This window comes from Neolamprologus brichardi, chromosome 16 (genome assembly GCF_056152115.1).
Source record: "Neolamprologus brichardi isolate AB-2024 chromosome 16, ASM5615211v1, whole genome shotgun sequence".
Taxonomy (NCBI): domain Eukaryota; kingdom Metazoa; phylum Chordata; class Actinopteri; order Cichliformes; family Cichlidae; genus Neolamprologus; species Neolamprologus brichardi.
Genome location: NC_142119.1, coordinates 23,886,291 through 24,174,648, shown reverse-complemented (window position 1 = coordinate 24,174,648; position 288,358 = coordinate 23,886,291). Strand labels below are relative to the sequence as shown.

Here is a 288,358-nt window from a genome sequence, read left to right as displayed (position 1 = left end):
TTATCCAGCAGAACCAGTTGGTTATCACACAGAACCTCTCAACGACAACGCCCTCTGCTCACCCCCGAAGAGACACAGAGAGGCCACTTTACTCTACCCTCGTGCTGTACTGCTTGTTTTTGTGTTTGTCCGGGTGTGTAAATGCGCTTTTGCTACAAGGCCAAAGGGGAACCCAAAGGACTACGCACTCCTCTCTCCAGATCATGTTCATCCCTGTTTACTCCTCAAGAAGCACAAATAACTCAATTTGTTGGCGACTTACGTTTTAAGGCATCCTGCTTGTCAACTGATATTCATGGAATTTCAACAAGGGCTTCACAGTGAGCCTGAGCAGAGACGCGGGGAGGCTGACAGCACTAATGGCTATAAAGATAAGTGGAAGAATGTTGACGCTTCAGAAAGCCACAGGCAATGGGAGAGGATGAAAGAGAGAGTTCACCACTTAGACTGTTCCCTCACAATGGGGGGACACAACTAGTATTTATCAGCTCTCACACTTCAAATTACTGCCTCAGAACAGTGAACAAATAAATCCAATACAATACAATCCCACAAACCAACAGTGTGTTTGATTTTATCATATTAGGACAGTAAATGTTTTTGGCCACACGCCTGCTGTCTGAACGTTGATCCGCAGCCACATTAAGGCCCTAATAAGCACAGAGAAGGCGGTGATTTTCGCCTGTTGATTTTTTAAAAAAAAAGAAAAAGCGAAACACTGAATCTGGAGCCACCTCTTTTTCTGTCCTTGTGTCTGTCTTCCTTCATCTGCTTCCCTCTGAGGTGCGGCCAAAGTAAATACCGTGTTCAGATCTTTCAATCACAGGATCTCTCAGAGGAAGAGGGGGCAGTGCCCTGGCACAGCGCTGGTGGCCAGGCCTGGGGAGCGGACGAGGAAGTAGGCCGCTGCCTCAGAAACGTTCAATCACACAAGCACCAGCGGGGAATTCACATCTATCAGAGCGGGGGCTTGCAAACTTAAGTGCTCCTACTTGACATAAATATTTGCATGACATGGGCTGACATGGGAGATCCTATCATAAGTCATACAAACTCATCATAGCCCATTACAAGCAGCGCTCAAAGTGACCACCAAGACAGACAGTGGCTAAGGAGAGAATAATAGCTGACTCCTGGCCCGGCAGCAGCTACGGTTACAGAGACATGGGATCATTCTGTCATCACGTTTTTAAACAAAATGTCATCCCAGCTATTAGATTGTCATTTTGAGCTCCTCTCTCGCAGCCCTGCAAAAAGTCCAGTGGACAGATCGTCCTCCTGCTGCGTGCTTCTCGGTAGTTATATGCCTGTGCATTTTCCCACGTACTTCAACCTTTGCCTGACTGTAGCACACATCACTCTCAATTGTTGCTTTGTGAAACAGCGCAAGGAAGAGCCTTTCTGTTATTTTTGGTGTATGAATGTGTCCGTGAGGTGTTGTGTGTGTGCAAGACAGGCCTATTCATTTTACTTTTGTCAGTCATCGCTTACTGTATTCAAGAGGAAGCCGTGGCTTTCATGCAGCGCAGCGGCCAGTTTTTGTTCGACTGAGCATTTCCTTCATTTAGGAGGAAAAAAGATATGTGGTTTGTGACAATATCACTGGCCTCACTGGCTTGTTTTTCTGCTCAGTCTGCTCTGATTCAAAGAGTGTGTTACAGATATGTTTGGCTTGGAACCAGAACAGTTTGCCAAGCGCCAAGCAGGTTATCCTGCTGTGCTCTTCGACATAAATCTACTGCTAAATAGTAAGTGCTAGAAATGCAGACATGCTGATCTAAGTGACCTGAATTGAAAATATGTATAACACTTATGGGATGCTGGATTGGTTTTAGGCCAGCCTTAAGGTACTAAGTTGCTTTAACGCACATGTTTATCTCAAATATATCTTAATATCAGTGTGTGTCTCTTCTCATGCAGACAAGGTTATCATCTACAGTCTCAATGCAGGATTACAGACCACATAAAATAATGGATGCCAGTGAGGAAAGTTCACATGACAGTGATCAGGATAGGATTATTTGCATGCGTTCATATCACAACTCTGTAGAGAACGATCACTGTCATCTCGAAACAATGGAGCTAAGATATGAAATATGACAATACTGAGACATTCATGATTATTGATTGGTATTGTTAGGAGATTTAAAAGAGCCATATGTGTTCATCTTCAGCAATGACACACGTATAACAAATAAGTGTACCACACTGCGCGAGCCGAAAACCCAAAGGCAACATTTTAGGAATCTGATACACATCACAGGGTTACTTCATTACATGTTGTGTCATTATAGTGAGATTCTTGCATGAATTATCAAAATAAATGAATATAAACCTTTTTGTTGACAAGCACATCCATAAAAACAGGAGGGAAGAGTTTGCTATTGAAATACAAATGAGTTTCTTATTAGGCAGGTGTGCACTTATTGTACTGTATAGTATCATAATACACTTATAACATTTACAGTTCAGTTTTGTAGGAGGAACACAGTATGTAGTTTCGGGGCTCATGTGTCTTAGTCAAGCATGATTCCTCTCGGAAATGTGTTTATAGGAATAATCTATTCTCTATTTGTTTTGAATTGTCACAGACAGGAGGATGTTGCCTCCTCTCAAGGTTTGCAAAGTTGCTCAGATGAATGGTTGCTTGAGACTCAGCTCGTCTGTCAATGTTTACCCCATTAGTGACAGCTCCGAGGCAGTAGGCCACTTAATATTGTCCGTGTTACCCCGGCTGTCCCCACACGTCAGTTCAAAAGTTCAGCCACTTCCTCAAGGGTCTCATCACATTCTCGCCACATCTTGATTTTCAAAGCTTCATGAAGAGACTCGACCTGTCAGGAGAGATACCGCAAAAAAATGATGATGGAACACAGGTTTGGAGCCAGGGCCGCTCAGGCCAACAAAGCTGCCTCCTGGCTCTCTGGTTAGGAGGCCTGGACGATGGATCTCATATTAAAGGTTGTGTGGTGGTCAAAGGCACGGCTGCATGCATCCAGCAAGAGGAGGAATTGATTGTTCTGGAAACTGATGAAGCTCGGGCACAATTAGATTGCAAGGCAGCACTGTGAGGTGAGAGAGCACCCTGCCTGCCTCACTGTTGATTGATGATAAAATAATAACCGCTGCGTATTAACTATAGAGTTCACCAGCAGGTTAAGGTGGGCCAAAAATTGCTGCTCTTATTAGATTCTGATATGACTTGCGATGTAAAAAGATTATTTTCACTGTGGCAGTGGGCAGTCATTTTGCATGCAGTGAGGTGGTTTCCTACAGTATGCTGATAAACTGTTAAACCTCCGCGAGATACTTTTGAGTCGGGAGGGCACTGGGTCAGGAGTCACACTAGAATGTTATTCTGACATTCAAGCTGAAGAAAACAGATGTGAAGTCTATTCAAATACAGTCATTTACACCGAGCTTGTCGCGGGGTCCCTGTGTTCCACGGTTTTCTTATACTGCATCAATGTCCGCTCAGAAATGTAGCTCTTAAAAAGCTGGGAGAGCATCAGTTTATCATGTTACTGCACTTCAAGATGAATATCCCCTTTCATATATGTGTCAGGGAGCCAAGCCAGTGAGTGTACAACCATAGAAAATATGAGTAAAGAAATATCCTGCTCGTGGACAGAGGCAGTTTCTCCGAGCAATCTCTCCGCTCTTTAGATAAGGATTAGGTAGGCCAAACAGTCAAACAGCAAATGCATTTTCCTTGAAGAGAGTTCCCTCAACATGTGATTACCACCCCCTCCTTGCTCCCTCCCCTTTTTGCTCAAAGTGTGTAATCCTGCTGGTCATTTGTTAGCTGGTGCATCTCCCATGTGGAGGCGAGGCCGCTGGCAGAGTGTTGGGGTATACGGGAGGTGAAAGCTTATAGTCGCGTATCAGAGCTTGGGAATTCACGCTCATTTATCTCCATTTCTTGCACACGGTGTCTAGTAATAAAGGCTCAAGTGAAAATGGTGTTTATCATTGGCATGACAACATCTCCCAGATGCTGCAGTAGAAATCTAGAGAATAGATAACGCATTACAATAACAAGTCCTTACTCTGCAGAGAATCCAATTAGGAGAGCCTTACATCATGATAATCAAGCGGAGGTGGACTGGTTCATTTAGACCAGTGGATAACAGAGCAGAGGGGAGGTCTGGTCCAGGGGATCGGGGTTAGTTGCTGTTAGACCTGCTGCATACATCAGCAGCCCTCTAGTGTGGGCAGCTTTACCCCCTAGTGGTTCACGGGAGCAATACAAGCCAGAGTTGCTTTTAATAAACATTAGGGAAAATCAGTTTAAATGCTGATGTGCGCACTAGAGTGAGAATGACTTGAGCTCACTTTATTTCTGTGCTGTGTTCATTTATAAGAATTGTGGAGTTTGTGCAACAGCAGCTGGGAAGTTTTCCTCTGTCTGTGCAGATGTTTATAAATGAATATGTCAGTATGGCTGTGATGGTGGGTTATGTTGTTGTGGAGTGGGTGCACCACTGGGCCTGTCTGTTCTGGTGTGCTGCTTTCCTGCTGCTCAGCATTTCGCAGGGCCTCAGGGGGACACAGAGGGGACATATGACTGGGCCATGCAAAGCTGAGCTAGTCACTCCTATCGTTCCGCAACAGACGCATCCCTTTGGCGTCCTTCTGTGTCTTCATTGTAAGCGCACTCCCCAGTACTGCAGTAGACATGGCAACAAGCCTGATGTTCCTCAGCATGTTAGTTAGCGGCGTCAGATCCTTAACATCTCAGAGCCGGCAATTGCAGAGCAGGTGCACATGTAGCCACAAGGGCAAAATGGTCGTTTCTGCACTCCTTTCTCAGCAAAGCTCTGTGCTGACATAACAGTTTACCACCCACCAGCACATACTGTGTCTGGATCCCTCTTTAACATTTACATGACCATACGGTGATTTATCTGTGCTGTGTAATTCTTTGTTCAAAGATGCAATGTGAGCTCGTCCGTGTACAAGAGATGGAGAATGATGATGCTGGCGTGTGAGATTTCTGGCAGCTAATAACAGGAAATTTATAGAAATGATGGTGTAAACAAATTATTAGCAAATCTGATCCTGATTCTGGACTCCACCCAGGTTAAATGACTGTGTCATACTGAAGATAAAATAAAAAATATTCACATTAGGGAGTGCCACGTTATAAAAGAATAAGCAATTATAAAAGAATAAAGAACTCTTTAGAATGATATAAATGCAATAAAATGAAGTCAGGACTTACAACACCTTACAGCAGGTCATGATCTGAATTATTAGTTATCTTTATTTGTACTGTATATTTGTTTATTGCTTTGTTTGGTTTTTTATATTGTATATCACAGTTTTATGCTCCAACACTATAACAACCCCATCATTTTAGTGTTTATTCCGTGCATTTATTTATTTCTTTTTAATATCTGCACACATACTTTGCTGTTGTTGTTTGCTATATGTGGGTAGCAAGCCTAAACTGCATTTCATTGTACTAGCCTATATTGTGTCCAATAAAGTTTAATAGCATTTATTATGCACACAACCTTGTGCAATAGCTGTACAAATAATATATAAATCTACAGAAACAGGCTAGTGATGCAATGCTGCAGACAGTATGGAGGCAAAATTGTAAGTCAAGCGCATACTGTATTCATATACAGAATTTAAATGTGGTTACTATAATTCGTGATTATAATATTTATGCAATGCATGCTGCAGACAGTGCACAATAAACACCAATATGTGCTCCGGTCTGAAGCGTATTAAACATACTGTCAATTAATTTCACCGCAAAAGAAAAAACGAGAGAGAAGTAATTGAAAGGAATATCATGAAAGCCCGTATTGTGTAACTACACTCTGGCTCATATGAGCAGCCTTTGGTTACTGTCCTCTCTCTGTGCTGTTGGCAAAGCAGCACATTGTATGTGATGAGCATGAATCCTGACCTCTGACCTGTGCGGTGGCCTTTGCAACCCCCCTGAAAGTTCAGTGGAGGGTCAGAGAGTCTTTATGCCTCCACAGACATAGTGTTGATGGAAACTCCACCCCTCCTCTGCTGGTCAGTCTGTCTCAGACAGACACAAATACACACTCAAACCAAACAAACAAAACCTGGTCATGATGTGAGCACGACGGTCACGGAAAATTTTTATGACTGACGATGTTTGCTCGTTAGCTTTATGCAGTTTGGAATGTGCATTTTAAAAAATGCGCTCATCAGTTTCTATAAATGTAAACAAATCACAGATTGCATGGTTCATATTACACATTGTCACACTATTAAAAAAAAAACAAAACAGCGCTTCTCTAAATAAACAAGAATAATTTGTTTTTTCATAGTGATGAATTATGTCTGCTGGTTTCACAGGGATGCTTTCAGTACCCTAGCTGCTGGGGTTTGATACATGCATTTCTCTATGATCTGTGGCTTCAGGCACGGCCAATGGCAAATGGGGTTGATGCTCATCACATGAGATATCGCATGCTGCTAGGCAGAACATCTAGCATGTCCTGTTTGCAAGATATGCTGCTGTAACATGGAGATCATTTTCGTTCGGAGATGCCATTAATACCGAGGGCCTTACAGTCCCACTGATTTCAGTATGTAAATGATTTCATATGAGCCCAGAGCATGGCAGAATACCCCGGATTTGCTGTGATAGTTTGTTTAGGATCAGATTAGACCGCACATCATTCCATGCTAGAGATGACATCGTTACTCATCTGTTCTGCCACACGCATCAATCTTCAAACGCTCTACAGATACTCTTGAGGTGAATGAATTTTTCACTTTAGAGTTCAGCGCAGGGTCACACAGATACATACCTTTACATATAAGAGAGCGCAGCAGGTAAACCAAAGGACGTACAGCACTCAGTTTTCTTTCTTTCTTTTTATTCTTCCACAGTATCAGATTACTTGGGTTTTGTTTAAGTATTCCAGTTGTTTCTGGTTAAGATTCACATGCATGATGCTGACACATGTTGCATGTTTTAAGTCTAAAAATTGCAAACCAGCTCGAGAATTAGTACAGTTTAAAACATACTGTATACAGTATCACTCATGTTTGGATGAGAGCATGGTTACTACATTTTCTATTCTATATGTAACCCTGGCTTTAGAGGAAAAGTACAGCTAATCCACAATCAAAGACCAGGCTACTGCATGGCTGCAGGACATCTTCTTAGATCTTTTTTACCCTTTGGTAAATGTGATATCATGTTTTAACAGAGGTGTTCTGCACTGACAGGTGGAGTGAAGGTATAAGAAAGGCAGGATTTACCCTCCTAAACTGTGTGCTGTCATCTTTACAAAGCATGTTCAGAGGGTGTGAAAGGGATCATTAGTTGTGTGGCAGCGGAAGCAGGCGTGTTGTCAGCTACCTGCTATTTACTTCCCCTCATTACTGTACGCTGGCTGGCGCTGGTGGGAGTGTCAACATCATTAACATGACTGTCATTAGTCCTGTCCCACACTGCATGGAGAAGTTAGTCCTGGGGAGAAAAATGAAGCATCGTTCGACACAAACCTCTCTGCCAGTGCTGTAGCTCCTGCGCTGTAAACACCTTCATTCAGTAAGACTGGAGAAAAGGCGTCCCGAGAAGAAGGGAGAGACGAGCTCTGCACGGCGTACTGAAATGAAACCTTGTGAGCTGCATTATTAGTGCAGTGCATGCTGCCTCGGAGCCAAATCTATGGTTTGGAATAGGTTAAAAACATAAATTAATACAGAACTATAGAAATTAGACACTGAGTGAGTGTTGAAAAAATTTGATGCATGGATGAGAGCTGAAAACAATAGAGCTAATTTCTGTATCATTACATTTGCAGATGTGTGCAGCTATGCAAAACAAAAAACATCCTAATTTCGCCCAAATTTCCTCTTAATGAATGTAATGTCTTTTCTCTCAATTTGAGCTCATGCGCTATTACATGAGTGAAGATTAGAAAACAACAAAATGGCTTTAATGTGCCACTCTGCCAATTATTCAAATGCTGGATTTCACCTCTATTGTTGTATTTACCTACAGCATTTCAGTTATGAATCTGCACCTACAGCAGGATTAAAACAAACAGTCTCCCTCACACCTTGTCATCTGCCTGACTTGGCTGGATGTTATTGTAGCCAACTTCAAGGCCTGAGCAGCAGCTGCAATCACTTACGGCAGTCTGCCTCAGTGCTCAGCCCCTCCATGCCCCCAACTAGTTTCCCATCAGCCTTGAGGGGATAAAGCTCCTTGCACTTAGTTTCAACCCTTCTGCTCTCTGTCTTGTCTCGCTGAGACCTCCCTGACCTCTGCAGAGGTGACTGGAGAAGTAGAACAACCAAGAGTGTAGCAGCACAGAACATGTCTCTGTGCAAACGAATTCTGAGTGGGTCCACATACTGTGTTTCCACAAGCCTTTTGTACAGGGCTCGAGTTCACAGTGGGCTGGGCTTCCAGGGCACAGTGTTGTCCAATGGCAGCGCCGGGATCGCCATGTGGGTCCTCTGATTTACGGTACATCATTAAGTCAGCCATTCCTTCTCCCTGTGGCCCAGGTGGCTGTGGGGCCCGAGGCCCAGACACACACAAGCAGAGCAAGGCTCTCTGTGGAGCACTGCACAGCAATGGGGAAGAGGCGCATAACACAGAGGAGCAGCTGCAGACCAGTGAATCCAGCTCCATATCACAACCATGCCACATCCCTTCTTGACAGGAAGTACTTAAAACGATAAATCTCAGCACCTTCTTTGTCTACAAAGAACGTCTTGTCTTTTGTTTTGTTTTGTTTTGTTTTGTTTTTGGTAAAGGCACACAATTCTATTTTATTTCAGCTTCAACTGTGCAGCAACTGAGAGAAAGAATAAGAACCCAGAAACAACAAACTGTCCCATGTTCTGTTCCAAAGCAGGATCTTTTGGAACATATTTGATTTAAAGTGAGTCATCCTCAGGCTAGTCTCATTGACAAAATGCATGTACTTACCCCTGTAACAAACATTCATTTTATTCAGGATTTATGTATTATTACATGTTTTAATTAGTAATTTGCACCCTGGTGAATAGATGATCTGCCAAACTGCTTTTTTTTTCATCTCCTGTATCTCAGCAGTAGCAAACAAATGAAGGTGCTCTGAGTCAGGAGAGATTTTTGGAGCTGCTTTGCCCTCTAGTGGTGACTGACAGTGTCAAAGTCAAAAGAGACATGAATGCCTGCCTGCTCCAGCACAGCACCCAGCAGCCACAGCACATGAAGCACAGCCTACAGCCAAACTCTTTGAACATGTAACAGGATGACTTGTCAATCTACACAGACCTTCACATTAACAGCTTTGTCATTTTCTGCAGTCTGTCAGTAAAAGAAATTAGCTGTTACAGGTTTCAGCACTTTATGAAACTTTACAAGGAGACTTTAATATTTTACAAGGCCACTAAAAACCCTGGCAGGCTTTTCGGCTCTGACTTACGCCTTAGAGACAAACCAGGGTTTATGCTGAGGAACTAGGTGGCTCACAGAAACCGACTGTACAGTTTAAACTTTAATTTATATTTGGAAGCGAAAAAGAAAATCTTTCCTTTATTAGGTGTCATGCTCAAATAACCGAATGTAATACTCTTTATGCACCATGTGGCTATTTTTATTTTTGAAATTTTATTTATTTACTTTTTTTGTCCATGGGTATGTTTTTGTGTGCCAAGGAGAGAGACACCTACACGCTAAGAGAGAGATTTTATTCACTATCATCTGTAAGTTCATTCAGGAGGAAAGAAGTTGTGGTCATTTTAGCTTTTGACTCCAGTTTTGGGAAATAGAAACTGTGTAGTGATTAGGTTCTTCCTGCACACTATTCTCTCTCTGTGTGTGTGTGTGTGTGTGTGTGTGTGTGTGTGTGTGTGTGTGTGTGTGTGTGTGTGTGTGTGCAAAGCCCAGCAGAAATTGGTGTTGGTGTTGGTGAAAAGCTTCTCGGCCCCCTCGCTGTCAGTGGGTAACGCGAGACAAACGGCGTGCCATTTGCTGTGTGCCTGACTCAGATATCGTGACCTGGCCAACTGGACAGACTTTCAGCTCTGGCTTATCTCTCTGGCACAGCATTGGTCACTTCACACCATGCCACTTGATCAACCACATTTGCATGGGATCAGAGGCTAGTCTAGATTTGTAATGATGTGGATGTGGAATATAGACCGACGGTGAGCTACATTTACTACCGGTAGCTTTAAATTTAAATTAAAATGCTCACTAAAACATTGCTGTTGCTGCACTTTACTGCGTCTAAAATACTGTGCACTTATTTAAGACAGTTCTCCCTCGCTGTACATGCGTTTTAATTGTCACCTGCCTGGCGACTGCAGATTAAATTTCCCTTTGAAATAACTACGTAAAAATAAATCAGATGTTGGGATTTCAATTTAATATGAACAAACAAAAAATTATATAGAGCCATCTAGTAGGGAAACACAACACATGCCTGTCTTTTTTTTCAGGAACTGAACTATTAACTTTAGCTATTTATACCTAATATACTTTTACATTAAGCATTAAATATGTATGTGTTTTTCAGAAGATTATAACTAATTACCTGTAATAATTTTGAATTTCATTATCTTGCCTCTTAAATAAACTCACCAAGGTTTTTCCTATTAGTGTGGATGGTTTTCATTTTAGTTTCAGCTTTTGTAGTCATTATTTGTCTCCAGTTACACCCAGATGCTACTGTAACCCACTCCTAACCTAATATGGCAACATAGTAATGGCAGAGTGCAGTTACTGTCATGTGGCCTTGCAGCATCTTATACAGGTGTGCGGGAGCCCACAACTTGTAAGCCACACTCATGAACTTTGAGCTGTGATAGTCAAATTATGATCAGCAGTTTATTTTGTGGTAGGTCACTTTCTTAACTTCATACCCACTGAATTAAAAACAAGCAGTTCTTGCTCACTGCATTTTTACCTCAAAGATAAACAAAAACAACTGACACAATATGGCTCTAAACAAGAAAATGCATTAGCAGTCAGTTTGCTTAATAAAATCATTAATAAATTAAATAAAATCAGTTGAAGTATGATGAGGTATCCTCGCATTCAAGAGTTAATTATAATAGTACACGCGTGCACTCTTGAGCCACTTCACAGTCTACAAAAAAAATCATTAAAACCTTGAGAAAGAAGAGTACTGTTTGAAATACAGGTAACACCAACACACAAAGTGCAACCCTGTTTGCTGACACAGTAAGCCTACAGCCATCACACAAAATAAATGTCCCGCGCAATAGGAAAGCAATTTTGCAATGCATCACTTTAAGTGAGTGGACCTCTGTGCAGCAACCAGCATCTCTTAACCTTTCCCTAATTTGTCTTGTCTTGTTATGAGCTCTCAGGAACAACAACAACGTCCTTTCGCTATCAAGTTTTTAAGTGCTCAGCCTGCGCAGAGCCGGTCCACATCAGGCCCAGCGCGAAAGGATGTTAGTCAAAGACTTTGCTGAAGTCAGATTTAGTTGTATCAGTCCCTTCCTATAGTTGATGCAGCTGTTTCCTCATTTGGTCTTTGAAGAAGCTCAGAAAAACCATGTGACATTACGAACCAGGTGCTCTGACCTGTCCACTCTTTTCTGTTATTAGATAACCATTATTCAAATGAGCGGCTAATAAAGAACAAGTTACTGCAACTTTCACTGCACTCTTGATTTACTGCCGCCACCTTTCCACAGCATGCAAACATCAAACACTTCATTTCAACGGGGAGCTGATAAGGAAATGTTATCTCAATGTGAAGGAGGCAGTGACCTCCCCTCAGGCTTGTAAGAGGTAGCAGGAGAATACTTTCAGCATTGTCCAATATCACCATCCTCTGGGAGCCAAGTATAACAATTAATAGCTCATTTACTGAAGCTGCAGCACATGAGCTAAAAGATACGCACATGTAGGGTTTTAATACAGCTAGTGCTGAGAGCAGAGCTAGAATACATGGTTTCTTTTCACTATAAAGAAGTTTAGCGAATGGAGCTTTTGTACTTGTATAGGACATCATCACTCTTGTTCAACAACCTGACACGTATTTTGGTAGGATTGTCACCACAAGAAGGAAGTTGTAAACCGGAGAGGCTCCCAGTGCAGGAAGCCTCCTCGCATTGTGGGTAATGTCACCTTGAAAACATGGTGGTCCTCAGTAGACCCTACGCAGAACTCACACTAAGGTAGGGAACAATGTGTACCTCCCAGAACACCTTTTCTCTATTTATATACTCAGAAAATAGCACGCATTCGAGTAACAATGGAAGAAAGTGATCCCAGAAAGTGTACGTGAATCCATACCTATCCAGTGGCATTTGCAAGCAGTGTGTTTTAGACTGACAAGTTTAATTTTTAGGACTTGTTTATGTTGTGTTTATTCCCTCTCATTCCCTGGACACTTTGGTAACTCCAACCTTTCATTAAGCCTTATTACGCACAACACTCACTCAGCATCTGGCTTGGGGCTCCCAGAATGCCTCATTTGCCGTGCTTTTTATTGCAGTCATATAGCTGGAGTTGTAAATGCCTGTGTGGCTGTGTATTGTTTTGTGTTGTGGGGAGTGTGCAGTATTTTCACCAGCAACACAGAGTGTTAATGTGCCCAATTCACAGTGGCAGATCCCATGCAAATCTCTCAACAAGTTGCCTTAAAGCTTTTATGTGTGGGATTTTGCTGTGGAAAAGCGTTTTAAAGCCAAAATAACAGTCTGTGTCATTTTTGAATTATAGCTTTATTAGAAAATGCCATTAGCGGCGACAGTATTTAGACTATAGTGGAAGTGGGTTGTTCAGTTTAGCCTTTGGCCTGTGATTGGGTGAATGTGAGTTGAGTAAGTGGCACACAGTGGAGGGATTGGCAGCTCTATAACTCCCTCAGACAGGTTTGTCATCTGTGTCAATGACCCACCAGGGAGCCGGCCCTAATATCAAACCCAGTGCTGATGGATGACCACCGTTCCAGCTGTTAAAGCACTGTCACAAACAGGTTCCTTCGTAGCCTGTCAACCTGTGTATGTGTGTGTATTTGTGAGCGAGTGTGTGCTGTAAGTAGGATGTAAAAAGCCATGGTCAGCCTTGGAGCCTGGTGAAATCCAGAGCTGATGCTGTCATCATTAGCTCAGAGGGCCAAATCTGTAACAAAGCAGCTTTCTCTGGCTTTGAAAGTGGCACTCTTGCCAATTTCCCTGTGTTACATATACTCAGAAACAGTGAAAAGCATTTTGAAAAATGACAACTCAGTGAGAGTTTGAGCAGGCAAGGATACATTCAGATTTAAAAATGCCTGCAGAAGATGATGCATCTAACTAAACTACAGTTTAATTTAGCAAAATCCATATACATGTTTCTGTCCTAAATGTAACACAAGTAGAGCAGAAAATTTCTTAGAGCAGGTACCAGAAGACATATTCAGAAAAGGACATTTAATAATGCATCTTCTTTTGCATTCAAAATGGCACAAATTGAACTTGAATCCCTCGCACACAAGGATGTCAGGGTTGAATAAGAGTGCTGATGGTGAGCGAGATTAATACTGAAGGATCGCGTAGGTGTTGCAAACCACATTTCAAGTGTTACTGGCTTGCACTGCCTCTCTGCACAGCCTCATTGTTTCATTGTTCTGCCTCGCTTCTTTCACCAAACGTGGTTCGTAGTGGCTCAAGTGTAAACTACAGTGCATCGCAGGAAGGAAGAGGGACCTGGTGGTGGTGGGGGTTGGGAGCAGGATCCCAGACCATAAAACCTGGCAGCCGCCCTCCTGCATTGTTCAACGCCACCATTCCAGCCCTGTTTTACCATTTTCTCTCTGTGTCCTGTGTATCCTGTCCTTTTAGAGGCAGTAAATGTTGTTGACTAACATGAATCCTGAGCAGGCTTCTCGGCTGCCTTTGTTCCTGCAACGAACGCCCATGAAAGCAGGGAAAATGTTGTGCTAAAAGAGCAAATAAATATGTTATGGTTATGACTTTTGACACAGACGTCATCTGATTCCAATTAGACGTATATCTGGTTGCAAGCAGCATGCATTACACAGTGGTAAGAGTACAATAAATACATACTACAGCCTTTCTGCTTCATCTTAACACACCCAAATCTCCTCTTACGGCACCACCTTGTGGCGAGACTGAACTGTCTTTTTTTTTATAATAAAAAAGACATGCTGCAGCGTCATGTAACAGCAAAAGGCCACAGTGACTTAATGTGTCCATACGTGCAGTTTACTTTTGTCTTCTTACTTACAATATCTGACACATTGTAGCACATTTTTGTCCCATACTCCTAAAATGTTATTTTATAATGTAGCTTTAAAATAAAAATAAAAGGAAATGAGATCATGTAATAAACAGTCTTGTTTTGGCAGGTTCACCTGCGTACTCACAATCAATGCAAATGTGATATATAGCCTCAAGCTTTAGTGCAAAAATGTTTCACTTAACTTTCTATCGTAAATGATTTGCCTGTTCTCGTGTGTGCAATGAAACATTCAACATGACCCCAGCAGGAGCGTTCAACTTCTGTGGAATGCAGATGCTCCCCTCTTTAGTCTATTCATGTGATTTAAGGCTGACAGGAAAACCAAGGAGGGCCAAGACTGGAGGCTGGACATGACAATGAAGCTGGAGTCCTGCACAAACTGCTCCCCCTGCTGGTGGGGTTCAGAGGGCTCTGAGGGAAAACACTGTGAGAGGAATGAATTTAGTCATCTGTCAACTTTACTCAAATAAGTTGTAAGCAGAACAGTGATACATCACTTAAAGTCTTTACATAATATTTCCCAACTTTCCCACTAACACAGTCAGAGTTCATCTGATAACCACATGGCCAGTGGCTCTCCCATCAATCCCTCCTCTTGTCTCTCTCTCTCTCTCTCCCTCTCTCTCTCTCTTTCTCTCTCTCTCTCTCTCTTCTTGGCAGGATCAGAACTGTAAACAGAGGGCAGAAAACGCCTCTATGATCCCAGCTGCAAACAGAAAGCTGGAGACACGGGAACATTTTTCTCGAAACCGCTGTACACTCCACTCTAAATGTAGCCTTTCTCTGAGATCAGAAGGACTGATGAAGCCTGTCATAATCATTTCTATGCTACATTAACAGACGCAACACTGTAGTTAGCCTTGGCATGAGCGAGTGTTGCTCAGCGGCCTCGAGCATTCATAAACTCCAACCTCCACTCCTGCTGAAGTGAAGGGTAAACGTCTGCCTGAGTTTAAAAAGTTTCACATCAGAAGCACTTAGTATTGCCTTTTAAAAGCTCTCAGATTATTTTTGTTCCATAGCAAAACCAAATACATCTGCTCTGATTATAGTAATATGACCACAGTTGTGTTTTTCATAATCAAATTCAGACTTCGTGCAAAAAAATTGCAAAGGCTTAAAAGCCTATCAGCCCCCCAAAATATTTATGGAGGATAATACTTAGTATCAAAGATCTTGTTACCTGGGACAGCTACATTTTGTAGTCCTTTATCAGATGGGAGCGCTTACAGGAAACACCTAACAGTTTCCAGGCACATGGTCTGTATTTTCAAAATCAATTTCTGTCTCACAGTTGGTTGCAGTGCCACTGAAGTCATCAGGGTCATGCACCTTCCTCCACAGTCATTTGCCAGCCGCTTCCAGCTGAAAAATGGAGCCTTCTGGACTGGAGGGGTATATGAACAGAGATAGCTTGACACAACCATTTGTTTGGCTCAGGTGAATACAGCCAGACAGCAACACAGTCCCTTCTCCGCAGCAGGGCTTGCACTATGGCCAGCTCCTACTGGACACTCATTCCTCAAAAACACTCTGAAGCTGTACTGTGAGACACCACTACTGTGCTGTTTATAAAAAGACAACAATGGTCTCTTTTATGTAGTCTGCACCCTGATATTCAAGAGTGTTGCTTAAAATGCAGGGCAGAGTACAAACACAAGAATCAATGCAAGAATCAAGCAATAATTCTTGGCGAGTGATATTTTACATTAAAATTGTGGTTCTTCAAAGTGCAGCAGGTGGCAGAAATGATGGAAGACACCACACTAAAGTATCTATTAGTAGCAAAGTGGGATACCTGGAAGATGGAGTTTATTAACTAACAAAACATTTTTTAGACTTGTGTGCGAAAGAAATGTGGTGTAGTTAGACATAAACATACAGTGTGTGAAGACACTGAAGTGGAAACACACACACACACACACACACACAAAGAGACTTGGTTTGGAAGTCTCAGGATGAGAGCTCTGGCAGTCACAATCTTGTTTTCTTTTTAAACTGGCCCCAATGAGCAAGGGGTGGCTCTAAATGAAACAAACTTGTCAAGGTAGCCACACATTAAACCATATCCTGCTTTATTGTCTGTTTCACTGTCAAGGGAATCATATTTTACAAAATCATCACCATGTTCTATTCAGTGAGACTTAGTTAGTAAGTGAGACCATAAACTCATCAGGAAAGTGTTTTCCGAGGTCATATCACGGAAAATAAGGTGTCAGTTTTCTTGTACAATGTGATTTCTTTTTTGCATCCCCTACTGGATGTTAGAAATATTGCAGGTTTAATGCATTTACACATTTGTTTCACTCTCCAGACCTGGAAACTATGCAATACTCTTTTATACAGTCTGTGAACCCAGCACCACCCACTGATTTATGCAGACATGCCATGAGAGAAACACAGTTTTTAATTAACACAATTCAGCATTAAAACTCTGTCTTCATGTTTTGAAAGTCCTTACTGTCTCTGTTAACAAATGATTTATTCATTTCCCTCAATACACAAGGACCGACTCACAAAGGACCCCACACAGTATAAATCTTTGAATTTCAGAAGTCAGAATGGCTGTGATAATAAATATAATTGGTGATAAATAACACTGAAGCCCAATTTTGTGGCGATGACGTTATGTGGTTCTAGCTCTGTTCTTTATTGACCGGGTCACACGCCTTCGTATAAAGAGTTTTGCTGTAACTCTTGTGCGACTGTCACAACTTCTCAGACTGGCCGTAATATTCACGGCTGCATACAGGTATGAACTGAAACAGCCCTGCACCTTGCATGTAATGAATTTGAATGTGTGCCTGATTCAGTATTAGTCTGGCTTACTTCTCGGCCCTGCAGGAAATGAATTGCCCTTTATTTAACATTACAAATTACAGGTGACCCACGGTGAGGAGAGCTGTGAGTTTGATAGGTGCGACAAATAGATTTAGAGGAGCAATGATTTCCTTCCAGATTCCTGTTGTGCGAATGCAAAAGATTAAATGACAGAAGATATTAGGAAATAATTTGTGATTCCCACTGTGATAAACGTAATGCTGTTAAGAGGCAATGAATATGTCTGTTTTCATCACAAATAAATCACATTAAGTATTAGATTGCATTAGGGTGATTTGTCGTATTGCAAATTGTCATGTGCTAGCAGAGGGCTAATGAGGATATGAGGTTAGCATTGCTGCAGGGATGGATTTCTTTCAGGTAACACCATGCTGCTCTAAGTGCTTCAGGTGTGGACTGAGCAACATCCTCATTAGACATCCTGGAACCTGTGGTAAGGATTAAATCCTCAGTTTTCAGTCAGTATAGTCTTTTGCCAACAAGGGTCCCAGGATGTAATAAGCTAAGCTAAATGCTGTACAGTAAAAAACTTGTCAGCATTGTGGTATTTAACTTTGTTCTCCCCAAGATTACTCAGCCAGGGTAAACCACATCAGTCAGATGTTAGGATCATATTGCCCCAGAGATAAATCCATCAGTTTCCTTGTGGGTATATCCAAAGCGAATGTGTTCAAACCATGCTTTACACCATCTTTGGTTCCCTCTAAAACCAGTGACTTGGCCTGTTGAGTAATGAAGTGTTGGAGTTCAGTAATGAGACTGTTTACAGGGCGTGCTTGTTTCACATGAATCAAGCCCAGTGTGTGGTTAGATAAATACCAGCTTGGCCCTGCACGAAGCCAGTCAAACCTTCTCTGCTCAGGAAATGGCAGCCAAATTCCTGCGGAATGAATGAAGAGGAAATCTGCGAGTGGCAGCCTACCACGAGATCGCTCTGAAAGGAGAGGGTGGAAAAGCTGTGGCCCTTCCTCTGCTATGGACCCGGGCCAGGGCTCACTAGGTGAGACTGATGGAATAATAATACACATCCTGAGTGTTCTTTTCATTAGCAGCACGGTTTCATGTTTTTCATCATCCTGCTGAGAGAAATGGAGAGACCCTTATTTCTGAGGTGGACAAATTACCCTTTCCCCTCTGGGAGATGCAGCTGCATTCAATATCGTGTATGTGTACCCGTGTGTGTGTTTCTGTGTGCGTTTCTGTGTGTTTTAGGTGGGGGTCGTCACTCGATACAGGGATTTCCTGTGGAAATAATAATTAACCGCAACATGCGCACAGAGCCAGCGATAAACACTCGGCCCTCTCCCCGAATATTGTCTTTTATAAGCAGCCAAGTACCTGGATTCATCTCATTTCCTACATGAGATTTAGATGTGAAGCAAACTTCCATTAGGATATAAGAAGTATTAGTTTAAAGCCATGACCTCAATCTGTCAGTTGTGTAAACCTATCAGTCTAGTTCTGCTTGAACTGACGTGACAGCATGGCCATCTGTATTTAGAGCACATTATCGGTGATTCATATTAGCCCTTAACCAAAGCAGTCCCTCCATTAAATCCACCTGCAAACACCTCATATCCCAGGTGACCTATTTTCCCAATTACTAATGCCATTACTCTACACTTCCTGTCCTCAGCAGCCATCACTAGGCGTCCAGATTAGAGCGGATTTCGCCGAAACTCCTCTGACGACTGCATTAGTGTACATTTTTCTGCACTCTTATTACAGAGCACACAGAAGAAGAGTTACAGTGCCTCTCAAATGAAGCAGGCTTGAGTGATAAATCTTCCGCACTAATGTGCACGCTTAAGAGTTTTTGACTGTAAATAAAGTCTTGGGAGACATCCTGTATTTACATGGAGAAAACCTTGAGGAAATAGCTTCCCCCCCCCTCGCATGGGTGTGTATGCCTGCAGCCAATCAGGATTCAAGCTGCAAATGCCATTTTTTCCCTGTAGGAGTCCTTACCAAGGCGTCATAGCTGTGTTTGTACTCTTACATGTAAGTAATGTAGGACAATAATTCACATGTTATGAAAATACTGTAGTCATCTTCCTAAAAATAACACAGGGTGTTTAGAAAATGTAATGTAAAGCACCATCTGCGATCATACTGCCTGTGATAGAAAAGTACAGCAAACAGCCATCCGAATAACCGTCACACAACCGGGGTGTCGGCTTATTCCGGGTCAGCATATAGCTTTTCATCATAATCATCAAAGTGTCATCCATCTCTGTGCAAACACGGGTGACACCTTAATTGCTTTTGATAATACATTCATCCTGTCAAAACGATGCGATAATCAAGTTGTTTCCAGAGCAGCCATTGATGCCTGCACTAAATCAGTGTTAAAAAAATACAGTAAGGCACAGTTCATCTCGTGTTTTTTGTGCATTACGTTTGTCGATAAGTTCAATAAACGTAATGCACACGCACGCAGTCATCTGCCATTTGTAAGTTCATCATTTACAAAGTGTACTACCTCCAAACTTACAATTAAAAGCATAAATAGTATATCCTGAACAGTTTTATGACATGTATGAGGTGTGATCAAAAATTAACAGGAATGAGTCTATAAAAATTAAAAACCTTACCTGATCTAAAATTGGCAAATTTTTAAATCAAATTCATCTTCTTGCAGACTTCTGGATTGTTTTCAGTCTGGCTCTTATTTAAGGTCACTCCCTGGAAGTCTCATGTTGTCTTCATATCCTCGTGCCTCTGCATTCTGCTTTCGATTTCTTCCAGTACGACAAAGCAGTGATCATTCAACTTGATTTTTAACATTACAGTTGGTGAGAGAAGATTGTGTTGGTGTGGCCAACAACTGCACCACTGGCAGGCACCAGAGTTAGGGTTGCTTTGGCTTTTGTTGTCCTCCAGACACCTCGGGATGGCTCTTCTCTAACAAAACTCTGGATTCTTTAAGTCAAACGTGCTTAAAAAAACTGCTCAGGCACAGACCCGGACCCAGCTCTCGTCACAAGTGGCCATTCTTCACACAAGATTCAGATTAGTTTAGAAAAAGACTAATCTTTTGGTGTCTGCAAGTTTGAGATTTTTGGTGAAATTGCTGTCCGTGCAGTGCAGGCGGTCAAAACCGTACATCCGGGGAGCGATCTGAAAGTAACAGCTGCAGTGGAAGCCATGGACATGCTTTAAAAGAGGATGTTGGCCTTGCGCTCTGACTGATTTCAGGTAAGGCTTTTTATTTTTACAGGCTGATTTACAGAACTCATAAACGAACAATGAGAAACTAGCTATGAAAATCTGATAACTTCACTTCTTCACACAATTTTCATCTGCAGATACAGCTGATATTAATTCAAGTCGTTTTATTTGAATCGAAACAACTACTTCTTAAATTATAAAAGGTCTTCCAAAGCTGGAATTATACTCCTAAACTCATTTGAAGTTCATCTGCATTAATTGTATCTTATGTAGATTATTTATATTTTTGTCTCTATTTTAGCTGCAAATGTGTTTCCAAACACATCTACACCATAACTATAATATAGCACAATAAATTAGACGTACTTTTATAAATGCACCTGCTTTCAAAATGTTCAATTATTAGGTTGTTTGTACAGCTTATAGACTAAACAGCTTATAATACAACATGTTTAACACATTCTTCTGCTCCTGTCAGAGTTTAGCTTTGAACTTCCTGGCACTTAAACTCAAAGATCTGCTGCTTGGGAAAGTATTGATTATTTAGATTAGCTTTCAGTGGAGTGGAAACCACCTTCACGCAGACCATCAAGTGCTAATTGGTTTGGAATGGAGCAAAGGTATCAGCGAACGGATTCCAGATGACACTCCAGTGATGGAAACATCCTTTAAGTAAATGTAGCAGTCGGCTCCAGCATACCACACCATGCTTCATCTGCTCAGGATGTCTGATTACGCAAGCAGTCAGTGCCAGCTGAGGCACAGGGTTCCTCTGTAGTGCATTCTTCTCTTTAATGAAGTGCACTGCTGCCGTTGCAGTTCTGCTTTGGGTCTGTGTGGCAGTTATCTGCTTGGCCTGTACTGTAAGTGGGAAAGTATCCGAGGCGGCAACGTCCCGACGGGTTTGGTACAGATGGAGCCGTTAAAGGCGAGCCACAACGATCAACTTTTCTGTGCCAGATATATTGGAGAATGAACAGGAACGATGAATCCAGTTTAGAATATTTAAGTGAAGTTCACAGAAAACAACATAACTAGCCACAGGAGAGTGGCACGCTCAGCCTGCAACTGAAACAGCCAAGTTCTGTGTTTAGTTGTTTAGAAAACTATAACTGTGTCTTTAAGTAGACACTATTAGTTTTGTTTAACGTCATATGAGATATGATTATTGTATAATGGCAGAGTTTAAAAAAATTGTTCTGCTTTCCAATGGTTTTTCTGTAATGGTAGTTCATAGTCACGGTATGTGGTGAAAGACATGTTTGTTGGCTCTGTCAGAGCCCAGTCCAGTGTGAAGAGCAAACCTGGATACCCCGGCATATTGCCCTAATTGGACGTCACATCAGCTCAGCGGGATACCAGGGGGGTGATGTTGTGAATTGTATTTTCTCGCTCATCGTGGGGTCTTCCCCCCTGCTTGCTGTGCTCTGGAGGTGTCAGGACACCAAAAGCAGACTCGCCATATTTAATACAGAAATCAAATTCTGCCCACTTTGTATCCTCTCTGATCTGATTATCTCTGTATTGATTGACATCATATACCGCCATCTTCTTCATATAAAGTATTTTAAATGGGTTATTGTCTGTGCATCTCCCACTGAAAATGGATACATTCAAGTTTTGGCTTTTTCTTTTTTTGCAGGACAGTCTTTTCTAGAAATTTTATGAATCAGATTTTCTTCTAAATGTTACTCTCACACTGAGCTTTTTATAAAAAAAATATACATGCTTTCAGCCTCTATTGCTACCTTTTTATAGGAGTATGCGTTCTCCTTCAGATGTTTTGTGCTCGAACTGTGTTGTTGCAGCTGGCACACAGATGGCTCACACACCAAACACTCGGCACATGATTCCGTTATGCCAATTAAAAGAAGGAGACCTGGTGTGCAGAAACTGAAAGTAACCGTTTTGTCTTTATCAAGGACGCCGGACTATTAAGATCTGTACACGCTCCCTAGTACTGGGACTAACTCCATTTGTTTCTACATCATCCAACACATTGATAAAATAATTTGTTCACATGACATTCCTTACTCGAGATGTAGAGGAAAAGTCAAAATGCTGAATTTTGACATCTGATTGATGTTTACTGCGTCCCTGGAAAGATAAAATGTTGGCATTTTAGACTTAAAGGAATAGTGAGAAACTTTAGGGATGTGATTTTTTGAGGAGTTTGACATAATACAGTAATCCTGACACCATAGTGGTATTTTTTTTTTTTCGTATTACTGATTTTCATCAGTACGCTGTTTTCTTTCTAACATGTTGGTCCTTTAATGTTGCCAGATTTTATTTGGTTTGGACGTTATCCACCCAGACAAGTCTCCAGCACTAATTTCCAACACTGTCCTTTGATCTATAATAAACCCCACTGGTTCAGCAAAACCTGCTCCATCCAGTCCAAGGTATTTATTAATTCCCTAAAAGATTTCGGGTACCTCTTTCCACAAATGCAAAACTAGTGCATTGTGTTACATTTCTAATATTCAGGATATTGTCTAGAGTTAAGTAAAAAAATTCAGCTGTTTCAGTGGTTTAACCCACTATTACAGTTTTGTAATAGATGAACGTCTCTCCTTTGTGTGATCAGTATGGTATCATGTACCAATGTTATGTTGTAGGATGTATTATTATTTCATTCTTCATAAACCAGCTACAAGGCGGATTAATTCCTACTTATCCAGATAGTTAGCTTAGCTTAGTACAATTATTAGAAACACTGGAAACAGTCAGGCACCATTCAAACTCACTAAATAGCAAAGCCATCATGTTTTTGTGGAGTAAAACACAAACCAAAAAAACAAATACATAAAATAATAACATTGTAATATTATATACAGAAAACCAACATATTTACATAAGAGCGATGTATTACAAAGATGATGTATTTCCCCACAATGAAAAGTCTTCGAAAGTAACCACTAACGAAGAAGAAGAGCACAAAACACTTTTGAAGATGCAAAATCTGTAAAATGTAGCTGTGTTTTTTTCCTTTTCCCATCAAGCTTGGTATATAAATTATTATGTTACTAAATCACTGTTATATATGAATGTGCAACTATACCCCACCCATCTGAACATTTCCCGACATATTGAAGCAGTTTGGCTGCTCTTACATATGCCATTTGCCTCACACCAAGCGCTCTGTGTCTGCTAATGTTGCAGTCAGTTCCTGATTAAATTATAAACAATGCTGAGTGCTATAGTAAACATTTGGTTGTGTATACTTCATGATCAAAGCCTCTCTTAAGATGGTAGCATGCGTTTCACTTTTAGCGTCTCTCTCTATGAGACATAACATATTAATTAGCGATTGATAATAACCAGTCCTCGTAATAATGATAAGAGAGCTAATAAGAAGTTATTCGTTGCCTTTCAAACTGTTCGGTGGGAGATGACATGAAGGGTTGCTTAATGAACGCAGAGCTCTGTCTGAAAACATGCAGACAAAGAGCGCAGTCGGAAAAAGTTCTGCTTGCAGCAGATACACAATCTGAGCTGTAAAGATACAGATCAAAGTTTGACAAATGATTATGATGATTTTGATATTCCCTGCAGACAATTCTACTTTTTCATTTCCTGGTAAATTGTCTCGACTCCACGCCTGTCCTGGTGGGTTTTCCTACCACTCCCTTCTCCATTCTGTGGATTTATTAAAGCTAACATTTGTCAGCAGGAAGATGGTTGATATGCAAAACATGGAGCAGCTCTCACTTTAGTAATTCTGGCTGTTAGAGAAATGAGATATGAGGAATGCCCTGCTAAGACACAGCAGATAAGAGACATGAGTAATGTTCAGAAGATTTGGATGTTATTACTCTTTATTATTTATTTTTATTTGTACCTGAGAGCTTTTCAAAGAATGATGTCACTACAGAGCAAACAAGGCAGCCTCTGCAAATACTATTTATTAAATTAAAGGATCCAATACAAAGAAGGTTGAATTTTTATATTTATAATTATAATTTATATTATAATTAAGTAAGACTTGAAAGTTGGTTTTTTGTTTTTTTTGTTTTTTTGTTTAATGGTAATAGAAATGTTATTGTTGAAAAAATACGTTTGCTAAATTTCAATAGGCCGTCTTTCCTGGACTGCTTACTGGAGCGGGAATTCATTTGCAACATGCAGCCAAAATATTAATGAACAGTTATCACAAATCTGCATCATTCATTCGTTGTACTGCACAGTGTAATTGCAGCTCAAATGTCAATATCATCCCACAGAAATCAAATTAATATTATGCCTTCATGCACACGATGAGACGAATCGCTTCTACAGTTCAGAGACGTTTACATTTTTATCTTACATTTTCTCATTTAATGGAATCGTCACAGCATCGGGCTTTGGCAGTGCGATGGTGATGGGATCTAAGCCTATTTTAAGATTTTTTTTTTTTTTTTAAGTTTACGTATTAAGTTGCATAGCATACAGTGCATTATAGAATCGATGTGTAACAGTTAAAGTGTTAATAATATTTTTTTGAAATACATAAAAATAATGTAAAAAGTCCACTTAAACTTTGTGTATTTATTTATATTAGCCTTCCACTTGTCACTCACTCCATAGGCACCACTGTATAGGTAACTGATTAAAGACATTGCACTTTAACAGCAGTGCAGTCTCATTGCAGTCATTTACCCCAAGAATCTGTAGGATCACGTTGCCCCTTATTGATTTGGGGAGTTGTTTAGTATTCCTTTTAGGATGTTGCAGGCTTTGTTGACATGGTCTATGAACCTGTTCCATCATTCGAGCTATATTTCTCCCATTTGCGGTTTATAGCATCAATATCCCCTAGTGATTTATGCCTTATCACAGTATTTATCATCTCAAAGAGATACATCTTTTTCCCCCTGCTTTTGTTGTCAGGCTGGTTCTGTGATACAATGAGGTACAACTCTGTATAGTCTGAAAGCGGGACAATTTCTCTGAATATAATTTGTGCTGGCCTGATAAGGAGAAAGGACCATGCTGCGTGAGGAAATTGTTCTGGTAAGTGACTCTTCCCCTCACATTGCCAAGCTGCATCTCTCTATATAAATGGCCATTGTCAGGAACACACATCAATCTTGGTGCATATCGCTACAGAGCCAGGAGGCGAGTCGGCGTAGTCTGCTGTTACCAGTCACAAATGTGTTGAGCTTGTCTCCTCTAGCCATTCCCACTCTGTACAGTAGAGGCACAAGCTGTGGCCAGTGTTCTGAAGAGTGGTCACTTTCATTAGAGAAGTCATTAAAGGAATTACAGGAGCTGAGCCATGGATTTTTCTTGGATTATTGTGCTTGGATTTAGCTCAGTTCCACAAGCACATGACTAAAATACCGGTGCAGCCGTTGCAAAAAAATTGTTTCCCTTTGTGTGTGAGAGAAATGGGGGAGAAAACAGTTCTGCTGATGTGTGTGTCCGTGTGATTGTGCTTGGCTTTCAAAGATAAAAAACTCAACAAGGTGATGAACACCTTTCTCGTGAATCTTGTTGATTCAGTCAATCATTCTATGCACCCTTATCCTGATCCCAAGGGGGTCTTTTTGTCCAGTTAATTAGGATAAACTATTGTCTCTGGTACATCCCTGTATCCAAGTCTGATCAGTGTTTTTAGCCAATCAATAGTTTTTTCAGGGTATTCTGTTCATTATTTTTTGTAGTTTTTCAGCTCATCATTAAAACATTACGAACAAAGAAAAACAACAATTTCTCTTAATTATTTCTTTACTTTTCCAGCTCTGAACCGTGTGCCATCCATGCTGTCCCTTTTGAATGAGAGCCTTTCCATCTGGAAGCAGAATAAATGAAATCAACAAAAGCCTGTACCCCAAATAATGTGTAATTATAGAGAGGTGTTTAGGGTACTCTATGTTGCACTCTCGCCAGTAATAATAATGTATTATACAATATGAGAAGGGGATGTTAGACTACTCTATAATACATCCTGCACTCCTAGTTATAATGTGTAATACAGTGTGAGAAAGGAAAAATACTCCATAATACAACCTATTCTCTACTTTGTAAATTGCTATATACAATTTTATTTTAATACCCTAAAGAAAGCCTTACAGGAAAAATATTTAGCATAAGCATAGTAATAGCATTTTCTTCTTTCCTTTAAAACTGCCAAATGTTATACTCTTGTTATACTCTAATTAGTAAGTAAGGCTGTATTTTTTACAATTACTCCCTACATGTCAGAAACATGACGTGACTATTTTATTACTTTTAAATGTATTACAGAAAATATAAAAGTATAAAGTATATATATTTATAAAGTATAAAAGATTTGAATGTTGTGTTTCTTGCTATAGTAATCTCTTCAGATCAGATGCAGTTAGTAACTTGTCCCTGGACACTAACTCACTTTTTAACTCACTATTTTTATATAATAACTGTGATGTGATCAGTGGAATATCCTGTTAAATTTCAAAATAATTTCACTACAAAGTCCTTTCACCAGGTATTCAGGAAATTTCATGTGATTTGGATGAAATATCGATGTAGATGTTTCTTTCCCCTAAAAACTTGTAGACTTTGTGTTGAGCCTAGTTTTGTTATAGGTTATATACGCAAAATTATCTAAGAAAATTTTATATGTAAAATAAGAGTAGCTTGATTGTTCCAGGTTCCCTTATCATAGTAACACAAATACAACTTCAGTAGTTGTGGTATAGCTTTCTAATACTCAGATTTTAACATTTGCACTACAGATGGCGGTTTAATAAAAAAACAAACCAAAAAAAACCCCAATTAAATCCATGTTCAGGGTGTTTATTTTTTAATGTTTGTCGAATAAAAGTCACTGGTCATGAAAACTGCAAACAGTGTCTATGTGTGCATTTCCACCTCTTTCCCCTTCCGCTCATTTTTCATACTTACATTGTCATGACCTAGAAGTGTGTGTATTCAGGGGGATGTTTCTGATCTCGTGTCCCGAACTGTGGAATAATGTAAGAGCACTGGTGTGTTGCTGCTGTGGCTGGGGGAGCGTGTTGCCATAAAATATTAACGACTTGGAAGCCCAGCCACATGACAAGATGAATGTAATTGGCCCTCGCAGCTCTATCTGTGCATGTTAATGAGATAGGATGGTATTTAAATCAGTCGCACCCCAGACACTGTGGATGCAGTCTGGAAAACCACAAACAAAGACGCAGTGAGAGAGCACGGATGCAGTGAGATAGATACAGAAAATGTCACTTATTATTCAATGCGGGGACCTACTACTAGCATTTCCTTGTATTATGATTGCTTTTTGTTTATTTAAGCAGAACAGTATATACAGCTCAGGCTTCAACTCACCCTTTTGATTGAATACTGAAAACTGATTGTGAGATAAATTTGCTTTTCCAGAACATGCATAGTTTGAAGCTCAAAGCCAGAAGATGCAAGTTGAGAGAACCTGTGGACAAAATGCATACATAAAGCTGTGGTAAAGCTGTGCACCTGCACAGCACCTGTCCCACTGGAACGCTGGGGCTGAGCCCCTGCCTGTCGCCAGTGATATGGAACAAAGCTGTGGTCCCTAAAACAAACTGTGACCACCTCAGGAGAAGACTAGAGGCTGTGGTAACTGCAAACAACAGCTTGAGTCTGCTCTCAGGGGATGAGACACAGGAAATGTAGGCGGTAGCAATAATATAACCTTAATCTTAAAGGCAAAGAAGGCCAGCAGTGAAGTGTGTGGGTGCTTCTGTGGGTAAAGCTTTTAAGACTTGAGCAAAACTGAATGAATTAAAATAAAAGTCAGCAGATGGGGCTCTGTGTTGCTTTACTTTCATTATCCTGACAATTCTTGCCTTTTACAGCACTGTGGTCATCCTCACTGGCACCTCATAAAACCACACTCGGGTCCTCGGCTGCAGACATGTGATGCCGGCTGGACGAAGGTGTGATGTATCAAAGCCCCAGACAAAAATCTTGGCATGCTGTCTTTGTGTGTGTGTGTGTGTGTGTGTGTGTGTGTGTGTGTGTGTGTGTGTGTGTGTGTGTGTGTGTGTGTGTGTGTGTGTGTATTTTGCGTATTTTTGTGTAGATCGGGAGAGACCTGACGCCAAAGGGTGGGGGAAGTGCAGGCAGGAGGACAGATGGTCTCCCTCATGGTGGCTGAAATAAAAGAGGGAATTAGAAGACTCCAAGGTGTACACTCTGACGGCAATTACAGCAAATAGATTGGAAGTGGACCTCCAGGCACCCGGGGAGACAGCTCTGTGGGGGAGAGCTCCACCTCACTGCATCTGGTCTGCACAGGCGAAACAGTCGAGAGAAACAAACAAAACAAAACAACACACACCTTTTCTTTCCTATCACTGACCAGACCATACTGGCTATTAGCATGCAACTGTATATCAGAAGAAGTGTCAGAATATCAAATAAATAAATAAACTTCATGTGTGCTGAGTCTGAAATGGATTTCTAAATTACCATTTTTCTTGGTTTGGATATGTGGTTGAAGGATTTGCAAAACCAATTTCAGACATCCCTGGGAGCTGTTTTGGTTAGTTATTCTGCTGCCTGCAGGAGTTTGAAAACAGTCAATTATTTTTGTCTTGCTTGCTTCCGCCCATTGATTCTCAAACGATTTTCACTGCACCTCGAAGTAAGGATATGCAGCAATTGAATTAAATAAGCCCTCCCAATCAATATAAAAAGCGTAAAACATTCACAGTTCACTTTCATAGCCTGTGGAAAGTGAGAATTCATTGCAGATGAAAATGCAAACAAAATGAAAGATACTTTTATAGATCTATGAAAGCTGTTATGAAGTTTATTGATAGCCATCAAATATTTTGAATATAAAATATTTAATGCATTACTTCTGGCGATATTTGTGCGCAGAATCTCAAGCAGGATTTGGGCCGCCGTCTTACTTTTCTGAAGCCATTTGGAGCGGTAGGGATCAACAGATTCCATTAGCCTTGCCCTGTGGCTGAAATAGTGAAATACCATTTAGAGAATAAGTGTCTCTAACCCCAAAACCTTGTGTTCCCATCAGTGCATAAATGATAAAGACGCAGTCTAATGAAACAAAAGGCTCCCTGCCAAAGTCGGCCATAAAAATAACATTTGGGTAAGAGAGACCTTAAGCTTATCCATTAACCTCCGAAAAGTGTCTGTACTGTTACTCCCACACGGTACGCTCTGCAGTGACAACACCACTGAAATATACACAAGACAACAGTAATAAAAACTTGAGCGATTCAGCTGCATTGCTTTATACTTCAATGAGATCCAGTTTCATACACTGGACTGGCAATCTCGACATTTCAAACTATTTAAAGGAACATTTTTATGAGGACACTTGATTTTCGCTGTAAAAATGTGTTGTTTAATTACAAATGTCTTAAAGAAGGTAGCTTGCAAGCTACGCATACTATAGACCTTACTTTCTGGTTAGTGCACAGTAAAGTTCTGCACTATTATCGGCTACATGTATTCCCATGAAGATTTACTCAGCGGGTTTAAAACAAAATGAGGAATCAGGTTTGTGTTGTATACAATGTAAATAAGGCCAACTTTTGGCCTATGAGTTATGGCCTCCAGAACTGGCTGCTTTCCCTTCTTGCATATATTCATGAACAGTAAATCACTGGCTTCTGAAAACAAAATAGGGGCAAAGAAACAAATGCATAAAAGATAATTAGTCAGGGAGCATATGTAACCAATCAAAATATTTGTTTGAGTTTAGTTATTTTTAGATGAAAATGCAGAGAGAGAGAGAAACTTAGAATAACACCAAGAAAAAAAATCATAACTTACAAACTCCTTCTTTGAAAAAGTCAATATTTGTATTGATGCCTGACTGCATAGAAGCACATAATTATCAGTGAACAAATACAGTTAGTTTTGTGCTAAATTATCAGGAACCATAATATGGAAGAGGGGTTAGAAGAACAACAAGATCATATTTGCCGTGTCATCAGTGGAGGATATTACAATCCATCATGTTTATGGTGCTCTTGTTTTTAGTGATTTGGTTTCTTAAAGTATCTTGTGTCTCACACACTCTAAAATTGATGCCAAGTGGTTAGAGCCTTTTATTTTGCCATCTTATTTGATTTAAAGCTCAGCAATTTGCTAGCCTTGAGCATTGTAAGTTAAATTTGTGTCAGGAAGACTGGATTAGTACAACACAACGCTGCATGGGTGTCATAAATTTGGCACTGGAAGACTCAGGCTTAAGTTGCTGAATGGTGACAATGACCCTTTTTTTCCTGAACACATCCCAGTTTTGCTCATGAAACTTTATTACTGGTTTATTCATCAAAGGTCCTCCTCCTTTCACCCTCAGTGCAATTCGGGGGAGAGCACAAACAATATTCAGATCTGCATGTACACATGTTGTTTTGTGACATGTTTTCTGATGCAGCACCAGTATAAATCTAATAAATCTATGCTTTCACAGGCACAAATCAGTCTGTTTCACTTTAGGTTATTCATTTACTCTTCGTCTATAAGATAGGAGTTTATAGTGTGCCTATTTTAAGCAACTGTGGGAGTATTTGCAGCAGCTTTTTAACATGCAGAGAAAGAAAACATCTGACCTTCACTCTACATGACTCTTGTGTTTGTGTTGGAATTGAAGAGAGCCTGAGAATTAAATTTTAAAAAGTCTGGTGAACTCAACTTGGATGTGGTCATAAATCATCGGCAATATTTCTTGGAACAAGCAAAATCCAAGATGAAATGCTAAAGGCCACATAATTAAACCTAAAAACTGTAAAATCACAAAACCTCTGCCTTATTTCTGTTCTGAAGCTCTGCGGGGTAAGGTCTGTATTTTTTCCTTGGCAGCAGGGAGTCAAAGGTACTGAAAAGAAAACGTAGTCGTATTTAGGTAAGAAAAGGTAACTCAGCAATAGCTCTGTTGTTCCAGTGACATAACTACCGGTGCCACAGCGACATACTGAATATAACACTGAATTGAGGTTTGCAGCAAAAGAAGGGGAAAAGACAGTACGGTAAACAGCTGCGATGATCCAGCACAGATGGATGAATACCACTGGGTAGTTTGCTAAGTGCTCATCTCCCTGCACAGACAGTGTGTTTTGTCTGTACAGTTAAGTTTTTCTTCTCCCAGCGGTTGCCTGTTTGCCAGTCTGCAGGTCTTTTTGGATTCCTCTGAGAAGCAGCTGCAGGAACCTTGAACATCTTCTAGTAATTCAGATGAAATGATCCAAACAATCTAATCCGAGGTGCAACTAAAAGTATTCATAGCTAAAGCCAACTTTCAACATGCGAACATACTGTTTGCTTCAAAACCTCCAACTGTGTGATGATGATAGTATTTCATTTAGCCTAAAGAATGGTGTAAACATCTGCACAAATACAAGAATTCTTAAAAGCGATTGTTTCCCAACAAATCGAAACATCGCATGCTAGCAACTAAACGCTGCTGCAGATTTTGTCTTGAACGTGCTCATCGTAAAAATGTTTAATCAAATGAACATAAGTCTTATCAGATATTCGAAGTCTTTAAAGAACTATTCAATATCCTCCATGAATGATTTTAATAGAGTGAGTCATATTTCAGGTGGCCTGCTTTTCAGATTGTATCATTGCTCAACATTTGTCACCTGTCAAATTATTTTCCCCCTGCATGTCATGTTCATTTGTCAAAACAGCGCTGTTCAAAGTTGCCTACTGCTTCGCGTCCAACTAAATCAGATTTTTTTAGGGGGGTGGATTTTTATTTGGATGTCATATTTATGGTAATGATACAATAATGGAATTGCACACAATTTTAAATGCAATTTATCTAAGTCTTAACGTATTTAAGCAAATATTGGGACTAATGGTGGGAACATAAAGTGAGAATAAACAGATGAATTTTTCAGAGGGAACGCATTTAATAAGCCATCATGCAGTAATCCTGCAGAACCAGCTGCTGCACACAGCAGCCTTTGCTGAGTATGAGTCTCCTGCCAAAAAAAAGAAACAGTTGTAGTCTTGTTCAGGTTGAAGGCAAAATAAAAATAATTGCATTCAAAAGCCAAGTTACCTGAATTTTAAAAGAACATTTAACCTTTTCACGTTAATGAGAGCTGGACTTGCCCAGAGTCCAGACCACCATAGGCAGTTCCCATGCTAGAGACTTACTGCTGCCTCTTATCAGGGTTTTAACGCATTAATATTTCTACAGGGTCTGATCAATGCCAGTGAAAGCCATTTTTTATCATTCTTCCAGCTACGTAGACAACATCTGAGTTACGGTTGGTGCATCCGATGCACATTTATTCTTCCTTCCTGACAGTTTTATGGAACTCATTATCCGCTTTGTGGCCATGGCTGTGAATGGAGGACCTGTGTGGGTTTTATGTGTAGCCAGTAGCTCCTCCACTGACCACATTTAATGTCCTCTCTGAAACAAAGAAAAGGAGGGGGGTAGACAGGGTCAAGGGGGTGCATCCAAGCTCCTCTGATAACAGCAGCAAGTTCTACTACACACAGAGTGCCAATGTAGATGTGAGGGTGAGGGAGAGGACTGAGAGCCAGACCAAAGTTTTATTTACCTCAGGTGCTATGGCTCATTATAATGGTGTTAATGAGGAGCAGATGCAGCTGAGTGAAGAAGAAGGAGGGGAGGGGCTAAAGGAGCAAGGTGCTGCTTGTCCAGGGTAAACCTACATGGAGGTCTGTCCAGAGATCCCCAAATCCCCCTCTCAGTGCAACAAAAAACAGCCTCTCTTCATGTGTTAATATCTACTCAGCAAGTGCTATTAGCAAACACTGAGAACTGCCTACCGCAGTGATTTAGCACATCCATCTAAACCTTGGCTATGCTGAAAGGTTGTTACTGTAGTCGTAAATGATTCAGACCTTTGAAAACCCCTCTTGTTTCATCTATGTAATGCTATTAGGGCTTTTGAGTTCAAATCCAGCTTTATTTTATGCCCTGGATTTTACTTCTAATTAACCATAATTAAAATTAGCCATAAATAGATTGATATCAGAAACCTTTGCATCCTATAGGCCTGTGTTATTATGAAAATACAACTGCTCGAATGATGCATATCGCAGCGCAGAAGAAAGGATTATAAAGTACACAGTTTTTGGTCACTAAGTACTCACTGAATAACGAATATGAGTCAGTCGATAGCCAGTCTGGGAAGCTATCAGCTATGCTAACTTAGCGTCTGGGATCAATGACCATTTTTGAGGCCCAATATTTAGATCTCTGTCTACCTGTCACTATTTAAGAATACAGATAAATGCAAAAATGCAAATAAAATGTTGTCTAAACGTTGTTGTGGAAACAAATGTCAGCCCTCCATGGATCGCCACACTGGCTATTTCCTTGCAGGCAGTTAAAGCCTCCTCAAATGCTATTGGCCAAATGGAAATGGAAATTGACTGCAAATGGAAACAAGAAGAGACTGAGCGGAAAAGATTTCCAGCCTAATGCATTGTTTGCTCCTGGTACAGTAAGTTAAAAAGCTAAAAACTACTGTGCTCAGCTGTTTCAAGAATGTTTTGTAAAAAATGAAAATGCATCCATTCATCAATTCTTAATCATGGAGGAAAGAGCAACAAACTATCTTTTGTTTCACAGTTTTAAACAGGAAATAGTCATTAATATTCTCAAGCCACAAAGGTGTCACACTACTTTAGTTTGAATTTTTTCAAACTTAAAATATGTATCAGTATAAGTGGTATAAAAACATAGCTTTCAGTAAGTTGGACACCAGAATTACAAATAAGGAAAACAAACCATGCTACTGTGCTAAGTAATATGATCTATTATAAAAATAAACATAGGTGGTGTAGTTAATTGTTGGTCTTAAGTACATTCATTCCGGTGTTGCAAAAATGCTCAGTGGAGCTCCAAATATGTAGTTATTAGCTTAAAATAGTCCAAAATAAATACACTATTTACTCTTGACTGAGTAACCTATTAGTAAAAGTACAGCCTCAGCTGTTTCAGGTAGAAACTGGGCATTTAAAAAAAGGGTATATTTGGGAATTTGTGATCCTACAGAAACGACTGGACTTGATGCTTGTAATTTGATTATATTTATCATGACAAGCAACTAAATAATATAGGGCAAAGAAGAGTCAATATTACCACACTATTGAAACAGCAAAGTCAATATCTAACAATATTCTGAAACTATCAATAAGCTTTTCCTATCTAAAAATACATTTCCATAAATCAGTGATATGACCGTTTATCCCAACATTAACGCCTCCCTGGACTGTTTCAGTAAAGAGAAATGCAGCCCTCTGTTGGTGCCAAGCCTCTATACTCTGCTGACAATGGAATGGCTTCAGCTTTGAGTTTACCATTGTGTCTTCTTCACTGAATGAGAGCTGGCAGTAATGATCTCCATGAGCCCCCTGTGCGTGCCAGTGGTGGACCATAACAGTCTTTATTCACCATGAAACCTCCACTGGGAGCATCTCATGGTCCCCAGGACAACAATGCTGGCAGCCAAGCCCACAGTCCGCTTTACGTTTTTACGGGCTTGGCCTTCCCTCTGCTATTGAGGCAAACGCAGGCTATCAAACAAAACAATTTATGACCCAGCCTGGTTTTGACCTTGGGCCTCCTGAAATGCCATTGCTCAAAAAATGTAGAAACCTCATGAATGGAAGCATGTTTATATTTATGAAGACATGAACGGATTTCTTTATTTTGGATAACATTGGAATATTTTGCCCAGAAAATATGGCTGTTTTGCTCCAAGTTGCTGCACGGGATGGATCCTGTTCAACATGCATGGATTTTTTTTTAAGTATTTATTTTGTTGTCTGACCTCAGATATTTCTCTGGCATGAGTTGTTTCTTCTTTTTTTGAGTTTCTGATGCAGCACTGATCTGGCTGATAGCGTCTGGTTTGTTTGGGTAGTTTGACTGAATTCTTTCTTTACTGGAGGGGCGTGCCTTGTTTTAATCGGCCAGTTCATGTCAGATTTCTTTTTTCCCCTTCTTTTGCTGAAAAGTTTTGTTTTTTGTAGCTCTAGTTGTTAATGGTCCATACTTCCTAGAAAGCAGAATTTGAAATTTGGCTTCTCTTTGCTAGCATCCCAGCGGTCATCATGTAAAAAAAAAATCCCACAAGAAACACCCATGTTTAAAAAGATATTTTAAAAGAAGAAAAAGCAGATTCAATCTGATATATATTGGAAACGCACAGACACACAGCGTATACTGTGAAAGAAAAAAAAAAACTCTGCATATGCATAAAATCAAAGGTCAAAAAACTTTAGATAGACTCTGGCTGGATCTGTTTCGCTTGGACTTGAAACATTGTGTTGGCCTTTGTTACATCACAGATTGTTACATGCAGATTTTATTAAAAAGACTAGCTCACTTTTCACTGTAAGAGAACATCTTTCTTCCGAATATTTACACGTGTCAGCTGGATTCTTCAATGTGATGTAGAGAGTGACCAAGAAGCATGAATGATACAAGATGAAAGAACAGCTTTCTGTCTCTGTGTGTTATATGGATTCTTCTCACGCAATTCTCTCAGAGACAAGGGGGTTCAGTAATCTGTATCCTTTAGTGAGAGAACCCCATGGAGATGCATTAAAGAGATAAATTGGTATCATCCCCAGTGTGACACACTCCTCATCTGTCTCTGCTTGCCTCCATTGATCACAATTTATTTTATTTGTGTTGTTTCATTATTAGGCGGAAGAAAAGCATTGCATTAATAAAGCCCTGATTATAAAGTTAAACAGAAATGCTATACTGTTAGACAGGAAGATGGGGTTTAAGCACAAAGCTCCAGCACGCCTGCCCTTGTATCTTCTTACACAATAAACTGAGATCACAGGCGGCACTGATCATTCACTGCGGATTTAATTTATTTCTTAACGATTATCCGGCTCTGGAGTGGACACACTTCTCTGAATAGATCACTGAAACTCTACATTTCCCAGTAGCCCTGTCATATTTGTGAGACAAAGCACTGAGCTGGACTGATTCAAATAATTTAATTGATATACAAAAAACAAAAAACAAAAAAAGACTTGGTCAGGTTTGTTGTTTGAATATGCAAAATGAACACCTGAAAGATTTCACAGAGTCATAAAACTGCAGTGAAACAACAGAGAAGTCATTTGGTTCAGATCACTGTGAACAAATCTGTACATGTCTGTTTTCTGCATTGGGAAAGGAATTTTTGCAATCAGTATCTCAACAATCATTCAACTACTATTTACATGAGGAGTTTTAGAATCCCTCACATAAAAAGCCTATGATACTCTGCAAAAGTAGGGGTCTTTTATAAGTTATTTGAATTTGCTGGAAATCTCAAATCTAATATTTTACAGGTTTCAATCATACCTTGTGAGCATAAATGGGCTTATGAAGTTTTCTCATAAATGTCAAATCGGTTACAGAGTCGTGTAAAACTGGTAAGTAAAAGACTTGCAAGAAAACAAAATAAAAAGAAATGACATATTTCTCACCAGGTTTAGTAGATGTGACGTTGGAGAATTTGAGCAAAGTCAAGTCATGCCAAGATTCCCACATTTAACCTGCTGGCTGTATCCCAACTGTTGTGATAAATAGGCTGATGATAATTTCTAACAATAACAAGGAACGGTACCATTTTGCAGGGGTGCAATTAAAATAATTGCAATATTTAGAAAGATTGGACGTCTTCTGTGAATGCTGGTTGTGTTTTTTTGAGGAGGCCGCCAGTAACAACAATGTGGTAAAGAGCTGGCCCTTGTGCTGTATGTCAAGAGGTGATGTGGTAATGTGCTGACAGCATGAAATTTCAACACCATTTTAGAGTGGCTTGACCTAATATTCTTCCTTATGAGCCAATCCATTTGACAATAAACATGCTCAAACTCACTGCAACCTGGGCTTGGACTGATTTCTTTATTTCTGCTGAGTTTGAGTGGTCGCTTGGGCTCAGAGACCAGTTTCCAGTCTTCACAGAGGAACAACAAATAGTCAAGCCAAACAGCCTGGCACATCAGGGGTCTGGGGAGGGGGGGGGGGCAGGTATGGTGTGGAAAAATGTAAATAATCTTGGTGTCTCAAGGGTGTTTTTCAAATGGAGTTATAAAACAGGGGTCTCAACTGAGGAAGACCAGACAGTCACGAGTAAGGGGTAGGAATGCATCCACTGGGCTGTGATGAAAAATGTTCAGTCCCAGTTCAGTTTGAACTTTGACTGTGAACTTCAAAAAAAAAAAAGAACCAAATACCTAACAAGTTATATAAGATCATATACGATCTTTAGTCTTGACTGGATGTAAGAGGAAGTTGTCAGAGGTAAGAATACAGAAGTATGAGGAGTCAAATTAAAGTCACAGTGAAAAAATAACACATACCTGGTTGAATAAGACTGCATGATAATCTACAAATACATACAGACATAAAGACTTTAACATTTAGGTTTACAGATGATGTAGGGTTGTGTAATGGGTTGTATTTAGGCCACATAGAGTGTAAACATGCTAGCAAAATGTATAGATTAGCCCAAAGGCAATGCAAAAACACATTTTCTGTCTTAAGCTTTACCCATCCATCCATCCATTTTCCTCCACTTATCCAACTGACTTTTGCTGAGGATCTGGAGCGTCTGAGAGCAGGAGGTGAGGTACATCTAGGACATGTCAAACTTTGTTTATTTCAGAATATGTATATAGATAAAGCTAATCTATTGTAAATTGTGGGCATCATATGTGTCTGAAACATTAGACTACCATGTTATGCTGACTGATATTCTCATTCTTGAACATGTAATACTGCAAATGTTACTTTCTGAAAAAAAGTATTGCATGTTTAGCTGAAAATAATCACTAAATATCCACTAATTGTGGTTTTTTTTATGCAATTAACTGGTCTCATCACTTCTTTGGCAACATAAGCTATTACAGTCCATTTGCTTTCGAGGCTCACATGCTTTTTTAAAAAATAATGTGAACTTTCTCACATGGCAGCGTGAAATTACATTCATTCCACACAGCACCCATGAATTTCCAGTATTTATATTGCTATAAACTGCACATCACAACAGTCACTGGAAGCTGTTTTCACATTCTCCAATATCAGCTAACAAGCCAACAGGTATAATTTGAACCAAATAAAACGTGTGATATAATGGTAACATGCCCTGTGAGATTTGGTTGTGAATGTGTGGCAGCCTGAGTGTGACAGAACTGGAATGGGGCGCCGTGGATGCCGAGATGTCATGCGCTACACACCCTCTTACAGCAGGAGCTCCTGTTAAGGTTATTTTTACCCCAGCACCTGGAGGTGTTACAGACCTGCTCCGACCTGCACATTCTTTTCCCTCAGCACAATCAGGTGTGAGAGCAAGTGATCTTCATTCACTGCAATTAAGATTCTGCCTTCATCTTCTCCTGGTACACAATTACTGCTCTGCTGCTGTTTGCTCTAATTGCTCTTTCTGCAGGGATTGGTGGGAAGCCAGTGATTGTGATGGGAAGGGGATTATCTGTTTCCTTTACTCTGGCCCCTTAAAAAAAATCATCTGTAAACTCCCCGGTGTAATTACCGAGCCTCATGATTAATTGTCTATTGAAATTAGCGCTGGTCTAGCTTTCATTTTTACTGCTACGAATATTAATTTATGTTAACTCTCCCCTTTTCTTTTTTTCACCCTTTATAAGGCACATCCTTTGAATATTCATCAAGGTCTTGAAAAATGGGCACAAGCCAATATTTTGACTTGGAGAACTGACACTTGGCTATCACAAAAAAAGCATATCTGGAATTAAAAGATGTTCTTTTGGACCATTAATAATATTTACAGGAGGTCGACAGGTGAGGAAAGCGAGGTCTTATTTAAATCACGTCTCATCTGTTAGTCGAGAGATGTCAGAGAATATGCAAAGCAGCAGCCCGGCTTTTGTTTTCCTTTGGAGAGGGAAGAATTGTTACATTTAATTCAGTTTGTATTTGTTTAACCCTTGTGAGAAATGACAAGTTGAATAAGTGCCATATAATCACATTCTGCATATTTTCACGCCATAATGTATAGATCTCAATGTCACCTTGAATAAAACATGCACCAGAGGAATACATTTGGGTAATATGGAAATTTACACTAAGGTCTGAATCAGATTAACTTTTGAATATCTCCATACTCTATCAAGCAGCGAGGACTCTTATTGGCCAGGATGGAGCATAGTTATGCACACATGTAGGTGCAAAACTGCTACAAGTCAGCATCGACTGAAAACACTTCAATTCTAGTTAAAACATGCTTTAATTGCATTTAATTACGTGCGTCATCCCCTTCGTTTGGGGCTTATGTTCTTCAAATAAAGAACTTTTTGTGTATTAACTGAATTTTTAATCATTTTGACATGTGTGTCACCTGTGAGATGGTTAACCAAAAAGTGCATTCTAATGTTATTCAGCTTGTTGGTGTATGAATGCATGCTTTTTAAACATTTGGACATGAAGAAGATCCACTGGGAGATCTCTGCATTTAAGTCTTCTTGTAGGAGTCAAGTACAATAAATCAAAGTCCTGCATATGTAGCCAAACTCTGGCTTCATCCTTATTAAAGTTCCACTGTTTTCCAAATATATGTGAAAACATATATAAGAGCCACATTTACTCTGTTCACTCTGTCCTTTTAATGAAAGGACAGAGTGACACATAGTTTTGGTCTTTTTCATGCAATTTGTTGACAATGACAAACATATATAACAACATCAAACCAATTTTTTTCTGCCTGATGATGTGGTGATGTACGGCGTTTTGTCTTCGTCTCAGTTCATTCACTCTCTCTCTCTAGCCACAGTCGCTCTATCATCTTTGTCCACCTGTACACGACGACCTTCATCCTGCCTCGTTCAATCCACATTCAGATAAAGGGATCACACCGGGCAGATCAAACTAATGTCTTCCCCCCTCAGCATCTCTGAACGGCCGCTGAATAAAATTGCTGCTGCTGTGAAACGGCTGTGACATAACTTGATCCACGCAACGACGGCACACACCGCAGCTTGCTCTCTGCAATATATCAGTGCCAGGAAACAGTGGACGTGGAGACACGCTGATTGAATCAGTGGCCCTGGGGAGAGTTCATCTATACCAAACCAGAAGCAAACACACAAGAACCCCTTTAACTGTATCTGCTGTAACAATGTTTAAGGACTTAGAGGTCACTCATTCAACTTCCTCCTGACTAAGCACAGAAAAGAGTAAATGCAATGTAGAGCGTTTTTACTGTCTTCAAGTGGAATTCAAACCACACTAAAGCAGCCGAGAATTCACAGTAAAGCCACAGAACTAACTGCGTTACACTGTATTCTCCTTTTACTAAGTACCCTAACCCACAATGCACCATTAAATGTGTGCATAATTTAAACGAAGCACTTAAAAGTTATTTTGATAAGCACAGACTCACCCTGAAGATTCAAATATTACTGTTCGTCGTAGTGGTTTTAAAGCGATTTGATTTACAAAAATTGCGCTTTGGATTTATTTTCTGTGGGTATAAACAATTCAGTATTTACGACTGTCACCCTATGCTCCAGTCTTTATGTCTTTATGAGTCACCAAGTATTATGTGTTTCACTGTACTGAGACATATTATCATTCTCCAAGGATAAATGACCAATAACTTTGACAAATGACAGTAAAACCGCCTTAAGAGAGAGCTAATAGGAGCTCCATGTTTGAAAGGTTATGTTATGGAGTTCAGCATTTTTAACAAGAATGTTACAATAATATCTAATAAAAGAGTGCGATTGTAAGACTGACAAAGATATTTGGTTTTAGATTTAGCTGCTCAGGGAGTAATAAAATTGTTTGAAATCTTGGCTGCCGCTAACTGTGAAGGGTACGCGCAGTGGATGTACAATGATCTTGTGGGGGATTTTTTCCCAATAGAAGGCAAAATGAGTACCAATGAATGATTCATGTCATGTATTTTTACTTTTATGGTGAGAGTTAATACGGCTGCAGAGATTTGAATGCAAGCTGATGTTTCAGTTCAACATTTCAAATCACGTTTGCCTCTTTTTGACCCTTTTACAATATGATAAATAGCAGTAAAAAACAAACAAACAAAGGAAATGTTGTGTACTATTATACTGCAATCGGGTAATAAACTATCATAACAGCAGGCTACGAAGTTATTCATAAAATAAGTAAGTGTTTGTATAGATTACAGCAGGTATACAAAAAATGTTTATGTTTACTTATTGGTCGTTTTTTATACATTTGATTCTACAAAGCTATTTACAGTGTGTTTTTCATTTAAATGTTCTCACACAATCATACAGTTTGGTGCTTGCCAAAGTCCCCTCAGTGGGTAGATGGGTGGACCTTTGATGCTGCAGTTAATATTTTCAGATGAGGTTGCATGAGTTTATCCTATTTATATGTGATCATGAATGTCTTTTAAGGTTTTTTTAAGGTCATTGTTTTACCCTTTTATTTTAATGATGTTCTGAACATTAGTTCTAATTAGCTGATGAACTCCTATATTATATTCTAATAATATATTTTGTAGGATCGCAGTGGCCTTTGACTTTTGAGCACCAGGTCTCAATAAGTTAATCCTTGAGTCGAGCTAAATGTGAAAAAACTCCCTCGAGGCATTCACGAGAATGAGATAAACAACCTAGCTGTCACCAGCAAGACTGAATTGTAATTTATGGAGAAGTTCTCTGAGAAATGAGATGTTGATGTAATAAATAATATGACACAGAAATGTTCTTTGTTTTATATTATGTAGTCCCCAAATACACTTAAATTACTTGTGAAAATCTGATTTATTTTATTGGCCAAGTGGACACTACCTGCACTGTGCCATAGTGCATCTCTCTGAGAATATGAGGTTATTAAACTGTTCCCTCATATGCTAATTTGTTAATTAAAGTGTCTTTGTCTCAGAAGAAATAAGCGATTTAAAAGAAGTACTCTCATTTGTGATATTACAGTTAATAGTGACTGTACATCAGTGATGTTTCTGTACCCGTGTCTTCTGGCTGCGAACAAGGGCGAGTGACTAATTTTCCTTACGGGTGTTCGAGTTCACCGCTCCTAAAGAGAAAGCAGGCCCATCCCATCTTCTGCACCACTGTGACCCTGATCCTCTCTAGAGTTCCTATGCTCCACAGTAACCTGTGTTGCTATAGTTACCTTTTCCCGGCTACTCTGTAAGGTCACCAGCTCTGGTGAGCTCTCCCCTCAGAGAACAGGCATAACTAATGTCCTGCAGGTTCAGGCTTGATGTAAATAGTCTCAGTTGACAGCCTACTGTACAAATACTCAATTACATCTGCTTAAAGGAAATGATTTGTTGTAAGAGAGAGCACTCAACTTCTGTGACATCAGTGTTGCCAGGGCAACAGCAGCTGATTGCACAGGCTGGAATTAGGTATTGATCAGAAGGGGGGCCCGGCGCCAGTGAGGGACTGGAAGCGATCCGCCGCTACGATTTACAGAGGATGGGGGTGGGGGTGAACCTGCACACTTCGCCCCAGCTCAGAGAGCTGAAAACCCCTCAGGAACCAATTTACACACCGCTACAGTGCAATATCTGCAGCAGTCAATAATGGAAATCTGATGCCCCCTCTGCCATCAATGTGACCGCTCCTCTCCCTCTCATTAGAGCACCTTGAAAGTTCTAGGCCAATCCATAGGCACGGTAGATCTTTCCAGTGGAGCAGGAATATTTTGACTTTGGTTTTCTGTCTAATTACACCTCTAAATAAGGCTGCAGCCGTAAACACGCTCTCTCCTTTGTTGTCCTCTTCATCTTAATCCTTTTTTAATTTAATCACTATTATATCAAATTCATCCTCCTTTTTATCATATCTCTATTTACTCTTTCCACTCGTCTAATAATCAGCAGCTAGTGTTTATTGTGTTGCTCCTGCTGATATACACGTGATTCAGAAATGCATCTTCACCTAATCAATTCAAAGTATCTTACTATGGGTTTCACATGGCTTTTATTTTGTGCAGTCAAGAGCATTTTGAAAGAATAATCTTGTGAATGATTAGCTCTGTAAAACCATTCCTAAAATGTGCTTTTTATTTGTTTGTATCACAGCTATTTCATATTTTCTGAAACAGTGGAAGAAATTGTCAGAGGGAGAAAGAAAAAAAGACACTGCATATCTAAATCTGTTTTAGTGCTGAAAATGTGATGACACTGTGGTTAGAGATGAATTAAAAACAATCTGTTTTACCATATTTGTGGAGTCTGTTCTTCTCGTGTTCATGTGGATTATCTGTTCAGTTTGTTTTTACAATAAATATGGAGTTAACTAACAGCATAAAAGGAACTGGCCTTAAAACAAAGCACTGCATGGACCTAGTTTTCTTTTAACAAATGATGCGTCGAACTTGAACTTGTATCTACCAGACAAACTGTAAACTTCCTTAACATGAGTGGCAGATGTTTGTAAGTAGAGAAATTGAGACAGGCTACATCGCACACACCACACTGTGGTTTGACAAAATGTGTTTTGCATGAAGCACCTAGGAGCAGCTGTGGAAACCTGACTGCTAAGGCCTGATTTTCCTGCAGAGAATTTCTGTCAAAGAGTAGCTCAGTCCATCCACACCACTGGGTAGACATGGAATAACTGAATGGTAGTGCACCACTATGTCTATAGAAACAATTGCTTTCTTGGAAAGAAAAACTCCCTCTCCTGGCAGTGCTCTGCAGTGCATGCCACGGTGTGAAGTAACACCCTGTGACATCTGAGGATGCTTAACCCTACAGGGCACATTGTGGCCAAATTTCCTCTATCCTCCACTGGAGACTACTGTGGTGTAAAAGAGAGAGCTGTCTCTTTTACATTACACAGACCTAGGACATGTCAACAACTTGTCTAATCACAGGAACTGATTATAGAATATATTTGCTATAATGTGATATATGCATATTAAAGTAAACTCTCAAAAGCAACAAAGATGGGCTCTTTAATAGAATCCAGCTATCATCAAGAGTAAATTCCAAGACCTCGATGTAATGGAAAAAATTCCTGTCTGATCTTCCCAAAGCTTTTGTCAGGAATCTGAGAAGCTGCTGGCTGCAGTTGTTGGAGTGTGAGCCTGGTCTGCAGTCACAGGAGTGTTATGGGTAGTCAACCATCCAGGGGAAGAGGGTGCGCTTACATTCCCTCCCTGATGGCAACAAAATTATGGTGCCATCACCAGAAAAGACAGACAGAAGAAACTGAACTATTGCAAGACAAAAACTACAATGCTGGGATGATATCTGAAATTTTATATGAGATGAATGGTGCTTGATTGGAATTCTCACATTGGCATGCAGAGAACTGAGACTCTAATCTAGAAAACAGCCTGAAAAAACAAGCCTTTATAATGCAATAAGAACACTTTAGTTTGTGCATATTTGTTTGACAACATGTGTGCCGGAATGCCAAAGCAGCTATTCATTTTCTTCCCTTTGCATAGTATTATTATACATTGGCTGGCCCTGCCAATTTAATATGTTGTACATCTTTTTTGTCTCATTCCTTATAGTTGATTCAATGTCATCTCTTTGTTGTCTCAAAATGCAATCAATGAAGGTCTTCCTACCCTATCTACTGAAAGTCAAACCCAACCTATCCTGAGCCGCTCTGAGCTGTTCTGTCAAATCTTAGAATCAAGCCCATATTTCTTGAAGTCATGTTGTGCTAGTCCTCACTCTAGTTTGTGTGTGCTCTCGCACCTAATATACAAAAGATCTATTGAAATATGCATGAGACCCATGATGCCTGCACTAAAAATACACTCAAATAGGGAATACATTGACAGCTCTGTTATTGAGCTCTCCTTGAGTTTCCTCTGTCACGGCAGCCACAGATTGCTCTCAGGGCTCATGTATTATCAAAACGATGCAACACCTTTCTCTCAGTTTCCCTCTGACACACTCACAATTTATTTCCCCCTCTCCCTGCTCACTGTCTTTCTATCTATGCCTGGCAAGTAGATGCAAATGTCCCATCAAACGTTAGTTAAACAAATCTTCTTTTTTTTTTTTCAAATTCCCCAAATAATAGAAGTTAGGAAATTGTTGCACAGATTGCAATTCGATATATCTCAGATATAAGTGTAAGTGTAAACATTTATATATTGGATCAACTTAATATACAGCTGTTAAATATTGCTTCATTCTAACTGCCATGTGTCTCACTGACAAAGCTAATGTAATATTAAAATATATGACCAGCTTAGACTTTAAAATATCAAGTTTGTCATATGTTTTTATCCTGACAAGTGTTCAAAAATATGTTAAATAACGATGGAAAATGACTGTAAAAGTACTTTAAAAGCCTAACATACCACAAATCAGTGTACCTCTAACAACAAGCTAAACAATTACCACAATCTGATTTTTTTTATTTTATTTTTTTATAAAATTTCATAAAGCCTTGCACTTACAGCATAGGAAAAATGCAAAAATGTAAATAATTAAAATTAAATTAAAAATGTTCAAACTAAGTAGCAGCCCACTGGTGCTAATCAAATGCACTGGAGTAATTGATCATTAGAAAGTATGACTACCTCTATAATAGAAATTCTGTTTGCAGGTCAGCTTTTTGACAATTATCTCAAGCACAGAAGCAAATTTACAAAAGAAAAAGAAAAGAATCAATGTGCTGCAATGGACCAATCATAGTTCAGACTTCAACCTGAATGAAACGTTGTGGTGAGATCTTAAGAGAGCTGTGCATAAATGAATGAGAGGTAAAACAGAGGTTAGTATTAGTATTAGTCAAATTAGTTAAAGTTCTTGCTGCAAAGATTGAGTGTCCTGCACTCTAACTAGCAAAGCTCCAAGTCTCTCTTCCAGTGCTTAGCTATGTGCTATATGCTATGCCTATCATTAACAGATAAGATTTCCTAAATGGTAAACTGTCGAAAAACACGCATTGTCTAGTTTGAACATCATCACAAAGATCCTGTGAAAATGAATAAATAAATAAATAAATTACCTGAAGAAGTTGCTTTTTCATTCTGTCCGCATTTTTAAACTACATTTGATTTTATAAAGCTGCCTGCATTAGTACAGTATTTCTCCATATACCATAAGTTAAATGGCCTAAAAATACATTATCTGTTATGACCCTGAAGCTTCGTAAACCTCTCATTTAAACAAACATGTTTAAACCTTTACAGTTTAACACTGTTTATTAGTCACTTATATGAACTGAACCATAAACAATACTTGGTAATTGCTATCTCTTAAAAAAAAACCCAAGGCACCAAGTGAATGAATGTGAGAGCAGTTTAACCAACACCTTCAGTGTTCTTCCAACAATTATTCCTGTAATACAGTCAAGGTTTCTTTTTACTGCTTTAGATGATCTAGAGGGCAGAGTTTTATGCCACATTAGCTGCTGCTCTACCATAAAGAATAGTAGGGGTTATAGAAATTGGCCACCAACATACAAAAGAGGACACTTTTTATTTGACATAAAATTACATTTAAAAAAAGCAGAACTCAACAACCTTGCATTATTGGTTCTGTTAGGATATTTCTTTTAAGATAATCACTGTAAACTCCACTGTTATCATGTCAGCTTTGACAAAGGCGATGGTGTTTTATGTTTTAGAGTAAGGGGCCAAAATGTTAGGCATCCGTAGCAGCTACACCTCTGTAATTGGGCAGAATTCAGAAAGCCGCTATGAAATACACCCCTGCAACTTTAATAAGTTCCAGAGTCCTAGGCTCCAGGTTGCTGCTCCCAAGGTGCTGGTCTGAGTTAGCTAACATTTATCACATAAACATCCAACAGCACTCCTGCTAAAGCAGACAAATGCCTTCCTGCTCTGCAATCCCTTCCATAGCCATCAGAATCAGGGCAACAAATCCAGCTTTAATAGTTATCTATGGAGTCTCTCGCATGCAATGAACACCCACATTTATTTCTCTGCTTTCTCCCGATGAGGGTAAGTGGATCAATTAGTGAAGACTACAAGTTCAGCATCTTTACACATAGTATCAATTGTTAAGTTGGGCAACAGCAGGTCCCCAGATTATCTCAGATCTGTGCCTCGCCTCGCTCCCATCCCTCCTTCTCTCCCTTCTCCAGATCCAAAGCTATCCTCATTACAAATGATCCTCTGATACACACAACCTTGGGACACACCTTCGCGCTAATGGCCCGCAGATTGATTTTTAATTAGTAACACTTTTGGATGTTGGCCAACTCAAATGGACTTTTATGAAAAACTAATCACCTTTTAGCTTTAAGCGTTGAAAGCTGTAAGTGAATGGTTTAAAGCTTTACCGGTGTTCACATATTCACTATAAATGAAGGCTACTAATTATTCACAACCTTGCATTTGTATGAATTATAGCGGGAGCAGCCTTTCTCAAAGAAAAATCTCTACGCAGAGTACAGAGATGACCTCAGAGTTCTTAAAGTTGTGTGTTGAGAGGGCAGACGTGGAGTAGATGAAAAGTAGGTCAGGTCAGATATCTTCTTAGGGTTCCTGAAAACTTTTAAGCCAACAAAATGTCAGTCCACATTAAACAAGCAGGTCAGATGAGCCCGAAACTCTGTGCCCTGTGAGTTCATCTGGCATGAGCTCATTATTAAAGCTCACCAAGCTTTTATAAACTGGGCCAATATTTATGATGGCAAAAAGAGACACAGACTACATCTGTAACATTTTAGTCCCAGATGTGCACACTGCAGTTGCAGGGTCAAGCCCAGGAAGTCTGCTACAGAGGAATACTCATCCTTCAAAATCCTGTAGGAGCTGCATTATCTCTTATTTAATTGCTTGGCATTATTATTATATTTTCCACTCGTCATACAGGATCCATTCCTGTGTTTCTAGGTGGATTTTTTTTTTTTTTTTTTTTGGAGGATTGTTATTTGTTGTAGTTTGACTTGACCCAGAAAAGTGTCTTTCGCAGTTCGTTATCATCTGCTAGGTATTCCAGGAGTATTGGTATGCAATATTTTTTTCTGCTAAATGTTTTGAGACTCAGATGCTTTATTAGCATGGCTAAGGTTTCAGGAACTTTTCTGTTTTCAAAAGTTCTAAACTTTTTGGAAGTTATAAAAGATTATGGTTAAAATTTTGCAGAGGTGCACAAAGAGGGATGAAATGTTGAAGAGTGCCCTTTGCATAAAAGGTAAAAACTGCAGTACTGCAGTATGCAATTTGTTTAAAAAAAAACATAATGCATGCTACATATATTAAATTTAGGATTAAGGACTTGTGCAACAGCTGTTTAAAAACATTGCATGTTCCTCAATATTTAAAGACACACAGCTTGTACTTGCTATTGTTTGCTTTTTTTGCCTGTGTGTGTTTACCTTGCTGGAGGGGTATTCATAGTTTCCTGGGTGCTCAGGGCTATCAAACATTTGCAGCAGCTCACACACACACTTCCACATCTGACCTAACAATCCACTCAACAGTAATTTATTGGTGTGATCCATCATTATCATGTTTTATTATGGCCACCATTGGAGATATAATTCACAAATAGGCACACTCTGTAGAGATGACAGTGAGGGAGAGGGATGTCCTTTACCTTCGTCCTCTGCCACGAGCCTTCAGGAGTCTCTTAGGGCCTATATGCAAGAGACCCAACCTTAGAATAAGCAGGAAGGCTCGTGATCTGGGGACAGGAGCCTGCCCTGCTTGCCTATTGCATTGTGGGCCAGCAGGACTTTCCATTAAGTGCCAGAGAGAGAGCGAGAGAGAAAGACAGAGAGAACACACCACGGCAGCAGCAGAGCAGTGTCCGTGCCATGTCACATGACCACCTTTGTATTCAGTAGCCATAACTCACTGCTTGTGCACAGGGATTGATCCCAGGCTGGACACTCCCAGGAGAAGCCCTGGCACTCAGCGGACTTTGATCCCTCAGATTAATGCAATAGGGATTCCAGGCCTTTGTCTCCAGCCAAACACTTAACATCCCCCGAATTTGTATCCAGCAAAGGTTGAGTCCCATGTTTATTTGGGTAATGAATTGCTGTAATTAATGCACGTATTGATTCCCCCTCAGTGTCTCTTGCAAAGGCCAGTCCGATTTCTAATTTAAAGGGAGTGGGAGTGTTAGCAGGAGGGTGAGAATAGGGGAGGAGAGCCCAGTATAGGCAAAACAATTGCACTATGTGCTTGCTGAACGAGAGTGTAATTGTTCAATGAATCACATTTGAATACATTCAATTAAATCCTTCAAGTCGTGTGTTTGGTGTGTGCGTTCATGGTGTTTTATTATTTTGGTTTTCCTCTCATGTTGTAATAAAAATGTAAATCCTTGGAGGGCATCCGAGCGCCGATGAGGACACATGCCAAGTAGCTTCTCTGAGCTCTGGCGTCACATTAATAAGCACGATGCAATTTTCCCACACAAACAGGTAATACTACATTAGCATATAATCCTCTGGAATTATGACTATACTCATCTCCATCACAGCGCCCTCACAGAGGAATTCTGAATGTACTTTCAGAAAAACTATGCATGTGAGGGAATTATCTCCGCGCTTCAAGGACAGGAAGTTTTCCAGTTTGCAAAAGCTATCCAGTGATTGAGCAAAAACATGTTATTGTTTTCAGTCTGGGTAGTGCGGCACAATACATTATGTGTCTTCTCTTTGATCTGAGACCTTTGCATGGCTCCTTTAAATGCTCTTCATGTCCTTCCCCTTGCTGTGATGCTGTGTGGCTGTGCCCTGTGAAAACACCTGGTCACCACCGCTGTGAAATGTCTGACCACAGAACAATGAACAGCCAGCTGGTCCATCTATTATTGTTTGTGTAGGTTCACCTCAAGAATTGCATTTCCCCCCCTGTGAGTAATTACAAGAAAATGAGCCTTTGACTTTTGATGCACATTGGGGGGGAAAAAAACTTTGAGGGTCACCCCCCCACCCCCCCAAGAGCAGTGTGCGATCATCTTAACAGAGAATTGAACAAAATATAGCCAATATCTAAAGAAGGCCTTTGAATGTCCCTCAGGAAGCTTGGTGAGCTATTCCTGAAAACTACATCAAGAAATTACTAGAAGCTTTTCTAAGAGGCTTCACACTGTATTGAAGAATAAAGGTGGCCAAAGTAAATATTGACTTTTAAGTCTTTTAGAATTATTAGAGCTCTGTTGTTGACTTTTATTCTCTATTCCCATGTATGTTTGCACGTTTCAATAAATGACTGCACCTGTGTCCAATTTACATAGCAAATAATAAAGAAATGAGGGGAAATTCAAGACTTTGCCACAGTACTGCAAACATATTTACCATACCAGTTTTACCATTTAAAAGACGTTGAATGAAGTGTAATACAAAAGTGTGTAATATTTTGTGTAATATCAGTGTAATATTCTAATCTAATGTAGTCCAATAGACTTCTTCCAGCTTACCATTACGTGTGATATTTAAATTGGTTTGATATTTCAGGAGAGCAGTGATTGTGTGAGGACCAACAATGTAACAGATCTGCTTATTCAACTCATTAATAATACACTTTAACTAAATTATAGCCAGCAGTTCAGTCTATTACTCGGTTTTCGCGATTCTAACAACAGTGATGATGAATAATGATTCATTCTAGCATCCTAGATTTTCTGAGAACCTATGGCATGCCTTATTAAAGACAAAATAGGTAGAAGACTAATTAAGCTGACCAAAAAGGAATGACGGCATGCCCAACTGCCAGAGCCAAGTAAGGGCTTGAAAAATGGCTTCGCTGCAATTTCAATTAATCAGTTGTATTTTGCTTAATTTTGTTTGACGTTGGCAGAGGAAACGTCCTCTGGGAGTATCTGTCCTTTGACCACTAATGCTTTAGTAATTCTTCCATCAGTAGAGCCCATGATTGAAACAATCAAGTGTGTGTGTGTGTGTGTGTGTGTGTGTGTGTGTGTGTGTGTGTGTGTGTGTGTGTGTGTGTGTTTGTTCAAAATAAATTTCACTCCTATCAATTTATCATGAGTTAATCAAAGAATATGTTAGTTTTGGAGAATTTGTAAGTTACGAAACTTCATATATTCATATTTATACATGCGGGGTGTGTGTGTGTGTGTGTGTGTGTGTGTGTGTGTGTGTGTGTACATGCACTTTCACTGAGGGCAGTATTTGTGAGCATGTCCCTCCATGTATGCCTGTTCTTTAGCTTACATACAGTGTTGAGTAAGGAGGCTGATTGCAAAGCCCACACAACTGAGTGTGGAACCTGATTAACCTTACAGTGACTCCAGAAGCATGTGACCGCCACTGTTTCCCCTCCTTTCCAACCCACAGCCCAGGAAAGAGATGTTGAACTTAACCTCTGCAGCAGTGATGAATTAACAATAGAACAATTCAATGCCCCAGTAATTACAAAACACTTCGGACACGCAACATTTTTCAGCTCTGCCACACAGGTTTGTCGGTATTGGTGGCTTTCACCTGGAATGCTGGGGCTCTTTGCTCTTCCTAACTTTGTTTTCTCTCACGCAGATTAGATCTGCCACCCCATTACAGATTCATTTTCCTAATTTTTCATGTCTGCGCCGCGCCCCATCTGCACAGGGCTGATAATTGTGGGGACCAGCCCTGGTGATTAACATCAGCAGAATTAATTACGCCCGCCATTAAGGCTCCAGGTTGCACACAATGATCAAGAGAAATTAACTTTCTCCCAGGCCCCTAAATCATCTCACCTTCAAGTGGAGTGATGGCAAAGAGACAGACCCAGAGTCCTGGACCCCGCTCAGCACCTTCTTAACCAAACATGAGGTGTGCATCCTGCCTCCCACCAAGGAGATTATAGCTGCGGCTGATGGGTATCAATTACGCCACCTTATGTGGTGGGATAAGCGAGAGGTGTCCAGGGTCTGGTGACTAATGGACCTGGGTTAGAGCCACCCTGCAGCTGGAGACCAGGAAGCTGACTGTTTCTCTAGCCAGGGAGCAGCCGCCAGATGCTGAGAGCCTCAGTTCACCAGCCTGACACATACGTATATATCTGCACATCACATTTGCACTCTGGAGACCAGTGGCAAGGCGATCGTAAGTGAGACAGAAACTGATGTGCAAAAAGACTTTGTCACCTTAGTTGGTCACAGAGTTTAACTGTCAAAAATATAATGTATTTCAATTAGAGCCATAATTAGAAAACACACAGGGTACAAGAAGATATTTCTAAGCCTTTTCAGATATCATATACAGTATGGCTATAGGTAAATGAGCACTGGGTGCCTCAGGGAGAGAGAGTGATGTGTTTGTAAGCTATGCTAATGGAGCAGACCCTATGCCCCTGCAGCAGGGAGAACAGTGGTAATGTCAGGAGGAGATAAGCAAATTGCGTCTGTATCATATTGACTTGTCAAGGTTAAGCAGTGTGAGCAGGGGGAGGAGTGAGAGGCGAAAACTCTCCCTCCTTCGCACTTGCTCTTTCCTTGACTACTGAAAAAGATGCATGAGAGGTGGGAGAAGAGGGCGAAGAAGTGAACAAGAAAAGACAGAGAGGTGGTTTTGCTTTGAAGGGACCCTGCCTCATCCTCCAAACAAAGTCCTGTTGAGATAGCAATCACACAGAGTATACAACAGACACACGCTTGGATAGGGAGGGTTTGTCTCTCTGCTCTCGTTTAGACTGATTTGATTTAGCTCCACAGGATCTAATTAAGCTCAGACCGAAACCTCTTTGGAGTTTCAGCAGTCATATTGTGAATGTCAGGCTTTGAGAAATGGCCACGAGCAATCAAACCTGTGTATGTGTGTTTTTATGAACACACATATGCAGTGATATAATAATAGCTGTCGATGGATATATAGCAATAAAAGCTGACAATTGTTATGCATGAGGGATCGTATAAATTTTAATGACAACAAATGCAATGCAGTGTAGTAAAAATAACAACCGAAACAGTAACAATAATGACTCCAGCAAGTTAACTTGCACAAAAAAATTGAAAAGTGGTGTAAAAAAAAAAATCACAGCCCGAGGTTCATCCCATGGTGATTGTCACAGTGCCTCCCTTTCCCTCTAATTAGCTGTATGCTTTGCTTGAATTCAGTGTATAATCCCCTGGATGAAGTGCAGTCAGCATCTTTCCTTTTCCTAAAAGCACGAGAGGTGCAGTATCATCAACTCCATCTTCGCTCCAACACTGCCTCTGGATGATTTAATAAGGTTAAAAGACTAGTCAGCAATTACCCCCTGCTCAGTGGAGGAAAACTCTGAAACACAATTGCATTACAGCTGTAGATAAATGCCAGACACCACATCCACAAAGAAAGTGGCTATCTCCACCTTTTTACAATCCAGGCACAAATAAGCTTTTTTAGTTAGAAAAGTACTGACGAGTTATTTCGCTTTTGATTCTCTGTGTTTGTGTCTCTACAATACAGAATCACAGTGGTCAGGGTGAGACAGTCCAGAGAGTGTCATAGAGTGGCATTTATTGCTTCTGCTGTGGGGAAACAGGTAAGCAGAGCACACCATCTACAAAGTAGTCCCCTTTGACACCAGCACTCCACAAATCAGGGCTGAAGGGCAGGCCAGAGTAGGGGCACTGACACAGAGGTCCTTTAGAGTTCCAGCATGCCCCAGGAATGTGGTAGAGCAAAGGCAGCTGCCGGCAGGACAACCAGACATCTGGGATTTGTCTGGCACCATGTCTGATTTTATTGTCCTAACCATAAGACAACTCAAAGGAAGAAACACGTCTGGCCAGTGCCTGTCCCGGTACACAAACTTGCTTCCCAGTGATGAAAGTTTCTAACTGGGTTAGCCGCTCTACAGCGAGAAACTTGAAAATTGCTCGTGGGGGGTATGAGCTCCAGTGAAATTAGTCCTCCTTGTTGCACTTATTAGATAATACTTCCTGTATTAGTGGGGCAGACGTGATAGCAGGCAGATTTACAGCTCTCTGTGGCAGGCAGCTCACTTTAACATGAGCTGTGTTAACTCTGGTCATTAAACAGAGGATGTCATCACTCCACGCCACCGCTGCATGTTAGATGTCACACACATCCTCCACAGGGCAGCCTCTGTCCACTTCCATCCACAACATCCTCTAAATCTGTCATTGCCACCTGGGCATTTGACCACACCACCCTGCCGCAGCTTTGTACATACATGTGGAGAGAGATACGCAGGTGTTTGTGTGCATGATTAAGCCTTACACGCACCCACCCACCCATTGCATGTGTGGACAGATGTGTGGGACAGTGGCCGGTCCATCCACACGGGGTGAGGTAGAGGCGTGACGCTCATTACAGACCCAACTCTGTACACAGGCCAGATAAGCAGAACAGGACAAGATAAGGACGCGTAGCTGGCTACAGCAAAGTGCAGCCAGATATTCTGATGGCACCGGCAGATGAAACATCCACTCTTACGCTAAACATTTACTCTGTTGTTCACCAGGGAAAGTATTATTTTAATAGTGCTGCTGCATTTTAATCCTTTCAGGGTAAGCAACTAGAAAGTTGCTGAATCAGCAGGCTTTGCTCTGAATATTTTACTGTAATAAAAGCATGAAGAAAAACAGGAAATTTTCATGTAAGTGTACAAAATTAAGTATTTTGCATATGACGTCGACATTACAAAGGAACATTGCAAGGTTTATGGAGGGTCTTTAGATCAGATGAGTATCAACTTCATGCTTAAGGCTCCCTCCAAAGTTGTGTCTAAGCATTGCATGCAATGTTTTTTTAATCGCTTTAAATTTTATCTTCAAGCACGATTTACTTCAAGAATTGTGCAATTTAATTTTGAATTTAATAACACTTGCATTTTTAAAATGTACTTAAAATAGGTCAAATATGAAGACAATTTTTGCTAATATAATTATTCCCATGATATTTGATCAAATAAGTACAAAATGTATCACATTTTACCAAACAAACAAGGATATGAAAATCGTATTGTTTATCATTTCAATATTTTTTTGTAACATATTTTAATAAAATGCACTCTTAGTTGAGTTTGTATATTATGGTCCACCTCATGTTATTGTGGATATTATATGATCAAAATGGATTTCTTTAAAGCCTAAAAATGTGTTGAAACACATTGATAGTAATCATTTCTCTAACTGGATAAAAGACCGTGGAGGATTTGCTTGGGTCGACTTGCAAAATGACCCGTGCCAGCACTCGCTATTATACTACATTAGTCATCGACTCCTGGGACCATGGAGACCTTATGGTTATTCTTCTTTAAGTGGAGTATCATCTAATTCAAAACATTACATAAATGTGTGTATCTGGCCGGCAGTGCACATACCTTATGTTTGCATATCTGTGTACCGCTTGTGAAGTTTATATGTATATAAGTGTATATGTGAAAGTGTGCGCTGATTTGGGTTTCTATATTGTGGGGGCGGATCCATGTGTGCCACACTGTACTCTAAACCAATATTCAATCACTATGTGTGAAGGTCATAATTCAGCTGCTTCATAGCGTTGCAAATACTGTTTACTGTATCCAAGTGGTGCCGTTAGACATCATGTCTGTTGAAATTTAGCTGCCCCCTCTCATCCAGCATGCTGCAACTCTCATCATCAACAGTACAATCATTCTCAGTGATAGCAAAGCACAGGGGAGAGAAGAGGAGCTGGCCCTCCAAGATGGATGTGTGTTATTGTTTGTGGGATGACAGTGTGTTTCAATCAGGTCCTCTGAGCTCTAATCCCAGGTAGAGCTCTTAAAGTTGCTGAGTCAGTTACTGCTTCATCGATCCATCACAGTGGGTTAGTAGTGGGCAGGTGTACTCCCCAGCTCCCAGGAGACTGAGGAAACACCTGCCCTGCACTGCTCGGGACTTCATCATCCCGCCATTCCTTTGTCTCGTTCTGCAGGGAGCTCAACGTCGGGCCACAGAAAACTGTGAAAGCAGCACTTTTGTGGTCGTTTGTTGCCCGTACACAAGAATTAGGGGAAGGGAGATATGCTTTTCCCTCGCCTCCCGCACCTGTCCCCTCCTTTATTTCTCACCCAGGGAGAAGGGGCATGCACTAAATGGACCGCACACAACTGCCTTGGAGCTGCACAGATCACAGCGAGCTTATACCATTTAAACTGCGAGAAGTCACGCAGGGTAGCGCCGAACGACACACTGCCCACATCTTCATTTTATTATACAGTCCCTGAGTTATCAAAATGAATACTCTTTTTCAGTAGCTATAGAGGACAATGAATTTGGAAGTGCATTAAGAGAAAGCATAGTGGTTATTATTACATCTGAGAGAAGTGCGCCAGCGAGGGGTGAGAGTCTATGTTTCTCCTGCTGCAGGCAGTCAATTAGTGCCAGAGGGAAACACAGCACTCCTCTGTTGCTCTCTGCTAAGGAGCTGTAAATAAAGGTTTTTATTGCACCGCACTATCTGCGCCTCTTCTCTGGACATCAATAGGCCAATGCAATGGACTGTTTCCTAGTATAATCACTTTGTGACTTGTTTTTTCACTAAAAGGAATAGGGCCGAACAACTCAAAAACTCTCACATTCTTGGATCAATCTATATTTTCTGTCCTGACCTTCACAGAAATACCTTGAATCCTATCAGTCCATTCTTCATTTAAACAGGATTGGCAAAGGCAACAGTCTTGCACAATTTATTGCTCCCACAGAGCATTTGGAGAAAACCCACAATTTAAAAAGCCTTTGTTAGGCCTGTCTGACAGTATCAATGCAGACTGTAATGGTCCCAAGGTATCAAACTAGAGAAGTCAGTAAATATGAAATAGCAAAGTTAGTGTACTGCTCATGCTCATAGCAACATGAAAATATATTTTAACCCTTAAATGGTTCAAGCAAAACTTAACTAGGGTGAGATTCAGCCTTCATACTTGCAGAAAATGCTTTTTAGTGATAGTTGTAAAAACCCTAAACCCTTTAAATTAAAGATGATGTGTGTAACACAAAACTGTAGAGAAATCACATGACTTCATAACTTATACTATTTTTTATACCAAGACATCACTGCGTATGTTTTCATTCCTGTTTTTGCATGTACATATCTCACAGAGTATAGAAGCCAAAGAATTAATGTGTACGACTCTAAATAACAAACCTATCAATTTTAACCATTTATCATTTTCACTCTTGACAAGTGTTGCAGAATTCATATCTAGCAAAATACTCCACTGGCTACTCATGTTTTTCCATAAACAGTATTCTCTAATTCTGATGTCAATTCCTGTAAAAAATGATCTATTAACATATTTTGTTGTTATGAACTGCAGAGAAGAACTGAAGAGTTAAAAACGGATCAATAAATACTCTCTGAATATTAAATCGTATCTTAATGCTCATAGAATATTGGCTGAGGGTCTATCTGGATATTATTTGTTCAGAAGGCAGATTTATGCATTGTGTTGGATCGAAGTGAGCAAAGTGTCTTCTTTCATCTTCGACAGCAGGGGCAGATATGTATCAGTGACAGAAAGAACTAAAATCCAAGGCCACTAGTCACCAACCTTACCTCCTGTAAATTGAATGCTGATTCTATTTATATTTGGTTTGATTTACACCCAGTTTCCTCCATGCAAGTGAGCAGGAAACAGATGCTAGGAATTGTTCTGTCCCTGAATTCCTTAGAGAGAGATTCTAGTCAACACCAACGTGTGAGATTTGCTTTGTACTTGCATGCGAAAAGGTAGTAGACGGTGACTAAATTGACTCCCTGGTTTCCCTGCTCTGAATGTCCATTTCCTCACAGTTTCCACTTGCGTATGTCCGTCTGCCCAAACCCAGGTTATGGCAGGCGGGCTTCCCTAATGGAGTCATGGAGCCAAGTCTACGATTTCTCAGGACAAGGTCAACCGTAACGCCTCAGGCACCAACAGCAGTGGGAGGTAGCATTTGTGGAGAACATTAGAGTTCATAACAAAATTTCAGTGATAAATGATAAGGCGAGGCAAACCCATATGACTTCCGTGGCTAAGAAAAAATGAAGCAAATCCAATTGCAATATATTATCCCCTGTAAATCTGCTAAAAGATAGTGAGCGGTGCTCTAAATGAATCATTTTGCCACAGTCTCCCTAAAGTATGCTTTCGCTATGCAACAGCTAATAGGTGAATAATAAAAATGTGTTCTCCATAATTACATTAATTATGCAAACAAATAGAAACACACAGCAATAATTAAGGCGTTAAGATTATTGCAGATGATCAAGCACCCAGACATGTGACACAAGGGGAAAATAGTAATTTAGTATCGAGGAATATTGTTTGACATTTACAAGGTGATATGATTTGAAAATAAAAGGCTCTTCTTTTCATGGACCATGGCGCCATCTAGAGGACACTGAAAAAAACTAACCAGACACAACATGGCCATCATTTGAGAGGTTATATTCTAGTTGGTGGGACTATTTGCGCTGAGAAAATTCAGTTGAGCAAATGTGGTGTCATTATAGCCTAGTAAAAAGTAACTCATTTTTCTCAGGCTTTGGGTGTTTGTGTGCATGTGCGCGTGTTTGATGCATTGTGTGAAGCATTATGATATGGTGCCACCTACTGTTAGATCCTTTGCCATATGATTGAAATAAAAGCACAATCCGTGCGTATATCCTGTTGATAAGATCAAATTAAAGTGAGACAAAGGTCAGCTGTACAGTGTAATATTACACGCCGCAAGAGAGGTTTTGTGTACGACGTGTGCTCCCATATTCTGTGCCACCAGATGAGAACAAAGGGCAAAAGGTTACAGTCATGTCATCCCTCACCTCACATATGATTTGCAACCGCTGGCCCCTCCCTCACTCAAGATTTATTGTACATTAAATTTCTGCTGACGTTGTTCTGCTCGGCCGCTTCTTAGATATATGGCAAACCATAATTTGGAGGTGTAAAAATGGGTATAAAACCTGTATTAATTATTTCATTGTGGTTCTACAGTAAGTGCTGTCTTTTAGCCCAGACGAGGATGTCATCCCCCTCTATTTCAGCAGATCATTATATCACTCATTTGTCAGAGGCTAAATTACAATCAAGGCCAGTGCTGTACTGTTGTATGGTAAATCAGGGAAAACCAAGACTTTTTTATTGGTGTCATTAACTAATACTTTTATTCATTTTTTACTTTATTTGATGTAAATTAGCTGATAATTGCATTTAAATCTCTTTTTTCTAACAGTGGACTGACGGCCTGGCCTATAGCTGCATTAAAGACCCCAAACTACAGTGATAAAACAAAAGCTGGAGGTTTTCGCTGGCTTGTTTCTTGAAATGGCATGAAAGCAAAAAGCAGCCACAGTAAGCACAGAGACTGGAAGTGCCCATGACGGATAGCAGTGTGTGGGACTTGTGATATATCTTTGTGTCGCGGGGCAGTTAGGTACAAAGACTGAGGGGTGTGATCAACAACCAAACAAACACACTGTCCTGAAGCGAGGGCGAGGAAGTGTACACAGAGCATCCATCACACCACATCTGTGAGCGGCCGATACTGTTCTGTTTAGTCTCACTAACCCACTACACTCAGATCATGCACCGCTGCCCTTGCAGGTCTCACATGTAGTTATAAAATTATGGCATAATTTATCAGCCTTGCAGCAATAGTTGCTTGTACAGCATCTCCAGCAAAGACATAATTAAGCTGAACAAGTAACACAAAAAGCAACAGTTTCTCTAAGTACCAAGTTACATTCAAAACACTTTAAGTGATGAAAGCCACATATCAACTGCGTGCATGCTATTAAGATGTTCTACATAACACAAGAACTAATGAACTTTTCATTTACAACCATGCATTTCTTCCCCAGTCAGTAACTCTTAAAAATGACACGTAAACACGTCATGATTCTTCTCATTCTGTAAATCCTTGCTCCTGCTGAGACTTTAAATGCTCTTGTGATCAGAGAAATATAAGGATCAGTAGCTTGCAATTAAGAAGCAATGGCACACTTGACATGGATTATTCAAAAGCCGTTTTATATTTGAAAGGGGTAAACACTGTATACCTAAATAGAGTTGAACCTTTCACTGATATCAGTTAGTAACACTAGCTTGCCTATTATTTCAAAACAGCTGTTGTAAAATGGATCTCTTATCACTGAGACTGAAACATTTATGTCTCAGTGATAAGAGAATGTCGCCATTTTATTGTTGCATAGGTCAAGCGAATTTTATCTGCTGAATAAGCTCATCATATTCTGTATTATTAAGCACTGATTACAGTAGAAGTGTAATATGGTAGTAGGTTAAAGTACAAATATGTCAAAAATGTACTCTTGCATAGAAACTCAGTATGTATTACTTTTCACAGTCAGTATATTTAAGGGACTAACATGAGTTTAACAAATTCTCCGCTATTTATACAATCCCTAACCATACTGTGGAAATATACTACACAGTGATAGATTTAATAAAATAGAAATTTGATTTAAGGACTATCAGTCTATGAATGCAACAAGTACAGATAAGTAAAGACAGATTCCGGTATGCTGCTGTTGTTTTTCCTGTAGTGCAGAATGATGTCTTCTAATGTGTGTTGCATCGTGCTTCTTGTTTGTTCCAATACAAACAGGAAAAATGAATTTAAAAAATAAAAGCATGGCATTTGGACAGTGTTAAAGACCATCTGCTCTACTTCAACGGAGGTGGACGGGGCAGGATTCACACTCATCTTGCTAAACAGGCATCTGCTGCAACCAGAAACTGTATTGACCTTTATTGTGAGCAGCACCATTACCACGCTGAAATAGTCCAACGGGGCCCAGTTACCAAAGCAGAAGATGATTTTTATATGTTCACACACAGCAAGACCTTTGCAATAGAGGTTCCAGCATAGACAAGCTTTATTTATGTAGTTCCAAAAAAGCAGGACCACTCTCACTAATGTCTGATTTTTTTTTTTCCATAATTTATTGTATACTGATTTTCCACCATAGAAAAAAATCTGTGTTGTAATGCACAAAAAAGCTGATCAAGTGTCTGAAAGCATGCATGGGCTGCAGCAGGACAGAAGAAGCCAAACATGGACTGGCTCTTGAATTTGAACTATGGACCGCTCATAAAAACTCATCATTAACAGTGTCAGTAAAACATTACCCTTTTTTATTGGGGCTGTATTTTCCTCACATACTACAGTAAAGTTAATGACAGACATTGTCTAAACCATAAAACCGTCATATATTTGGAGATGCTGGTCAGCTTCACCAAGGCTTAGTAGCATCTGGCTCATAGATCATACCTGTCCAATCAAGTGTTCTCGTAACACAGAGGAAACTTGAACTGAAAAGATGGATTTATGTCTCATTTCCACACTTTCAACTGAACATAATTGTTATTAATTATTTTCATGTTGACATTTCTCAAACTTCTTTAAAGGTGTACTTTTAAAAAAACAGAAAATAGAAAGTTGTAAACATTCTGCCATTAAAATACTAAAATATCGGATAAAAACAACTTTGTAGGTTTTTAAGTTTGTTGTGTTTACTGGGGGGGGGCTGAGTGCTAAGCTACAGTAAAAAGCGCTATATAAGAAGTAGCCCAATCACAGTTTGGTCCTCTTACTGAAATTACTTTGCTTGTTTTACTGTATGTGATAATAATCTGAATTCTAATCCTTTATTATTTTTATGTATTTATTTATTTTGCTGCAAATGCAACGCAAAATTTGGAAGATGCCTGTTTTTGGAGTTATTTCTTTCTTTACTGACATTGAAGCAACGATTTACAGCCTAGATGATAGGTGGTTTGGCAGGTTTGTGTGAATAGAAATGTACCTGGGAGTCCAGTAGACACTGGTCAGAGATGTGCCGGTTATAAATGCTGCTTGTGCTGAAGACTAACATTCATTAGCAGCACAAACATGAAGCATTGACTATGGAGGGCTTGATGGATGGAAGGGTTGATGGTTGGTATTCCAAGTCAACCAGCAGATGGCGCAAAGTAACATTGATTTGTTGCAGGAAACGAGGCGAGCAGTAAAAGACAGAGTGTACTAAGATAACTTTAATCAGAATTAATAATATACAAGAAGCTTTATATAGCAGTCTGTGTTCATGAGTCATGGAGGCTATAGAGGGCTGTGTTTTAAATTTTGACCACTGTAGTTCACGATCGTCTTACGACCAGCATCAGCAGCCACGCCGATTGGGTCACGTGATCCGCTCAGCTCTGCGTCCGTGGACATCTGCAAAATGGAGGTGAGGTTCTGGCAAATATTGCAAATTAATTACGGTTGTGAGACATGCATGGAGACAGTGGCTATTCTGTAACACATACGCGACAGTGCTCAGAGGGCGTATTGTGTTGCATCATAACATGTGGCTACTCTGTTGCTTTAAAGCTGGTCGCTTTAGCTAAGACTGTAGCTAAGCTAATGGTGGTCCTACAAGACTAAACGTACAGCTCTCCGGCTATGGAGCTGGAGAGCAGTATATTGTGTTGGGGTTGGCGCTTTCCCAAATAAATAAATAAACGATCTTGCTGGAGTTTATAAACCAAGGGTAGTTATTAGAGCAAGTGTGTTTTGCTTGTTTATGTGTATATTGTTAGTGTTGCTAGAGTACCTGCGTCTGTCTTGAAGCGAGCTAATGCTAGCTGCTAAAGCTAATGCAGCTCAGGCTAACCCAGACTGTACTATAGTACAGTCTGGGTTAGTCCTTATGGACACGTTAGATGGTATATGCAGCATGTCACGTAATATAATTCCGTGTGTTTTTGTTTTTTGAGTGTTGTGGGTTTTTTTGTTTTTTTTAACTGAGTGTGTCGCCTACAAGTTAATGTCACAGTCTGGTATTAAGGGCTGACACTACAGCTGAACAGCCTAATTTCATAACTGATAAATATTCAAATATTGTTTTCTCTTTGTTTTTGTTTTTGTCTTTTCTATAAATTATATGTTTAGTCTCACTCTCGAGGTAAATTTGTATATATTTGTATATATTTTCCACCACAACAGATGTGTTAGTCTGTAGGTGTTGGTTTAAAACACGAATTACATTTTATTAACAAGAACAATAATTGATCTCTGAAGAAACCTTCAGTAAAACACTTTAATTAATGCTGAAGTTGAAATTTCAGCCTCAGAGTACGAAAAAAAACACCTGTTGTGAAAAGCTGTCATATAAAAATATTGATTGCAGAATCCCATACATTTCATCTGGCCATTTATGCTTAAGAAAAATAACCATAGGAAATTTCCTTAATCCGTTACATACATCAATATAGTTTATTTTATGTATCTCTGTTTTACTGAATTGTTATATTTTTTTTATGTCTTTTTTAATAGATTTGTATGTTTTTTCCAAGACACAACGTTGTTTAAACAAAGACAGACATTTTGCTGATTTAAAAAAGAAAGAAAGAGAAATTGTCTGAAACACAATTCTTGTGTGTAATGTCTTACTTTAGGGTTATTAGTACAACGTAATAACAACTTCTTACGTGTAGTGTCATTTCACAGTTAGTTTTCTGATGCATCTTTAACCAGGTGGTGTTTGTTTCTTCTTTTTTTTATAGGACCGTGGCGCTAAAGAGCCTGAGCAGCTCAGAAAGCTGTTCATTGGAGGTCTGAGCTTTGAAACTACGGAGGAGAGTTTACGGGCCCATTTTGAACAATGGGGTACCCTTACAGATTGTGTGGTTTGTATTTTTCTTATGGCCTAGTTTTAAAATGGTTTCAAATACAGGTGACAACGTGTAAATGTAATAGCACATCACTTGAACTGTACCTGTTAAACCTGTTTTGTCCCTAGGTAATGAGAGATCCTAACAGCAAACGATCAAGAGGGTTTGGCTTTGTAACATACTCTTCTGTAAGGGAAGTCGATGATGCCATGAAAGCAAGACCTCATAAAGTAGATGGCCGAGTTGTAGAGCCCAAGAGGGCTGTGTCCAGAGAGGTAAAATAAAGGAAGAAATTAATAAATCCCAGACCAGAGCACAGTTACTACAGATATGTTATTGTTTGGTGTGTACTTACTAATGCTCTCCACTTTAGGACTCCAATAAACCAGGCGCCCATCTGACAGTGAAGAAGATCTTTGTTGGTGGCATCAAGGAAGATACTGAGGAGTACCACATTCGCGAGTATTTTGAGAAATATGGAAAGATCGAATGCATTGACATCATGGAGGAACGCTCCACAGGGAAGAAGAGAGGATTCTGCTTTGTCACTTTTGATGACCATGATACTGTAGACAAAATTGTTGGTATGGGCTCATTCAGATTTCAGAGTTAGCCAAACTGTTAGTAAACAGAAAGCAGTGAATAAACATGTAATGTTTTTCCCATTTTCCTTGAAGCCCAGAAATTCCACACAATCAACTTCCACAATTGTGAAGTCAGGAAAGCTCTGTCAAAACAGGAAATGAGTGCTATATCCAATAACAGGGGTAAGAATGCAATCAAAGGAAGATTATAATTAGACTTACTGATTTGGCATGTACAGTATGCAGCTGATGTCATAAAAATCTTTAAAATTATACCTTTCTTTAAATAGGCAGGAGCGGGGGATCAGGAAATTTCATGGGCAGAGGTGGTAATTTTGGAGGCGGCGGCAACTTTGGCAGAGGTGGGTAGTTTGCATGTCAAGTTAAAGCACTTCTGGCCTTAAGCACATTAATTTGAAGTTTAAATTTGGGATGGAAGCACAGAAATAACATCAAAACTTCACAGTACTTGCAAACATTGCATATACGTGTGTTCTATGTGTCAGCATGAGTGTCTTTGTGTGGATGTCTATATCAAAGTGTACTGTGTATTTATGAATTGATCAATATAAAAGACCATTTGCTCTCAAATTCTGGTGCCTATTCTAATATAAACCTACCATCAGTAGTCTTCAGTAGATTACTGCATGTAAAAAGACTGTTTCAAATTAAGGTTTGTTATGTGAGCAGAAGTAATACAATTTCTTTTAATTAAGGCATTCGGTTTTAGATAATAAGGGTCTAAAACTATGTTCAGAATCGCGTTTATTGGCCAAGTATATGCATTGTGTCTAGCATTGTGACAGTTCAACTGTTTGGGAGGGAGATGGCAAGGGGAAAAAACAGTTCCTGTGTCGGGTGGTCCTGGTCTGCAGGCTTCTATACATTCTGCCAGAGGGCAGCAGGTCAGGGTCTGTGTCCAGGGTGTGAGGGGTCTGTGATGTTGATTGGGATCATTATAATATGTGATTCTTCTTGGTAATCTCTTTATCTTGTTTTTTAGGTGGCTATGGTGGAGGACGGGGTGGATATGGGGATGATTTTGACAATGGTGAGCTGTTTTTCAAAGGTTTTGCCTTTTAATGAGTTTAAACTATAGCAGGTGCACTGATTTAGGGGTCAAAAGTCACCAATGTGGTTATTTTAATGAGTTTAAAAGTCATGCTTTCATGCTTACACAACTGGTGTGTCTGTAGAATACTCTTTGCAGTAGTGCCATGTTATAGCTGTTTGTCTATGTTATAGAAAAAAAATCATTTATTTTTTATTTTTATTTTGTTTCTTAATTAAATAATAGGTCCAGGAGGAAATTATGGTGGCGGACCAGGTTATGGAGGTGGCCGAGGGGGCTACGGAGGTGGAGGTCCTGGGTATGGCAACCAGGGTGGAGGATTTGGTGGCAACTGTGACGGAGGCTATGGAGGTAATGGTGGAGGTAAAAGTTTTATTTCCTACAGAATTTTGATTGAATTGCCCGCGGGATGTGAATAGCGAAGGTGTGTGCGAGATAGTTGAAACCAAAGTGTTCCTTAAAATTGACCTGCATCTTCAGGATATGGAGGTGGTGGAAATTACAATGACTTTGGAAACTATGGTGGTCAGCAGTCAAACTATGGGCCCATGAAGGGAAACAGCTTTGGAGGCAGAAACTCAGGTGGACCCTATGGCGGTAAGTTTCACCCTGCAGTTTCTCGTAGTACATTCAGACTTCAAGTCTGAGTAACAGCATCGTAATTTTGCGACTGCAGGTGGATACGGCTCCGGTGGTGGCAGCGGCGGCTACGGCTCTCGGCGATATTAATTATTTTATGTTTTGGTAAGTTGCATTCAGCTTCACACCACCCTCGTAGCACAGTACAGAGTGAGCCCATAAAAAGTGCAGAATAACTATTTGTTCTATCCTGTATCCATTCAACAGGCTTCAGTTCTTAGCAGCAGAGGCGAGGAGGTGAGCAAAGGAATTGTCAGGAAAGCTGCAGGTTACTTTGAGGCAGTCATCTGAAAGCATTAGAGGAACACACAAGTCAGAAATTACTGCAGCTAAATCGGAGAAGTTTATGGAAGAAGGACTGTATACAAGACATGAGTGCAGATGATACTCTACCCTAATTGTGATAGATGTTTCCTTACTGAGCAATTTTTCCTTCTGTGCGTCTGAAGTGTGTGTGTATTGTGCCTGTGGTATCAGGGATAAAGAGTAAAGTGTTTTGGGGTTGCTATGTTTTTTTTGTTTTTTTAATCTGAAGTCAGTTCTAAATATCTTTATTTTTCTTTTTTATATGGGTAAGTTTTCTGCTGGCCAATTAACCTTTGTCTTTTAACCTGGTTTTTGTCACATAGAATAATAATTTTAGGTCCTTAGATAAGATAGCTTTATACATTCATTCTAAAGTTATTATGATTTCACAATTGCAAGTGTCAAGTGTATTTTTTGATTTTGTATGTAAAGCTCAGTGTGTAAATCCCTCGTAGTACCAGTGTCAACAATTACAAGCAGTCTGGAGTAGAATTAAGGGAATCCCTCACTCTTCTTGTTCCCAGCAAACCGAATTATAGATTGTTCAAATATTTTGATTAGTTGAAAAAGACCGAATAAAATTGTGTAGTAAAGTAACATGAGGTTCAGTGCATCTTTGGTTCAGAAAAAGATGAAATGAGTTATTAATATATCTGTTGCTTGCTTATTGTGACTGAAGTGTAGCAAATCAGCTGGTCCACAACTTTCCCATCTGGTGGAGTATTATTTAGGAGCTCTGTGACGTGAAAATAGTGTATGCGTGTTGCATTCATGTACTTGTACCAGGGTCAATATAAAGGGAGATTTGGGTAGTCCTAGTGAAGGGCCCAGACACCACTTACGCAAGTAGGATAACAGCTACAAGCACCAGCATTTTGGGCTTCAGCGTCACTAGTGTGGAAGATTTGCAGATGACTGTCAGACAGGACGTCTTCAGCCCCAGCACAGTGGACCAGTCAGCAGTTTGAGAGAGAAGGGAGAAGGCAGCATCGAGCACAACGCCCATGGAGGAAGCTTGCAGTGTCGTGCCTGATAGTGAGCATCTATCTTTCTTTCAAGACTAGCTAAACTCTCCAGCAGCCGGTGCTAGTGAAGAAAGACTAGGACACACTGGAGGTCCTGTTGAGTCAGAGATACCGCAGTTTTACCCGCAAATACTAGAACTCAGACATTAAGAAGAAAAGGGAATGAGTATTTCACAAAGCTGACTTGAGAAGATGGAACAGGTAAGAGTAACCATTTTGCTTGATTTACAGATGTGGAAAGAGGAATTCTCTTCTTGCTGAAAATCTGTAAAGACCTGATAACATGGAAGGTTCTGGATGGGTAAGACTTTTTTTTTTTTTTTTTTTTAAATATTGTCCAAGCCTGCTCATATTTCAATCTAATGCTGATTACACAAGGTGCAAAACACACGGTGTTTTAAGATAAACAAAGCAGGTTGACCTTCAGTATTTGTCTACTTTGAGCAGAATCAGCATGTGCCCTTCACCCCACTGCTCGGTACGCTTTGAAGCCAAATACTCTTTATGCTTATCATCAGTATAGTTCAAAGCTCAAATAAAGGTGGTGGTGATTGAACACTGGAAACAGAAAGATTATCATGCATTCCGAGAAAGGAAATTAAGAAAGTCACCATATCTAACATTTTTTTAAGTTTTATAAGTAACTACTTTCGGTTGCTCCCCCACTTCAGAGGGTAGGTCTGCATATTTGATTTGACCAAATCCTACACCCGATGCCCTTCTTGACACAACCCTCCAAGGGATTTGTATCTCCTTCCAGGATCAAACTGAGTAAATGTGTAAACCACTACACAAGGAGTTCCCATTTTTAGTTTTATCATGTATCAAACAATCCTAATCCCAAAAGGTGCAAAGTCAGAAAAATCAACAGTTATAATATTACAGTATCAATTCACACAGTATAAACTGTGACTTATTAAATAAGCACTTTAAACTGGAGGCTGAGGTTTTCTAGAAAGCTAACATATTTAAAAATAAATGTAACCAATTTTTTAAAAGAATTGTTTAAAAAAAACTATCAGCAGGGGTCACAGGCACGTATAGCATTAAATGTGAGTATACTCAAATATACTCAAGCATTTTTCCATACAGGTCATTTACAAAGTGCTTCCATTTGTTTCAGTTCTCGGAGTAGCCAAGTAAGCCAGCAAATTGAGGGACTTTTTGTAAAGTTTCCATAATCATGACAAGTCCTCCTACGGCACATATACCTTGTAGTTTTTAGAACTGATGAATGATTTGTCATCAAATGCATAAAAATAAACTTGACATTTAATTATTTTTTAACTTATTTCTGATTTATATGTATTCATGTTTGTGATACTTTGGTCGTGTTGTGACTAGGTGGACAAAGTTTAGGTGTCAAATGTTTTGATTCCACATACTTTATGTCTAGACTGCTCAGTATAAAAAACAAAAACGGTGCCCACTGTTATCCTGTCTCTCCCAGGATATTATCTTTGCAAAGGCATGTAAAATAACCAGCCTCATGTCAGGAGAGACAAAGAGCGAGTCAACGAAGGAAAGAAAAGAAAAAAAAACTTATTTGTTAAGGGCACACCAGTGAACCATTTTGTCTGCTAAGCAGAACATGTAATGTTTGAATTATGTGTTTGAATAAAGGGATTTTTCATGATATGAGTGTTTTATTTCTTAAACTGTTTCTTTATTCCTCAGAGTAAATGTTATCGGAGCATTTTATTATTTGATTAATGTGTGTCCTTGGAATTTATTTTTTTTTTAAACTCTACCCTCCAGTTTTGTTTGCCACGTGCAGAAAACAGGCTTGACAACCAAAGGGGAGAGTCTGTGTGTGAAAGTGCATGGCGTGTGGGCACATTGATTGCAGCAGGCTTTGCCTTTGAATGCACTTTCCCGTTGGAGTATTGTGGACTTGTCATTCATGTTTAGCGCTGAGCATACTCGACTGTACTTTGACAATTGTGCCCTTTGTAGCACGTCATAAAGAATGCCGTGGGTGTGAGTTCTTTTACCAGGAGTTTTAATAGAATAAAAAGATTGGGTTACTGTGCAAACAAGCTCGCTCCTATACAAATTGAGCAGATTGTGAAAGCATTTCAATCTAGTGACGTCTTTGTGTCTTTACAAAATTCTATTCATTTACTGCGCTGTAAGCACTTTAGCAAAGCATTCATGTCAGGAACTGTCTTGAACATGTGGTAGGTTATGCAATAGTATCTTAAAACTACATATCCATTTGGCACCAATCTGTTGTGGGCTGTGGCTGCAGCATAGCACACAATATTGTTTTCAGTCAGCGGGAGGCTAAGTAGCTATATGAATAGTTTATTTCAAAGCACAGAAATCAGAATAAAAAAGGGGAGCAAATCATAAGGATAAAGTTATAAAATAAGTAACTGATTGAAATAGTCATTAGCATACAGAAATATAATATATATACAATATATATGTACAAACACAGTAACTTTTTTTTAAAATCAATCTCAGTGCTTATATTTACAAACTATTGGTTAAAGAATCTGTGAAGGTGTCGGAGTACAAAAGAAGTAAAATATAAAAAAATAGTAGAACATTCAAGAGAAGCAAAAACTATACAATAGTTCTGCTGAGCTATTAACGCTTAAAGCTGAGCAACTACAAAGTTATTGCATAGTATAGTATAATAATGAAGTACCATATTACAAAGGAGATCAGTGTCTGTCGTCACTTTTAAAAGTCTTCTTAATGCGGGGAACGAGAAAGACGCTGCCATCCGTTGACTGCTGAAGGGAGTACTCTGATGGGGAGTAGGAATTTCCCTTCTCATCTCTCAACATGCCAAAGACCTCCAGGTACAAGTTGTTAAGCTGCCACTTCATTTCCTTCAGGTCTGTCATGTTCTTGCTCTTCTCACTCAGCAGGCGCTCTTTTTCTTCCTTCAGCGAGTCCAGCTCACTCTCCAAACCCACTATGTTCTCCATCTTGCGTTTACGGCAGTTCTGGGCTGCCACCTTGTTCTTTCCGCGGCGGCGTATGTCGCGGACCAGGGCCAGCTGGGCCTCGTTCAGTTGGTGTTTTGACATCATCTCATTAAAATCATCAACGGGGAGGTTGATAATCATGTCAACGGTAAAGGGGATTTTGAGCGCCTTGGCTCTCTGTTCGTCTCTGGAGAGACGCACATTAGAGCGTTTCTTCGCTTTATCTTTGGTGAAGGGGGCATTCTTGTGGCTGCTCTCTTCTCCTGGGTCCACCTTATGTTTGGGATTCTTCTCGTGCTCATTTGGTTGCTGAGATGGTATAGATACAGAAATTGCTGCATGTGCATCATCTGGTTGGAAATTTAATGAAAACATCTCAGAGTAGTCAGATTCTGCGCTGCCAGGGTTCTGGTCCATCTCCTCCATGTCCGAGTCGCTGCATCTAAAGGACTCGCTTCCATATGCAGATTTTGCAGGACTTGCATTTGTAGAGATCCCCGAATCTGAGTCTGGCTGTTCTGTTATTAGATTTTGCTTGCTTCTGTCAAAGGCATCTCCGGGTGAGAGGCTGTACAAATCCATGGGAGTGAAGGGGGCCTCGTTCGGGACATCGGATACGGCAGCACTTTCATTTCCTTCGAGCTCATGCTGACCACTGCTCTCTTCCAATATAGTGTTCTGATAAAATATGTTACAGAAACTTTCTGCGCCTAAATTAGCATTTAATTCAGTGGTTTTCACTTTTATCGGGCTGAGGCCATCAGCTGGAGCCATGCTGGGAATGGAGCTGTCAAATGTGTTCATAAACTCTGTGGGATCGACATTTAAACTGTTTGCTTTCTCATCTGTCATGGGGTAAAAAGAATAGTTTGGATTCTGTATTTCAGGGCTGTCTTGAAGGGGATAGGTTGTGGTCTCCAGTGTGTCCTCCATTTGCATGTTGAGGCATTCCTACAAAAAAAAATTTACAATTTTAAAATAAATGCACTCATTTTAAGTACGGCTTAAAAAATTCTCAACATTTATGTGTGGTAGGATATTAAAAAGCCTACAAAAAAGACTTATCACACATTCAAAACTGAATGACTGTTATTAAGTGGTTTCATTGTTGAAATATTGAAACCTAAGATTAGTATGTTTTATAAGTATAATTTTACTCTATTAAATTTCTCCTTCTTAATCTGTTATCATTAAACAGGGTTTCAGCTAACAAAGTCTGAACCATTGAGCTGTTCAGTTGTTGCAGCTCCCTGTGCTCCACTGAATGCCGGTAGAGCTGGTTTTAGCACAAGATTGCCTACTGTGATTAACAAAACTATCCAGTTGTTGAAATGTCGGAACTTCCTACTGCTGTAAACAGAATATCTTATCTTCATGAAGCAGCTTTTCCAAGTTTGAGCACAATTCTACTCAGCTTTCATTCCTACACTTTTAGTATCATCACCAACTAACTAGATTAATCCTGCCAATTCTATTTTATGGTTACAACCGCAGCCCAGTCCACTCAGTCAAAGGTCGAGGCAACTAATGGTGCAATGCTCCACCCACCAGCTAATGCAAATATGAGGTGCCTTGAAACCGAGCTGATAAAGCAGCTAATGAAAATGACTTCACCTTTCTGTTACTAAGCAAAGATTTGAAGACACACCTCATCTGAGCAAGCTATCTTTTGGCTCTGCGCAAAAATGTTAGTGGCTATCAATCATATGAATTATATAACCCCTGAGCAACCATGCTTCTAATGCTGTAAAATGTCTAGATGATGAAAGTTAGTCAGAGTGGAATTAGCAGTGTGCACTGGATTCCTAAAGCAAACAACAATTGTTTGTCCTCTAATGTCAAGCTCCTGCCTTTTATCCATTTTTTTTCTTTTTGTATTTGTTCCACCACACGAAATGCCATGTCACTGAGTTCGTAGAAATCTCTGTGTCATACCTGCAGCTCGGGGAGGGACAGAATCTCCATCCAGGCCTCCTCCAAATCTGGGGACATTCCCTGTGGTGCTGGTGGTGGCAGCTGTCCTGGGGAGAGGGTGGCAGGTGATGGAGCTGGTTGTTCGGGGGACATCATCATGTTGCTGCTGATGGCTGCTGAGACAGCAGGTGTGTCCAGACAAACTGAAGTGTTCTAGGAGACAAAACAGATATGACAGTTTTTATACAGCTAAAAACAATGCCCAACAATCACGCGGTTCATTTCTGTTAATTTCTGCACAATGTTCTTACCTCAGTTTCTTCTACAGGAAACGTCTCTGCCAGTAGCAGCAAACATTCATCGAATGACATGGCGTCACTTGTTTCTGTGAAACTGGCATTCTGCAACAGAAGTTAAAATACCTTGTGTTACTTTTTACCATCTAGCATCTACCAGCTTTTTGGCACACCATGTTTTAACAGCAGCACATGATTGTGTATTTATAGCGCTCGGGTCCCTGCAGAGCACTGATGCAAAACTGAAGTCCAAACTGCGCTGCTGCATTTACACAGGATGAGGTGGTAACCTAGCTACAACACAGCCAGAGCCTATAAAATGAGGTGGGAGTGGTGTACCTTTGACATGAGTAATGATGGAGAGTGTATGTACCTGTGTACCAACCTCTAGAGGTGTGACGGCAGGCTGCAGCGGGGCTCGAGGTATGTACTCTCCCGTCTCCTCATCTAGCTGTAGCTGTGCCAGCAGGGCCTTCTCCTGCTCCCGGAGCAAATGCAGCTTCTTCTCCTCCTCCAGCTGCCGCTGCCTCTGGAGCTCATGCTCTTTTTGACGGTGGTTGTAGTCAAACACTTCACGCCTGGCACCAAGATCAATGTCTTGCTTCCACAGTATGTCAATCAGGTCCATGTCCTAGAAAGACAGCCGCAGATCGGTTAACAGAGTTTGCAAGCAGCCATGCTGTCCTGCATAGGAGTGTTCTGAGCATCGGAGCAAAACAGAACGTCCCTGCTGCGAAGCGTGACTGTTGCACCTGCCACACCCTGTCCCTCAGTATCTGATCACCGACAACAACACAGGCACTAATGTCGAGGGACAGAAACTGCATGAATAATGAACACATTTCTCTCCTTCCTCTGTTGTCACCACACACCAGCAAAAGACACATATCCTCATTTGATACTTTTTCCAGTGAAGGGAAGTAGTCACTGCTTATCCAGTTACGCAGAAGTGTGAATTTGTTTGTCGTATTCAGACTCCCACACAGCCAGGGATCGTTTTTTAGCGAGTACTTGAAGTTCAGATTTAAAGGATGGTTCAAACTAGTTTAGAAGTTAAATCATATTACACCATTTAGACAATGTGGCCATAGTATTCAGTATTATGGTTGGTGAAGAACATATGAGCAAAGAACATATAAACATAGCAAGTAAAATTGGCACTGTAATTTGTCAATTATGATTATGCGGTAAATCTATAATGGTGTTGCATTTACATATGTGTATTTGGCAACAGCTACATTGATGCCAACCTATAGCTACATTTCTTTGAAGTTGCTCAGGTTACGGCAAAGGCTACAGCGTAAGGTTTCAGAAAGGTTTGTGGTTACAATGTACCTTTGTACCTAATCACACTATGAGGTCATAGATGTCATACTGAGTGAAATTAAAATGCTTATTTCCTCAATTTCACCCTCACTAGGTATTTAAGTCAACTATTACAAGTACTACTAAATTATCTTAGCACAACAATAGCCTTGTCCTACATATATTTACACATTAGGCAGAGCATGCAATGACATTTTAGTACCATTTCCTGTAGATTTCCCCTAACTTGCCGATTGTTATTTGCCTTTTTAAACAAGGATGTCTGAAGATAAATTGTGCTGGCCCCTTCTCTAGGCTTTTAGCAGAATTTATTTACAGAAGGAAAGTGTTTCACAAGACCCAAGGATGTTACATAAACCCGCGATACTGGTTTACACAAAAAAAAATGAGCATGTGAGTTGTTTGTTCCTCAGATTTGGGTGTAAACATTACTTATGAGCTTGGGTTTATAATACAAAAAAAAAGACAGAGCCTAGAGGACACCAAAAGGGAACTCAGGGAGAATAAAGAACAAAGCAGAACAATGTACAATAAGGAGGATGTGGGACTGTTTAGAAAAACCCTGTCAGATAATGTTTTCTTCAATTCTTTTTTTTTAATAAAAACAGGATGAGTCACAATCCTCCACAAACTAATAATAATGGCATATGAGCACCTATAAATACTTTAAGCCATTGTTGACACCATTTTCCTGACTACAGTTGTGGTGCTGAAGAAAAAAAAGAACCCACTAACCCTCTTTGCCTCTGTGTTGCATCAGAGCTATGACCACTGAAGGATTACACATTACTAAGGCTGCTCGCTGGTTGGAAGGTGAGCACACAACTAGACATTATGGTTTGTACAGGAATGAGGAAGTCCCTTAAAATGTCTGTGTGGGATGTCTAAACTCACTTCTTGAGGTTGCTGATGTTTTCTAACAAACAACAATAAAAAGAAGAAAAGAAAGAAAGAAAGAAAGAAAAAAAACACTCTTGTCTGTTGGTCACACCTAATAAGCTCATCAGACAAGTCACGCCAGTCCTTTAGAAAAAACAACCACCGCAAGGCCAAAAAACTGACTGTTGTCAGTGAGTGATTTCAGTGTGGTTGTTAAATTAGCCTGCTGTTATAATGCAGCTTTATAAACAGCACATTCTGTATTAATGACAACTGGGCTCTGTGAATGTGGGTGTGCTTAAGTAAAGGTGTGACAATCAACTGCCACAAGACATGGACTGGCAACAGAACAAGGGGGGGGGGGGGGGGGGGGGGGGGGGAAGGCTGAGAAAACTACTTCCTGCACCTTGATGCCACACAAAAACCAGTCAAAAAAGCTTTTACACACAGAGCCTTCAGAATGACAGTTACCAGAGATACATATTAAACTTAACAAGCCTTTAGTGTTGGTTGTTCATTTACTTATCTACAGTTAAACACAAGGCCCCGAAAGAGGGACCCGAACCTGCTGTTGTAACATGCCTTTTTTCAACTTCATTCAGTGGACATCCAATCTCAACTGTCGATGATGAAACACAGCTGCACAGCCCTTTGGGCCTTCATCAGTCAACTGTACTTCCACTGACCCTCACCTATGACAAGCTTAGCGAAACACTAAAGATGCGAGGCCATGTCACAGGAAAAAATAAACTTCAACCAAGTTCAATGTTTTCATTCAGTGTATAAGAACAAAGCTAGAAAACAAGTCTAGTCTAATATTTGGTCCCTTTTTTATTAACTCTGTAAAACACACAGCAAAGACATAAGCAGCAGTAAAAGAAATCATTCATGGTGGTTATAAAAGCTATCAGATATGGGATCACATGCTTTGAGCAGGAGGAGGGCGGGGTGGGCAGGGGGAGATGATGACACAGTTACGACAAAAGCTTCAACACAGTCCAGGTTCTGTTTGTCTAACTTGCCAGGATAAAAGAACCTGTTATTTTATTCGGACAATCGATCACAACACTAATATCTGAACCTGTTCTGTTAATGGGGATTTTTTTTCCTGTCCAGGAAAAGCGTCACAAGTGGATGACTTGCAGAACTGAAAGACAGTTAACATGTCTAACTCTAAGACAGCCTGTCGGCGTAGTCTACCTCACACTTTTAACGCTATAACGTCTGTAACACCGGCGTAAATACACTAGTACTGTAATTTAGTTGTAATTTAACTGATAAACAAAAGTTTACATAAAGTCTATCTCTCTAATAGCCCGCATTAAAAAGGAAGTTGACAGCCAATGTCAGATAGTTTGTCTACTCTTTTCTAGCTAGAAATACTCTATTTACCTGTTGACCGGAATGCATCACCTCCATTTCCATCATTATGGAGCTCTGTCGTGAGGTTTTGAAAAAAAAAAAACTCCGTATGACTGAAAAATGTGTGAGTTATTCCTTATATTGGATATAAAAATGGCGAGCGGTCTGGAGGCGATATAGTCCGTCACGGGAGCTGAGCGGCGAGAAGTGCTGCTTCCTCCAAACCTAATGAGCATTACGGAAATGATGGCCGTCCCCACCGGGATCGTCCCCCTCGCAGCGGCCTATGAGGGCTGGAGATAAGGACTGTGTGTGCGTGCGCATGGAGTACATTTAACACAATAGTTGCCACGGAAAAAAATTACACAACATATTTATGTGAAAGTTAAACATTTTATAATACTTTAACCATTACGTAATTTGCAACATGTTATACCGTTCGTTTATAGTCAGCTTTACATAAGCCAGCTCATAAAAGACATATATATATATAGTGTACCTTCTATTTTAACTTCGTCACGGACGTGACCAGACTTTGTTTGGTGCATACCTCCCCCTGCTGGTGACCGTGACCAGCGTGGAGCTGGAGACCCTGGGGCCCTGATGTTCCTTGTGCAGCTGGGTAGACCATCACAAAATCATAAAGAGAGAAACAGAACACCCAGTTTAAAGTTACAGTCCTGCGTTTAATGTTTTACTCTGAAGCTCAGACCTGTTAGCGGAACAATACCTATATGTGGTAAAAGTCCCAGTGCAGAATGATTCCTGTTAGTTTATATGTTTTTGTTTGTTTATTGGTTTGTTTGTTTTTGGAGGGGAAGTAGGTGCATAAGAGATACTAGTTCAAATGGGTGGAACTGTTACTAACATCTTTTGGGAGGAGGTTGGGGTGTGGGAGTCAGACTCTGCCATAATCCACTGGGTGCTCTAATTGGAAAATCTTCATCTGTCAAGTAATGAATCATTACAGTGGGTTAACTAAATGTGCTACAAGCTAAATTATTCCCTGTTACACTATTTCTCATAAAATTAAACAAAACTGAAGTAATGATCTAAAACGTGTAAGTGAGGAATCTCAAAGATTTGCAGATCTGTAATGCCTTTCCCTTATCAATATATATGTTTGTATTATGTAGTGTAGAAAAAATATATTAAAGTTTTAACCATTATAATGCACAAAAGGCTATTCTTCGAAACTGGTACATATATGAAGGTACTGTAGTGTGTAGGGTGTAGAAAAATTGTTTAGGTTATATTAATAGTTTTATTGTTTAGCCAGAATTTGCTAAGCTTACCGAAATACTGCACATTTTGTAAGTAAATATGCAGGTTTTTACTCCATTTGTGGGGCACTTATCATATGGTTAGTAAATGTATAGAATATAGTGCAATAATTTTAATGCATTTTATGCTATTTAATACTTATTCAATAGATAGATAGATAGATAGATAGATAGATAGATAGATAGATAGATAGATAGATAGATAGATAGAAACTAGTTAATCAATAGTAGTAATAATATAATATTCTAAAGCATAAGGATATTGGATCACTCTAGGCCATATAGCTGTGTTTTATAGCTGCTTTTTATTTAGGTCTAATGATTTCTTTCACCACATGTGCTGTAGATTATTAACATTAATAATTAACATTAATAACAACATCAAACATTCATCCACCTTGACAAACTAGAACATTAAAATGCTATTTTAACAGTAAAGCATATCCATTAACAAGTTAAGAGTATGAAAGAGGACATTCTCCATAAGCACTACTTTTCATTCAGCTAAATGTTATTGGTAATTCCTCGGACCTTTCCAAAAATTGGAATGTGGGTTATGATTTATTATTACTTTTCCACTCCCTAAGTAGGCTAAAGGATATAAATCTTCTCTCCACGCTGGTGGAGAGCACAGGTATGCAATAAACGTTGTAGCACTCGATCTAAGATTCGCCTATTTAAGAACATTAAGAGGAAGATAACCCAAAGAAGAACCCTCATTCTTAATCACATTTGAATCATTCTGAAACCTCGGCGTTAGTAAGAATTCGAAACCGAGGTGCCATTAAGTGGCTTTTCAGATATGCCCGCGTAATAAGACAGACTTGTTCCTGGTTGTAGCACCCATCTGTGAAGAGTCTCGCACTAAAGTGCAGCTCGCTGTGCCACTACGTGAAATTACACTAAAAAAGCCTATTTTTGCCTCTCGTGCGCGCTCCTGAATACGCGTTCACGTTTGGCAGCTCCACGTCGACATTCTTCCAGCTGCATATAGTGAACTGCACAGCACTGGGGGAAGAAAAGGTAAAAGCGGCGGCGGCCACCTTACGATTAGAGCGCTGCAAGTTCGCCGATGGACATCAACTGCAGTGAAAACAGGCGTTTGCAATGTGAATCTATCCGTGGCGTGCAAAGTCCTCAGCCCGCTTTCATCTTTTGCATTTTATGATCTAGACTGTTTTCCCCTCGTGTTGGATTGCAGCTGGTCCCTTGTGTCTACCTATATCAGGTACAGTATGACTTGCAAAGCTCACTTTGCCTTTAAAATCGTACCTCTTAAAGAAATAATCGTTAAGATTCCGGTTGGCACGTTGCAGTGTTGATTTTGAACGTTATTTCTGCACTTCTGAAGTTGCTGTCATTTGGTTGCTGATGAAGTGCCAAGTTTCCAACTACATTCAAACTGATAGAACTCAATACCCCTGGAGCTCAGCTGGCCTTCTGAACTTTCCTCATTGCTATCATATCACTCTTTAGTAAATGGGTTATTCTCAAGAGCCTGTTTAATTCAGAAAGTTGTTAAAGCTCAACAGGTAGACTCATTTATACCCGGTGGTACTTGAAGTGAAGTAATCCTTTCAAAAAGGTATCAGCAACAGTGTAAAACTTAAAATATGCCAGCCAGCGTAGATGCAAAATGTAACCTTTGCAAGCAACCAGATGGGCAAGACTAAAGAGGTAAGTAAATACACTCAAGAACCATTTCTGAGGAGGTTGTACTGCAGGATCAACTTTTGCACACACCCAAATATTATTTAGGTCTTTAATCATTTCTGTATTGCTAACAGCGTGTAAAAAGACACCACCTGGCCTTCTATATACCTGTGTGACTCTAGGGAGGAACCACCAAACAGCTTGCCTTTCTTTAGGCCCGTCCTTAACACTTTAGATCTTAGCTCTGCTATTTCGAGCCGTTTTCTGTTATATATTTTTCAGTGGAGTCAGTATAGTGAAAATAAAAAAGATAATACAACATGGCTGTCCTGTTTTCCCTTGCTTTTGTGCCTTGCTGCAGGTTGAAGGAGCACCCAGTCATGAGGAGGATAAGGTTCCACACAAGGACAAACCTATGAGGTGGCACTGTGGCTTTCCAAATAAAGTTCTGTGATACACTTAGACTCTAACTGCCCGCAGTCAGTGCATTACAGAACTTTGTTTTGGAAGCTAATACTTTTAACCTTTTGGAAATAAAACCTCAAACATCTGGACATTTTAGTTTATAGAACGTCTTATTGTTTCTGTTGGCAAATGTTGTGTAAAATAAAGTTTCTATTTTAAGATTTTTTTTACAGTCTCTTTCCTTCAGTACTTTAATCCTAATTGATATGTGCTTCACAATAATGTTGCTTGTGGTGTATTCGTTTTGTGTCAAATCATTAGTTTAAAAGCAGCCATGTGGACCATATGGAAGCGCTAGTCACGCTGGTCAGGTGCCTGAGTGGAGGTGAAGCAGAAAGGTAAACAGCGTTGAATGTTTCAAGTTACTCTGTTTTTACAACCACATCAAAAAAAGTGCACACATGAGGCAGATGACGATGCAGCCAGAGTAAAGGTAAATCCTTACAGATGTACAGATGTTCTAGGATTAGTTTAAATCTTTAGATTTGGATTCGTCTGACATATACCTGGCTAAAACTAAGACAATTAAAAAAATCTGATACTTAACTTACATGTTTGCTGAATTGCATGTTTCCACTGTTCACTTTCATGCAGTTGTTTCAAAATGGTGTTTAATGTAGGGTATAAGTGCTTCTTCATAAACCCGCTAAATTCTTTAATATTCCAAACATAAGGGTTACAGTTGTTTTATTTAATTAACTAATTGCATTTACTATCTCAGCCACAAACTATACCGGGCTCAGCCATATAAAAGATGCCTCAGCAGTAAGTGTAACATATGGAACCAGCCCTTTACAGTCTATGCTGATGTTGCAATGCATGCTGGGAAACGAGTTAAATGGTGCATTCAAATACTTCTCGATTACTCCTTTCAGAATTAGGTGGGAGCTTTGCATTGATGCCAACGGTTCGTTTAAAGCTTGATGGATAAAATAAATAAATAAAATGTTTTATTCATTTATTTATAGTATGAACCTTATGGAGATTGTAGGCACAAGTGCAATGCTTATCGCCCAAAATCGTGAACAGTTTTCTTTTCTTGGGTCCTAAGATGTGGAAAATCCGTAATCCACGTTCCAAAAGCTAAACGTGTTATTAAAATCTATAAAAACGCAAAATGCTTACACTTGGGAAGCTAGAACCAGTCCATGTTTAAATAACTTCAAAATAACCTTAAAGAATGCGCTGACCTATGTTTTTCTTAATCGACTTACCGTTTTCATGTATAAACTAGCCCTGTGTCTAATAACAAATTAATTTACCCAAAATAACAACATTTATTTTGTATTGTATGCTTTAAAATCCTAATTTTTACATTTAACACGTGTGGGGTTTGTTATTTCATACAGGCATTGAATGTGCCACACTTTCCCTGCTCTGACCTCTGAGATAACAACATTTATTTTGTATTGTATGCTTTAAAATCCTAATTTTTTACATTTAACACTCGCGTGTGGGGTTTGTTATTTCCTACAGGCATTGAATGTGCCACACTTTCCCTGCTCTGACCTCTGACAGGAGCTCGCGGATCTGCTCCCTCCCTGTACAAACACGGAAGCAGCATGGCGTCCAACAGCAGCGGCAGCGATAGCTCTGACAGGCAACGCATTGCACAGCAAAGACTGAGTGTAATTGCCAGGCATTTACAGAGACCGGTGGAGGGTAACTCGGGCATCCTAGCCGCGGAGTGCAAAGCCCAGGGAGACAAGCTAGATGTCTCCAGCGAGCGGAGGACTGTGCCGAGGAGGAGGTACGAGGCTGTGATGGAGCGGTGGACGAGGGGGGCTTATCCGCTGTGGTTTTGGCTACTTCTTAAGTCAAACTTAAGTGCACTACCAGCTAAACATGAGACATTTGGGTGACGTGCAGCGGTAGGCTGGTTGCTGTCTCCCCATTAGACATAAATGTCTGTTAGAAACGTAGCTGAAGCGGAGTTTGGTTAGCTTCATAGCTAACGTTTCTAGGCTACAGAGCAGCCATTCATTTGCTAAGGGGTGGGTGCGGCTAAGTGTAGGAGGAAGAAGTCGACTTTCTTAAAGTTTGCCAGCTGTAACTTTCATCCACTCTCGAAGTACATTCTTTTATTTGTTATGTAACTATGTTTCCTTTCAGTGAGGTCCTTAGTGTTTGATTAATCCGATTTGATATTCATTAACTGTTACTGAGCTGTCCGATTTAGTGGGGTTGATAAGCGGTTCTCCTTTTTTGGAGTTGACCCGTTAGCAGGTTCACCAAAATTTTGTCTCTTGTGAGAAGACATCTTGGGTAAAAAAGTAAAGCAGCCTGTAGCTAAAGTGTAACAACAGTCAGAGGAGACAGAGAAACTTCTGTCTCTTCCGTTGCTCTGATTGGTCAGCACAAGTGGTGGTCTGACTTTCAACCTATTAGCAGCCTAGTGCTTTTTGAGGAACCCCCACCAGAGCACTGACATCTAGCGTCTGTGGCAGATAACAACAGCTAACACAATCGGCAAAAGTATGTGCATCGGGCCTTGTAATGCGTGCGCCTTTCAGGCCAGTATGACACTGTGATAATGCGGCTAAATATTATGTCTTATACCCCTGTCTGCTATACTTGTGATAGTTTGATAGTTGAGGAAATGCAAAGCAAAAACAGCTACACAGCCACTAGCTATCTGCCAAACTTATAAGTCAAAGAATCAATTGACAGTGTGAGACTAAACTACTTATATGGTGTAAGAGAATTTCTGTTTCAGTGGTATAACTACACTTCTTTCATTCAGTCCTGTTAGTGTCTCATTTAGAGTGAGGCAACTTATCTTGTAATTTAAAAACACTACAGCATTACAAATGGGACTCTCTTATCAACAATTACTTGGTAAGACTAGGGAAATAATTTCCTTGTGGTGAGAGGAAACCAAAGCGAGATGCCAAACACGTAATACAAGAAACACTTGGAAGGTTGGTTAGTCCCCTTAGACTGGAAACATACAGTTCCAGAGCCGGAGGTGCTTAAAGATGATAAGTACAAACTGTGGCAGATATGGTATTTGAAAATGTTTTGCATCACCCCTTTTTTCTATATTTTGCTAGGCAAATATGAAATTGGTAAAGGAATTTATCGAGACGTGTACAAACATACATGCAAATACAGTATATAAGGCAAAAACAGTTTGTACATTTCTAACAAGCTTGAAAGTCAATATTTGGTATGACCACCTTTATTCTTCAACAGACCTTAACCTCTCTTGTTTAGCATTTCTCGTAATTTCTTTTAGTAGTATTTGGGAATAGTTCTTCAGGCTTCTTGAAGGAAATTTAGAGCTTTTTGTTTTTTTGATGATGATGGCTACCTTTTATTCAGCCATCATCTATTTTCTATCAAGATGGCCCCACAATGCTTCATTAATGTTGTGCTCTGGGGGGCCCAATCCATGCCTGATAGTTTTGCATTGTGTATTTGTTCTATCCAGATATATAAGGTGTGCTTTTACTGCTTTGGCAGTGTGTTTAGAATGATTGTCATGCTGAAAAATAAAGTTGTTGTCAATCAGATGCTTTCCAGATGGTATTTCTTGGTAGATCACAATCTGACAGTACTTTTCAGTATCTATAATTGTATCAATTTTGACAACACCACTGGCTTAAATGTAGTTCCAAACATGACAGAATCTTAACCATGCTTTACAGATAGCTGTATATTGTTATACACCTCTCCTGACCTTGTCTGTACTATTGATAACAGTTTAAACCAAAAACTTCACATTTGTAACCATCACTCACTGAGACCTGTTGCCCTTGATTTTCAGCCCAGTTCTGGTGTATTTTGGCATACCTCAGTCTTTTTTTCACACTTTCCCTTCTTTAAGAATGGCTTCTTGACAGCCACTTCCACTGAGACCCTTTCAAATGAGGCTTCAGTGAACAATAGATGGATGAACTGAAGGGCCAGGTACATCTCTCAGGTCCTTTGCTAGGTCCTTTCTGGATTTCCCCCCCTGTTTCTCAAGGACATCACTTTTTTATACTGTTTATCTGCTAAAGATATCTTTTTTTGTCCTCGACTTTTTCCTCCAGTTTACTTTTTAAGGTTAGGTGCCAAGTTTTTGTGTAATAGCTGGTTGGGAATCACTGTGTTTCTGCAAAAAATACAATTTTAATTTTTAAATAATTATGTGTTTCTGTGACAGGCTGCTACTAAGTTTTTTGGTAAGTTTTTTAAGGACCTATATAAATACAAGTTGTTATTATTAGTATGCTTATTTTTGTTATTATTAAAAGTTTTTAATAATATAATTTCAAAATTGATTGTTAGCTTAGTTGATTAGGCAGCCTTTTATCCTTAAATGATTAATAGGTCAGTTTTATCGTGTAAGATAACATTATCTCACTTTGTTTTATTACAAAATAGGTCAAGCATACCAACAGTAAAACCTGCTCTAAATGTTGCCATAAGATTGAGTCAGTCTTTGAATCGTGTTAAGCAATTACCTGCAGTATCATTTTTTTCCTCCCTCCCCCAATGTTAAGTGGATTAACAAACAGAAAATAATTCCTCTGAATATGCTCAGGTACAAGAACTGGGCTGAAAATGAGTGAAAAACAGCCAATACCCCAAAAAAACTTTAAAAGACTTTTAGAAGTCTGAAGAACTATTGCTTAAAATCACTTAAAAATACAAAGGTCTTGCTCTTTGGATGCTAAATATAAAGAAATAATTGGCAACTCAAGACTTTTTGCACAGTAATGTTGATGGCATCTAATAGTAACCTATAAATGAATGGAAAATGATAGCGAAAGAGGAGAGAAGGGAAAGGTACTTAATGTCTCACAGCAGGAATCCAGCAGCCTGAGCACACACCAGCATAACTGGTGGTGTTGTTAGGGTCACCTGATCCAATCATAATTGTAAGTTTTATTAAAAACGAAATGTAAGATTAATTGAAAAATGTGATTATATCCTGTTCATTCAGGGCTTTGTGTGTGATGAGAAGCATTTTAGCTTCTGTTTTAAAAAGCATGTTTAAGCAAGAATCTTGATGTACAGGTTGTGTGTTCTCCCCAGTCCTAAAGCGGCAGTTGACAAGATGTTGCGTCATCACACACGTAGTAATCTTTCCGTGAGAGGGAAGTAGATTTCTGTCACGCCTTTGGGCTTTGTTTGCTAGGTACTAGAAAGTAGTACGAAGAGCAAAAGTCATGCAGGAAACGGGCTGAGCAAACAGCTTTTACTTGTGAAAGGCATTTTTCATTTAAAGCATGCCTCATTCACTACGACCATCACATTTACTAGATTGCATCATTTTAAGGCAACTTTACTTTTTATGGATCAGAAATGTTTACACAGATTTGCTTCTCTATCTGTACAACATATGGCGTCATCTATCTTTAGACCAGGTTTTGATTAGAAAGAAACACTTGGAAAAAATCTTTAAGGGAGGATAAAAGAAGAAACTTTTAGAAGTACAGCTTCCAGGATGGACAGGAATGTAACAGATGTTGTGCAGAGACAGAGTTGGGGTGCACACAGACAGGAGTGCAGCTTATCAAGACCTTATGCGCTTTCTCTTTAAACCAGTGGTTCTCAAACTTTTGAAATCAAAGGAAGCTCATACAGCCACTCAAGAATTTTTATTAATTGTTAAAAAAAAAGAATGTACGCTGTAAAAGCATAATAGCACTTATTTTCTCATTACTTAACTGTATATTCTCTTATTTTCATTTGCCTTACTTCCACATGTCCATGTCCACCCAAGCAACCCTGCCCCACAATTTAAGAATCCTGGCTTACTAATAGCCGGAAAGAGAGTTTCTGTTTTTTGGTACCTGTACTTTAATAATAATGGATTGCATTTATATAGCGTTTTTCTAGGCACCCAAAGCGCTTTACAAATCCACTATTCATTCACTCTCACATTCACACACTTTGTAGCCACAGCTGCCCTGGGGCAAACTGACAGAAGCGAGGCTGCCATATCGCGCCATCGGCCCCTCTGGTCAACACCAGTAGGCGGTAGGGTAGAGTGTCTTGCCCAAGGACACAACGACCAAGACAGAGAGAGCAGGGGGATCGAACCGACAATCTTCCAGTTACAGATGAGCTTCCCAATCCCATGAGCCAGGGTCGCCCCTATGAAAGTTAGTAGTCTGTACTTACTGGCTTACTGCCAGACACAATGCCCAGCTACGGAGACAGTTTTATTTCGCATGTACAGCAGCTATTACACTCTGTCAGTGGTGGTGAGGATTCATTAAAGTATGACTTAGTGTGTCACTCCTGCTCATAATTTAGAGAAAACCCCATTTTGGCATGTGTTAATCTTAGTAATGGCTTTTATGCCAACAGTAGCATGCCATCCCAAGTGACCCGTGATTATTGATCTGTACATGGTTGTACAGCTGTCTTTCTTTAAGAAGTACAGCACACCAGCATTGTACAGTACAGTCATAAGGCGGTAAAGCCAGCATTTGTATTTTGATATCTCAGAACAGTAACAGAATAGTGACAGTTGTTGAAATTTACATCTTTGCAAAGCAAGCACAGCCACGTAGTATCTGTTGGCTAGTTCCCAACTTGGTTTCTGTTTGTACAGTGAAAAACACAAAGCGTAGTTGGTGTCTACGTGCCATTTTTGTTAAGTGTAGCCTGGAAGTTCAGCACACACATTTAAGTCTAATCCTAAAAAGCTGAGGAGTGTTAAAAGTAGCCGTTGAAAAATGTCTGATTGGTGCCATAAATGTAAAATATCTAATGTATTAAATGGAACTCAAGGACTGTATGCTCACTTCTTCTGTGGATGGACAAGTTGTTTGAATGAGTTGCCTTTGCAATACTAAAAGAGCCATGTGTTTGCTAACCTGTGGGCAAAGCATTTGGGTGTGCCTGTCTGCAGCCTCCCATTTTGTAAATTTGCCACTTCATATCCACCTCAGGTTAATGGAAAAGCTGGGACTGGCTTAATAAGATTAAGGGATATTCTATATGTCTGGCTTTTCAGATAACATCATGAGATTGTCAGGAAGGATGCTGAGCCAGTATCCAGCCCAGAGGGACTGGGATGGCAAATTAACCAGGGCACCACACCCTGGAATAATCCCCACATGTTCTATTGTAACCTTGAGTGATAATCTGCCCAAGTCCTAACTTGTGCCTACATTCATTTTTTTCACAGACAGGAGATTATGAAATGGAATGGCTGGGGATACAGCGATTCAAAATTCCTGTACAACAAGAAAGGCCAAGCAGAATTTACTGGAAAAAGGTAAAGTATGAGAAAGCACCCAGCACTCTTAGGTAAAGCTTATTCTTATCTGTTGGTGAAAAATCAGTCATTACTTGGTCTCATCCACTCCCTCTAATCTAGTGTTAGCCACTGTGTTGAGCTTTAGCATTCATTCTGTTTGTGTAACTTGAGGCTGCAGCTTTGCATTGATCTTTTTTTTTTTTTTACAGCCCACTACTTGAACCCAGCCTTCGAAAATCAGTTGCCGTCTCTGTGCTTGCTGTGTGCTCACAACAATGTGGTGCTACTGCCACCTAGTGGTTGGCATTTAAACTGTTTATTGTCATCTGAGAAGGTCACTGGTTGTGATTTTTAGCACTCAGGTGCCCATTAGCAGAAACAACTCACCAATTTCTTAAAAAGATAAGATGAATATTATGCTGGCAGTTATGTGTCTGATGGTAAATGCAAATGTAGGTGTAAGAAAAAATGTACTTTTAATTGCTGCAGATTCCCAGAAACAACTGTTACTCAGTTCCTTTACATATCCTTTATCCATGCCTGCTACGACAAGAGCAAAGATGTAGGTGGGTCTTGTTTCCGTAAACATCACAAACAGCTCTGGGAGAGGTAGCTGTGCCTGTCAGACAATGAAAACAGAGAACTGTCACAGTTTCCTCCTGTGTAAGCACTTACCACAAAGCCCTCAGGGCTTTCCGTGCCCTACCGACAAAAAAAGCTATCTGGGTGTTGTATATCAGCTGAAGCAAGGGTGACGTCCTCCTTGGCTCGCTTGCTGCATGAGGGTTTTTTTTTCCTCACTTAAATACTGCATATATTTTACAAAGGTACACCATAGTCCCCAGATGGGCCCAATCTGTGACACCGGCACAGTTATGAAAGTGATGGTAAAGGAAAAGCAATAACAGCACTGTCACTGCTGCTCTGCTTGTCTAATAACCTCACTGGACTCAGATCTCATACTGTATTCTTATTAGCCACAGGTCTGGTTCTCCAAATGAATTTGCCCAGTCAAGCATGCAGATATTTTCAGTTTCAGAGTTTCACTTCTGCTGCAGTAAAGCTAATACATGAGACTCGATTGATTATTTTTAATTGGTAATTCAAACTTTCTTTCCTCTTTTACACAATCCAGGTATAGGCTGAGCGGTATGATCATCCCCGGCCTCAGAGAGTGGATGGAAAGCACGTTCGGTGCCAATCTGCAGCACAAAACTCCAGCAGCAGTGAGTAACAGCTCCTGTTTATTTGTTGCGTCTTCGATGAATGGCATCGTGCAGAAGCCATAACCACTGTGGTTTGTTTTGTTTAAGCCAATTCTGAATAGCAGTGCTGTTCAGCCTCCCACTCTAAACGAGGCCTTCTTGAAGGAGCTAAAGTCCACAGGCATTCCCTTCTCTCATGACGCTGAAGACCGGGTTTTTCGCTCACATGGTAAGGCAGAAAAAAGTCTTTTAATGTCTGTGAATTGTAATTTAATTTGCAACATTTTTTTCATTTGTTATGAAAATATTTTAAAAATGGTGACGTAATTTCATTTTTAAATTTTTTTCCAGGCCATTGCTTACACGAGATCTTTGCTTTGAGAGAGGGGAAAATTGGCCGTGTTCCAGATTTGGTTGTATGGCCAAGTGAGTTCAGAAGCTATGCTGTCACTGTTAAACTTGCGTATATATAATTTCTTTCCACTGTGTGTCTGCTTTTCTCCTCCTACATAGCATAACTGATCCCTCCTACTGGCTTAGGTGATTTAAAGGGTTAATCTCTGCAGCAGCAGGGATATTAATATGTATGAGTAGAAGCTTAATAAGAAGCGTCAGGGGGAGGACGGTTGACACCCAATACTCCACAGTCTGGCCCTGCATAGTACACCCATGAATTATGATTCTGAGATTGGTTTTGTCTTGTTATGGCTAGCACTATTTTATCATGCAAATAAATGTTGACTGATGGTTGAAACTTGATTAGCAGCCTCCCAAATGGGAAGCGAATCACCAGGCAACTGTTGGCACATTCTCATCCACAGTGGCTAATCCAGGGTTTTAACTTTTCCAACCGTACAAATGCACTCTCATCTACTAAATGTGCAGTAGATGTTTTGAGCTATAATTGCCATTCCTCGGTAGCCTCTCCAAGTGAATTTTAAGTGGATGTTTAGTTTGTGGAGCTGTAATCCTTTGGCCTACGCTATGTGTTTAATTGGATGCCCAAATGCAGTAGAATGTAAGCATTTCTCACTGCCTCTTAAAAGCTCTCGAGGCCAGTCAAGCACATCCATGTACTTTGGTATTGCTGTTCATCCCACTCACTCACTGCCCCAGTGTGAATGTATATGGGCTCTGATTGGTTAAAATACATCTGTATTGATCTAGCATGTCCCACCCAAGAGAGTGTAGCTTCATGCAGTTTGACTCAGCCTGAGGAAAGCCCCAGGCAAATCAAAGGATGCCCTGTCTCCCTGCTGGCCCCCCCTGCTCTAACGGTTCACGAAATATACATTTACGTTGTCAGTGGTATGCAGATAGTGTTATGTGCCATCATTTTTTTCCCTTTCCAGTGTGTGCATGCTTTTTTAAAAATATTATTTTATGAATATTTAATATATAAACATTGTAGCAGATGGTAAAAGAATTATGTTTCAAAAAGACAAAACAATCTTCTATGTTTTTTGCAGACTGTCACAATGATGTAGTGAAAATTGTGGAGCTCGCATGCAAACACAACGTTTGTTTGATGCCATATGGAGGTGAGCTATGAAATCAAAGGCGTTAATCTACATAATTAGCTTTTATGTAAAATTAATATAGGGCTCTAGTTTATTTGCATTTCGCAACTTGTAGCATATAGTGTAATTTCATCCATCAGTTATCTGTTTTTTATGTGGGTGGGTGAGGGCTTAGTGAAAGCTTTATTATCTGTATTATAGATGCTGCTGTTAAAATTAGTGCAGTGGACACTGCACTAATTGTGGTGGTTACAACCATAGGAAATGATTGTAACTTTTTTTGTTTGTTTTCTTCTGTCAGTCTCTACTAAAAAATGTCATGCTAATAATATGGGAGAAAAAAATCTTACGTATTGTTAGTTTTACTGCAGTTTGCGAACAGGTTCGTGACAATCATATCAATAAAAGTCAGTCATTCATTACTGCAGTGAAATCCTGAAGTGTGCAGACGTGCCATAAGAAAAAATTATATATTGCACCTCAAGGATGAGCTATTCAGATGGTGCTTTTTCTCCTGTAACGTGTCAAAATGACTGCTGTGAAAAGGAGTTTTATTGTAACAGTGGTTTTTATTATCTCTTAGGAGGGACTAGTGTCTCTAGTGCCCTCGAGTGCCCCCCAGAGGAAACTCGTTCCATTGTGTCGTTGGATACCTCACAGATGGTACGTAAACACCTGCGCGATCAGCGTTAAGGACAACTAAACTAAAATCAATCTATCTGATCTTTAATGTTAGAACAATAATCTGAAAAGAGACTGAGAGAGAGTCAGGCTGGATCAGTATACTTATTCATTGACACCAGGCCATAAGCTGAAATGGATATTCAGATTAATATTCAACTTGTTGTGATCTTTTCTATATAGCTTTCTGTGTCTATTGTTGATATCTCTTCAGGTTTGGATTACTAAAAAAATGTGTCAAGTAAAATTGTGTTTTTTGACAAAACATGATTGTAGTAATAGTACATGTACATTATTTGGGCTCAGGAATTCCTTCTTTTTATCAGCTGATAACAGCTAAGGAATAGTGGAAACTGTTAGTGTGTGCTACAAGCTATTGCATTATGAGACTGAGTGTTTCCAGTGTTCCTTTTTCCCATATACATCATTTTTTTCACTAACATGAGTGCAGCCAGAGTTAGAATTGGTAAATTAGTTGTGTGGATAGGGACAAAACCCAAGTGATGCACCAGCCATTAATCTTAATACAATCCCAAACAAGTCCCCATAAACATGATAATCTTTTATCGGATACAATATAAAGTGGTGAAAATTGTCACTGTACAGTAAAGCACTTTGATCCATGCTCACCCAGAGGTGATATACAAGCTGTCTACAAGCTCCTAGCTCACCACTCATTGAGTTTGCTGCCACTGACATCAGTGACCAGCGTTCTGTGTCAGGGATCAGAGGTCAGATGTCTCCAGCTGAACCACATGAAAGGAGCAATGTAGTAGGAACGGAACGTTTATTAGTTCTGGTGACTAATTTATGACCTCCTATAGGTAGGGCTAAGCCTTTGGGAAACTGACAGTTGTCTCCCATCCTTGTCTGCACACATTCGTCCTCAGACGTTTTGATGAAAAACATACCGTGTTGTAAGCAAACTGTGAAGAGACTGTCTCCACAGCCTGCTCTTGAGTGCAATGTTTATGTCTGAGTCTGAGATATTTTAAGTCAACATACCAGATGTAGGCAGAGCTCAGATGACAGACATGGTGATATACAATATCTGTTTGAAAGCAGCCGTTTTACACAAAGGAAACGGCTTAAAAAAAAAAACATTTCTCCCAAAAAACTCTGTGAAATATAAAATTTATGTTTATGACGTCCTCAGACATGTTGTTTGTTTGTCACAGAACCGCATTCTGTGGATTGACGAGAAAAATTTAACTGCCCATGTGGAAGCTGGCATTGTCGGTCAGGATCTAGAGAGATTGGTAAGTACTGCTCGCCCATCCATTTTAATTCACCGAAAGAGCTTACGTTAATATAAAACGTTGTGCCAACAATCAAGCTGTGTGCCTGTTCCCTAGGAGGCTGTCTGTGCTCATTCACCTTGGTACTCTTTGCTCAGTAGATCTAACGGGGTGCAGGAAAGAGTTTGCGGTAGGAGCAGAGCGCTGAAGGGGAGAGATTAGAGTCTGAGACGGTGGTCATGAGCAGATGGCACCATCAAGCTAATTCAGAAAAATGGAGAAGGAGCAGGCGTTTGATGTAGAGGAATGCGTGAGCTGCATTTAAAGCAGACTCCACCTCTGCATTTAGACTGGGCCGATTTCATAGAGCAGATGGGTCTGCATTATAAACTGCCTTCCAGAGGAATGCTGTGATAAAACAAGGCTTGACTTTACCCTTGTGCTTCTGGGGAGCATTGTTGTTGTACTTTAAGATCTTAATTATTATTACTGTTGAATGTTCCGCCTAAAGATGCAATCTTTCAGTGCTACGTCTGCCTTAAGGAGAATGTGTGGGCTCCCAATGACCTACACATTCTCCTCAAAGCCTTGGGGATAGTGAATCTGATGAATAGTTTTCTCAGAAGTACATTGTTATTACTGCATGGCAAGGAACAAAGCCATACAGTGTTTTTTCTGTTCTTTTTTTCTTTGTGGAAGAGGAATGTGTAAGCAGTCTTGCCTGCATAACTCATACACTTAAATAAATATGTAAAACTTACTATTATTTTAGTTTTACTAACAAAGGCTTGTGTGTGCTGCACGTATCAAGTTTACAGGCATTATTTTGCACATGACAGCAGAGCTGCTGTCAGACTAAAGAGAGAGAGATCAGTGCATTATTTATTCAGTCTTTCCACTTGGTTTATTTTGGGCCATTATAAAACCACCAATGCCATAAAACCGCCGTTTTTACATTGCGGTATAACTAGAGCAGTGACATGCAGCAGCAGAGGTGCAATTATATTTTCCCTTTGCTTGCGCATTCTCTTCGCTTGTTATTAAAACATTCTCGTGGGTTTACGACATCATTGTTTACCACACATTTCTGGCTCCCTTTTAAGTTAAAAACAAACATGTTTTTTTATATTTTTCCATTTTATTGCAGCTTAATGAGAGCGGCTACTGTACAGGACACGAGCCTGACTCCATGGAGTTCAGCTCCCTGGGGGGCTGGGTAGCAACCAGAGCATCAGGTATGAAGAAGAACATCTATGGCAACATTGAGGACCTGGTGAGTGCGCAGAAACCCGTAGAAAGAAAATTATTACATTAGGTTTTGTGGGCTTCACGTCTTTAAGTTTGGGCAGGTAATGTTTGGTTCTAAAGCTGTGTTCTCACTGAATAGGTTGTCCACATAAAGATGGTTACCCCACAAGGTGTGATTGAAAAGAGCTGTCAGGGACCTCGCATGTCCACAGGGCCGGATGTTCACCACTTCATCATGGGCTCGGAAGGTTAGATGACTTTCTCACGTTATTCCAGTTCAGGAGTGCATGTGGGCGTGTGTGCAGTTGTGTAAACATGCATGTCAATGTGGGTTTGTGTGCGTGTCTTTGAAACCTCTGTGATAAAACGGTAACATCAGGATGATTCTCATGCTCTCCTCTTCTTACACATTTACTAGCATTGGTGGAAATGTGATCCGGAGAGGTGTTAGTTAGGAACCAGCAAGTGTCCTCTGCTCCCCATCTGCACTGTCCTGTCCTTGTGAATACCCACAGAGAATACTGCCATATGTCAGGTTTCCCCTGCATAATGAGGAGGTTCAGAGACTCTTGGCATCGTTATGTTAAACAGCTGTGGATACAAACTTTTTATTTGCCCTACAAAGCTCAGCAATCTGCTCCTCGACTGGGCTGGGACTGCTGCAGAAGTCTCTATTTGCATTCAGCGAAACGGATCTCAGCAACAGTATCATACTAAGAAACAGGGTTTGAAGTTTTGAAGTTGTGTCCTGACCGTGCAGATTAACTGTGAGAGTTCATGTTTTGACTGACAGTTGCCATATATGGGTAGTTTCAAATTAAGCTAGCCACATGTATTTTTACTCTTTATGACTCAGCCACCACAGAATTAAAGATCTTCTCCAAAGAATTTTGCTCTGCCTTAAATATGTTGGGCACTTTACGGTGTCCTTCAGCTTCATGGCTTGAACATGATTCTGCACTAGTAGACTGTAGGGTGCTTGGGACAGCCCTGCAGAAAACTTTTTGTTGTGAGATGAAGGCAGTGTCCAAAGTATCTGGTACAAATGATCTGTGGGCTCTCAGTTAGGTTGTTGATGGTCCTTCAGCCAGATGCAGAGTAGTTATAACATACTAATACACATAAGTTATAACATACAAAGAGCTGAAGTGAAACCGAGCAGACCTTGGATGTTTGGTTATGCTTCTCCCATTCCTGGTGAACTCCTGTGAGAAGCCTGTGGCTCCCTTCCCTGTTACAGCCCACTTGTCAGCCAATCAGCATTCGACCTACGCATAGCTGAGCTCTATACTGTTGGGTTGTTGGATGCATGGGAGCATTTTTGCATAGGCTGAAAACCCATCTCCCCATAAGCTCTCCGTGGGCAAATACCTACAGAAGTACACAATGACCAAATCCAAGAATTCCTTTTCCAAAGGATGAATTTCTAAAAGATACTTGCAATGGGTTCCCTATTATTTATGCACTATGAACCCTTAGAGCCAGACTGTTTTATCCGCAAATACTATTGGTTTACAATAGCTATTTGTTGATCTGTACATATCTGCATTTACATCATCCAATAAATTAAAATTTAAAGAGTAAAGAAGAGTTGGTAGGAACACAGTTAAACCATGTAATGAGTGTTACATCTTTTGTCCACTAAAGGGCATTCTGCAACTTCCCTGCAACGTGTTGGAACATCACAAACACAACGAGCTGATCCAACTAAGTGAACAACTACACATAAGCAGATTTCCATAACATCAGTTATATTTCATGTATCTGAAAGAAAACCTCAGCTGATTTGTAAAATATTGGAAATTTAAATCGCCAAATATCAGTATCAATATCAGTCTTAAAAATCCTGTATTGGATTAAATATCATGTTACATGTTCAATATCAGAATAGTGTTAGTCTTGCTTACTGGCCAGTTATACAGCCAGCAATACATGGTGCATTGTCCTATGTAGTGTCTAGTCTATGTGTGTGTGTAAAGCAACTCTAGCATCTTGATGGCATCCAAAAAATATTACGTTTGTGAAACAGTGGACTTGAGAACAACAAGTCTAGTTTGCTGCTTTTTCAGCATATGAGTCTATAAAAGATAATCAATTACTGAAAGTGAAAATAATAGCAGTCTACTTGTAATACATAGCTAGATATTGCTTACTCATGTACTCACATGGTAGAAATGTTTTGAATACTTTAGTCTAATATCACAGTAGCCACTTGTAGCACATTTTTTCTAACATGCTTCATATCTTCAAAACCCAAGCTTGGAGAAGGAGCTTTTTTGCAATTAATGTGAGTGAAATTGAAGATGCTCTTGCTTCTGGGATCGCTACACTGAGCAGAGATAGGACAGGACCACACCTCAGTGGTAGAGCATGTTGTTCTGGGAGGCCTAACTCTTTTTCTAAGAGGTCAGTCCAGCACACAGTCTCATTAAAATTATCTACCTCCTCACCGAAAGAATCCCATCCTGGTGTCTGACAGTAGGCCACAACAACAGCAAAGCGCCACGCTAAAACCCTCAACTATGCTCTGCATGTTAAGTGGAACGCATCCATTTCATTAGAAATTACTGTGAAACCTCAGGCTTCTTATTCTCTGCACAACAACGGGTCTGTGTATCTGTCTGACCTTGAAGTAACCTGAATGCAAAGTAGTTCTTCCCCCTTGCTAAAGCCAGTGTAAACAATGATTGGAATGATCAATGCTAATCCTTTTCTCTTTTAAACTCCCCTCAACCATGCAGAAAATACAATATGAAACGAAACTAACGCTAACTTAATGTTGAGAGTTAAATGATTGATTTAAAGCAGTGGTTGCACAATGGTCAGTGGCTTTTTTGGTCAAAATATTTGCTGCTAAAAACACTCTTCATTGTGAATATTCCCTTTCCACAAATTTAAGATTAAGCCTTTAAGATGAGGTTAGTTTAATAGCAAGAGTTCCAGTAAAGTTAGCTTAAGCTGCACTCAGTATTTCATTGCATTGCATCTGTCCCGTGAGAGTTTTTCCAGCATTGCTGTTCTTATTGCCTCCATTTAGCCCTCACTCTGGCTCCTCCTACAGTCTTTCTTTCTCTCCTTCTCTAGATCCGCACCCCTCTCTCATTAAGTGCCTTCTGCATGCTATCAGGAGGGGGGGAGAAAAAACCCTCCTTGGTGTGAGGCCCAATGCAGTCACGTTTTCCAGTGTGCCACTAGGGAGCAGCATGTGGCATACAGTGTCACATTAGAGGCCTCATTAACAACCATAACAGGCTGATGAAGCCTCCTGATGGACTGTGTTCATGGGGGATACATTTATAAATGAACGTGATCTATAATGATACAGAGTGCACAGGGTGCAAGAAAGCAATTTGGATCATAGCAATAAAATTCACAAACTAGCTCTATTAGCTGTTGTTCATTGTTGAGTGTGTGGAGAAAGTGTAAAAATGGCAATTACGTGTTGTGCAAACCCATCAGATATTCTCTTTTGTTGAAATAGTCCAAAACCCTTAAAATGTTTGTACAGTTCACTTTGAGAATAGATGTTTTTAAACTGTGCTTGTGTTCTTATAGAAAAAGCAACGTTTTAATTTTTTTTCACTGATTGTAGTTTTCATTTTTCATCTGATAACAAAAGAAAGCATTTTGATTAGCCACATCTTTTTCAGAAAAGCCATCTGAAAGCAAGTGCTCAAAGATTGAGCTTAATTCAATTTTTTTTATGAGAAGAGATGGCAAACATCCTTTGCTACCCATAGTTTACTTTCAAATAAACATTGGGTATATTTGAACCGAGTGGTGTGAAGATTTCAGCAGCAGCAGCAGCTAATTGTTGAAAGCTTCCAGGGTCATAAGGTCAGCCAAAGGTTTCCTTCTACCTTGTGTACGTGTTGCTGTTGTTGGTCTTGGTGCCTTTGATATACCCCTGCTTTACTTCCTGGTGTTCTTAAGCTGATAAATCTCAGTTATCCCCCAGCGTGTGGTAGAAAACCAGATCTGCTAAGTGAAATGTGAGACAAAGGTCACCAGAACAACCCCTGGGGACATGTACCAGAGCCCTGTAAAACAGTCTTGAGTTCCGCTTAAAGCGGGTTAGGTCATATAAACTCTGGGAATTGATATACTTCTTTTTGTTCTGCTCAAAATCTCACTGTTATTTTCCACAGGAACCCTGGGCGTGGTTACTGAGGTTACAATGAAGATTCGTCCCATGCCGGAGTACCAAAAATACGGCTCTGTAGTGTTCCCTAATTTCGAGATGGGAGTTGCCTGTCTTCGAGAGGTTGCCAGACAGGTAACAGGTTAATCTCCCCTTCAGCATGTTGTGCTCTGTTGCTTCATAAAGCCATGTCTCAACATGAGATGGAGGCTAGAAAGTTACTGTGTGTTTGAGGTATGCACAAAATAAGCACTTTCAGGTCTTCGTTTTACCTCCTTTAAAGCTAACCTGGCAGAAGAAAGCAGGGAAAAATTGATTTATAGACCAACTTGCAAAGGCATCTGACGTCGTCAGACCTCATTTGGCCTGAAGTGCTGTCTCAGAGAGTCTGTTTACTGTACATTTAGGACAAATAACCAAAAGCTATAAATTTAAAGCTTTTTATTGTTGTTCATTCGACTAATTTGGGCCAACTTCTTTTCCCTGCAGAGGTGTGCCCCAGCTTCTATACGACTCATGGATAATGAACAATTTAAATTTGGTAAGTTTTATTTGGAGTTCACATTTAAGCCCATCGCAGTTATCACCTCTTTATGTGTCTATATGACTTTCATTTAATCTACAAATTCTCAACATTAGCTTTTCCCATTACAAGTAGGACTTAATTTGGCTTGATTTTTATTTTTTGTTTTTCCAGGCCCCAATAAAACCTTTGGCTTTGATCAGAGAGCTTTGCAACATCAGCCACATGATGTGGTTTAATCATTTCTTTAGTTTCTCCCATTTTATTTTGTTTGGTGTTCCACCTAACCATGAACGGCACTTGTTCAGCAGTCAGTGATGTCACAACGGTCCATGCCACTGAATCGTTAAATTGATTATTATTTTTGCAACCGAATATCTGCGCGCGCGCACACACACACACACACACACACACAGTTTGAAGCACGATGAAAAATAAACCCGACCAGAATTAAGTCATTATTGCACTGAAGTTTTATGATGTTGTTTCTTCGGGTCCAGTGGAATGCATCTGGCATTCCCAGAGATCGCTGCAAAGTTCCCCAGTCTCGTGGGATCTCATTATGTTCCCTGTATTTCCACTTTTCACAGAGTAGGCACTTCCTAGCATTACACAGGGAAGACAAAGTGACCAGGATTTTTTTTCTTTTTCTTTTTTTTTGGGGGGGGGGGGGGGGGGGGGGGGAATAAAAACTAAAACTCATGGCACTATGATGCATTCATGGATTTAGTAACTTGTCCTTACTTTTTAATAATGATTACTGTGGAGAAAGTTTGTGTACTGTATAAAAGGGTTGGGGTTTTTTTTTTTTTAGTTTGAGACTACACAAACAATTTAGCTCTACTTGTATTAATATATAAAAAATAAGGATTTTGTATAAAGGAAAGATAATATAAACATATGAACATATTATTTTTGTTCATTGTATTAGCAATTTTTTTCTCTCTGGATTTTGAGTATTTAATTAACGAGTATGATGGCTGTGAGGGACCTTAAGACCTACAATCACAGTTTGGAATGGAAACAATTAGGACACTAAGTGATGAAGAGACTTGAGCATAGGGGGAAATAAATGAACTGTTAAGTCTCGGCGACATCACCCATGACTTCCCTGCTGTGATTGATAACCATCCCATTGGCCCCAGCCCCTCATTTTCCCTTGTCCACAGGCGCTTTTGTGCGTCCGATCAGGAATAAATCAAAAAGGGTGGCTGAGGAAGACGGATATCACTGTGTCAACCCCACTTCCCTTCGGAAACTCTCTGATTTATAGTCGCTGTCGCTCGCAGCCACTGGCCAGTTGTGAAGTTATTCAAATGTTACCATTTATTTCTTCTTCTTTTGTTTGCAATTCCAAATATATCAGAGTTGCTTTGCTCTCTCAGAACACTGGAGGATGCAAGCAGAAGCAGAGTTTGCCTAATTTGTGGGAAATTTTGTTTTATTTACCTTAGGGCTTCTTTTAGGTGAATTAACGGAACTGATTTTAATCTGATATTTAACAGGTCATGCCCTGAAGCCTCAAGTATCTTCAATTTTCACTTCCTTTTTGGACGGGTTGAAGAAATTTTACATCACCAAGGTAAAAAATAACCACGGGTGAACACTGTAAGGTTCTTGCTGCAGGTGTTTTACATGAAAAATGAGCCTACCTCTTTAATTCTCAGTTCAAAGGGTTTGACCCCAACCGCTTGTGTGTGGCCACCCTGCTGTTTGAGGGAGACCGCGAGAAGGTCCTGCAGCATGAAAAGCAGGTTTATGACATCGCTGCAAAATTTGGGTGAGTAGTGGCTGTCGAGTTTGGTATTTTTACATCTGTCTTCTATATCTCTATATTGTTGGATCATTTAAAGATCAGAAAGGTTAGAAATGTGCCATAATGTGAGGCTTTATACACAGTGGTGGCGCTGCTTTCAACCAGCCTTGGAGGAGCAGTGATAAGAATTGAAAAGCACAGTTACACACTTAAGATTTGTTCTTCGACTCAGTAGTTTGTCTCGATGTGGATTGATGGATCACCTCTGGATGTCCTCCTGTCAGGCTAGCTTTAATGTTAAAGTAGGTGTGAGGTGGGCAGAGATAGTAGGGCACAGCTCCCCTTAGGACAGCACAGGGCCACAAGACACAGCTGGGGAGTGTTTGGCTCTTGTGATTGATCATGAAACAGATCAATAAGGACTTTCTTGGAAATCTGTTACCAGCCAGCTAGAGAGGAAACCTCCTTCATCCAGAACCATTTATAAGCCCTCAAAAAAGAATATTCAGTTCATTTGCCATCTGTGTAATTGTTATGAAAATAATTACTTTTATTTATTGGTGAATTGTAATTGGTAAACAGCAAAGGTTTTTGGAAACCTAATATGAATGTATCTGTGTAGAAATCTGATATAAACATTTCTCATCTATATCTAACTCCAAATAATCCTGATGCACAGTTTCCTCAGACATTTTTGTCTGTTCCCATTATTTTGCACGGCCACATAAGACCTGGAAACACAAAACCTCGGTCCTAATTTACTCAGATCCAAAATCTTCCACGCACAACAAAAGAAAGAAAGAAAGCTTTAAAGTTCAAAGATGGATTTTTATTTAAACTGGACATTTAAAAAACTGCAGAAACATATGAATGGATAAAGATATCAACCTTTCATCTCAGGTAGACCACAAATGTGATATGTTTGGTCTGAAAACTGGCTGCAAGATTTGCATTGCACCATCATGGGTCATGACATAGCCAATGCATAAATTTGTTAGTCATTCATTAAAGTGGTTGTGGCAGTAACTCTTACGTTTGCAGATATTTCACATTTATGTGAAGCGTTTGTAAATCTATAGATCTTAAGTGTTCATACAGTTGCTACCAAAACTGACTCTGGATTTTTAATATTTTCTTTAGTTAAGAGAAACAATAAAAAAGTCCAGTGTTTCATTGTAATTAATATCTTGTGCAAGGCATTCCCTGTTTTGCCAAATGTTTGATCAGTATTTGATTGTACATTATATTCATTAAGTCTTATTTGACACCATTGTAGCATTTCATGTTTGCTTCTATTTTAGGATCTTGCTGAGGTTCAAACAATGGTTTTGTGATAGAAAGGGGTTAAGCCATACCAGCCAAAACCTGTCAGATGCAACATAGTCTTAATAATTGCATTATTTTCATTAAATGGCCATCACCCATCAGCTCAAGTGCCGGTGATGGATTGCTTAGGTGTGGTGAGGAACGTTTCCTGCAGTGATGGGAAACAGGAAGAAGGGTGAAAATCAATATAGTGATTTTCTAATGAGCTTGGCCTGATTAGTTTGGATGGTAGATGAAAATGTGATTACCCACCGCAGGTGATAGATGTGTGGCTGACCTATGGCGATGCAAGGAGCATAGCGCCATTGATCTGTACATTGTTGCACTGACAGCCTCCAAGACAGCGGTTGTGAGAGGGAGCAGCCGGAGCAACAAAGCTGAAGAAAAGATCTGTTAAATATTAACCCTGATGTCTCCTCGCAGGGGCCTGGCAGCTGGAGAGGACAATGGGCAGAGGGGCTACATGTTGACCTTTGTCATCGCTTACCTCCGGGTGGGTCACTTCTCTGGCTTTTTCCCTGCCTGAGCTGATGGGCAGGTGGGGCAGGCAGGGAGATTGCAATTTGACAGCGGAGAGGATAGCGAGCAGCAATGAAAGCAGCGGAATATGACCTCGGGAGGGCTTTGATTTGATCTGGTCGCAGTTGTTGTCAAGGCATTGAACAGCAGTAGAAGAGCACAGTAAATGCAGACAGAATGACAATAGAAAGTTGACTCAGGTCATCCCTGTTAGAAACCTTTCTGACAATCATCAACAAGCAGGGTGTTTAAATACACTTAAGCAGGTCATCAACAGCCTTCTGCTTTTTATTTATGTATTTTTTTTTTATCTCAGTTGTCAAAAGTCCTTCCTCAGTGGCTCCATATTGTAGATGTTTACACATTCGCCCAACAAGCAATAATCCCAATTTCAATCCCAGGAGGAGCCACAAACCCTTTTGGGGTTGCATCGGAAAGGGCATCCAGAATTTAAAGCCCTTTTCAATAAAGCAACAGCTTCTATTCAAAAATGCTTTTTTGCAATACAGGTCTGAAAAGGTCTCGTTGAGATGTCTACTACTACTAGTTATTTATGTAGTCATTCTTTATATTCTAGTTTTATGATAGTGGTTTGTTCTGTTGAATGTAAGCCAGTGGTAAAACATCACAAAAAAGCCCAAGATAATGTCTTTGTTTTATCGGTACAGAGAAGAGAAGCTGCTTTCATTTCTCTTTTTTTCCTTTAAAAAAGAAAGTTGTGCTTTGCCTTTAAAAAAATTAAAAAAATCTGTTGATCAAATGTCATCCAGCTCATAAAAATAAGAAGCTGTGGTTTCAAAATAAGATCACAAGCTTGGAGGATTTCTGCATATGCTTGATTTACAGGGTTACCACAGTTCTCATAAAATGTGCTGAATCACATTAACATATCAGCCTGCTTATATATGTGCATTTCATTCCAACCAGGACTTGGGAATGGACTACTATGTGATTGGCGAGTCCTTTGAAACCTCTGTGCCTTGGGACAGGTAAATACATTGATTCACTCGCCTCCTGCAGAGTCTGCCCTGAGTGTCCTAATCCTGTTTTCCCCTTCCTTTCGTTTATTTCTCCTTGCCTCTGTCTTTCACATTCACCTTCATGCCTGCCTTCTCCCCTCATTAAATGACCCTGCGTTGGTGGAGCTTTTCCTCCTCAGCATACAAACGTACCACTACTGATATACTCACACACCCACGCACACACATAGGAGGGGAGAGGTGTGTGAGTGTGCTCTGTATGTGTACCATGTACTATGAGACACAGGCTCATCTCACACCCATGTACTGTGATCTGCATTTTCTACATGTTTTCATTGTCCTGCTTTCTCACACAACAAACAGGAGCACATGCAGGCTCCTTGTTGTGTAACATGCCTGATGGGGAGAGACCAAGAGATCAGGCAGTGAGGCGAGCATATGTGCCTGGCTCATTACCCAGCCTCCTCCCCATCCTCCACACTCCACGCACGACTGCAGATGCTTAGGACTGGCGGCCATTTCCACACCAGTGGGAATCTCTCCCACAATGGTCTTCATGTTAGTCAGTCTGGTCTCTACCTCCTGCCTGGTCTCTTGCCTTTCTTTAATGTTTTTTTCCTGTCTTTCTTTTATTATTTATATTTTTGCAGTGCTTGGTTTTAAATACACATTGTTGTCATGTTTTAAACACACAAATATCAGCTCAAACTCCTATTAATTTTCTTTCTTGTCTTTTCTTTCTTTTTTTTTTAGGGTTTTGGACATTTGCAGAAATGTAAAAGCGCGCATTGTGCGAGAGTGTAAAGACAAAGGAGTTCAGTTTCCACCATTATCCACATGCAGGTAATATTTAAAAACAGTTTCCAAAAGACTGAGCCTGTACAAGCGCTCTGCCAGTCTCCTCACCATATTTTAATGTTTAACACTAGTGCAGAAACGACACCTACAGTATAGATTTCATATTGTTCTTCCCATGAAAAGACCACAACAATGCACTGTGTGTTCTAATTTGTCCAAAGCCTATTAAAAATATGACACTCTCAATCAGGTCACACATATGTAACGAGCTCAAGTAACTTATTAAACAAGCAGGGCAGTGTAGTTTTTAGCAAATGATACTCAAGGATTTAATGGTTTTCTTGTTGGATGCTATTTTAAACCGAGGAATAAGGTGTAGTTGTTTGTCACAGTTTGTAACAGTTTTTGAATTTTTTTTTAAATTTTACAAATATAAATGCTTCAGAAAAAAAAATAAACATCATGCTGTGATAAAATATCATCACATCAATCCTTTAAATGACATTTATGCACAAATAATCAAGAGCATTCCCCAAATTAAATATTTTGAAGAAGTTGGTCCAAATTAGAAACAAATGAAAAGCAAAAAAAAAATAGAATGACTATCAGTTGCTAACTTTTATTGTTTGACAGCAAATGGCATTCAATCCTAAAGATACATTTCAGTTATAACCTTGGAAGTACTGAGGTGCATACCAAGTGTGACCTCTGTTGAGTTTGCAAGAGCCACGGAGACAATGCGGTCGGACGTTGTGACAGACAGACGGCGAGCTGGTTGAGGAGCACCAGGCTGCTGCTCACAGATTGCGGACAGATTAGGCCTTAGCCTGATTATGCTACAGCCATTCATTTCCCGGCTGCAGTCTGTCACATGATTGATTTGTCCATTTAACCTCCAGAACAGTGAGTGTGCCAGGTGATGGGCCATGTCAAATGAACAAGGGCCCAGCACCCTGCTCCTCCAGAGGGAGCAAGGCCAGAGAGAGAACATGTAAACGGGAAAAGCAGCATTATATTCTCAACGCAAAGGTTGTTACACAATATGTTCGAAAACCTGAGCGTAAGCTGCATTTAGTGGTGTGGGGAAAACACAAATATTATGATGTCAGTTGAATCACCCTGCCTGCATCATACCTGAGGAGTAAATGTGGCTCAGATTCAGTAAAAGGATTTGATCGCCATTTATTATGTGATAATGTTGTGTTATTAAAGGCGACAGTGCTTCCACGCTGCCTCCGCTTTCTGCTAACCATGAATGGAATTGAGGTCAGAGGTTCGCTGGGGAAAACCAAACCTCCCAGTGCACTTTGTCTTCCGATTCCAATAGAAAAGAATCATTTATTGTATGTAAAAGGGAGCAACTTGTCAAAAAACTCCTCCTTCACATGCATGTAAATTGGATTTTCTGAGAGACGGTGGAAAGAGAAAGATTAAGGTTTTTTCCGCTCGTTTGAACGCGTTTCTTTTTCGTGCAGGGTGACTCAGACGTATGATGCCGGTGCCTGTGTCTACTTTTACTTTGCCTTCAACTACAGAGGACTCAGTGATCCAGTGCATGTGTATGAACAAGTGGAGGTAGATCCAGTTCTATTTTTCTGCACATTATGCCACAAACTGTTAAAATGTGATAACATGTTGAAATGCCAACACCCATCAGAACAGATATCAGAATATAACATTATATAATGTGTAAACTGAGTGTTGTTTTGTTTTTTTTCCCCTCTTCACAGCATGCAGCTAGAGAGGAGATCCTTGCCAATGGAGGGAGCTTGTCACATCACCATGGAGGTACCAAAAGCTGAGAATTTTGTGCTGAAAATGTAGAGCCTGTTTTCACAAACTGCAGAAAGCAAGTGCACATAAATCACCAAAAAAGCACAGTGATGTTATATTTGGACATTCTCTTATGTTTCATTTGGCCAGGGAAAAAAAAAAGTTTTGTACTGAATCGCGATGACAGCATGGCGAGCCTACCCGGCGTGCTCTTCCACGCTGGCAAGCTGGCAGCCAGTCGTGCTGTAAATGTGCATTTGGTCGTGGATCTTTCATCGCTTCCTTCACATTTCCAAAATCTGTTCCCGCAGCTCAGATGAATGACACTGACTCGGCTATTTGTTCATTTCAGCAGTGACCAAATGAAACGTGAGCAGGGGAGGGCGGCGAAACAACTCTCCTGGCCCCATCAGGGCTAACCGAAACGGCTGCCTTATCTATATTGCCATCCGCCTCGCTGTTTTCATACATCACTTGAGGCTATTCATCACACCTGTCAAAAACAGTATGTAGTGAATCAGCTGCGATATTAAATCACAATTTTTCCTGAAGGCGGGGACGGGTTCAAAATTAAAAGATTGCTAATAAAAAGGAGGCAGCGGGCCGGGGTAAATGATGCCGCCGTTATCGCCGGCTGTACACTGACCTCCAAACGGTGGCCCGGCCACCCCGAGCGGCACGGGGAGGTGACGCTGGGGAGAGGGGGGTGGGATATTGATGCAGCTACCGTGTGCAAGGCCCATTCTGTAATTGTGATTAATAACAGCGGGGCTCGCTATCTGGGTGCAGACAGGACGGTTTGTCTGCCCACAATCAGCGCTTGACAAATGGAGCTAGTTTCCCTGGGTTTTGTGTATCAAACAAAACAGATGTAGTCAAGGATGGTGAGGTGGGAGGCCAGTGGAGAAAATATACATTTTTGTGGCCCTGTATTTACAGCAGGTCAGCACGGTGCTGCGTGGGCAAACGAAAGGGAATCTCTGCATGCAGAGCGCTTCGACCCCTTTCACTACAGGACGTAATACTCACCTAACAGCACTGTGTGTCAGCTGCTGTCCAGGGGAAAAACATTTTTCATGAAAAAGGAGTCAGTTTTAAGAAAATGGCTTTAAAAAACCCCAAAACAAACATGTTAAATGTTTAAATATTGGCCAGTGCTTAAAGACAGAACACCAGGAGAAATGTCCTCTTTAACTAGGTCACCAGTGTCGCAGCAGTGAAGAGTTGTCGGAACATCCATCACCAGGAGAATCATCCATCTATCAACCCTGCACCGCAACTCCTCAACCAATACTCCAGCTTGGTCATATCACAGGAATGCATGGCCACTGCCTTACCCTGTCTGTCATGTCCTGACCCCCATTTGTTAGAGAAACCCCAGGAGAGTGAGAGCGGGGTGTGGAAGCGGATGAGCCTCAACCCAGCTTCTCTCTTCTTCTCCAAATGAAGGCCATTCGAGGGTGCCCAGCATCTTCACCTCACCTTGCAGCTTTATTTTTCTTTTCTTTTTTTTTTGCGGAGATTCTCTCTCACCTGCTCCCCACGCTGCACTTCCACTCAGGTCACTGCTCTCAGGAGATAAAAAGAATGACCTGATTTGGTGAAGTTCTCCGTTTGCTATTCGCCCTGAACTTCCCCGGGCTTTTCCACATGAGAGAAATGTCAGTTGTTTGATTTTTGAGAAGGAGGAGGGGCTTTTCTAAAATAGCTACCTGCACTTCTTTGCATGTCTCAGCTGCACACACCAAGCCTGGTGAGATTGATTGCAATAGCAAGCAAAAAAGAGAGAATATGACAAGATAGATGTGTAAATTATCACAGTGATGGAGGCAATGATGCAGTCCCAGCACCTTCTGTTTTCTCTCCTATTCCTGAGAGGAGGGTGGGATGGAGGTGGAACGAGGGGAAAGAAGTGGGGAGGAGGTGGTGGTGGTGGAGAACATGGTACTTTCTTAGTTATTGGGTAGCAGCTGATTGGTCCCCTTGTCACCATCTGGAGGTTTGTGTGGTATCAGAGTCCCCAGTGACCCCGCTGCCTGCCCTGTTTTGTCAGGAGACGGGCCTCACTAGCCTCATGGCTTATCCCCATCTGGGTTTCCTGGCCAAACTCTGATAACATAGCGTTGTAACATGTCAGGGTGGCCTCTTTTTCTCATCTTGCCCTGGGAGCACTGGGGGAGGGGGGTTAGAGGCTGCTTTGCTACTAGTGCGGAGAGAATCATGTGGATTGGGAAAGGAAGGCATGTGAAGACACGTTTTTGTTTTTTGGGGGTTTTTCCTTTCGTTTTTTTTTCTTTTGGCCTTTATAATCTTATCTAAACTGATTACACTGCTGGTTTCACATGTTTACACAGAGAGCAGCACCTGTTCTGAGCTGCTCTGTTCTCAAGTCTATCTTTTTTCGCGTGGGTGGGTTGTAGATATCGAGTATTTCTTTTAAAGTGACACGACGTCAAAAGTTAAAATTTACTTACTTTCTCTTTGCTGGACTGTTATTAAAAGACGACTTTTTCCAAGAATGAAACAGCTTTCCTTTCCCGGATTTTTAGTTATTAGTATCACACTCTGATAATGACTACTTGCTCTTTTTGAACTGATTTTGCAGGAATTAAGGATTTCAGTGTTTTACACTGAAAAATGTGAAAGTTGCCTGTCAGCTTCCCAAATCCCACATTATCCCCCCAAAAAGTTGCACTGATAGAAAACAGAGAGAAGGTGAAAGCTTCTCATGTATCATTTATTATTTAAGTACTTGGTTAGGCCATAAAAGGCAAAGTTAAACTTGAAATTAGATCAATTTTTGTGACTGTGCCGAAAAACATTTGTCATGAACCTAAATCTACATATTTGAGGTTTCTTGGGTCTACTGACCAGTTGAGTAAGTCAGTGTTGTTAGTCCCCAGTAGCACCACTCTTTTCCTCCTCTTATTGCCAAATACAAAAATATAAATGACTGCTTTAATTTGGTTACATTTGCTGTTAAATTCTTCTTTTTGAAAAGTTGCCGGCTCCACTCTGTGGGACCCTGTCAAGTCCAAATGCTTTGGAGAATGTTGAACTGGACAGCTGGTAAAGTAATGGGCACCCTCACTGGGCTTCATGCCGAAGGCAGTCTCACTCCTCAGGTTGGGGGGTTTGGACAACGACGATAAGAGGCCGCGAGGAGCGGCTGAAAGCCAAACTCCCGCTGACAGAGTGCCATTGTGTTGGTGCTCCACGGCTGGCTGTGGCACCCTAATGATGATCGGGCCAGTGTTGGGGCATAGAGTGACGTTCGGGACAACGGAGCACAACACCCTCGCGGGTCAGCTGGAGGAGTGCGGCCGTTGGCACAATGAGACAGAAAACGCTCCTGTGACTCTGAGGGGGCGGGGGGGGATTGGAGGGGAGTGGTGGCTCAAAAAGTGAGGGAGCCGGGGACGGCCCGCTCCAGCCGCCAGCCGGCCCCTCCTCTGGGAACACACAGAGCCTAATGAGTTTGATAGTCTGCTGAGCTCCATAAATCATGCCATGCAAAACATTTCTCCTCTCTGAATAAAAGCATTTATCACCCTCTGTTTATTCACTCACTCTCACAAGATTGATTGGCTCCCAGCAGCCTGCTGAGCAATCAGCCGTGCCGATTCCTCTATTTCTCCCCCTCAGTCGTCTTCCTTGGTTTTTTTTATTTATTTCTCTCCTCTGTCATTCAGTGGGGAAACTTCGGAAGGAGTGGATGAGAGAGACCATCTCCAGCGTCGGCATGGGGATGCTCAAGTCTGTCAAGGACTACGTGGACCCAAATAACATCTTCGGCAACAGAAACCTCCTCTAATTAAACACTTCTGTCCATCTTTAGCTAAGCTTTTTGTTTTGTTTTGTTTTCTGAAAGCATCTTGTGCATTTTTGATTAATAGATACTATATGTGATTTCAAAACGGACACAGATCTTTGTCTTCTCCATCAAAAGTGTCATTCGGTGCCATTTAACGATTCACCCAGGCTTTTTCTGGCTTTGACTTTGTATTGCACTTAATCTGCTGTAACAATCATTGTCGTCCATGTTGAAGCTCATTTTTACTCGTGTCACGGTCTCATCCTCCTAAGCCACAACTGTGATGCAACAAAAACCTTCATTTTCCATCACATTTTCTTTTGTTAAACTGCTAAAAATCCTTGCCAACATTAGCAGAAACAATTTGTCTACATGATCCTGTCTTGTGTGTGTGTGTGTGTGTGTGTGTGTGTGTGTGTGAGTGTATGCAATTGAGTGATTGGCATTTCTTTAGTGGTAACTTTCAGCTCAATGCGCTTTCTGAAGCTCTGTGCCTTTCTAAAGCTTTTGTCTGCCTACCCTTCTACTATACGTGTGTACATTGAAGTCCCTTTGCGAAGGTCATCAGTGTCTCCTGTTCATCTTTTCATGCCCTCCTGCCTTCTGTTGTACTGACCAATTGCCAAGAGACTTGTTTCTTGTGTATGCGTGTGTGTGTACCACTGGTGATGAACTTTTTCGAGTTAAATGGGACCTATTATGTTCATATCTAGCCCCACCTTTCTATTCTTGGACTCTGCTCAAGTAGCTTGGCACGATTCACAGGTCACAATAATCGTTATTTATCTTCTGCTGGACCTTTGCGTAGCCACTTCAGTTCATCTCAGCTAGCTCTCTTCTAATTGGCTGCCAGTCACAAACAGTAGTGTTCAGCAGCAGGTGGGTGGGGTTGATGTTATGGCAACATTAACTACAATAATAAAACCATAATAGAAAATGATGAAAAAACATAATGGGTCCCCTCGAGTCTTTGTTCTGCACAACCAAAATTTCCCCACCCTTAGATGAACAGTATGAGGATAAAGACGGATGATTCCCAGTGTGTTTAGCGTTTGCACTGAAGGCATTAACCTTGCATGGTTTGTTGAGAGAGTGGGGGGAGGGGGAAAAAGCCATTTCCATTATGACCACGTTTGCGGTGTAGGGCCTCTGGATTCTGGTGCTCACATTGTACCAAAGACTCAACTCATCAGATCATGTGAGCATACTGTACATGTGTTTAATGTTATGGCAACTTACTGCAAAGTTAAACTGTATTTTTTAATTAGCATATGCAAAGATAACCATCTGAAGAGCTCTAAAATGTAAATATGTGTGACTGTTACACCTGCTAAAACTTTGTATTAAAACACAAGTCCATGTTTCAAACACTTTTTTTTCTTCCTGCCATGTAGTTGTATCATTTGTGTTCACCCCAAAATTCTTCAGCTCGTCAAACAGTTGAATAGTGTATTGTATGAAAGGTTTTTTGGATCGGATCCTGTAATGTACTACATTTTGATACTGGACTTTTTGCTCTCATGTTGAAGTAAGGTCTACCTTTCCATTGTTAACTATGTGTCATGTTTTCCAGGATCCCTGTGTGCTTTAAGGTCAAAAGAAATCCCCCAAAAGTAAAAAGATTTGTTCAGGACCCCACCCCCAAACTCTTATCTGACCTTCTACCCTCTTGTGTCAAAAATATGCAAGAGCTTGTTTTTGAATGTTATGGCTGTACCCTTTTTGGTCAATTTTTCCACTTCTCTTAACAACATAGTAACTTCTAAGTATGTTTTGTCAATGCTGTTTGTGCAATAAATTAAAGTAAAACTTCCCAGTTGTGAATTCTTTATTATTTTCTTTGGCTTTTTGTATGCACTCCACATTGTTGCAAGAGCAGAAAACTTTTTCCTCATACATCATCTTAAATTTAGCCCTTCAGTTGTAGTCTTTATTTATACTGTCAGGCTGTTAGGAAGGTCAACGAGAGCCTGAGAGCAGCTTTTTTTTGTTTGCTCAGCCTGTACCTGCACCATGCGGAGCTCAAGGTAAAACAGCAGAGCTTAACAGAGCCTGTCTTTTGCTTCCTGACAGGCTTTTATTTTTTATTATTTTTTTCTACGCACAGGCTCATTTGGGAGTCATCTTCACCTACACAGCCACCCACACACACTGCTGGCTGACGTCAGCATCACCAAGATCAACAGCAATCGAGCTCAGACTTGAAATGCACTGCAGCTTTCACAGTCTAACAGTCTAATGATCAGAATTATGTGTGAATAGATATATCAGATAAAAGACACAAGGAATCCATAATTAAATTTAGGACTGACTGTCATATTTCCCAATATGATTAGATTGGTATATTTTGCAGGTAATTACTATCTTTTCACTAATATCTTTACATCTTTGTAACCTGACCAGTCTAAGGTTTGTTGTGCAATTTCCACTCTTTACAAATTCAAAGATTTCTCAATGAAACGCCCCAGCTACTGAATTTCATTGAGAGATACAGTTTGTGTGCAAGGATGCATTTGTCCACATGAGGTCAGCACTGCACTGAAGAAATCAGATGTAAAACGGGAGACGGTGTCCATGGTGAGGAAAATTTTAATAAGCATCTCTAATGGACTATTTGGTACTGAACTGAAAAATGACGCCACTGCCAATCAGAAGCCTCAGAAAGTTGATTCTGTTTATCTGGACATTGCGTTTTCAGTGGGAGAAACTTTTGATCAACCATCCAAGTCTCTGCGTTTTCATCTGAAAATGCAGCATCCAGATAAACAGTATCAACAGTGTCTGTATGAGTGAGCATCTATCAATACAGGCCAATCAAATGCTTTTTTGATGTTATTGCATAATGGATCAAAATCTTTTTTTGTGTGTGTTCATAATTTCATCAAATTTGTTAAGACGCCAAGGTCACTGGCTGAAATAAAGCCACAAACCATGACAGAGACTCCCACCTTTCCATTTACACCATTTCTGTTGATGCTTTAATCAACATTAAAGCTCAACTAAGGGGCCAGATACAGACACCGCTCTCTCAGATCATGTTTCAGGTCATGATTTCTTTGTATTTCTTAAGGATATGACTTTCAGACACTGTTCATTTTCTGTAGATGTTTTTTAAGGCCTGTCATTTCCTCTTTTGTCCTCCACTTGTTTTTTTTAAGGGCACACTCCACACCATGCTGAGATATGCAAACTTTTCAGCTAATAGCTCTTTGAGAATCACCTTGTTGAGGCAAAAATACAGTGTTATGTCTGTCAGACTGTTATCGTTGACATTTTTTTGAGATTTACTAAAGAAGTGGGAGCAAATTATGTGTTTTTGCGACGGGCTTCCAGTAACAAAGTGCCCAAAGATACAATTTAAAATTAGTTCTTTGCTAAGTTGTCTGTTGTCTATAGACACAACACTTGTTCATCCCTCGAGTTAGGTGCTTCTTTTAGACTTAGATGATTCATAGGTCAGATTTAAGTGGTTTTTGGTTTTGCAAACAAAAAAAAACATACAGTCAGGTATAAAAACTGGACTGAAAATGTGTGGAAAAAGCAGCCAGTCTCCAAAGAAAAGCTTTGAAAAACCTTCAAAAAATCTGGAAAACTACTGCTCAAGACTACTTTAAGAAGTTACAGGAAATTCTGACTCCTTGGAAGCAAGATATAAAGAAATGAGACATGGCTTTGGCACAGAACTGTAAAAATGCATCATTAAAATGAAAGGTCAGTTAAAATCTCGTTGAATTATTGATTATTAAAAAGGCTCTCTAACAAAGAAATATAGTTTGTCAGCCTTGTATGTAGAAACAGGTAATACATTTACATAGAAGCAGCGTTTTACTGTGTTTTTTTAGATAAATATCTAAAATGCATACTTGACAGCAGTGCAGCTTCAAAATGGACCACCACAATCAGAGTCAGAGCAAACCAGAGCACGTGTAGCAGCAGTTTTATTTAAACTCTCAACAGAAACATCGCTCATTTGCCTTTCCATGCCTTAGTTTTCTTTCTGTTTAGCCTGCCGTGAATAAATCCAGAGTCCAAACTGGGAGAAAGTAGAAACACAAAAAGCACGTTACACTGCGGGGAAAAAATGAGTAGAAGTTGGCCCTGCCCGGAGACCTAATTGGAAAATAGAACAGTGATATTCATACGTAAATCACATAACATGATGCAATAGAATTTAAGTCATGCATTTCCCATGAGATAAAATGTTTACTGATGAAAGTACGAGGTATTTCTTGGCTCACTTATTTGCTACATCCTTAGCAAGTGGTTGAATTTAATACTGCATAAAGACATGCGATTTCTTTAAAAAGAACAAAACAAACAAAGAAAAAACAAACAATCTGTCTGACTTCAGTTTAGCTCTTCAACTAAAATACAGAGCACACAGATCCATGCCACACAATGTGCACAGTCACGTTGTAAAACTCCAATTAACAAAAGCTACAACACAATTCATAAGGCAAACCCCCACCCCAAAATAATACTTATTATAATTGTTTGATCATTTAAATAATGTCCAATTTAAAGCCTAATTTAGAAATGGTGTCATCACATAGTTTATCCATAGGGTGGCTCCAACTCCAAAGCTCTCAGGACTGTGCAGGAGCACAAGAGTATACATCTCAGCTGGGTATAGACCTTGGCTGTATCCCAATTCAGGGTCTGCAGCCTTAAAGGCCGCATTTTAAGGCAGATTACGTCACAGCGACGCGACAAAGGCTGTCCCAATTCGAAGGCTGCTCAAAATGCGGCCCTCAAATGCGTCCTTCATTTCCCTGAATTTTAAGGACGTGGCGGTGTAGACTTCGTGGCCCAACATATCCCAGAATGCATAGCGCGACGCTGGGTGTGGATAATTTTGCCGAAAAAAAACAGCGGATGAGGGGCGCCCGAAGAGTAACTTAGTAAACTAAGTACTGAATATTATGTCACTTATTTATGTGCAAATGTTTAATAACGAAGAACATTAAAACATTACTGTTGGCCACATGTCGGCAAAGTTATGTGACATTAGTGACGTTTGTACTAACTTGGTTTTAAAGTCTTTACTTTAAAATATACACCGTTCAATAGCTGACCTTAATAAGAGAATGATCAAAGCTCATGTAGAAACAAACAAACAAATGAACAAAATATGTTCTCCTTCATTTCTGTCAAAGAATGCTGTATGAAACGTTTCCAGCTGTTAGTAACATGGTTGCTAGGCAACCTGGGCAGCGCAACGGAGGCTAGACCGTCCCATTTCACAAGCCTCGCACTTCCGGCCTTAGCGGTCTTTAAGTACGCGGCCCTTGAGGATCGTTGAGGCTGCGTACTTTAAGGCTGCAGACCCCAAATTGGGATACAGCCTGTAGATAAAAGATAGATGGAGAAGCCAATGTGGAAGTTCTCTAAATAACCAGCAGGGGGCAGCACTGGCTGTCAAAAGAGCTGCAGTTGTATATATGTCTACAGGAAAAATGCTCCCTTGCTCTTTAAGCTCAGCATACACTTCCCTGATTATTTTAATAGCTTGTTTAAAGGCATACTAAATAAGCCACACAGCCAAGTATTTGAATTAAAATTATTATTAGGATTTGAAAGTAAGTGAGTCACTTGTTAGCCGATGACTGTGTGGTGTCTCTCAGTTTCAAAGTCAGATCTTCTTCTTCTTCATTTCACTAAAACAATACGTTTAAGACTTAAGTCGCACATTAGTTTACTAAGTGAAGGGTGGCTTAACGAGGGCTCTGTCCATCCTTTATATACAGTCTAACCGTGGAGTCAAGTGGGGTCGTGATAGTAAGTTTTTTGCTATTTTATGAAATATTTAGTGATGTTAAAAATGAATATATAACTGACATTTAACTAACATATTATGTTTCAATATCTTCAAAGAATAACACCCAATATATAGGTACTGAATTTTTTTACTTTCTCATTTAAGTCCCAACAATATATTAATGACTGAGCCCTAATTGAAACAAAAGTTTGTGACTACAAGTGATATGTCATTGTCTCAGGATTTTTTTTTAATAAAATGCAGTATACAGCTGGTAGCATTTGTGAACTTTAGAAAAGGCCAGAAATTAGACTGAAATGTTTTACATTTTAGGAAATACCCTTAACTGCTACAGACAATAAACAATGAGAAACAGCAATGCTATCTGCTTCCACGTGTTTGCAGTCTCTATGCTATCTAAGCTCTGATCACCTGCCTGTTCAACAGATAACCACAAGAGTGGTAAGGATCTTCCTTTCAAACTGATTGGCTATAAGCAAAAAAGGGCAGCTCTTAAAATGTCCAACAATGGTTTTTGATATTAAAGAATATTTTATTTTTAGGTAACAGCTGCGAGTGTTAAATTAGTGTTAAATTAGTAGATGTTAAGATTTTTCCTGCAGAAGTTAATATAATATCAGAACAGCTTCATCAAGGCACGTTTGTGTGTGTGCACGTGTGTAAGTTTGTATGTGATAAGTCAGGCCCTGCATTTATAAAACTAGGGAAATATATATTTAAGTTTATGGGGGTCAAGAAGTTAATTGCAGTCACTGGTTTTTACAAATTATGGCAAAAAAATACAGCGTGGTTTGACACACTATCTAAGAACCTCAGCACGGAGGCCATGCATGTTTCATTAGGATCCTAAAACAAGGCACAGGAAAAGAGGGAGTGGGAATTCAATTTGCATTGCAAGCACTGTCACGGGTCCTTGTTGTTCCTGCACCCCGTCGGTCCTTCAGAAAGTCTACAGCCACATTACAAACCTTACTCTTTTCAATAACTCGATAGCCTATTTACAGATTTACAAATAATAATAATAATCTGTTACCCTGGACAAAAAGAATGATCAACAAGAGGGTGCCAAAAGCAAAACAAACCACAGCAGAGACAAATATTCCTCCCCTATATTCTCCACGCCTGTGCTGAAAATCTGTACACTGCCGTGGAATTGTTGGTGTTAGCTCACTGGCTGACATGTTGACACAGTGGTTTGAGTTTCCTTTCTGACGTGGCGTCATCGGCTGATTTGTAGCTGCTCTGACCAGCTTGCCAAACACAGTTCTGTCACCATTCAGCAGAAGGCAGCAGAAAAACCTCTATGATAGCGTCACACTCAAGTCTGAAGCTCATCCCTAGTAGCAAAAAGCGAACAGGAGCAGAGCCCATGAATCTCTGCATGCACTGCACTTCCTCCTTTGCAGACTGCATTTTGGAGGAAATAAGCCTAGGAAATCAGCTCAGAAGCTCGGCAGCAGAAGCTAACTAGCTGCTTTAGATGGTGATCCGTCAGCACTGCCACTGCAGCAGGGTGTGCTGCCAGTTTTGGCCACAGTGCAGCCACTGGCTTCTGTGCTGTCACCACTGCAGGGGCTCGCGGGTGCAGAAACACTCTGGCCGTGTTGTCTCTTCCTGTTCAGTTCCTCCCATTTGGCCCTGTTAGCTTTGATCATGTCAACCATCGGCTGAAGTTTGGGATTCAACTTGACCAGAGTCTAGAGAGAGAAAGAGGGGGGAAAGGAATTAACACTTACAGTTGGCTATATGTGCTTACAACGGCAAGATACTGCTTAAAAACAAATGTTTTGAAATGCTACTTTTGCAGGGTTAAAGGGTTGGCTGAAATAAATAAAGGATAAAACACCACAAGCAAAAAAAGAACCCCAAAAAAACCCCAAAAGTTTTTGTAGTATACAGCCGGGACTGAGGAAAACTTCTTATTTTGCTTCCGCTTGTCTGGATTCAGGTCACAGGAGTAGCAGTCTAAGCAGTGAAACCCAAACATCTCTCTCCCCAGGCTCCTCCAGGCTATCCAGAGGGATGCATTTCCAAGGCATTCCCAGGCCAGCTGAGAGATATAATCTGTCCAGCATATCTTCCTCATGGTCAGCAGCCTTCTGCCAACAGGACTCAGAGTCCCTCCCAAATGACTGACCTCCTCACCTTATCTCTAAGGGAGAGCCCACTCACTCTTAGAAGAAAACTCATGGGGGGTATTTTTATTTGTTTGTCTGTCTGTTTTTTTGAAGAGGAATGGATCTTATGGACGAAACAAGAAACACTGCATGCTGAAGTGATGATGCATTATCATGCCTTAAAGCATGGCTCTGCTTTTTTGTTTATTTTCCTCTTAATGGGACCGTAATTTCTGTAATATAGACTGGCAACTTGTCTAGCGTGTACCCTGCCTCATGTCCCATGACAGCTGGGACAGTCTCCACCCTCTAGCCATCCGCTATTCATTTCCCCCTTGTGAGGAATGAATGGCTGGATGGAGCATAATTTATTAAATCAACTATTCCCAAAGTCACGAGTACCGCAGGCCACTTAAAAACCAGAAAATCCCACGGGGCCCCACAAATTTAAAATCTTCACTCTAAGCAAAATGCAAAAGTATTTCCTTAAAGAGTTTTCCTTAAAACACATAAACAACACAAGCTATTGGCTACAATATGCTAATGTTACACAGTCACTGGGATGCAAACTTCAATACAAGAGCAATAATAATGAGTAATATCACAAAATAACCGCTCCTATTCTCAGTTTCAATTAAGTTTTTATATAAATAAATACGTTTATATAAATATTTAACTGTACATACATGTGAGGAATGTCAAACTGAATTACTCCAGTACACATGCAGTACCTTCACAGCTCAGCAGGGGCCCCTCAGCCCAATGTACTGAATGAATTGTCACCCTTTGCATTACAAAAAAACAAGTTCACATCCACATTAGGTCAAACCTTTACGTCAAACTACCGTAACTCTTGACCCATCAATCAAAAAAGTTCTAATGGTTCCTAAAAGCAGCAACTCTATGCTTTACAGTGATATTAGGGTCATTACAGTATAATCCCAGGCAGAGCGCCACATTCAAAACTCAATAAGACAATTTAAAAAAACAGTGAAAACAACCCAAATGTCCAATAAAGTGTCTGTTTTCTGTCGAGCTCCGTCACTTAGTCGCTCACTCTCTCTTCCCAAGCAATTACTGCACTAACCGTAACAACGCACAGAGTCGCTGCTTTGAGGAAGCGTTGGAATTCTTAAAATGAGCGAATGGTTTTGGAGTTACAGATGTTTAAAAAATGCTGCAAAACACCCGTCTGACGTCAGCAACAGGTCAGGCTTTAGAGGGTTAAGACCCGAGGCTTGACCATTTTTTAAATACAGTCTGTGTTTTAGCAAAAACTTTTTTTGGTACTTTTTTCCCTTTTTTAATAATCCAAACAAATATGAATTTACAAAACAGAAGGCAAAAAAAGCAAAATCACATACATTGATGTATTGTTGCCAATATTTTTTGATACAGAATAACATTTTTTTATTTTGCTTGTGCCTTACAAGAGTAATGCTTTAGAGCAGTTGCAGTACTTTGTTTTGCACAACAGTGGGAACATTTTTTTTCATCCAGATAGTTGAAATAGTATATACTTATTTATTTTTTAGGCTCAGAGTGGGGCTAGAGAGGCTGCACATTATTCATCCACTGCATTACATGGGCAAACAAACGAAACAATACAGGGGGAGCAGCCGACCACAATAACAGCGACACACAGCCGGTTCATAGCTGCAGTCGATTAAATGGCTGGTTTCTAAAGATTAGAAGCACATGTATGACTGAGATTAGTTGCCTTTGTCATTTTTCTGCACTGAGCTACTTGTGGCAATGTGGTCAAAGCTGTCACCCACTGTTTAATAAATTACCTGCAAGACAGAACTCTATTTTTCTAACATTGTCTACTGGATATCCAGGGCAGTCAGCCAGTGTAATTAGTTATTATTTCAATAATCTCTTTTTGATGCTGAACTTTAACAATTGAATATATGTCCAACTCACAAAGCAAGTTTGTTTGTTTTTTTAACATTCATATGGGAGTCATACAGGACAAAAAAATGTCAAATAGTATTTAGAATTAGTACTGTATGCTGACAGAGGGATTGTTTATTTTAAAGATATTAAGTAACTGGGCTTTAAATGCAGACGCCCAATTTGAGATGCACTTACATACAGAGTCTGTATTCTGTAGATCAACATTTAACACATTAGTGTAGCTGGTTGAGTAGAAAACTGCTTGGAGCGGCCAGGTTCGGACACTGTGACTGTGTACTTTATTAGAAAACAGCAGTGTTCCCTATGTCTGTTTCCTATTGTCAGGACAGGAGCGGCATCCACTGTAGGTAGGTAGATATTAACGTTTCACGTGTACAAACATATATGAATGTAACTGATGTAACTGGTAAATCGACTGGTTCTTTTAGTGCTTTTCTACTCTGAGCACTCAAAGCACTTATACACCATGCCTCATTCATTCATTGACACAGCACCTTTTTCTATGCTTAAGTCCTTCCCACCTATCATTCAGATAATGAATCTGAATGAATGTGAATGTGTATCACTCACAAACATTCACATGAAACAGAATTATCATATAAATGAGTTTTAATCCTTTCTCTCAAAGCAGTTGCATGCACCATATGCCTACATAACAGAGTTATTTTCACATTTTCTACAAAAACCTGATGAGATTTGTCTCATCTGCAGGTTGAGAGAGGGGGCTTTTCTGGGGAAAAACATGTTCCCTCTTTCTACGCAGCAGAAAACCCTCTGTGGCATATCCTCACTGGTCTGCGCAGCTTCATTATTCCACTAAGGAAGACTCAGAAGAGAAGAGACTGTCATATGGTGGGGTATGAAGAAGGGAAGGTTATATAATGGGGGGGATTAATATTCCAGAAAATAGGAGGAGAGAAGGAGATCAGCGAGATCAAGAACGAGATCTCTTCCACCCACGGATAAAAACCCTGCTGCCTCTGAACTTCCTCTGTACTCCCCGTCGCAAGTTTAATTGGCAGCAGCGTGATCGTGAGCTCCATATCTGGATTCTCCAAACATCAGCTTTTTACACGAGCCAGTGTGAAGACAAACCCCCCACGCAGACGGCGCACAGCTTTGATGCTTTTTATCTACACTACCCTGGCAGTAACAATGGCGTAACCAGAGCCTGGCAAAGATTAGTCAGCTCGAACTTTTGACACTGATCCTGGGTTAATTTAGTAGATGCGAGGATGATCTATGGTTTGTTTTCTTCCCGTGCAATATGACAGTAAAAATGAAGAGAGGTTGTGCTGCGTAGTCTAACCGTAGAAAAAGCAGAGGGAAAAGGCCCCGGTTCTGTAAAATTGAATGATTTGTTTTATCCTCGACTCCTTTCACAACTCCTCTTTTGTCTGACTTTCATGAATTTAACTCCAGCACATCTCATCTCTTAACAGACCTGATCTCACCAGTAAGTCGGCCTTTTTAATTCCTCCCACACAGCCGCCGCTGCTGGCAGTGGGAGGGGCAGTGAGGCTCTGTTGATGTCATTCAGAAACACATGCACACGCGCATCACTGTACTAGCAAGGACACAGTATTAGCTCGATCCTAATATTTGTTCATGAGGGATCTAGAAATGAAATGAGATTTTCTTTCTTGCTTTTATTGAAAGTTTTTGGTATTTAAAGAACCGAACGCATCAGTCCTTGCTAATTTCATTTGTGTGCGGCGAACAACGAAGAACACTGTCTTACTGAGACGTTTCAACCCGACTTACATCACAGCTTCATTCACGCACTCGACTACCTCTGAGCTTTCTCACACCCAGGAAGTGCACACTCACACTGCTATTCTCAAAAGAGCAGGATGCAACCTTGAAGTTGTTCCACAGCTTTCAATAAAAGAGAAAAAAAAAGCGTTTCCTTTTCAGTGAGAAATCTGTTGCTGCATAGAAAGTTGAATAGCTGTTGGTGACAGATTCATTGCTGGCGTCAGTGGAGGACAATAACGGGCGAAGGACGGTGACTACTGATGTCAGAGGCGGATGTGTGACAAGCGGCACACAATGAAGGCCAGAGAGCGGCGAATCTTCAAGCGTTACCTCGTACAGCGGAGAGCAGATTCCATCAATCCATTCTAGCTGAAGCCCTGGCAACTCATCCTTCCTGTTTCGGTCAAAAATGGCCTGAAACACAAAAGACAGAATTTATTTACATCTATATCAGTGCTCACACTGGACAAACAACGGTTACAAGTTAGCATCATGTAACCGTCCCTAAAGTGCTGCCGTTCTTGCTTTTGTAAAAGAAAATTCTCATTCAGCTCCCAAGACAGCTTTATTTTCAGCTTTATAACTTTATTTTCCATTCCCCCTCATTTTCGTGCAGCCGGAATTTAAGAGCCTCCACCGAGGCTGTGCTTCAGAGATAGTTACTGGGATATGACTTAGAAGTTAATATTTAATTTCCAACACCCACACACAGAGCGGTAAAGGTTTGACACAAGCAGCAGACCTGAGGCTACTGAATTAGTTATTTCAGAGAGGAGGCAATGTGGCCTGGCTCGATTACTCAACAGCCATTAATTGTACGTGGAAAGCTGTCTGTTTTTCCCTTTTAAGGACTTCCAACATAATTCAAGCTCAAAAACACCTCAGTCAAACAGACAGTGCTCTTTTGCTAATTTAAAAAAAAAGGAAACATATTTTCTTGTAAAGTCCTGATACACCAAAATAGCCTGCGTTAATGAATAAAAAGGCCACATTTTGCTCTAAATGCAACTGGGGGCAGTTCTTTTCTTTTTCTTCTCTCTTTTTTCTGTTTTTAAGAATTACTGCAAGTCTGTCCACAGTTTTCTTTTTGGCACAGCAGCAAGGCAGTGGAGCAGTCAAGCTGACCATATGCTTTTCTCGCACTATGGGACGCAAGCTCTCGTGTTTCCTAAACAGCCACTATGTGCAGCGACTGCAGCGAAAATCTATCTTCAGCATCATCAGCTCTTAGAGGTCAGCAGAGGGGAGAGAAAGTGCAAAAAAGCACAAAACCAGAGCTGGCTCGGTTTACTCACAGAGGGCGTGAGTTTCAGCTCCAGTCTTTCTCTGTCGCCCTGCTCAAAGAACTCGCTCGTCACCAGCTCAGCCACCTGAAGAGAGACAATTCAATAAGGTGCTAATTCAGTCAACTAAGTGATTAATCGCCAATTACGCCTCAAGTTATTATGTCTGTCAAAGAAAAGCAGCAGATTCCCACAATTTATATGCAGCAGCTAGTTAAACCTTTTTGCTTCAAAATGCTTTAAATGATGATTTGATTATGAATGCAGCGTATCTTTCTGCTGCTCAGCCATTTCAGCTCCACGTGAATGGATTTGAAATACATCCACACTAATGTCGCCTGTGTTACATATGAGCATGAGAGTTCACACTGTTTGTGTCACCTTTCGTGATATTTCCCAGGGCTTAGTGACAGCACCGAGATCACATGCTGTCATCATCATGGATCTGCGAAGACATATTTATTTTAAGAAGCATTAATAATCCCAAAAAATGTAACATAAAACCAAATTCAATCAGGAAGACAACGACATACACGATTACCTGCACATGTCTCTATGTGCTTTCACATTCCAATTGTACTCTCCATTGCTGACCAGCTCAAAGAACATGTTTCTATTCCTGAATGAAAACAAGAAATCCTCATATGTACATGTAAATTACATAAATTCCACAAGGGGGCGATGTTACCTAAAAGAAACCCATAGTAAGCTGTGAGCAGCTAGAGGCTTTGTAGCTGTCAGTGTGCTTCACTGTCAGGGCTCTGTGGACATCTCACTAACAGTTTAATAAGCAGTGGTTTTTTTAGCGGTACATACTCAAAGTAAAGTGTGAGGTCTGTGGCCAAAATTGACTGTTTCAGCAGCTGCATGAGGTCGCTGTACTCTGTGGACGAGAGGTTGGAGAAGATATTGTGACCCTGTGGAAAGACACACAGAGACACCATAAAGAAAACATAAGCCACGTTTCTAAAAGCATACAAGTAGCCTGAAATGAATGATTACTGTCCCTGGACATTTTGGATAAGTACCATTCCTATGACCTGCTGTATAATTTTTAAGAGAAGCACAAACCTGTCGTAAGATATACAAACTGAAACAGCTGACGTGATAGCAGTGTGGGATATCTTTACAAATGTATTACCCAATCCTAGCATTTTCCGTCCACTTAAATGTTTTTACCGCAATAACTATTAACATTTGATATTTAGTCTCATCTAGGCCTGCTCACATTTGGCCTTTAATAAACGTTTGGGCTAAATTTAGTTACAATCTACATGTTAAAATAAGCATTTGTCAACTAGAAAGGTGGCACAGAGATCAAGGAAAGCACTGTCAGTGTTGAATTGGAAGTGTTTTTGTTTTGTTTTGTTTTTTACAGTCAAAGTTCTAGTTGGTTCCCAGCCTTTTTTTGTAATTTTAAGATTCTTCAAAAAATAATTCCAGTAATAATGTATACTAATACTACTACTAATAATAATACTTTTACTGATAGGTACTAATTCATATGTGGGGAAGCATATACAGAGCATTTTGTGACCAGAGAGAGCTGATAAACTGAAAAAAGACCTTCAGTTCAGTTTAATTTTACTTATATAGCTCCAGATATTATAGAGAGATACCAAGTGTCACCTATGTCAGCACCACAAAGGGCTGATGGGAGAATTTTAAAAATCAGGGGGTGTTTGAAGGGAGTTTGCTTACTACACCTGGTATTTACCCCTGTTAGAACCATTAACACGCCTAAATATCTGACCAAATTGTCAGTTCATGTGGAAATTAAAGCCATATAAAACTACACCACCATAAAAACGTTTCTGTGTTATAGAGAGAAGAGAATGAGGGAATGTGCAGTCCTATGAAGTCTTCACACATTTGACGTGTGAAAGAGTCATAAAAAGATCTTATTTGGACGATTAAGCCATAACAGTAGAATGCATAGTTAGAATAAAAGCAATCACATTATATCCACTCTCCTCTAACGGATGGTTTGCAATTAGCAGAGGTTTTTAAATGCTGATCGTCACCGTTTTCCCTTTCGCAACCTGAGCACTGAACTCTAAAAACTGTGCCAACATGCTTGTAATTCCTTTCATCAGCTCATGGGTTCCTATGAAATATTGAACTGCATAACATCAGTAACTCAAAGGACATCTCTCATTCTGTCACAACTGGAGCAGATGAAGGAAGGAGGCGACTGAAATAGAATGACTAGCGGGAACTGAGAGATACAAAGGAAGCGAGTGACGTTTAAAAGTTTACAATTTTATTAATGGTTTGCGCGGGCTGGCGGATTGAATTTGAGCTCCAGCTTCGACTTGAATTAGCCCCGCTGTTCATTTATATGCTAATGAACTAAGGATAACAGTAGTTCAATCCCAGTATCAACACACACCATTATGATATTCCAAGCAAACATTTGTCAGCTTACTGTGTTGTCAGCACCACGATAATGAAGCCTGTGGAAACTACCGCTAAGCTTCGCCTCAGCTGCTCCCTGAAAACGCCTTCAATTACAACTTGACGGAATCCAGTCACCTGGTAAAATGTCTCTCTCAACCAATTACCACCGAATAAATCATATCTGTAATTACATTGATTTGAGGGCAGCGTGAGCTATTTGTTGATTCCTTCACATGTAGCAGACAATCCACATCACTTGTCTGCCTCCAAGCACTGTGAGTACAAACTACCCCCTCCCCCCAAACACAGTTTTCTTTTATGAAAAATTTAGCATTTATTCATTTGGGATGCCAGAGAGTTGAAGAGCCACATTAGGTGCACAGGAGTTTGACAGCAGTGAAACACATGACTTCTGCACAGTCATGGTAAAACGTAGATACTAGTCGCGTTACTTTAAGAGCATCCATCCTGAAGTCTCTGCTGGCTTACAGAGCCAACAATTTTAGGCAAGCTTTCTTCTCGTTTCTATCCGGTCGTTAAGTCTTGACGTCACTAGCCGTGTCTGGGCCTAAACTCCGCTGCAGGACAATATATCAAACGATCACTATGGCATTACTGAGAGTTGAAAAACTGTCTACAGTCTTTCATCTTTAATAAAATGATCAGCGTTCTGCTCTACCAGGTGTAACAATTGAGTTTAACATCCAGGCATCCATGAAAACGGAGTTTCTGACATTTAACGGAGTTAGAAGTTAGCAGGAAGTTAGCTCGCTAGCTTCTATCTAAATACAATATAGCATGTCCTGACAAATTAAAACGTACAGCTCTGTTATCACTTCCAACATAAATGAAGACAGAAAACTAAACAGCAGTGACGTTTGTAGGGTTACGGAAGTTTGGCTAGCTGGTATATAATGATGTGCTACGTGACCGCTAGCGCCACAGCTATGTTAGCATAATATAAACAAGCTAACTTTTTTTCCACTCTATAAAAGTTAACGTGAGTGCTCTCGGTGGTCAGGAACAAATGTAATCGCATGGCAGGATGCTGTAAAAGGACCAAACTTCAGCCAGGAGAACAACTGAGATAATCCATCCACAATACGAGGTTAGTCATTCATATACTGCTGCATGGGCTGGGCTGTAGTTACATCCTAAGGTTTTAAAAACTGAGCTTAAATAAATGATTAGTGGTAATAAAAGCCGAGGGAGGTCAACAGTGATCACTGACTGTTTTAGGAGCTTTTTGAGATTAAATAGAAGAAAATACAAAACATTAAACATGTTAACAACACAAAAGCCATATTAAACGCAGACTACTTTAGGCCCGGAAGTAGGATTTGTCACGTCATCACTTAACGACGACGTCATCACTTAAGTAGTCTTCAGAAATAGTTCTCCAGGCCTTCTTTAGATGTTGGCTGCCTTTTGCTTTGTTCTCTGTCAATATGATCCCACACTGCTTCAATATTGTTGAGGTCCGGGCTCTGGGGAGGCCAATCCATGACTGTAGTGTGTTTTTTACTACACTGGCAGTGTGGTTGGGATCATTGTCACTGCTGAAAATTGAAACCTTCACCAATCAAATGCTTTCCAGGTGTTGTAAAATGGTGTATCAAAATGTGATGGTACTTTTCTGCATTTCCCAGCACCACTGTCTTTTACAGATAGCTATAGATGCTCACTGTTGGACCTCTGCCCTGACTTCCTCCGTATGTGCAGAAAATCTGGATTTGGATTCATCACTCCATAAAATCTATTACCACTGATTTTTCAGTCTAGTTCTTGTGTAATTTGTTATACATCAGTCTTTTCTCCTTCTTTCCCATTTAAGAAGAATCACTTCTTGACAAAAACCCTTCCACTGAGACCATTTCTGATGAGGCTCCAGTGAACAGTAGATGGATCATCTGACGGGCCAGTTTCCTCAAATATATTAGGGACACACCATACTGAGATACCACACCATACTGAGATTGATCATTTAAGCTGATAGCACTTCTAAAATACTATTTATTAATACCATTTTATCTGTGGCAGTTTTTCATAGATTTAATTGAGTAAACAAAGGATTTATTTTTACGCCAGATACTAGTAACAAAGTGCTTAAACGATTTAAAATTGATTCTTTGCTAATCTGTCCATTATCGGTCAACACAACACTGGTTCATCCCTTGTGTGAGATTACTTTTTAATGCTTAATCATTCATAGATCAGTGTTAAGTGGCTTAAAAAAAAAAAAACATTCCTCTAAAAATATTCAGGTACAAGAACTGAACTGAAAATGAGTGAAAAAGCAGCCAATGTCCAAAGAAAAACATGTCTGGAGAGCTACTGCTCAAGACCACTTTAAAAAAATAAATGCCTCTACTTGGAAGTAAAATATAAAGAAATGTGGGGTGGCACAAGAATTTTACACAGTAGTGTATTTACCAAAAAAAAAGGTCATATCAGTCCTTTAAGGTCATAACTTTAACCTTCTATCACTCACTGTTCAACCTTCAGGATTAATAGGCATTGACATCTACTTCAGCAGGGAAACCATGAGTGTTACTAAAATTATTGCATTTAATTTTAGGACCTGGTGGTTCTAGGTTCCTGGTACTGTGCGTGCTGCTGGCACCTGGCATCGGTAATGAAATTAGTTTGACCATGTAAAATATCAGTGCAGTGAAAAAGGTCTGCAGTGCAGATATGAACAGACTTTCAATATAATGAAAAGTAGCACAAATGCGAACATGCAATGCACTGAAATACAAGAGTGCTGCAAAAAATGTCTTTGTGAAGAGATTCTGAATGCCGGGTCTTTCTGAATGCTTTCTGTTTTGTCTGATTTTTTTTTTTTGTTTTGTTTTTGTTTTATGGTTTTTTGGCTTGTTTAAGTAAAACACATAAACTTTCAAAATATGGAGTCTCCAAGAGGTAAGGGTATCGAGGGCACAATAACTTGGTTGTAAAAGGTGTTTGAAATCAGAACTACAACATGCAGAGGTAGGCATTAGCAAACTGTTTATGGTAACTGCATTGCAGCAGATATAAGAACATAGCCCACCTCGCTCTGCAGGATCATGACAGCATGGTTGAAGTGGTGGTGCTCCAGTGTAGCAGAGGTCCCATAAAGCAGAGCGAGAGCTGATCCCGTCCTGCCAAACACACACACACACACGCGCACGCATATTGGGATCAAAAACGAGGGATAACATAATCAGGATTCAACACATGCAGAGAAACTGATTGAGTCTGATATGATTTCCCCACCAACCTGTCACCACGTGTCGCAGTACAGAAAACAGCTTGAGAGTCATATCCTAAACTACAGCAAAAGCAGAGAGGTTTCACACTGAATAAGATCGTCGTTTAATTTAGCTTCTAAAAAGAATACTCAAGAGAAGTGACATTGCCACAAACGACACATGCGAGCTGGATTTAAAATGCAAAATATCCCACATTTTAGCGCCGTCTTTAAATGTTATTTATTACCCATGGTAAAGACATGCATTCTTTACAGCATTTCTTATAATGAGGGTTTTACAAATGTGAATTAGTCTGGATTAATAGGTTAAGGTGTACATGCAATTGCAGCAGATCTGTTGGCTGCTCATCCATGATGTGCGTCCTGTTCCACCACATCCCAAAAGTGTTGTTGGATTGAGATCTGGTGACTATAAGGGCCATTTAAGCACAATAAATTCACTGCTCTGTTCAAGAAACCAGTTTGAGATGATGTGACGAGAAGATGGGTACAGTGTGGTCATAAAGGGATGAGCATGGTTAACAACAATGCTCAGGTAGGCTGCAGACTTTAAACAATGCCAAAGTCAGCCCAAAAAATATAATTAAGGAAGCAGTACACCACCATGAGTTTGAACTGCTGCAAGGCAGATGGAATCCACATTGTCATGTTGTCTGGCTAGCCTCCTCATCAACAAGACATTTTAACCCTACTGCTCACTTAAGAGTTTCTCTTTTTCAGATCATTATATCACTTTTCTTTCCCATTCTGATGCTCACTTTGACCTTGAGCAGATTGCCTTATCTACATTGTCTAAATGTACTGGGTTGCTGCCAAGTGATGACATTTGCATTATCAAGCAGCTGAACAGGTGTTGGGCTGCTAAAACCAACACTACTGTGCCCAGCTTGAAAACACCGGGTGCATTCTGAAAGTTAAAATACAATAAAGGAACCCTTAAACTGTTGAGCAGCTGAAATCCTACATGAAACAAGAATAGCGAAAGAAATCTAACCTTTGAAGCTACAATCTCCCCAGCTGCTGTACATTTACCGTGTTATTGAAATAAAAACTGCAACAACGCTGTGATAAATGCCCATTCTTTATATAAACATGTTGCCAGAACAACATTTCTCATATCATTTTCTGATATATTTTCGACCGTGTTCCAACATTTTTGAAAATCAGCTTGCACTATAACAATCTTGATGGAAGCAGAAAATATTTATATTCAGTGATTTATTAGCTTTTTTTTTAATGCACCCAGAGTCAGCAATGTTTACAGTTTCTTCGTTAAGGAGACTCTTATATAAGCGTTAAACAACTTCCGACTTGACTCTTGCTGATCTGAGCTACACTACTGCAGACTGCTGCAGATGGGAACACACAGCAGTGTGTAGATTGCAGTATGTTCGTATGTGTGTGTGTGTTTCCTTACTTTGCTTGAAAAGCGTTGTTGGTGCCCCTGTGGTCCAAGTCATGGCACACACATCCGACAATAAGGGCTAAGATCTCCACGTCTGTCAGAGTCTCCTGGAAACCTGCTGTCTGATTGGCACAGAGAACAGGAGGCAAATAAGAAATCACACACACACACAGATACACACACACATTCCATGTGCTCCAGAGCTGCATCTATTACTCTATAATTTTATGAAGCTGTAAGCAGTACATTGAATAAAATGAAAAAAAAAAAACACTAAAACAGCAGCATCATCCAAAACTATATCCCTCTAAAAATGAGGGGACTGCAGTAACACAGCCAAACAGTGAGATTTATGGCTTGGATGAATGGATTCTGGAGGCCATGTGCTGAGTGAGTCACTATAGGTCATTGTGGGGATAGCGGCAAAGATAGCAAGGCCCTCAGCCTACTCATTAAAGCACATGGGAGAAGAGCTGAGGGGTCCACAGGAGCTTACACACTGCTATTTCTTTCCCCTCTGCCAATAATCAATTCAGATGGGATGCTACACATTAATACTGCACTTGATTAAGTGAACTACACTGTGGTGTTTTATACGAGTTTGTGTGCATGTCTGCATGCATGTGTAATTGTGTGAGAGAGTGCGTTACCCCAAGGACCTGATAAATTAAAAGGCCTGCTGGAAAAGCAAAAGTAATTCTCTTGGGGTCTCAATTCAAGCAAACACAGAACTGGCTGTTTGTACAGTTAATAATATAGTGAGTCATCATTTCTCTGTGAGTTCAACGTAGATCAAACTGAAATGTAGTATTACATAAAATAATAAGATCTTAACAATCTTAACATTGATCATAGGGCCATTCATCAGCTGCCTAGTTGCAAGCTGGCTAGTTATTTCCATTCATATTCATGCCGGTGTGCAGCAAAGCTATTGCAACCTTATCTTTTAATGTCTCTCATTTATATGCTACGTTAACTTGATTTTCTGTACATCCAGCAACATCCAGGTCCGTCATTTAAATATACTTACTATCTTATCATATGTCAATCACTGGTATCCTGCGCTCCTATTGGTAGTCACTTGGATCGTTTTCCTCAAAGTTTAAAAAGGTTTAACTCAGAATCCACCCCTTTCACATCGCCAGTGATTATTCATCCATGGTTGGCTAAAGGCACTGAATGCCACTGACTTTCTATGGCCTCTGGTCGCCATGATGATGGTGGTGATAAAAAACGGTCCAACTTTGCTGCAGACATGTTCACAGCTTGCTCTGAAAAATCTTTAATTTCTTCACTAATGTAAACTGCAGAGAGGGATTTTTTTTTCACCAATTTTAATTGCATTAAAGTTTAAAGTTGTGAATTACTGGGTTTCTTTGCCAACACCGGCACCTGTAGCCAGAAGCTTTCTTGGAAACTGCTTTGAGGCTTTTTAGTGGGCTTCTAGACCTAGAATTTATGGTGTTGGTACCTTTTGCAGCATTTCCAAGAATATAATGTGGAAAAATAAAGTAGCTTGCTATATGGTTAACTCTATTCACTGACTGTGCAAGACATTTGTGCACCAGATTTGGGAAGTGAAGTTCATTGAAAATGACAGAGACTTCACGTGACATCAGATGAAATAACCACTGGTTCAATTCAATCATTTTATTGTGCCTACTGGGAAGCTCGGTTTACAGACAAACTGTCAAAAATTATTAACCAAAAAGAAGGCTAAGAAAAATGGTACCAAAAAACCAACAAAAAAACTCAATTTGGTCCATGAAGTGGACGCAATCAGACTTAAACTTTAAGCTGCAGGACTGAATCATGTGACAACAAAGAAAGGGTACAAAAGGATGGTAGCAGGTTACCTAGGCAACCAGAGCAACTCAAATGTCCACTAGCAGTCAACCATCAGCGCCAAAGTGACAAGTGGCAAAATCGCTTTCCCCTTTAGCACTAATCAGCTGCTGGCAAACCAAACCAAACTGGCATTAGCTGATAAGTCAATTTTGACACCAAGAAAACAGGATAGTACAATTTTTTCAACTTCCCACATAGAGTCTATGCTATACTATGCTAACACCACAGAAACCAAAGAATTCTCACACTCCTCCAACATGATTTTGCTTGGTACTAGCTAGCTACACACTGTGGCACTACCTGGGCAGTGACTGTCCTCTCTTTTTTGCATATTTTTCGGAAAGTAAAACTAAAAGCAAAGTGGAACGAACAACTAACTCTAAGATAGCAAAATGGGAAAACAGATATATGAATTATGGGATACTTGACACAAGAGGAAAGACTAATGAAGGAAGAATGAAACTCTAAAGCCACTAAAAACAAGACTAAATACACTAAGATTACATGAAGTAAATTAAAACAAAAACATGAATCAAATAGATTATTTAAATAAACAAAAAACAAAACCTCAAGAATACCCGGTTAAACAACACAGGACCATGACACACACATATACATACATATACATATATATACATACATATATATATATATATATATATATATATATATATATATATATATATATATATATATATATATATATATATATATGTATGTATATATGTGTATATATATATATGTATATAATCATTGTATGTCTGATGATGCCTGTTCAGATTGACCCGTTAAGAAGTACATAGGATGCATTCAAACATATATGTAGATATACACTACGATCATTATAGCAAACAAATTATTTAATTACGTTTTCCAGTTATCAATAGCAGTTTATATGGCAACAGCCCTCATATCGTCACTGCTGGTCAGATCAACTTTCTCAAAGCTTTTCTATTCTTATCTCTAACTGTATGTTGAAATGCAATGCCTTGATCTAACTCTTGTTGTCTAGAACAGAAAGTGATCAAAAATGAGCATGACCATTACCGTCAGCATGGCAAACATGCACTGGCAGACGTTGAATGCGTGTCTCCAGTTGTGATAGAGAACCATTCTGTAGTTTTTTCTGACAGTCAGCAGCCATCTGCACAGCGTCTGCAGGGTAAGACAGGTGGCGAGATGAGCACATGGGTCAGCGGTCCTCGTGCGGTTACAAAACAGTGTTCGGGGCAATCTCAATCAAGTATTAAAGCAAAGGAATTAAGACAGGGAAACTCAGTGTCCTCACCTCATAGTCAATCTTAAATTTCTGCACCATTCCCAGTTCCATAAACATTCTCAAAGCTGCCGTTATCATGGCGTCAACATCCAGAGAGAAATCATCAAAGGAGAGCTTGTCGATGCCCAGCTCGCAGACCAGGGGGATGTTAGCAGCCTGTTTCGCCATGGCGGGAGGAAACATACAGGAGGAATGAGAACAAGAGCAGAAATGAAGATGAAGAGGTCAGAGGATGTTGTGCGATTTTCAGATGTTATACGGAAATATAAAAACATGCTAATTAAGACCCGAGGCCTCATTCGGAGGGGTTTAAGATTAATGAGGGGGATCTACTGGAGAATTTCATTGTTGTTTACTTTCAGAGCTTACTGACAATTGTGGCAACAATAATCATCAGCAGCTTTTTTTCTGTGGTATTCAAACAAAATATAGGATTCCAATTAAGCATTTTCATTTTGAAGCATGTCTTTTGCTCTTTTTTTAACTTTTATCTGTTATTCTTATTATTGTGTATATTTCCAGTTTTTGTGTTTTTATCTGTTGTACAGTGTCCTTGGGTGCTTTGAAAGGCGCTATTTTTAAATAAAATGTATTATTATTATTATTATTATCTATCTTTAATAGGTTCTAATGAGCACAATGTCTATCTGATCAGGAGATGCTCCTCCTGACTAGAGTCAGCATTTATAATTATAGGATTTTGAGCTTTGCAGTCAAATATATCTTAGCAGAGTTTCTGTAAAGCTGTGTTTCTCTTTCCTCTCTATCTGTCTTCTCTAACAACCACTATTGTTTCCTGCGCAAACATTTGCCTTTCTGGCCAGCAGGTATTCTTTAGATCTTAGTTCATAGCCCCAGGGTTATGAAATGTCAGCCAGATTTGTTTGCCACTGCCTTTTTCACACCAGTGGAATCCCAGACAAGCGTGCTCAACAAGGCTACTTATGTAGAGCAGAAAGTGGAGGGAAAGGCAGAAGCAGAGAGCAGTGCTGCATGAGGGGGCTGAAAGATCACACAGGCACACTAGAGAGCAGGGATCCTACTATGCAATAATGGCCACAGGGGAAAATCCTAAACATGAAAGGGCAGGAAAATAGGTCATATCTATTTTTCAGAAATGTCCTGCCAATTTTAATATGTAGTCATTTTCCATATTTTTATCTTTATCAATAATGCATTGTGAATGAATGCTTATTGATTGAAGTAATCCATTCCAAATGCCACAATTAGTTTAAATTCGCAGGGGACTTCTCAGCTCCTATTTTTGCTTGTGCGCTGCTGCAGTTCTTTTGAAGCTGAAGTCTGCCAATAATTTATCTCTTTTGCCATAGATTTTTTTCCCCTTCTCATTAAAGTTAATAAGAAATTGTTATTTAATTAGAAAAATATATATCTTAGTTAAAGCACCTACGAGGAAACCGAATACATTGTGAGTATCTTAACTTTCTGTGAAAAAACTTTCATTTTATGTATCAGTAAAAGTTTATCTTAGATCAAACTTTTGTGAAATCGGGATGCAGCAGAATCCTAATACACCTCTAATGTTGCTGTTTTATTTCATATGTCTTAATTAATTATTGATTCTTATTATTATTGTCTTATTATTATTAATTAAGGACAGCATTTAGAAGAACAAAACATTAGATCATGGTAATTAGCTGCACCAATACAGACATCAAGAAGCCTCCCTTAAGACCTTTTCTCTTGTCTTACTTCTTGTCTTTGCTTTTGCGATTGTTTGCTTTGGCCTCAATAGTTTCCTCCAATGTCCACTAAACAGTGACTCCAAAAGTTAACCAATCTCTACAAACTTTTGTAGACATTGGATAATTTTTTGGATAATCGGATGCCAATATGATCGCTTGTGGATGCTAGCCGTCAGGTTCGTGATGTACAAAGTTTATATACCTGTATACACTCACCTGCACATAATTACATTAAAAAGAAATAAGCAGCAACATAACAATAACAACAACCACAGGACAAGAGGGGAGAAACCGTAAATAGGAGATTAGTGGGCAGGAAAGGCCAGAGTAAAGGTGGTTTGTGAGCTTAGATTTAAAAGCAGAGATGCAGGACTTTTTTATGTGAATCGGTAACTGATTCTAGAACTGTGGAGCAGTGACTACAAAGGCTCTGTCACCCTCTTTTGTTTGAGACATGACCTTGGGTCATATGACAGATCTTTACCAATGGACCTGAGAGACCTGGGAGCTGATGGAAAATGAATGAGATTGGTGATATAAACTGGGATCTACCCATTAAAAGCCTTAAAAACAACCAGCAAAATCTTAAACTGGATTCTAAAATTGACAGAAAGCTTATGCAGCAAGGCCAGGACTGGAGGGATGTGCTCATATTTCTTAGTACCAGTCAGCAGTCTTGCTGCTGATTTCTGCACCATCTGCAGACGTACGTATGGGAAGATTAATCCAGACGTGAAGTAATAAAGGTACACATAATTTTTTTTCCTGATCATCAGAATGATAATCTCAGTTTTGTCATTGTTTAACAGCTTTAGCAGTTGTTAATCAGCCAACCTTATTTGTCTCCAAGACAGTCAAGTAGATGCTATAGGGAATCCTGATATTTTACTGGAAGATAAAGCTGTAAATCATCAGTATAGAAATGAAAGGCAATGTTATATCTCTTAATATTATTATTAAATGGAAAAAAGTGCAAAGACCCCCGAGGGACCCCACAAGAAACAGGGGCAGAGAATAAGAAAAACTGACACCTTAAGAGAAGAACTGAACCAGCTGTAGCCTTAATGCCAACCCATTGTTAAATGCAAGCCAAAAGAATGTGAGTAACAGATCAGTGCTCACTGTCGACAAAGCCATTTCAAGTGCTGTGAACAGCTTCGACGTCTAGCCCCCAATAACTAATTTGCCAGCTACCATCTTTTTTAAAATGAGGCTTCAAAACAGGATTTTAGTAGCTTTTAGGGGGTTTAGTCAATTTTTTTCTCATTAAAAGAATACCCTACAAGGTGGTGCTTTCTTCCAATACCTTATACGTTTTTGATCAGGTTTATTTAGCCATACTAAATGCTCAGTTTGTAGCTGCAAGTAATGAGTAGGATATGGCACAGCATGCTAACTTCTCTTGTGCAGTGGCCAATTTGCACCAGTGCCTCCTTTTTTGTGTTTTTCCAAAAACACAAAAAAATATATATATAAAAAAAACTCAAAATAAAAATATAAAAACTTGATTGTGCCACATCTGCAAATCCTGGAAAAAAAACCAAAAGTTTCTACTGTGAACAACAGTGAACATCTATTACCTTGAATTTGTCAACTTCAGTCTTGGAGCAAGTGGCATGGTACGACAGAACCTGCAAAATGATGGCACAGTGTCACTCAGTGTACTTTTTTTAAACCCTTACCAGTAAGGCTCTACAAGACGCCCAGCTGTTGCTGCAGCTGAAAATACTGCCCGTTTGTACGTTTTAGTGGATCATCCAGATGATGACGGTAACACTCACATCTGGAACAGCTTACAAGAGCTGCAATGTCAGCGCTGATTCCATCGCCATGTTCCGCTCATTCCCCGAGAGAAATACTTTGCACAGGCCTGCAGTTGCTTATTTGATCATGTTTATTCAGTGCTACCAGACGCAGTGCATCAACATTTTAGTTCACCCAGTGTCTCAATTCTATTCTCTACTTGTCCTATTTGGAAAGAGCAGTGCTAACTACCATAATGCACCTGAAAGCTCCCTATTGTAATCTAAGGACATACTGTAAAGGCTGAATAGTGCTGAATGGCTTCATACCGCGGGGCAGATGAGGGATTGCTTTTCACTGCCTCTCATTAATTTTCAATAAAACCTTTGTGAGAAGGTTATCTACAAAGAGAGATCATCACTTTTTTTTAATGCGTACATTCTTCTGGAAATATGAGACAAAAAAGAGGAGCCAAGAACAAAAGACCACTGAGAGAGAATAAGTAGGAAGGGAGTTTACGTTTTCCATGTAGCAGCTGTTGTTTGCTGTGACTTCTGGCTAAATGTGTTACCCCTGAGCATATGTTGATCGGAACGTAAAGTAAAGATGCCGTTATAGTGAATAAAACAGAAAAATAAATACAGAAGACTCACAAGCACAAGTAAACACGTCAAGCAGTTTGCTTAGCAGTGTTTTTACAAATATAAGTGGATACACAAAAAACACGCTCTTACATCCAAAGCCACCGACTGCTTGGCCCAAGACTTTTTCACCTGGTCGTACATGATGGTGTTGTTGATGCCCAGTCCACAAAAGATCACAAATGCCTAAAAGGATAAAACAGAGAAACTCCCATGGTTTCCAAAATGTTTAGAGAATTGCTAATGCTGAAAAAAAAATACACAAGCATTTGTAATACCTCAAAAAGACGCTGGTCTGCATCATCGAAGGGTTTCCCATCGAGCCTGTTCAGCACTTGGGCAACACCTGTTACACAAAATAAGTTTACCCATACCAACAGCATAGCAGACTAGTATCAGGATCAATATTATGAATTATTAAAGAAAATTAAGGGAAGAGGCAACAATAGTGCACATAAATGTGGTTTAGAAACAAAAGTCTGCAGTGCAGCTATCTCCTGTGTTAGACATTTGGAAATCAGTGAAAACAGAAGAAGAAAATGATTGTTTAACAGTGCTGAAGCTGCAAAATAGATAATGTTATCTTTGACTGAAAATCCAGTTATTCTCCACAACCGTGTAGTGGGGTTTAACAAAGCAGTCTTTCCTTTTTAGACGGCTTCTCTCATTGTCTAATCAAAACAGAAAGAACTCCGGTAATAAAGGAGAACATCCAATTAATACAGCAACTCTTATTTCCACATCATTACAATTTTTATTTATCTGTAGGAGGTGAAAGAAGCCTGTCAATGGGATTATGTGTTCATTTCAATGAATAGTGTGAAAAGAATTTACAATGCAACTATGATCAATTTTCATTTTGGTGCCAAAATGAAAATTTTTAATGCATGGCAAACATTCTCTAAAATCTAATTTTGCTACTTCTGTACTGAGCTTGTAATTTGTGATGAGTTGCAGCATAGACAAGCTAATTGGTTTAACGAGGCTATATTCCTAGTGCCACAAGTGTTTCATTTTAAAAAAACACACACACACACTATCACAATGATCACAGCACTAATACAGGTTTTTACGCAAACGACTTGTGGTCTTGTGTGACTGTACCGTGCAATTTATTCACTACTCTGGTGGTGTCAAATTTTGCTTAGAGCTTCACAAAGCATTGGGCCAGACAAGAGCTGCAACCAGCTCAGCACTACATTAATCCAGGAGGAATTACAGTGTATCAAAGAACTAACCTAAACTCAAAGTCATCTTCATCCAGTAACTAGCAATGTTACATTTTGTGAAGCAGCAACCAGAGCACTGTTAACCTATCCCTCTAAGAAAGCACATTTTAAATCAAAGCTCCACTTGATTGGCTTAGAACAGCAATTATAATGCCAGTTTTTTTATATACATTTACCTACAACAAAGAGTTTCTGCTGGTCAAGAAGTTGAATGAAAACATCCCCAAAAATAAATGAATAAATGAATAACTGTTAGGAGAAGGAGGCCTTTAGTGCTAAATGCTAAATGGAAACAAATTAATGAACTGCTACAGTTTTAGATGCGGAGATAGCGCCTGTGCCCATTCTTTGTACCATAACAGATGTGTTCAAATCTTCTACCCAATGCAAAAATCCCAGAAAAGGTGGAAACAAGCACAGTGCAGCAATGAGCACTTGAGTCTATGGCAACTTTCTATAAAGTGGAATCATGTCAAGTCAGATTTATTTTTACAAAACAGTTTTTAAAAAAACAGCTGATCCTGTAAGTGCGGCTGAAATAATAAAACAATATAAATCAAAAGCAATCAAAACTCAGTCTGGTTTAAAAGCCAAAAGTATGAAAGTGGGTTTTCAAGCAGCTTTAAAAGTTTCTAATGTTGGGGAGATCCCGATGTGATGTGAAGAGGCAGTTTGTTACACAATTTAGGAGCAGCTTCTGTGAAGACCCAATTGGCTTCATGTTTTATTCTGAACCTCGGGACAGCTAGGAGCATCTGTTCACCAGACCCCACCGGTAAAGTGGGAGCATGCAGGGGCGAACAATCAGTGAGGTACACAGCACCAACCCAGACAAACACTTAAAAACTAACATCCATCCATCCATTCATCTATGTTCTTCCGCTTATCTGGGGCCAGGGCAGCAGCCTAAGCAGAGAAGCCCAGACCTCCCTCTCCTCAGCCACCTCCTCCAGCTTGTCCGGGGGAACACCAAGGCATTCCCAGGCCAGCCAAGAGATATAATCTCTCCAGCGTGTCCTGGGCCTACCCCAGGGCCTCCTCCCGGTGGGACATGCCCGTAATACCACACCCAGGAGACATCCTTGTCAGATGCCCGAACCACCTCAACTGGCTCCTTTCGATGTAGAGGAGCAGCGGCTCTACTCTGAGCCCCTCCCGGATGGCTCCCTATCTCTAAAGGAGAGTCCAGGCACCCTTCGGAGGAAGCTCATTTCCGCCGCTTATATCTCTTTCTTTGGGTCACTACCCACAGCTCGTGACTATAGGCGAGGGTATGGACCGGTAAATTGAGAGCATCGCTTTTACGCTCAGCTCTCTCTTCACCACGATGGACCGGTACAACATCTCCATCACTGCGGCCGCAGCACCAATCCGTCTGTCGATCTCCGGCTCCCTTCTCCTGTCACTCGGTAAAAAACTAAGAATAAAATCTTAAAATCAAGATTTAATTTTGAGAATCATCTGCATAAAAAGGAAGTGAGGGGCCACACTTTCTCATGATTGAACTTGGGCCAAGAACAGACACCTGAGGAACCCCACATAAACTGAAACGCTTCTCCCAGTTAAATACAGGGATACTATAATCTTCAGCATCAAAGGCACCACTGAGGTCTAAAAACACAAAAATAGCAGAATACCCTGAGTCAGCAATGGTTAAAAGGTAAATACACTTTTAAAAGTACAATTTCAGTGCTGTGATGTGCTTTAAAACCAGATCGAAATACTTCATTAGTACTGTTTCAGTCTAAAAAGATCTGGAGTTTAAGAAACCTTGGAAATAAAGAATTTAGAAATTGGTCCAAAGTTGGATAGAACTGTTGGGTTGTGGTTTTTGCATTTTAAGATTGGGAAGGTGCTACAAACATGATTCAGACTTCAGACAAAACTACGCTGTCAAAACACATACTACACAAATAAATAGGTAGTGTATACAGTGTACTACATTAAAGGGACTAGGGATTTAAGTATAATAAAAAAAAATGTTTTGTTCTCTCTGTTTATCTGGATAGCAAAATAATTGTTTTGGTTTTTTAAAAAAAAAAAGATATTCATTCAATTCAGGAAAATAAATCATTAAAAATACCTGGTGAGCCATCTGCTTTTATTAAAGTCAGTTTCAATGATGCATAATATGCTAAGATGGATTTCATTAATCATCATTTATTTTGCTTATATTTTGAATGAGTCTGCTGGAACCTTGCGGATGACACAAGGGCTTTAATTTTTCTAGCTGAATGTAGCCTTGATATAAGAATTTCATCTTCTGCTGCTTTGTTTGTGTAATGGTTTTTCACTCCAGATCCTCAGGTGCCACCCACACACTGTGTTTCTTCCTCACTCTTTCTGTTCTTCTTCCTCTCCCCTCCCTGACAAATGCACTTACACCTACGCAAAGATGCACACAGGTCTTTACCAACCATCTGCACCAGATATGCTGATCACTTTGCACTCAAATAAAACTAATGGCTTCCCGCGTCAGATCTCAGTGGACTGAATAGAGCAGCTATCGTCGCTCCTCCTTGCAATATCCAGCGCCAAAGCCAGATGAGAGATCAATGATTTATCAGAGTGTCAGTGTGGTGTTAGCCTGGGGCTGATTCACAAACACAAAGCACGCTGCCAGAAGAAGGGAACCACCTCTAAGTGTGGTGTGATGGTGCAGCATGGAGTTAATCATGCAGTCTCGGCTGGACAAATTTTCAAGCCCTCCCCCTCTTATATTCTCTGCCTTATGCAGCAAAAAGGTGCATGCCTGTGCAGTATTACTGGTAATGAAATTACTGCAATTGAACACAACATGCAGCCAAAGGTATGTGGAATGTGGTGGTGTTTTATGGCTTGACTTCTTGCTATTGGTTCCAGCTAGGGACCCTTCTACAAATGACTTTTAAAATGATATTTTAGGACATTTTGCATTCCTTTGTGGCAACAGAAGCTATCCAGAACCTTAGTAAGTGCATAAAGACATCCTTTAGTATCTAATGTCATTCAGCCACACCAGAAACTTTTAAACAGAAGAATTTGAGAATCTAGAAGATTTTATGTGTATTAACTTACCAATAATTTGGTGGTTGCTGTTCCATATAGGGACACAAAGCACTGAGCGGATATGGAAGTCAGAGAACTGGTCTGCCTGCAAAAAGTGGGAGAATAAAACATTGTAATTATTCTACATAAAATGTAAATAATAAATGTTTATTTACTTTATTTAAAATGTTTTCATTCTCTTATGTGATCAGTGTTTTGGGGTTTTTTCCTCATCAATATCATGAAAAAATGGGTGAAAAACCTGTTAAATTTGCTTGTAGTTATAATTATTCTTTATTTATACAGTGCAGTTTAAAATAGTCCAAATATAAAACGTGAAACTGATGTACTGCACAGAAGTTTATAACTATAAGCCATAAGTCTATAGCTATTGCTGAAATAGTTCTGAATCACTTTCTTTAAAATCTCCACTTTGGGGCAAGGACATGGACAGAGGATGTGCACTCAAATGCCTTTAATATTTAAAACAGATTACAACTATTCTGAATGGCTACTGCATTAAACTGATGCATTTGAGACTGATTTTAAGAATATGATTTTATTGTAAGTGTGGCATTGACAGAACACTTCTGTTTGGAAGATCAAGTGCAGTATGTACACTCAGCTGGACACTAGCCAGACTTTTACCCGCCAGCTACACTCTCCATCACCGAAACCCAACGGAGTATTTCAGTTAGTGTGAAAGTGTCTTAAGTAGAGCATTTCCTGCAATGAGAAAGAATAGCTTTGGAAAATGTACGTTTATGTGTGCAGAGAGCTATAAAGACATTTTCAAGAGGCTTCACCAGCTCAAAAAACTGGCAGCCAGTTTAATCTGTATGAGCTGTATGAGCACTTCACTATTGTGTGAATCCAGGTTAAACGTGAGTTCAAAGTAAAGTTGTTTAATGTGAAAATTATTAGGAAACCATCATACATATATGCAACATAGCCATGTATTTGTCCCAGCAGATTGTCAATTTGGAGAACTGTAATGTCTTCGAGTGTCTGACGTAGAAAATTTGCTTCAGACCAGGTAACATGTGGCGTGTGCCATCGCATGACTGCTCACAATGCTGTGAAACTTTGAAAACAAAATCACTGTTTGCCACCTGTCCTACTTGGCAGTTTTGGCTCCCCTGCAACTTCCTTCTGTTTTTTAAGTTTTGAAACAGTGAGTTACAAGATATCTTTAGGACAGAGAAGTGGTCAAAACAGGTTTATCCAAACAAAGCAGGGCCACGTGAAAAAGGCCAGAAGTGCACAAGGAAACGACTCTGAAGAGCACAGTGGGCAGATTTAAATCAGGTATGTTTCTGGTCTCAGCTTTTTGAATTCACGTTGTATATAACATATCACAATGCAAGACAATCACAGCAGGTGTATTTCATACAAGTCCCACAAATCATTTCACCTTTTTTTTTAATCCTAGTGATGTGAATTTTAGGAAGTATGTTACTGTGTGGTTACCTCAGCATCAAAGCGAGGATCCTGATAGGCGTCACTAATGTTTACAGGCAGTCCTGTGGAAGCCACCAGCTCCGCAATGCTGTTATTGATGAGCCAGTCTGAGTAAGATGATTTCTCCATGCTGTCTTTGAAACTATGGTCAGAAAAAAAAACAAGATAGATGACAAAAGACTCAACCAGTTCTCAACCAGATTTGTTTAATTAGACTGTGTGAGATGAGGTGAGGATATGTGAAATGAATCCTTGTGACCTAAAGGTTCAAAGGTTCAGTCCCAAAAAACTGCTGTTCAGACCTTCAGAAACAAGCTGGCTTAGAGGGAAAGGTAATGTAGTTAAAACAACTTGTTTCAAGCCGGGGAACAAGCCAGTGTAGAATACATTTATAAAGGATTAATATGAACTGTGATTCACACATAGCTGCTCCAGCAGAGTCCAAGAATAAAACAGGGAGCTGGAAATGAGCACAGGTCAGACCCCCTTTATACAGATTTAGAAATGTTACAATAAGCAAACAATGTTATTTTTAGTTATTTGATTTTTAAAAAGTAATGAAAGTAATGAAAAGTTAAGCATACAGTATGAGCTATTTTCTGATTAGACGGTGTCCCCACTCTCTGCCAGACACCTGCATCACTATTCAGACTGTTTACATCTTATTGCAGGGTGCCATCACTGAGTTTTTACTTTCAAATATGCCAAAGTAAATGTTCAGTGTGGCTCATTTTGTCTTTTAAGGTTAGAAAAAAGACGGAACGACACAAATGTCAGATCTTTTGGATCCCTTTGATCTAGCGATACAGCTGTGTGTAGATGTGGAACCACAGCACAGCAGTAATAAACCACGTGGGTGTGATGGCAATCTGCCTTACCTCCTGTTTCTTTTTTTTTACTATGTTTCTCTCCTAATTCTCTCTCTGTCTTCCTCGGTTCATCCCTCTCATAAAGGAACATTGTCCTTGTGGGAGTAACTGGGGATTTTAGGCACATCAGAAATCTTACAGTATCCTCACCTTTTGTCACCGAATGCATTTATTTAATTACACACATAAATTTCACTAGCTCTCTTGTTACTGAGATGTGAACCTTTAGAAAGAGATGCTTCAGGAATTTGTGCAGTTTTATTTACAAACTGGCTTCATATTTAAAATGTGACAGTAGCAACACATATCGGAAAGGAGCGTGCAGTCAGAAAGAAAGCATTTCCCAGTCTAGCGGCTGAAAATTTCTTTCATCATCGCTAATTTTTTAATATTGGTATTTCTTGTGTTATGATATTTTTAAATTACTGTTATAGTTACTGTAACTACTGCCTCAAAGTGACCATATCAGTTACAGCAAGTGCAGGACTTGGGGGGATAATTTGTCTTCCTTTTCAGCCTTTTTTTTTTTCATCCATAAACATCCTACGCAATATTAAACCTCTCTTTCTCCACTCAGCCATGCCTAGCTGTAGAGAGAAGCAGCAAAACCCAATTAAGCAGGGCTCCCACAGTATGCCTTCTATTCAGAATCAGCATATTACTCCCACAGCACTACATAATAGTCTGATTTTATACATATTTTTCTGTCCTTGATGGACGCTCTGCAGATTCAAAAAGGCTCTATGCCAAATGCACAGGTGCCATGTTGCAGATATGACTATTTAATGAGAAGGGTAATGGTATGATGAGTGAGGAAATGGAAGGGAAAATTATGGGGGGGGGGGGGGGGGGGGGGGGGGGTATGAGGGTTTTTTTTTTAATCAGGCCAAATGTTACCGAGGTGCTCTGAATGGAACATACCTGCTTTCAGTGTCTGCGCTACACTTAGGGGAGAGCAGCTCGAACGACTTGGTGAACTTTACAACCTGAAAGATGCAAAAGGGAAGTTAATCACAACAGCTCATGGACATACAAAGTATTTACTGGGAAAAAAGGGGGGAAACAAAAAACAAAACAACAAGAACGCACATGCGCAAATGCATTGACATATATGACAGGACAGCAGAGAGAAAAACAGTACCGGTGACTCAATGTCCTCCAGCAACTGAACAGAGCAGCGCTCGCACTTAAGCAGTGTCTGGGCACGGTGCATGATCTTCCTGACAATCTTCTCCAGGTCAGTCTGTTCTTCAAACAGGTCATTGACTACTTCCAGGAGTGCCTAAAGACCAGTGACAGAAAACGTTACCACTGGCATTATTCCCAACAATCCAAGGCTGAATAAAACAATCTGTCAACAGGTAATAGTGATGACCCTTTGAATAAAGATGTTTTGCCTCGCTCAGCTATTGAAACTTGATTATTATCATTATCTCTAAATCATAAACCAACAGCATGATATAATATGATTACTTTGCCCAATAAAAGAAAATTAGGCCCTTCATCTTAGCGAGTGCCAATCGAATTTAATACACAAGCACATAAAAATCATGCGGTGTAAAGGAAGCTCTCCTCATCTTTCTTCTCTACTCACTGAACTGTGCACTCATTATGTTCTCTTCCATCACAGATCAATGCCTGTGACATGAATTAGTGCATCTCTTAACGGTCCCTAAGAGATTTAGATCATGAACCAGGCCCCTTGCTGGATATGTGCCCATCCCCCTCCACAGGTCCACAGAAAATGTCCAGACAGGGCTGCATGCCGCTCTGAGATTCCCACTGCAGTGGCAGCAAGTGGGCTGCTGCTGATCAATACTCAGCCTCAATGTCAGCATGAGGGGGGAGGAAGTACCGCTGATCCTAGGGGTAGGTGGGGATTATTATCTTGGTTGGCCCTGTTGCCCTTACCCGACTCCTGTCATACTCCTTCCTTGAGGCGGCAAATAGCTGGGCGTTGGAGATTGCAATACCACAGAAGGGCAGGTACATCTGCAGCACCTGTGGACATATTCAACAGATTTGCTGACTAAATAAGGCAACAGGTTTGAAGCGCTTGTTGAGATGAGACACATAGCTCCCACATTTAATCTTTGAAACTAAACTGTAAGATTTCATGAAACATCATTTGAAGTAGGAAGTATGCCACAAATAACACATTATTGTTGTATAAAAAAATACAATATAATATTAAATCTCATTTGACTTATATGGACAGTTTGTTAGGTACACCTGTTCCACTGCTCATTAGCACAAATATCTAATCAGCCAATCACAAGGCAGCAAGTCAGTCCTTTGGAATATGAAGACATGGGCAAAATTTCAAACCGAGCATCAGAATCAGGAAGAAATGTGATTTAAGTTTAAATGTGGCTTTATTGTTGTTGCCAGAAACTGCTGATCTACTGGTAGAATGGTCCATAAAAGAGAAAATATCCAGTGAGCAGCAGTTCTCTGGTCAAAAATACCTTTTTGATATTAGACATGAGTGGAGAATAGCCAGATGGCTCGTAGCTGATAATTAGGCAACTCAGAATAGCAGTCATTCCAACCACGTTAAGCAGAAGAGCATCTCTAAGCACACAATACATGAATACATACCAGATTTCACTCCTGTGAACTAAGGAAGCTGAGGCTACAGTAAGACAACACAAAAGCATGAATCCATCCTGTGATGGTTCAGTCTGGTTTTGATGGTTTAATGATGTGAGGGATATTTTTGGCACATTTTGGTCCCCTTAGTACTAACTGAACATTTAACATTTAACCAAAAGACAAAGCTTTTTGCTTGTTTGTAACTCTTCTCTTTTAGCATTAGGAAATTAAAACACAAGTAATATTTTCATCCAGGAAAAACTTAGCTGTTAAATTAAATTGGAACAAATAAGAAATGGCCTTTCATTGGTGTTATTACTTGCTAGGACAAATAAATCAATTCAACCGACATTTTACCATTTGACCAAATAGTCTGACTTACTGTGCCTTGGGGCTCATAACATGAATTCCTTATTTCCCTCATATTTTCTTCACATAAATAATGTAATCACTTGATGTGGTCTGATTGCTGTAGCTAATATGTATGGTATGTATGAACTGAATTGTATTACTGGTTCAGAGTCAAACTACATTCCTTGCTTCCTTACCACAGTTGATTCATAATGAATATCAATACGCACCTTACCTGTATAGAAAGTGCAAAGAAGCGGCTGCAGTGCTACAAAAATATGTCTGTGATGTGAACGTGCGGCTTGAATTCTATATGACCGCAGTTCTCCAACAATGTGGCCTTATCGGTGTGACACTCAGCCCCATAACATTAAATCAATAGAATTTAGGTTGTGTGCTTCCTTGCGCTGCCTCTTTGTTTAGTTGTCAATCTTTAGCATCTGGCTGCTGTGTAAACAATACAATCAGCACAACAGACCCACCAATATTTACCAGCCTTCAGTGTGACCTGAGGGTAGGGACATTACAACAATACATGAATGGGAAGTTACTCAGCTGTCGCCACTGATACAAGGATATCGCTTTCATCTTTCAGAAATTATAATCTATCAGTTCTTCATCAGCTGCAAATGAACATGTGGAGAACACAATGCTAAAGCCTTCTGTGGAAAACTACGCCTGTACCTGTGGCCTACGTGGAAAATATTCTTTTACGTACACCGTCGGTTCACAGCACTTCTGCTGCCATGTGAGGTGATAATACCACCTGATGTTAGCTACTGAAGTTCAAACCAAGCAACAGTCTTGGGAAGAAAGTTGATTTAAGTGACTTTGAATTTCTTGAACATGGCGGTGTTCTTTGTGCCAGATAGGCTCATCTGAGTTTTTTCAGAAACTGCTGATCTACTGGGATTTTTTTTTTCGTGATGCCAGAGGTCAGAGGAGGATGGCAACATTGCTTTGAGCTGATAGGAAGGCAGCAAGTAACCGCAACCAAGGTGTGCAGAAGAGCATCCCTGAATGCACAATACATTTAACCTTAAAGCCAATGAGCTACAGTTGTAGAAGACCACACCAGGTGCCACTGTTGGCTACGAAGAGGAGGCTGAGGCTACAATTGATACAGGCTCACCAAAAATGTTGTCTTCAGATGGCAGGCAACATCCTGTCTTGTATTGACCATTCAGACTGGTAGTGGTAGTATAATGGTGTGGGGAATATTTTCTCTGCACAGTTTCTTCCCCTTATTACTAAATGAGCATTGTTTTAACTTTACAGCTTGCCTGAGTATTGCTATTGACCTTTGAAGCCACAGTGCACCCATGTTCTGCTGGCTCCCTCTTAAGGTAAGTGGCATATCAGTACCACTAATATAGCAGAAATTGATTGTTTCTGTTAAAAAGAGGGGATAATGTAGTGGTATTAAACCTATGTCCTGCTGGATCTGGAATTGCAAAGAAGGTCATTTTTTCTAGACCAAGGGTACCAAACATAAGGCCCGGGGGCCAGAATGAGCTTGCAAAAGACTGCAATCTGGCCCACTGGGCAGCTTTGGAAAATGTGAAGGGGGACCTCAATTATAATTTTACAGGTTTTTCTACTGATAAAGACCTGTCCCATGGTCAATCTTACTACAAAAATGCCAAAAGGTAAATGACATACTTCTTGTTTCTTTCACTATCTATTTAGATCGTCAGTTCTTAAAACTGGACCATACCACAGCAGTGGGTTTCCAAAGACATTACCAATGACTTGCTGGTCAAACTACTGTAAGGTGGTCAATCCAAGGAGGTGTGCCTTTAGTTTACAACAGCAAAAACTAAAGCTGTTGTGTTTTCCTCTCAGGCTGTCCATCGTCTTGTATGAATGTAGCGTCTTTAGGTTACCGGCCTGGTATACTCAAGATCAAATTCGGGCTGTATGTGACCCATTACTTTGGCATCAATACTCTAGTGACTGAGGAGTAAATTAATGGGGGATTATGAATTAATATTCACAATGGCTAGAAATACATAGATTTTAAAAAGATAGCCTGAAAGAAGTAAACTATGTCACTCATCTGTTGAAACTCTGCAGGGCAGAGGAAATCCTCTGCTCTCCCATGTCCTGTTGGTGTGCATGTTATGATACATTAACTACATGTTAAGTCACTGTAATTAAAGACATATTTAATCATAACGTGACACAAAAACTTACTCAGTCATGCTAATCTGTAAATTAACTTTATGCACTTCATTCAGTCATTATACATAATCCAGTGCCTTGTGCAACTGTTTTCAGATGCAGAAAACAGATGATGCTGAGCAATGAGTTCATACATAATGTATTTCAGCTGTCCTATGGAATTCTTTAATAATGATCTTCCAGAAAGGCAGTGGCACTCAATAGCCCCAGCAGGAGCAGATTCATTAATGAGCAAGACTTGGGGGATGTGGCTATGGATCTGCCTGTGGAACTAACAGGCATACCCAAGAAAAGCACTGCTTGCTCTAATTACATTCTGTCAAGCAGGCCATTATACAAGGTTGCATTACAAACAAGACATTTTTTTGCCTAGAGACCTCTGGACTGACCAGTAAAGAGTGGTTTAATAACAAAGCTAACTGGCCTCCGCCTCAGGGACTGTCAGTTCCTCTAACCTCAGTGACTTCCTTCTCTGTAACTGGAATTTCAAATGAGAGAAATCAAGGGGAATTACACAGACAATACTTTTTGTCTCCATTTCTCTGTGTGGATAGCAACTTCTAGTTGCCTTTTAAAGTTGCGCTTTAAAGCTTTGCATGTGTGAAAACAGGAGACAGTTGTTGTTTTTAACGAGGTTTGTAGTCAGTGACAAAAAAGAAAATTTCTCCTCTTCCCTGATATTACATGGATCTTGATTTACAATAAGAAAAGAACTACAGATTCTTCACTTATCTTAAATAGAAATATATATTAAATGTATTCATTCAAGCAACAAGTAACTCACTGAGGCTGAAGTGCAGTTTGGGATAGAAAAATAGACTTTGTGTTCCATCAACCAGAAAGCTGATTTAGTGATTAAATCTACCCATAGAGGCATCAGGTGCACTCCATTAACATCAGTGTGCTGCCACTATATTTGGCACGGTGGTTTACACATGCTAATTTCTTAGCTGAGAAAATTAGAGTAATCAGTTATCATTAATAGTTTGGAATTCAGAATGGAAATGAATTTACTAATTAACCCTAGAGCATGATTTTGTATCCATTCAGAAATTTCGAAACATCCTTTTCTGGCCGCTTATACAACCAACATATTCCACCTGCCTGTGGAAATTAGTTTAAATGTTTTATTTGTTTTATTTTTATCTTTGCACACTTTTTATTTGTCTGACACAAGTACAGGTTCCACTGTTACCGACATGTTGACCTCAACAAGTCAGACATCACAGTCACAGGAGGTTTTATTTTTTATTTTTTTTTATACTCATAGATTAGTTTGCATACAAAAGGTGAATGTAGCCAATGTCACATCACCCAGCATTTTGTAGAGTCGTATTCTGAAGCCTCTGATTATGAGTATTTGCCTATACTGCAGCACCTTGTCAGTCACATGTACATGTCTTAAATAGGGATGGACTGATCCGATATTACGTATCGGTATCAGTCCGATACTGACCTAAATTACTGGATCGGATATCAGAGAGAAACAAAAAATGTAATCCGAGCCATTACGTATCACAAAAGCATCTCACAAAACTTGCGACATGGCGTAACCCAGCTCATGACCTTAGCACGTCGGAGCAGTATGCGTCACGTGATAGAGCGGCTGCGGTGTGCCAGACCTGTCGGTGGTCTGGTTGAGTATTTGGAGCCTAGCTGCCTGCTTCCAAACCAGCATTTCCTCTCCGACAAAGCTATCCCAGAGAAGTAAAGCAAGTGTGTAAGTTCATCTCTGAATGTTTGTAAAGCATTCCCACTTAACACTTAAGCTTAACAACCGATATATGGAGCAACTGCCTCTTCTTCTCTCCCTCCCTCTCCTGTTGCTACTTGAAATCATGAAACTGAGCAATGATCAGCTGATCGGCTTTTCTGTTGCGACTCCTGTCTCTCTTGTTTGTTTTTGGCCCACTTTGCGCCAGAAAGAGGGAACCAGCGGATGTTGCGCTAAACAACAGCAGCGCGTTCAAGCTTGATAAGCTGTTGTTAGAATTTATTTAATATTACTTTCTACACCAGGATCCTTTTCTAAGTAGCTGACAGCTGGTAACTGTGCAGGGGCGGATCAAGCAAAGTTTTGCCAGGGGGGCCGATAGGGCATTAACAGGGAAAAGGGGGCACAAAGAAATGCTTTTCTTTCTCATTCTCATGTCTAGCTTTTAATAAATAATTTTCTGAATCTTACAACAAAAGTTTTCATCTGATGTAAAATGTATAGAAATCCATTATTGTATATAGTAACTATTAAGTCTAATAGTTAGTAAGCTATAGTACTTTTTCCTTTGGGAAGGTACCATCTGTGCAGTCTGCAATTCTGTTGAAGAAAGGTGTTGAATCTATTTAATTATTGTAGAAATATAATTGATTTCTGTGCATTTGTTTTACACATGCATTTAATTAAAGTTGATTACGTCAATTAAGCATCATGAGGCGGAGGGTGGGGGGTGGTTCCCTTGGTTTTTTGCTGGGAGTTGGCAACCCTATTAGCTAGGTTGTTTAATATTTCCCCTAAGTACTCTTTAAAATACCAGAATAGGGAGGATGGTGTAGGTTTAAGTTTATTAGATTGATCAGTATTGCTGAACTATGAAATATTTTGGGTGCAGTGTATTTTCTGCATACAGGTATAACAGAATAGCTTTAGTGTTTTGTTTTTTAAAACTTGAGTATGAACTTATACAAAATGCAGCAAGATATTAAAAAAAAACTATTTTATTGATTATAAAATACACTATATCGGATTCATATCGGTATTGGCAGATATCCAAATTTATGGTATCGGTATCGGACATAAAAAAGCGGTATTGTGCCATCTCTAGTCTTAAAGTATAGCCTATGTTGATATTCTGGAACCATAATGTACCAAATAAGCATCTTGCTGCATATAAAACTTGAAACTGTAACCATAAACTCATAGATGAGGTATTAAAGCAACTAAGAAGTATCATTTGATCCTAAACTTCTACACAAGTGGACTTTTGCAGGAGTCGCACCCTGCTGGATGTTAGAAATAATGCAAGTTTAAGGCTTTTCAGACCTAGAATCTACATCCATCTTTTATATACAGTTTTTCTTCTCAGACTGACCTGGTGCAGCTGGCTCCCTTGCATATAAAAAAATTAATGTGCATATATTTAACACTGCTGTTGCCATCAAAGGTAGATACCACAGTGAATTGTTAAACCAAAGTCCCTAGAAAGCATAACAGAAGACTAATTTTAACCAAATATGATGACTGTTAGATAAACATGATCCAGTATTATACCTGGAACGTCAGAAGACAGTCGGATAAAGAACAGAATCAGACCTTTTCTGAAACATCTGAAAAAAATATTGAAGATTACAATTTTCTCATCAACTGTTTATTTAGTGGCTGGGGAGGCAGGTCTCCTTTTACTGTGTGTGGGTCACCCCTGTGCAGTATCCACAGAGTTTAATACAGCAACATGCTAAGATTTGAGAGGTTTCTTGTGATAGTTTCTTTCTTTTACTTTGCAATGAGCAACTCTGGTATGATGCACTCCTTACATTTGATTTGATCTGATATCCTCTAGGATTTTTTTTTTTTAAATTAGGTGCCAAGCTGAAATTGTGTTCTTTGTTCTTTAGCTGCAGATTTACATTGGGAAATTGTGTGAAAGTGGTTATTAACTGAAATGCTTTGAGCCAATTTGACAGGGAATTTGGCAGCCAGAGGGAGCACTGTGGTGAGGAGGGGACTGCTGTTTGACAATCAGCTCACACAGATGTTGAGATATACTGGCAGATGGAACCTACATGGGAGAATTAATAAAAGTTAATTCACAAGAATAACACATTTCACATCGGATGTATTACAAGGCATGCGAGACAAGAATCAAGAAAGTAATGCAAAATATAGAGATAGGAGGACGGGGTCAGTTTGCACTCTTAAATTAAGTCGGTAGCCAAATTCCTTTGCAGAAGATAATGAGACAGCAATTATACATGGGCTGAACCATTTTCAGACTTGCCAAAGGTCTCAAATCTTGAATGACAGAACAGAACAAATTTAAGGCTGTTGGGATTTAAAACCAAGCATGTAATGTGTTCAAAATGCTGTAAATTTTCAGCACAATCATTTAAGGATAAACGTAAGCTTATGTCTCTAAAGGAATCTGCTTCGAAAGGTATGATACATTTTCTTATTACAAGGTCTTCCATAAAAGCAGGGCTGCAGCTGTGCTGTACAGGGAGCTCGCTGTGTTCTCTGACGCTCACATTGCATTTCATTACTAATTCAGCTGTAGCCATCCCAGGCATTAGTGTGATGTTAACGAAATGTGAAACATACTCAAAACAAGGGAAATGAAAAAAAAAATTCCTAATCTGCATCTATTATAAACAACGCATCGAGTCTGGAGATGTAATTTTGACGGCAGAGCAGCAGTGGAGGAAAAACATACGACAGATAATTTTTGCCACGGTGAAACCTGACGCTTAAATAAAAGCACAGCTACCTTTGTGCTTTCATGTTTCATCTTTCCTCTCCTTTAGGGGCTCGTGCAATAAGAGAACAAGTCGCTGTATCGGCTTTTCACCGCCTTCCTGCTACGTCTATTCAAGCACGCTGATGGACTCAACACGTGCTCCTCGTGTCTCTCTGACAAACGATCATTCACAAACAGAAGGCTATCTGGATCACTGTGGGGATGTTGCTCCCCTGACAGCTGCTTGAAATTTAAATATTACATTAACTCACTGACAGCGATGGCTTTGTGCTGGGGCTGAAAACTTGACCAGTGTGTTTACTAACCGATGGAGTAATATCCTGGATGGTTCTCATCCGAGAGTCTGCTTTCGTCCTCTTGAATCATCTTTAAGTAACTTGGCTGCCCCAACACTGCCACAAATCCCATGGTGCTGCCATTGGCAACCATTCAAAATCACACAAATGGCGCAGTCCAAAGGGGTGACAATAAATTAATTGCTGACACACTGGATATTCTACTCAGCAGTAAAGTGAAGCATTAACCAATGCGAGAGTCTGACCAGCCAATACTGGTGGTATTAACACAGTACCCCGGCCCTTTCCAACACACCGCCTTGGGAAAATTTAATGACAGATGACTCAAACTTGGTTTATGGATTCAGACAGTGGGGTTAATTATTTAAATAATAAATACTGAGTCAGTTTGGACTCAGGAATGAAGACAGAATGAGAAAAAATGATCTGCTGTTTATCAGATTACATATATACACTCACTTTTGCATGTAAAATATGCCTTAATTCTTCATGGTACTGATTCAAAAAGGTGCTGGAAACATATTCACAAGATAGCATTGCATAGTTACTGCAGATTTGTCAGTTGCACATTCATGATATAAGTCTGGTGTTCACGAAGCTAGTTTGAGATCATCTGAACAGATCAGAAAGGGATGGACATGGTCAGCAACAATACTCAGGTAGCCTGTGGTGTTCAAAAAATGCTGTTTGGTACTAAGAATCCCAAAGTGTGACCATAAAATATCCCAGACACTATCATACAAGGCATGATGGACCCAAGTTTTCCTGTTGTTTACGCAAACTTCTGACTCTACCATTCAAATGTCACAGCAGAAATTGTGACTCATTACACCAGGTAATGTTTTTTAGCCTCAGATTCCTGTTCTTAGCTGAAAGGGGTGTGATCTTCATCTGCTTCAAGGTGTGGCAGGCTTTTGGTTGATGCCCTATTCACAAAGGGTTGCCACGCTGGATGGATCCACATTGTTAATTTGGATTATCCTTTTACACTTACATAATCCTCCAAAGGATTTGTTTCAACTCTCAGGCTCAAGCCAGAAATCTTTGGCATTTTAGGTGAGTGTGCTAACTGGTTATTTGAGCTACTTTTCCTTTCCTATCAGTTCAAAGCTGCTCAAAGCCACCCCCCTCTGACCTCTGGCATCAACAACATATTTTCTCCCAGAGAACTGCCGCTCACTGGATATTTTCTCTTTTTTGGACTATTCTCTGTATACCCTAAAGATAGTTATGTGGAAAAATCCCAGTAGGTCAGCAGTTTCTGAAATACTCATATCAGCCCATTTGGCAGAAACAACTATGCCACATTGAAATGAACATGAAATCATCTTTCTTTCCCATTCGGTTGCTCAGTTTGGACTTCAGCAGGTTAGAGTTGAACTACTGCCATGTGATTGGCTAATTAGATGTTAAATTAGATGTGTTAATGAGCAGTTGAAGAGGTGTATCTAATAAAGTGGACAATGATGTCTTCAGTTAATGTTGTTTGTCAAATACTTTATGACAAGTGATGATAGAAGCAAGAACAGCTGTGACAACATTACATGACCTACATTCAGTATTACAGTATGTAACATGATGATATTTACTGTTGTTCATGTAAAGGTAATATCCATTGTGATGATGGCAGTTAGGCATTCGAAGAACCCTGAATTGAAATGTGACCATAAACATGGCGTGTGTATTAAAGATGGAGATGTGTGTAATTAATGTAATTTTTTGCTTTTGTTCTTTCTTGGCTTGCTGTATTTATAACATGAATTAGCATAGTATTTGTTCAAGTGCTCTGGTGAGATGAAGCAATAGGTGTTTTATCATGTCAGTACTCTGGACTGAGTCATTAATAAAGCCATAATGTAATGCAACTTTGCACATGTGCAGTAAAAGTATGAATTGCATTGAAAAAAACTTTTCAATGTGCAAGAAGCATTTCTTAAAGCAGATTTTACTAGTGATGGCCTTACTCGTAATATGGCCTAGTCACCCTTTAAATTACAGTTTTATACATTTTGACAGAGGTTTAAAATGCCAAAATAACTGAGAGGAAGTGTTTTCAAAATAGGTTCCAATCACTTCTACTGGCATGGCCTACATTAAATATTATGATATTTTTAAGATGTAGTTACTAATTTCAGGGTTTTAAGCAGTGTGTTATAACATTAACAATGATTTTAAACTGAAGCCAAGCAAGATCTTGAGAAACTAATCAGTTGTAATAACATTTAAAATTCCAAGATGTACATCTACTGTGTCATCTGATAATTAAAAGTAATTTAATGAAGCAGATTTATTTATCAATTTAAATATTAAAAACAGAATGGAGGCTAACTCTAAGTTTAATGTCACAGAAACTGAAGAATCACCCAACAAACTGGAGGGAATGGAAAAAAAAATGTTCCCTGTTTGTAGGTCACAATGCAAAACAAAACACGAAAGGAGGCACAATATGAAGAAAAAAAGATCTTGTTCTTAAAATCTTTGCAACTGTAAACTCATGAGTGTTGCAGCGCTGACGGTAATGAAAAATGACAGCTGGCATCGCTACAGCCCTGCTGCTTGTGTGCCGCTAACGCCACAAAACAGTGTCTATGTACAAAAAAAAAAAAACTGAGTAACATCCCTGAAATGCCACACATGAATCATAAAGCATGAGCATTACTTCAGGGCTATTTTTTCATCTGTACTTTACTTCAATGTGCTGCAATAACAACAAAAAAAGGCCAAGAGTTGGAGGCCTTGCTAGCAGCTCTGTAAAGCCATGGTTAAGAAGCGCTATCATTATCACCTTGCAATGGAAATTATAACATGCTGATGGTTTGCAGGTTTACTATTTTCACAGTCTACCTGCAATGTGTTCACACTGTAATCTTTTCTCTGGTGTTAATACTGTTAGTTTTGCAGGTTGAGGAAATCCAAATAATGGCACACTTGAAATTTGATCTGATCACACTTTCTCATCGTGCAAGAAAAGTGTGAATGAATTTTAATTGATGGCAACCATGTTTTTTGTGATTTCATCACATGAAATCCTCTCTTTTACTATCTGCGACTAAATATGGGATTTAACAGATTTTTTCAGATCTTGTATTCAGTTTTTTATTTAAGTCTTATGAAGCATACCAACTTTTATGAAACAGGCTTGCATGTATGTACTGTTGAATTAAACTATGGAACAATAAACTGGCTTCTTCTTAACTATAATAGCTGTGTTCTTGTTTGGTTTTGTTTTTATCAATAAATGTAAAACCCTTTTGTTGGACAAAATCCCTGTCCCCACGAGTTTGAAAGCATTTTTGAGACTCAAAATTGGGTTTTAGTGTCAGGGTTACAATTAGGTTAAGGTTATGTTTAAGCTAAGGCTTAGCATTCATTTTTGATGGTTAGGAATAGGGTAAGCAGCTAAGGATAGCATTATGTCACTAAGAAATGAAAATAGGACTGTGTGTGTGCATGTGTGCAGGTTCTAGCCAAATATTTTAAAAATGTTTGTGCCAAATCTCATCGCTGTTCATACAACAGCTTTCATAAAACATCAAGCCAGTGACCAGGTTACTAAAGTGATCAGGTGACATCTTCAAACATGAAGGAACCATATTTCATGCCAATCCCTAACCTAGATGTGGACGTGTTATAAAGGATAATCAGAAACAAAGACAAACATGTCAGCCTAGTGCTTGAGAAGAGGTCACAGGATCTCTGCAGTTCAACCTGCCATGTGGACGAAAGAGGTGCACAGGCCAGTTGATGTAGCTCTTGCACAATGTTACAAGTGTGGCTAAAATTTATGCCCAAACTACCATTTTACCCAGGGACCACATGGCTTTATTTGTTTCACTGTGATTAAATGCAGTCTGTCACATTTCCTTCTCTTGCTTTGCCAGTCTATGAAATGTAACATTAGGATTTAAGCACATAAATGTGTTATTTCATCTTTGCAATAATTTAACAAAACAGAATAAAAATGAAATAAACAGTATGCATTTATTGAGATAAATTACCGATTCACTGTGACTTCCCATCCTTTTACCCACAAGCATTGTTTCTATTTATGTAAGAATGAGAAATGGTGTGATCGAAAACTGCCCCAGATATTATTTTTATTTGTGTAGTGCTTTATAAAGTCATTTGATTCACGTGCACAAAGTTCCTGTGGGAAGGTTTAGTGGTGTAAGATGTAAGAAAACAGGGAGGGATCAAACAAAGAACAAACGCATAAGCTTATTCTGCACACACCAGGGAGGATGCACTGTATTAGAGAAGCATGTGTGTGTATGTGTGTCTTCTTTACTCAGTACTTATGCTCATAACTGTAATGATTAAATTACCTTCTCATCATCTTCAGTGAAGAGCTCTCCACTTGAATTCTTGTTAATGGCCTGAGCAACTCCAATGATCTCTCCATCACTGTTGCGAATGGGCATGCACAGCAGTGACTTGGTTTTGTACCCTGTCAGCTTGTCAATTTCATCGCTGAACCGACGATCCTGCAAGCCGTAGGCACAGAAGAAAAGACACAGTGTAAGCACTTGTTGGAAAACAGCACTTGCTCCCTCTATTTTTCAGATGACGGAGCACTAAACATAAAGATCATGACTGCAGGTCTACAGGAATGTCAGTTTGATGGACATCTGTCGAGTTTGGAGCTTGTTCTACAAAAAGTAGTAAAGTAGAGCAATGTGGTGAGGCATTAGTGTAAATGTTTGGCCAGCCATTAAGACTTTTACATCTAAAAAGGCTGTTGCCATTATTAAGCACCTTTATATAGTTGTTGTGTTAAATCACGGTGGACTTGAGGGGGGGAAAGAACAAAAAACACTTTTTTTATTACTCTTATGTGATTTGAGTGAATGTGTGGTTGTGGCCCAAGCTATCAGCAGTGCTTTTGTTCGTCAAAGTGTAAGAGATCAAATAAAAAGCTGCACGAAAACGATCTGACTCCCTGCCTGTGACAGATGGAAATGCACAAAAACACATGCACACAGAGCAGAAGGCACCTGATAAGCGTCAGGGATGTTCACTGTCTCCCCGTGCTCGGCTACATAACCAATGATCCCTTTCCCCCACGGCACTTGAACTTCGTCTGAATTCATTGAGGGTAAAACTGTGGTGCCTGCGTGCACGTCAAAGAATTTGGACACTAGCGTTTGCTTGTTGCCCGTTCCCTCCACTAAAAACAAGGAGCACCGGTCTGCATCCACCATAATGCAAACAAACACGAGGATCTTGTAGCTGAGACTCGTTAGATCCAAGTCGTTTGATATGTCTTTTACAAGCTCCAGGAAAAACTCTCGCTCGTTGTGTTCTTTGAGGTAATATTTAAAATCCACGGCTGTGGAAGGGTACTGGGGGATGTTGACTCTGGACTCCAGCAGTGCGCTCAGTATGTGCGCAGTGGTCGGGGGCAGAGAACTCGCTTTCCTCAGCAGTGCTCTCCTCCTCATGCTTGTCAGCGGCTCCTGCGCCCTGGTATTAACATGTTCGTCGTATGTCCTGTTGATGTTGATTGCCTTGGATCTGGCGAAAGTTTTACGGAGCTCCTTCTGAGACGCTCTCCGCTGCAAACCGTCACATTTGCTCGCCCAGCTGTCCTTGCACGGGTTGCTCTTCTCCTCTCTTGTCTCGGCCGGAGCTGAAGCCGTTGGACTTTTGCTCGCCTGGTGATTCTTGAGCCATTTCTCCACCATGCTATAATTCCCCTTTCTGTTCAGGTAATCCTCGAATAACTCGGGATGCGAGTCCAAAAAAGTTTCCACGTCAGAGAACAGCATCTTTGACACTGCCATGTCTGTTCTTCAGATGGTCCTCAGAGAACCAAATCCATGAAGTCGCGCAGAGAAATATCATCTATGAGGCTTTGCTGGGGGGTTGAAGACAAGAATCGTTTGACAACTTCCAAGGTGCAGTACGCTTGGAGCATCCCTGGAGCTTCGGCTACATATCCAGCTCCACTCTGTGAGGATGGAGACTCCCTTTGCGCACCAGCATATTCCTCCACAGCATGTCCACGCCGTTTTCACTTAATGTAATATCATTTAAGCAGATCTAGGTTAAGCAGCGTGGACGCAAACTGATGCTCGCTGGGACTGCCACGGTGTGTCGTGTGCGTCTTCTAGTGTGCAAATGACGCTGGCTGTGGTTGGCTCGGTCCCACTGATGCTCGTTTCGTCACACGAGCAGGAGCTCAGGGTTGCTTCAGTACGCAGCCCTCTGGACATCTGAACCGTTTGGCCCCTATTACAGGCTCCAAGTATGAAAACGACGAGGATAATACTAACTTCTGTCCGTCCAGCACATATTATACAGAAAGCGTATGGTTACATATGCAATGAGCTACACAAAACTATAAAACAGTAGACTATAATGGTAGATTTGTTGCACACTGTTCATAACTTTCAATATTTCGGATCCGCTCCAGTTTTGTAAGGCTTATCTGAAGCAAAGGAACCCCATGTGGGTGAATTAACTCTTTAACATGATTCAAATACAATAGATCTCTGTGCATTTCACAAAAAAGGCTTTTCTGTGATAATCAATGTGTGACAGTCGACTAAAAAAGAAGGAATTCATAGCATATATTAAACATCGTCTGCAGCGGTCTGTGTCATTTAGTTATGTAACCGCGACTTTTATCGCTAGTGAGCATGCCAGATACTCAAATTCCTTTATACTAGTTCATCTGTGAGTAGGTGTGTAATTTGAACACTAGGGGGAGTTGTAGTCCACAACTTGGACAGTGATACAGCTACCAGCACAAATCTGACTCCTATCATGAGCACCTCATTGTTCAGCAATCTGAATTCAAGCGTGAAACTTCTAGATTTGATAAGCAAGGTTAACTTCGACATGTCTTTATCTGCTTTACATGACCCCTACAAATGCATTCTGTGTGTTTTTGACCAGTATTTTTGTTCTCAAAATTTGGTCAAACAACTCAGAACAGGTTTCAAAGTGCAGCAGGTTTTTTCTTAAATGGCTTCATATCATTCACAGCCTCTTAAAGATCACTTCAGAGTTCCTTGCTTCTCTCTCCCCACTAACAACTCAAATCCTGCAAGTAGTGTCCCAGTGTGTCATGTTTATTCAGTTTTGTGATAGAAATCCTGCACATTCTCTGGCATATAAGACAATGAAGTACACCACTCTTTATTTGATTGACAAATCAAGTGTATCAAAACTTGGCGTGCTGCCTCTTTAGCATTTTATGATCTCAGGCAAAACAAAGGTGAAGAAATTCTCATTATGTTTAGTGTTGTTTTATTCAAATTCAGAAATGACAAAAAGACAGCTGAGGTAGGAATCAAACCAGAGAAGGCACATTCATCCTTAGAACAGACACCTCTTCAAATAACTTGATAACAAAACAACAACCTACTCACCCCAAAAAATAATGGATAGTTAAACATTTTTTGGTCCCTACATTATGGATGCACAGTATATTATTTAATAATTTATGTCTGAAACCTGTTCCAACCAGGAGATATTTAGTACACATCAAGTAAACCTGAGACAATGGCGACAACTTATCATCCCAGTGCCACCACAACTGATTGCTCTTTTGCCCTATTTTTTTTTTTTTTTTTTTTTTTTGGGGGGGGGGGGGAGAGAGAGAGAGAGAGAGAGAGAGAGAGAGAGAGACAAGTCCTGGTATCTTGAACAGTTTGTTAAGGCACGAAGATTGCTAAAAAGGTGCACCGATACGGAGATCTTTATGAAGTTGCCGATTTGAGATACGCTATAAGGTCAGCTCGCTCAGTCTTCTTTTTAATGCCAGCGAAGATCATCTTTGTTCCTGGAATGTATTTCTTGGGGTTCTCCAAATACACCATCAGGGTTTCCTCATTCCAGATAACCCCTGTTTTAAAGTAGGCAACAACAGGGGAAAGTAAGGCTTAAAATCAAATTTGTGAGATTTACAAGGCTGGTTAAAGAGTGCATGCACACAGAGTATTCACCTTTGCTCTTGTTGGCGTCTGTATAAGTGTACCCCTCGGCCTGGCCGGTTTTGCGTCCGAAGAGGCCCCAAAGGTTGGGTCCAACCTTATGCTTCCCACCATTCTCCACGGTGTGACACTGGGCACACTTCTGGACAAATGTCTTCTTGCCCTTTTCAACGTCTCCAGTCATTTCTAACAAGGAGAAAATACAGGCTTAGAACAATCACAGTATAACGGTATACACCAATTCAGCCACAGGGGGGAGCTCACGTGCTAGTTGCGCAACTATGCCCCTGGGGGCGTTACCAAACTGGCTCTCACAGTATTGCTAAATTACACCGCTCCTATCATGAAACCAGAGAAAGGTGTTTAAAAGCGCGTTTGCTATCCATCTAAAGCAAATTATTCCAGTAAAAAATATCAACACCACCTCACACTTGACATCTTATTCCAAGCTAAACCTGTAGCTATAACGTCATATATCAACCTTACATAAAACATACCAAAGTCCATCTTTTAAATATCACTGACTGTACTGTAATGTAATGTATCTAATGTGTGTTAAACTCAGACAGCTCCTCAGATAAGGAAAAAATAAGCTAGAATATCCTCTTTAAAGACATCAACCGGCGCTGGAGCACGTTTCATGTTAGAGGACCGACGCAGACGGATTTGAATCCGTAAAAAGTTGTGAGAACGAAGAACAGCAAACCTCACATTTCAGTAATTACCGTTTACGTTTCCGTTCCGCGCACAATGAAGAGACCGGCAGCTTCTTGAATTTAATCCCCCTGCCGGGATCCGTCACACCCGTTTCACGAAAGTTTCACGGACGTGCCTCCTCTCACAAAACTTTTAGTATCGCTGAGACGTCATCAGTCACCTGACCTGCATCGTCGTGCACGTCATGACGAGATTTTGAAAGCGCAAGTGAGATTAAATCTTCGCATTTAACCGATTAATCGGTTCAACAACAACAACAAAAAAAAAAACACCACACTAATAAATAAATAAATAAATAAATAAACGTCCGACTTACTTGTTTTCTTTGTGTGTTTTACTATTTTTTATTTTCGCATTTTCTAGCCCAGAACTCTTATTGAAAAGCACAATTTTTTTATGCTGCTACAACCAAGTGGAGAATATTGTCACCTTATGGAGTCACAATTACTGGACTCTCTTTGCCATCCCACATGCCTTCACTTCCCACACACTATTCACGCAGGAGGCCTTCAAATGAAACACTTTTTAATACTGACATGGTATTTTGACCATGGTATGCCTGCCATGAAGCTTTATACTGGATACAAGTTTGTGTGTGTGTGTGTGTGTGTGTGTGTATGTATGTATGTATGTATGTATGTATATATATATATATATATATATATATATATATATATATAGCTCTTACATGTTCTTGTTGGCTGTTAACCAGGATCTTAAAGTGCAAACTTTCCTGTTACCTCATGTCAGTACATGTGTTGGAATGACAATAAATTTTGGGGTATGTGGGGGGCAGTTCGAGCTTATTACACAATTGCACTGATTTGCTGCTGGGGACTACATCTCAACAGTCCACCTCTAGATGTTTACCAGAAATTTGCACTTGGCGTTGAGGCGTGACATGTTTAAACCAGCCTGGTGAGACCGTCATTGATCTGATTGTAGAGGAATGACGCTGCTTATTCTTGTGTTGCTTGTATCTTTAATTGTTTGTGTGTGACGTTTGTGTTGTGTTGTCTGTTACCTAGCTTCCTCGACGTCGTGTGCTAGTTATTCATGTAATACTTGTTTTCACGTTGTGTTTGCTATGATTCTATGTAATTAGTGGGTGTGCTGAAATGTTTCTGGATGTGTGCCTCGTTTCTTTTTACTACTCAGCAGGGTTTTCCCTTTTTTAGGCTGCCACTGGAAATGATATTTTATAATAAGATTTTTTTTTCTTAATGACTTGCCTGCTTAAATAATGCTTAAGTCTCACATACAATTTGGGTCAAATTTGACATTCAACAGTAAAAATCCTCTAATGTGAAACTGTACTGTCCTTGTGTGTTTTTAATGGGAACGTGGGGTACCTGATAACCCTGATGAAAGCCACAAGCCGAAACGCGTTGGTCAGTCAATAAAGTTGTTTCTCTTCCCCTTAATGTTGTTGGAGTTCCTGCATTGTGGAAAGTGGGGGACCTTGACAGTGTCACGATACGTGTTCCCACTACATTTGCTCGTCCTGCAGTTTTATGTTCTCCTTAGGCTTGTGAAGTCTTCCTCCATGTAGTCCAACTTCCCGTTGGTCCAAAGACATGTTAGGTTAACTGGTTAGACTAAAGTGCTGTATGAATGTACGGTTAAAGTGTGGCTTGAAAGTGCATGACATTTGCACGTGCATGATGGAATTGAACTCAGGGCCTTCTTGCTGTGAGGAAACAGTGCTAACCAACCAAGGGACAACTCCCACTAGGTCATTTTTCTTTCCAAGCTCCATACATTACCATGACCTGGATGACAGAGAGCCTACACAGACACAGTGCTAACCGCTGCCCTATAATGGTTCATGTTTTATGTAAAACAAGACATGTGATAACTGACATTTTTCTCCACAAACAAGTGGTTTAAAACCTAGTAAAATGCTTGCTTTCTTAATTTGACCTCTCTACATTAATTGAGGATTTTTATTCCATTTATTAATGTCAGCTTATTTATATATTCTAAATAGATCCATGGTCCAAAATTTGGCATAGACACCTATTGGCTTGCGTTAAAACTTACTCTGAAAACAGGAAATATAAACTGTATCAAGGGTTAAATTAAGAAGGCGTTTACACCTCTGTCGCATGTATTCACATTATGTCATTGTTTTGTTCCACCATCTTCTTCTTTTTGTTTGCTCCCTCATCACCCTCAGTAATTAGTTCATTAACTAATTCTGCAAATTTCTTAATAGTCGTGGTCTACAAGGCTGCACAGGTTAAGGTGGTGTAGAGCACGGGGATTAGCACAAGCATCCCTCAGCTTCACATGGTTCTTATTCTGCATGTGTGATTGCTAATCTTAAGTGACAATAATGCATGCAAAGTCAAAGACCCAGGAATAGAGGGTGTTTGGCGGTCCATTTGCTAGTAGGAAAGCAGAGAGGACACACACAGTGCATATTAGTTTAGGTTTCATTACCCCTTAGAAAACCTCTCAACTTAGCTCTGCACAAAAAACGTGTGAAAAAAATCCCATGAGTGTACAAGCTTCTATGTGACTGACACTGGCAACAAACGCTAATGAGCAATAAAACAAAATACACAAAGTTGCTTCTTTTTTTTCTTTTTTTTCATTTGAAGCAGCAGGCTTATTCTGGATTAGTTTCACCAGCAACATGAGTGGCAAAGTGTTGCACCGTGACATGTACAAATGATGCAGGCTAATTAGAACCGACATCCACTGGCTGTTGGAATCAAATAACCACAGACGTTTAATCACTGAGAATTCTTTCAATGGTCTTTTAAAAAAAACATACATGTGACCAGAAAAAATATTATCTATAGCCTAAGATTAATATATTGTCTAAAATTTGAGTTTCTCATGAGATGAAGCAGATTTGTTAGCACACTAAAGCTACCAACAGGCTTTCAAGGCACTCAACACTGACAGATATATCATAGTTATTTCCAGTTTTATCTGCAGCTAACTGGAACATCCACAGGACAGAGCTACGTGGACTCTGCTAAAGTCATCATTCTGTTTACCTAATGAATGAAAGTCCATCCACCTTTGACCCTGCTATCAAGAAAACCATCTGGGAGATTGCAGCATATGCTTGTCTTGGCCTTTTGCTTTACTAGCCTCTCTCAGGGATTTTTTGGCTAGAAAAGGGAATCTTTTTCTCTCTAAAAATCCAATTTGTATGTCTTATTTCATAAATTCTCAATCTTGTGACTGTGCACGTGCTTTTAGTTTCACCCCCAATGTACTGTGAAATATTCAGTCAAGTGTTGCCAAACATGAATAAACGTAAAGGTGCAAACGTGACAATTTTAAAATGAAAAGCCAGCTGGTAATTTATTTGGGGCATGATAGATCGGATGATGTTACTGTATGTGTGGTAATAACAGGTTATTTAAAAAACCCTTTGTCCACCAGGGAGCACTGTTTTGTTTGAGTACAATACCTTGAAAAAGGTTCTTGCAATAAATAAATTGGAAACATTTTCCAAAATATGTCTTTGTGTTGTGCTTTTAAAAATTTTAATTTAGGTCAGATATTCAGAGCCACAAAAATTCAGATTACAAATGAAATGCCCGTTTTCAGAATTTTAATTATTAATTACTATTTTTTATTTTAAACACTAGTTGTCATGAATAGCTTCCAAATAGACATGTGTAAGTGTATCCACGTTTTAAGTGTTTATTAATGCTTTTAATAAGGAATCTTATTTAATTTTTCGCAATTTGTTTTTTTGTTGTTGTTTTTTTTTTATGTGTGAAGCACTTTGAACCACATAAACTGCATCAACTTACAAACATAGTTTGATTGGTTGATGGATAGTCAGTGTATTTTTGTGTATATAAAAAGCAAAGTACATCATAGATGATAAACTCTGTGCACATTATAGCCATGATATGTCTGTGAAGGTTCTCAGTCATCCAGGTCATCGTAGTCAAAGGAGCTTGCAAAGAAAAGCATCTGGACTTCTTTAAGTTACTTGAAGACGTTTCACCTCTCATCCGAGAGGCTTCTTCAGTTCTAAGGTCAAATGGTGGAGAGTCCCAGATATAAACCTGGTGGGAGTGTCCCCCCACAGAGGGACAAAAGGACCCCCTGATGATCCTCCAATCGCCTGAGCCAAGGTGTGGAACTGGGTGTGGGTCCCAATCAGCCAGAGTTTCGGGTGAGTTCATTGTGAAACCTGGCCCCACCTTATCATACGAATGCCTGAGGTCAGATGGCCCAGGGTGTGAGTGGGCGTTAAGGCGTCTGGGAAGGGATCTCAAAACTGGATTATAGATGGCAGAGAGTTGGTGTCGTAAACCCTCCTGAGTTTCTCTGATGATTATCAGAGAAACTCAGGAGGGTTTTCTCCAAGCATGACATCCCGGTGTACTTCAGACCCAGCAACACACTCAGACAAAAACTGGTTCACCCGAAAGACAAAACGCCAAAACACAGACTTAACAATGTGGTGTATGCCGTACAGTGCAGCGAGGAATGCCCAGACCTCTACATTGGAGAGACCAAACAGCCACTTCACAAGCGCATGGCACAACACAGAAGTGCCACCTCCACAGGACAAGATTCAGCTGTCCATCTGCATCTTAAGGATAAAGGACACTCTTTCGAGGATGCCAATGTTCACATTTTGGACAGAGAGGACAGATGGTTTGAAAGAGGAGTGAAAGAAGCCATCTATGTCCACTGTGAGCGACCATCTTTGAACACAGGCGGTGGTTTACGACACCAACTCTCTGCCATCTATAATCCAGTTTTGAGATCCCTTCCCAGACGCCTTAACGCCCACTCACACCCTGGGCCATCTGACCTCAGGAATTCGTATGATAAGGTGGGGCCAGGTTTCACAATGAACTCACCCGAAACTCTGGCTGATTGGGACCCACACCCAGTTCCACACCTTGGCTCAGGCGATTAGAGGATCATCAGGGGGTCCTTTTGTCCCTCTGTGGGGGGACACTCCCACCAGGTTTATATCTGGGACTCTCCACCATTTGACCTTAGAACTGAAGAAGCCTCTCGGATGAGAGGTGAAACGTCTTCAAGTAACTTAAAGAAGTCCAGACGCTTTTCTTTGCAAGCTCCTTTGACTATAGCCATGATAGTTGTTGCGGCTCCTCCAACCTAGGCCGCGGCAGGCTAAACATGAGGACACAGATGACGCGCAACAAAGAACACATAAAATACACTTCTGTACCATTTGCTCCTTTTATTTCACATGCAACTGTCCAATATACAAATCAGTGCCTGGGATTAACTATAAGACAAATGCACAGACTGCACAAACAAATAACTGCAACTCACCAATAACTGCACTAACTACTATGCCAAATTACAACTTGGTCTATGGCATCAATTAGTGCACAAATATACAAAAACCATCAAGTTCCAGTTAAAATACATCAAAATAATTCAAGCTGCGCTCAAGCTCCGGTCAACAGAAAGTTCTGCCTCATGCTCACACTACCTTTTTGCTCATCAACATCAGGTGCTGTGACCAGGTGAGTGCAACCACATTTATCATCTACCACACCCATGAGACACGCCCCACACCCGTGCACCAATACAGTGAGTCCATTTAAACCAACCCACTTAGTCAAAAAGGAACAACTCATATGGATCCTACAATAATAATAATAATAATGGATTGCATTTAATATAGCGCTTTTCAAGGCACCCAATGCCACTATTCATTCACTCTCGCATTCACACACTGGTGGAGGCAAGCTACGGTTGTAGCCACAGCTGCCCTGGGGCAGACTGACAGAAGCGAGGCTGCCATATCACGCCATCGGCCTCTCTGGCCAACACCAGTAGGCGGTAGGGTGTCTTGCCCAAGGACACAACGACCAGGACAGAGAGCCCAGGGATCGAACCGGCAACCTTCCGGTTACAGATACGCTTCCCAACCCCCTGAGCCACGGTCGCCCCAGTCTTATCTTCTATCTTCTTTACATCTGTTATTTCACATACCATGTTTAGTTACTGCACATAAGTCTAGCCTGTGATTGTAGCATTTTGTCTGCCATTTATTTGCATTATTGTTTTTGATGTTTGTCTGAATATCTATGAGTGAAAATGAAAAGTTTAGTATTTCCAGATCTAATGTACCACGACATGGACAGAAAATACTCTGATGCCTTAAACCAGGGGTGCTGAAACTGCAGCGCCAGAGTAACGTTCAAACGTGAAAAAAACAAAACAGTAAAATGTGAAGAAATCTGCAGAAAGAAATTTCCAAAACAAGAACCATATTGTTGTTGACAGGTTGAGGGCTGATTGCTGTTTGTAGCCAGGGTGACCAGATGAACTGCACTGCATTTTTATCCTTTGTCCCTCCTCATCCGACATATTGAGATCATGTCCCATGTTTTGATTCTTTTTTTTTTTTTTTGCCTGTCCCGTTTGGTTCTTTTGCCATCAGAATTATTGTCTAAAGGCGAAGAAAGATGCCCAACAGATTTACTTTACCAAATTGACCATCCCAGCCTTGCCCTAATGGTCTATTTGATTCACCTTTTATTGTTTATTTTATTGTTTATTTTTTTATTGTCACTTGGTAGATACTGGACAGACTTGAATGAGGAAAAGAAAAGGGAGAAAGGAAGACGGGGAAAAACAGCGGAGAAGAGGGACGGGGATAAAGGGCAAAAAAACAAAAACCAACTAAATAAGCAGACAAAAAAAATACATATATCAATCACCTGGATCAGCTGTTGAGAAAGAAAAAAGAAAACAAGCAGAAGAAAACGAGAGCAATACAATAAACAACATCACGATGATATATGGGAATATAACAGTAAATACTAAATATTAAACATTATTGTGCAGCACGTAATATCAACAGCGCACAGTGTGCTTTGAGGTAGGAGCCAAAAAGGGTGTCGTTTGTGTGTGTGAGCACCCGTGTGTACACCTGTGAGTATGGACGCGTTTGTTTTTGAAAGGTTCCTTCATGTAATGATCTGCTAGAGGGTGTGGGGGGCCACTGCCCCGTCCACCAGGGCATGAAGCAGGTATGGAGGAGATCAAAACGCCCCCAGAACACAAGAGACCAAGGAAGACCAACAGAGCCGTGCCACTATCCCAGAAAGAGCTGAGGAGAGTCCCAGATGAGGGGTCACTCAGCAGCCGTGGAGCAGAAGCCAGGGGGGGTTGCAGTGACGTGCCCGTGAGCTCCGCCGGCAGCCAGCTGTGCCAGAGTGACTGAGCCCCAGGCCGAGAGGCCGAGGGCACCCCACCCCCGAAGTGGCCCGAGCGAGCCCCAGGCTCCAGGCCCCGATAAGCAGCCACCAAGGAGTGAGCCGGTGTGTACCTAGGCGCCCATCCCCGGACACAAAGAACCAATAACGCACCGATGTCTGAGGGCGTCTGCCACTGGCAGGGGAAGTGGTGGGGGGAGATAGGCCTGAGATGTCCCCAGAGAGGTGGCGTCTGATACCCGACCTGACATATAGACACAGACATACAGGCACACACAGATACAAACATCCATTCCCACCCTCATGCTCTCATATGCAATTACTCAACACTCAACCAACGTGGAGACAGACATAGAGAGACACGGTACACACAATCACACTCCCCAAGTGTACTCTAAGAACCGGGTCTAGGTACCTTTGCCCCTGGAGGGGGAAACTGCACCCAGACCCAGGTGGTGTTACCCTTTTCCCTGCGGTGGGGAGAAGCAGACCGCCCCGACTCCGCAGCAGCAGGGAGGCCCCACACTCCAGACCCCAGTTGGACGGCCAACTCCTCCTCCTGGCCCCCCGCTCCAGCAGGTCGCAGAGAACGGGGGTGAGAGAAGACTCCAAACCTCCCTCCGCCCGCTCATATGTAGTGTTGATGCATGTGTGTTCTAAGGTGCATTTAAAACCCAGGAGGGCATGGAGCTACCTGCCAGAGAGCAGCAGGTAAGCGCATAGCCTCTCCTGATAGCCCTCAGTGTCTACGTGTATTTAAAACTGAGAGGTGGGCAACAACGCCAGGGGTGAGGTTTACACCCTGATGGTCTTTTTGGAGTCCGTGTAGCGTGCCCACCCCCAAGATCCTATATGTATGTGTTATGAGAGTGTGAGTAATGTGAATGTCTAAGTTGTGAGATAAAATTGAGGCACAAGAAGCCAGAAGGGGACAGAGGGGGGGATGCCTCCCCTGCACCCTGGTGACACACCTTTACCCCAAGGCCCTGCATGAGTGGGTGATTGTGGTGGAGCGGAAAGAGGGAGGCAGCTGGAGATGGGGAGGGAAGGAAGGAAGGGAGGGGCAAGTGACCCCTCCCTGGGGCCAGCTCCCCCGCTGACCCCAGTAGGCACCCGCATACTCCGCAACCCGCCAGGGAAAGGGGGCCCAGGCCCATCCGGACCGGGGCCCAGAACAGCAGCGCCGCCTGGCCCCACAGAGCCCAGGACAGCCCAAGTTTTGATTCTTACAAGAAATATGGCTGAAAAACATCAGTGTAAAAACCCAAAGATGATTAGCAGAAAAGAAACGCAGCTGAACTAACATTCTTTAAAATAGAAAACAGAAGTACACATGTGGACAAAGACAATCACATAAGAACATAAAGATGTGTTTAAACTTTCATTAATGAAGAAGTTTGGAAAAGTGCATTTCAATACAATGCAGATCATTTGCCCTTTTTATGTCATCGATGCCAAACATTTAACCTCTATCGTTTACGTGTATCTATTAAGTCAGAGCCAAATTAATTCAAGTTTATTTATATGGCGCAAATTCACAACAACAGTGACTTCAAGGCGCTTTATACTGTAAAAACCGCAACAATCCAGAGACCCACCTGTGAGCAAGCGTTTTGCAACAGTGGGGATGAAAAACTCCCTTTTAACAGGAAGAAACCCCCAGCAGAACCAATCTCAGCAAAGGGCAGCCATGCACTGCAACTGGTTAGGGGCATGAGGGGAAAGAGAAACAAATATGGAAACAGGACAAAGCACAGGCTAAGGATAGAGGAGAACGGCTTTAATTTCATACTGCAGTGGTGTATGTGGAGAGTGAAAAGGTGTGAGTGGAGAAGTGCTTAGTGCATCACATGAAGTCCTGCATGAGTTTCAAAAAGGAAAGTTTTAAACTGAATCTTTAAAGTAGAGAGGGTGCCTGTCTCCTGAATCCAAACTGGGAGCTGGTTCTGCAGGGTCCTGAAAGTCGAGGGCTCTGCCTCCCATTCTACTTTTTTAAACACTAGGAACCACAGGGAAGCCTGCAGTCTGAGACCAAAGTGCTTCATTGCTGTGGTGTAATCTGAGGTCAAGACTTTGTATGTATTTCTGGATTCAACAGGGAGCCAATGAAAAGGAGACAATATTGGAGAATAATGATCACTTTCTCTTCCCTATTAGTACTCTCTCTACTGCATTTTGAATTTACTGGAGGCTTTTTAGGGAACTATTAGAATGACTTGATAAGAATGAATTACAATAGTCCAGCCTAAATGCAATAAATATTCAGTTATACTATGATACATGGTTTTTCGGCATCACTCCAGTAGAGGATATTTAAATTTTTGGGGGGATATTGGGCAAATGAAAGAAAGCAGTACTACACGTTATACTTGTTTGATGTGCACACTGAAGGAGACATCTTGATCAAAAATGACTCACGCTGTTACTGGCAGTTAAGATAATGCCATGTATAGCAAGTATCCAGTTGGTTACCATGTTTTAAGTAAATTTGAGACTACTTCTCAGACTACCTTAATCTACTTGGACAAACAAAGACTCAAAATGAATTTCAAAGTAGGCCTAAATATGCTAATAGATATTTATTCCTCCATTTTTACAGTATATGTAACATATATAATTTCATAACTCCAACAAAAACATGGTATTACAGTACTAGAGTGCAAAGTTGAAGTATCAAATAATCACAAATACCTACTGCAGAGAAGAATAAGGTTCAAATATTTTAATTATTTTTGATTATTTACACCTATCAGTAATTTTAATACCAGCAGACTGACTTTTGTGGCTCAAAAACACCTCTACTTATTTGCCAACACTAAAGCTCATTCATTCCTGTTTGCTTCCCATTGGCTATAAAGCTGCAACTACACAGGGTCATGCTTGCATGCTTGCACCACCTGTCTGTCTACACTCCGACCCTGCTCCGAGTCCGAGCTTAGCGTGACTCCATGGCCACGTTTTGTGCCCAGCCACCATTCACCGGTATTTGATCCATTCCGGCGATTTCTTCCCGCTCAAAGCCAATCTTGCTGCAGGGAGGAGCGAGCGGAGTGCAGCTGAGCGGAGCAGAGCATCATCACAGCCCGCATTCAAGAAACAGGCAAACACAGCACTTTTTTCCCTTTTTATAATGTCACTTTCCATCATGTTCTAGCCTACAAGTCTACAAGTCGTTAACACGAAGAAGCAGCTATATCCCATGTGGACACATATGGAAGCCGCTTGTCTCTGAGGAACTGGGAATCTCTGCCCAGTCAAGGGGAGACCCGCTCAATTGTTTCCTGCGCCAAGAACTGTAAAGACATGGTCATCACACGACATCTGGGGTAAGGACACCAGCTTTTCTGTCCCTCTTTCACAGCAGCCTCAGTGGCCACATTAGAGCTCACATTAGAGGAAACTATCGCGCTCCAGCAATGCCGTGTTGGATTAGGACGTAGAGCCTCTTCTTCCTCCATCCAGCCGCTCTCTCACACACGCAGACCTCAGCTCTCATCCTTTTGTATTTGCATCCTGAGCGAATCACCAGTCAGACATGACCACCTAGCCGCTGCTGACTGAGCTAACTGCTGCTAGTCGTTACCACACGGGGATGATGATGATGGTGGTGGTATTATCCACGGCTCCCAGCACATCATCATCACCACATCGTGACGAAGCGTCCGTAAACCCCCCCCCCACAAAAAACAACACACACACACACACACATAGAGATGCTTTAATGAAGCATTAAAGTAGCAAGGCTGATGATGTAGACGTAATGCGTCACTGACATTTTTACCTTTTTCACTGAGCTCCATGCTTACTGCTCCAGTCCCATTTAGACTAACTCCATGACATGCTGGAGCATTACTTAACAACACGACCTCCCTCCTCATAATCTCCTTTACCCCACTTATTGTGCTGCCAGTGATGAAACTAATTGAGAGTTAGCCAACTTCTGGTGCCAATGACAGGACGGCTCCACAATCTAGCCTCCTTTTTTACCCCCAACTGAAGGTCAGCCAGTGACTTTGCAGCTGTTTAAAATAGCCTCCAATCACATGAATTAAAGAGCAGCAGAGGAGACTGGGAGATCTCAGTGCATCTGTAGTTTTTGGCTGACCTGTCTTCTTGAACAGGGGATGATTATTGATTCTTTTATATACAGTACTGCTCGCCCCTTCCTGCTGAAGGTGCCCCCATACCATTTACATGATATCCTTGCAGAGCATATATGCCTTAATGACTGATAGAGGGAGGGGGGAAAGGATTGCGTTCTGGCTATAATTAACGTAAAGTAAAACAGTAATTACACCCACTGACTCGTTAAATTAGTTGAGAAATGCAAGCAGAAAGTTGAGGGTAAGTTAAAGCAGTATTCAGACGGTCTGATGACTCATGCACAGCCATCCCTTGTGTTTGCTTTAATGAAGGGTTTTTGGTAATTACCAGCACGCCACTTGTTCATTCTCTCTTATTAACCTCATTTGCTTTGTTTTGTTTCCTAGAAATAGGGTGTTTGGTGTCAGATTGTAGTGATACCGTTGAACTGGGATTATGGAGGTGTTTAAGTCAAACATCTAAAGCTAAATGCTGCGTTATCTCAGACGGACTTTATCTGAATCACAACATTATATACAGTAGTTCTTAAGACTATTGCACTGTGTGATACCCAGGTCTACCCAGGTGATGTAATATGCAGCATTGAGAAACCGGCTCTGTCCAGTTGGGGCTGTTTTTTAAAAAATGTATTTGTAACAAATCAGACAAAACTACTTAACAGAGCTTAGCTGCTCATTGCTTCCAGATGTCGCACGAGATCTACGTCTATCTAAATGCGCAGGTAAATGTTCAATATCGACCGCCATGCATTATTAGTCAGCTGTAAACTCAGACACCACTTGTCCTCAAAGACCCTGTAATGTAATGTAATATAAGAACACGAGTCTACCTTTGTTGGCTCGCTTTAAATATGCAGCAGTGAGGGGGCGGAGGGTATCAGTGGACTTGTTTTGCTATAGCGTGCTAATCAATAATGCGATATTCTGTTCCTTGAATGTGGTGACAACACAAACAAGCATGTCCTTCTACACCTGTTAGGGCGCTGGTACCATTACACTTCATCGTATTACCTGTTTGTGACGAGCGGCACCCTTAACGCCTGTGTGGCTTTGCGTTTAGTGTGTTGACAGCAGCCAACGTGAAGTTTAAAGTGACTTCTAAATGTGTTCCAGTTTTCACTGGTGTGTTTAGTTCTGGGTCTTCCTGTGCTTGACATATTGAGTGTCTTAGTCTCAAGTTTGCTTTCTTCATCCTTCTCAGATCTCACAGAGCAGGGCGCGAGATAGTGGGATTGCCTTCTCCCCCTCAACAGCCCTGTAGTGCTCTTCTCGGCTTGACCTCTGTCAGAATGGATGATAGCTGCTCCTTAATTTGTGGACCTCTTGTTGATCTCTGATGGAGACCTGTGGCTTTGTTCTCGCCACCCTGACTAGCAGAAAGACCCTGCAGGCTGTAGGAATGTGCATGTTACTCAAGGACACTGTTGTTATTATTGCTGGTGCTGTAAGTTTGCGGTTGCCTGAAACGAGTCAGTTAGTCACTCTTTTTGTTGTGTTTCGTTCCCTTAAGGTAAGAGAGATTATAGAAGAAGAACAATTCAACATAACCTTTGTTATCCTGTGTACTGTGACCGCATCAGCAGATTTCTTGCACCAGCCCTCAAACATTAAAAGATTGAAAAAACTGAACTCAGTGCTTAAATGTCACTTTGAACTGCCCGAACCTTAGAATTACACTTTTAATATTCCACCAGGGAAATTTTTGGTGTGTGTAATATTCAGTTATACTATAAAAAAGACAAGATACTTGGTTTTTACATCTTTACTGAGCTGCCGTATCTGTCAACTGCCCGAGCAGTGACTACAAATCCTGCAGCCTATCTGCTGATAGTCATGCCACCGTGAAATCCCCCGATCTTGCCTGATCCGTTTAGTACTTGGACATGGAGACTGTCTGTGAAAACCAAGTACCAGAAGTCTTGGGATTGGTGTGGCTCAGGCAGTAAAGCAGGTCCTCCAACAGTCAAAGATCGTTGATTTGATCCCTGGCTGTAAGAGTGTCCCGAACTCAAAACTGACACCTCAATATTTACTGCATTGCCAGCAAGGGTAATGACCACTCTGTAAGTTGTATATATGTTATAAATACACTGGTATTGTAACTTGTATTGGCAAATTAAACCCTTGCTTGCTTTATGCCAAATAATTAATTTAGCTTGTTTGTTCAGCTTGTCGTAAGTGTCCCCAGAGGGTAATGCGCACCTGTTGATGGCGCTGATCTTAGGTTAAATTATTTTTTTCACATGGAATTTGTCTCAAAGTTTTCATCATTGCCTTTGACTGTGAAATCCCCTCTCCTGAAACTCAGTTTCCTTCCTGGAGCATGAAATGAGATGGAGAAAAGTTTTATGTGACTGAGCATAGAGTGCATTTTGGAGTAAACAAGAGAGATGTGAAAAGGCAAGTTTTGGGGTTTCTTCTCTTTTTTTCTAGATAAGTGTGTAATAAGTGTGTAATACATCAGCACAGAGGAACAGACGAAAAGGTACAAAAATGCATCTTTAATTACTGTTGCCCAGCTACCATGCAGTGCAAGTTTACTTAAATAAAACAATATATATTGGCACTGGTGCATACATATATCTGTATTCATAACAAACAGTATCATGCAGTTGCTTTAAGGCACTACTGTACCCATTTTCCTAATCAACTGTTGGTTTAACCAAAGGCTAAACCTGCAATAAAGAAACAACTGTTTAAGGTTTTTAATATGTATTCTCCATTATTAGTAACCATCTTATTTATCATATTAAGAGTTTTTGTGTCTTTATCTTTAATGTGTGTATTTATTATTGTAGATTGTAGCTGATAATGATTTTTCTTTAGGTTTTAAAGGCCAAACTACAGATGGACATTACACACCACCTTGGGTATAAAAGCTGTGGTCTGTGGCATGGTTCATGTGCCATACATTTGTCTATAAACATAAACTAGAAGTAAATAAAAATTACGGATCTGTTCTTAGCACATCTTCAATATCATTCAGCAAAATGTCCTTCCATTTTTTAAGGTTCGGTGACATTTCTCAACTTGAGAACATTCAGAAAATGTCGACAGAAAGATCCTCGCAGCTGCTTACAACTGCCTCTTTTGTTCCTTTACATGTCTGAAAGACGACTGAAGGATCCTCTTTGTCTCCTAGGATCGGAAATCTTAGAAACCACAGTCCATTATCTGACTTTCAGACTTTCAAACCATACTATCACAAGGAGGAAATTGAGTGCACATATTCTTTTGTAATTATAAAAAAAAAAAAAAACATATAGTGGGCATATAGTGTGCAGTGTTTGAGTGAAGTACATAGAACAGTATAGTTTTTATTGCGGTCTCACACAGCTCACTTCTATTCAGTTTTATTGCTTTAAATGGGAAACGCTGAAGCGCAGCGGAAGCAGATGCTCATCCATCATCCATCATTACACAGAATATAAGCCATCAGGGCCGTAAAAACAATAAATGAAAACAAGGAAGATGAAACCAATAAATAGGAAGGAGTTTATATAAGATTACATTGGCTTCTTCTTGGAGCATCTTTGTAGTTTATCTACATAAATACACCAAACAGAACTGCACATTTATAAAGATGCTATAGTGTTTGGTTTGACTTTGCAGAGATCTTGACCAGGTGTTTCAGAGGTGTTCGTCCTGTCTGCTTAGAGCTGCACCATAATTACAGTGACTGGATTTAGAACAATAAGCTCATGACTCATCGGACGTTCCCCAGCACGATGACTGGCTTTGTGTGGCGCAACGCTGCCGTCCGTCTAAGTCAAACAGACATTTATGATGCTGGCACCTGCATTTTCTTGTGAACTGAACACTTCGGTTAAAGCCCCAAACCTGCTTGTTGTGTCTCTGAGCAACGGGCTTACCAAGAATGATCCGATTCAGTACGTAAATGCAGACTCTTCTTTTGTTTGTTTTTGTTTGGCTTTAATAAACAGAACATTGAATTCATGTAGTCAGTGTTGAAACTATATCTTCTGCTGAAGTGAAACAAATGAAATGAAAGCTCGGTTGCATGCTTTCACTTGACTTTTGCTTCAAGGTCAGCAATTGTTACTGCAAATGCTAACAAACTAGAGCCTGCATGCTCGCAGACTAGCAACAATATAAAACTGTTAAACTTACACTCAATGTGCTCATCACTTTTGCTTTCTAATTAGGTCAAGGGGATTAGATCTGTTAAATAGGTGTAAGTGGAATACGCTATCTGGATGGATTTAGTGCCGTGTACTGTAGCTTAGAGCCTTGGCTGGCTTAAGAGAGTGCAGGATGATGACGTTGTTAAAGGATCTGAATTATAGATTACAGTGTGTGAGTATGCTGCATGCTTGCTTGTGATCGTGCAGAGCTCCTCTGTAGAGTCTGCATTTCCTTGGCTCAAGGGAGAGCCTAACAGAAACATCCGGCAGTTAAAAACCACAGGTTGCTCCAGAGTTGAATACAGTATCTATGAGCACCATGCTGACTGTACTGTGACACTATGTCACTGGCTGTGGCAGGAATTGATAACCCTGCATTTACACACAGTTTTCAGAGGAGTCTTTGTTATTGTTGTTATGTTATTGTTATTGGTAATTTTTTTTTTTTTGTATAACCAGTTTTGTTTATTTGGTTTTCATTTCATTATTAATGAGAGATTTTTTAGTTTTGTAGATTTTAATAATCTATTTTTTAAGGTTTCACTCTAATGCTGTGTGTTTAAGATTATCCTACGATATAAATGTTTTAGTCTCGCCTGATTTACTAGATATGAACATCATCTGTCTATTTTGATTATTTAATAAGGTCTTCAGCATTTAATAGTTTGATCTAGTTAAATTAAATAATAAGTATACAGGCCACATTACTGCTGTCTGCTTTGCGTAAATTTGGCAACCTCTCGAGCTCCAAAAGCCACATCGTCAATACTGAGGCGCTTGATAAAAAGAGATATTTGCCCTTGTAAAAGTCCAATAACATCGTCGGTGTCAAGTGTCTCAGTTTCTCAGCCGAACAGTGTTTTTTTCTACTGTCTTGCGATCGATGTATGTTTTAACAGTGGGACCTCCAGAGAGCTCAGACAATTACAGAGCAGCACTGCAGGCAGTATTATGGGTGTCAGCGTGGCGCAACACAGTGCCATGACTAATGATGAAAATGAGTACACCCTGCTGCTACCTGAACATAAGGTTAACCAGACATTTTGAATCCAATATAAATCTTTCTCCGCCTTCACTGTCTGAAGTCTTAAAGGTTAGCTCACTGGAGAGTGTTCTCTTGCTTGTTTGTGTGTTTATGAGGGTTTATAGACAGTTTAACTGGTTTGTAACAACGCAGATAGAGCAGATGTTTTCCTGTATTGATTTGATGTCCTCTTCTAAATTCAATCATTATGATATTTGTAATTAGATGTTTAAGGATTTATGTCACAGTCTTATGGGATGATCTCAGTCTTGTGGAGGGGAGGCAGTGGTTGTAGTTGACAGTTAAAAGTGGTAGTTGCCACAATTCCTAATTTTAAACAGAGTTCAGTCTAAGGAAGTACAAATATATAGTTTGTCCCTATAGGTTAGAATAACGATCCACCAGTTGTGAAATTCTGACCAACATACCAATATTTTCTTTTTTTCATTCTGTTTTAGTTCCTGTTTGGTCTCCATAGTAACAAAAAAACCCTCTTTATTAAAAATAAATGACCTTTTTGAACATTTAGCCCATCCGATAGCAATGTGACAAAAAAAACAAACAGATAAATACATTTAGGTCCATAATTTATTGGGGAAAGATACAGTTGTTCTAGTTTTGGCTCTGTACACCAGCACAGTGGATTTTAAAATGACAGCTGTTTTTTGCTTAAGTCCAGACGTTCAGCTTTCATTTCGGGAGTTTTACAAAATTTTTGTCATTAACTGTTTAGGAATTCCAGCCATTTCTAAACACAATTCCCCATTTTTGGTGGTTAATAAATAATTGGACAGTTTGTTTCCAGATGAGGAGACAAAAATGCTCATCAGTCAGTTTTGTTATTTGATGACAAATAAAGCAGACATATCTGAAGTTGTTTAAAAGTGTTGAATTTGTCACGGTTCTGGGTCAGTGACCCAGTGTTTTGTGTATTGTTATTGTCATTTGTGATTTCTTGTGTTTAATATAAGTTTTGTCCAGTGCCTCTGAGTTAAGTCTGTGGATTTCCTGTTTTACTTTGAAGGTCTGTCTCGTGTTGGTGTATTCTGTTTTGCTCACCTGGTCTCATTTTGCTCAATTGGTTCCAGCTGTTCCTCAGTCTCCTGTCCTGCTTGTGTATTTATAGTGTGTGTCCTTCAGTCCTCGTTGTCCTGCCATTCCTGCCTGTGTGTTCCGTTCACGTGTCTTTTCAGTTTTGTATTTTGCCAACAATAAAGCTGAGGTTCTTTTTGAGATTACTTTTGCCTCCATGAGTCCAGCTCTTGGGTTCTTTTCCTGCCTGCCTGCGCACAGACCATGACAGAATTTTGGTCAATGTATAAATAAACTGTCTTGACTATGTAACTTTTCATGTAACTTAACAACATCCCACTCAAGTTGTACTAGAATGATGGAAAGAGGAGAGAAAGCATTCCACATGATCTGTTATGGTGGAGGTAATATTATTGCACGGGCATGTATGGCTTCCAGTAGAACCGTGCCACCAGTGTTTATTCATGATGTGACTGCTGATTGAAAGGGCTGAATGAATCTCTTCTCAGATTCAGGATAATGAACCAAAAAAATAATGACCAGTGGCTGAAGCAAAGGTCCTGACAGAGCATGATGTCAAGGGAGGAAACACAGCATTTGGTGATATCCGTGGGTTATGGATTTCAGGCAGTCATCGACTGCAGAAGATTTTAATCCCATATTTAAAAGAATTCTGAATTGCTTCATTTTGAGCCCCTGAAATCCACAGTGGAGGTGTACAGAGGGAAAACCAGAGTAATTGATGTCTTTGTCCAGCAAGTTATAAATGTAACTGTATTGGCGAGTGACATCAGTAAATGACATCACATTTGCTGCTATGCCAACATCAGTCAGCGCTGACTATTTATATATTAGACCATAGGTGTCAAACTCTGGCCCACGGGCCAAATTTGGCCCGCAGCCTAATTACATTTGGCCCGCGAAGCCATACCTAATTACTATCAGAGCTGGCCTACTGGTATTATACAGCTAATATATATATTGTTTAGTATTAAGCTTTGCTTGTTCCATATTCAGTTTTTCAGCAAAACTTGTTTGAGTCCATAAGAAGAGAGTCATTCTTATATCTGGAGGAAGATTTTTTTTTCAATAAATATTAACGTTAGCCCGCGACTTTGTTCCAGTTTTGAATTTTGGCCCACTGTGTATTTGACTTTGACACCCCTGTATTAGACCATTATTGTGGCCAGTCCCTAGTTAAAATCGAAACAGTCAGTTTATATATCTTTGGATTTGTGACAATTGATTATCTCATTAATTAACATGAAGTAGGAATGTCATTAGTTGCAGTCCTCATATATAAGGTGAGTTTGGGTTTCAGATGATACAGTGAATAATAAAGGAGTAATCCTGAGTGGCGCTGGTCTCATAGCATAGCATAATGAAAGGCTTATTCAGTAATGCACTTGTAATGAGAAGAATCTCATGCTTCAAAGAAGAGCTCCGGGTGTCTCAACTGAGTATCACTGAGTGAAATTTACATACTGAAAATGATGGAGGATATTTGTCGAAAGCCTCAGAGAAGCCAAGATGCTAATTTTAGTCACAGGCCGTGTGATTTACTGCCTGCTATAAGCAACCGAGGTGTGGTGCAATGAGGAAGCTGAAGTGCATGTGCTAGTGTAACTTCCTCACTCTTGTGTTTCAGATGAACAGCAAGCAGTGATCACGAGGAAGTGTCAGAGGATGCCCCAGATCTGCGGGGCCTAGTGCAGAGGGAGGTCCACAGAGCCGCGCGGTGCCCACAATGTCTCACCACCAACACTATCAACAGCGAGGCCCCCACAGCCGCACCATGAGCTCTGAGGAGAGGAGCTCTACGCCGGTGAACAAATCCTCGACGCCAGTCCACAAGAGCACCTCCTCCTCTTCCTCCTCCCAGCGCGACAGCCGGCAGGTAATTTTCAGGCCACGGGCAGAAGAATCCATCTACAAATAGATTCCAGGGATGGCAGGACTTTGAATGAATGCAGCTTTAGCGGAGGTGGAAAAGGCAGGAGGCAACATTAGTTTGGAGTGCTGCAGTCTTCTATCAGTGTGACTGCTTATGCAAGAAAGAATAGCTATGTGGGAATGATGAATCATGAAATATTAATTCAGCAGTTTTAGCTTTTGTAGCAAGAACAATCAAAGCTATTATAATGCACTGACATAATTAATATCAACTGCCATCATACAGAGAAGTAAGGCATGTCATGTTAAACTGTTCGTGACTTGAAGATGTGCAGAAACAGGATGTTTTTGCTTTGTTTTGGGGGTTTTTTGTTTTCCTTTTTTTCATTTAAAATAAAGCCAAAGTGTATAAGCTCGCATTGCAACGAGATCAGCAGGGGAGGCTCCTTGTAAACATGAAACCTCCATAAATAAAAGTGCTGACAGATGGCTGGGTAGATGAAGAATTTTTAGTCAAGTTAATCTTAACCTCTGTCAAGACTGTATCAACAACAGCATGTGAAATATGTAGTATCCTAGCATATCAGAAACCTATGAAGGAGTGTTAGGGCCACATTAAGAAAAATATAGATTGTTGATTGTTTTGAGAAAAAAGTTGAAATGTGGAGATTACAGTTGTTTCAAGACAAACTGCCACCCTTCCTCTAACCTCTGAGTTACTGAAATCGTACTTCTGAATCAGTTTAAGTAACAAGATAGGAAATTATTTCTCTTATAGAACGTAAACATATTGTAGTGATAAGTATAAGGACGTTGAATAGATGGTGCAGAAAGCTGCATTTGGTCACACGAGGATGTTTGTTGTATCACAAGACGGCTGATCATTTTTTCACTAGCATCATCTTAACAATGCATTTTGTAGCGGGTATAGCAAACGTCGCAGTCTGTCTTGAAACAACAGCGATAATCTCCACATTTTGACTTCTTTCTTAAAATACATTTTTGACTTTAATCTCAAAATTTAGACTTTCTCAAAAGGATCAATAATGTGGCCCTAATACTCTGTCGTAGAAACCCCTTCAGTGGTCTTACAGCCAAACGGTTCATATAATTAATCAGGTTTTGTAACCCACTTGAAGAAAATCAGCGATCTTGGATTGAGTAGCTATATGCTATAGGCTGAATCCCTGACTGTGTACAGTTTAAAGATCAGCGCTTATGTTTAACTGATTAATTAACCAAAGATGACTTAAAGCTTGGGGAAAACTATTCTTTGGTAGTGATTATAATTTATTAAGATCCAAAAGTTGGCTGATTTTCAGTGTTCGTTACTCGGACTGGTGAGCGGTCGATCGGCCACATGTATGTCTGATTATGATTATGTTTCATACATGTGGAACACGTGCACAGTAGCATAGGCAAATACACACAGTTGCAGCCGTACGCTAACATGCCATTAGGATGGAAGCTCTTCGCTGTGAGTGAAGACTTAAAGTCCGGCAATGTGAACGGCAGGGGGACCAGCACGGAAACACTGCTAACAACAAACCTTCTCAGACACTTAAATCCCCTTGAGTCTGTTGAACATTTTAAAGAAGCTAACAGGAAAAGCGAAACATTACCAGAGCTCATTGCCAGCGGCAAACTGGGAGCCTCGGTATGAGCAAAGGATCAATGGAGCTACGAGGAAAATTATCGAGGGAAAACAAGAGGGGGGGGGGGGGGGGGGGGGGGGGGGGGTTGTTTTGTTTTATAAATCCATTGCACATGCTTTTGTTTGGTGCAGTAAAATATGACAGATAAAGGGTTGGGTGTACAGCAGCACATTTTCACTTATTTATTTGTACCTTTATTTTCAGTTGTTTCTATGAGAGACGATTCTGTAACTTACTGCGGTTTGGAGGAAATGTTGTTGTCAATGAAGTCAATTATTCTGGTAAAAACAAACAAACAAAAAAATTGCAGTCAGCATCAGCGGGTCATACATAGAAAACAACTGGAAACTGGGATCAGCCAAGAAAATCTCTACCTTTGATCTGATGATTAAGTTTAATTTCCTTGTTAGTAAATAGTAACCATGCAGAGACATACAGTAGGGTGAAGCATTAGAAAACAAATCATTAGGTGACTTTGTTAGACTTCTTTTAAGGATGTAAGAGGACCCTAATCAAGCGAGCAAAGAGCCCCTCACAGCATTACAGACCCAATGAATCCCCTCTCTGTAGTTGTCAAGGGCTCAGGTTCATTTGTCACTCATATCAGTAAAAAAAAAAAAAAAGGACTCTAATTTCACAGCTCACAAGAGAGCTGCTTAAAATTAACCCCTGTTGTAAGCCACCTGAAGCCCATAACCCACCTTACCTCGCTGAGCTGCTGTGTCACTGTGGCTGTGCAGAAACAGGACACCGAAACTGGAATCTTTGACTACACAGCTTTTCCGTCGGCACTGCGTGATGAATATTTCATGAGGGACAGGCGGAGACTTGGTGCTCCACTGAACATGTGGCACACTCTGGTGTGCTGTGTGGAGTTTTGTGTCTTCAGGAGATGGCTCTCTGAAGAGAAAACAGAGCTGGTTTGAGAAATGGGGCCAGTTAGAAAAGCACAGTCGAAGGCGTGCTGCTTGATGAAGCAGACTCTCAACCCTTCCAAACTCTCTGTTCACTGTTTCTTTAATGTTACCTACTCGCTTTTGAAAAAAGGTGAAAGAAGAAATATTTTATTAACAAATTTTTGACTGTTGTAGCTGTCACGATTAAGCATTTTGCTTTTTGCTTGCGCCTGCCTGAAAATAATTTTTAAATAGTCTATACTTAAAAAGATTCACGTTCAAATTTGACTTCCCTGAAACTGGCATATAGGCCATACCAAGTCCTGTGAAAAGCTAGGTACACACTTAGTACTGCCACAGAGAGTCAGAGGTTAAGAAGCAGCCAGGTGCTGCTGATCACATGCACTTGATTAACTGATCATCAGCCAGTTTGAGCACCTGCAACACAGCTTAAAAGTTTTTGTCAGTTTGTTGGTCAGGGGCATTCTTCCCAGGAGTAGACGTCCAAGCAAATTCAACCCAATTCAACCTTGAAAAGCTCAAATAAACTGCAAAAAACCCAAGCGCTACATTTCAGACTCTACAGGTCTTAGTTAGCATGCTAAATGTTAAAGTTCATGACAGTACAATTAGAAAAAGACTGAACAAATATGGCTTGTTGTCAAGAGTTGTTAGAAGAAAGCACCTTCTTTCTGAAAAGAACGTGGCAGCAGAGCATAGGTTTGCAAAGTTGCATCTGAACTAGAAGACTTCTGAAACAATGTCATTTGCACAGATGAAACAAAAGTGGAGATATTTGGGCATAATGCACAGCAGTACACTTAGCTAAAACACATTATATCAGCTGAAACACCTTATATATATATCAACTGTCAAGCACAATGGAGGAAAAGTAGTGGTTTGTGCTGGTTTTGCAACCCCTAGGATCTGTGCAGCTTGCACTCATTGATTCAACCTTAAACTCCTATATATGCCAAGGTTTTCTACAGTCAAATGTAAGCTAATTTATCTGACAGCTAAAGCATAGCTTTAATTGGGTGGTGCAACAGAACAGTGATCCTAAGCACAGCAGCAATCTATAGCAGAATGGCTGAAAAAAAAGAGGTGACCTTAAGAGAGCTGTGCAAAAACAAATACCTACAAACCTAAATGAACTACAGTAGTGTTGTAAAGAAACGTGAAATGAATTTCCGATAAAGTCCTTCAGAAAATAATTACTTAATAGCAGCATTGTGAAGACCCAGTGCAGACTTTCTGTTGTTTAAATATGAGATTTATAAATGTCAGATGTGTATTGATATCATTTCACAAAAATGAGCCCACTTTGTTTCCCTTTACGTTTACAAGCACGTCGTCATTCTTTTCTTCTCTTCTATTACAACTGATAACAGCTAACTAGTGATAAACGTTATTCATTTAGCGCTTCTCAAAAAAAAGTGCCTACAGGAAAATTCACACAGACTAAATCAGCAAAATAAATTTAAAATTAGGCCACAAAGAAGAGGGAAATCTTTCCCACGACATTTTTGTGGTTTGTGTTGTGCTGTGCCAGATATTAAAAAATCTGCCTATATTCTCCAAGCATCATGGAGGAAGGAAAAGGGGGCAGTTTTCTGGCTTGCACCGCTGCAGCGGCGCAGGAGTCGCTTCTGATTTTTCCCATGCTCTCTCTGCAGGTGGACTTCATCTAGTTTTCTGAACACTGCAGGTACTTCTTTCATCCTTTGAGTGGCTATTCTGGCTTTCACTCAAATCACCCAGCCCCCCCTGATGGGTGGATGATTGTGTGATGATCACATCTTAAACAGATTATTAACTGATTTAACTGCGAGGATGTTTCCAACATCAAAACACGTCTGTGCTGATGTTATGTAAAGTTATACCTGCGCTTTCATTGCATTCGTGATAGCAGTATTAGTGTTTTCTGTGCAGGCAGTTTGCTTTGAGAAGAGTCAGTACAGCACATCTTCCCCTGGACCGCAGATCTTAAAAGACCTTAGCTAGCTTGGCCAGGCTTCGGCGTTTGTGGATAAATGAGAGTGGGGGCACTTTGTTTGGGGAAAGCCTTAATGGGATCCTGCCCCCATTTTCAAATCAATACACGTCACTTCTCTCACTGCTGACGAATCCTGTTCACACTGGAAGCCCTCATGAGAGCAATTAGAAGCAGCACCTGCAGCAAGCGCGAGCTCGCACCGACACACGCACACAAAAATACACACGATTCTGTGTAGATGAAGATAAATGCACAACTCAACGTGTTGCTGCAACTATCAGTTTATCCTCTTGTTGCCTGTCATTTCCTGTTCGATAAGACATTTTAACTTAGAGATAATCAGGATGGAAATCACACTACTGTATGTGTTTGAAAAATATTTAGGAAAGGTCCCTTTGATGGAAGCTGGCTGAGATTTATGAGAGCGGGGAAATCAGTGATGAGATCAGTTGTGTTTTTATGGTAATGACCAGAAATCACAATCTGCTCTCTCGTCTGCAGAAGTCTCTCTTTGCAAAGTGGTTTTTAAGTCACCAGGTGTTTTTGTTGTGTGAGATCCTTGTGACAAATCCACTTCAGAAAAGAGAACTGAAATTAAGACACTTAAGTGGTTTACCTTAGATTAACACTGAGTCATGACCGCTTCCACTCAATATGTCAAGTTTTTGCATATTTTTCTCCAGGATATTAACCCCACTGATCCCTTTTATAGTCTGTTATTTGGGCAGAAAACTAGCTGATGCCATTATATATTAATTTTTTACCTGGTTATTATGTTTAGCTTTTATTTATCCACACAAAGACCTCTTTTTAAAAAAAGTGTTTCAGCTTGGCACACTACAATTTTTAATATTTATCTAAATTCATGTGACATAGCAGACATCCACTGACTACTGGATTATTTGCTTAAAGGCTGAGGGGAGTTTCTCAACGCAAAGAATTGAGGTATTCTTCTGTGGACAAGCCTGTCACCTGATCTCAGTCCATTAAAGCTTTTCATGCTTTTCTAGTTATTAAATACAAAACTTAAGGCGGAAAGATGCACAAACAAGCAGCAACAAGCAAGCAACTTGGCTGCAGTGAAAAACAAAGGAAACATAATTCGGTGGTCTCGAGAGAGCTGGGAGTCATTTTAAGATTGGGGTTTTCATCCAAATGTTAAAGACAATCATTATTGTTAAAAGGATGGTTACTTGCTTCTGAGACTCTGAACATGGCAGACATAACTTTATAGTCTTGTCACAAAGGACCCCATGGCTGTAGAAAGCTACAGTGGATAGTCCTTCATGTTTTGATTAGGCAAATATTGACGCCGGATGCCCTGCCGGATGCAACCCCTAAAAGATTTGTGTTTCCTCCCGGGACTGAACCACTTGTTAGGTAAATGTGTAAACCACAATACTATGAAGCCACAAAAAGGAGCCCTTGCATATAATGCACTGTATTAAATCCTTGTGAGAAATAGATCAAAGCAATGGTACACTTTGATGGTTAAAAACAAAGCATAGGCGCTTAAGTCAAGTTGGCTAAATGACTGAGGCTTAAACATAAATATAACGAAATAAGTACAAGAATAACATAGAAATATTTCTTGTGTCTTGGTTGGCGTTGGATTTACTTTGTCAAGTACCTGTGAAGCGTAAGCTTTAATATTTCAGTAAATAAACCGTATGGAGTTCCAGTACTCATCCTCAGTTATGTCCGTACGTGCATGTGTTTTACAGAAGCAGCTGCAGTATTTCACCTGCAGGCTAACAGGGGACACATGCAGACTTTAAGGCTGTAACTCAATCTGCGGTGGTGTTTACACAGTGCATGACACCGCGCTTCTCTCAGGGTGTTAACTTCTCATCCATGTAGCAGTCTGCTCGCCTACTCCACCGTTTACTGCTCAGACGAACGCTGCGGTGAAATCCATCCTCGCGACAGTTCTTCTGTGGTTTTTAGCTGCTAAAATATCATCTTTCAGCACAGCTTTGGTAGCTGAGTTTATAACGTAAAGATTATAGTTTCAGTACCTTACTATACAGGAAAAGATGTATTTTAAATTAATTTTTGTGGATTCAGTATTCTTTAACACTTCTCTACCTTCACCTGCTATCTCTTACCTTATCTACCTACCTCCACTCATGTAGCTTAAGACAACCCCACCTTTAACCCCCTAAATTATTCCCCTTTAATTGTATTTTAATTTTATTATATCATATTTCATAGTTGTTTTATTTTGGTGAGCCTGGTCTTCTAGCACTGTAGCCCATCTGCCTCTGGGTATTTTGCTTTCAGAGATACTCTTCTGCATATTTTGGTTGTGACGAGTTGTTATGTGAGGTGCTGTTGCATTTCCTATCAGCTCTAAGCAATCTGGTAATTCTCCTTTGACTTCTGACATTAACAAGGCATTTTCAGCCAGAGAAGTGCCGCTCACTGGGTATTTTCTGTTTTTCGGGCAATTCTCTATAAATCCTAGAGAAGGTTTTTTGGAAAAATCTCAAGAGCTCAGCAACTAAATCACCTTTTTTCTGATGACTATGTCTACATGCCAAAATGCATGGACTTTCTGCCATGTGATTGGATAATTAGATATTTGTGTTAACGAGTAGTTAAACAGGTGTTTGTAGAGAAGTGGCCAGTGTAGACTGATTTTCTGTTGAACTAACCAGTTAATCCACTTATTGTTGCAGCTGTACTATTACAAAGGTCTTGAAAATGTTTTTGTAAGATCACATGACTGCTTCTCCCTGAGCCTGGTTCTGCTGGATGTTTCATCCTGTCAAAAGGGGGGTTTCCTTCCCACTGTCGCCAAGTGCTTTGACATTGGCGGGTATCTAATTGTTGGGGTTTTCTCTGTATTGCTGTAAGGGGTTTACCTTACAATATAAAGCGCTAGGGCTGTGCGATATGACCAAAATCTCATATTCTCATCCGTAAACTCTCTGCATACTCTTTTACGTGATTCAGTTTATTTTGAAAAGTCTCAACAGGATCTTGAGCTTTATTGTGAAAGTGAGCCACGCGACGCGACGGTTTTACCGTCATTGTTGCTAACGACAACAAGTAAGAACAGGCTGTAGTGTGGTTATATTAAATATAAGAGAAAGAGAGAACTTTAAGAAATTAATAAAGCCACTACAGTGGCCGTCACAACGATGAAAAATGTTGCTGTAAACAGTTTATTTTACGACACCACAAAACAAACGATAGCTAATAGGAAACGATAGACGTTTCTTTTTTTTTAATCGTCATCCGATCTATATCCAACAGCCCTATAAAGCGCCTTGAGGAGACTGTTGTTGTGAACCTGAAATCTCCGACTTGTTAACATAAAACTACTTAACAGCAATCTTGAGATAAGATTTATTAATTATGGACGAGACGAAAAGACCAAATGCCAGTTTTCTGGCCTTTATTTTATTTTATTTTTTTTTAATGTTATTATCGTTTCTTTTTTGTTAGAACTTTCTAACTGTTTTGTTGTCATTACATTTTAATACGACTTGAATACACTTGTGTTGCGTCTGGTCTGTGTAGTGCAGCAACTTAAAAACGGTGACAGGCTCTAAATGTACAGCAGCGTCAAATCAAGAGGCAGACGTGCAAGAGAAAGTGGCCGTCTGAGGTGGGCTGTTATTGTGGCCGCTGATATTTATAGTGCTGATTTAGTGTAAGGTGTCCCCAAGGAGTGTTTGTCCTTTCTCCTGCTCAGAGAGACCTTAACTGTAATAGTTTGATTCATTGCAGTATTAAAAGGTCTGCTTTGCTACACTGCTGAGTGTCACTGCAGATGGTGGATCCCAGAAAACTTGGCCTATGAAACTGACACAACTAAGCTGTTAGATTGACTTAGGTGATGATCAGGATTGTAGAAGTTTCTTTCAACTACTCAACATAGTTGTTTTTTGTTTTGTTTTTTTAAATATATTGGCATCTCATGATTTTATTACACTGATATAGACTCGAGTATCAAGGGAGATATGAAAAGCTATTCAGATGTTTTGGATCAAGGAGCAAACTCTTCTAAATCCGGACATAGAAAAGCAGATAGCCTCTCGCTGATTCTGCCACAAGATCCTTCATTAAATGGGTACACTCACCAAGAGCTCATTCAGCTTTAAATTATTCTGCAGGAAGATCAATACATGTAAGCAGAGTACAGGAAATCACTTTGGGTTAATTCAGCTCTGTTCTCCGGGTGAAATTACAAAAGCAATTTCTCTCACTGTAGCAGTACTGTCCATATAAGCCTGGATGAATGAGAATACATATATATATATATAAAAGTACATTTTGAGTTTTATTTATTTATTTTGTCAGGATTAGGGGTGATTCATAATTTTACTCCATTTCTTTTTGTCTACATGAAGTCCAAACTTTATTACCCCCCCTAAATAACATTTATTTATATAAAAATAATAATTCCCCACTCTTTGTTTGTCCTTCAAGCTTAGGTCCTCTACCAGAGGCCTGTGAGCTTGAGGCTGCTGCGCAGTATCTTTGCTGTTCCTGTCTCTGGGACATGCAGCTGGATGGTGTAATGGCAACACTGCTCTCTTTGGAACAATAGGTTGAGAGTTCAAATCCAGCGAGGGTCTCACAGACAAGGCTCCCTCATAATGCCCCCAAGCCTGCCTTGCAATCAGGACACACTGATGAGAGGTGGGCTGCTAGGGCAATGATGTAGAATAACTGACAAAAAATGTGTATATAAATGTCACTAGTAGTGTAATAAAGATTGGATCGGCAAATGTTAATCGTCCCTACTGCTGATGACAGAAAAATAACTTCTATATCTATCTGTTATATAGCAGTATCTAAATTATCATTGATATATATTTTTAGAAGATTTTTTAGGTTTTGATTTACACAGCATGGTAGTCTGTTCTACTTTGGCAAAGTAAAATCATCTCTATGACACTGAGTTAACAGGACTACATTTCGATCTTCTTCAGCAGCTGTGGCTCTTAATTTGCAAAAGCAAACATACAGACCTGTCCAGTGGAAAGGCAGACTATGGAATGCTTGTCCACCTGGGTCAAAGTGATGTGTATTCCATCATCAGAGGGTGACTGCGAGGCTCTGTATGAACACCCATGACCTTAAAACTTTACTTAATTCAGTATGTCTCCCAGCCTTGGAGTCTGTGGCTTTTAACATATGCTTGTCAGGAATTTATTTATTTATATCCTTGATAGTTTGTGTTCTTTGTAAAGAAAACAGATGTATTGCAGCATTTGCAGCTCTCTGTCCATCCTTCCTGCTTATCCTTATTAGGGTCGCGGGGGGACTGGAGCCTATCCCAACTGTCATAGGACAAGAGGCGGGGTACACCCCAGACAGGGCGCAGGGCTCATTTGCAGGTCGAGCAGTTCTTTATTTTGCATGCTACTGATTTGAAGCTGCCTCAGATAAAACCTAGTAAGTTTGTGTGTAGCATTTTTATGATCATCACGCAGCTCAGATGATCTATTTTCTCGTAGTGTAATAGGTACAGTGCTACCTCTTAAGATATGACTCCTTTGCACAGCAAGGTACATTTTGCTAACAAAGTTGAGCTTTTCCTCTACCCCAATTTCACAGGACCACTCGGGCGAGCAGCTGCCCTCAGTGAAGCAACATGACCTCATTACCAGACAGATCTGTTCACCTGGTCATTAGATTAAACAAGCTGTTGCCTCCTTGTGTTAAATGTCCCGCAAACCAAGGTCAGGTGTTGTCATGCACACCCACAGAGCTGTCTCCAAGGTTGCAGCATCACATCATGCAGCGTGAAGCCACCGGCTATTAGTTAAGTTGCCAGAGATGCTTGTGAATTTTAAAGTGGGGTTTGCCTTAAAGGCTCTGCTGCTACTGATTTAAGTATGAAATGAAAACTCAGACCTACTTCACTGATCGTTACAATGAATGTGTTCCACATTATTATTTATTTATTTAGATGGATGTCAGATGGTTGCCTGGCAACCTTAGCAAGCAACGTCACATACATTACCTTCATTCAGCCAATGTCATGTCTACTTAAGGCAGAAGGCTTCTCAACCTAAGTATCAAACATGCTCCAACTTTTAGGGTTGTTTGATTTTTAGGCCATAATCGAGGACCATAAACTAAAAATGAGCACCAATATGTTGTCATTTCACTTTCATCTTTATCTAATGGTCAATTTCAATTACATTTTTTAATTAAATTTTATGAATATAGTGGCAGATTCCACCAACAGTTTCCTTTAAGGCACCTTCAATTCTAAGGTAAGTGCCTTGGCAACATTGGGAAGGAAAATCTCCCTTAACAGGAAGAAACCTCTCACAGAACCCATTTCAGGGAGGGCCGACCATCCGCCTTGACGGGTTGGGGGTGAGGGGAGGAAGAAAGGACAAAGACACAAACTTCAAACATTAGAGCATTACCGGAAAAACACCCTTTAACCAGGCGTTAACCATCACACGGCTCATTATCAAATCATTCCCCACACACATTGCCAAAACCATTTTCAGTGGCTATTTCGTATCATTTATTTAGCGATATGCTTTATCGTTAAATAAACACATGCTCTGTTCATTTCGTATTATTAAACAGGTCACTGGCAACCTGACTAAGGTTGGGTTAGAGTTAACGTTTGTTTTAGTAGAGAGAGAGAGACTATACCTGAAGATATTACCCTTCGAGTGAACTCTCATACAGTGTAGAATTCAAGTTTTACTCTTAAAAGCTTTTCCATTTGATTAAAAGGAGATGGATGCTGAGCAAAATCTGACTCCAACAACAAGCCCAGACTGCTCACTGGTGGCCTGATGGATGTTAAGAGGGTTAAACTGTGTATTTCACCCCAAAGTTTGACTGACAGATTACTACTTGGGGGTTAAAGAGCACAATAAAACACTACCAAGATAAACTGATTGTGGTTTGGCAGCTCTGCTAAGTGGAAACAAAAACAATTATAGGATAAAGTAAGTTAATGCCAGTTTAAATAACTTATAAGAATATCGAAAGTTTCTAAACAAAATAACTTCCAAAATGGGTTATGTGAGGTAGTAGACATGTTTGTCACTCTGTTGTGCATTTTTCTGCCTTTAAAACCTGTATGACAGGAGGATGTCTTACCTGTCCCTGTCTGACCCTGCTGTCCCTCTACTCCAGAGGCGTCACTTTGATTTACTGACACACTAGGAGCAGGAAGAGCACAGTCAGGAGAAGGCTAATGGAGTGGAAATGCTGAGAGAGCAGGAGGAATTTCAATGGGGCAGTTTTTCTTTAAATGTGTGGCACGGGGGGCGGGGGATAGAGAAATGTTGCATATATTCCTGCTGCTTTCACCATGAAAACAATCACACGACAGCTGCATCTTATCTTTGTATTATACAGAGAGCACGTCTGGATTTTCCTTCTTATTCTGGAGGAATAAGTGGATTAATTCTGACACAGCTGCATATTTTCATTTCTTTTCTAGGAGGCAGACAGCTGGGAGATAATCGAGGGGCTGAAAATTGGCCAGAGCAACGTCCAGAGGCCTGATAAACATGAGGGGTTTATGTTGAAGAAGCGGAAATGGCCCTTGAAAGGCTGGCACAAGGTAAGATTCATGGGTAAAGTGAGACACAAAAGCTATTGATGTGGGACAAACATTTTCAAATACAGCCTCTATCTGGTTGTTAACAGGTTTCCTGAATCTGCAACATTAACAGATCCAGCAGGATTTGTATTCAGTTTATGCCCCTCCTGTCATTTATTTTTGTGCTTGTTTCCTCTACAGCGTTTTTTTGTTCTGGACAATGGTATCCTGAAGTACTCCAAGTCTCCCATTGATGTAAGTAACCCTGACTGTAACCTACGGGCAGAAGTGGGGCAGACTGGGCTGACATCAGTTTTGCTTGGCAATGAATCAGCAGAAACGTCTGCGACATGGGTCACAATGTTCACTGTGTTTCAGGAAGCTGGGTCACTCTGCAGAAAAGCAAAAAGTTCTTTGGCAAACTTTCCATCACTGGAAGGAAACCAGTGAGTCCTGCACATTCTGGAGTTATTGGCATCAGTGGTACATGAGCCCTTCTAGTTAAAAGTGTTTAAATACTGCTAACTAGACAGTACAGACCCATTCGCTGACTTCTTAAATGATCATTACATTCTCAACAAAGGGTCAGTGTCTTTGCCAGTTTCCCACTTTTCTTGATTAAAGCAACTAAAAGGGTATTGTGTGTATTTTTCTGTTAGCTAAACAGTGATCAATGCTCATTTTAAACATGGCCAAAGTTACAAATAATGAAGTCATTGCACTAAATGTGCAGATAATCCCTGTGAGCCAAATGCTCAGCCAAATGATTCAGACAGTTTTATTTAAAACCAACATTATGACTGGCTATGAGCACAGAAGCCCCGCCCACCTGCTGTTCAAACCTTCTGTTTGCTTGAGGAGCCCAATTAGAAGAAATTGATTGGTTTGTCTCAGAAAGTAGATGAGTAGATGATCTGAGCAGCAGCACCAAGGCCATATGACATGGAGCTGGAAATGAGTATAGTAGGTGTACTGTAAGAAGAGCACTGGTAACCTGCTAATCTGAAAATAAAATATATTCAAAGCTTCCTGCAGTCAAAGACTTTTCTTCAAGTCACTCAGCCAAACAAGAATCAAATCAGTCTTTTCTGGCTGGTATCGTTAATTGATTATTGTCACATTGTGATATTTTTACAGTAAAAAAATAGTATGAATTACAAATATGTGGAGATATATATACATACATAACTCTGTCATCGTCTTTAGATCCAAAAAGGGAAACTTCATGGCAGCATTGACGTCGGCCTCTCAGTTATGTCCATCAAGAAGAGGGCCCGTCGTATCGACCTGGACACTGAAGAGCATATCTATCACTTGAAGGTAACACTGATGATAATAATCCATCACTGATACGCAAGCAGTCAGGTGGTGACAGAGGTCGAGGCTTATTCTTCTCCTCGTCTTTAGGTCAAATCTCAAGACATATTTGATGCCTGGGTGTCAAAGTTGCGTCATCACCGGCTTTATCGGCAGAACGAGATTGTGCGGTCTCCCCGGGATGCCACCATGAGAACATTTCCTCCTTCGGCGGCCATGGATTCCCCCCAGCCCACGCCAGCTGTGGTAAATGAAGTCAAGGTGAGCTCTCTTCTTCCTTATGGCACTATTTGTGCTCTTCCTTTGCTCTAAAATTGACCAGAATTTCTGATTAAAATAACTTTTGAGTAATTATCTGTGTATGTAGACTCATTTACGCTGTGATGCATTTTTAGTCTTGCTTAGTGCTTTCTTGTTTGGTCAAACACCAATAATGCTAAAGGTAAAATAGCTTAAAGCTCTTAAATCCTCTTAAAAGCTCAATTTCTTTGACTAATTCTTGTCTGGGACTGTCTGAGAGGTAGCCAGTGGAGTTAACAGTTTTCAAGAAAGGATCCATCGCACAAGCCCCTGTAAAGCAGTATATTGTGGTTTTTACACAGCAAACAGGATGTAAAGTGAATGAATGAACTTCAGGTGATCCTTAACTCTGAACAGGGCTCCTGGTCTCTCTTCTAGTTTATTTTCTAGTTCTCACATATAATATGAAAGTAATATTGAAAGCAAATAAATAAGAAATGCCTGACTGATGCTCTACACAAAGAAATCAGAAAATTTTTCTACCTCAGAAAAAAGACATTTTGTTCTCCCTCTCAGAGTCTGCAATTACTTATTCAAGAAGAGCATCACGGTTAGTGAGAGATCTCCTAGTTTTGTCTTTATCGGAAACTGGGATAACACACCAAAAACATCATCTGTGAGAGAGAGGAAGTAAAGTTCACTGAACATTCGCAGGGCTCGCAAAATTTCAAAATCCCTGGTAGCCCTTCGGGCAGGGACTCTTCAGTTTTTGGTAGCCCAAAATAAATTTAAGTAGCCCGAATAAAAAAGAGAGCAATTTTTTTCATTGATGCTTTGTTTCCTGTTTTGTTTCATTTACAATATTATACATTAAAGTATAATATTGTAACGGAAACAAAACATTAATCAAAAAAACACAAATTACAACATTGTATAAAAATTACAATCATCAACTCAAATACTTGGTTCTAATTGAGCAGAAATTTCTATAAACTTGTAAGAACTGTGTAGGACATGAATCAGTCTGTGTCAGATCCTGAATTTGAAATTTCCACTGAAGTCACAGGTAAGAGGCAAGTGGAACCAAGATCTAGGCCATTTGCTTTTTGAAGTTTGCAAAGACTGCTAAATTGTGCCAGTGGTAGTTCACTCTTTGCAACATAGTACGCTGATCTAAACAGATTTTCAGGTTTATTTTTAGTATGTTATTTGCAGTTGGTGTTGGTTCTGGGAAAGATATTGCAGACTGAGCAATAATGCATTTCTCATGGGTTCTAATGGGGGCCTTTCTTAAAATGACTGGTCCCAGTAACAAAGGCGCTTGTCGACTCAGAAATCGAGGGAAAACCAACAACACACCCGGCAGAACATTATGTTATTTACACGGGTGCACATAAGTGGTCCGCGTGTGCGCATTCGCTGTCAAAATAAAAGACGCGCACCAGATAAGAAGTTGCAACGCGCGTTTGCGTCCATATAAAAGGCTGTTTTTGTCCGCTAGAGTGGGATTTTCACGGCACATTCTGCACCACATCTCTGTGCGTTCATCATTTGTTTGAAGCCAGCTCACCTCCTGCAACCACTTTTCCGAGAATACGTGCTTCTTTTGTGGTTCGGACTCCTTCTGACATTTCTTTGGAGGTGGAGGAACACCAAAGTAATTGCTTAAAGGAGCTTCTTCGACATCTTTAAGAGTTCTAAACAAATGTCTGTCCTCCTCCAGAAAATCTTATGTATGCAAACACGCGTTGCAACTTCTTATCTTGTGCGCTCTTTTTATTTTGACAGCGAATGCGCACCTGCGGACCACTTATGTGCAGCCCTGGTTATTTAGCTCGTCATATTGCAGCCACAGAAATTCTTTTGTCCATGAAACCATAAAGCTGCACTTTCTTTTTGCCTTATAGTCTGATTTGTCATAACTTTTCCGTTTTGTGGTAAGCTTTTCTTTGGCTGTCACGTCTTCACCCTGACCTGTCTTATTTGGCTCAGCAGAACTAAAATATATATCCTGCTGCTTTTACACACGCACTCACATAACGCTCAGCGATTCTCTGCGCGAGCAAACTCTCACACGTTTAAGCTGCGGGAGATTTCACTTGTCATGTTTGCATAGTAAGCTAACGATTGATAAGACGATGTCAGAGGAATTGGTGCGCAAATTATCATCACTCACCAATCAGTACTGTCGCTCTCTATACACAGTTCGCGCGATTGCAAAGTGAAAGCAAAAAACAAGCGCAAATTCTGGCTCACCGATGCCAATTACATAATTACCCAGATACATTTCCGAAAGAATGCAAAAGCATAAACATATCTTTTTCCTTCCTATTGCCGGGCTCACACTGTGCGATTTTTGGCCCATTTTGAGCCGATTTTTGAGTCGTGCGACCGTTTTGGCGATCGGCCCGATTTTGGCCTTCATCGTGCGTCGTGCATTGTGTAGTATACGTGGGGTAACGAGAAGCGATTAACACCTCACGACCAGCTCCCGATCATCAATCGCTTGGTCGTGAGGATTTCAAACATGTTTGAAATCCTCACGACCGTCGTGAGGGTGTAGTTTCTCACACTGCGCACGCGCAAACACAAATGTCAGCGAAAAAGACGGCGCAGCACGGCAGTGCAGCGTGTGATCTGGACACAAGCGATGGAGGCATTTGTAGAACTTTGGAAAGCTCATCCGAGCCTTTTCGATGTGGCCTCACAAAATTATCACGACCACAACAACCGTGAAAATAGTTGGATGGTCATTGCTGCTCAATCACAGCTGCCTGATCAATGTTTTTCATTAGCATTTTAGCAAAGTTGATGGCGGTGGTGCGTGTCTGTGTGAGTGAAAGACAGAGAGGGAGAGCGAGCGACAGAATTTCTGTTATAACCTTCATTTTATGGAGGCACAGTGTGAGCACTCGGGTCGCATCAGAGCATCGGGCCGTATAGTGTGAGACTCTGCATCGTGACCTACGAACTTCTAACCCCTGCGAGTCAATCGTGCAGTTTGAGCAGGAGTTGAATCGCGCGACTGACAAAATCGCACAGTGTGAGCCCGGTATAAGATAGCCCGACGGGCAGGGCAGAGATAGATTTTGGTAGCCCGACTGGAGAAATCGCTAGCCCCGGGACGTCGGGCTAGTGATTTTGCGAGCCCTGATTCGCAGTAATGACAGACATAATGCTCACACATGTCCGTGTCTTTGTCCATTGCTGTTGTCGTCAACCACACCTGACAAGTCAGCAGTTTTATTTATGGATGCCATTGTTGTGCGAAGTGGGACCTGAAAACTTGCTTCGCCTCACCCAGAAGTTTCCCCTGAATAATAGCTAAATAATATCTGCCTAATGTAGTAGAGTTGATGAGACAGGTAACTGAATCTTGCCCATTAAGACAAGAAGGCTTGTTTTCCTTGGCTGTTTCCAGTTAGGCGTTAGCCTCGGTCCCTGCAGGTGTGCTTGAAGTGTGTGTAGATACGAAGATTCATTCACTGCAGCTTCTCCTGGGAGTGATGCTCCATGCCACACGGAGGCCATTAGAGGTGATCAGTAGGATTTGGATTTCGAGCATCTGGCTGCAGCCTGATGAGCTCTCCCAGAAGAACAGCTTAAATGAGAGACTCTGGTCCTAGAGTCAAAATTAACTACTGCTTCAAAGACTCGGAAGGAAGATAGGCAAGGTGCTGTGCAAATAAGAAGCGTGCAGTTTCTGTTCATAACAGCATTTTTTTTTCTCCATGTGAGCTCATTCATATTAGCTGTGAGCTGCTGACAGCGTGCAGTCCTTTACTTTTGGCTGCTGAACAGATTCACCGCAGCTGTCACACACAGGTTGCGTAACCCTAACCCAGCATCACTGAAAGAGGCAAATCTAGACCAAAACCTTCAACTATGTACAAGCAAGACCTTGACCTTGACCTTCACTGTCAAAAATAATTGTATATATTGTAACAATCGTCCGATTTGATTTGATTTCAGTGATGCACCAAAGGAAAAAAAATCTGATTGATGTAATTATATTGGTTCTCATTTCTTCCTCTTTTGTCTGTTGCAGACAAAATTACATTGATCAGAAGAACATTTCATACATTAGCTGGAGCCCTAATCCACAGTATCCTTTCTTTAATGACATAAGTGCTTCTTGTATAGCTATAGGTATCATCAGTGCCTGATTGACCACTACAGTAGTTTCCGAAATGATATCTTAGGCTCTGTTATTGTGTCACCACAGCAGACCAAACCGAGCAGCTTGCCATGGCAGCCAGCAGCCCCCAGTAACAGCAGCACCAGCAGCCTGCCTGCATCCTACAGTAACGGACAGAGTAAGGTGGTGGCATGGCTGCAGGAGTCAGAGGAAATGGACAAGTGTGCAGAGGGTAAATGCACACTTTCCCTACGCTTCTAATAAATCAGATTTCACAAAAGGAGTGGATTAAATCAAGCCTTTGGCACGGCAATAAATCCGCGAGAGATGATTTGGTGACCATTTTGTGACACATAACGCTGAATGAGATCGTGACCGCGCGTGTAAATTTTATTTTCAGAACTCGCACGCTGCCAGTCCAACCTGACTGAGCTGAGCCGGTTATTGCAGAGTCTGGAGATTCTACAAAGGACACAGTCAGCGCCCAACTTCACAGATATGCAGGTAAAATAAACACACACACATACAGCAGAGAGCAAGGGGAAGCAATTTAGTGCAATCCTGCATTGTAAACTCAGGCTAGCTGAGGCAGTGACGATGGTGCGACCTCTGCAGTCACCTTCATTACCAGCGATACTCACAGGACACCTGCTGCTTTTCTGACTGATCAGTATCTGTTAATTTATTGTGTTTGTTTTATATCGTGAGGTTTTTGTTTGGTTATTTTTGGCTGAAATGCATTTTTAATACCACACATTCCTTTTTTTTGCATGTAACCCATTCGTGTCATTTCACTGATCTATGTCTGTGGTAACTTTCTGGTTTTTTGGTTTGTTTTTTGTGATGTGTTTGTCTTATTAACCACATTTTTCATGCTCTGATCCACGTGTGCCCAAAAGACCAATTGCGTTGAGTTATCAAAGAAAGAAAAGCGCTTGAACAGAAGATGGAGAACAAAAAGTGTCGGCAAAGATGCAAAATTCCAGCTTCAGGTACCTGTCTTCAGACGTCTACACAAACACACCCATACACAGATGCATATGTCACTGTGAGAAAATCTCTAAGTCTCTAAGCAAAACATTATTCAAGTTTTTACTTATAACACAATAAGTGTAAATTGTGGGGTAACTGAGAGGTCAGACTTATGACACAGAAGCCAACAATTTTGTTTCTGCCTCTTCTATTGTTGCTCGTTTTTCTCTTTTTTGTTCTTTAGTCTGCAGCTCCACTTGTTATTGTCGTGCGGCTCGGCCTGATTTTGCTAATATATCTTAATTTTGCACGATATATCAGTTTGTGCAAAACTAAATGTGTGTCCATGTAACTTTATGCACTTTGTTAAACCAGTCTTAAACTTTTATTAATCCCATTAGTAGTAAAATGTCAATACTGCTCATTGAATGCATTTTTTGTTTCACCATGGCTCCACGCTAACAAGCAATTTCAACAGACCCAGAATATTTTCACTCACGCTAACATCTGCAATCAGGCTATGAAGATGGTTATGAACTCGATAAATCATCTTAAGGTTTATGAATCTAGCTGCGAGCATTTTCACATGGCCACAAACATGAACAGTGATACTGCTGATTTTACAAAGGAAGATAAAACTGTGATACTGAAAAATACGAAGACATTAAAGACGTAATACAGAGTGAAAGTACAACAGCCTCTGCAGGCAAACCAGTGGTATGTGTGTGGTATAAGTGCTTTGGTGAGTAAGACTGGAAAAGATCTATTATATTAATAAAGTTTAGCCTGTTTGAAGCCAAGAAGGAAAGCGCTGACAGTGTAAGTTAACAACACTATCAGTGCTGTGTCATTAAGGCGGGGGAGAATCTGATGAATTACAATTGTTATTCCATGAAATGTTATGTGAGGCAAAGTGTATGTGAGATAGTCTTAATTTTTAGCCCGGGTGATGAGAAAATGCATAAACAGAATTCAAATGTAGGCCTAACTCTGTGTGTAAATTTGAGATAAGGTCAGAAAATACAATCGGTGTTCTCTTTTAGGATCATAGGCTATATTAATGCTTATAGAAAAACGAAATTGCTGTACGCAGCAAAGTGACATCTTCCGGTAAAGATAAAGATATGCAGAGGTCAGAAAGCACTTCCAGGAATGCTGGCCCATTTTTCTGAGATTTCACTGGTCTGTGGGAGGTGATTTCATACTTGTTGATCTGTTATCTAGAGCGTTACATTCCCCAGCATGGCCTATCCTGGTAAGATGTTGTTACCAGGGAAACCTGGGCTCTTAGACACCTATAGATTTCATAAATAAAAGATTGTTACTCTGAGAGAAGACTATGGAAGCATTTCCTTCAGTGTCGTTTTTAGGAAAGTAATTTTAAAAAGAATCCTCATTGTGGCATGTTGGCATCTCGTGTCAAACCAGGGACCAAATTCTCAACACAAACGTCCACATGCTAACAGAGGCGAGGATGTGACACAAACTCTGTGCATGAACAGAATGAGACAAACCAGGAAAGTAACACACTAACTAAGCGTCGTGGTGAAAAACACAGTTTACCTGTAGGTTTGTTTAGCCATTTAAAAGAACTCTGCGTCGGTGTTAACAATAACTTCATTAACTTTTATTATCTGGTGATATGCTAATTAGCTACGTGCTCTTATGCTGTTTAGCCATTTTTAGCTGCTAATGCCTGGTTAAAGCTCTTGTCAGAGGTCCAGGGCTTAAAGGCCCTTCAGATAAAGAGTGAACTAGAAATTTATCAGAATAATGTTTGGTCTTGTCAGATTTAGTTCTGTGGTTCTTAGAGATTGTTTTGACTGCAAGACACAAAAAGAAGAGCACTGTTGTGCCACACGGGTGACTGACAGTCAGCCTCTGTGATTGTCTCTCTCTCCAGGTTCCTCTGTCTGCCAGTATGTCCCCTGTCCGCCTCCACTCATCCAACCCTAACCTGTGTGCTGAGCTGGTGGACTTTCAGCCCCCGGTCTCCCGCTTGACAGACAGTGTAGAGTGTGCCAGCGACTACATTAAACTTCAAGAGGAGTTCTGCATTATTGCCCAGAAAGGTACGAATGTAGCATGTAGGACAAGGTGGACTTTATTCTCATACTGTAGCTGCTGATCATCATTAAATGATCTTCGTGTTTGTGGCTGTAATGTGACAAAATGTGGAACAGTTCAAGGGGGCCGAATACTTTTGCAAGCCACTGTATATGAAGAGAGAGAGACAGACAACGAGGACAGTACTGCACAAGCAAATAAAGCCAAGAAATGTGGTTTATAGCAAGTAAAGGGCTAAGGAAAAGAGACCGGTCTTTATACTGGTTTTAAATTCCTTGCAGGAGAAGGGAAATCTAATTGTTAATGACAAACTGTTCCGTAGTTTAGGGCCAGCAACCGAAAAATGCACAATCATGGTTTTAAAGTCGGTGTGTGGGATGGACAGCAGCGCTAGCTCAGCAGATCTGAAAGATATGAAGGGCAAAGTAAGGGGGCAGCACTTTAGTAAAATGATCTGGTTCCAGTCCATGAAGTGGCTTAGAAACCAGTAAACCAGCACATGGTGGATGTTATGTCTCATTCTTGGTACCACTGTGTGACTGATTTTTACACAGAGAGAACAGCTTTAGCCGAGATGAGACAAATAAAAGTCACTTTTTGGCACGTGGGGTTTTAATTTTAATCTAGCAAATCTGGGAAATTAATGAACACTCTGATGTCTAAGTTTTCACAGCTGGTGACCTTAAACTTGCCTCTAACTTTTATTTTTATATAATTGCTATCGCAAGAAAATAATAATTCTGACTCACATTTTTCATCATTCATCCATCATTTAGTGTCAGATGTAGTAACTGTACAATGAAACCAAATGTGTGCCTGTGATAAATAATTTCTTTTGTTTGTGTGGATGCTTGTCAAAACGCTCAAAAACTCTTTAATATATCAAATGTGAACAGTGTTATAGAAAATAATCACACAGTGTTTTCAGAGATGAGATTTTCATTGGCAAATAGCGACAGAGGAGCTGGCGATGCCTTTGAACCGGTGCGCGGGTTTCTAAGTTACTGCTTTTCTTTGATCCTGTCTCTCTGCAGTCCACTCGCTGCTGAAGTCGGCCTTCAACACTGTGGCCATAGAGAAGGAAAAGATCAAACAGATTCTGTCTGATCAGGAGCAGCCAGACCAGTCGTCCCAGATCAACTCTCTCAGGAAGTCTCTGTCACAGGTAATGAGCTCCCTTCAGTAGGAATCAGAGTAACCCATGATACGATCCCAGAGACATGCAAGGAGGAGATATGGCACAGAAAGGACGCTGAATCGAAATCAATGAGATAATTCTGTAACACGTAGAAGTCAGTGATCTGCTTTACAACAGCTGAGTAAAATATGAGCCAGTCATCGTTTTGCACAGCAGCTCTATGAAGCAGCAAACACGTATTCTCATTATTAGTGTTAAAGATGAGGCCAGTATAAAAAAACATCTCAGTTACAAATTCAGTGTTACAGCTTTCTCACCAAAAGCCTAGAGACAATAATAAAATGGCTCCTGTGGCAAGATTTTCTTTAAACCAGATGCTGATGTTAATCTAACAATATGATCGTGATGCTGTTATGGAAGAACAGTTCTGTTATTATTAATATGTTGCACAATGTCTGTGTAACCAGATATGAAAAAATACAGCTAAAAGGCAAAATGCAGGATTAATCTAGTGTTTGCTGCACTGCAGTGACAGTGTCTATAAGTACTATCATCATTATGTAGTTTTAATAATGTGTTATTAAAGCTCCCTCTAGTTTGGTCTCACCTGCTTTCGTCCATCTTGACAGAGTTTTTCTCTACGGCGACTTAGCTTTACACGATTAGCGCCACTGTGAGAAGTCAGGAAGTCATAAATCTGGCAGCTGAAACTGGCTGGAGACCATTTAGAGCACCTGCATGTTTTAATGAAAGCCTCAGTATTTGCCACCAGTCTATCTACAACGTATCACCAGAGGAAGCTGGAGGACATGTTGCCGATATAATCTTTGGTGGTGATGTCTCTCTTCTCCTTCTATTTAGTCTTAGCCAAACTTATATTTTGAACTGTTTTCGTGCTACAAATGCAAACTGTGACGCTGTATCAACATCACAGTTAAAAAGAAAAAATATGTGTGGAGATGAGAGCCCAGGCAAGTGAGCCGTGAAAGTCCAATCATCTTTTCCCACATTAATTGGTGAGCGGGAGAAATGTGCAGTGCAGTTCATTAACTCTTCTCCTCGGGGCTGTCTTTCTACCACCGCGATTTAATTGGACTGTTCCTCTGCTAACAGTTGACATCATTTCAGTGAAATGTTTCACTCGCTGCTTTATCTCCGTTTTGTTCCTAATTGGATTCTCGTGTGACACGCTTGTCGCAGGATGGAGGTCAGGTTTGGTGGCAGAGCTCTGTGGGAGGTTGATAATCAGGAGTTGTGGTTGCTATAGTTACAGCTGCTTATGTCAGCTACTGTAATCCCCGCAGGATATAAGTGAGTGTTATTGCCATCTTATTTTTATGTATTTAATATTTCCTTTGGCATACAGTAGGTACGTTTATACCTAAACCTACATTTTCTATTTCTTTTTTTTAAGTTTTGATCAAACATCTGCAGAAAGGAACAGCATTGCATTAACTTAATTACATTTTTGGCCACCTGATGAACGAGAGTCTAATACTTCCTCTCTTTTTGTCTCCACAAGGCTTTGAGGCTATTGTGTGGCTCTTAATCAGTTAAACACTTCGCTCTGTCCACCAGCTAGTCGCTGTGACTCCTCTCCTCTTCTGCTGCTTCACAGTGGATTTATCACAACTATAAACTGCCCTCTTCAGTTGTAAAAATCTCTAAATATAGTCATGAGAACAAGTAAGAGAACAAGACAAACTGACAACATTTGGACCTCAGGAGTTAATACTGGCCTGCCCTTCATGTATGAGTATGTGAATAATGAATTAAAGCTGTGGTGAGTGAACCATCACTGGACACTGGTCATGACCGTAAAGTAAACAAAACACACTACCTGGCCACTTTGGTGCAGCTTAACTTAACACAAATCTAACCAACCACCATGGCAGTAGACGTCATTGGGATTACCTGCTGAAGTTCAAACTCGAATAGGGAAGAAAGATGATTTTGTGACTATGAACATAGCATGGTTGTTGGAATTTTCAGAAACTGACAATCTACTGGGATTTTTTTTTTACAGAAAAAGCAGGATGCAAATAATTTTATTTGTTTATTTGTTATTTAATTTTATAAGTTTCGTGTGAGATTTGAATGACAGAAATCCTTTTTTATTCTTCAGGCCCTGTCGCAAAATGCAGAACTTCGAACTCGACTCAACCGCATCCACTCTGAATCTGTCCTGACTGAGCAAGTTGTGAGTGTGAACATCATCTCCACACCTGATGAGGTAGCTCACTGTCTATCACTGACAAATCTCATTGCTTACCCTGATATTGATAAAGCTACAGCTTCGGAGGCTCGCCAGGTAGTCGATGTATTTGCTTCCTGCATTTGTCAGTTGGATTATTGATTCTCGTTCCTATAGACTGATGGCCTTTCCAGTACAGCCTGGCAGGTGAGCTTCAGGAATCATTATTCTATGCAGGACCTGACATCAAGGTTAATGGAAAAACTGACTAATTAGAAACGGATGGGAGGTTGCCTTTTGGCAAAGAGACACATGCTGCAATATGAGCACTGTGTTGTCTTCTGGTTCTGTTTGTCTTCGTTCAGGTCAGTTTTGGTTCTTCAACCTGTCATCATAGCAAGAAATAGTGAACGTCTCCTGCATTTGCTTGTGTTTGCCTGCAGGCCGGGGAACAGATGGGGATCCCTCTGACTCAGCAGGCCTCTAATGAGAGCCGACTCTCCATGTCAGAATCTGTCTCTGAGTTTTTTGATGCCCAGGAAGTGCTTCTGTCAGCCAGCTCGTCAGAGAACGAGGTACAGCGGGGCGGATGAAGAAGCGGAGTGGATGTGGTGATGGATGTGGATTTAGTGAGGTTAAACTATACTTCTGCTGTAAAGCCAGTGAAAAACATCAGCGTGATGCCTGTGTGTGTGTGGAGACAGATTTAGTCAGTAATTAATGCAAAAGTCACGAAGAGCAGAGATGGAGTGTAAAAGAAACGTAAACACAGGAGGGCTCCTTCGCATCTGCCTGAGGCCTAATCCCCGAGTCATGCCTAAGAATCAAAATGATCCTCTTCCACTTTATGCTTTGTTAAAAAGCATCAAGTGGAAGAGGATGTTCGGTCCATCACTCAAATCAACCATTTCTGCCTCCTTCCCTTTTTAACGGCTGTGAACATTCTGCTCCAAATATACTGCGTATGGTCCCTGAAGACCCATCAAGCATTGTAACTCCCCAGGCATGCATTGAGCTATGCTGAAGGATTACTGAGCGTGGAAATTCATCATCCCCCTGGCCTGTAGCTCTAACGGCAAGCCTTTTCTCTCTTTTTTTTGTCACATAAACTGGAAAAGCAGCTTTCACCCAAAGTGGCTACAATATGGCCCTTTCAAATGTGACCTTATTTTGTTTGCTATATATAAAGTATGAATACTGCAGTGTCTTGACTCATGATTACTGCAGTGGGACAGATAGGCGGCATGCTGCTGCAGTTTGTTAGCCAATGGCAAACTGCAGTGCATGCGTGCGTGTGAGTGTGAGGCTGTTCTGATCCGTTCGTGTTGTACTACTGCACTGCCTCACTCCCCTGTGTACCTGTTCCTCTCACAGGGTTCAGACGATGAGTCATATGTCAGTGATGTGAGCGATAACATTTCCGAGGACAACGCCAGCGTGACTGATAACGTCTCCAGACAAAGTAGGTCCAATTCTGCGCTGTCACGAGCAACCGTTGTTTGTACCAGAACAAAAGGACATGAGAAATGAATAAAGCAGGGGGAGATCCCACTCAGTCCGTCAGCCGTGCTGCTTCTACAATAACGTCACATTCCCACACAAAGACACACACACACATTCATTTATCAGTGCTGCAAAGGCAGTTGACTTTGCTATGTTGCTAAGGGCAACAGAAAGGGGGAAAAAACTACTCAGGCTCCCTCTAGTCTGAAAGTTTTGGAAATGAGCTAGAATTGGTGTTATTTTCTCATGGTGAGTAGTATCTTCCAGTAAAGCGTCCACTGTCACTGGCATTTCAGGATTAGCAAAGGTAGATGTCACAGTGGAGATTTATTTATAGTCTACGTTATCTAGGTCACAGAGGAGAGTGACATCATCTGCAGGGTTACAAATTGAGTGTAAGAGCTTATGACACTACCTGAACACACTGTATCAGCACATATATATATGTAAATCTAGGAAGGAATCCAATTATGTGACCACTACTCTTTTAAACTTCTTTAAAATCAACAAACATACATACAGATATTTCTTTATTCATTACAGGGAAAAACTATTGCTTAAAAGCTAAATTAAAGATGACCTATTGTGCTAATTTATGACCCCATATTTTTAATATAACACAACTACTTTGCATGATTCACAGCGAAGAGTAAACCTTGTTAACCTTACGCTGGGTCAAGTTCACAAGTATCTATATCAAACCGTTTTAGTCAACTTTCTTCTGATTGGTTGCCCCTCATAAATCGGTGGTTTTTAGCAGGCAGGTGGGTTTGTGTTCTCGCAGCCAGAGCTATGTGCCTGAGACGATCGCGGCTTTGACATTGCCCGGATCCAAAAGAGGAAAAAACAGCTTGAAACCAAATGTTTATAAGAATCTTAACCCTGAGCTTTTGGCTCACAAGGATTACTTGTACATTCACTGACATCATTGTTTCAGACTTTGTGTAATATGACCGTCTATCACTGTAACAGCACAACTACTGGTGAAGTACAAGAGTCGTTTCAGTGTATTTGATGTTGCAGCTAAACCTGCACTAATACCATGCCATGTCCTCACTACTTAAATTACAAAGTTGGCATATATTAAACAAACTAAGAAAAAATAAGAAAAAGTTTTTTCTTAGAATATAAAAAAAAAAAACCCATCCTGCTGCATTTTACACAAAGACTTGCAACACGACCAAAAAATGCTTCTTTTTTTAAATTCTTTGTTATAATTATACTTAATTAGGCGTTTCTAGGACTAGCATAGCCTGTTGCACCAGATGGATGTTGTAATAATGATTCCTTCTTTTCATTATTTATCTTTTTTTCAGTGGCCAACGGAGACTTTGCTGGCAGCGCCTTTCGTAATGGACGGCGCAGCTGCTTGTCGGCACCCTGTCCTGACACCAGCAACATCAACCTCTGGAACATCTTGCGAAACAACATCGGCAAAGACCTGTCCAAAGTGTCCATGCCCGTGGAGCTCAACGAGCCCCTCAATACCCTGCAGCGCATGTGTGAAGAGCTGGAGTACAGCGAGCTGCTGGATAAGGCTGCTGAGACCGAGGATCCCTTTGAGCGCATGGTAAAGAAGTCGCCGGAGCTTATGAAATGAACTGTTAATCAGTTTCCAGTGTGGTGATTCATTAATTCATTAATGTGTGATGTCACACTGCAAGCCACAAGCTAACATATATGCCCGTGATGTGCTGCCTCCTGTCCTTTGAATAACATTTGAATGACAGATTCTGTTGTTTAGCTTATTCGTGACAAAGCCTGTAATGAGGAGCCTGTAAATCCACTCTGTGTTTATGCTCTTATGACTCTCGTTCAGGTTCTCGTCGCTGCTTTTGCTGTCTCAGGCTACTCATCCACTTACTACAGAGCAGGTAGCAAGCCATTCAACCCGCTACTCGGAGAGACTTACGAATGTATTCGGGAAGACAAGGGCTTCTGTTTTTTCTCTGAGCAGGTAAGCACCTGCTCACACAGTTCAAAATGAGTCAATTTTAAGCAATAAGAAGGAATTTATAGAGTAGCTCATTTTTTCCTGAGGAGGTCTCATTATGTTGGAGAGGTCTAAAAAGCTCGGTGGAGCTTTCCTTGGAGTGCTTCGGTTTAACCGCAAGGTCTGTGCCTTTGTTCTTGTGTGTGGCCGCCTCAAGGACTCGGTTTTATCTAATTTGCAAGAAAGCCCAGTGCTTCACTGTGCTCTTATCTGGAAGAAGACGAAACATAGAAGGAGATATTAAAAAACGAAATCAGGTTGAGTTTCTATACTTGCTGTTACATGTTTGCTCCAGAGGTTAGATTAGCTGAAAACTGAAGCAGTGTTGCAAAGTGCTTCTAAGAAACACAGAATAAAAGAAATGGAAGGAAATTATTTTAAAGAATGTTTATATATATGAATTAAAATAAGACTCAAGTGCAACATCAAAATGGCTTGTGATAAATATGAGGCAAGCTGGACTCCAGGAAGCTGCTCTCCAAACAGCGACCGCCTTTTATCTTTAAGCGTGCGATGGGAACAGTAAACAGTTTTTGCCCAAGGATCTGAGGCTGTGCACTGGTTGGCATACAGGAACAGCAGTTTCAGTATATATTCTGGAGCCAGGACACGAAGGGCTTTAACAGTGATAGGTAAAATCTTAAAATCAGTTCTAAAAGAAATGGGCATCCAGTGTAGTCATTAAGACTGGTGCAATATAACCAGTTTTCTTGCTTCTTATAAGAAGGCTTCTTGATACCGATTACAATCCATTACAATAATCAAACTGAAATTAAGCATAAATCATAATTCTGTTGTTGACTGAACTACTTTAATAACGACGGAAAATCAGTAGGTTACACTTCAGTTCAATGTATTTCAACACTGGGACAGCTGGGAGTTTATCCCAGCTGTCAGAGGTGTGAGACTGAGCAGGTTGCCCGTCCAACACAGGACTAACACAACTGTAGCATTTCTGCGTGTGCCTGCATGGGTTCTGTCCAGATAGTCTGGCCTCTTTCCCACAGTCCAAACACATGTGCGTCTGGGCTCTCAAACATTACACTGGAAGATCTTTCCTCAAAGTCTCAGAGTTAATTCTGTAAATACAAGGGTTCATCACCAACCTGACACAGAAAGATATAAGCTGTTGGGCTTCCTGCAAGATCAGGGAGTTTCATGCTTAGTCTTTTGATTTCCCTGGGGAAAATATTCCCAGACACCAGGCGTAAGTAATTCCAGTGTCTAGCAGGAGAGTGCAAGTTCAGCATTCAGAATAAATTTACAGTGAAAAAAAATCACAATTTCTGTGAACCAAAACTGTCAAACGAATATTATAGACAAAATTAAAATCGTCACAATAAATGTGTTATTAAGAGTAGAGGCTGTATATGATGTGCTATCTAAACGACAGCTGCCAGACTCTTTTTTATTTGATCTTTTCTCGAAGGTGAGCCACCACCCTCCCGTCTCCGCCTGCCACTGTGAGTCTAAGAACTTCACCTTCTGGCAAGGTAGGTTACCTGTCTAATTAGTTAGGGATTTTCCTCACAGGAGATATGGCTTAGTGTAGATCAGCCAGCAGGACTCAATTAGCCTTTTTAATAACCAGCGGAAATTGTACAGAGTAAACATAAATGTTATTTGGTATGATTTTAGACAAAATGTTAAAAAAAATCATTTTAAAAATTATTTTAATGGGATATTTTTGGTGTTTTTCTTTCCAGATGTGAGATGGAAAAACAAGTTCTGGGGAAAATCAATGGAAATTTTACCAATCGGGAGTGTAAATCTCATGATACCCAGGTAACCTTCACCCAGATGGTGTGCATGGTAACTGAACTTAAAGGTGCAGAGTTTGGTTGGTTTTAATGCTTCATGTCACTGGGATTATGTTAATCGCCAGGTTTCTGCTTTTAATTGCCTTCATGGAAATATCGAGATTTTAATGATGACTGAGAAATACAGGCTTGTGTTAAATCAACAGAAATAAACAACAACAAAAAACTTTATTAGTTCTGTCAAAGCTGTTAAAAACACCTAAGAGCCCCAGAAAAATCCAGCATTCCCGGAGTTAATCATTTAAGCTCCCCTTGCTTTAAAGCCATATTTCTTTTGATTGGCTTGATTGGATTTGGTCACAAGGATCTACTGTATAGACCAACCCACAAATAATAACTTCTTGGGGTATGATTACAGTGACAACCTCACAGAAGTCGAAAAGCACTGAGGTTACACAAAAAATGAACATAGTTGTATCACCTACTTTAATAATCTAGCCTTTTTACACCTGCAGTACCTGAAGCTGTTTTTATTGTGGCTTTCTAGGTTTGGTGATCAATACGAATGGAATAAAGTTACCACCTGTGTACACAACATCCTCAGTGGACGGCGGTGGATTGAACACTACGGGGAGATTACCATCAGAAACATAAAGAGCAGTGCTTGCCTCTGCAAACTTACCTTTGTCAAGGTGAAAAATAATTGAGATGATTTGGGTAGCTTTTTGCTTCTTTGCTATCTTCTCCTCAACTAGTTGTATGGCAATGGCTGCCTCTTCCTGAATGAGAAGTCTCTTCCTGTTAAAAGGGAGTTCTTCCTCCTCACAATTGCCAGATGTTCATAATGAACCGTTTGGGGTTTCCCTCTAATACTCTAGGCTGGTTTAGTTTTATATATAACTTGAAAAAGCTAACAGTGAAGTTTATGTTTTTTAGGGAAACTACTGGAGTTCAAATGTGAATGAAGTTCAAGGATTTGTGATGGATCAGGAAGGAAAAGTGATCCACAGGCTTTTTGGAAAATGGCACGAGGGTGTTTATTGTGGTGTCCCACCTTCTGCTAAATGCATCTGGAGGCCAGGTAAGAATCAGTTCTCGCTCACTCTCACAGCGGGACTTCACTCAGGACTAGCTGTACAAAGCTTTAAAGCTAAAAGGGGACTTTGTTGGCTTTCCTCCCCCAGGCTCCATGCCCACAGACTATGAGCTTTACTACGGCTTCACCAGGTTTGCCATTGAACTAAATGAGCTTTGTCCTGAGTTAAAAGATGCCTTGCCGCGGACGGACGCCAGATTCAGACCTGATCAAAGGTACAACATCACATCTGCACCTGGCACTACGAGCTGCTAACGCTGCATATTTTTGCAGCAACTGAGGAAAAAAAAGTGTGACTGATTTCTTCCGGTCTGGCTGCAATTTCATTGAAGTCAGTCTGCTGGTAGTAGTTTTTCTCATCATGTTTACAAATTCTCATCCTTTCATTTAGGTATCTGGAAGAAGGTAACTTGGAAATGGCGTCATCAGAAAAGCAGCGTATTGAGGACATGCAGAGGGTCAGGAGGAAGTGGAACGAGGAGAACAACATCAAACACGAGCCACGCTTCTTTAAGTAAGGATGCACAAAGCAGCAGCCAGATGTGCATTATTCACCTTGTAGAATGCATCGCTTTGTTTTTTTATTTCGTTTCATGTTCAGTTTTGTCTTTCATTGGCTTTGATTGGCTCCATTCAGACAGCCTACTACACACATCTCAGTGTTGAAATGAGGAAAATATCTGGACTGATTAAGTACATTAGAATGAAAAAGATCTCATATTTTGGAAGAATACGGGTAAAAAGAGAAGAAGCTGCTATGAGGCTGATTTGATTGGGGAGCTCTTGCTCACCTTGTCTTATTCTCCTGAGGTAGCTGATCAAAACATTAAGCCAGACACATCACATTATTAGGCAGTAATTGCTGACATCAGAAGTGGAGAGAAGCCGTGTTACACAAGATGAGAAAGAGCCGGAGTGTAGATAACCACGTAGTTATGGGCAGTCGACAAATACTTGTCTTTGTCTGTGTTGTGTTGTAATCACATGGCATTGTGTTGCCGTGTGATTACATGTGAGAACATTTTGTAACCAAGTGCAATAGAACAATCAAATGCTGTACAGAAGCATTCATTTGCTTCTCTATTGCAATAATTTGATCAATATTTATTGCTTTTTAAGAGAGGATGTGACTGCGGCTGCGTCAGCATTTTTCCATTTAGTTTTAAGTCCCATTTTTAGGATGTTTAGCAGCTAAATGTTTGCACGGAAAACTCAACATTAACATTATTCACATTCTTTGCAAATAATCAAATGAAGCACAATTTGGTGTCTGTAGGGAGATTTATAGATGAACATGAAAATCTGGGTTAAAATGCATTGTTTTAAAAAATTATGTATGTTTATTATTATGTATTATCATTCTTATTTTAACTGGTATTTTATTATAAAATGGATTGTACAACTACAAAAATGTGAACACGACAACACTTAAATTCAAATTAGTCTGGTCTATAAATCTCTTGGTGAACAGATACACTTCCTCAGAGATTTTTGTCCATATTGATATGATAGTTCCAATTTTACTGCATCCCAAAGGTGCTCTGTTGGAATGAGGTCTGGTGGCTGTGGAGCCCATTTACAGTGAACTCGCTGTCGAGTTCAGAAAACCAGTTTGAGATGATTTGAGCTTTGTGACATGGTGTGTTATCCTGCTGCAAACAACCATCAAAAGATGGGTACACTGTGGTCATAAAGGGATGGACATGATAAGCAACAATACTCAGGTAGGTTGTAGTTTTTACATGATGTTCAGCTGGTTCTAAGGGGGCCCAAAGTTTATCGGGAAAATATCCCCCACAATATTACACCACCAGCCTGAACTACTGATGCAAGGCAGGATAGATCCATGCTTTCATGTGGTTTATGGCAGATTTTGACCCTGCTATCTGAATGTCACAGCAGAAATCGAGACAAATTAGTCTGGCCAGCATTTTCAGTGTTCTAATTGTACAGATGTATACTTTTGGTGAGCTCTTAGCTGATAGCTGTGGTACCTTCTGTGGTCTTCTGCTGCTGTGGTTTTCTGCTGCTTCAAGAAACAATCTGTTGTGCATATAGAGACACCAACAACTATGTTCAAGGGCACCTAAATAATTTCTTCTCTATTCTGATGCTCAGTTTGAATTTCGGCAGGCTATCTTGATCATGTCTACATGCTTAAATGCAGAAGTTGCAACCATCTTCATCTGCCTCCAGTCATTTTGAGTAAAAATTAATGCACATTTACTAATGCTAGATCATTAATTATCTTTGATTACTAGACTTCATGATTATTAGTTTATTACATGTAACTATAAACCATCTTCGATGGTGATATCTCAGTCATTACCATTTAATTCCAAGATTGTAATATATTGAAACGGACTCAAAAACAAAGCAGTATTAGAGTATAAATGTAAGAATGTCGAATTACACAGAAACATGAAAAATGCATATAAATAAGATAATATTACATTATATAATACAATATATAAAATACAATATATAGTTAAAGTTTTTCACTGACTGTAGTAGCCTAAATCATTACTAGAGTCTGTCAGTTTATTTTTCTCACCCATCTCATACACTCCTCTGCAAATTTCTCACCAGTACAGTTTTTCATACAGTATATATTACATAAAGTATTATACTCAGGGATAATTAGCACTTATTATGTGTACACAACATTAAAAATCACATAGTGAGAGAGTAAAGGCCATAAAATATGTTGATGGCACAAAATCAACATAAAGATGATACTTCTTGACAAGACTAAGAAAAACACAAGCAAGAATATTATCATTAGCAGCATGAAGAAGAGAATATAAAGAATTTTAAAAAATAATCTGCATTTCAGGTCTAAGGAAATCAAAGTGGATTTTTCTTCGCGCAGAGTATTCTAAAAAAAAGAAAGAAAAAAAAATTCTGTTTTATTAATATAAACAGGTTGTAAGGATCTGTCTGGGGAATAAAGATAAATATTCTATTGCCTTATCTACTTAATATATATACTCCTGTTAGTCAAATTACCATTCATTGGAAGAAAGGTCTGCAGAAGAGCATCTCTGAATGCACAACACAGCAAATCTTCAGGGAGATGGGCTAGAGCAGCAGAAGACCACACCGTGTGTTGCTCCTGTCATCTAGGAACAGGAAACTGAGGCAAAAATTTAAACAGGATCACCAACTGGACAACAGAAGATTTGAGAAACTTGCTTTGACATTTGAATGGTAGGGTCAAAACTTGAACATGAGCAATACAAAAACATGGATCCCTCCTCTTTTGTATCAGCAGTTCAGGCTGGTGGTGGTGTAATGGTGTGGGAGATATTTTCCTCATAAACGTTTGGGTCAAACATTTATGAGGAAAATATCTCCCAAAGGGTCTTTGATACCAACTCAGTATTGCTTAAAGACTACGGCCTACCTGTTGCTTAACATGCGTATAACTTTATATCCACAGGGTACTCATCTTCTGACTGGTTTTCTGAACTTGACAATGAGTTCACTGAACTCAAATAGCCACAGTCACCACATCTCAATCCAGAAGAGCACCTTTAGGATGTGGTGGAAATTCCTAGGTGGAGATTGTTAACATGGATGTTGCAACTGTGCAATGCTGTTGTGTCAATATGAACCAAAATCTTGAGGAATGTTTTCAGCACCGTGTTGAATCTGTGCTATGAAGACTTCAGACAGTTCTGAACTCAAAGGAGGATCCAACCCAGTATTAGAGGGTGGTGTATCTAATAAAGTGTCTGCTGAGTGTATGTAGGGAATAGTGTATTTCTCCCCATTGCCTTTAGGTTTACAACTTCCACTTTTGTCTTTGTAATTCCAGGAAAGTGGTTGATGCCAATCACAGGGAGAGATGGGTCTCCAACAACATGTACTGGGAGCTCCGCAAAAACCCCGGCTTCATTAACATGGAATATACAGTGACTCTGTGGTAGCAGATGGATCTGTGTTTCCATCATCACAGACGAGGAGGCTGGTACCTACGCACAATAAGGTGTTAAGAGAAACACGACGATGATGAAACATCTTTGAGCATGGATACGAATGACTGCTGAGCTGAGGGAAGGCCCGACGCCCAGCGACCCTGTGGAGGGTCACCCATCCATGGAAACATACCGTAGGATCACCTTCATTGTGCTTGTCGAAGCTGGGTCTCACCGCGCCTATGTAGATGTTTCCTCAGCTCTGTTGACTTCCCAGTATGTCCTTGCCTTAAAAAGACACCTGTACAAGTCACACGATTAGGCGCCTTTAAGTTGAAGCCATTTAATTTCCAACAGTAGTTTGGGTAGACTAGTCTATGAAGTAGACATTTTGATTACCTACAGATTACCTATGATAACATTGCATGTGTAGAGAGCAGCTTTCACTGGTACAAAGCCGTATTTACTATATCATCAGTTATTGTAGAAAAAAAATAGGTATTTTTATAAAAAATATCTCGGACTCAGAATTTAGTGAAAGAGAATTATGTGAATTGGCAGATTTTATTTATTTTTGCCTTTTAATACTGTCGACTCTGTCGGATGGCAGCACTCTCTCCCGGGAAACAACTCATTTGAAATTAATCTCGACCACTGTGGAGGAAGTACGGGGCTCTACAAACGCCGTTTTAATGAGTAACTGAGCTGAACATGTGCTGGGAGGTGAGGTGTGATTTAAACGCGAGGCGTTTCGGCCCTGTGGACTGTCAACACTGATCTGTCGTGACACAGTGCAAACGGAAGGGCGATCTTCACCTCAGCAGCCCCAGTGTCTAATAATAACCATTGTTACACGAAACCAACTCGTCTGAATCACACAGTTACATAAATGCATACATAACTCTCTCCACTCTGTTCCCGAATGTGAGGGTTTCATTCAAATAATGGGCGCTTACACGTCCGAGTCACGAGTATAAGAAAAGATTTGTACAGGTTGCAGCGTTCTCTCAGATCCTTGGGATTTTTGTAGTACTTCATTTAATAACGAAACGTGAATAGCAGAGTCACATATTTCCATAAAACAGCCGCAGCTTGAAGATGTAATTATTTTGAATTAATAAAGGAGTAATTTTCCATCAGAGTCTCGTTACAGTTTACAAAAACCCAAAGAGATGTTTTTTTAAATCATCTTTATTCTGATTAACAACCAAAAAGAATTATTTACAAAGATGTAGAGCAAAAAAAAAGTACTAACTGTATTCATTTATAAATCTGTTACCAGCAGATATTTGGTATTTTTCTTGATATATTACTCAAACCATGGATAATTTATCTTATCATTAATTGTTTAAGGAATGATTTCATCTCGCCGTGACTCAATCGCCAAACCGCATGCAGTCGTAGTTCATTATGAAACACCAGAGACACCTACAGGTCGTCCTGTAAAAATGAAAGAAGCCAGCTTTTCAGATGGATACTGTAAAAACATTAAAACGTCTCAATGTGTCTGATTCCCCAGAGAATTTACTGCTATGCTGTGGGCTTCTTCAAAGCACCAGGTTGAAGTTTAGCTTTAAAATCTTTCCTAGTCTCTTCTTTTTTTGTTTTACAGCTAAAGAAAAAAAAATAAAGGGGGCGCCTTTAAAATCAACCCGAACACACGCGAATAGTTGTTAAAGCTGAATCTCTTTGTTCACAGCTGCAGGGCGAGGAGGGGAAAGGTGAATATAAATATGTAGAGCGAAAACTGTTTAAGGCAAATCCATCATGTGTGCACTGATCACACCGTAGATTAACAAACCAAAAAGTTAGAACTGCTTTGCATCCATGTAGTTTAAAAGATAAAAAAAACAACAAGATACACGTGGATATAGTTTTATTTTTCCCTGATCACGAACTTAATGCTACAACTCAGCAGCGTCCGTTTCACTTGCTGTGCCTTAATGCATTTATCAATGCCTCACAAACACACAACAGATGAGAATACCCGAGCCAAGAAGAAGGTATGCCATTCACAAGTCAAACTCCGCACATTCTCCATAGCCCGCCTGCCTACAGATGATTAAGTACACTGAGCATTTAGCCAAGGACGGAATACATTAAGGGAAATTTCTTTGACATTAGAGGAGTAGAAACGTTTTAACTGTATAACGCTTGCAGTGTCTAAAGATGTTCTGCACTGCTCTGCTATCCCAACATGTAACTGATTCATTTTTGGTGATCACAATAAATGCAGCACATTTAGGGGGAAAATAAGGGGGAAAAAAGTGGGGGCACTACTGCAGCAGCTGATTTCTTTTCCCTCCTACATCTGTAGCTGTGGAGGTAGGGCCAGTGCTTTGTGTAGTGTTTGGTATCATAGAGTCAGAATGTAGTGGAGAAAAAAAAGAGAAAATCCTCCAGCTTTCTTCATCCATTTTCTACCTGCATGTCTAGAGCTTGCCAATGAATGTTGCAGATGCCTTATAAAAAAAAAAGGTTTATGGTTTCTGAATTGGACACTTTTTTTTTTGTCGACTGACATGTATCATGAAGCACTATGTCAGCTCAGTTTGGATCAAATCTATTTCCTGATGGGTACCTTCTAAAGTGCAATTTTAACAAAGTACATATCTTTCCATGAACACTGTACACTGCTGCTACATAGTGCTTGTTCTAATAAAACTGCAAAACTCAAGGGATGAAGTTCTGTGGTTTGTGTTTTTTAAAAAGGTAAGTGTTCTTGTACTCTGATATTTATGTTTATTAGGGGGAAACTCTTCCTTCACATTTTTATAAGCTGTCCAATGGTCCAATTTTGGCTCCCAGGCCTTATGTTTGACACCCCTGGTTTAGATCTTATACCACAGATTCGAACATATTGTTTTCTTTAATAACAGAAATTGGAGCTCCCACAGCACACCTTGGTAAGCATAGAAACACATATGACGCAGTAGTGATATCCACTATTTTTTAAGGCTAGTATCTATGTTTTAAGTTGCTGAAAAAACACACACACACACAAGCAACAGAGAACCCAAGGACAAGGACTTCTTTGCTAGGTGCTCCTGTTAATCTGCACAGCAACACAAATATCAAATCATCCAATCACACAGCAGTGACTTAGTACATTTAGACATATAGACATGATCAAGGGGACCTGCTGAGGTTCAACCAGAGCAACAGAATGGCAAGGAAGGGTGATTTAAGCGACTTTGAATATGTATGACAGGCTGGTCTGGCAACTTCAGAAAGTGCTGATCTTTTGGGATTTATCCAAACGACAGAGAATGGTTTGAAAGGTGAAAATGTCCAGTGACTGCCTTGTTGCCAGACAAGAGAGAGACCAGATTACTTCAAGCTGACAGGAAAGCAACAGTAACTTAAATAACAACAGCCAATGTATGCAGGGGAGCATCTCTGAACACACAACACATCAGCAGAAGACCACACCTTGTAGGACAGGATCTTGAGACTGCAATTCACATGAGTTACCAGAGTTCAATGATGGAAGATTAAAAAACTGCCACTTGGTCTGATGGGTTTCAATTTCTGGTGCAACATTCAGATAGTAGGGTCAGAATTTCACAGAAATAACACAGATACATGGCTTCATTTTATCTTGCATCACAGGTTTAGGGTGGTGGTGGTGTAATGATGTGTGAGATACTTTCTTGGCACACTTTGGACACCTTAGTATCAGCTGAGCATTTTTAAAATGCCACAGCCTACCTGAGTATTTTTGCCAACCACATGCATCCCTGTATGACCCATAATGCACCCATCTTCTGATGGTTGCTTCCAGCAGGATGTGTCATGACAATTATTTTACTGTATTTACAGTAGACGACAATCTAATAGAGCATCTTTGGGATGTGGTCCAACAGAAGATTCACATCCTGGATGTGTGTCCAACAAATCTGCAGGGCCTGTGAGATGCTGTTATGTAACTATAAAACAAAATCTGTGAGGCACCTTGTTGAAACTATGAAATGAAGAATTAGGATGTTTGTGAAGACAAAAGGGGTTCCAAGTGAGTGCAAATATCACTCTTTAGAGTAAAAAAAAAATCTAATAAATAAATTACTGTATTTGACTTTTCTTTGGGCCACTTTTTTGTTATAAAACAACACAAATTAAGTAGAAAGCACCCATTAATTCACTTTGATGTAATTAGCTTTGTACCAATGCTTAACAATGGGCTGGCTGACGAATGAATGGCTGTCCAGCAGTCATCTCCCACGGGACGCATTTCAATCAATAACACAGCAGCCGGCTCCTGAAGGCGCCACAGCAATTTATTCTCTCAGTAGGCTCTATTGCATGGCCATTAACACACACCAACACTCATTAACATTTATTTAATGTTATTTCATTTATTTACTGGATCTGAACACTTGTTGTTGCTGCCATTTTTCTCTACCAACAGTAAGTTCATACAGCAGAGAACACCAGTCAGTAAATCTATTAAATATAGAGCAGGTTTTACTTCTATAGCTATACAGAGGCACACTACAACAGACCAGCAATCATCTTTTCTCTTCCGAGTCAAACTGATAAAGAGCGATGGATGAGTGGAAGTAGGACAAAATAAATACTAATAAGAAATAAAAACATGGCCTGTCTTTCTGTCCATATGTCACAGTGGACAAAATGTATGGAAAAACTAGACATTCAAACCACTGACTGCACTCACACTGTGTGTAAAAAGATACAAAGAAAATAGTTTGTAATATTCTTCCACTTTTCATCACATACTTTGGGACATTTAAAATAAAAACATAAAAACAACCACACTTCCGCTCGATTCTTTTACAGTTGGCTCGCGAGTATAAATAGAGGTGAAAAATAAAGCTGATGCTTTTTCGGGTTACTGCGCAGTTGAGTCTACTTTGCCATGTGCATGATTACAAAAATATACCCGGGCAATCGCAGACTGGGCATCAGCTGATGTATGTGACACTGTGGGTGCAGCGACTGCTGGCAGCGCCGTTGTTTATTTGATGGAGGCCTTGATGTACTGTAGTGCGCTGTGGGCTGCGTCATTGTGGGCGTTGCTACAGGAAATGCCTGTGCCGTGGCACACGGTGACAGGGGTGGTGGACAGCTCTGCCAGGCACTGATACTGCCCGTTCACTGTGAGCTCATCTGCAAAACAGTTGAATAGTTAACATCTTGCAACACATATTTTACAGCCACAAGCTGTGGATAATGGTTTCCATTATACTACAGAATTTAATGTAACTCTTCCCCCTTTGGACTCCTACTGGGAGTAACCCTTGTTTCTCTTTGTCTGAACGTAGGAACTTTACTTGAGAACTAAAAGCACTACAACAGGCCTGGTTCACCCATTCACACACATTTATACAAGCACTTTTTTCACGTCTTAGTGCTTTCTAACATATACATGCCAACAAATGCATTGGAGAGCAACCTGGGCTTCAGTACCTTGCTAAAGCATACTTTGGCATGCAGGCTGGATCGAACTACCAACCTTCAGATTACTAAATGACCTGTTTTACGACTCTACGGGCATTTTACCAGGTAGGTTCCGTCAAAATGAGCAATCTTGGTAGACACAGAGGATGTGTGCACTATTTTTGGCCTTTTGTTTACTTTCTTGTTCTCTATGCCCCCCACCCTGTCATGACAGATAGCAGCCACTCCCTGAGCATGCTTCTGCAGGATGTCTCTTCCTGTTAAAAGGGAGTTCTTCCTCAGCGCTGTCGCCAAATGTTTGCTCACAGGAGACTGATAATTCATTCATTACTGTTTGAAAATACAACCCAGTGTAAGGTTCATATATTAAATTATATGATGATAATAATAATTAATGATAATATTCATCATGATTATTGTTGTTATTATTTTAAAATTCATTGTTTTACTAAAAAACAAAACAAAACAAAACATAGTAAAGCACTTTAAAAAAAATAAGACGCCAAATTACAGTTATTTAATTGCAATTATGAACAGGTAAATGTGTTTTAGCAAAAATTAAAAATTAAAACAAATCATCTTACGTGGACTTAAATGTCCTTTGTTCCCCTTTTGTTAAAACAGAGAAAAATGCACCACAGACAAATACTGAAAAAGGAAATGGTTGCCTTATATTTATAGAGTGTACAAATTCAAAAACCAAATTTCTCTTAAAAATTTAGATTTGCAAATGTGAACAAATCAACTTGTTAAAGATATTCATCTCCACTTGAAAAAAACAACCCCACAAAACAAGAAAACTGCACCAAACACCACAATAATAAACAGCATGTCCAAATTAATAAGTCTTCTCATCAGATATTGATGCTTCTTTCCTATGTGACGCAAAAATAGGAGACAGATGTTTTTTTTAACTAGTTAAGCACCCAAATAAAAAATCAAATGTTTCTATGTTTGAGTCACAGTAACTTTGACAGTAACATCTGCAGTAATATTCACATCTCTAATGACATCTCACAAGCGTTCGCTTTTTGATACAAAGACTGTTTACACACAGTTTGTAATTGCAGAGAAATACATTTATTTTGATCATTTCATTTTCGAGCAGAGAGCTCACCCTTCTTGTTATACCCTTTAGATGAACAGAGTTTTTTTCATTAACTACATATTCTTTAAATAATGTTCCCTTTCATAAAAAGTAGGATAATTATTTAAAAAAAATTATTATAGCTCTATTAATAGAGCTATAATAATAATTACATAGGAAAAAACTGTCTTTTTTTCTGTTGTCTCTTATTTAACATTAGGGACGTTTGTGGCAATAAATTTCTTAATCGACTAAACAGGTCACTTAAGAAATATTAAGTTAAATTTGAAAACGGTTTAAAAAAAAATATCCCCATTCCAAAATGTCATGTGACAATCTGATTGGCTTAGGAGTGATGATGTCATAAGGATCTTTGATCCTTTGAAGTTTTTCCTTAAATAGGGGTGAGAAACAGCAATTTTTAGTTCGTTTGTTTGCAGCCTTCAAACGTTCACTACAGAAACAGAAACCTCTCAGAGTCATCGGATACAAACGCCAACATGTATCCAAGATTACGGCAACCAAGACAAAAAGATTACGCCGCCTCTCCTTCCACGCGTGGCCGGCCAATTTCTCCAAATGGCCTCTTATCCATCCAAAGGGCATTACAGGAGAGTAGGAATGAAAACAACCATCTCCAGAACAAAATTCAACAAATTGAAAAAGAAAAACTTCACCTGGAGAAGAAGTGCTTACAAATGGAAGCACAAAACAAACACCTGGAAGAAACACTACAGCGCCAGCCCGACATCAACATTATTAACGAGGGCTGGGGGATCAAGTTTGCTCAAGCCAGAGAGCAGATTGTATTCCTCATCAAAGAAAACAAGAAAAAGAGCGCTGAAGTTAAAGACATGTCCGAGCAGCTTCAAGGCAGGAAAGCGACGATTGATAAGATAGAGTTTGATCTCCAATGCATGGACCAAAAGAATCACCTGCTCCAAAGAAAGCTTGATGAAGCTGAAGAAAAAAATAAAGAAGTCCTCCAACAGAAGGAACAACAGGACACAAAGCAAAAAGACCTGCAGCACGAACTCCAAGGCATGCAGGAAAAGTACAGAATGGTGAAGGTAAGGTTGGATCAAACACTGTGCCAAAATAAAGACCTCCTTCAAGAGAAAGAACAACAGCAAGAAAGACTGACAGAAGAAAAGTGCATTATCAAGGACTTTGAGAGTAAAAATCAAAAGTTGCAAGGATTCTGTAATGAACTGAAGGTCAAAACAAGTGAGCTGGAGGGAGAAAAGGAAACATTGGAAAAACGATGCTCACAGATGCAGAAAAGGATCGATCACATGGCGAAAAACAACTCAGAGCTCATTAAGGGGATATTGTTGGAATTCAACAACTTGAAGCGGGAAAACACAGAAATGCAGGCGCAAAAGCAAAAGCAAGACAAAACGCATGAAGACCTGCAGTGTACGCTCCGCGACATCCAGAAAAGAAATGAGCAGCTAGAAGGCATGCACAAAGAAGATCAACTGAGAAATGCAGACCTGCAGAAGGCAAAGCTGACACAGGAGGCAACAGCCAAAGACCTCCAAGAAAAGCTTGAAGAAACACAAGCAACATTAGAACAGGTGGAACAAACATGCAAGAAACTTGAGAAGCAAAACACAGAAACCATCGATGAGTTGAGAACCCTCATCCTGGAGAAAAAGGCGCTCGTGGAAAAGTCCATGAAAAAGAAGAAAAGATTCTTCAGCTTGTTCCGGAAGAGGGACAATACTGCTTCTTCAACTGATGTAGCCTCGTCTTGCTCCACCTCTGTTCACCCCCCCAACCGGTCCCGGCAGTTGACTGCCCCCTCCTGAGCCTGGTTCTGCCGGAGGTTTCTGCCCGTTTAAAGGCAGTTTTTCCTCCCCACTGTCGCCTAGTGCTTGCTCAGAGGGGATTGTTGGGGTTTTCTCTCCTCTACCTTCTTTCTTTATTTACTTGTTAACTTTTTGCTCTTACTTCATTTAACCTTCTTTCTTTATTTACTTGTTAACTTTTTGCTCTTACTTCATTTAACCTTGTTTCTTTATTTACTTGTTAACTTTTTGCTCTTACTTCATTTAACCTTGTTTCTTTATTTACTTGTTAACTTTTTCTCTTACTTCATTTAACCTTGTTTCTTTATTTACTTGTTAACTTTTTGCTCTTACTTCATTTAACCTTGTTTCTTTATTTACTTTTCTCTCTTTAACTTTTTGTTCAACTTATCTAACAAAATAAACCAGTTGAATTTATCCTTTGAGTATTGTTCATCTAATCTTTACAGAATTTCTCCAAAACACTTTCAAACATTCAGATCTGTCTTTCATTTTCTTCTTGAAACCTCATGAACGGTGAACTAAAAACTCTGGAACATGGTTTGAAACACTGAAATTGTTTCAGCTGAAACTGGCAAAGTCATACGTGTGTGTGTGTGTGTGTGTGTGTGTGTGTGTGTGTGTGTGTGTGTGTGTGTGTGAGTGTCACAGGTGATATGGTATCATTAGTCCGGTCATCGTGTTTAGGCTCATTCACGCCAAAATTAGTTAGGCTAAATCTTTAAAACGGTGTCATTGCACACATATTTTCAGTTCATTTCAATCACACAAATGCAGGATTAATTATTTGCAGTATCTTCTCTGATTTATTATGAGAATGTCATGCCTGATCATTTGCACCCACAACATCAAAAATGGGGGCAAAAGGGAGGAGATCGCATTTAATCGATTATAACACAAGGTCAGAAATATAAGTGCTGACATGAGTAGTGTCCACAGAAACCTCTGAATCTCAGCTAAAAGCTCATGTAAACCATTTCAAACACCAAACAAAGCAAAGACACCAGACAGTTAAAAGAGCAGTTACGTCACCATGAATCTGTGGACAGGTAATATCCATATTTTGATTTATGATTTTCTGGAGTTAAATGTGAACCGAAGCATATTTTCAAAGGTTTTATATGCTATAAAATAATTTAAAATAAATTAGGTGAGGAAAATAAAAAATCAAATGTTTCTATGTTTGAGTCACAGTAACATCTGCAGTAATATTCACATCTCTAATGACATCTCACAAGCGTTCGCTTTATTTTGATACAAAGACTGTTTACACACAGTTTGTAATTGCAGAGAAATACATTTATTTTGATCATTTCATTTTCGAGCAGAGAGCTCACCCTTCTTGTTATACCCTTTAGATGAACAGAGTTTTTTTCATTAACTACATATTCTTTAAATAATGTTCCCTTTTATAAAAAGTAGGATAATTATTTAAAAAAAATTATTATAGCTCTATTAATAGAGCTATAATAATAATCACATAGGAAAAAACTGTCTTTTTTTCTGTTGTCTCTTATTTAACATTAGGGACGTTTGTGGCAATAAATTTCTTAATCGACTAAACAGGTCACTTAAGAAATATTAAGTTAAATTTGAAAACGGTTTAAAAAAAAATATCCCCATTCTAAAATGTCATGTGACAATCTGATTGGCTTAGGAGTGATGATGTCATAAGGATCTTTGATCCTTTGAAGTTTTTCCTTAAATAGGGGTGAGAAACAGCAATTTTTAGTTCGTTTGTTTGCAGCCTTCAAACGTTCACTACAGAAACAGAAACCTCTCAGAGTCATCGGATACAAACGCCAACATGTATCCAAGATTACGGCAACCAAGACAAAAAGATTACGCCGCCTCTCCTTCCACGCGTGGCCGGCCAATTTCTCCAAATGGCCTCTTATCCATCCAAAGGGCATTACAGGAGAGTAGGAATGAAAACAACCATCTCCAGAACAAAATTCAACAAATTGAAAAAGAAAAACTTCACCTGGAGAAGAAGTGCTTACAAATGGAAGCACAAAACAAACACCTGGAAGAAACACTACAGCGCCAGCCCGACATCAACATTATTAACGAGGGCTGGGGGATCAAGTTTGCTCAAGCCAGAGAGCAGATTGTATTCCTCATCAAAGAAAACAAGAAAAAGAGCGCTGAAGTTAAAGAAATGTCTGAGCAGCTTCAAGGCAGGAAAGCGACGATTGATAAGATAGAGTTTGATCTCCAATACGTGGACCAAAAGAATCACCTGCTCCAAAGAAAGCTTGATGAAGCTGAAGAAAAAAATAAAGAAGTCCTCCAACAGAAGGAACAACAGGACACAAAGCAAAAAGACCTGCAGCACGAACTCCAAGGCATGCAGGAAAAGTACAGAATGGTGAAGGTAAGGTTGGATCAAACACTGTGCCAAAATAAAGACCTCCTTCAAGAGAAAGAACAACAGCAAGAAAGACTGACAGAAGAAAAGTGCATTATCAAGGACTTTGAGAGTAAAAATCAAAAGTTGCAAGAATTCTGTAATGAACTGAAGGTCAAAACAAGTGAGCTGGAGGGAGAAAAGGAAACACTGGAAAAACGATGCTCACAGATGCAGAAAAGGATCGATCACATGGCGAAAAACAACTCAGAGCTCATTAAGGGGATATTGTTGGAATTCAACAACTTGAAGCGGGAAAACACAGAAATGCAGGCGCAAAAGCAAAAGCAAGACAAAACGCATGAAGACCTGCAGTGTACGCTCTGCGATATCCAGAAAAGAAATGAGCAGCTAGAAGGCATGCACAAAGAAGATCAACTGAGAAATGCAGACCTGCAGAAGGCAAAGCTGACACAGGAGGCAACAGCCAAAGACCTCAAAGAAAAGCTTGAAGAAACACAAGCAACATTAGAACAGGTGGAACAAACATGCAAGAAACTTGAGAAGCAAAACACAGAAACCATCGATGAGTTGAGAACCCTCATCCTGGAGAAAAAGGCGCTCGTGGAAAAGTCCATGAAAAAGAAGAAAAGATTCTTCAGCTTGTTCTGGAAGAGGGACAATACTGCTTCTTCAACTGATGTAGCCTCGTCTTGCTCCACCTCTGTTCACCCCCCCAACCGGTCCCGGCAGTTGACTGCCCCCTCCTGAGCCTGGTTCTGCCGGAGGTTTCTGCCCGTTTAAAGGCAGTTTTTCCTCCCCACTGTCGCCTAGTGCTTGCTCAGAGGGGATTGTTGGGGTTTTCTCTCCTCTACCTTCTTTCTTTATTTACTTGTTAACTTTTTGCTCTTACTTCATTTAACCTTGTTTCTTTATTTACTTGTTAACTTTTTGCTCTTACTTCATTTAACCTTGTTTCCTTATTTACTTGTTAACTTTTTGCTCTTACTTCATTTAACCTTGTTTCCTTATTTACTTGTTAACTTTTTGCTCTTACTTCATTTAACCTTGTTTCTTTATTTACTTGTTAACTTTTTGCTCTTACTTCATTTAACCTTGTTTCTTTATTTACCTGTTAACTTTTTGCTCTTACTTCATTTTACCTTGTTTCCTTATTTACTTGTTAACTTTTTGCTCTTACTTCATTTAACCTTGTTTCTTTATTTACTTGTTAACTTTTTGCTCTTACTTCATTTTACCTTGTTTCTTTATTTACTTTTCTCTCTTTAACTTTTTGTTCAACTTATCTAACAAAATAAACCAGTTGAATTTATCCTTTGAGTATTGTTCATCTAATCTTTACAGAATTTCTCCAAAACACTTTCAAACATTCAGATCTGTCTTTCATTTTCTTATTGAAACCTCATGAACGGTGAACTAAAAACTCTGGAACATGGTTTGAAACACTGAAATTGTTTCAGCTGAAACTGGCAAAGTCATACGTGTGTGTGTGTGTGTGTGTGTGTGTGTGTGTGTGAGTGTCACAGGTGATATGGTATCATTAGTCCGGTCATCATGTTTAGGCTCATTCACGCCAAAATTATTTAGGCTAAATCTTTAAAACGGTGCCATTGCACAAACATTTCAATCACACAAATGCAGGATTAATTATTTGCAGTATCTTCTCTGATTTATTATGAGAATGTCATGCCTGATCATTTGCACCCACAACATCAAAAATGGGGGCAAAAGGGAGGAGATCGCATTTAATCGATTATAACACGAGGTCAGAAATATAAGTGCTGACATGAGTAGTGTCCACAGAAACCTCTGAATCTCAGCTAAAAGCTCATGTAAACCATTTCAAACACCAAACAAAGCAAAGACACCAGACAGTTAAAAGAGCAGTTACGTCACCATGAATCTGTGGACAGGTAATATCCATATTTTGATTTATGATTTTCTGGAGTTAAATGTGAACCGAAGCATATTTTCAAAGGTTTTATATGCTATAAAATAATTTAAAATAAATTAGGTGAGGAAAATAAAAAATCAAATGTTTCTATGTTTGAGTCACAGTAACATCTGCAGTAATATTCACATCTCTAATGACATCTCACAAGCGTTCGCTTTATTTTGATACAAAGACTGTTTACACACAGTTTGTAATTGCAGAGAAATACATTTATTTTGATCATTTCATTTTCGAGCAGAGAGCTCACCCTTCTTGTTATACCCTTTAGATGAACAGAGTTTTTTTCATTAACTACATATTCTTTAAATAATGTTCCCTTTCATAAAAAGTAGGATAATTATTTAAAAAAAATTATTATAGCTCTATTAATAGAGCTATAATAATAATTACATAGGAAAAAACTGTCTTTTTTTCTGTTGTCTCTTATTTAACATTAGGGACGTTTGTGGCAATAAATTTCTTAATCGACTAAACAGGTCACTTAAGAAATATTAAGTTAAATTTGAAAACGGTTTAAAAAAAAATATCCCCATTCCAAAATGTCATGTGACAATCTGATTGGCTTAGGAGTGATGATGTCATAAGGATCTTTGATCCTTTGAAGTTTTTCCTTAAATAGGGGTGAGAAACAGCAATTTTTAGTTCGTTTGTTTGCAGCCTTCAAACGTTCACTACAGAAACAGAAACCTCTCAGAGTCATCGGATACAAACGCCAACATGTATCCAAGATTACGGCAACCAAGACAAAAAGATTACGCCGCCTCTCCTTCCACGCGTGGCCGGCCAATTTCTCCAAATGGCCTCTTATCCATCCAAAGGGCATTACAGGAGAGTAGGAATGAAAACAACCATCTCCAGAACAAAATTCAACAAATTGAAAAAGAAAAACTTCACCTGGAGAAGAAGTGCTTACAAATGGAAGCACAAAACAAACACCTGGAAGAAACACTACAGCGCCAGCCCGACATCAACATTATTAACGAGGGCTGGGGGATCAAGTTTGCTCAAGCCAGAGAGCAGATTGTATTCCTCATCAAAGAAAACAAGAAAAAGAGCGCTGAAGTTAAAGAAATGTCTGAGCAGCTTCAAGGCAGGAAAGCGACGATTGATAAGATAGAGTGGGATCTCCAATGCGTGGACCAAAAGAATCACCTGCTCCAAAGAAAGCTTGATGAAGCTGAAGAAAAAAATAAAGAAGTCCTCCAACAGAGGGAACAACAGGACACAAAGCAAAAAGACCTGCAGCACGAACTCCAAGGCATGCAGGAAAAGTACAGAATGGTGAAGGTAAGGTTGGATCAAACACTGTGCCAAAATAAAGACCTTCTTCAAGAGAAAGAACAACAGCAAGAAAGACTGACAGAAGAAAAGTGCATTATCAAGGACTTTGAGAGTAAAAATCAAAAGTTGCAAGAATTCTGTAATGAACTGAAGGTCAAAACAAGTGAGCTGGAGGGAGAAAAGGAAACATTGGAAAAACGATGCTCACAGATGCAGAAAAGGATCGATCACATGGCGAAAAACAACTCAGAGCTCATTAAGGGGATATTGTTGGAATTCAACAACTTGAAGCGGGAAAACACAGAAATGCAGGCGCAAAAGCAAAAGCAAGACAAAACGCATGAAGACCTGCAGTGTACGCTCCACGATATCCAGAAAAGAAATGAGCAGCTAGAAGGCATGCACAAAGAAGATCAACTGAGAAATGCAGACCTGCAGAAGGCAAAGCTGACACAGGAGGCAACAGCCAAAGACCTCCAAGAAAAGCTTGAAGAAACACAAGCAACATTAGAACAGGTGGAACAAACATGCAAGAAACTTGACAAGCAAAACACAGAAACCATCGATGAGTTGAGAACCCTCATCCTGGAGAAAAAGGCGCTCGTGGAAAAGTCCATGAAAAAGAAGAAAAGATTCTTCAGCTTGTTCCGGAAGAGGGACAATACTGCTTCTTCAACTGATGTAGCCTCGTCTTGCTCCACCTCTGTTCACCCCCCCAACCGGTCCCGGCAGTTGACTGCCCCCTCCTGAGCCTGGTTCTGCCGGAGGTTTCTGCCCGTTTAAAGGCAGTTTTTCCTCCCCACTGTCGCCTAGTGCTTGCTCAGAGGGGATTGTTGGGGTTTTCTCTCCTCTACCTTCTTTCTTTATTTACTTGTTAACTTTTTGCTCTTACTTCATTTAACCTTGTTTCTTTATTTACTTGTTAACTTTTTGCTCTTACTTCATTTAACCTTGTTTCCTTATTTACTTGTTAACTTTTTGCTCTTACTTCATTTAACCTTCTTTCTTTATTTACTTGTTAACTTTTTGCTCTTACTTCATTTAACCTTGTTTCCTTATTTACTTGTTAACTTTTTGCTCTTACTTCATTTAACCTTGTTTCTTTATTTACTTGTTAACTTTTTGCTCTTACTTCATTTAACCTTGTTTCCTTATTTACTTGTTAACTTTTTGCTCTTACTTCATTTAACCTTGTTTCTTTATTTACTTGTTAACTTTTTGCTCTTACTTCATTTTACCTTGTTTCTTTATTATTTACTTGTTAACTTTTTGCTCTTACTTCATTTTACCTTGTTTCCTTATTTACTTGCTTGTTTAACCTTTCTTTCAACTTATCTAACAAAATAAACCAGTTGAATTTATCCTTTGAGTATTGTTCATCTAATCTTTACAGAATTTCTCCAAAACACTTTCAAACATTCAGATCTGTCTTTCATTTTCTTCTTGAAACCTCATGAACGGTGAACTAAAAACTCTGGAACATGGTTTGAAACACTGAAATTGTTTCAGCTGAAACTGGCAAAGTCATACGTGTGTGTGTGTGTGTGTGTGTGTGTGTGTGTGTGTGTGTGTGTGTGTGTGTGTGTGTGTGTGTGTGTGTGTGTGTGTGTGTGTGTGTGTGTGTGAGTGTCACAGGTGATATGGTATCATTAGTCCGGTCATCGTGTTTAGGCTCATTCACGCCAAAATTAGTTAGGCTAAATCTTTAAAACGGTGTCATTGCACACATATTTTCAATTCATTTCAATCACACAAATGCAGGATTAATTATTTGCAGTATCTTCTCTGATTTATTATGAGAATGTCATGCCTGATCATTTGCACCCACAACATCAAAAATGGGGGCAAAAGGGAGGAGATCGCATTTAATCGATTATAACACGAGGTCAGAAATATAAGTGCTGACATGAGTAGTGTCCACAGAAACCTCTGAATCTCAGCTAAAAGCTCATGTAAACCATTTCAAACACCAAACAAAGCAAAGACACCAGACAGTTAAAAGAGCAGTTACGTCACCATGAATCTGTGGACAGGTAATATCCATATTTTGATTTATGATTTTCTGGAGTTAAATGTGAACCGAAGCATATTTTCAAAGGTTTTATATGCTATAAAATAATTTAAAATAAATTAGGTGAGGAAAATAAAAAATCAAATGTTTCTATGTTTGAGTCACAGTAACATCTGCAGTAATATTCACATCTCTAATGACATCTCACAAGCGTTCGCTTTATTTTGATACAAAGACTGTTTACACACAGTTTGTAATTGCAGAGAAATACATTTATTTTGATCATTTCATTTTCGAGCAGAGAGCTCACCCTTCTTGTTATACCCTTTAGATGAACAGAGTTTTTTTATACCCTTTAGATGAACAGAGTTTTTTTCATTAACTACATATTCTTTAAATAATGTTCCCTTTTATAAAAAGTAGGATAATTATTTAAAAAAAATTATTATAGCTCTATTAATAGAGCTATAATAATAATCACATAGGAAAAAACTGTCTTTTTTTCTGTTGTCTCTTATTTAACATTAGGGACGTTTGTGGCAATAAATTTCTTAATCGACTAAACAGGTCACTTAAGAAATATTAAGTTAAATTTGAAAACGGTTTAAAAAAAAATATCCCCATTCTAAAATGTCATGTGACAATCTGATTGGCTTAGGAGTGATGATGTCATAAGGATCTTTGATCCTTTGAAGTTTTTCCTTAAATAGGGGTGAGAAACAGCAATTTTTAGTTCGTTTGTTTGCAGCCTTCAAACGTTCACTACAGAAACAGAAACCTCTCAGAGTCATCGGATACAAACGCCAACATGTATCCAAGATTACGGCAACCAAGACAAAAAGATTACGCCGCCTCTCCTTCCACGCGTGGCCGGCCAATTTCTCCAAATGGCCTCTTATCCATCCAAAGGGCATTACAGGAGAGTAGGAATGAAAACAACCATCTCCAGAACAAAATTCAACAAATTGAAAAAGAAAAACTTCACCTGGAGAAGAAGTGCTTACAAATGGAAGCACAAAACAAACACCTGGAAGAAACACTACAGCGCCAGCCCGACATCAACATTATTAACGAGGGCTGGGGGATCAAGTTTGCTCAAGCCAGAGAGCAGATTGTATTCCTCATCAAAGAAAACAAGAAAAAGAGCGCTGAAGTTAAAGAAATGTCTGAGCAGCTTCAAGGCAGGAAAGCGACGATTGATAAGATAGAGTTTGATCTCCAATACGTGGACCAAAAGAATCACCTGCTCCAAAGAAAGCTTGATGAAGCTGAAGAAAAAAATAAAGAAGTCCTCCAACAGAAGGAACAACAGGACACAAAGCAAAAAGACCTGCAGCACGAACTCCAAGGCATGCAGGAAAAGTACAGAATGGTGAAGGTAAGGTTGGATCAAACACTGTGCCAAAATAAAGACCTCCTTCAAGAGAAAGAACAACAGCAAGAAAGACTGACAGAAGAAAAGTGCATTATCAAGGACTTTGAGAGTAAAAATCAAAAGTTGCAAGAATTCTGTAATGAACTGAAGGTCAAAACAAGTGAGCTGGAGGGAGAAAAGGAAACACTGGAAAAACGATGCTCACAGATGCAGAAAAGGATCGATCACATGGCGAAAAACAACTCAGAGCTCATTAAGGGGATATTGTTGGAATTCAACAACTTGAAGCGGGAAAACACAGAAATGCAGGCGCAAAAGCAAAAGCAAGACAAAACGCATGAAGACCTGCAGTGTACGCTCTGCGATATCCAGAAAAGAAATGAGCAGCTAGAAGGCATGCACAAAGAAGATCAACTGAGAAATGCAGACCTGCAGAAGGCAAAGCTGACACAGGAGGCAACAGCCAAAGACCTCAAAGAAAAGCTTGAAGAAACACAAGCAACATTAGAACAGGTGGAACAAACATGCAAGAAACTTGAGAAGCAAAACACAGAAACCATCGATGAGTTGAGAACCCTCATCCTGGAGAAAAAGGCGCTCGTGGAAAAGTCCATGAAAAAGAAGAAAAGATTCTTCAGCTTGTTCTGGAAGAGGGACAATACTGCTTCTTCAACTGATGTAGCCTCGTCTTGCTCCACCTCTGTTCACCCCCCCAACCGGTCCCGGCAGTTGACTGCCCCCTCCTGAGCCTGGTTCTGCCGGAGGTTTCTGCCCGTTTAAAGGCAGTTTTTCCTCCCCACTGTCGCCTAGTGCTTGCTCAGAGGGGATTGTTGGGGTTTTCTCTCCTCTACCTTCTTTCTTTATTTACTTGTTAACTTTTTGCTCTTACTTCATTTAACCTTGTTTCCTTATTTACTTGTTAACTTTTTGCTCTTACTTCATTTAACCTTGTTTCCTTATTTACTTGTTAACTTTTTGCTCTTACTTCATTTAACCTTGTTTCTTTATTTACTTGTTAACTTTTTGCTCTTACTTCATTTAACCTTGTTTCTTTATTTACCTGTTAACTTTTTGCTCTTACTTCATTTTACCTTGTTTCCTTATTTACTTGTTAACTTTTTGCTCTTACTTCATTTAACCTTGTTTCTTTATTTACTTGTTAACTTTTTGCTCTTACTTCATTTTACCTTGTTTCTTTATTTACTTTTCTCTCTTTAACTTTTTGTTCAACTTATCTAACAAAATAAACCAGTTGAATTTATCCTTTGAGTATTGTTCATCTAATCTTTACAGAATTTCTCCAAAACACTTTCAAACATTCAGATCTGTCTTTCATTTTCTTATTGAAACCTCATGAACGGTGAACTAAAAACTCTGGAACATGGTTTGAAACACTGAAATTGTTTCAGCTGAAACTGGCAAAGTCATACGTGTGTGTGTGTGTGTGTGTGTGTGTGTGTGTGTGAGTGTCACAGGTGATATGGTATCATTAGTCCGGTCATCATGTTTAGGCTCATTCACGCCAAAATTATTTAGGCTAAATCTTTAAAACGGTGCCATTGCACAAACATTTCAATCACACAAATGCAGGATTAATTATTTGCAGTATCTTCTCTGATTTATTATGAGAATGTCATGCCTGATCATTTGCACCCACAACATCAAAAATGGGGGCAAAAGGGAGGAGATCGCATTTAATCGATTATAACACGAGGTCAGAAATATAAGTGCTGACATGAGTAGTGTCCACAGAAACCTCTGAATCTCAGCTAAAAGCTCATGTAAACCATTTCAAACACCAAACAAAGCAAAGACACCAGACAGTTAAAAGAGCAGTTACGTCACCATGAATCTGTGGACAGGTAATATCCATATTTTGATTTATGATTTTCTGGAGTTAAATGTGAACCGAAGCATATTTTCAAAGGTTTTATATGCTATAAAATAATTTAAAATAAATTAGGTGAGGAAAATAAAAAATCAAATGTTTCTATGTTTGAGTCACAGTAACATCTGCAGTAATATTCACATCTCTAATGACATCTCACAAGCGTTCGCTTTATTTTGATACAAAGACTGTTTACACACAGTTTGTAATTGCAGAGAAATACATTTATTTTGATCATTTCATTTTCGAGCAGAGAGCTCACCCTTCTTGTTATACCCTTTAGATGAACAGAGTTTTTTTCATTAACTACATATTCTTTAAATAATGTTCCCTTTCATAAAAAGTAGGATAATTATTTAAAAAAAATTATTATAGCTCTATTAATAGAGCTATAATAATAATTACATAGGAAAAAACTGTCTTTTTTTCTGTTGTCTCTTATTTAACATTAGGGACGTTTGTGGCAATAAATTTCTTAATCGACTAAACAGGTCACTTAAGAAATATTAAGTTAAATTTGAAAACGGTTTAAAAAAAAATATCCCCATTCCAAAATGTCATGTGACAATCTGATTGGCTTAGGAGTGATGATGTCATAAGGATCTTTGATCCTTTGAAGTTTTTCCTTAAATAGGGGTGAGAAACAGCAATTTTTAGTTCGTTTGTTTGCAGCCTTCAAACGTTCACTACAGAAACAGAAACCTCTCAGAGTCATCGGATACAAACGCCAACATGTATCCAAGATTACGGCAACCAAGACAAAAAGATTACGCCGCCTCTCCTTCCACGCGTGGCCGGCCAATTTCTCCAAATGGCCTCTTATCCATCCAAAGGGCATTACAGGAGAGTAGGAATGAAAACAACCATCTCCAGAACAAAATTCAACAAATTGAAAAAGAAAAACTTCACCTGGAGAAGAAGTGCTTACAAATGGAAGCACAAAACAAACACCTGGAAGAAACACTACAGCGCCAGCCCGACATCAACATTATTAACGAGGGCTGGGGGATCAAGTTTGCTCAAGCCAGAGAGCAGATTGTATTCCTCATCAAAGAAAACAAGAAAAAGAGCGCTGAAGTTAAAGAAATGTCTGAGCAGCTTCAAGGCAGGAAAGCGACGATTGATAAGATAGAGTGGGATCTCCAATGCGTGGACCAAAAGAATCACCTGCTCCAAAGAAAGCTTGATGAAGCTGAAGAAAAAAATAAAGAAGTCCTCCAACAGAGGGAACAACAGGACACAAAGCAAAAAGACCTGCAGCACGAACTCCAAGGCATGCAGGAAAAGTACAGAATGGTGAAGGTAAGGTTGGATCAAACACTGTGCCAAAATAAAGACCTTCTTCAAGAGAAAGAACAACAGCAAGAAAGACTGACAGAAGAAAAGTGCATTATCAAGGACTTTGAGAGTAAAAATCAAAAGTTGCAAGAATTCTGTAATGAACTGAAGGTCAAAACAAGTGAGCTGGAGGGAGAAAAGGAAACATTGGAAAAACGATGCTCACAGATGCAGAAAAGGATCGATCACATGGCGAAAAACAACTCAGAGCTCATTAAGGGGATATTGTTGGAATTCAACAACTTGAAGCGGGAAAACACAGAAATGCAGGCGCAAAAGCAAAAGCAAGACAAAACGCATGAAGACCTGCAGTGTACGCTCCACGATATCCAGAAAAGAAATGAGCAGCTAGAAGGCATGCACAAAGAAGATCAACTGAGAAATGCAGACCTGCAGAAGGCAAAGCTGACACAGGAGGCAACAGCCAAAGACCTCCAAGAAAAGCTTGAAGAAACACAAGCAACATTAGAACAGGTGGAACAAACATGCAAGAAACTTGACAAGCAAAACACAGAAACCATCGATGAGTTGAGAACCCTCATCCTGGAGAAAAAGGCGCTCGTGGAAAAGTCCATGAAAAAGAAGAAAAGATTCTTCAGCTTGTTCCGGAAGAGGGACAATACTGCTTCTTCAACTGATGTAGCCTCGTCTTGCTCCACCTCTGTTCACCCCCCCAACCGGTCCCGGCAGTTGACTGCCCCCTCCTGAGCCTGGTTCTGCCGGAGGTTTCTGCCCGTTTAAAGGCAGTTTTTCCTCCCCACTGTCGCCTAGTGCTTGCTCAGAGGGGATTGTTGGGGTTTTCTCTCCTCTACCTTCTTTCTTTATTTACTTGTTAACTTTTTGCTCTTACTTCATTTAACCTTGTTTCCTTATTTACTTGTTAACTTTTTGCTCTTACTTCATTTAACCTTGTTTCTTTATTTACTTGTTAACTTTTTGCTCTTACTTCATTTAACCTTGTTTCCTTATTTACTTGTTAACTTTTTGCTCTTACTTCATTTAACCTTGTTTCTTTATTTACTTGTTAACTTTTTGCTCTTACTTCATTTTACCTTGTTTCTTTATTATTTACTTGTTAACTTTTTGCTCTTACTTCATTTTACCTTGTTTCCTTATTTACTTGCTTGTTTAACCTTTCTTTCAACTTATCTAACAAAATAAACCAGTTGAATTTATCCTTTGAGTATTGTTCATCTAATCTTTACAGAATTTCTCCAAAACACTTTCAAACATTCAGATCTGTCTTTCATTTTCTTCTTGAAACCTCATGAACGGTGAACTAAAAACTCTGGAACATGGTTTGAAACACTGAAATTGTTTCAGCTGAAACTGGCAAAGTCATACGTGTGTGTGTGTGTGTGTGTGTGTGTGTGTGTGTGTGTGTGTGTGTGTGTGTGTGTGTGTGTGTGTGTGTGTGTGTGTGTGTGTGTGTGAGTGTCACAGGTGATATGGTATCATTAGTCCGGTCATCGTGTTTAGGCTCATTCACGCCAAAATTAGTTAGGCTAAATCTTTAAAACGGTGTCATTGCACACATATTTTCAATTCATTTCAATCACACAAATGCAGGATTAATTATTTGCAGTATCTTCTCTGATTTATTATGAGAATGTCATGCCTGATCATTTGCACCCACAACATCAAAAATGGGGGCAAAAGGGAGGAGATCGCATTTAATCGATTATAACACGAGGTCAGAAATATAAGTGCTGACATGAGTAGTGTCCACAGAAACCTCTGAATCTCAGCTAAAAGCTCATGTAAACCATTTCAAACACCAAACAAAGCAAAGACACCAGACAGTTAAAAGAGCAGTTACGTCACCATGAATCTGTGGACAGGTAATATCCATATTTTGATTTATGATTTTCTGGAGTTAAATGTGAACCGAAGCATATTTTCAAAGGTTTTATATGCTATAAAATAATTTAAAATAAATTAGGTGAGGAAAATAAAAAATCAAATGTTTCTATGTTTGAGTCACAGTAACATCTGCAGTAATATTCACATCTCTAATGACATCTCACAAGCGTTCGCTTTATTTTGATACAAAGACTGTTTACACACAGTTTGTAATTGCAGAGAAATACATTTATTTTGATCATTTCATTTTCGAGCAGAGAGCTCACCCTTCTTGTTATACCCTTTAGATGAACAGAGTTTTTTTATACCCTTTAGATGAACAGAGTTTTTTTCATTAACTACATATTCTTTAAATAATGTTCCCTTTTATAAAAAGTAGGATAATTATTTAAAAAAAATTATTATAGCTCTATTAATAGAGCTATAATAATAATTACATAGGAAAAAACTGTCTTTTTTTCTGTTGTCTCTTATTTAACATTAGGGACGTTTGTGGCAATAAATTTCTTAATCGACTAAACAGGTCACTTAAGAAATATTAAGTTAAATTTGAAAACGGTTTAAAAAAAAATATCCCCATTCCAAAATGTCATGTGACAATCTGATTGGCTTAGGAGTGATGATGTCATAAGGATCTTTGATCCTTTGAAGTTTTTCCTTAAATAGGGGTGAGAAACAGCAATTTTTAGTTCGTTTGTTTGCAGCCTTCAAACGTTCACTACAGAAACAGAAACCTCTCAGAGTCATCGGATACAAACGCCAACATGTATCCAAGATTACGGCAACCAAGACAAAAAGATTACGCCGCCTCTCCTTCCACGCGTGGCCGGCCAATTTCTCCAAATGGCCTCTTATCCATCCAAAGGGCATTACAGGAGAGTAGGAATGAAAACAACCATCTCCAGAACAAAATTCAACAAATTGAAAAAGAAAAACTTCACCTGGAGAAGAAGTGCTTACAAATGGAAGCACAAAACAAACACCTGGAAGAAACACTACAGCGCCAGCCCGACATCAACATTATTAACGAGGGCTGGGGGATCAAGTTTGCTCAAGCCAGAGAGCAGATTGTATTCCTCATCAAAGAAAACAAGAAAAAGAGCGCTGAAGTTAAAGAAATGTCTGAGCAGCTTCAAGGCAGGAAAGCGACGATTGATAAGATAGAGTTTGATCTCCAATGCGTGGACCAAAAGAATCACCTGCTCCAAAGAAAGCTTGATGAAGCTGAAGAAAAAAATAAAGAAGTCCTCCAACAGAGGGAACAACAGGACACAAAGCAAAAAGACCTGCAGCACGAACTCCAAGGCATGCAGGAAAAGTACAGAATGGTGAAGGTAAGGTTGGATCAAACACTGTGCCAAAATAAAGACCTCCTTCAAGAGAAAGAACAACAGCAAGAAAGACTGACAGAAGAAAAGTGCATTATCAAGGACTTTGAGAGTAAAAATCAAAAGTTGCAAGGATTCTGTAATGAACTGAAGGTCAAAACAAGTGAGCTGGAGGGAGAAAAGGAAACATTGGAAAAACGATGCTCACAGATGCAGAAAAGGATCGATCACATGGCGAAAAACAACTCAGAGCTCATTAAGGGGATATTGTTGGAATTCAACAACTTGAAGCGGGAAAACACAGAAATGCAGGCGCAAAAGCAAAAGCAAGACAAAACGCATGAAGACCTGCAGTGTACGCTCCGCGACATCCAGAAAAGAAATGAGCAGCTAGAAGGCATGCACAAAGAAGATCAACTGAGAAATGCAGACCTGCAGAAGGCAAAGCTGACACAGGAGGCAACATCCAAAGACCTCCAAGAAAAGCTTGAAGAAACACAAGCAACATTAGAACAGGTGGAACAAACATGCAAGAAACTTGAGAAGCAAAACACAGAAACCATCGATGAGTTGAGAACCCTCATCCTGGAGAAAAAGGCGCTCGTGGAAAAGTCCATGAAAAAGAAGAAAAGATTCTTCAGCTTGTTCCGGAAGAGGGACAATACTGCTTCTTCAACTGATGTAGCCTCGTCTTGCTCCACCTCTGTTCACCCCCCCAACCGGTCCCGGCAGTTGACTGCCCCCTCCTGAGCCTGGTTCTGCCGGAGGTTTCTGCCCGTTTAAAGGCAGTTTTTCCTCCCCACTGTCGCCTAGTGCTTGCTCAGAGGGGATTGTTGGGGTTTTCTCTCCTCTACCTTCTTTCTTTATTTACTTGTTAACTTTTTGCTCTTACTTCATTTAACCTTCTTTCTTTATTTACTTGTTAACTTTTTGCTCTTACTTCATTTAACCTTGTTTCTTTATTTACTTGTTAACTTTTTGCTCTTACTTCATTTAACCTTTTTTCTTTATTTACTTGTTAACTTTTTCTCTTACTTCATTTTACCTTGTTTCTTTATTTACTTGCTTGTTTAACCTTTCTTTCAACTTATCTAACAAAATAAACCAGTTGAATTTATCCTTTGAGTATTGTTCATCTAATCTTTACAGAATTTCTCCAAAACACTTTCAAACATTCAGATCTATCTTTCATTTTCTTCTTGAAACCTCATGAACGGTGAACTAAAAACTCCGGTGTCACTAGTCAGGTCATCATGTTTAGGCTCATTCACGCCAAAATTATTTAGGCTAAATCTTTAAAACGGTGTCATTGCACACACTTTTCAATCACACAAATGCAGGATTAATTATTTGCAGTATCTTCTCTGATTTATTATGAGAATGTCATGCCTGATCATTTGCACCCACAACATCAAAAATGGGGGCAAAAGGGAGGAGATCGCGTTTAATCGATTATAACACGAGGTCAGAAATATAAGTGCTGACATGAGTAGTGTCCACAGAAACCTCTGAATCTCAGCTAAAAGCTCATGTAAACCATTTCAAACACCAAACAAAGCAAAGACACCAGACAATTAAAAGAGCAGTTAGAAATAAAAAATCCAATTTTTCTATGTTTGAGTCACAGCAACTTTGACATAGTAGTAATCTGCAGTAATATTCACATCTCTAATGACATCTCACAAGCGTTCGCTTTATTTTGATACCAAGATTGTTTACACAGTCTGTAATTGCAGAGAAATACTCATTTATTTTGGTCATTTCATTTTCGAGCAGAAAGCTCAGAAAACCCATGAAGGCCAAACAGGTTAAAGTTTATTCCCAATAAAACTAACTGTGAGATGTTTCACTACATTGCTGTCTGTATTATTGTTAAAGTCATAAATGATCACCTTTAAAGTGTTTGTGCTAATAACATCATGTACAGTAAGACAGGCATGGAGAACAGCACTGACTGGGAGAGGCTTTGAACAGATGACATACTCAGTTCAATTCAACATATAAGACTTTAAGAATGCACAAGCATCTATCAAAAACCTATTTATTTAGTCTATCATCTGTGATATGACTATGTGAAATTATAATGTATTGTTCATCTCCCTTAAATACACAGACAGCCTTAATGTATGAAATATTCATATATTAAAACACTCAAATTTGTTTGTTGTCTCAGTGGCTGATAGTGCCCCACAGGCCTCAATGTGAGCTTGAAGCCATTTATATTTTTTAAGTTGTTTAATGTGTAGGTGCTCAAGATTTTGAATGAAAGCCTCGGAACTTCGGTAGCACAAAAAAGTGGCTATTCTTTGTGCCCGTATGGATCAGTCCCTCTTATTACCATTATTTCCTTAAGCCATAAGTTGTCTAGTTAAGTATCAGACTAACGTTTAAAGCTTTTACTTGAGTGAAGTAACTCACATTACTGCTACTGCTAAGTAATGTTAGCTACGTTTACAGCATATTCCATAAATCACCACGCCATAACTAACTACTATACAAGCGCTGCCGTACTCCATCACACTCAGTGCATTTCAATCATTTCTCCAGTACGTTTGATAACAAGCAAAATAATAATAATAGTTTTAAAAATTAGCACATGTCATGTACACATACTCGAAAATTATTTACTAGGACTCACATTGGTGTAACTTTGTGCTGAACATTTGTGTGGTCAAGATCTCTGTCTAAATAAATAAATAAATAAATCTGGGCAAATTTCCAGATGATTAAACATGCAACTATTTTTCTGGTAATAACTGAAGTGAGTAAAGAAATCAACCGCCTCATTTATGCAAGATAATTCATAATTTTATCGGTTATGTCTGATTATTGGGGGGGGGGGGTCATAACGCCCCTGAGGACTCACCTGTCATGTGACTCAAGAGTCCAAAGTCCGCCAGTGTCGTTTTCTATCAAATACTCGTTAACACAGCAAGTTAGTGCACTCATCCCCGACTGTTCGGGGGAGGGGCGGGGTCACACAGTGGTGCATGGCAGCCCAGGTGGAGAAATTTTGCTTTTACACTTTGCAACTCGTTTTATTTCTCTATCTGATAAGAAAACTATTCGGTCAGATAGTTATTTGCAGTGAATGAAATACGGTTTCAAGCATGTTTCAAACCTTGAAAAGACAATACTAAAATTCAAGAACTTTCACGGATTTCAAGCACCCGTACAAACTCTGGGAAGAGCAGATAATTCAAGTCTTATTGACACCAGCCTCACTGTTCAGTCACCTATGCTCTTTCTGTTTCACTCTTTTCTTCTGTCTCACACTAACTGTGAATAGTTGGCATAAGAAAGGTTTGCTTAAAAGGGACTGTTGTTTTTTCCATTTCAATATAAACTGCCTTGAGTTGACTATTGTTGTGATCTGCCACTGCATAAAGATAATAGGGCAGTACATGAAGCAGGACAAAGCTACAACCATCTCAAACTGGTTTCTTGAGCATGACAACAAGGTCACTGTACTCAGATGAACTCCACAGGCACCAGATCTGAATTAAATAGAGTGTCTTTGACTGTGGTGGAACAGGAAATTCACATCATGGGTGTGCAGCCAACAAATCTGCAGCAACTGTGTGATGCTGTGACACCAGCATTGACCAAAATCTTAGATGAATGTTTGAAGCACCCTATTGGATGTATGCCATGAAGAATTATGGCAATTGTGAAGGCAAAAGGCATCCGATCCGATCCCAGGTGTAACGTAATGTATGGAAAATGTCTTTCGCCAACCTCACATCTTGTGAGTTTTTTTTGTTGTTTTTTCTAACACCCTCACAAATGCCCCACTACTATGAAGATTTCTCAGCATTAACCACTGGAGCGGTACATGGCCTCATTTGGGAAAGCACAACTGCATAGATGACCCAGTTTTATTATTTTAAAAAAGGATGAAAGTTGAGGATTTAATCAAGACGTTAAATGCGGTCTATGATTAGGGCGACGGGAGTTTTTCTTTGAATCTGATGTGAGTGAGGGAAGCTGGGAACCACATAATCTGAATGGAAGGCACCAGTATTGCTAACAGAAAAATACAAATGCAGTTTGTTTTCTTACCAATATCAAAGTATGTGACCTCAAAGCCTTGTTCTTTGGAAAGGTCCAACATCATCTGAATGTAGTCTGTGTTGGGAATGCTCAGCGGGTTTCTCCTCAGTAAAGATATCTTCTCTGCCATCGAGTTCCTTAGGTTTTCAAATCGCACACTTGGTTTAGGACCCTGAAAAGTAAAAACATCACAACACAGAAGAAATTGTCTGAAATGTCGAAGTTGCCTGTAGACGTCACACAAATGAGCCAAGAAAGATCCGACATACCCATGTGATTTCAGAACAGCCTGATAGACTCTGAAGCTTTGCCACAATTTTCTCTGCAGCCACTTTTTTTGCAGCTTTTTTTGAATTTCCTACACCTGTTGCGAAAACAAGATAGAAAGTTAGGACAAATGAGCAAAATTTTAGAAATTTTTCTTTGCACGTGAAAAATAATCGCACCCTTCTCTGACAAGGACTCCAATCGACAAATAACCGTGAACTCTCTTTTATGCGGTGGACCAGCCTCTGTTAAAACTGTGTATTCAGGAAGATGCCATCCTCTTTGTAATGCTAACTCCTAATGTGAAAGATAAGAAAAGATCATGAGGGAAACACAGTTCATTTCATACATATGGAAGAAATGTTCTTGCGTAAACACAGCCATGACTGGCACACCTGGAGTAACCCCACAGAGTTAGGATGATTGTTTGTCTCTGCTGCCACACCATTACTGTCAGACGTCCCAGGAACATTCCTGCTTGGAATTAAAGAGAAATCACACGAGTGTCATAGTATTTAGTAGGCGCTACAAGTTACAAGCACAAGATTTAATCTAAGATTTCTCAGGCTGACTTCCCTCCTGCAGCATAATTACAGAGCTGTGCTAAAAGTCTTGAGTTAACCCTCATTTTTCTAGGAAAATAGTAAATTGGTACAACAAATGTACAACCAGGCATTGACATACAAAACGTACAAGGCAATAATAGAGTTCACATAATTCTAAGAAGCTTGACAGTCAATATTTGGTATGATCACCTTGAACGCATTTTTCTTCAGCACAGCCTAAACTCTTGTCAAGCTTTCTTGTCATTTCTATAAGTAGTCTTCAGGAATAGTAAAAGATTTCTGACAGATACTCAGAGCTCTTCTTTGGGTGTTGCTGCCAGATGTATTATTGTAATTGCTAAAAAAATTAAGTGGTTGCCAATCCGATGCCCATTCAGATGGTACTGCTGGGTGGATCAAAATCTGATAGTTGACAAGATCCCCAACACAACTGGCTGAAATGCAGCTCCAAGCTAGGGCTGTTCAATATAACGATATATATCGGATGACGATATAAAACCGTCTATCGTTTCATTTTACGCTATCGTTTGTTTCGTGGTGTCGCAAAATAAACAGTTTACGGCAATATTTTTTCATGGTTTTGATGGTCACTGTAGTGGCTATATTAATTAATAAGTTCTCTCTTTCTCTTATATTTAATATAACCACACTACTGATGGACAAGCGCCTGTTTTTATGCCTTTTGGTTAGCAACAACGACGGTAACACCATCGCGTGTCCGCTTGTTTATGTTCCACATAAACCTTTCACAATAAAGCTCAAGATCCTGTTGAGACTTTTCAAAATAAACTGAATCACGTGAAAGAGCAGATTATTTACGGATGTGAAGTAAAAAAGAGCCGCCAGGTGCTAAAAAATAAACCTTAGACTCAAACGTTAGAACAGGCTTTTCCCCGCAGCGCGCCGTGTAATAAATACTCACAAAGAAAACGGCGGCCGTTACAACTTATGTCTAAAAATGTATAGTTTCATGCATCGGTTAAAACACTCGACTCCAGCTACATGACGCGCAGCTGGAAACACTTCCTGCAAGTCGAGCTGCCCGAGATTCACAGAATTTTCAGAAAATTTTACATTTTTGTGATTTATATCGTTATTGGACGATAGAATTCTTATATCGGGATATGAGATTGTGGTCATATGGCACAGCCCTACTCCAAGCCATGACAGAATCCCCACTGTATCTTTCTGATGGCTGTAGACACTCACCATGCCTCTGTCGTGGCCTTCTCTATACATAGTGATGACAATTTAAACCAAATATTGTTCATATGTTTGTTTGTTTTTTCCAACCTTAAGTTTCCTCAAATTTTATAATGACACACTGCACACCAGTCTGAGATACTCTAAGTTTTTAGCAAATAGTTTTTTTGGAATCATCCAAAATTGGTCCTTTACTATGTTATCTGTTAAGTGTAGCCACAAAAATGGTTTATTTTTTTAGTTATGTAGCTTTTTATTGCTTGAATGATTCATAGGTCAGTGTTAGATGGCTTAAAAAACAACAATCTTCTAAAAGTGATGACATACAAGGAATGAACTGAGTGAAAGAGCAGCCAATGTTTAAAAAAAACAAATAACTCTGAATGACCTTCAGAAAGACTGAGGAACTATTGCTTAAAACCATCTTAAAAAATTCAGGAAAGTCTGACTCCTTGATAGTAATCTATACACAAGGAGTGTATAGTCATGGCTTTTCCACAACACTCTATAACCAATCCTTTCACAGATGCCACTATAACAAGATAATCAGCATTATTTCTATAATTCCAATTACTGTTTTGACTTAAGTGTTTAAACAAATGAAAATAGTAAAAGATTCCTGTCATATTCTTAAACATTTGTGTTTTATGCTATAACAGCCAGTGTGAAGTCTATAAAATGTCCAAAATGATTCAAAATGCAGACAGATTGAGTTGTTAAAGTTCCACAACACTGGCATGGTTTTGACTGAAACTAATATGGGATGCAATTAATTTTTTCATTGCTCATTAATCTAATTATAGCCTTGATGATTTACCCAGAAAATGAACATAAATTATCAGAGCGTTGCTGTTGCCAACTTTATTTGGCAGCACAAAGTCCGCTTGCTATTCAAAGAGGCAAATATTCATTATTTGCAAACCTCTAAGGAGTACAACTTTTATTTCCAACCAGTAATTTAAATGATTACACTCTACTTACATGACTCCAGCATCTATGTTCATAGCTTTTAGAGCAGCCTCTGCAGCCTGGTGTTTAGCAGCCTTTTTACTCGGACCTTGACCTGAAAAAAAAAGACCAATCAGTTGCCTGTGTTATACAATATCAAAACAGCAATAATAATAAACCTAACTGAAAGCCACAGTATCCTAATCAAATGTAAAGTGTGAGAGGCTAGTTGGAAGAACAAAAAGACTTCAACTTTAAAGCCTTTTCCCCCTAAAGCATAGGCTTGGTGACAGATGTTAAATACAGACACTAAGTCATATCTCATCACCTCAACATGAAGAGCATTCCAACTGCTTCTCACCCTTTTTCTCTGGACCTGCACTTTTCTATGCCTAAAGTGTGATATCTTTGTTAAAAAACAAGGGATACAGAGGGTAAATTTAAACACTTTGCTTCAGCAACAGAAGAGAAATTCAACAAAGTGACAAAGAACATGTTGCAGCCTGAGGCACTCTCTCTGAATTACCACGGTGCAATTTTCACCTCAAATAAAAGCCCTCATTCGGTGACAGCCAGCTATCAGCACAGCAGGGGTGACAGCGTAGCCTACCTATGCCGCTTACGTCACCGACTGTCACGCTGAAGACAAAGCTGGGCTGGTGAGCCTCTCCTTCAGCCCTCTCCATCACGTACACAGGAAGGTTTCCGCTTTTCGTGCCATATTCATGCAGGATCTGTATCGGCGTCTTCCCCGAGTTGCTTTTCTGTGATTCGTTTGTATCCAAGCTGCACATAGTGAACACAAGGACAGACAAATTATGAGCTATGACTGTAATAACGCACACGTTAAATTTGAATGACAGAATAACAAATGAAAACAGGATGACTGAGTGTGCACTTAAACTGCTTATAAAATGTAAGAAAAAAGTGAAAACGCCCATGTTTTCCCAGTTTTATCAGCCCTAGTGCCGAAAATGTAATTATATCTCATTTTTGTCTTAAAACAAACAACAAAAGGCGGCCAATACCCAAATGTTAATGAACAGAATTTTAGTGGCCAGAATAAGTCAATTTCTCTAAATAATGAACTAAACCTTTAATCAATGAAATAATGGTTTAATCAAAGAACTGTTTTGCAATTTCTTCACCTAACCATGGCAGCGACACAGATCATCTGAGACATTATCGACTGACAAGAACAGTCTTAGTTTGTAAATGACTGGTTCTTACATAGAGCTTTTCTACTCTGTACGAGCACTCAAAGCGCTTTATACAGCTAATTCATTCACCCCATCACACCCATTCACACAAGCACTTCTAAGCTTAAGTCAAGTCAAGTCAAGTCAAGTCATCTTTATTTATATAGCACATTTAAAAGACATCAAGTGTTGCCCAAAGTGCTGAACAGAGGGATAATATAATAAAAGAATTAAAATAGAAAGAAAACATTTAAAAAAAAAAAAAAAAAGAATTGTAAGACATGTAATATCAAAGAGATCCGAAAGCTTTGGAAAATAAGTAGGTCTTGAGATTCGATTTAAAGACTTCCAAGGATGAAGAGAATTTTATGAAGGGGGGATGACTATTCCAGAGTCTCGGGGCGGCAATGGAGAAAGCCCTGTCACCTCTAGATTTGAGCTGGGAGCGTGGAACTGATAAAACCATCTGACTTGAGGAGCGCAGAGATCAAGTGGGTAAGTGCAGGCTAAGAAGATCTGAAATGTAACCTGGTGCCAAACCATGGAGGGCTTTAAAAACAAACAACAAACAAGCTTAAATGCTAAGTATCTAACATTCATACACATTCACACTCCGATGGATGCATGGGGTTAGTATCTTGCCCAAGGATATTTGGCATGCAGCCTGGGATTGAACCACCGACCTTCTGGTTAGTGGCTGATCCGCTCTGCCACCCCCAGGAAATGTATTTAACAGTGAGGATGGTAAAGTAAATGGAGCAGTTACTTTCAGAGTAATGCAGTCTAGTGAGTCTATTAAAGTTTTAATTGCATCTATTATGTCTCAGACTACACTCTATTGTAATTCCTGTGACATGCCACTTCATTTGCCATATTAGAGCCCGACTGATATATCAGCCGGTATTAGCTATTTGCATACAGTGTATCAGAAAATAGCCATTTATTGGCTTTTACAAACAGCTAATAAATGAAAATTTTAATAAATAAATAAAAGAGTAAAGAACAGACAGTAGAAACATCTTTCAACTATAGTCTGAGTGTTGATGTTACAGAGTTTTGCAGCTTTCACCTTCACTTTGTTGTGTTGGCAACACAAAAACCCCAAATACAACAAACAGTGGAACCAAGCAGTCTTGAAGAGCAAAAACAAGTAATCCATGACTTGTTGCAGAAAAAAAAATTCTATTAAAAGTGAATTGTCATATTATCCTATTAAGAACAATAAATAACAAATAAATACCACACTTAACAAATGTTAGAAAAATCTGTTCATGTCTTCAGTCTGAAAGAAAAAAAAAAACAAATATGTTGTCCAGTATATTGTTGTTGACTTTTTTAAAATCTCCTAATATTGGCATCCTATATCAGTCAAGCTCGATCGGAGAAGACTCATAGACGTAGTGAAAGAGGACATACAGATGGTTGCTGTGGCAGGTGGCAGGAGATGAGCTGTGGAGACCCTTTAAGGGAGCAGCTAAAAGAAGATGATAATGATGATTCTGGAAGGGTTGCTAAAAATTAAAATTACATTGAATTAAATTAAATTAAATTAAAAGCTCTCTTTTTCTCTGCTTGCACACACTATGTACAGCAGAGGTTTTCCCAATGTGCCACATAAATTAACAAAGCAGCTTTTCAGACTATATACATTTAAAACTGTGAGTGTCAGTCTCTTTGTTTGTAGACTGTAAGGAAGGTATTGGGCCTATGGAGATTCACATCATGGACGTGCAGCCAACAAACCGGCAGCAACTGACTGTGCGATGCTGTCATGTCAGTGTGGAGCAACAATCTCATTCACCACCTTGTTGAATGAGAGAGCACTGAAGGCAAAAGGTATCATTCATCATCTCTACCATCAGCATCATCGCCCCACGTTTTTAACCCTGGAAGTTGTACCTCTACCACCATCTTTGTTATGACTGAATTCTCCCATTGATTACAGCTCTAGGGTATTTGGCTTCCACCTCTTTCTCTCTGATGATGATGTCTCCTTTTCATACAGAGCGGATAGCTGTGGTGAATCACTGCAGACATTTTTTTTATTATTTACCGCCATTTAATTTAAAAGATTAGTGAAAGAAGCAAGACGTAAATACAACTTAAGACCAAATACTTGGCACGACTTCAGCTGTAGCTTCTAGCTAATATACCATAATATGCACTTTAATTTAACTACATTATTATTTGACATAAACAAGACATGCAAGCGGTTTGGTTGATTGTGGACCGTTACCTCTAATCATGACTACTATCAATAAAACACTGACCTCGCATCCTCGCTTTTCACTGCTGGTGATTGAGACATGTTTGCAGCTCACGGTTCCTCACAGGTCTGATTACAGACTCTGTTCCGGCCAAAACAACTTTTAAACACGACGATGAGATATTTTTCTGGACATCTAGCAATGATTCTGTGATGAACATTAAGTGGCCTGTCAACGTTAGCAACTCCTCACTGTACTTTCGCCGGGGAAACAATCGCCAGTTTAACATTATATCAACATCCGGATCAACGCGGGTCAAACGCACGTCAGAATGTGTGAGCTAAAGCGTTTACTGCCACCTACCGGCGAGTCGTACCTATTCAACTGGACGGGACAGTGTCCCCGTAAAACATGTTTTAGATAATTTTTTTAATAAAAAAAAAAAAATCAAGATTAAATTGTAAAAAAAAAAGTTGTATTACGTTATCTTTAAACATTTACAGTTACTATTTCTACTACTGCTACTAGTGTTACCACTACTACTACTACTACTACTTAATAATAATAATAATAATAATAACACTAATATAATAATAGCTGGCATTGACAAAAAGAACACAAAGAACAGCAAGGCTCGTTTAAACAGCAAAACAACAGGAAAATAGGTATCATAGATTGAGAATGTAAATGATAACATTTTCTGCTGGTTAAAGCCTGGCTATAGAGTAGAGGTGGTTATGGTCTGTCCCCACAGTAAGAGTATGATGCAATTAAATCTAATGCAGTTGCAATGGTAGCACTGTAATTTCCCAGTTGCTGTTTTTTTGTTCTAGTTTTTCAATTTATGTTTATTTTATTGTTCGTTGACGTTGTTCTGCATGAAAAAAGCCAGTTCAAAAGAACAATCCTGCTTTCCATGTGGGTACTCCAGAAGTCTGTTTGAACAGTGTTTAGTAGATGAATCATTAAATTAAATTTACTGGGGTAAATAACAAGTGGTTTGGGTGGATAAGGAAATGCATTCCAGACAACCTCATCCCATTTGTGAAACATGGTGGTGATGCTGTCATTGTTTGGGTGTGTTTTGCTGCATACGGGCCAGGACAGCTCACCATCACTGAAAGAGCAATGAATTACATGCTACGCCTCCAAATTCTAAAGGAAAATGTTGGGAAATTTGTCTGAAGTGAATCTCAACGGAAAGCAGTTGTGCAAAGCAACGGCCCTAACCAATCAAGTGGTTCTACAAAAGGACGGTCATAAAGAAATTGAGTTATTATATTTAAACCAAGAGAAATCTCATGAAAGAGCCCGAAGTAAGGAAACATACCAAACACCCAAAGCTTCAAGACAACTGAGCTTAAAGCTTTAAGCTTAAGGTTGTGTAAGACTGATATGACCGTCTACTGTTTTCCTAATAATGTTAGACTGATATTTGTTAGATCAGTTTAGCTGGGTTCACTTTATTACCTTTTACAACTTGCAAATTCTAAAATTAAATAAAGCACACAGTAAAATGCCATATTTGGAAAATCAGAACAAAGGCTAATTCCACAATTATTCATAATTTTGGAAATAATATTCATTGGTGTATATTTCTTAGACCATATTTTTCTCATATATGTATTTAATGTAACTTTGCATGCATAGTGTATTGTGGTTTCATATAACTGAATGCTGTAAATTTTCATTGTGCGTTGTGGATGTGAAACACCAACGAGGGACAAGTTTTTGGAAATTAGGGCGCATTTTGATTCACCACTGAAACGCATGAAATTGCCTGTAGAAGCCAAAGTTGGTCAGGCCACACTGTTAGCTATGGTTGAATTTCATTCGATCCTGACCTCAACTCACCAGCTTGCCTTTATAGATATTATAGATGTACTTCTTGCTGACTTACTAAAGCAGGCAGCTTTTTTAATGTCAGGTTGTTGGTAAGTAGTTAGTAACCAGATTAAAGCCATTTGCTTTTGTATTTTAAGTCCTTTTATAACTTTTACCCTGCAGTACTTTAAACTGGCTGACCATTTCAATGAGCAGAGGACACGGTATTTCAGTTATAGTCTACAACTTGCTTAAATTGCAGTCATTCAAACACTCTGTCCATTCAGAAAGAGTTCCAGTGTGGGCTGAAAAGTTATGCAAATTCATAGTTACATTTAATTTTACCATAAACTCATATAATACACACCTAACATCCTAACGGCAGTGCAGGGCAGGGAGACTGATCCTGGGTGTCTGTCAGTCGGACACAAGCAAATCAGAGAAGCAGTTCAAGGGACTTGTATGGAGTCGACCTGAAGGTGGAGACAGAGGTTCAAGTGCTGGGTTTCTGCAGCTCAGACATGGTCAATAACAACAGGAAAGTCGGATCAAACCGACAAAAAACCCACAGCCATGACTAGTACGAAAGTCATTCTTGGGTTTGTGTCATAGTTAATGTTTTGCCTTGTTTGTCTTTGTGCTCCTCCTTTCTGCTGTTCCCTGAGAATTTATTTTTGGAGGGGCAGACTTTGTTATATTTTGTTGTAATTCAGCCACCAAAGTTTTGACTTATCCTTTTACCCCCCAAAAACAATTTTAAAAAACTCACATAGCAGCTTTCTCAGTGTGTTCCCTGGCCACATCTCTGTAGAAGTTGCACTGGCAGTCCCTGTCAGACCTAAACATCTACTATTACTTTCAGCATGTGAGCTGCTCAGCTCAAAGGAAATTACTGAATGCTAAGTAAGAATGTTCTCATGTTTTTGGCACTTTCAGTATATGGTTCAGTGTCTCCCGCTGCAGTCTGGTTCGATAAACAAGACTCAGAGCTAAAGTTGGTGTACTGATCACTCCATGAGTGAGTGAAAATTGTTTGCAATACACATAAATCTCTGTCATATGGATGCATTGTTGAAACCATTTGGAGACAAAACAAGCGAGTGAAGTCTGTCTAAACTATGAAAGAAGAACTCTTATTTAGTAAATGTCTATGAGCTCTATGTTGCCATGGTAATGTTACCTATAATATTTTTCATAGCAAAAAACTTCTGCAAGAAGTCGAGCATTTGGAGGGAGAAGCAACAAACAATGCAGTAAAAGGAAAGGAGAAGGCGGTTGATTGACAAGTGTGACTGGTTGTTACAGGGAAATATGGTTTCAACAGATTATCAGTATGTGGAAAATACTTGCGTGCTGAGGTGTTGCAGCGATAGCACGAGCATTTAGGCAGCCTGTCAGAACAGGTACAGGAACAGAGTGAGGCCTTGCGCTCTGAGTCACACATTCTGTAGGCGTAGCTTTGTCAATTTTACTTTTAATTGTTGCAATTTTTGTTGTAGAGATTTGGACTCCCGATTATTAGACAAAGTCAAACGAGGCTAAATGTCAAAAGGTTCATTTTAAATCTTAACACATTACTGACTACAAAATATACACAGTATACATCTAAAGCGTTAATGATTGTGGGAAAGGCAGCTGTGACTCACTGTCATGAGGTGGATGGATCACTAAGGAGGCTGACGTTACAAAGTTTCTTGTATAAGGCAAGTCTTTAACCTTCACTGCGTTTGTCTTGTAAGGAGTGTGTTAGAATTACAGTGCTTGTTGACAAAACATTTTTATAAAGAAACTGAGAAGTATTTTTTAGTAGATTCTGTATTTTGATGTAATGCAGTATTCCTTGATTTTCACTTTTCACTTACAACAGTTAATTAATTCATTAGCATCAATAGAGAATCTCTATGGCACTTAGAGAATGTTGTTATAATCCAACACTAACAGCAGAATTAACATTTAACTCTTAAAAACATCCTGATCGAGAGCATGTTAGCATAAGTAGCATAAGTTACCACAGTGACCTGGTGAGGTTATCGAGAGCCACATTTATTAAGAACATTAATCTTGATTTGTATCACAGAGGACTAAAATTCAAATTATTCTACACAAAACTGCATTAAAAATATTTTGATAGAAAACTTCTGCATTTCAACAAATTGTTGCGTTTAATTCTTGATCTGCATCCACAACTCGTAACGTAACGTAAAGATCAAGAATTTGACAATGCTTTGTGAATAGATGGAGGAGGGACGTTGGGAACCGGAAACACCACCTTCTTCCTGAGTGAGAAGGCTGGCTGAGGCATCTGCTTTCTTTGACCATACTCATCACTCTTCTTACTAACATCTGCATTCACTTTTGTCAGGATTGACATGAGATCAAACTCCCTAGGAAAAATAAGATACAGGGTGAGCTAATGTACAACATTTTTGTAAAAAAAAAAAAAAAAAAAAAAAACTTAATAAAAAAAAAAAATTATATTTGATATTTTGGTTCACTAACCTGGGCACCATCTGAACAAGGTTTTGGCACAAAGACTGAATAAACCAGGTGCCATTGGTTCTCTCTCTGAAGGAAACATGAAAAGGAACTGTGGCCATTCCCAGCAGGAAATCTGCACTATTTGGGATACCCTGTTTAGCCTTTATAGCATCAGTCCAATGAAAGCTGTATGCAGAGCTATCAGATTCAATGAAGACAGCTTGCTGCTCGCTGTTTCCCTGGCAGGCCTGGATGAAAAACAGCTTGGGCTTGCCCACTAAAGACGGGCAATTTAATCCATTGAAAAGGTCCGTCAAATCGCTGATCTTGACAGTGGATCCATCCACACCGTACACGCTGCCTTCCACACCATGACTCAGAACACAGCACACTACGCAGTCAAACCGACTGTGGTCTCTTTTGCCAAGCTCCTTGAACACAGAGAGCATCTCGTTCGTGTCACAGTCATGGTGGCTCTCCACTTTAAAGCCGAGCCACTGAAACACACTCTGCAGACATTCTGGAAGAAACAGACGATCTAAGGATGATGCAGGACCACAAACATGCAGCGTATATTGACTGTCAAAATTTGCTTACTTTGATCCACTGCAGTTCCTTCCCGTTTCTTTAGTTGGCTGAAGTTATCGTTGTTAACAATTAAACAGATGCCCCTCTTTTCAGATGTCATGGGATATGTTCCCAAGCCCTACAGAGAGAAATGACACAGATTACATTGAAGACATAATTCAGTGCATTACTTGTAAACTTCTATTTGATCCACAAATTAAACTCTGAAATGAAAACTAAGTATACAAAGGGAAGAATGATCCGCCTGGAGGGCTCCAGCTCAAATTAAAGTGCCAGGGCCCTAACCAGTGATTACGATTACGCATGTCGCATATATAAGAAAAAAAGTACACACACCTCATCTTGTGTGTTTGTAGATGGCGATATCGGCATGGTGACGGACTCCTTTTCTTGAGTTGATATAGCATCAGTTGTCATAACAGGACAGGTGACTGCAAAGAAGGGCAATAATTGCGGGGGGAACAATTATATTTCAATGTTTTAAACGTCTGGTTTTATTTCACAAAAAGCTAAACAAGAGTTTAGCTATTGTTTGAATCACGACTGCTCGTCTCAGTGCTTAACCCATTCGATTCAGTTCAATTTACACAGTGCTATGTCAAAACAACAGTTGGCTCAAGGCGCTTTATATTCTAAGGTAAAAGGTTTTGCAACAGTGGGAAGGAAAAACTCCCTTTTAACAGGAAAAAACCTCCAGCAGGTTTAGGCTCAGGGAGGGGCAGCCATCTGCCGCAACCGGTTGTGGGTGAGGGGATGAAGATACCAAAGACATGCTGTGGAAGAGAGACACTGTTTATGTGACTGACACTCATGTTTTATCTCCACCATAAGAGGGATGCAGGAAAGTCAAATTCAAAGATCATTAAAAATGATTTAAAACCAAAACCTTTGACTAATTCCTGACTGAAGTTAATGATTCTAACAAACTGATTTAGAGTATTAAATGACTTTGCTTGTATTCGTATGCAATAGTGATACAAAAATAACCTAAGTAAACTTTGATAGACTTAAAAAAAACAACAACATAATAATATTGTTTCAAACCGTAAGCTTAAGACAATTTTGAAACCCGCTTTGAACCAGATATGGCTATCCAAGCATCTAAATGGAATGCAAAAGGAAATATGTTGTTACTGGACTTTTACAGTTAGCTGGTTTTCCAAATGGGCCCCTCCCCAATAAAGATCGACAATTGCCCTGATAAGAATCAGAGCAAACAGAGTACTAGCTTCGCTCTAGTAAAAACAAAAAAAAAAAAACAGAACCGTTAATAAGATGGAAAGTGACTGTAAAGTGAAGTGAAGATAAGACACAGAACCCTCTATTTAAAGCAAATGGTCAAAGTGCATGCCTGCCCTGATTTAAGGCTATGGTTAGATAAACTTTACTTATGTCTTTTCACAGGCATAAAGTCATAAAGCACTGTACAACAGTTAATAGAATGGAAAAAACAAACAAACATAACCTGAAAAAGCAACCTGTCACAACAGAATAAAAATAATGAAATAGGATAATAACATTAATAAAAAGAGAATGTCAACAGAAGGCCTGGCTAAACAGGAAAATTTCAACAGAAGGTTTTTGACTCTTCAGAGTCGCAGAGAGAAACATAGCTGAAGTGGTAGACTGCTCCAGAGTCTTGGTGTCACAAACTGAAAACCTCTGTCTGCAAATGAACACTGTGAGAAATAAGATGTTACAGTGAAGAATAAAATATTACAACTGCATTTAATAATTTATTCCAGGGTTAGTGTTTTGGTCCATCTTCCTCCCCTCACCCTGTTGGCATCAGACAGCTGCCCCTCTCTGAGCTTCATTCTGCTGGAGGTTTCTTAATTCAGACGTTAAAAATAACTTTTTCCTTCCTGCCATCACCATGTGCTGCTCATACGAGGTTGTGTGATTGTTTACGTTTATTTCCTTATTATGTAGGATGTTTACCTTACAATACCAAGCGCCGTGAGGCAACTCTTGTTGTGAGTTGTAGAATAACAATGGACCTAGAATTGAACCTTGTGGAATCCCACAGATTAGAGGACCTGTGTTTTTGTCCCAACAGAAAAGTAATCTAATTACCTCAGCATAATTAAAATAGAAAAGAATAGAACTTTGTTTCTTTTCCATCTTTACTTACAAAACAAAGTAAACAGAATGGCAAATAGACTCAAAAATAATATCAAATGAAACTGAAATTACATTCAGCAGGAGAAGTTTTGTGAATAGCTTACCTCGCCGTTTTTTAAACTGGTTGATCTTAGCATTCAGCATGGGACACACCTCCTTCACTATGGTCTCCAGGGTGTTTAGATTACTTTCGCTAAGGAGGTCCATGCGCTCCATCTCCAGGAAGACTTCCAGTGTAGTCTGAAAATGACACAAGGTCTTTGCACTGATGGAAATATGAAGTGTATGTGCGGAAGTTCTGCAGGTTTGTTCAAAGAAAAATGTGACAACGTATGGCAGGTGATGCTACAGGTAACAAGTACACATACATAACACATTGTTATAAAGAAGGACTAGAATGAAATATTATGGGCTACATTTACCACATTTCTGAAGGCTCACTTACAATATGTTCCCCCAGTTTTCTACGTGGGATCATCGTGTTTAACAAGAACTTCACTTCTCTCAGATCGTCATCAGTAATTTCTTCAGAGAGGCTGTAAAGAAGCTTCCTGGAATTACAAAAAAACATTTGATAGAAATAGCTTTACAGATTAAAATAAATTTGTCAATGTAAACCTAAATCAGAAAAACAAAACAGTACGAAGGAAAACATGAACGGCATACCTGTAGGGAGAAATGAGGCTCGTTGTTGTACGTGGAGCGAGACAGAGATCCCGGATCAGTGCATGATGTTCAGTAGTGACCAGAAGCTCGGTCAGGAGCTGTGGGTTCTCAGGTGAGAGATGGTCTTGTTTCATCAGGCAGGAGAAGAGCTCACTGGCCGTTTCCACCTTGTTTGGCTTTTGGTCCAGGAGGTCAGTGCAAAGAAAGACCAAGGCTTTCACTTCGTCTTTAGACAGTGCCTTACCCACCTTTAGCAAAAAATTTTGGAATTCCATTTCCTGTATTTAAAACAACGTACAAGACTTTCAGAAACCAGAAATTTAAATATGTAGCCTAGGTCTGTTGTTTAACTATGCAAAGTGGTCACATCATGCAAATTGCTCCTTGGAGAAATGACTCAAAAATAGTCATTTCAATAATACTTTTTTGCATTCTAGAAGATTTTACGTCTCTTACAAAAAGGCAAATAAATAGGGCTGTCTTGATGTTGGATGTTTTCTCCGTTATTATTATTATTATTATTATAGCATGTCTAGAATATCTTATTTGATGTCTAGAATACAAAATTGATGTATCCATAACTCAACGAGAGCTGCCCCTTACTACCAACTGCACCATGGCCTCATAATTCCGGCTGACCATGTCCATCCACCCCTTTATGACCGCAGTGTATCTATCTTCTGATGGTTGCATCCGGCGGGATATTACACCGTGTCGCAAACATCAAATCATCTCAAGGTGGTTTCCTGAACATGACAATGAACTCGTTGCACTGAAAAGCCCTCCACAGACATTATGGTCTTAATCCAACAGAGCACCTTTGAGAGGTGGTGGAAGTGGAGATCCATATCATCGGTGTGAAGCTGAGAAACCTGCAGCAACTGTGTGATGCCATCATGTCAATATGCACCAAAATCTCAGACGAATGTCACCAGCACCTTGTTGAATATATGCCATAAAGAATTAACACATTTAATATTTACCCAGATTTTTTCAACGTAATTTAATACTGAGGCTATATACCCACAAAATACCCCACACATTATCTAATATTGGTTCACGACTAGGGTTGCCAAACTCTACATGGGACTGCACAGCATTTTTTTTTCTTAACCTCCCTCTCATTCCTTGAGGCCATGTATGTCCATTTAGTCTGGATCTGGAGCACACACATTTTTCTGAAGTTGAGCTTTCACCCAATGCATATAAAGGGAAGGCTTTTTATTGTAGACAGAAGCAAGTTAGTCTGTCAAATGCAATAATCAGGGAACGTTAGAAATGACCAAAAGTTAAAAAAAAAAAAAAAACAAAAAAAAAAAACCCCGTCACACATGGCTTCAAAACGTAAACCAACCTATGATAGCATCCCTGTTGAAACCTCAAAACAACTTAGGTTTCGTTTTAACCTTATTGAATAACATGGTAACACGTAGGGTTTACTGTATTCTCATTTTTCAGTTAGTCTTATGTCCCGGAAAATACATTGCATAACTTCAGCACACTTAAAGGTAACCCATGGTAGCCATCTGTGCTCAAACACCATCTCGTGCAGTGGTACCTGTATGGACACGCGTTGACAGCTTGTCTAAAGGACGACGACGATACTGGTTGTTTATGTCCACATACTTCCAGCGTACTTCATGTTGTCGGTGGCTGCTGAAAAATGGTTTAACTCGCCATCGAGAACGTCACAGACTTCGTAGTGCAACGGGAACTTTTCAGTAGTTAAAGTAAGTCCAGGCGAGTAAGCAGGAATCGAAAGTGAAAGAGAGTCTGACGCATCGACAAGCTAGTTACTGTGCGGATCACTTAAATGTAAAGGTGAAAATATAGCAACCTGTTTTCACTCAGTGGGATGTGCACTCTAACCTGGCATTATGTTAACAACTACCTGTGTGACGCACGTGGCCTCGTTTGGGAATCACCTCTGAGTCAGCCTGGAGTCATGTCTGGGCAAGTCCCCGACGAGGCAGGGTAATAATAAATCTAGATTGAGTAACTACTGTATATAAAGTCTGTAGACTAATAAAAGAAAAGTGCTGACTCCTGTCTACCTTTAAAATATTATGATCACTGTAACATCAAACTCTGCCTTGTGTCTGCTAACAGGATTGTCTTTTATACCCATAAAAGACAAATTTGTGTTGCTTTCATCGTTCATTTCCTAATGAATTCTCTGGAAAAATGTAGTTTTGAAGTCCATTTTTTGTTACAGAAATTTACTTGGTCCTTAAGACAACTCTAAAACAGTGGCTCTCTTCAAACCCAAACTAATTAATTGTCTAATGGCAGAAACATTCTCACTCCCCTGTTCCAGCTGCTTATATTCTACATGTCCTCCATTTCACCTGGCAGAAAAACCTCAGATCAAATTAGTGAGCAGTTTGAGTTTGGAGGAAATTCTGCTTAAATGTAGATCAAATCGCATTTCCTGTGAAGTTAGAGTCTGACGGCCAGGTTTTATTTGCTGACTGATTTATTTTGACATTCAGGGAATTACAGCTCACAGCAGTGAAAAAACATTTCCGCCTGAAATGAACAATCAGGCACAACTATTCTGATGAAAAGACAGCCCAAACATTATAACAAAATCACAACTCTTGATATGAACAGTACATCAGACAAGATTCAAATCTTAATTCAAAATAATAATTTTAATAATAATTAAAAATTAAAACTGCATAATCATTGAAGCATGATTTGAGATTGATAAAAACAAGCTGTAGTCATTAAAAGGGGGTGGGGTAAAATTTTATGTTGCCAAATTTTTTTCGCTTTGAAGTGTTGGATAAGTGGGATAACAAAGCTCAGTCTCCTAAAAGTAACGAGGTCTCAGCTATTTATGTTTACATAAATCGGATCCTATAAGTAAAACTCACTTTAAGAAAAATCTAGTTTTTCCTCTGGGAAAAAATGTTTATAAAAAAGCTATGTACTTTGAATTATCCTTAATCTTTTCTAGTAGTTGTGCGTTTTATTTTGGGTCTGTCTTCAGGGTCTTGATTTGCCCTCTACGTCTCACTCTCACATGGAGCCACGCGTGGGACTTTGCTCCTGAGCGGTTGAATCTGAAGGATTCTAAAGAAAAAGAAAAAAAGACAGAAAATGCTAAGCATGTTACAAAATTCATGGGGCAATAGATGCTTGTATCGAAAGTCAATTGCATTAAAAAAAAATAGACATTTAAGTCAAAAAGCATTGTTTTAAAGCTTTCAGTGCAAGAGATGTAGTACCTATGGCACTTTGGCTCCAGATTTGACGCTTCACTAAACAGCTAAAATGAAACAACAGAGAAAAGCCTGCAGTGAGAAGAGTGATAATGGGGTCCTGTGACTGACCAGAAAGCTAAAAAGAGAGGAAAGCAGAGACCAGGCAGCCACAGGGAGCCGTTGTAGTGAACGGGTGTGTAAAGCTTTGCAAAGGTTGAATCCCAGCTACAGTCAGATGCAGGAGCTGCAACAAGGTATAAAGATGCCCAGATGGTTAGGAAAGGATAAATCCAGTTGATTTTTATAAAGGAGAAATTAATCAGGATTAGCAACGATTGTTATGTCCCAAGACTAGGGTTGCCAACCGTCCCTTGAAAAACGGAATCGTTCTGTATTTAGAAACAAAAGTATTGAGCTGAAAAGGGACGCACTTTGTCAAATGGTTAAAAAAATAATTTCACACACAAAAACAAGAGCTAAAAAATTCCCCACACTGGGAAAGGTGAAGACAATCGGGTCGCCCAGCCCTGGCCATGAGGTGTCCCTTATTTATTTTTCAGGGAGTTGGCAACCCTACCCAAGACACTTACCCCCCCCCCCCCCCCTCCCCCCAGGATGATTCCCAGGTTTCTTGCCATCCCAGCTGGCACCACCACCACCTCATTGTTAGTGACCTGGTCTCTGTGAGAGGACACTTACTCAGCTCTTTCCAGGGTAGAAATCTAATGTTCATTTCTCCTTTTAAGTTTCACCCTGTGCTGTCGGTGTATGACAACTTTAAGTAGAAAAAGACCCCTCGTGTGAAGGAAGAGTCACAGTGAAACAGACTTCAACACAGCAGAGCTGCTATCCAACAGGTTCCAGACGCTGTGGATGTTATTACAGTCGCCATCCCCACTGTGAAGCTTCCGATTACCTGTGTGGTTTTCTCCTGCTCAACAACAAAGCTCTGGTTGTCTGTACCACAGTTGTCTCCCCCATCATCTATTAAGAGAACATGTAAGCGAGTCTCACTGATGCGGGGGAGAAGAGGTTTGACAGAATTCATTCGTCAACATTTACTGAATGAAGGAAAGGTGTACAGCTACACCTAATCAATTATAAATGCACGAGGAGCATTTTAAGGAATGAAAAACTACATTTGCAGGTGAGTTGTGGACTTTAATCTTCAATTCTCCAGTATAAATACAATTTAATATTAATTTTTCTTTTATTGTAAAGAAACTAAATGATCCTACTTACTTATTTGTCTTTGCAAGGAGAAGTGTGTGGTTGAGTAGTCACTGTCAGTAATGAGGGACTGGACAGCAGTTATGTGTCGACGGCCCAGCCCATGACTCCTGGACACAATGCAATTTAGATAGATGTCCCAGAAGACTTGGGCCAGGTCCCAGAACAGTGCAGTGTGTTTGCTGTTGTTTGAAGCCCTGAGTGACTCCATGAGGTCCCAGAAGGCAGGCACTGTGTCAGCAATCCTCGGAGAGCGCATCTCCAGCAGCAGAGCCGAGGAGGCCTCCCAGCATTGCGGATTGCCCCGATGGGCCTTCAGGGGGTCCACCTGACCTGGCTTCTGACCTCGCAGTGGCACGGCGCACATGCAGGTCAGTATGAACACTGTGGCTATGCCCATGTTATTTAGCACCAGGACCATCTGCAAAAGAGCACAGAGCAGCTTTTGTATCAGATTGGTGGTTTTGCATATTTAAAATATATTAAGAGCAGTCATAAACACTTTCGCACAGCATATTTGAATATGCTACATTTGCAAGTGTTCAATCTTTAGTTTGACCATTTGTTTTTCTGGCAAATAAAAACATACTTTTTGGGTTTATTATTCATTTTACACTCCTCAGATCTTCAAATAAATTAAAAACAAAAGAAAAAAACTGGAAACATTTACAATATTGTTCTTAAAGCCTTGGTATTCAGCCCAGCTTTAGCAATAAGTGTTGATGGGGGTTTAATAAATATCCGTTTGGTCTTAACTGACGCCAATGCTTCCCTCCTTTTTATGCAGTGTTAGACTAACGCTTGTCATGTTTATTGACATTCTTAATATTAAACTTGGTTCATTTCCAGTCTTTGCTAAATTTTTCACTATGGCTTGCATTCTTTGTCGCTTTCAGATCTTTGCCATCAGAGGAAAAGCTGCAGCTGGCTCTTTTAAAATAAAAGGAATGAATAATTAAGCGAATTGTGATGACAGTCTGCTTTTAGCTCAGCTGCAGGGGAAGAGGAAGTTTAGAGAGCAGTGCAGTTGACACACCAGTGAAGTCTCACCTTTATTCAGTAGCATGCTGGAACCTGTGAGGACGAACACCTGCAGCTGTTGCATGTCATACTGAAATTTTGTTTAGAGAAAGCATGGCCTGAAAACTTGCTGTGCACAGTTTGTGTTGTCCAGTGTGTTTCCTAGAAAATAAAGTCAGTAGTGCTGAAGCTTTAGATTTAGGTAGACTCATGGGCAGTGGAGTCGTTTGCTGCCAAACTATTGGAGAATGGATTTTAATTTTTGTAAAACAGCACTGACAGAACCTAACTAAGAAGTGCTTTTAATACTCAAGAAGCAGAAATCTGGTTGAGATTTTCTTTCAGAATGTATACACGGTCATTGATGCAACTAACTTTGTGTACCCCAGGACTTTTCCTCAATCGACTCATACTTTGATATGACACAAAATACTGAAAATGTTAATAATTTTTTAAAAGTCATCGTTTGAGTCATCCCATACATTTTTACATAATATTCTAACTACAGTAAGCAATAAAATATAAATGTGTAGAAACTAGACTTTCTTTAAAAAAAATTACATACATTTTTTAGAAGGAATTAAATAAAGCTTTATGTTTATAAATCAAATTAGCTTTAGAATAATTGTCTGTTGAGTGATATGCATGTACACGGAGTGGAAAAAAGGTTACTAAAGAAAATCCAATCTAGTTTGTGGCTTCAGTAAAGAAAAAAAAAGTTTTTAAATCATTACACAAAGACAGATTAGCCGTTTTAGATATTTTTAACAATAATCATTTATCCAGAAAAACAAGTACAGAATAGCTTTAGTGAAGTATAACTTAAGGTGATACGTATGATTAAAAAAAAAATCCACACTTTAAATGCCACGTTCATGCCGCTTGTGATGGAGGCATTACGAGAACCTTTTTCTGTAGTATTTAAGATCCGATAACTGAAACTAAAGCCTTATTAGCTCCCATTATATTTTCCCTATTCAGTTTTAAAGATCAGCTCTCCAAATCCAAACACTAGGCCTAGAAAGGTCTTACTCTGCCTAAAAATCCAAACCTAAACAAGTTATTGTTAAATAAAATATTGTACTTACCACTTAAAGCCTTGGTAGTCAGCCCAGCTTAAGCGTTAATGTGGGTTTGGTAAATATCAGGTTGGTCTTAAGTGACGTCAGTGCCTCCCTCCTTTGCGTGCAGCGTTAGTCTAACGCTTGTCACAATTATCAATCACCTTTTTTTTTAAGCATCATTTCTGCAGATGAACAGTGGCAGTTTAATATTAAACAATTCTGAAATTATTAATTCTCTTGATCACATTCAGGGAAGCATGGGAGCTTAATTTAGAAATATTTGTTATCGTTTATTGCATACTTTAAAGTAATGTGGTTATTTGGCTGATGACTGTTGCCGTATATACAAAATATGTAAGAACTACAAAAGGAAACTGCTGAAATGCCATTTAAAAAGGCAAGACATTATAATTCAGTGGGAGGTTATTGATGTTTAATGCGCATTTAGTGTAATGGAAAGGACATTTATAATGATGCTGGTTATGTGGAGACAGAAGCCACTAACTCATCATAATACTTGAGTTAACTGTCTAATGTTAGTTTTTTAAAAACCAAGCAATTTTAGTACAAGAATGTTCAGGTGAAGTTGCAGTTTACTTCCTGTCCACCTGCTGCAGACTGACCACACTTCAAAGATTTAATATATTTTGCTTACTGCACAAGTTTAGTTCAAACTAAGAAGAAAACATGAGCAACCAGATCTCAGAAACTTTGCAGCTTCTGCCAACTGTGAAAAACTTGAAGACCAGTCATCAAGAGTGGTGAACGAGTTGCGTTTCTATGCTTTTACTGAAATGTCACAAGCATACCTGATCTCAAATGCAATTACTTTCACAGTGAGAAGCCAACACTAAATGTCCTGGGTGGGTTTCTTACTCATTCATCCTTTTCATGATGTAAAGAAGTAGACTTTACAACAGTTTTACTGCAAAGGCTAAATTATACCTTTTAAACAAATACCATTTTCATATTCATACAAGAAATGTATTGTTAGATACTTCTACACAGGAAGAGATGCAGCGGAGTGAAAATCATCATCATTATGAGAAATTACGTGAATCATGAATACTTCTACAAACCGGCAGGGAACATTTGAGTGACTGCATGTTCGACATTATGGTATACACATCGGGGCCAAGGTGTGGTCTCCCAGCAATATGGATCCAGGCACAAAAATCCCAAGATTCAGACTCTACATGCTCGGTTTTAGGGATCATGAATGACACAAAATCAAGGAATATTAGAAAAATCCCAAAACACATGAACACTAGGTCACGGATCCAGTGCCATGACAGTGACAGCATGGGGCAGAATGGAGTTTCAATGCATTGGTGTTAGTTATTGACCCCATAGTCCCCCCCCCCCCCCCCCCCCCCCCGCATTTCAAATGGTTTGTTCCACCTCCTCAAAGTTGCTCTTAAATAACACCAATCACACAATCAGGAGCTGCCAGCAGTTCATTGAGGATTTAAAACAGGGGTCCCCAATCCCAGTCCACGAGGGCCGGTGTCCCTGCAGGTTTTAGATCTCACCCTGGGTCAACACACCCGAATCACATGATTAGTTCATTACTAGCCCTCTGGAGAACTTCAAGACATGTTTAGAAGGTAATTTATCCATTCAAATCAGCTGTGATGGATCAAGGACCTACATCTAAAACCTGCAGGGACACCGGCCCTCGTGGACTGGGATTGGGGACCCCTGATTTAAAAGAAAAGAAGACAAACGCTTGGATAAAATTTGTCCGTAGTTTATTAATCAGTCCAACTGTACATAATGCAGTGAGAGAGGGACACCAGACAATGATTAACATGGAGGATTACAACGATGCCAGTGCTATGGCAGCACCTGGAATACGCCAACAATCAGCTGGACTGGAAATGATAGCCCTGCACAAGGAAACTGTTCAGGCCTCGATATGTACAGGCACCATACAGAGTGTGTGTGTGTGTGTATAAGTGTGTGTGTGATTAAAAATATCTGTCTGGATGAAAAACACACAAAAATGATTTTCAGTTCCACAAATGTAAAAGGGTGCTCTCTCTCTTATCCTCTGAAATACTAATTCAGTTATTTTGATGATTTCTTTATTTGTCCATCCACAGTTTGAGTACACTGAAGCGAAATGAAAGGAGACATAGGAGTGGCCAAATACAAAAGATTAGCTGATTAGCAGAGGTTGTTTTTTTTTTCTTTTGTAAAACCATGTCTACACCGATATCACTATTACCCATACTTTTGTGCAATATCTTTCTTTGCATAGTAAATAAAAGTTAAATGTTTTTTATTGTTGACATGCACCTATCTTTTGTAGCATATTTTCCTTGCAGATTTTGGGGACTCCCATATAGAATTATAAGCCCACTATAGTGATTTGCATGCAGCATTACCTGTAGAGCTGAACTTGATTTCTACTAAGAGTTTATGAGAGCAAAAAGGCTTAAGCCAGTATAGTGGGTGTTGATGAGGACTGTTAAGTGAGACCTGGCCGGACACGTGAGCGCCTGCATGGACAGACTTCATGCCCTCAGCATGAGAGGCACCACTGGCTGCAGACAGAGGGGAAAGTGCTCCGTGTGCAACAACATCCACATGTTCAGGTGATTGGTTCTTTGGCTTTTGAGTCAGTGTTGAAGATACTTCAAAAACGGGGGGGCTAAATCGGATCACAGTCTGAATCTCTCCGGAAATGACGCGCTTCTCCTCGACACCACAGCTTTCTCTCTCTGTCCTCGAATCTGACTTTAGATTTTCTTCTCTAACCATTTTGGCCCAAATCCTAGTCTCAGTTTGTTTGTTTTTTATTTTAATAACATTACCAAAAACACCCGCTATACAAGATGTTAAGATAAAAAACAAAAGCAATTGATGTCCTTGGAAAATATGCTGTCACTTCCAACCCTGAACTCCTTAAATATGTACAGTGGTGTGTGCATGTGTGTATGTGTGTGTGCGCATTCACTACATGGCCTGCATTGCCCTTATAGGTCCTCACATGAAGTTCTGCTTCAACAAGAGCTTCAACAGGCTTGTCACTGGGTTTGGTTTTTAATGAGGCTCTCTCCTGCGCTTTTTTTCTCCTCTTTCTGTGTTTTTTTTTTTCTTCTTTTTTATTTTTGCGGTATATTCATAGCTTTGGTAGCCATGCAGAGCCCCGCAGAGAGGGCTCTTCATGCCGGGCGCGGGCGGGTTGGGTGGGGGTCGGGCGGGCCAGCAAGCAGCAGGTTTTGTTTCGATTTTATTCATGCCAGGTGAGACAGTGGTGTGGATTCCGCCTGAACGCCTGTGCACTGGCACTAAAGGATGGAAAGAGGAGCTCTGTCACTCTGGAGATCAGGGTGGAGGGGCGTGGGTGAGGTGTAGTTGAAAAAGGCTGCATTTATAATGTCACTACGATGGAAATTTGTTAAAATGTCCACTATGTCTTTTTCAAGTAAATCTAATGCCAAAGAATCAGCAGCAGTAAGTGCAGTCCAGCTGTCAGGTAGCCAACTAAGGAAGCCTTGGAGCAGTCCCTGTGTGATTGCCATCTTCTCCTTGGGTTAAATGGCTGTGGCATTGGGGTCATACCGCCGTTTCTTCACATTTCTTGATGAGGAGATAAGAAAAAGAAGTCAGCATCTGCTATAATTATATATGCAACGGAGCTAGTGCAACCTGGACAAGCAACCACGCTCTCTTAAGGAAATGCTGTTAGTTGCAGTTTATTATGTAAGGCTGTGTGCAAAATCCCATACTTACGTACTTTTTAGTAGTAGTACTAGTAGTACGTGAGGATTGTTTGGTATAACACATTCTCAGTATGTATCCAATAGCATGCGAGGTACATACGATTTTGGGTAAGCGGGACAGTGAGCTGAAATCTAACGTTGATAACTCTTGAACTTGAGTGTTTAAATACATGCTTTCACTCTGCTGTTAATAAAATTTCAGCAAAGGCACTGGAATGTATCCTAAGGTATAAATCCTACTGTTTAAGTGATACATAGTATGGGATTTTAGACACAGTGTAAGTGTGCCTGATGAAAATGTTCCAAATGTGCACTTTTTGAGGGCTTCAGGATCAAACGCCGAGGACACTGAAGTGAGGACAGGCTGGTCCATGTTGGCCCGCTCAGCCTTGACTGCAAAGAGACAGTCAGAGGTATTTACAGTCACAAACCTGAGGTCTACAGTGTCAGCGATGAGAAAACATCACATCTGCTTTACAGTTTTTGTAGTACTGGCCAGATCTGAAATAAATAAACATGTTTAATTTTTGGACTCAAAGAACAATAAAGTCTAAGCCATATTACGTAATTTTTAAGGTGTTACGGATATAAATATACTCTGTTGCCTTCTTGCAGATGTGCTGATCGGCTCCTTCGTGCAACATCAGTTTACAAGGTGAAGTGTAGGAGACACGTGTCATTACCGGTATTGATGGGAAACACATTAGTTCCACTCAAAACAACCATCTGGGAGGAAAGAGCTAACATAACGTGTACTCTACAGCGGAGAGGAGGAAAGAGGAGACGAGCACAGAAATAACGATCACAGCGGCGGCAGCAGCAACAGTAACTACTACCACAACAGTGGGACAACAATGAGTACAACAACAGGAGTGATGCATAACCTCCCCGTACTGTGGCTTGCTGTGGGGCTCCTATCACTCTGTCATGCACCTGTTCCAATAGTCGGCCAGTTGAAGGTGGCACTATTGCTGTGCGTGGTTCATGCAGTGCAATGCGCCGTGTCTGTACCGGGTCTGCGAAGCAGGCAGCAATGGCAGCTGGTGTGGGCGGGTCCGAGAGTCCTGCTCTGCTCTATGGCGGAGCTCAGCCATCCAGGTGGGTGTGGCCAGCCATGGCACAAAGGCTGCAGACAACAAAAAGGTCCTGGCTTCTCTCTCTCTGTGTGTCTGTGTGTGTTGTTCTCATAACTCCATTTAAAGCCTCGGCCTCAAAGAGCGACGGAGTGAGAAAAAAACATCATGGAAGTGATGAGAGCACGACAACCCTCGGACCAAATTGCTCAGGGTTTGTCTCAGCCTTTGTGCAATGAACTGACCTCCTCCAAATCAACAAGTCAACATGCATAGATGTTTGGTTTCTTATTCTATTTTCTTTCTCTTTTTTTTTTGTTTTTTTTGCTGTTTTAGTGACAACCATGATGCTATCTGGCATGCTTTAGTGGCTGTAGGACCATATTTATTATTTAGTCCTTAGGTCTGTTTAGATTAGGATGCGTAACACCCCTGTTGCTCAAGACAGCAGGCTAATCAGCGGTGGGTAGATTTCCTAGCCATAGAGTGACACTGAATGGCCTAGTTTAAGATTTTAAAGGGGAGTAATTTCTGTAATATAAGTACAAACCAACTTTTTTAACCACTTAGCTGTTATAAAGTATTCTGTCCCCTCTGTACTTTACTATGAAATGCATGTCAAACATTGAACTCTGCCCGTCTAATCAGTTTGAGGTTCTGCTACAGATGCACAGACACCCCCAGCGTTTCCCAAAGTCAAATTTACTCATACAGTATCAAACACCTGAACGCCTTCCACACCCCTATGTGTTCTGCATGTCTCCTCGTCAGTGTGAGCCTAAGTGTAATAAGTGTAACATGTCCACCCTGGGATGCTGTATTCTGTAGCAGGAGCTCAAACCCTGGTGTCTAGAAGCAGCAGGGATGCTAGAGTTAGAGCAGGAGAGGCATGCGGCGTGTTGCTTACTTAAAGCCCCATCCAGTCCCCCCCAGCACTATGGCAGCCACAAGGATGGCTCCGGCGATGGAGCCTATTATTAGATTGGTGGCACTAGGACCTGTAAAGGGTTATGGGGAAAAAGACATGAGTTCCTATACTCATTTACTGTATTAATAACATTTAGCTATACAATGATGATTTCACATGGAACAGAAAACATACCATAAGTATACTATTACAATAAAATGACTGAGTTTGAGAATGCATTTTTTTGCATGCTTTTCAACCCCCTTTTAGTGTTATAAAGAGAATGTAATCAAGCAAACGCCCTGGAAATATTTAAGTTTATCTGGTGTCAGTTGAGGTAGCGATTATCAGTGGTTTGTCTGTTAAGGTTGTGTAGACCCTGGGTATCCATCACTGTAAAGGTTTACAGGTGACATGTACGTGTGATCTGCAGTGTGAGCAGTACAAAATGTTTTTAGGGGTCCCAGTCACCACACAGCCTACCACTGACTGACAAGCCAGGTCACTAACTGGACACTTCTCAGGACTGTTTTCATCTAAATGCCCCACATGCCCCAGAAAGGAGAGGATCACAGGAGCAACCACATAACGACTAAGAATAAGAGAAAGGAGAGGAAGTAGGGAGGGAAGAGGGAGGATGAAGAAAGAGGCTTGTAGTAATGGGGAACGACAGGAAGTGACAGGAGAAGGAGAGGAAGGAGGGAGGGAGGGAGGGGAGATCCATCAATCAATCACACGACACTGAAAACATCCAATCACATGACAATTATATGGTCATCACCAACACACAAGAAAACACAAAGCCACCGGGACGCACACACGGGCTCAGGCCGGCTCACGAGACCGCCCGCACACTGAGGCACCACTATGAGAGGAAGAGCTGTGAAAGGGTTAAAGATGCTTACTCTATTCCCCACCCTGTGCCTCCAAAAATCACCCCCAGGGCCAGAATGGTCCCTGCTACTGCCCCTATCAGCCTGTTAGTGGCCACGCTCACTGTGCAGAGGGGAAAAGGAGCATTATTACCACCCTGTCAAAAACAAATAGCAGGCTTCTGCTTCAGAGTCATGGATGAAGTGACCACTGCCCCGTAAGCCCCTCCCCCTGTGGTCAAAGCATCATCTTCAGAATCAGAGCAAACAAATCTTACACTGCTTTTACATTCTCCTACAATCAAAGCCTTTATGTTCCCCAGTAGACCTGTGAAACTCAGGAATGTGCGACTGACTCAGATCTAGCAGTGCGACTGAGAGCGACACTGTAATAACATTTACATTAAACATACGATCAATGTGAATCTGGGCTAAATTAAAAAAGGGTGGATATATTCATTTTTGGATGGCGGATGGCGGGAGTAGAAAGGTTGGAAACCGACCCTTGGGTTCTTCTTCTGGAGTGACATCGGGCTCTTTAGGCGGGTCAGGCATGCTACAGTCCGTCCCGGCCCAGGTGGTGTCACAGGTGCATGTGGCTTCATTGTTGCATACCTGTACACAGCAGACATACAGAGGTAAACAGAATGAAAGAGCCTCAAACCAGGATGCAGCAGCTATGGCTTTTTTCAATCTATCCACGGGATTACGTTTTTTTAAATTCCCCTCTAGGAACTTTTTCTCTTCCATTTTTCCCCCAACATTATACAAAAAAATCTGGCATAGGTTTTGACGTATGATAGAAAAAACACAATAGCTATGTTTTATTCAGCTCCAGTAATCCAAGCTGGTGTGAGCATCACAGAAAAGCATCACAGCGAGAAAAGTGCAGGATGGTGTAAAAAATGTATTTAATTTAGGCAAGCTGGTTTTCGGCTGACTGGCTTACTGAAAATCAATCAACCGACGTGTAATTTCCCAGGCAGCTATAGTCCCCTGAGGAGAACTCGCTTGGGAAAAAAACTTCTTTAAGAAACATCTTAAGCTTCATTTATAGTGCTGAACTAAATCCCTGAAGAACCTAACACTGCAGTTAGTTAACGCTTTGCATTTATACTTGTGCACTGGTGTGTCTGCATTACTTCGTCGTCTCAAGTGAAACTCATCCAATCATGTTGGACTCTGAGATAATAAATATTGAACAATGGCTACATGGAACATTTTGAATTTGGAAAAATAGTAGCTACTGCATTAGTAATTAATAGCAAAATGCTATTATTGGTGTCATAATCACATATTGTAACCATTATAAGTGCATCTTCCCAGTTATATTTCTGGGAAGATGCACGTCTCAATGCAGTATAGAGCAAATCAAGCTATTATCTATTATTATTGTTTTGTGTTTGTGTGTTTATTTTATCATCAAAAACAATTTGAGTTGCATTTAATGCCGGAAATATAAAGCATTGTATTTCCTGCAGAAAAGATTACGATTTTTGATTATTATGTATTTACATATTTTTAATTGTGGCAATTTCTACCACATCAGCTGAGAAATGATGCTGCACATGCCGGGCCACTCAGAAAGGAAGCACATTTAAAGTTTGAAAAGACAGCTGGGATAGACTCGAGTTCAACCCTTAATGACCCTGAATTGCATAAGCCGTTAAGAAAGTGGATAGATGGATGAAGAGAAGTATTTTATTTATTTTTATTTAAATACAGAATTAAAAAAAGCTTTATTCTGCAACCTCTTCTTAAAAGATCTAAATAAAGCCAGTTTGGCTTACTGGTATAAGAGGTATTTGACATTTCCATAAAAGGATAGAGGTTTTCCCCAGTTTCCAGTTTGTGTTGACACCTGAATAAAGGATTGCCAGTTGCATATTTCCCTTAAGCCTGAGGCTTTTGTTTGACTTTGTCTACTGAGAAAAAGAAAATCAACAACCCTGGGCATTTGAAATGCAATGAGCCTCCTTATTTTTCCTCATCCCTCCAGAGTGAGATTTAATAAACAAAGAGCAAATGCTGGTGTTTGCTGAACAGAAACTCTAAGTTAGAGCATAAACAGCCTTTATCCATGACTCAGTAAGCACTCTTTTCATCAAAGGTGTTGGAAACGTTCTGCAGCTCTTACAAACTAATACTGCACGCAGTTCATGCTTGCTAATCTTCTAAAAATGAGTGAACACCCTCTCAATTTGTCAGTGAGCAAAGAGTAGGTGTAGGTAAGTAAATACTCACCCCATGGCCCGAGCACACATGTCCGTTAGGTCCAATGGGGCAGGTGCTCATGTTAAGTGACTGGATGGGCAGACACTTGCGGTCAAGGCACATCATTGACGGCCCACAGGGAGTCCCATCCTCCACGTAGCCTAAATCAGTTTCATCATCCAAAAGGACGTGGGCACCCCTGAGGAGAAGGATGGAGTAGAGGTGAGGAGTGTTGAAGTCTCCCAAAAGATAAAGCTACAGAAGAAACACTGCCTGTAGGCACCCATTTTAGAAAGAAATAGAAAAACTTCTAGTAACAGCTTGCGTTTTATGAGAAAACGGCCCATTACGACACAAAAAATCCCCCAAATTTACTACAGAGTTTTTCTATTTATTTCCCACATGGGTAAAGAGCCGCCAGGCCCCAGGCATTATATTAAAGTAAATGTGTTTACGTGCACTGTATGACGTTCCCTTGGTGGTTGAAGGAGGTGGGGGTACTGTCTCCTTTCATGCTTCCAATGCGAGGGACACGCCCGACATTGGTACACAAAAGGAAACCACAGAACACGTCACTGTAAAAGAGAGAGATAAGCAACCAAAAATGTGTACAGATAGCACTCTTCCATCTGTCTAACAATGTAATGTCCACCTCTGCACCATCAATTACCAAAATGCACCAAAAAGATCTATTAGTTTGGTTCAAAGCAACATCTGTAAAGATCTGAAACCTCGTACTGATAACTTTGATTTAATCTGTTACAGTCAATGTTTGGTCTTTAATATTAAGTGCAACTTTAAAGTCACACTGCTTACCTTTAAACATGTTTTACAAATACACTGCCTGGCCAAAAAGAAGTCGCCACCTGGATTTAACTAAGCTATTAAGTATAAGCCTTTCATTAGATAATTACTGCAGTGATTACTTAATGCAGCTGGCAATATGTCATTTAAATGCAGTGAGCAGCTTCTTATTATTTAAACAGCCACATCACAAAACATTTCCCGTGGTTGTGGAAAAGATTTTAGTTTGTTTCAGAAGGTTATTGGTCTTTTCTACTGTCACCTTTATATTGTTAGAGACTCGCAGAACTATAGAGAAACCCCAACAATGAGACAACACCCTATGAGCAAGCACTTGGTGACAGTTGGAAGGGAAAACTCCCTTTTAATGGGAAGAAACCTCCAGTAGAAACCACAAGTAGGCCCACAACAATGTGTGGGGGGCTTGGATCCATGTCATGGGTGTGAGGGGAAAGAGAGAGCAGAGGGAGTTGGGACAAAAGGCACACTATGGGAGAGCTAGAATTTAAAATGAATTACTAATAATTAAATGCAATATCCTTCTATAAACACATGGAAACTGAAAAAGAAAGTGAGTGAAGGACATGGGACTCTCCCAGCAGTCTAAGATTACTGCAGCATACCTGGTGGTTCAGAATCACCTGATCCAGCCTTAACTATACGCTTTATCAAAAAGGAAAGTTTTAAGCCTTCTGTTATCTCCAGCAAAGAAAAACTAAAACAAAAAAAGAACTGTCATTGAGTAAAACCTGGAAGGTGGAACGAGGTCATAAAAAGAGGTGGATGAAATGATGGACCCATCATACAGAGCCCTTGTGTACAAGCCTGCAGAGGCACTTTTACAATCCCCGGCTGCTTCAGTTGGTTCTAGTGTCCTGTGGCCTAAAATAAGGTTTTTCCATAGTGGATGTTTTTCTTCCCTGATAGCACATTCATGTTCCAAGATAGCAATGCTTCAATTTATCAGGCTCAGACTATGAATAAATGGTTCAAGGAGCATGAGACATCATTTTCACACGTGGGTTGGCCAACCCAGACTTAACTGACCTTAACTGTTACTGGGAATATTGCCTTATTGGGAATGTGCCGGAGAAGACTTTACAAAGCGTTCTGATTCTGCCGACATCAATCGTGTTAAAAAATGAATGCCACTCTGGACGAGAATACATATTGTGAAACTGCATGAGCTTTTTGAAACGATGCCACTGCAAATGTGTGCTGTCATCGAAGCTAAAGGCAGTCCAGTTAAATATTTCAGGGTTTGGCTTTTTTTGGCTGGGCAGTGTAAACTGACTTGACTTTTACCACCACATCCCAGTTAAAGAGAAAAGCCAGGAAGACTGAAGACATGTGTGCTGAGGTGGTTTCCCTGGAATCTTTTTTTAGTAATTGATCTGATTGGTAAAAATACATTCCTGGCATTTGATGGCAATTATCCGTTTTAAACAGTGTCCTTTGGCGCCCTCTGTTGGATGGCTGTAAAACAACAACAACTGAGAAACCTGATGCTGAAATTCCACATAACAGGATTAACTTGTACAACATGTCTTTGGAATACCACAACAAAAATTTGGGGATCCTAAAGGATCTTGACAGTAAAACTTTCTCACCTATGCACAGCTGGCTGCTTGGTGCACAAAATGGGTGTAAATGTTGGCCGATCAGTTTAGAAAAGTTCAAAATATGCTTTCAGGCACTTTATTATTCAATGAATGTGCGACAGTGTTATTATTTTGTGCTCACTGTTTGCTACACTGGAGCCATTTTTCTCCATCTTTTCCACAGTTGCCCTTCTCTGTGCCCTCCGTGTTCAGCTTCTCATAGCAGAACTTCTCCGAGCCTCCAGCCTCTAAAACAAAAAGAGGGGCGATGAGCTGCACGCTGCCTCTCCTCGTGCAGAACACGTGCTCAAATTAACCCGAGGAGCATTAAACCTTACTTGATCCCCAGATGTATTTACACTGGTTCTCTCTGGTCTTACACTCTCCACTGTAACAGCGACCCTTTAGATAGAGATGAATAAAAATCAGAAAACTTTGAGCACATGTTGGCATTTATATTTTTTTAAATACCCATTTCTTACCTGGTTTACCTGGCAGATGTAACCATCTTGTTTATGAAGGTTTGGCGGGCACTGTAAAAATCACAAAGAGAACAACCTTTCTTTTTTAACAGCCAAATTTGTGTTCAACGTGCAAAAAAAGGAACTAATTAAAGCTATTTAAAGCTAAATAAACCATAAGCTCAACCTGTCCCGAGTCCCCAGAGCAGGTCTCTGAGATGTCACAGTCGTTCACAGCATAGCGGCAGCTGTAACCTCGTGGGTAGAACTGGCAAGAAAAGGAGAATAAAACAGTGTTAGATTTCAGAAATCAACTACTAGTTTTTCAGAGCTTTAAAAAGAAAGAACCAAGCTTGTACCAAGCATGTTTTATTGCAGCATGGTCCATCGCTGCAGTGTGCCCCATTGGCGAGGGAGCACTTCTTGCAGCACTCCTTTTGGCAGTCCTGAAAACAAAGGGAAACGAGCTTCAAGCATCTGAACAAAGAGAAGATGGCAAATGGGTGTACGTGACGTGGTGAAGTAAAAAGACCCTCACTGTTCTCAGTCCGCAGTCGCACTCCTCTCCTAGTTCTACAAATCCATTCCCACAATTTGCTGCCTCAAACAACTGCCAGGAGAGGACAAGACAATGTAAAAGGAGCATGTGTGCGTAAAAGTTTGACATGTTGAGAGAAGGGGCGACTAACCTTGGTTGGCCTGTTGAACAAACAAGAACCTCCACCTTTCAGGAGGAACTCCTTGTAGTCTGAGATGCTGCATTTGGAGAATTTTTGTGGGTGTTGGACTCTGCAGAGAGAAGACAATGATATTTATAAGTTTGTCCAACCAAACAAGATACAGTCAAAAAACTATGCCTAAAATGTTGACTTCAAGTAATCTGAATGCATGTAAATTTGCCAAAAGTCAATTTTCATTAGATATCTCAAAATTTCAGCTTACTGACTAAAATATATCACTAAGTTTAAAATCTTGAAATAATAACCTGAAATTTTGACCAATGGAAGTCGCAGAAACGAGCTTCCGTGGAAAGATGACCCTGCAACTATTATTACTGTGTTTATGTTCTCAGTTGCAAGTTTCAAGTTAAATTGAATACAACATGATTTAAATTGTGGTCTCAAATAGAGGCGTGTAGAATGATAAAGCTGGGTATGCTTCTGGTCACTGACAAGTCACTATCGTAACAGCATGCTTTGTCCCTCGGTTTTTGAGTCAGAGCCACTTGTTGCTCATCCTGTCCAGTTTCAAAACAACAAGATGGTGACGGCAAAATCCTCTCTAGGAACCTAACTAACCAATGGGGGACACCCTGGTGACTACAGCTACCTTTTATATACCCAATCCTACTTTAGCTAAAAGAGTTGCTTATTATTCACAAAACAGCATGCCGAAATGACAGTAGGTGCAACTTATTCATTTTCTTACTTGTGTACTGACTGACTAGGTGGTTAAAAACTGTGTAACTGTATTAAACAGTCGCTCAGAGTTAGTTAATAACAAGCAACAATGAAAAAAGCTGAACGAGTACTGATTGCTACATTACTGGGTGCACACAAACGAGCATTTGTAATTGCTCCGCCATGTGAATGAATGACTGTGTATGTGTGTTTCTCGGGGGTATGTTGGATCTTACCCAGTATCCTCCATTATGCAGCCAGCCCACTGGCTAGTACAGCCGCATTCCTCTGCAAAACAGGGCAGAAAGTGTAGAAACACCAGAGAAAGAGGAACGGACAGAGTAAGAAAATATAGCATCCACAACTTTCATTTTAAATAAAGACTTAGAGTAGACAAAGTAAGCATGTTAGCATGATTTTATTTTTGTAATTTCAAAGAAAAGCAGTCTTAATCCGTGGATTTAACTCCTGATATCCAGCTTTCTGCTGAATAATGAAGAATCCTTTCACTTTATTTTACACTGACATTCTCCTAGGCAGCTTTGGGGCCACAAATAGACTTTTGCTGATGGTTAGCATTTTTTCCAGCTTATAGTTTCTAACCTGGCAGCTGCCTCATTAAGCATGGCGATCTCAAACCTGATGGCATAAATTCTTTCTCAAACAGACATTTTCTGGTCTACTTTTCTCAAATACAGTCAGTCCACCGACGGTGACTTCTGGCAACAAGGTTGCAAAGAGACTTTTTGTTTTAGAGGAGGCCTGTGAATGACATCTAAAATATCAGTCAAGACTTTCAAAAAATGCATTGTATCCTGTATTTAAACAGTTAGATGCCAATAGTAACAGAATAGTGAAATGTGAAAGTTCACTTAACACAAAACACTTCCTTCTTAGACCTAAAGAGTTGAGAGCAGAAGTATTTGTGGTGCTCAAAGTACTAAAAATACAATTTCGAGAAAGAAAAACAGCTACATTTCTGCTACTTCTCCAATTTCCAGATGTGAGATTACATCCAGTTAGCAGTCTTAAATAAAGTGCATTTAAACACCTGCCATCGAAACATTTTCTCTCCTTTACAAACAACTTTAGCCGTGCAGCAAAAGTATTTCAGTTTTGTGTGTATGTCTGTTTTAAGAGTGAAAAATGTTCCCATCCTGACCTTAATTCAAGCAAAGCTGGATAATGTTAGAGAGGCATCTGAAACCAGTGAAGGGATCACAGGGTCTTCAATAAAACACCAAATGTATCATAACTGACAGGTGCATTTCTGAGACCGCTACATAAAAACTGTTATTTACTATGTGCCATGAACTTTGTGACTTTAGCCTGCCATCCCTATCGTACTTATAGCAGCTGTGTGTTAAGAAAAAGTGTTTCATGTTTACTTCTCTTGGATGCCGGATCCCACTGGATGCCCAGGTTCTGTGCCAGGCTCTGGGAAAGAGACACTACCATGGACGAGGTGGTGCCGTACTGTTGGCACAACAGTGACAAAATATTATTCACCGCATAATCACACTGCGATACGTCCACAGAGCAATGCTGGATGTGTGACAGTAAATCTGACCTCATTGACGCCTACTCCACGGCTCACAGAACACATGCCTCCAAAGTACGCAGTGCTGCTTCTGCGGTAGTGGAAGGTGGCGTTTCTACAAGAATGATGGAGATGAAGAATAAGACCGAAGATATAAATAGCACAAAAGCAGGTAAGAACACAGCAGCTTTAGTTACAGGCAGGCAAACAAAGTGTACTTCCATCAGAGCAAAACCAGAACAACAGAGACCACCCCAAACGATCTGTTCAGCCCCCGAAGGGCGAACTTACGAGAGTAGCTGCACAGAATCGGCATGGTGCTTGATGCTTTGCTGCCGGTACTTGGAGAAATCGCGCAGCAGTTCCAGCGGCTTCACACTTATGGGGATGTGATCCCTGTCTGTCCAAATCTCCACAGCAACAAGCACCACACGTGTATGGAGTTGCTCTTTGAAGATCTGCCGTCGGAAGCAATGAACACAACAAAACGTGTGAGATAGAGGCAGAGAGCAACAGCAAAGGAAGCGGAGACGGGAAGGACGGATGTAGAATAATGGGAGCGGGGAGGAATACAGGGGAGTGTTTACACACATACAAAGAACAAGACAAGGCTAACACTGATGTTTAGCCATGATGTTTGCCCTTTATTTTTGGAGTTTTGAATTCTTAGTTATCTATCTGAGTTTGGGTGTCTGTTTTGCTTTCTCTGTTATTCTAGTGTTTGAAGTTTTGATTCTTATCTGTGGCATGATGAGTTTTGGATTCCTGATTTGATCCTTTGCAGTATTACTGAAGATATGTTTTTTATGCTTAGATAAAATGAAAACAGAAGCTGTGTACGTTTTTTATGCTTCCTTGTATTCCAGTTGCTGTCTTGAGGTATTGTAAACCAAGACTAACCAGAGTGAGTTTCTTGTCTGTGTTTAGAATTTATCTTTTGAGTTATTTCCTGTTTTACTCTGTCAGTTGTCTCTTGTGTCTTGCTTTGACTTTTACTTCCTCCCCTGTGATTATCTTGTACCTTCACCCATGTTTCATTTCTCTCCTGCCCCCAGTTTGCTCTCAGGTTGTTTATATGCACTCACTACAAACTGTATTTAAATGTTTAATTCTCCGGGCATAGATTCAACTAGATGCTGGAAACATTCCTCAGCAAATCTGGTCCATATTGATGTGACAGCCTCCCTCAGTTGTTGCAGATTTGTCAGCTGCACAATAATGATGTGACTCTTTCATTGCATCCCAAAGGTGCCAATGTTTTAGCAGCACTGTCACTTAAATAACCCCTTTTCCCCATTCTGACAGTCAATGTAAGTATCTGCAGGTCTTCTTGACACCTCTACATGCCTCCATACACTGAGTTGCTGCCATGTAATTGGCTGATTCAATGGTTGGGCTAATGAGCAGCTATTGAACAGCTGTACCTAACAAAGTGTCTGGTGACTGTATACTGCCTTTCTTTTAATTAGTCTTTGTCTTCCCTGGATGTGTGCTTGCTGTTTACCCCGGTTCTCTGTGGTTTCCTTGGTTTTAGTTATTGATCTACGACGTCAACAAAATAAAAGGTTTGCTTTGCATTATTTTGTCTGCCTGGAGTCGTGCATTTTAGTCCTGTGACAATGTTTACCATTGTAGTTTAAGCATCAAATGCAAATTACACACGAGGGTGAATAAAATGTTAAACATTTTGCAGCTAGTGAGCACTGAACAAAATCAAATCTTATCCAGCTTGTGATGCCAGAGAAGTCATGTGCTAGACCACAGGTGTCCAACTCCAGACCTCGAGGGCCGGTGTCCTGCAGGTTTCAGATGTGCCGTTGATCCAACACAGCTGATTTAAATGTCTAAGTTACCTCCTCAACATGTCTGGAAGTTCTCCAGAGGCCTGGTAATGAACTAGTCATGAGATTCAGTTATGTTGACCCAGGGTGAGATCTAAAACCTGCAAGACACCGGCCCTTGAGGCCTGGAGTTCGACACCCCTGGGCTTGGTGATAATAGTAGCTGAGTGAAGTTAGACCTGCTGATGGCAAAACATTAAAAGTCAACTGTTATTAAGTACAGTAGGAGACGTTGCTGAACTCTTAGTAGGTCTTCTACAGATGATATTCTAAAATAGGTTTCCAAAAAAAGCACACACTCCAGTTTGCTCAAAGGATAAGTAAAAAGCTTACTCACACTATCCACAAGATTAACTACTGACTTGGCAAAGTTCCTCGTGTGCTGCTTGTTCCTGTGTCGTTTAAACTGCAAACAGAAAGGGGGAGGGAAAAATAGCACACAGTGATGTACAGTGTGTAACGTTCGGTGACGCTTGCTGCTCCCTCCTTCTGGGAGGGAGTCGGCCCAGGTCTGGAATATTAAAGAGTATCCTTTTGTCCATGATAAAATACCAGCCACATAGCATCAAATGAGGAAAAAAGGAGAGATTTTTACGCACCATACTGTGGTCGCTGACAATCATGACTTCTAAATACTTCATCTCCTCAAATACGCTGCGAGGCATCTGCAAAACAAAACAACAATGACCAGGCAGCTTCAAGCGTATAATTTGGAGCACCACAGGTCTGACCTTGTAAACGTCTGTGGGTGTTTTTATTGTAAACTGTGAAACGCAGCCGGGGTGAGTGCACTAAAGTCATTGCATTACTTCAGAGAGAAGTGAGATCAGAGACTTACTGCTCGCTTTTTCCTGCGCCTCAGCCAGGACAGTTCATCCAGCTCGGAGAAGAGCTGCTCCTCCTCTTCCTCTGCAAATAAGCACAAGGAAAGAGTGACACCTCTACTGACTCAAGTGTTTACATCCCTGTAGCCTTGTTTTTGAAAGAAATTGTTATGCATGTGACATTTTCCCAGAAATTTCCACAGCGTGTCTCAAAATTTCCTATGAAGTGCAAAAAGACGAGTGAAGACAGGGAACTTGGCAAAACGGCAGCGAGGCAAGTGCTTGTGATCCAAGGAAAGTGATATACATTTGGTCCATTTGGCAACTATAACACTAAAATCCAATCCAGTTTGTTTTAAAGGTCTCTTCTGAGGTGACAGCCTATCTGGACCTTCCTGTCCTTGCTTTGTGTCTGAAGACAGGGATGATAATGTCAGGTTTAAGAAGTCAAAAGAGGTGTGGTGCTGGTCAGAGGGGAAGGACTGATAAAGACAGTTATGTGAAAAGATTAATGACAGGCATCGAAACCTTACCCTGCTCCAGTGAATCATCATCCCACAAAGAAGAGGCTGCTCTTCTTAGTTTGTGAGGCCTAGCAGCTGTATCCTGTAGGAGTCAGGCAAACAAATCGGTGAAAAAAAAGGGAGGGTAACTTGTACAAGCAGGCAGAGCAAATGAACAAACATTCAGCAAATGAAAAAAATAAGTTTAAACACTAACACGTAATTTATCAAGGATTTACAAAAGTAAATGCAGGACTAAATAATTACGCAAATAACAATGTTTGGCGCTGAATGCCTGCTGCACATCTTTTCTGACGTTTAGCCGCTGTTATGTATCAGAGTGAGTACTCTTGAGTTGCTGATTTCAAGAGCACGAGGTGTTCCAGTTTTATAAAGAACGAGAGCACTTATGTTTGCATGTAAAGGGGGGGAAACTATTTTTCCCACCAACAATGCAGTCAAATCCACTTGTAGTATCAGGAAAAGGAACATTTCTAGCAGTGCACAAACATGTAGACTGTCAATACTAGAAAACAGATACTGCGCAATCAAAAGCATGTCCGACAGATTATTACAACAAGAAGAAAGTGCTGGCAATCTCTAAACATCCCAGCACTCATGATTTTTTTGGCCACAGATTCCCATTAGCACCTAATGTTCCTCTTTCACTATAACTATGATATAATTATGACTATTGGTCAGAGGGCCCGGTGGCGCCAGTGTCCGGCAGCCTCGCTTCTGTCAGTGCGCCCCAGGGCAGCTGTGGTTACAATGTAGCTTGCCATCACCAGTGTGTGAATGTGTGTGTGAATGGGTGGATGACTGAATGTAGTGTAAAGCGCTTTGGGGTCCTTAGGGACTGAGTAAAGCGCTATACAAATACAGGCCATTTACCATAACAGGAAGAACTGGTGTGGGCCAGAGCCATCACTGAATAGTCATCCAGGACTAGAAAAGCACCCTAACCGTAACCAGCTTTCTATACTATGGCTTGACAAATAAGAATTATGCTGATTAACATACAATAAAAAATGCAGATTATTTGTTTTTGCTATAGCCATATGTTAGATCATGAAATCCAACAATTTAAAGAATACCCGACATATCAAACTAGTAAAAAAAACCCAAAACATAAGGTCATGTTAATCCCATGTCATTTCCTTTGAAAACAGGATGATCCTGGTAGGATATCCTTGCCTGAGAACAAAAAGGAGTAACAGCATAAAACGTGCGTTTCCATCCAAGGCGAGGATGTTTGTTTGATCGCAGTGTGCGTGTCTGCTAAAGGAATAACTTACACTTGAATGATTCTGTTGTAAGGGCTCAATTAGATACACATGGACTCCATCGTCAAACATCCCACTGCCAGGCAGAGGGAGAATAAAAGGGAGAGACACACCAGTCAATACCGAGTCAATAGGAGCTAAGCAGCAGAGATGAGTACATCCAGAGATATTCTGAGCGCGGCGAGGATTTCACAAAAAAAAAAAATCTGATGTTCACTTACTGCAAACCGTTACAGGTAGATAAGGCTGCGTGGGAGTTATCGTTCCCTCTCACCTGGCCGTGGTAGTAACAGTGCTCACCGCCCTGAGAGAAGAAGACACAGTACTAAGGCAGCATCAGCGCTAGCATAACGCACAGAGTTGTGTGTACACCGTCGTGGCGCTGTGTGAAGCTGTCAGTGTGTTTGAATTTTCCAGCAGTCCCAAAAGGGTAACAGCTTGTGTCACAGATGTCAGTTTTGGCTTATTTGCAGCTCACTCCTGCAGGGGGGCTCAATCTATGCTTGTTAAAAGGGGAAGTTAATACACTGCAAGGTGGGTGCCGACACTGTTTGTGACTCAGCCATCAGACCCCGGGTGAGCGCAGGACCTTGTTTCCCTCTGTCTCTCTCTTTTCCTCTCCCTCACACACACTTCACCCATCCCGTCCTGCTCTGATACTGCAGAGTGCTTTCTCTCCCTCATCATGTGACCAGAGCTCCAGCAGGAGGCTGCAGGGGAGCAAAACCCTGCTGATTCAGCTATAGCATGCCCAACCCAGCTCTCTGCCTGAATCAGCAGCAGGAGAAAACAGCTCTCATCTCCATCTCACTAGCTTACATCCTCATCTATCTATCTATCTATCTATCTATCTATCTATCTATCTATCTATCTATCTATCTATCTATCTATCTATCTATCTATCTATCTATCTATCTATCTATCTCTGTGCAAGGTCAAAGCAGCATACACATGAGAAATGTGTCTACTTAAACATTACCTTTGATATAACAGGTTTCCCTCCTTCATAGTGGATCTCAACATAATCTGAAGACAGCAAGTCACTGAAGAAAACAGAGACTGCAGTTAGTAACAGGAGGAGTTGCCAGGAGGAGTAAAAGGAGGTGATGCAGTGAAAAAAACATGCAGGAGTCTGTCTGTCTCGTTTTGCTTTCTCTGACTCACATATTGTGGTTTTAAACTAGTGGTGAGAGAGCAGTGCTTTGGTTGGCGTTTAAACACGAACAGTCATCACCGCCGGGCCCGCATTTGGCTGCACAAACACTCCCCTGGCATCTCAAAAGTGTAGTGGAGATGTTAAATGTTGTCTGCCCTCAGGAAAAATTACTATGCAGGTAACCTGGGGATGACTAACTAGCCCGGCAGAAGATGCACAAAATAAAACTGGATTTGATAAAAATCTCTCAAAAGCACCGTGAGAACAGAACAGAAGCATATCATATGAAGCTACCTGCTTCTGCATCAGATTTGACCAAACCAAACTGAACGGAAAAGCCTAATGCGATAAATTATCCTAAGGCCTCAACCTCACCTTGAACACAACAGTTCTCTCAGCAGCTCCCTGAGTCAGCGTCCCTCACGCGCTCGGTCTGCTAGCTGACTTCAAGAGATAATTTCTGCCACAATGGCGCTTTTTTTTCTGAGTAACCTTGCAAAACGGAAACATCCCTCCTCTCTGAACATATAGCTGTGCCGCAGCAAGAAAAAAAAAGGATGGAAATAGTGGCTCTGTATTGTGACACCAGCAGTGTGACCATTTTTTTGAGTGATGCGTTGGAGCATGTGAACAGGAAGTGCACCATTACGAGAGGAGAGCCAAGGCGCGAGCAGTCTCTGAGAGATTCCTGAGTCAAGGGCTATTTATAGCTTGACAGATGAGAAGAGTGGGCCACACCAGAGTGTATCGGTGTTTGAACGGCTGTGTGTGCATAAGTGTGTGGTTGGCTCTCTGGCTGGCTGGTAACAAAGCTGAGTGTGGAAAGGTAAAGCGCCGGAGCGTAAGCATCTTGAGGTGTGTCTGTTTAAACGTCTATGCGCCACGGTTGCGCGTGGAGACCATGAGGAGGGAGTTCTGCCCCAAGGTCTCTTGGTTCACAGGAGACGGAGCACCACAATGCAGCAGGAGAGGCAGCAGCACATGAAAGGCACAAAGAGGTAAAGGAGAGAGAGGGGACCAAAGAGCTGCAGGAGGTTCTCACGTCTGGCGCCAGATCAAATGTAACTCTAAAATCCTGTAGCAGCACATGACACAGTCATGCTGTTCATGCAAGGCAATAATCTGCTCTGAGGTTTAATATATGGAGATGCTATTAAGTATTTAGAAAGACGGCAAAGGAAGAAAATCTCCCAGACAAAGTTGCCATTGTGGCCACTGACGATTTAACTAACGCATTTCAAAAACATCCAGATTCTTTAAAAGTAAGACTTATATTAGTTTCTGTAAATCCTCTTTTTAGTTGCTTACAATTCCAGGTACGGTAAGAGGTGAGCAGATAAAGCAGCACCCACTAGCAGGGTGCAGACCTATCTATATTTAGATCAGTGCTGCTGCAGCTACAACACTAAGCAGAATTCAAACCCCTGTTCTTGCACAAAAAAAGCATCTAGTCAAGAACCTACAAGCAAACAGCTGGGAATCAAGGTCACACGTGCAGGCCTCTTCACTGCTGCTGAGATTTTCCTGTTGTACTATGTGGTGCTTCCTGAACGGAGTGACAGGCTTTTCTGTCACTTGACACGATGCATGCAATACAAGAAGCGATGCATTTTTCATTTCAGCTAAACTTCATGGGAAATGTTCAACTTAAAACGAAGATAGCAGTGACAGACACTCTGAAGATATCCCAGCGCCGATATGTGATCTCCAAAACCGCAGACTGCAGAAGATTTCTGAACTTGTACATTTGGGCAATAAAACAAATACTAATTGCTCCATACTGCTCCACTGCCTACAAGTCTTTATCCGCCTTGACGTGGGCACTGGCATGATACGCAAACCACTATGAAGCCAAAGCTCCAACATTTCCTTCATTATAGCTGAAATAACAACTGTATAAAGTAATTTCAAAGCGTGTTTACAGGATCTTAAGTTTATGGCACATCCTCTGTGATCTCAGCAAGCCACAGGCACAAGCTGAATATCCAACCACATGATAAGAAAACATAAAAGTAACTAAATCCTACAGGAATTTTTCACATATGTACGCCAGGCTTCTTTATACAGGAAGCGAATCAATAGATGCAGAATACACAGCAGCCGTCTCCATCCTCATTTGCAAGCTTATTAAATCCTCATTAAATATAGATTTGTTGGTTATCCAAAATCCTTCAGATAAAACTAGTCTGGCTGCTGAGCTGACGTCGCTCTTAGCACTTAGCAACCAACGTGCTGACCCACAGTTTCCCTGATTACATTATCTTCAATTGATGCTGCATTAAGCTCTGTTCTGACACATTATACATATCATTTACAAACAAGAGTCAGCTACTCTATGTGGTTCATCGCTTCGTATCATAGTCTGAGTCGACTTTCAGTTCACTGAACGTCTGCTTTGTGCTGTCATGATAGAAATACAAGTGTAGTGCACTTATGCATGTTCTGTTTGAGTCCTACACTGGTCTTTATATTTTGTATCTTTCTGATGACAACAATTTCATTATATTTATTATTATTGTGGTACACCAAAATCTGTAACAAGCAGATTTATGTTTAAATTAGTAAAGGATTTAAAACAGGAAATAAGAGTTATCTTAATTGTATTCTATACATGACCATGGATTATAGAGTGAAGAGTGTCTATGATAGGCTATATGGATACTGGTCACAAGGCCAGCATGATACAAGATACTGAAATTCTATTGTTTTCATCTATTTAGTCATTTTTGTTGAGATGACCTTGAGAACAAATACTCTTTGACATGTTCTTATCATCTGGTGTCATTTCCCATAAAGGGCTGTGATGCGTCTTTGTCTCATGCTAGATTAGTACTCAGAAAGCCTGGTGGTGAGATTTTGGGGAAAAAAACAAGGACAGGGAGATAAACAAAATCCTTACACATCTCTGAGTTTCACAGAAAAAAGCCCACAATCAATAACACTAACCAATTTAAGTGAAATAAATCGCTGTGGTTAAATTACATTAGGAGAACTTACTTGTTAAGAGACAGATCTAGAACAAATCTGGAGCCAAATGCCTCTAACTGGAAACTAACTTGGGCTAGGTGGACTGCCTGTAGAAGAGAAAAATAGTAGTCACTGCAGATAATGGTAGCTTGCAAAACAAATAAGATTATAGCAGCATCTCACAGAGCCAAAATCCTCCAGGGTCTGCCTTCAACTTCATTTACAGCACAATGCACAAATAACAGATGTGCTGTATCAATGACGGATGTTAATGTACAGTGGGTTGACGGGAAGAAGTGCTTCTTTCAGCACACTTGCTTTGGCATCTCTCCAGTTGCTAAAGAAACACATAAACTATGCTAGGTGGGTCTATTTTGACTACTATCTTAGCTTTGACTGATTCTGCACAGCAAACTGACATGAAATACTGGGATCAGACCAAACAACACAATATTATGTACTACAACCTTTGACCACACATCTTGCAAACTTTTTGCACAATCAAGGCTATACAAGCATTAATCATCTTCATCCACCCCTCTTCCACATACCTGGCCCTCTGAAGCTTGGTTCTTAGCATGGGTGTTCAGGTCATGGTAGGTACTCTCAGAGTCCTCATTTAGGTAGTAGATCAACCGAGAGGGGTAGGTGATCACATGCTCTACTGCATGGTGTGTTGTGTTGTCTGTGGTGGGTGCAGCAGTTGCCTGTTGCTTCAGCAGAGCCGACACTGCGTCCCTCTCAACCTTGTCCTCTACTCCTTGAACCTCTGCAAGGGATTTTTCACAGCACAGATGCATATATATATTTTTTAAAACTACAGATATGCACAAAGCCAGGTATCATCTTTAATTCATAAAACACAATTATTACACTGAGGCAAGTGGCTTTAGCTTTATGCCATTTTTATGACACAGTTCATCTGCAGTGATTGCATGCAGCAGTATACTCAAAAACTAATAGCCACCACCAATTACACTGATTTAGAACACAGACTATAAACTGCCTCATATGAAAAACACTTTTGATGCGGTTATTGCCAAAGTAAAAACTGCACCAGATAAATACTGTTCTCATTTAATCCAGCTTGCCTGGATAATATCACGCACTTGAACAAACACAGAGCCTGTGTGTTAGACTTAATTCAAGCGTAGTAAATATCCATAACAGTGATCATTGTGTTTTTACTAGCTGAACAAAAGATGCTGAGATGCTGTAGTCTGCCCTCATGCAGCATCACGCTAAAGACGCAGCGTATTAAATACAATAATTCCCGGTGGCTTCCGAGGAACGCTGTTATAGATCCAAAGCACATCACCAAACAATATTTCCGCACAAAGCACAGAGTGGAAGGCGTACGCGATCACATTAAAGTGACAAAAAAGCCAGCAGGCTGTGGCAGTACCTACCGAGTGAAGCTAGTGATGGATGAAGCCAGGGCAAAGGGATGCTGACGAGCAAAGTGGCCAGAAATATCAAATGCATGATTCATATTTGATAACTGAAATATCTCAATATCAACACATCAACGCAGTTAATTGCTCGCGGCCCATCGTGGCGGGGGAGGTGCCGTGGAGGGGGGATCTCTTCATGGATGCAGGAGACACCGGGCTTTACTGCTGCAGTAGCGGAAGAGGAGGAGGAGGAAGAAGCGGAGAGAGGAGGGGTGGGGGTGGGGGGCTGAAAGAAGGCGGTGGCCAGGAGGCAGCTACTGGAAGTCTACCAGCAGGTTGCTGCTCCTCCTTGATGAGCTCAAATGTCCTTTCTCACCACAGACACAACCAAGTGAGAAAGGACATTGCCACTAATATAATATAATATAATATAATATAATATAATATAATATAATATAATAACATAGTAGTTACATTATGTAGGCACTTGCCACTGTAAACAATACCAGTATAGAATAATCGTTCGACTTTCAAGTTTGGTTTCAGTGGTTTTCTAATTAAAGAAAATGTCAAACTGTGTGTGCTGGGAGAGAAAGTACTGGGACCATTCAGCAGCACCATAATCTTCTAAAACGGCTCCATGTATTATCAGCAGCGTAAACCAGACCGTGTGCTGTAATTGCTCTTTAATAATTATCAGTATTATTCAGTAGGTAACTTTTATCTGTTGTGTAAAGGTGCCTTGAGTCAAAACCTAGTTCTAACATCCTTAAAGTGGTAGTTTTTATGATAACTCACATAGTGCGTTTTCCTGAATGTTTTACCTGAGTTGTGCGGATGCGCAGAAAACCCGGGGCCAGGTGGTATTCCAGTAATTTGGGACTCTGTGGTGCATAATAAAGCTGCCCCTCCTATAGTGTGTGCTCATTCACAACTGGGGTCTAAAAGCACATTTTCGCCCAAGGGCTAGAGCAAATTTATCCACGCATTCGACATAAAATTACTGTATGCAGCCATAGTTGTACTTAATTAGTTATTACGCTCATATGAGTGAAATACTGCATAACATTTTAAGCTGATGATACGTTTTAACTGCCTAATCTAGTATCTTTGTTTTTGTGACGGCAGACATGAGAACAAAGCCTCATTAATAGG

At 40.1% G+C, this 288,358-nt stretch overlaps 16 protein-coding genes across 26 annotated transcripts; 9 read left to right on the top strand and 7 right to left on the bottom strand.

Annotated features, from left to right (window-relative positions):
* Window positions 1-62,164: 62,164 nt before the first annotated feature.
* Window positions 62,165-68,960, top strand: hnrnpa3 (heterogeneous nuclear ribonucleoprotein A3). Of its 3 annotated transcripts, XM_006788445.3 has the most exons (12): window positions 62,165-62,272; window positions 63,591-63,713; window positions 63,827-63,973; window positions 64,072-64,282; window positions 64,376-64,465; window positions 64,573-64,644; window positions 65,286-65,333; window positions 65,580-65,717; window positions 65,835-65,951; window positions 66,031-66,098; window positions 66,201-66,230; window positions 67,556-68,960. In XM_006788445.3, the coding sequence occupies exons 1-10, from the start codon at window positions 62,267-62,269 to the stop codon at window positions 66,081-66,083; spliced, it is 1,005 nt and encodes a 334-aa protein (XP_006788508.1). In that variant the 5' UTR covers window positions 62,165-62,266; the 3' UTR covers window positions 66,084-66,098; window positions 66,201-66,230; window positions 67,556-68,960. The 3 variants fall into 3 exon arrangements, with proteins under 3 accessions (XP_006788508.1, XP_006788509.1, XP_035762684.1); XM_006788446.3 differs by lacking the exon at window positions 66,201-66,230; XM_035906791.2 differs by lacking the exon at window positions 67,556-68,960 and having other exon boundaries at window positions 66,201-66,896.
* Window positions 68,961-69,615: 655 nt separating this feature from the next.
* On the bottom strand, window positions 69,616-76,284 carry nfe2l2a (nfe2 like bZIP transcription factor 2a). 2 transcript variants are annotated; one of them, XM_006788444.3, is made up of 5 exons: window positions 76,074-76,284; window positions 72,850-73,107; window positions 72,492-72,581; window positions 72,202-72,393; window positions 69,616-71,217 (listed from the first exon to the last, which is right to left on the bottom strand). In XM_006788444.3, exons 1-5 carry the CDS (start codon window positions 76,107-76,109, stop codon window positions 69,997-69,999), a joined length of 1,797 nt encoding a protein of 598 aa, XP_006788507.3. In that variant the 5' UTR covers window positions 76,110-76,284; the 3' UTR covers window positions 69,616-69,996. The 2 variants fall into 2 exon arrangements, with proteins under 2 accessions (XP_006788507.3, XP_035762683.2); XM_035906790.2 differs by having other exon boundaries at window positions 72,862-73,107.
* A 4,657-nt stretch (window positions 76,285-80,941) lies between these two features.
* agps (alkylglycerone phosphate synthase) lies at window positions 80,942-109,982 on the top strand. Its single transcript, XM_006788443.3, has 20 exons — window positions 80,942-81,194; window positions 86,577-86,666; window positions 87,784-87,874; window positions 87,962-88,082; window positions 88,205-88,279; window positions 89,323-89,394; window positions 89,957-90,036; window positions 91,233-91,313; window positions 92,440-92,565; window positions 92,680-92,788; window positions 96,689-96,816; window positions 97,171-97,222; window positions 98,710-98,786; window positions 98,872-98,984; window positions 100,710-100,779; window positions 101,733-101,794; window positions 102,539-102,628; window positions 104,059-104,158; window positions 104,314-104,371; window positions 108,049-109,982. The coding sequence occupies exons 1-20, from the start codon at window positions 81,007-81,009 to the stop codon at window positions 108,168-108,170; spliced, it is 1,905 nt and encodes a 634-aa protein (XP_006788506.2). The 5' UTR covers window positions 80,942-81,006; the 3' UTR covers window positions 108,171-109,982.
* A 2,123-nt stretch (window positions 109,983-112,105) lies between these two features.
* pde11a (phosphodiesterase 11a) lies at window positions 112,106-157,850 on the bottom strand. The gene is made up of 20 exons (XM_006788442.3): window positions 156,778-157,850; window positions 156,109-156,267; window positions 143,800-143,889; window positions 143,030-143,170; window positions 142,810-142,874; window positions 141,029-141,161; window positions 139,589-139,664; window positions 135,581-135,648; window positions 135,396-135,488; window positions 134,499-134,549; window positions 131,222-131,368; window positions 130,981-131,088; window positions 128,098-128,207; window positions 126,480-126,570; window positions 121,844-121,944; window positions 121,569-121,646; window positions 121,409-121,472; window positions 121,040-121,114; window positions 120,075-120,158; window positions 112,106-115,646 (listed from the first exon to the last, which is right to left on the bottom strand). The coding sequence occupies exons 1-20, from the start codon at window positions 157,564-157,566 to the stop codon at window positions 115,413-115,415; spliced, it is 2,757 nt and encodes a 918-aa protein (XP_006788505.1). The 5' UTR covers window positions 157,567-157,850; the 3' UTR covers window positions 112,106-115,412.
* A 1,531-nt stretch (window positions 157,851-159,381) lies between these two features.
* Window positions 159,382-160,595, bottom strand: LOC102790060 (cytochrome c-b). Of its 2 annotated transcripts, none has more exons than XM_035906753.2 (3): window positions 160,435-160,595; window positions 159,736-159,909; window positions 159,382-159,635 (listed from the first exon to the last, which is right to left on the bottom strand). In XM_035906753.2, the coding sequence occupies exons 2-3, from the start codon at window positions 159,905-159,907 to the stop codon at window positions 159,490-159,492; spliced, it is 318 nt and encodes a 105-aa protein (XP_035762646.1). In that variant the 5' UTR covers window positions 159,908-159,909; window positions 160,435-160,595; the 3' UTR covers window positions 159,382-159,489. The 2 variants fall into 2 exon arrangements, with proteins under 2 accessions (XP_035762646.1, XP_006788504.1); XM_006788441.3 differs by having other exon boundaries at window positions 160,449-160,595.
* Window positions 160,596-170,663: 10,068 nt separating this feature from the next.
* On the top strand, window positions 170,664-216,956 carry osbpl6 (oxysterol binding protein-like 6). Of its 3 annotated transcripts, none has more exons than XM_087852983.1 (23): window positions 170,664-170,959; window positions 179,586-179,834; window positions 191,816-191,938; window positions 192,119-192,172; window positions 193,124-193,237; window positions 193,325-193,495; window positions 197,700-197,844; window positions 198,013-198,116; window positions 198,512-198,604; window positions 200,488-200,656; window positions 201,686-201,816; window positions 203,915-203,989; window positions 204,427-204,558; window positions 205,358-205,445; window positions 206,803-207,056; window positions 207,306-207,443; window positions 208,909-208,972; window positions 209,186-209,264; window positions 209,787-209,931; window positions 210,176-210,320; window positions 210,424-210,550; window positions 210,727-210,849; window positions 214,156-216,956. In XM_087852983.1, the coding sequence occupies exons 2-23, from the start codon at window positions 179,685-179,687 to the stop codon at window positions 214,265-214,267; spliced, it is 2,736 nt and encodes a 911-aa protein (XP_087709109.1). In that variant the 5' UTR covers window positions 170,664-170,959; window positions 179,586-179,684; the 3' UTR covers window positions 214,268-216,956. The 3 variants fall into 3 exon arrangements, with proteins under 3 accessions (XP_087709109.1, XP_087709108.1, XP_087709110.1); XM_087852982.1 differs by having other exon boundaries at window positions 203,915-204,022; XM_087852984.1 differs by lacking the exon at window positions 198,512-198,604 and having other exon boundaries at window positions 203,915-204,022.
* Window positions 216,957-218,584: 1,628 nt separating this feature from the next.
* Window positions 218,585-248,719, bottom strand: prkra (protein kinase, interferon-inducible double stranded RNA dependent activator). Of its 2 annotated transcripts, none has more exons than XM_006788439.3 (8): window positions 248,490-248,719; window positions 245,631-245,806; window positions 245,054-245,135; window positions 242,699-242,780; window positions 242,483-242,600; window positions 242,306-242,400; window positions 242,046-242,208; window positions 218,585-219,382 (listed from the first exon to the last, which is right to left on the bottom strand). In XM_006788439.3, the coding sequence occupies exons 1-8, from the start codon at window positions 248,525-248,527 to the stop codon at window positions 219,231-219,233; spliced, it is 906 nt and encodes a 301-aa protein (XP_006788502.2). In that variant the 5' UTR covers window positions 248,528-248,719; the 3' UTR covers window positions 218,585-219,230. The 2 variants fall into 2 exon arrangements, with proteins under 2 accessions (XP_006788502.2, XP_006788503.2); XM_006788440.3 differs by having other exon boundaries at window positions 242,699-242,777.
* On the top strand, window positions 221,124-223,041 carry LOC148098269 (uncharacterized). Its single transcript, XM_087853012.1, has one exon. The coding sequence runs from the start codon at window positions 221,261-221,263 to the stop codon at window positions 222,572-222,574; it is 1,314 nt and encodes a 437-aa protein (XP_087709138.1). The 5' UTR covers window positions 221,124-221,260; the 3' UTR covers window positions 222,575-223,041.
* LOC148098268 (uncharacterized) lies at window positions 224,094-226,240 on the top strand. Its single transcript, XM_087853013.1, has one exon. The coding sequence runs from the start codon at window positions 224,382-224,384 to the stop codon at window positions 225,693-225,695; it is 1,314 nt and encodes a 437-aa protein (XP_087709139.1). The 5' UTR covers window positions 224,094-224,381; the 3' UTR covers window positions 225,696-226,240.
* Window positions 227,262-229,526, top strand: LOC148098267 (uncharacterized). Its single transcript, XM_087853011.1, has one exon. The coding sequence runs from the start codon at window positions 227,617-227,619 to the stop codon at window positions 228,928-228,930; it is 1,314 nt and encodes a 437-aa protein (XP_087709137.1). The 5' UTR covers window positions 227,262-227,616; the 3' UTR covers window positions 228,931-229,526.
* Window positions 230,863-232,810, top strand: LOC148098266 (uncharacterized). Its single transcript, XM_087830212.1, has one exon. The coding sequence runs from the start codon at window positions 231,000-231,002 to the stop codon at window positions 232,311-232,313; it is 1,314 nt and encodes a 437-aa protein (XP_087686338.1). The 5' UTR covers window positions 230,863-230,999; the 3' UTR covers window positions 232,314-232,810.
* Window positions 233,833-235,967, top strand: LOC148098265 (uncharacterized). Its single transcript, XM_087830211.1, has one exon. The coding sequence runs from the start codon at window positions 234,187-234,189 to the stop codon at window positions 235,498-235,500; it is 1,314 nt and encodes a 437-aa protein (XP_087686337.1). The 5' UTR covers window positions 233,833-234,186; the 3' UTR covers window positions 235,501-235,967.
* LOC148098264 (uncharacterized) lies at window positions 237,065-239,085 on the top strand. Its single transcript, XM_087830213.1, has one exon. It carries the CDS (start codon window positions 237,420-237,422, stop codon window positions 238,731-238,733), a length of 1,314 nt encoding a protein of 437 aa, XP_087686339.1. The 5' UTR covers window positions 237,065-237,419; the 3' UTR covers window positions 238,734-239,085.
* Window positions 248,720-252,041: 3,322 nt separating the features above from the next.
* Window positions 252,042-258,067, bottom strand: casp10 (caspase 10, apoptosis-related cysteine peptidase). Of its 2 annotated transcripts, none has more exons than XM_006788437.3 (8): window positions 257,665-258,067; window positions 256,107-256,384; window positions 255,886-255,991; window positions 255,545-255,680; window positions 253,653-253,747; window positions 253,326-253,434; window positions 252,750-253,248; window positions 252,042-252,634 (listed from the first exon to the last, which is right to left on the bottom strand). In XM_006788437.3, the coding sequence occupies exons 2-8, from the start codon at window positions 256,379-256,381 to the stop codon at window positions 252,457-252,459; spliced, it is 1,398 nt and encodes a 465-aa protein (XP_006788500.2). In that variant the 5' UTR covers window positions 256,382-256,384; window positions 257,665-258,067; the 3' UTR covers window positions 252,042-252,456. The 2 variants fall into 2 exon arrangements, with proteins under 2 accessions (XP_006788500.2, XP_006788501.2); XM_006788438.3 differs by having other exon boundaries at window positions 257,998-258,066.
* A 1,013-nt stretch (window positions 258,068-259,080) lies between these two features.
* LOC148098263 (protein FAM237A-like) lies at window positions 259,081-260,945 on the bottom strand. Its single transcript, XM_087830069.1, has 2 exons — window positions 260,600-260,945; window positions 259,081-259,184 (listed from the first exon to the last, which is right to left on the bottom strand). The coding sequence occupies exons 1-2, from the start codon at window positions 260,943-260,945 to the stop codon at window positions 259,081-259,083; spliced, it is 450 nt and encodes a 149-aa protein (XP_087686195.1).
* A 3,418-nt stretch (window positions 260,946-264,363) lies between these two features.
* On the bottom strand, window positions 264,364-287,436 carry adam23b (ADAM metallopeptidase domain 23b). 3 transcript variants are annotated; one of them, XM_087830198.1, is made up of 26 exons: window positions 287,219-287,436; window positions 286,361-286,578; window positions 285,840-285,916; window positions 282,666-282,729; window positions 281,908-281,990; window positions 281,699-281,762; window positions 280,431-280,503; window positions 279,912-279,982; window positions 279,673-279,738; window positions 279,411-279,479; window positions 277,524-277,690; window positions 277,263-277,347; window positions 277,081-277,168; window positions 275,929-275,980; window positions 274,982-275,081; window positions 274,831-274,902; window positions 274,652-274,738; window positions 274,480-274,560; window positions 274,314-274,364; window positions 274,170-274,233; window positions 273,974-274,079; window positions 271,882-272,001; window positions 271,457-271,625; window positions 269,716-269,827; window positions 269,246-269,336; window positions 264,364-266,217 (listed from the first exon to the last, which is right to left on the bottom strand). In XM_087830198.1, the coding sequence occupies exons 1-26, from the start codon at window positions 287,292-287,294 to the stop codon at window positions 266,172-266,174; spliced, it is 2,352 nt and encodes a 783-aa protein (XP_087686324.1). In that variant the 5' UTR covers window positions 287,295-287,436; the 3' UTR covers window positions 264,364-266,171. The 3 variants fall into 3 exon arrangements, with proteins under 3 accessions (XP_087686324.1, XP_035762553.2, XP_087686325.1); XM_035906660.2 differs by lacking the exon at window positions 269,246-269,336 and adding an exon at window positions 268,341-268,431; XM_087830199.1 differs by lacking the exon at window positions 264,364-266,217 and adding an exon at window positions 268,341-268,431.
* Between the last annotated feature and the right edge of the window lie 922 nt (window positions 287,437-288,358).

Coding starts and splice junctions, on each gene's coding strand:
- prkra (XM_006788439.3), bottom strand. CDS start 248,527: ATGTCTCAATCACCAGCAGTGAAAAGCGAGGATGCGAG. Junction 242,209..242,305: donor GCTGTTCTGAAATCACATGG/GTATGTCGGATC, acceptor TTTACTTTTCAG/GGTCCTAAACCAAGTGTGCG. Junction 219,383..242,045: donor GGTCACATACTTTGATATTG/GTAAGAAAACAA, acceptor ACTGTTTTGCAG/ATGAGCTCACAGTGAACGGG.
- LOC102790060 (XM_035906753.2), bottom strand. CDS start 159,907: ATGACTGGAGACGTTGAAAAGGGCAAGAAGACATTTGTCCAGAAGTGT. Junction 159,636..159,735: donor AGACGCCAACAAGAGCAAAG/GTGAATACTCTG, acceptor ACTTTAAAACAG/GGGTTATCTGGAATGAGGAA.
- LOC148098264 (XM_087830213.1), top strand. CDS start 237,420: ATGTATCCAAGATTACGGCAACCAAGACAAAAAGATTACGCCGCCTCT.
- hnrnpa3 (XM_006788446.3), top strand. Junction 64,466..64,572: donor TGCTATATCCAATAACAGGG/GTAAGAATGCAA, acceptor TTCTTTAAATAG/GCAGGAGCGGGGGATCAGGA. Junction 64,645..65,285: donor CGGCGGCAACTTTGGCAGAG/GTGGGTAGTTTG, acceptor CTTGTTTTTTAG/GTGGCTATGGTGGAGGACGG.
- adam23b (XM_087830198.1), bottom strand. CDS start 287,294: ATGCATTTGATATTTCTGGCCACTTTGCTCGTCAGCATCCCTTTGCCC. Junction 277,169..277,262: donor GTGGAGTAGGCGTCAATGAG/GTCAGATTTACT, acceptor TTGTGCCAACAG/TACGGCACCACCTCGTCCAT. Junction 274,903..274,981: donor TGTTCAACAGGCCAACCAAG/GTTAGTCGCCCC, acceptor CTCTCCTGGCAG/TTGTTTGAGGCAGCAAATTG.
- LOC148098265 (XM_087830211.1), top strand. CDS start 234,187: ATGTATCCAAGATTACGGCAACCAAGACAAAAAGATTACGCCGCCTCT.
- LOC148098263 (XM_087830069.1), bottom strand. CDS start 260,945: ATGGGCATAGCCACAGTGTTCATACTGACCTGCATGTGCGCCGTGCCA. Junction 259,185..260,599: donor CCAGTCCCTCATTACTGACA/GTGACTACTCAA, acceptor CTTTTTCTTTAG/AATCCTTCAGATTCAACCGC.
- LOC148098266 (XM_087830212.1), top strand. CDS start 231,000: ATGTATCCAAGATTACGGCAACCAAGACAAAAAGATTACGCCGCCTCT.
- nfe2l2a (XM_006788444.3), bottom strand. CDS start 76,109: ATGATGGAAATGGAGGTGATGCATTCCGGTCAACAG. Junction 72,582..72,849: donor CTCTAGAGGTTGGTACACAG/GTACATACACTC, acceptor CTTCTGTTGCAG/AATGCCAGTTTCACAGAAAC. Junction 71,218..72,201: donor TGTCCCTCCCCGAGCTGCAG/GTATGACACAGA, acceptor TTTTTTTTGTAG/GAATGCCTCAACATGCAAAT.
- LOC148098268 (XM_087853013.1), top strand. CDS start 224,382: ATGTATCCAAGATTACGGCAACCAAGACAAAAAGATTACGCCGCCTCT.
- LOC148098269 (XM_087853012.1), top strand. CDS start 221,261: ATGTATCCAAGATTACGGCAACCAAGACAAAAAGATTACGCCGCCTCT.
- casp10 (XM_006788437.3), bottom strand. CDS start 256,381: ATGGAATTCCAAAATTTTTTGCTAAAGGTGGGTAAGGCACTGTCTAAA. Junction 255,992..256,106: donor AGCCTCATTTCTCCCTACAG/GTATGCCGTTCA, acceptor TTGTAATTCCAG/GAAGCTTCTTTACAGCCTCT. Junction 253,435..253,652: donor CTACAAACACACAAGATGAG/GTGTGTGTACTT, acceptor TTCTCTCTGTAG/GGCTTGGGAACATATCCCAT.
- agps (XM_006788443.3), top strand. CDS start 81,007: ATGGCGTCCAACAGCAGCGGCAGCGATAGCTCTGACAGGCAACGCATT. Junction 98,787..98,871: donor AGAAATTTTACATCACCAAG/GTAAAAAATAAC, acceptor TTTAATTCTCAG/TTCAAAGGGTTTGACCCCAA. Junction 100,780..101,732: donor TTGTCATCGCTTACCTCCGG/GTGGGTCACTTC, acceptor CATTCCAACCAG/GACTTGGGAATGGACTACTA.
- osbpl6 (XM_087852982.1), top strand. CDS start 179,685: ATGTCTCACCACCAACACTATCAACAGCGAGGCCCCCACAGCCGCACC. Junction 207,057..207,305: donor AGGATCCCTTTGAGCGCATG/GTAAAGAAGTCG, acceptor ACTCTCGTTCAG/GTTCTCGTCGCTGCTTTTGC. Junction 210,321..210,423: donor TAAATGCATCTGGAGGCCAG/GTAAGAATCAGT, acceptor TTCCTCCCCCAG/GCTCCATGCCCACAGACTAT.
- pde11a (XM_006788442.3), bottom strand. CDS start 157,566: ATGGCAGTGTCAAAGATGCTGTTCTCTGACGTGGAAACTTTTTTGGAC. Junction 156,268..156,777: donor ACATCCCTGACGCTTATCAG/GTGCCTTCTGCT, acceptor TACGGCTTGCAG/GATCGTCGGTTCAGCGATGA. Junction 115,647..120,074: donor TCTGCTCTCCGCTGTACGAG/GTAACGCTTGAA, acceptor TTCTCTCTCTAG/ACTCTGGTCAAGTTGAATCC.
- LOC148098267 (XM_087853011.1), top strand. CDS start 227,617: ATGTATCCAAGATTACGGCAACCAAGACAAAAAGATTACGCCGCCTCT.